This window comes from Choloepus didactylus, chromosome 10, assembly GCF_015220235.1.
Source record: "Choloepus didactylus isolate mChoDid1 chromosome 10, mChoDid1.pri, whole genome shotgun sequence".
NCBI classification, from domain to species: domain Eukaryota; kingdom Metazoa; phylum Chordata; class Mammalia; order Pilosa; family Megalonychidae; genus Choloepus; species Choloepus didactylus.
The window spans coordinates 111,617,445-111,905,802 of record NC_051316.1 but is presented as its reverse complement, the minus strand read 5'-3'; the positions used below and the strand labels follow the sequence as shown (position 1 = coordinate 111,905,802).

The 288,358-nt window shown below is 38.0% G+C and overlaps 4 protein-coding genes across 9 annotated transcripts; 1 reads left to right on the top strand and 3 right to left on the bottom strand.

Moving 5' to 3' along the window:
- Nucleotides 1-41,114: 41,114 nt before the first annotated feature.
- Nucleotides 41,115-42,098, bottom strand: LOC119505708 (olfactory receptor 2K2). Its single transcript, XM_037798580.1, has one exon. It carries the CDS (start codon nucleotides 42,063-42,065, stop codon nucleotides 41,115-41,117), a length of 951 nt encoding a protein of 316 aa, XP_037654508.1. The 5' UTR covers nucleotides 42,066-42,098.
- Nucleotides 42,099-74,919: 32,821 nt separating this feature from the next.
- Nucleotides 74,920-196,032, bottom strand: ECPAS (Ecm29 proteasome adaptor and scaffold). 5 transcript variants are annotated; one of them, XM_037796828.1, is made up of 49 exons: nucleotides 195,155-195,528; nucleotides 154,583-154,713; nucleotides 147,428-147,544; nucleotides 145,830-145,948; nucleotides 144,526-144,675; nucleotides 138,184-138,352; nucleotides 134,677-134,816; nucleotides 131,603-131,684; nucleotides 129,138-129,257; nucleotides 126,048-126,133; nucleotides 125,764-125,842; nucleotides 123,942-123,991; nucleotides 122,109-122,175; nucleotides 121,893-122,015; nucleotides 118,195-118,298; nucleotides 114,875-114,998; nucleotides 113,829-113,909; nucleotides 112,613-112,838; nucleotides 112,057-112,148; nucleotides 110,259-110,393; nucleotides 109,691-109,853; nucleotides 109,192-109,364; nucleotides 107,003-107,104; nucleotides 104,204-104,327; nucleotides 102,231-102,376; nucleotides 101,713-101,767; nucleotides 100,822-100,936; nucleotides 100,130-100,198; nucleotides 98,656-98,773; nucleotides 98,197-98,364; nucleotides 95,764-95,843; nucleotides 95,054-95,159; nucleotides 94,237-94,284; nucleotides 93,280-93,401; nucleotides 92,230-92,380; nucleotides 90,289-90,354; nucleotides 89,006-89,095; nucleotides 87,901-87,967; nucleotides 87,241-87,332; nucleotides 87,096-87,162; nucleotides 86,697-86,888; nucleotides 85,903-86,111; nucleotides 85,015-85,058; nucleotides 84,731-84,923; nucleotides 82,264-82,402; nucleotides 80,608-80,713; nucleotides 80,314-80,402; nucleotides 78,414-78,485; nucleotides 74,920-75,205 (listed from the first exon to the last, which is right to left on the bottom strand). In XM_037796828.1, exons 1-49 carry the CDS (start codon nucleotides 195,192-195,194, stop codon nucleotides 75,066-75,068), a joined length of 5,541 nt encoding a protein of 1,846 aa, XP_037652756.1. In that variant the 5' UTR covers nucleotides 195,195-195,528; the 3' UTR covers nucleotides 74,920-75,065. The 5 variants fall into 5 exon arrangements, 4 of the variants coding, with proteins under 4 accessions (XP_037652756.1, XP_037652758.1, XP_037652759.1 ...); XM_037796830.1 differs by lacking the exon at nucleotides 195,155-195,528 and adding an exon at nucleotides 195,770-196,032 and having other exon boundaries at nucleotides 75,066-75,205; XM_037796831.1 differs by lacking the exon at nucleotides 195,155-195,528 and adding an exon at nucleotides 186,953-186,989 and having other exon boundaries at nucleotides 75,066-75,205.
- A 31,529-nt stretch (nucleotides 196,033-227,561) lies between these two features.
- ZNF483 (zinc finger protein 483) lies at nucleotides 227,562-245,192 on the top strand. Its single transcript, XM_037798040.1, has 6 exons — nucleotides 227,562-227,671; nucleotides 229,391-229,947; nucleotides 231,711-231,799; nucleotides 233,574-233,700; nucleotides 234,099-234,194; nucleotides 236,141-245,192. The coding sequence occupies exons 2-6, from the start codon at nucleotides 229,623-229,625 to the stop codon at nucleotides 237,733-237,735; spliced, it is 2,232 nt and encodes a 743-aa protein (XP_037653968.1). The 5' UTR covers nucleotides 227,562-227,671; nucleotides 229,391-229,622; the 3' UTR covers nucleotides 237,736-245,192.
- Nucleotides 245,193-250,116: 4,924 nt separating this feature from the next.
- PTGR1 (prostaglandin reductase 1) lies at nucleotides 250,117-288,121 on the bottom strand. 2 transcript variants are annotated; one of them, XM_037798029.1, is made up of 10 exons: nucleotides 288,004-288,121; nucleotides 286,572-286,687; nucleotides 285,073-285,118; nucleotides 284,081-284,137; nucleotides 279,167-279,334; nucleotides 275,908-276,025; nucleotides 259,441-259,596; nucleotides 256,881-256,989; nucleotides 253,415-253,533; nucleotides 250,117-250,373 (listed from the first exon to the last, which is right to left on the bottom strand). In XM_037798029.1, exons 2-10 carry the CDS (start codon nucleotides 286,675-286,677, stop codon nucleotides 250,263-250,265), a joined length of 990 nt encoding a protein of 329 aa, XP_037653957.1. In that variant the 5' UTR covers nucleotides 286,678-286,687; nucleotides 288,004-288,121; the 3' UTR covers nucleotides 250,117-250,262. The 2 variants fall into 2 exon arrangements, with proteins under 2 accessions (XP_037653957.1, XP_037653958.1); XM_037798030.1 differs by having other exon boundaries at nucleotides 253,415-253,504.
- Nucleotides 288,122-288,358: the final 237 nt, after the last annotated feature.

Here is a 288,358-nt window from a genome sequence, read left to right as displayed (position 1 = left end):
TGTAAGGAACTTTTGATAAGGCTACAATTAAGGCGTGGCCCACCTCAATCTGGCCAGGTCTTAATCCTATTATTGGAGTCCTTTATAAATGGAATGAAGAGAGAAAGAGAGAGCGAGAGAGACAGAGAACCATAGAAGCAAGAAGCTGAAAGTGACAAAACCTGGGAGAGAAGGGAGAGACCAGCAGATGCAGTCATGTGTCTTGCCATGTGCCAGAGGACACAAGGATTGCTGGCAGCCAGTCTTCAGGAAGAAAGCATCAACTTGATGATGCCTTGATTTGGACATTTTCCTGATCACAAAACTGTAATCTAATAAATTCCCATTATTTAAGCCAACTCATTTCATGGTATTTGCTGGAGCAGCCTAGAAAACTAAACCACCAGGGAACCAGGTTCTGGTACTCTCCACAGGACACTTGGGTTTTCCACCTTAAGGTAACAGGGCTGGGTGCTGAACCTTAAGGGAAAAATGCAGTCTTTGTGGGATTGCCAGAGTTGGGAACTGGGAGAGGTAACTGCATATGTATGGAGAGCTGGAAACCACAACTGGAACTAAAGACCTCAGGGTTGGTGATCTCCACCAGTTTGAAAGAAGATGGTACTTTGATTCTGGGCACAGAATCTGATGGCAAGAAGGAAGAGAAGAATAGATACTCAGTAGGCAATCTGCCATCTCTATCATGGTACAGCAAAGAGGACAGCAAAGAGGCACGACATGGTCCAAAACCCTTTGTTGCCATGGAGATGTTGGTACACACATGTCTCCGAGATTTCTTTTGAATGTTCTGCAACTTTTTCAGAAATTAGCCAAATGCTGGTATGATGAAGATATTATCAGGTTGTAATAGCTAGGAATTTGTTTAGCTATTATTGATAGAAAACCTAAAACAGTGGAATAATCAAATTAAGAATTTATTTCTCTGCTATATAATAAAAGTCCAGAGGTAAGCAGACTAAAGCTATTTGGGGAGCCTCATAAAGCCACCAGAGACCCAAGTTCCTTCCAGCTCTATGCTCCACTACACCTAGGATAAGATTCTCATATTCATGCCTTCAAAATGGCTGCTGACATTCCAGCCATCATATTTATGTTTCAGGCAGAAATAAAGGGACAGGAAGGGAACAAAAAGAAGAATGTGAAATGAGTCTGCTGTGATTAAGTATTATGGAAGCCCCACCTAACAATTTCTGCTTACAGCTCATTGGATAAAATTGTATCCAAGGCATCTTCAAGGAAGGCATCATCATCAAAGAAGGCAGAGAATTGTAGTTTTTCAGGTGGGCACATTGTCTAGAAACAAAATCAGTTTCCACACCAATAAAATCAAGGTCTGATGGCAAGAAGGAATAGAAGAATAGATAATCAGTAGGCAATCTGCTGTCTCTATCATGGTACAGCAAAGAGGTACAGCAAAGAGGCATGACATGGTCCAAAACCCATTGTTGCCATGCAGAGGATTACAGTGAGTTGTTCTACTCATATTCTCCTGTGGTTAGTCAGTGGATTGGTCATGTTGTTTAAAGGATCTACAGCAAGGGGTACAGGCCCTCTTCTCTATCCTCATCTATATACTCCAGTTACCTGTCAGACTGTGGTTAAAAGGCACTGACAGGTATATGCAAATACAGTACTATGAACACTGATCTCCAAAACCAAGATACTGACTGAGCACAGTAGTCAGACATCAGGTGACCAAAAACTCTAAAGAGGAAGATTTTTCTTGATAAACAGAATGGAATAGCTGGTCTAGATGGAAAGTTGATGCAGAACAAGAAAGGTGCCATTTTGATGTAGGCATCCACCACCACTAGCATGACATTGGGGCCCTAATAAACAGATGTGCTTAACAGAAAATCCATTATGGAGGGGGTCCATGGAAGTTCATGTTTCGGAAATGAGCCAGACTACCCCATAAACTTCCAGGTCTGTCTTTTCTGCAAATGCAATATCACATTTGTCCATGTACTAAATCAGTGGTTCCCAAACTACATCTTTTGAACCAATGCTGATCCCTCTACATGAAAATCAGCCAGATAACTTATTAGAAGTACAAACTCCTACACCTTGCCTCTCGATATTCTGATTTCATAGGCCTGGGTGAGGCCCATGAGCCTGTGTTTTCTAACAGCCTCCCCAGATGATTCTTATGGACAGCTGCATTTTAGGCTGCCTGGTTCTGGGAGTGGTACCAGATCCAAAAAGGCCACTAAAAAACCCTCACGGACTGTTGATGTGGCTTGTTGAAAAGTGAAAATCACTCCAGCTGAGCAGACCCCTGGACATCCTCGGCCACCTTTGGAGAAGTCAATCAAGTATTGTCAGTTCTGCTAGAGTGTTTTGCCCAGCACAGGGTTCTCACCTGAGATAGAAAGGTTCTCAAATGGAGCAGCGTCAGTTTCCTCCTGATGATACAGCCTGAGAAATAAGGACCTGGCTGGCTTCAGACCCCGCCCAGCATCATTTATTAGAGAAGTAAAATCTCTCAAAGAGAGAAGCGCATATCTCCAGGCATTTTGTTAATTTATCCCCCTGTGCCTCAACTGCTTCCATCTAAGAGCGATGGAATTCATCAACACAGAGGCCAGAGGCCTCTTGGAATATCCTTGAGTCACTTAACTCCCTCTCCTTAGAGGTAGCTCAGTCATTTCCTGTCATTAGCTATAGCATATCTTAAAGCTCATAAATATCTACAGACCAATCATCTCCCAACATTTATATAAAGTGTACAAGTCTTATGTTCAATTATTCATTCTTCTTTTAATCAGTCTTTTGCATAGAAAGAGAAGGTTTTCAACAAAAGCATGTGATTTCACCTATAAGATAAAATATACAGTAATGAAGAAGAAAACACATGGAGAGGAACAGAATGAGCTTTTACTCCAACATACAAACTGATCCCAGCAGAAGCCAATTATAAGAACTAAACAGAAAATTATCAAGCTCCTAACACCACACCCCCATATACATCTTCTACCACATTTCCAAACCCTGCACTAATGTTCATTCTAGCACTTTCCTCAAATTTTAGTCTTGTATTTTCACTCTACACAATTCCCATCACATAAAAAAAACACTCTGGTGTGGAAACCTCTTTTCTTAGTGGAACTGGATGTCCCTTAGCTTTATTTAGTCTTCCATTTTGAGAGTTCAGTCTCACTGATGTCCACTGATGTCCCTACAGTGGACATTCTCAAGTTGTCTTCCTGCCAGCCAATCAGTACCTGTGTGTCCCCTTAACAGAAAATATCAACATCCTTGTGCATTCAGTGGAGGAACAGCTCTATTCTAGACTCTATCACAGAAAGTGAGTAGGAAGAAAAGGAGCTAAAACTTTATCAATCCCCAAGCTGACATATTCATTATCTGAGTTCAGATATAAATCATATTTCATTTTAGTAAACACTTCCTCATGGTAGCTGCCTAATTTTTGTTAAAGTAATTTACATCCATTTCCCCCTTTCAGGTCATTTGCCCCTTCCTTTCATCCTTTTAGGCAGCTATTAAACAACTGTTTTCTCTTGGGACCTATTTCCTTCAGCCTTCATACTTTTTGGTATCCTAATATCCTGAAACAGTTACCGAAGCTTCCAAAAGTGACTAACTTAACCTAAGATATTACTCATACATCAAAATGGTTATTTCCAGAAATGTCTTAAACAGATAGCCCCTTCCTTAAGATGACTTCTAATGCAGAAACTTGATTTATAAAACAGGTAAGAGAGGAGCCACTCTGTTTTCAGCAGTAGCAGAACACAGATGGGGGGCTTGTGCTCATTCTTGACCTCTGAGGTTGCTCAGAAATACCCTTTCAGAAGTCTAGGAATCCACAGAGCATATTTGAAAACACTTGTCCTAATGGAATCTGAATTCTTTAAATACTTTACATATGCTGATAACACCTCCTCTGATTTTTAGACTATGCCATGCCTGGATAGATCTACATATTCAAATACAAAGGAACAACAAATAAATCAATGTCAAATCTAGGAAGAAATACTGCAACAAAAAAAGAGTCAATCATAAGGCACTCAGAAGGAAAAGAGACTTCTAAAAAGTAATAAAATGATTTCTAGAAGAATTAGAAAAAAAATTCTGGTAACTAATATGTGGTATTCCCAAGGATTCAAAACGATATGGCCCTTATAAAACAGAAACAGCAAGTTTTAAAGATGAATAGGATTAAATGGAGAGACACAGAAGAAACTACCTAAAGTAAGAAAAAATTGCAAGACAAGGCAATATGTCAAACAAAATTAAATTCACCATTGGAGGACGTATAGAGCAGAAAGGACGTAGAATAAAACCTGAGCAATGATACTGAAAACAAACTCAGAAGTTATCACTCCATAGAAAGGACAAGAGGACAAAAATTAAAATTGTGAGAGAATAAAAGCAATTTTTAAAAACAGAGAATAAACATCCAACTTAAGAATTACAGTATTTCAAAGAAATAAGTCAGAATATTAGGAAGGAAGTATTAGGAAATATTAGCAAGGAGGAAGGAAGGAAGGAATGAGGGAGAAAGGGATGGAGGAAGAGAGTGAGGGAGGGAACGAAGGAAAGACATAAGGAAATAAGGAAGGAAGGAAAGAAGAAGAAAAATTTTCTGAACTGAAAAAAATAGAAGTCCTGAGTCTATAAAAACTCAGGTTCACCAGTTCCAGGGAAAATTACTGAAACAGAAAACCTGCTTAGACATGAAAGGGCAGACTTTTAATTATGTGGATAAAGAAAAATACTATAAGATATAGGCAGATCGTGGGATGGAGAACATCTTCTTGACCAAAAGGGGGATGTGAAAGGAAATGAAATAAACTTCAGTGGCAGAGAGATTCCAAAAGGAGCCGAGAGGTCACTCTGGTGGGCACTCTTATGCACACTTTAGACAACCCTTTTTAGGTTCTAATGAATTGGAGCAGCTAGCAGTAAATACCTGAAACTATCAAACTACAACCCAGAACCACTGAATCTTGAAGACGATTGTATAAAAATGTAGCTTATGAGGGATGAGAATGTGATTGGGAAAGCCATATGGACTACACTTCCCTTTGTCCAGTGTATGGATGAATGAATAGAAAAATGGGGGGGGGGGCACACAGTGTTCTTTTTTACTTTAATTGTTCTTTTTTACTTTAATTTTTATTCTTATTATTTTTGTGTGTGTGGTAATGAAAATGTTCAAAAATTAATTTGGTGATGAAAGCACAACTATATAAGGGTACTGTGAACCACTGAATGTACGCTTTGTATGACTGCATGGTATGTGAATATATCTCAATAAAATTGAATTTAAAAAAAAAGACGTAGGCAGAATAGAAGTTTACCTAGAAAGCAATAAATTCAGGTCTGCCTCAGTCATCATCACATGTATAAATTCCAGAAGAAAATGAAGACATGTCTGCAGGATTTTGAGGGATAAAAACATAGTACCCCAAAATCCTAAACTTTGTCAACTTTTCTTTTACAAACAAAATAGGATGTTCACCAAATGGTTTCAGCATTGTATTTTTTTCTTTCTTGCTGTTTCCTTTCCCCACCATCACCTACTATACACCAGCATATACACATGGGGATACACATATACAGCCTATTTTTGTTGTCTTCTATCTGTGAGTTTATGAAGATAGGCAAATCTCCATTGAGAATGGGTGTTTTTTAGACCTTTATCCTTGATATGGGTCCAGATGAATGTAGATCTTGAGTCACAACACTTGACCCAATACTCCATATAACAGATCTCACATGAAAGGGCCACTTCCAAATAGATCTTCTGAGCTCAGTTGTAAACGCTGTGCACTGTACAACTCTCTGAGACACCATTTATCAGACTATAATGCGCAGAGCTGAGTGGCATAACCAGACTCAGCAGTACAGCTTTAAAAACCAAATATTGGAGCTGATAGCCTGACAAACCTATATGATAATAATCTGGAGAGTAATTAAAAGGCAATAATAAACCACCATTAAATTCCAAGAAAAGTCAAGTAGAGGCAGAATAAGCAGGGATCTATATTCCTACCTCAGATTTTTCTTTAAATTTTATTGAATTTTTTGCTATATATCACAATTTGTTCTAAATTTTTTCATTCATTCATACGTGTATTCATTATACAAATGATTATTGACAGACTGCTATGTAATAAGCACTATTTTAGATCCTAAGGATGCATCAGTGAACAAAGGAGACCAAATTTCTGACCTCATGAAGTTTACATTCTTTGGAGATATCTATGTATCCTCAAGGAGACAGAAAATGAACAAGACATATAAGCAAAATACATTTTATGTTAGGGAGTATTAAGTATTAAGGAAGAATAAAGTTGGGAAGATAAAGAGACAGGGTGGCTGTATAATTTACCATCCAAACCAAGACATGTTTGAGAATGAAAGGGGGGTACTATTAATAATTATTCCAGTACAGCAGGATATTTGTTCAGTCTAGAAGTGGGGATATCGCAACACCATTCATTGAGAAGTTGCCATTTAAAGAAGATCTGAAAGATGGGAGAAAGCAAGCCAGGCCATTATCTGGGAAAAGAGATTCCAAGGCAGAAGAAATACATACAAAATGCCAAAGACTAAAATGTGTCTGGTGTGTTCAAGAAATAGGAAGGAGTAATATTTCCTAGAGGGTAGCCCTTGACTGAGCAAATATCTGATCAGAATCATGTACCTGTTAACAATTAATTTAAAAAGAAAATTTATCTGAATTGCTAAATGATTTTTTTTTAATTATTGAGAAGCATATAATCAAAATGAATACATAATCCCTGTAGCAAAGAACTTCTGGAACAGAACCCAGACACCCTTGGATCCCCTCTATCATTTCTTTGTACCCACCACTCCCCTCCAGCTTCACTGTGATTTTGTGACCAGGGCCCACGTCTGTGACACTCATCAGACGCCTGCCCGGAGCCCAAAGACCCACCCTGCCTGCCAGCACGGGGAGCTGCAAGTGTCTGAGAATTTGGGTCCCCGTGGGTGGCCCTTAGCCATGACTGACAAGAGCCCAGTCATCTTGCTCAAGATGGGACACATTCTAAACTGTAATTTACTCTCCAAAACTCCCTGTGCAATCAAGCTAAGGCTGGAGATTTGCCTGAAATCGAACCCTTGCTTGGCTTCCTCCCTTCCTCTGATCTGCTCTCCCACCTGCTTCTCCTGGGAACACATCCCTAATAAATCATTTGCACACATCCTCAACTCAGGCTCTGCTTCTGAAGAATCTGACCCAAGGCAATCCCTAATTTTGAATGCCACACTATATCTAGAATGTGTGTAACAGAATCCAGTGCTATATATTCATATGCAAAACTAAGCATGCACAGGAATCCTTTCTACTTTTATTGGACTCTATTAGTATCAGTATCTACTATGTTCTGTTAGTATAAACAATAAATAATTCCTTGTGAGCAATCCCAATCCGATCCATGAGTACCATATACCAGTCAGGGCATGATGCTATACACAACACAGTCTCAAGTCACACTCATATATGCAGTATTGGCATTACTGAAAACACAGCTGAGCATCACTTTTCTAGATGTGTAATACTTCTGTGGTTCTTGAATACAAGCAAATTGGTCACTGTTTCTAAAGACTGAATGTGGCACTCACTATTGTCTCAAAGACAACGGGTCCAGTGTTTGGCGTTCAGACTACATGTTTCAAAAGGAATCTTTGTCTGCTTAACTAGAAAAAAATAGACTCTATATTTATTGGAAAAAGACCAGTCAAGCAGCCTTCACTCAAAGCAACCAGCCCTGACAGTCTTAAGATACAACTGTTCAATAAAACTGTAGGTAGCCAGTTAGTAATACAAGTACAAATGAAGCCAGAGACTTCTGAGAGGGGCTAAGAGGAAATCAGGAAAGAAAACCAGCACTTGCCTGTCTTCAATGATTTTTAATCACTGAGAAACATTTTTACAATTATGTAAATGGTTTACAAGCATATTTCTACAATTCTACAATTTTAAAAACCAAACTTTTTCCCAGTTACACTGTTTAAACATTTAGAAATATAGTAAATGATGGTTTGAAGTGCTGCAAGAAGGAGATATTTCTTCAGTTTGGATTTTACTGGTTTATGAGAAATATTTTGGAAATGGTCTGCTGAAGTTCATCACTGTCCTTTTGAGGAAAAAGTATGTGTGTATATGGGTGTTGTGTAACTTTCTTCCTGTATATGCAAACACACACATATATCAATATAAACAAGGTTATTAATAAAACATTTCACTAGCTTTATATAAAGAGAGTAATTTTGTGCTACTGGACATGGCAAGATATGCCCATCATAGATAACATATATGCCCAGGAATGCTAAAAAGTAATTGGAAGTGCAAAAGGGATATTCCTGAAGCCAGTATTGGAGCCCTCACAGAGGGTACCCCTAAACTAAAGTTATCTTAAAAAATCCAGGTGAGAGAAGGACTAGTTTTTTAGCTCATTAGAAGCATTTATTCAGAGGAATACAATTAATATGCTAATTAAAAAGCATTAGTCTTCTATTTATTAATCAAGGTCTCTAAGGATATCAAATGAGCTATGTTGCCTTTCTCTAGTCTTAGATAACATGTGTTGTTTAATACAATCCATTTCTATAATCCATTCTGGTCTCCAGACCCTTTTGGAAATATTCTCTGTTGTATTTCATTAGCGTTAAGAATAATAATTCCAGAAGAAAAGAAGGAAAAATTCCTTTAAAGCACAATGTTCTAAACACTAAATACATCAAAACACACATAGGAATTTGGAATTCAGCAAAGTCTATGTTTTTAGAATACTGGACAGATTTGGTTAAAAAAATTTAAAATGTCTGCATATTAAAAATCAACATAACCAAAGTCAAAAGATAAACAGCAAACTGGAGAAAAAAACTGAGATTATAAACAAAGGCCTTAGTTTCCTAATACATTTTTAAATATCAGTAAGAAAACGACTAACAACCCAATTAAAAATGAGTAAAGGATATGAAAAAAACAGTTCACAGAAAAAAAATGAAAATGGCTCTTAAAAGACTAATATCACTCATAATAAAAGTACTCCTTGAAACTACACTGAAATACAATTTTTACCTATCAAATCATGAATGCCACTGCTGCGGAATACAGGCATTGCTCATAGGAATATATGTGTATATGTATATACATACACACATACACATATTCTACAGAGAGCAAATTGACAATACATATAAAAATTATAAATGCACAAAGCCTCTGACACAGCAACTCCTTTTCTAGTAATTTACTTTAAAGAAAAATTCCCACATTTGTAAAAAGATAGTCTACATCAATTTCTATCTATCTATCTACTCACTGGAAAATACCCAAGAATGTAGCAGAGGCTGTCTCCCACAAGGGCAATGGATAGTGGAGTATATGAGAGAAGGAAAAATTTCCCTTTATATCCTTCTGTACTTCTTGGACTTTGAGCCCCATTACCTTTACAAAATTTGTTTTTAATATAAATTTTTAAACTCACTATATTCTAAGCATGCATCTGAGGCACTGCAGAAATACCAGCTTCTCTTCTGTTGATTTGTTGATTCATTTCTTTGATCCAAAGTCATTCACATCAAGCTTTTTAACTGAAAAACTGAGATGAAAGTATTTCTGGAGTGCAGGAGAACCACAGCATATATTATAAATAGCTCAAGTTTATTCTAGGTTTTTGTAGAAATGCTTTCCTTTGATGCCATAATGCAAGGAAAGTTCATCCCCATTTTTAGTATTTTCTTTGCCTTTGTTGAGACTTTCTAGGGTGGGGAGGAGCACTCAACAGTGTGGCAATTTGGGCTCTTACTATTTCTGTCCATTGCATCACTGCTGGTCTTAAGTGGATGCGAAAGAGAGTACACAAGATTCCACTGAATACGTTGCCAGCTTGGCCACTTTATATTAGTGCATCGTTTAATCCTTACAAAGCCATTATGATGAAGGCATTATTATCCTCAGCAACCAGAAACTCAGAGAATCAAATAAGTTGCCCAAGAGGACCTCAGATTACTAAGCCACTGGGATGCAACCCCAGCTATATCTTACGCCTCAGTAAAGAGTGGATTTTAGGTGAACAAGAATCACAAATTAGTTGTGCAGAGCAACTACATAAACAAATAAATGTGTTTTTAATAAATACTTTAATGGAAATTCATGACAACACAGCGTTATTAAAACATTTTAAACTGATATCATTTTATTAAGTGTAGATGGAAAAAAAACAAACAGATTTGACTGTATTAACACAAAAGATCAAAAATATATTTAAGCAACTCTGAGGCTCAGTTTGAATATGATTGAAAATAGTTTAAAAGCTCACATAACTGCCCCACCCTTACCAACAAGAAAACTCAAATCATCCTAATCAATTTTTTTAAATTATACAATGGTATATCATGATACAGGTCAAATATTTGTGGCTTACTTTTTACCCAAATCTGCAAACTGTATTCTCTTTTGAATGGATTTGGGCTTTTAGGTTTACTTTGCAGTACCTATTTTAAAAGGAAAAAGAAATCTCCATCACAGCAGGCACCAAACTTGAGAGAAATAGCAGAAAGAAATTAGAACATGAATTCTTTCTCAGTCCCAAAAGAGATGCTGTTCTAGCAAGACTCAGGTCAGAGGGCTGGGCATTGCAGGGGTGAGTGGGGGCGGAGGGGAGGGGTACATAACTGATCTGGGGCAAACTTGTTTTGTGAAGAAACAGATGATTTCTGACTATGAGGTTGATGTGTTCCTGTACTTTTTAGCAATACTTAAATCCATTCCAAAATGACAAGCGAAAGAAAAGAACTTTCTGAATAATCTGTAGATGAATGAAGTTTTCCCCTGCCTCCTTGGGAATATTATGAGCATCTTACAAAGGGGGTCATATCCTGTTTCTTTCCCTGGTTGCTACAACTGTGCTTTGTATATTGGCTGGATCACTAAAGTGAATGTATAACCAAAACTGCCAAAAAAAAAAAACAAAAAAAACTGTACTGCTTCACAAATACCCATTTTTCTACTCCTGACTTTCAACAAGAACTGTTTAAGTTCTCTTTTTTTTCTGCACTGGAAGCAAATCCACACATCTTTTTCATATCCTACTATGGTGCAGAAGGTGAAATACTGACATAAATGAAAGGAGTTGCAAGTTCAGCATTAATATAACCCAGGCAAACACTACGGATGGCATTTATAACTCACCAGTGCCCCCTAGTGCAGCTGTAAAAATTAGCATGAGCACTAGATCCAAAATAAATAAGGCTGGAGAAAAGTACATTTAAAAGGCATTGCTGGATTTACCCTTTCTAACTGTCAAGGAATTTGTCTTTTAGTGCACACTTATATTTATATATATACATATAAACATAAGATACATAATAGGACATTAAGAAAGATCAGATTCAGGTGAAAGGTGACATCAAGGCTCGTAGAAACAGATAATGCAAAGTACAAATATTCATTTTGAAAAAAAAAAGAAATACAGAAAGGAGGGGAGAGGGAGGGTAGACGGGAAGGAAGAAGAAAAGGAGAGAGGGATGGAGGAGGGAAGGAAGGAGGGCAGGCAGGCAAGTGGGCAGACGTAAATAGACCCATTGCCCACAGCATACCAGTTGGAAGGAATATATGAACTTGGGATATAATATGGCATTTTACTCTGGATTTTACTAGGTCAATATCCAGTTCTATTAGTTTCCTTGCAAGAGAGCTCATATCATTGTTGTTGTTCTTTCTTGCCTTCTAGCAAAATGAGCTCTGGCCATCAGTGCACATCGGAACTCTATGAAACCAGACAAGAAGGTACTCAGTTGAGCCACAGGCACTTGCTTAAATCCTACAGTGTGTCATCCTCAAAAGAATTCCCCTTTGCTGGACTCAACTGATGTCCCAAGATGGAGCATCCATCACCCATTTCTACTCTCATATCTTCATTCTCTTCTTGTTTCACCAAGAATTTCTGTAGAGTTCTTATCCCCTCTGTTTGAATCCTATTGTCCTTGACGTCTCCTTCACTATCTTAAAGAAAACTTCTTTCACCTATTTTCTATCCCAACACTCTCAAAAATTTTATGCAAATTAAGCTTCATCATGCCCCCTACATGGAAGAAGATAAGCAGAACCTAAGTTATGTAAGCAGAGGAATCTAGGCCTGGTAGAATAAGGAAAACTCTAATAATTGGATACTACTTGTAAATTCATATCAGAACCCTCTTTAAATGATTTATAGTTCATTATATATAATCCTGCTTAAGTTACTTTTTCTATTTTGTCATCTTCAAAAAGTTTAGAGGAAAGACTCCCTCCCAGTACTGCTTTTGGAGTATATTTCTATGAGGCCAATTGTGCTTGACTATTATTTTCAATACTCTATTTCTCAATATGGAAGAAAACAAGCTACCAGACCCATTCTGTTGTAATAGAGTTAAGTCTTACCTGTGTGTATGCTCTATATCATACAACCACAAGGTACAATACTGAAAGACCTTCAGCAAACCAACACAAAATTCTTATAAAAAGACTGTGTGTCTTGAGTAAATAAGACATATTAAAGGCTGCTGTGTTTTCAGGACTGTCTTTGGTAAAACCGACTACTGAGAATTAACACTTTTTTTTGTTCCAGTAAACTTATGTGTCGCAATTCTAAACAGAAAGAACAAAGCTGATAAAAACAGCAAATGACATCCAAACTGCACCTAAACAATATGGAAAGACTGAAAAACAGAATAGTAGAACTACATTTTTTCCTCAACCAACAAAATTAAATTACTGAAGAAAGAAAAACAATGTGCAATCAGAAACATGTCAAGCAGTATTAAAATTATGACATTCCCATAATGGAATACCACACAGCAACTAAAAATGATGAAGGTTTATATCTATTTATTCCATTTATGGAATCAAGAGGAATCTTGACTATGAATAAAGGGTAAATACATCAAGGAGGCACAACAGTCATAATTTTTATGCTTTGAAATGTATGAATCAAAATGTAACAGAACTGAAAGGGGAAATTTCAAATCTGCAATCTTAGAGGGAGACTTTTACACTTCTCTTTTAGAAGTAAAAAGATAAGTAGATAAAATATAAGTAAGGATGGAAATTATTTGCATAAGACAACTCTATATATCTAATCTATATATCTTTATAACAAGTTAATCTCCCTCTCTATCTATCTAGACAAAGAGAGAGAGGGAGAGAGAGATAACAAGCTATATTTATCCAGTCAGAAAAAACTAGAGAGATCAATTTATAACAAAGAAAAAATAATATACATTCTTTTGAACATGTGAACATTTAAAAAATAACCTTTTATTAAGACAAAAATATCAATAATTTTCTAGAAACTGAAATAATGCAAAACATGAACATGAACCATAATGCAGTAAAACTTAAAAATAGTAAGCAAAGGAGAGCCTAAAAGAATTCTTCTAAAAAGAAATATTAAATTTTTTTCCATATGACTTGTGCTGGTTTGAATGTATTATGTCCCCCAAAACACCATTATCTTTGATGTAATCTTGTATCAGTGTTGATTAGATTGTAATTCTTTGAGTGTTTCTGTGGAGATGCACCCCACCCAACTGTGGGTGATGACTCTGATTGGATAATTTCCATGGAAGTATTACCCCACCCATTCAGGGTGGGTCTAAATTAAATCACTGGAGCCATATAAATGAGCTGACAAACAGAAGGAACTCAGTGCAGCTCAGAGTGACATTCTGAAGGGGAGCTACAGCCAAGAGGGACACTTTGAAGAAGGCACAGAAGCTGAGAGAGTAGCTGCAGATGAGAGAAAGTTTGAAGATGGCCGTTGAAAGCAGACTCTTGCTCCAGAGAAGCTAAGAGAGGACAAACACCCCAAGAGCAACTAAGAGTGACATTTTTGAGGAGCTGCAGCCTAGAGAGGAATGTCCTGGGAGAAAGCCATTTTGAAACCAGAACTTTGGAACAGACACCAGCCATGTGCCTTCCCAGCTAACAGGTTTTCTGGACACCACTGGCCATCCTCTAGTGAAGGTACCCAATTGCTCATGTGTTACCTTGGATGCTTTATGGCCTTAAGACTGTAACTGTGTAACCAAATAAACCCCCTTTTATAAAAGCCAATCCATTTCTGGTGTTTTGCATTCTGGTAGCATTAGCAAACTAAAACATGACTATATAACTAAGGAGTCAAAAATGAATTCTAATCAGAAACAACAAACTATTGCAAAGTGAATGGCAATGATATTACTATATATAATATCCTATGGTGTAGGCAAAGCAATACCCTCAGAGAATAATAAGTATTCCTAATTGTTTTATCAGGGAAAAAAAACATTGAAAATAAGTAAATTAAGCTTTCAGTTTAAGAAGCTAAAATAGAAAAATAAAATTAGCATAAAAAGCATAAAAGAAGAATTATTAAAAATCATAAATTAATAAACCAAACACCTGACCCCCCAAAATAGATAATCCATAAATCCAAAACCTGATTGTTTTTTAAAAAGACCAATAAAATAGATACTCTTGGGCAAGTCTAATAAGAGAAAGAGATTGAGAAAAAAAGAGAGAGAAGACACAAACAGCTGTAGTTAAGAGTACGGATACCACACTGTTAGGCAGATTAAAAGACAGTTTATATATTGAGTAAACACCCACCCATATTTTTCCACATAGTTCACTGAAGACTGGCAACATAAAATATAAAGTTTTATCTGGGGAATCTAGAACATCCTAAGAGAAAAGACCCAAAGATACCGGGATGCTGATATACAGGGGCTCATGAAGGAAATAACCCAGCTAGATCACTCTTCACTGGCAACTATCAACAATCCCTATCTTCAAAAAAGAAAATCTAAACTGGTTTCTTTTTTTTTTTAATTTTATTTTGAAATAAATTCAAACTTACAGAAACAGTTGCAAAAACAATACAAAACCCATACACAGAACTCCAGCATACCCCAACCCCCATCCCCTGATACCCCAATCCACCAACTTCAACATCCTGTCACACCACCATTCCTTTCTTTCCCTCCCTCCCTATCATCCATCATCTATTGCTCTGTCTTCTGAACATATGAGAGCAAGCTGCACACATCCTTGAACAAACAATATAATTCACATATACATTTCCTATGAACAAGAACATTCTTTTATGCATTCCCATTAAGCACAGCTAAGAAGTTCAAGAAATTCAACATTGATACAAAGCTAACATTCTACATTTCCTTTTTTTTTTCTCATGTCCCAACTGTGTCCCTTTGAGCCTCCTCTCCTCCATCCTCAGATCCCATCCAGGATCATCCTTGGCATTTAATTGTCATTGCCTATTTAGATTGTCTTTTTCTTTTTCTTTTTTTTTCCTCAATTGTGGAAACATATATACAGCCTAAGTCTTCCCATTCCAACCCCTTCCTAGCATTCCATTAGTGGAATAATCACATTCAGAATGTTGTAATGCTATCACCTTCCCACCATACATTACTAGAAATTTCCCTTCACCTCAAACAGCAACCCTATACTCATTTCTTAATTCCCCATTGCCCCTTCCCCCACTTCTCATAACCCATACTCTACTTTTCATCTCTATGGTCATATTCTCTGATACTGTCTTTGTGTTTACTGTGGGGCTTAAATTTAACCTCTTAAATCTATAACAATCTTGTTTTTCTTTGATACCAACTTAACTTCAATAGGACACGTAAACTATGTTTCTATACTCCTCCATCCTCCACCTTTATGTAGTTCTTGTCAGAAATTATATAGTATACATTGAGTCCAAAGCCACTGATTTGTCATTAGAGTTTATGTATTTTATATCCTGTAGGAAGTAAATAATGGAGTTACAAATAAAAAATTATTGACTTCTATTTGTATTCTGTTGTGGTCAGAGAATATACTTTGAATATATTCAATTTTTTTTTTTTAATTTATTGAAGCTTGTTTTATGTCCCAGCATATGGTCTATTCTAGAGAAAGATCCGTGATCACTAGAGAAAAACGTGTGTCCTGGTGATTTGGGATGTAATGTTTTATATATGTCTGTTAAATTTTTCTGTATCTCTCTCTCCTTTCTTTGTTTCTCTGTTGATAGGGTTCCCTTTAATATCTGAAGTAGGGCAGGTCTTTCATTAGCAAAATCTCTCAGCATTTGTTTGTCTGTGAAAAATTTAAGCTCTCCCTCAAATGTGAAGGAGAGTTTTGCTGGATAAAGTATTCTTGGTTGGAAATTTTTCTCTCTCAGAATTTTAAGTATGTCATGCCACTGCCTTCTCGCCTCCATGGTGGCTGCTGTGTGGTCACTACTTAGTCTTATGTTGTTTCCTTTGTACGTGGTGATTTGCTTTTCTTTTGCTGCTTTCAGAACTTGTTCCTTCTCTTCAGTATTTGACAGTCTGATCAGAATATGTCTTGGAGTGGGTTTATTTGGATTTATTCTATTTGGAGTTCACTGAGCATTTATGCTTTGTGTATTATATTCTGCAGAAGGTTTGGGAAGTTTTCCCCAACAACTCCTTTGAATACTTTTTCAAGACCTTGACCCTTCTCTTTCCCTTCTGGGACACCAATGAGTCTTAAATTTGGACATTTTATTTTATCTATCGTGTCCCTGAGATCCATTTCAATTTTTTCAAATTTTTTCCCCATTCTTTCCTTTGTTCTTTCATTTGCCATTCTGTGGTCATCAAGGATGCTGAGTCTTTGTTCAACTTCCTCTAATCTTGTATTATGAGTATCCAGAATCTTCTTAATCTGGCCAACAGTTTCTTTTATTTCCTAAGATCTTCTATTTTTTTATTTACTCTTGCCATTTCTTCTTTATGCTCTTCTAGGGTCTTCTTTATGTCCTTTATGTCCTGTGCCATGCTCTCGTTTGATTTTAGGCCTTTGATTAATTGTGCCAAGTACCATGTCTCTTCTGATCTTTTGATTTGGGTGTTTGGGTTTGGGTTCTCCATATTGTCTGGTTTTATCATATGCTTTAAGATTTTCTGTTGTTTTTGGCCTCTAGGCATTTGCTTTACTTGATAGGGATCTTTCTGGATATAATACTGATATCAAATTTTTCAGATCTACAGCTTGGTGGTGTATACTTTCTCTAACTAGCCAGCAGATGGTGTCCGCGAGTCACCTATAACCCTCAAGTCAGTTCTCCCCAACTCTGTCTTTGTGGTGTGTGGGGATCTGATTCTTGTGGGGTTCAATTGGTGCACTAAGTTTGGGTGTGTTGTTAATGCTGTCTGCCCTGAATGTGGGGCATGTGTCTGGGTGGTTAGGGAGACAGGGCAGCTTTAATAATCAAACCACCCAGGTGTTCCCGGAGAATTAAGGCTGTTACAAGAGTCTAAGCCTTCATTTCAGTCTTGCCACAGATTGTCTCTGCCACTGAGCCACAAGTCCTTGGTATTGGTGTAGGGTCCCTGGGATTTCTGAGCGGGTCCCCCTTCCCTTCTGTGCTCTTCCAGGACCTCTGCTGAGGGAAGGTTGTGCTACATCACAAGTGTGCGCTGGCCTCCAGGGAAGCCCTGGGCCTCTGGGCCATGCAGGGGCGTTCCCAGCCTGCTATAAAGACGGTTGAATGGGGCATGTTAATTTCCCCCTTTTTGCACAGCTCCGCCTTCCCAGCTCTGGGACAATTAGCTGTGGGTGCACTAAAGGCCACTGTCCACAGCCAATATTGTGGCATGTGCGTGGCACTGTGGGAAACACTCTTGGCGTGGCTCTGGACTATGGCTCCGTCCCCGGGCAGGAGTATCTCCAGCCTGACGGGGAGATATCTGCAAGGGGCACGGTTTCTTTCTCCTTTTGGCTCCCCTCTATCCCCCTGGTCCCAAGACAATCAGGAGTGGGTGTGGGGAAGGCTATCCTCCACGCCAGATGCCGAGGCATTGGCTACAGCCTGCTCCTGCAGTGCTTCACTGCACGGTTCTCATTGCCATATCTGCAGCCACTCCCGGATTTTTTTAAAAAAGAACTAGTCTGTCTCCAAATACCAACCTGCAGTTTCCCCACACAGCAGCACAGCCACTGGACTTTCCGCCGGCTTACCCACTAGTTTCAGAATGCACACTCCCGGTTTCACCAAATGCAAGGTCCCTATGGATTTAGCAGACCTTGTCCGGCTGGTGCATCACTAGAACTGGTGTTCTGGGTCACTTTCTGACTTTTATCTAGTATTTTTCACAGAGGTGTTTTTCTCCCTGTCTCACCTAACCGCCATCTTAGGTTCTCCCTAAACTGGTTTCTAATGATCCTATCTTAAATATGAGCAGACAGCCAAGGATCAGCAGACATTTTACAAAAAGCATTTAGCATGAATAATAGACCAAAGCAAACAAACCAGAAAAAAAAAAAAAAAGAAGCAAATTAGAGGAAACAAATTATGCAGGGAAATAAGGCATTTTCAAAAAGGTAAGCATGAAAAGTGAACAGCATGCTACAACAAAGGAACAGTCACAGAATAAAAAAATACTCTTGGAAATTAAAAATATGACCCAAAAAAGAAAATCCAAACAGAAAAGTTAGAAGATAAAATTATGGAAATCTCTGAGAGGATAAAGCAAAAACAGAAAGAGAGAAAAAAGAAAAAAAAATTAAAGTACTAGCCCATTAGGTCTGACATAAGAAAAAGAGAGAAAACAAAGGGAAGGAAATCATCAAAGCAAATATTTTTTAAATGTCCCAGCACATGGGTTTTCAGATTGAAAGGATTCAAATAGTGCCCAGCATAAGAGGTGAAAATAAATCCATACCAAGGCACATGATTGTGAAATATCAAAACCTTTGGAGAAAAGAGGAGATCCCACAAATTTCCAGAGGGGAAACAAAACAGGTTTCAAACACAGAATCAAGAATCAGAGTGGCTTCAGGATTCTCAACACCAGTACGGGAGGCTAGAAGACGATGCAGCAAACAATGACTAAACTTTTAGATAGAAATGTTTTCCCACCTAAAATTTCACAGCCACTTAAACTATCAATAGAACAAAGATATTTTCAGATATTTAAAGTCTCAAAAAATTAGCACACAGGCACTCTTTTTTCAAGAAGCTACTGGATGATGTTCAACAAGACAAGGGAATAAACAAGAAAGATGAAGACATAAAATCTAGGAACCAGGGGCATAACTGAAGTTAGAGGCAAAAAGAGACCCTAAGATTTCCGTACAAGTCTTGAGATACAACAGTAAAGATTGAAGCAATCAGAAGTCTCTGGGGAAATGGTTCTTAAAAGATGAAAAAAATAATAGAATTATTAATGTATTTGAATATAGTTAGAGGAGATTTAGACCACCTGGCCAGCCTTTTGGATTTGACTTAATAAGAAGAACATTAAAAAAAAACTAAACATAAAGACAAGCATTAATGCTAAGGAACACAAATTGTGCAAGAAAGGAGAAGTAATCCTAATAAACCACAGTAAGTAAGCAACAAATTAGAAGAAAATATGCCATATTCTGCAGGAGCTTAAAAAATAAGGTAGATCTATGTATTCACATACTGATAGCTCCAAGACACATTATTAATTTTTAAAAGCAGATTACAGAACAATGCAAACAGTATAGAATTTGGATAAAATCATACACACAACATTAATACTAAATATTTCTGTACCATTTCTATATTATATATGCCGATAGCAGTGCTGTTCAAAATGTGGTTTGGGCACCAGCAGCATCAGTAGCATCTGAGAGCTTGTTAGAAACACACATTCTCACCTCCCACCCCAGAACTACTGAATCCCAGTCTCTAGGATGGGGCTAAGGAATCATATTTTCACAAGCTCTCCAGGTGATTCTCATGCACAGTAAAGTTTCAGAACCACTCTTAAATGGCATAAGATCTAGAGAGATATACACCAAACTGATTAGAGGTAATAACTCTGGGGTGCGACTGGGATGGGGTAGAAATGTGGTCAAAGGAAAATTATGCTAAATCATATTGCTTTAATGTGTTTTACAAAATATATTTATTCATTGATTGTGCAATACAACAAAAGATGAAATTTTAAATTTGTTTCAAGGACAATGCACTTGGGAAATATTTGCATAAAATATGACATAGCCCGTTTATTAATGCCTACTTTAAATCAGAATGTTGTTCTCCAGATGTCAGCTCCATTCAGTGCTAACTCTTGCCTGTGGCTCAAAGAACAATTACTAGAAGGAAAACTGAAAAGAATTTTGATGGGATACTTCAGTCCTTCTCCTTGAAGCATTTCTGGCAGGAAATCTGATACGAAAAGTAGCCTCCTGTGGACCAGGACTGCTGGGAATAATTACTAAAGTAGGTGGTGCATTCCATCTAAAATTAAACAGACACTGGGGACATAATTCTGACCCAAGAGGCATAGAATGGCTTAGCCCTCATTTGTTCTGGGCATTCTGCCACCGTGAACCTGGTGTTGAGGAATCCTTCCTCCTTTATGGTGAGGTAAGAAAAATAGAATAAAGATACAGAAAAATGGTGCACTGGGTATTCTGTCAGCCCATTTGAGGTAGGAAAATGGAAAATGAGGAAAGAGAGGGAATCACACTGGGAAGGCGCTTCATTGCTCAGGGAGCAAAGTATACGCGACCCACCCTGCCTAGCCCTTCTACCGTTCTAGGCGCTCCACCACCCTTCCGAGAAGGTCTGCCCTGGGCCAGAGAAGCAGCCACTTGGCTTCACTCGCCAAGAAGCGCAAGGAAGTGTCTTTGTTGACGAAATATACCAAACCAAGACACTCATAATGCTTTTCTTTTTCTACAGTTCCCCAGTGCTTCATTATGACACTACTCCCACAGAACAAGTACACGTGGCAGACTAATTCTCATGGCTCTGGAGACAGCTGGGTTTCACGGGACTTTGTCTCAGGTTAGAACCCAAGTGGCCCTTGCTGCCCTGGAAGTGCACTCAGGTGAAACAAGTCACCATGGGACTCAGCCCCTGGAGGAGACAACAGAGCAGGCACACGCTTGTGAAAACACAATGGAGGCTTAGTAGTAAGAGAACTTTTCTTTTCAGAAAATCTCCTAAGGGGAAGTTAAGTGCCTTCAAGGTGAAATTGAGCTCTACGTATGAGTAACAGTGAAATACTGGGAAGTGGGGGTGGTTCAAACTACTCATAAAAGGGTCCAAGGGATAGTATTTCACTCAAATTTAAGAAATTTCCTCTATTTTATATATTGCAAATACCATGAAGTTTCATAGGGAGATAGAGAGTGACTAAAAATAATGTAACCATTGGAAACAGTGGACTTTGCTCTAGAATCATGTTCCTCAAAATGTGGCCCTCCAACTACTTGGAGGAGAATCACCTGGAGTGTTTGTACAAATGCAGATTTCTAAGATCCACCCCAGATCTACTGAATCAGAACCACTGAGAGTGAGGCCTAGGAATCACCGTGTATTACAAGTTCTCCAGGTGATTCTTACCTACTCTAAAGGAGAGAAATGCAGAAAACAGATGGTCTTCCACAGTTCACAGGAAACAAAAACACCCTACACAATTCCTTCTATTTAGTGATTATTTCCACCAATCTTGGAGCAGAACTGCCATGCCTTTGAAAGGAACCTACACCCTTCGATGGGCCGAGCTCTAAATTTTCTTCCATTATGGACCCAATCTCTGGATCAACCCACTAAATTCTGCTCTGCAGCTTCCGAACCCTCTTCTTGGCGAGGAGCAATTAGTATAGAATAATATAATTCAGACTATTGTGGGTATATCCATCAGGGTAACCCCTGGCTGTTCTTCTTTAGAGGAAGTGACCATTTTATTGTCTCAATGCCCAGAATTGGGGTCTCTAGGAAAAACCAACTCTGCCACTATTTTGTAACACAGTATAAAAAGGAGTAATAAAATTAGGGTAAACTGATGCACTCACAAAGCACTATGCAGTCATGTTCCATTTAGCACAGGTCAAAACAGAGAGAGGACTTGTTACTGGATCAAGCCACTTGAAAGACTATTCCATATACATATTCCTATGGATAGCCCAGTTCAGAGCTAAAAACATCAGTTTATGGATGGGATACCTGCTCACTGTTCAATATGCTTCAACTCGCTTCTGTCCAGAATCATCCTTGTATTCTTCCTAAGCCTCCCCAGGTAATGTCCGGTATTGAGAGATTTTTGGGGTCTATAGAAGTTAATATACGGATGCTGATTAGTGGGCTCTCAAGCATCATGAATGCTGGCACACAGGCTTGCCTTGTTTTCACCCAAACTGATCCATGCCCTGCATTCTAGGTTTTATAGCTACCATTTGGCAGGATATCATCAAGTCTGGCGTGATATACTTGTGTGATTTAGAAATGCAAGCTAATTTTTAATAAAATGCTAATCACTCCTGAAGAAACATAAAATGTCTTGATTTCCTTAGGACTTGCAAGGTTAAGCTGGTGCTTCAAGCAAATGTGTACTTATCCATATTTGCAACAAAGGTGTCAAACATATTTCAATAGAATTGTTATTTGTTCAGTGACAACTTCAACACATTCTGCTTAAGGACATGTATCCCTTTCAGGAGTAGTTTCCCATGGGTTTCCCAAACTCTTCTAGGCACCACTATACTGCCCAAATTCATCAGCAGTCCCAGGTAATTCGATATCCCAGCACCATCTCCATCAACCACCAGAAGAATAGAATGGCTCCAGGGATGTCCAAACCAAAATGGTAAAAATATATTGGGCAGATGAAATCTAGCTTCTCATAGTCTTTCTCTTCCACAAGTATCTTACAATACTCATAGCACTTCTTAAATCAAGCACTACCACCAGCTCCCAATGAGCCAACCCAAAACATCCTAAATGTGTTCTGTTGATAAATCTTAGACTATTTGTTGTGCCTGAACATTAACAAGGACCCCCAACCTTCAGTCTCTGACAAAGCAATATTTCTAGGATTCCTAAGAGGTCATTGGCTTTTTAACTCTGACTGCTCCTCTTTCACACAGCCCTCATGACACTCAAAGATTTAAAAAAAAAAAAAAAAAAAAAAAAAAGCCTGTATTTAACACTCTACCTTCTTCCTTCTGGGAATCTGTTGGAAGTCCATGGTCTCATGGTATCACCCATTAGCATAGTGGGTACACATGAGAAATTTGGTGAGATACCGTCCTCCTCTCTATCCTAATAATATGAACTAATGAAACAAATAGAGAAATGTAAACAAGACCACAATGAGACAACAATTTTTATCCATTTATACTGGCAAAATTAAGGAATCTGACAAATCAAGTGTGGAGAGGATGTGTATTAAAAGGATGCCTTATAGATTACTATTAGGGGTGTAAACTGTTAAAACCACTTTGGAAATCAGTTTGGGATTATCTTTTTTTTTATTTATGATTATTTTATAACTTCCTATGACAAAGTAACATTAACACACTATCAATGGTGAGTATAGTAACGAAACAAAAAGACCAACTAAACATGCTTATTTTAATATAATTTTGAACTAAGTATTTAAATGCATGTGGCACTATACAGAAGTATGAGATGTAAAAACAAGAGAGATGAAATAAATCTTTAATTATGTAAAATTTTTAAATTTTGCTTTTGTCTTCAGAGACCACTTTTTTTAAAATTCAGTTCTATTGAGATATATTCACACACCATACAATCATCCATGGTGTACAATCAACTGTTCACAGTACTATCGTAGTTGTGCATTCATCACCTCAATCTATTTTTGAACATTTTCCTTACACCAAAAATAAAAATAAGAATAAAAAATAACAGTAAAAAAGAATACCTAAATCATCCCCCATCCCATCCTATGTTTCATTTAGTTTTTGTCCCCATTTTTCTACTCACAGAGGATTTACTCTTTTTTTTTAATTCAGTTTTATTGAGATATATTCACATACCATACAATCATCCATGGTGTACATTCAGCTGTTCACAGTACCATCTTATAGTTGTGCATTCATCAACCCAACCTATTTTTGAACATTTTCCTTACACCAGAAAGAATCAGAATAAGAATAAAAAAGAAAAATAAAAAAACACCCAAATCACCCCCCCCATCCCACCATATTTTTCATTTAGGTTTTGTTCCCATTTTTCTACTCATCCATCCATACGCTGGATAAAGGGAGTGCAATCCAAAAGGTTTTCACAATCACACAGTCACCCCTTGTAAGCTACATTGTTGTACAATCATCTTCAAGAGTCAAAGCTACTGGATTGGAGTTTGGTAGTTTCAGGTATGTACTTCTAGCTATTCCAATATATTAAAACCTAAAAAGTATTACCTATATAGTATGTAAGAATGTCCAACAGAGTGACCTCTTGACTCCATTTGAAATCTCTCAGCCACTGAAGCTTTATTTCGTTTCATTTCACATCCCCCTTTTGGTCAAGAAGATGTTCTCAATCACAGAATGCCGGGTCCATATTCATCCCCAGGAGTCATATTCTGCATTGCCAGGGAAATTTACACCTCTGGGAGTCAGATCCCACATAGGGGGGAGGGCAGCGAGATCACCCGCCAAGGTGGCTTAGTTAGAGAGAGAGGGCCACATCTGAGCAACAAAGAGGCACTCAGGGAGAGACTCTTAGGCACAATTATAAGCAGCTTTAGCCTCTCCTTGCAGCAACAAGCTTCATAGGGGCCAGCGCCAAGACAGAGGGCTCAGCACATCAAGCCGTCAGTTCCCAATGTTTGTGAGAACATCAGCAACAATCCAGGTGAGGAAGTCCAACACCTCTGTATTCTCCCCCAGCTCTTCAGGGGGTCCCCGAAAATATGTTTTTATTCTCCACCCAAAATACTTTAGGATGTGTTGCTACTGCATTCTAATCTATAGGTCTGTATAGTGTTTGCCTTTGTTTGTAGCATACTTCACTCTACATGCTATCCATTCACCTCCTTGCCTGTCTCACAGCTACACTCCTTCTCATAGTTGCTCAATATTCCATTGTATGCATACACCACAGTTCACCATTCCGTTCTTCAGTCAGTGTACCCTTAGGCCACCTCCACTCACTGCAAATCATGAATACTGCCTCCATAAAACCAGTGTGTAAGTGTCCGTTCATGTCCCTGCTCTCGGATATTCCAAATACATACACCATAATGAGGTTGTAGGACCTTATGGCCCCATATACTTAGCTTCTTGTGGAGCACCACAGTGACCTCCAGAAAGGCTATACCATTCTGCCTCCCGATCAACAGTAAATAGGTACATCCCTCTCTCCATGTTTTCTCCAGGATTTTTACCTCTATTTATGTTTTTCTTACAATCTTACAGAGATACATTCACATAACATACAACCATCCACAGGGTACAATCAATTGTTCACGGCACCATCACATAGTTGTACATTTATCACCACAGTCAGCACTTGAACATATTAATATGAAAAAGGGTTTTTTTTGGTGAATAATAAAAAAGATAATAAAAAAAAATAAAAATGTCACACAATAAAATAGTAAGGACAAAAAACAGCACCACTACTAAGAATCCCATATTCCTCCCTTATGAGCCCCTCTCATACACATTTAACTTTGGTATATTGCCTTTGTTACATTTAATGGAAGCATATTGGAATGTTACTGTTGATCATAGACTCCAGTTTGCTTTGATTATGTTTTTTCTGAAATATCATCCCTTTTTCAACACTCTGGATGGTTCACGTTCATTTGTTCTCCCACATGTGAAAACATTTTTATATCTGTACATTTAGCAACAGTCATTGGGCACTCCAGTTTTTGCCAAGTAATACAGTCCCGGTCTTCATCATCTACTTTACCTCTGGTATCATACAATCCCCTATCCCACCTCTTTCAGCTTCACTCACAGACATCTTTGTTCCATGTACTTACAATATTGTGATACTATTACACAGTACTATACAATCAATCCTGCTGAACATTTCTGTAGTCCTTCAGCATCAAATGCCTGATCTCTACCTTCTTTTTATCTCCTGGTAGCCTGTGTTATCAGCTTTTAACTCTCAAAGTTTGCTCATTAGTGTTATTTCATATTAGTGAGACCATACATTATTTGTCCCTTCGTTTCTCACTAACTTCACTCAACATAATGTCCTCAATGTTATTATATGTTCCATGTCTTTGTTCTGTCTTACATGTGTATATACCACAGTTTGTTTATCCACTTGTCTGTTGATGGACATTTGGGCTGTTTCCATCCCTTGTCAATCGTGAATAATGCTGCAATAAACATCAGTTTACAAATGTCTGTGTCTTGACTTTCAGTTCCTTTGAGTATATACCTAGCAATGGAATTCTACATTCCCACCAGCAATGAATAAGTGTGCCTCTTTCTCCACATCCTCTCCAACACTTGTAATTTTCTGTTTTTTGGATAATGGCTTTCTGGTAGGTGTGCGATGATATCTCATTGTGGTTTTGATTTGCATTTCCCTAATAGCCAATGAAGTTGAGCATTTTTTCATATGTTTTTGAGCCATTTGTATTTCCTCTTCAGAAAAGTGTCTGTCCATGTCTTTCTCCATTTTTTAATTGGGTTGTTTGTCTTTCTGTTGTTGAGTTGTAGGATTGCTTTATAAATTCGGGATATTAAACCCTTATCTGATATGTGGTTTCCAAATATTATCTCCCTTTGTGTAGGCTGCCTTTTTACTTTTCTAACAAAGTCCTTTGATGTACAAAAGTGTTTGATTTTGAGGCGATCCCATTTGTCTATTTGTTCTTTGGTTGCTTGAACTTTGGGTGCAAGGTCTAGGAAACCACTTCCTATCACAAGATCTTTAAGATAGTGCCCTACATTTTCTTCTAAGAGTCTTATGTCTTAGCACTGATGTTTAGGTCTTCGATCCAATTAGAGTTAATTTTTGTATAAGGTGTGAGGTAGGAATCCTCTTTCATTCTTTTGGAAATGGATATCGAGTTTTCCAAACACTGTTTATTGAAGAGGCTGCTCTGTCCCAGTTGATTTGGCTTGATTGCCTTACCAAAGATCAATTGTCCGTAGATGGGAGAGCCTATTTCTGAACATTCGCTCTGATCCATTGGTCGGTATCTCTGTCCTTATGCCAGAAGCCTGCGGTTTTGAACACCGTAGCTTTGTAATATGCTTCAAAGTCAGGTAGTGAGACCTCCCACTTCTTTCCTCTCTCTCAGGATGTTTTTGGCTATTCAGGGCACCTTGCCCTTCCAAATAAATTTGGTTATTGGTTTTTCTATTTCTGCAAAGTAAGCTGTTGGGATTTTAATTGGTATTGCACTGAATCTATAAATCAGTTTAGGTTGAGTTGACACCTCAATTATATTTAGTCTTCTAATCCATGAACATGGTATGTTCTTCCATTTTTTTAGGTCCTGTTTGATTTCTTTTAGCACTTTCTTGTAATTTTCTTTGTATAGCTCTTTTGTGGCCTTCATTAAGTTTACTCCTAAATACTTGATTCTTTTGGTTGCTATTGTAAATGGAATTTTTTTTTTATTTCTTCCTCTTGCTGCACATTAGTTGTGTATAAGAACATTACAGATTTTTGCGTGATCTTGTAGCCTGCAACTTTGCTGTATTCATTGATTAGCTCTAATAGCTTTGTTGTAAACTTTTCTGGATTATATACATATAGAATCATGTCATCTGCAAAGAGTGAAAGTTTTACTTCTTCCTCTCCAATTTGGATGCCTTTTATTTCTTTTTCTTGCCTGATTGCTCTAGCTAGAACTTCCAGCACAATGTTGAATAACAATGGTGACAGTGGGCATCCCTGTCTTGCTCCTGATCTTAGAGGGAAAGCTTTCCATCTCTCCTCATTGAGCATGATGTTAGCTGTGGGTTTTTCATATATTGCCTTTATCATATTGAGAAAATTCCCTTCTATTCCTATCCTTTGAAGTGTTTTCCTCAAGAAAGGATGTTGAATTTTGTCAGATGCCTTTTCGGCATCAATTGAGGTGATCATGTGGTTCTTTTCCTTTGATTTATTGATGTGGTGTATTACATATTGATTTTCTTATGTTGAACCATCCTTGTATACTTGGAATAAACCCCACTTGGTCGTGGTGTATAATTCTTTTAATGTGCTGCTGGATTCGATTTGTGAGTATTTTGTTGAGGATTTTGCATCTATATTCATTAAAGAGATTGGTCTATAATTTTCTTTTTTTGTAGAATCTTTGTCTGATTTTGGTATTAGGGTGATGTTGGCTTCATAGAATGAGTTGGATAGCTTTCCCTTCTCTTTAATTTTTTTTAAGAGTTTGAGCAGGATTGGTATTAATTCTTTCTTGAATGCTTGGTAGAATTCACATGTGAAGCCATCTGGTCCTAGGCCTTTCTTTTTTGGGAGTGTGCCAGTTTGAATATATCGTGTCCCCCAAACGCCATTATCTTTGATGTAATCTTGTGTGGGCAGATGTTATCAGTGTTGATTAGACTGTAATTCTTTGAGTGTTTCTTTGGAATATGCCCCACCCAGCTGTGGCTGATGACTCTGATCGGATAATTTCCATGGAGGTGTTGCTCCGCCCATTCAGCGTGGGTCTAAGTTGATCAGTGGAACCATATAAATGAGCTGACATAACAGAAGGAACTCAGTGCAGCTGAGAGTGGCATTTTGAAGAGGAGCTACAGCCAAGAGGGATACTTTGAAGAAAGCAAAGGAGATGCAGATGAGAGACAGTTTGAAGACAGCTGTTGAAAGCAGACTCTTGCTCCGGAGAAGCTGAGAGAGGACAAATACCCCAAGTGCAACTAAGAGTGACATTTTTGAGGAACTGCAGCTCAGAGAGGAATGTCCTGGGAGAAAGCCATTTTGAAACCAGAACTTTGGAGCAGATGCCAGCCATGTGCCTTCCCAGCTAACAGAGGTTTTCCAGACACCATTGGCCATCCTCCAGTGAAGGTAACTGACTGCTGATGTGTTACCTTGGACACTTTATGGCCTTAAGACTGTAACTTTGTAACCAAATAAACCCCCTTTTATAAAAGCCAATCTATTTCTGGTGTCTTGCATTCTGGCAGCATTAGCAAACTAGAACAGGGAGCTTTTTGATGACTGACTCAATCTCTTTGCTTGTGACTGGTTTGTTGAGGTCCTCTACTTCTTCTCAGGTTGGTTGTTTATGCTTTTCTAAGAAGTTGTCCATTTCGTGTAAGTTATCCAGTTTATTAGCATATAGTTGCTCCTATTATTTTCTCATTATCTCCATTTATTTGCATCTGCCCTCTTTTTTTCTTTTGTTAGCCTAGCTAGGGGTCCATCAATTTTTTTTATTTCCTCAAAGAACCAGCTTCTGGTTTTGTTGATTCTCTCTATTGTTTTCCTGTTCTCAGTCTCATTTATTTCTGCTCTGATCTTTGTTATTTCTTTCCTTCTGTTTGCTTTGGGGTTTATTTGCTGTTCTTAAGTTCCTCAAAGTGGACAGTTAATTCCTCAATTTTTGCTCTCTTCTTTTAATATAGGCATTTAAGGCAATAAATTTCTCTCTCAGCACTGCCGTTGCTGCATCCCATAAGTTTTGATATGTTGTGTTTTCACTGTCATTTGTCTCAAGGTCTTTACTAATTTCTTCCTTTACCCACTGGTTTTCTAAGAGTGTGTTGTTTAGTCTCCATATATTTGTGAATTTTACAATATTCTGCCTGTTATTTATTTCCAACTTCATTACATTATGATCCAAGATAATGTTTTTTATAATATCAATATTTTTAAGTTTGTTGAGGTGGGATTATCTTTTAAAAATGAACATTCAAAATCCTTACACGTCAGTAATTCCATTCCTAGGTTAAAAAAAAAAAAATAGGCACCCTTCCACATTAATACAGAAAAAATGTCTAAGGACATTTATAATAGCACTGTTCATGATAGCAAAATACGGGAAATAACCCAGATGCCTATCAGTATAAGATAGGACAAATCATAGTATATTTACATAATGGAATATTACACAGCAGTTAGAACGAATGAACTACATATACTCAATATAATAATACAAGTTAGAAATATTAAGTGAAAAACATGTCCCAAAAGATTATTCATCATGATAACCTTTATAACAGAAAGTTTTAAACAATAATAATGACAATAAACTAAACACTACATAACATATATGACTGTATGTGATAAAACTATATAAAAATAAAGCAAAGGAATGACTGCACAAAATCACCTTCAAAATTTGATATATTTTATAATGTACGATTATATTGTATATTTATATAAAGGAAATTCCCAAATATTTTAAGTTTGCTAACAGTTTTTTAAAATCATGAGTGAATGTTAATTTTATCACATGGGTTTTTTGCATCTATTGAGGTAAGAATGATTTTTTTCCCTTTAATTGAGTAGTATAGTAATTGATTATTTTATGTTAAAACAATTTTGCATAATTTGAATAATCCCAATTTTTACATGATATATTATCTTTTTTTATACATAACTGAATTTGGTTAATACTTTTTTCAGATTTTTGCATTTATTTTCATGAGTCAACTGGCCAGTAATTTTAATTTTTCATACTGTATTTCTTGGATTTTGTTAGCAAGATCTTGAGAGCTTCATAAAATTAGTGTGGAAGTATTCCCTCCTCTTTTATACCCTGGAATCATTTTTCTAAGATTAGAATTATGTACTCCATGAATATTTGATAAAATTCACATGTAAATATATCTGGACCAAAGGTGTTTTAGTGAGAAAATGTTTAATTACTGAGTCAACAGACTCTCAAGTATTCTATTTCCTATTGAATCAATTACAATTAATTATATTTTTCTAGCAAGTCCAACTCCAAACAATTCCAAAATGTTTGTAAACAATTTTAAAGAATTGCAAAACTGTTTTTCACAGTGGCAACACCATTTTACATTCCCACCAACAATGTATGAGTGGTCCAATTTCTCCACATCCTCACCAACACTTATCTTTTTTTTTTTTGTCTTGCCATCTTAGATGGTGTGATGTGACATCTTGTAGTTTTGATTTGCACTACATTAATGACTAATGATAGTAAGCAGTTTTTCAAGTACTTGTTGGTCATCTGTATATCTTCTTCGGAGAAATGATACTCAAGTCCTTTACTTACTTTTTAATTGGACTGTTTGTCTTTTTGTTGATGATGTATAAGAGTTCTTTACATATTCTGTAGACTAAACCTTTATCAGATTTGAAAATATTTTTTCCCATTCTGTGTGTGGTCTTTTCACTTTCTTGATAGTGTTCTTTGATGCATAAAGTTTTAATTTTGATGAAATCCAATTTATCTATTTTTATCTTTTGTTGCTTGTGCTTTTGTTGTCATATCCAAGAACCCAATGATAAATTCAAGGTCATGAAGATTTACTCCTAGGTTTTCTTCTAAGATTTTTATAGCTTTAACTCTTATGTATAGGTCTTTGATCCACTTTTAGTTGATTCTTTTAATATAGTGTGAGGCAAAGGCCCAGCTTCATTCTTTTGCTTGTACATATCCATTTGTCCTACCACCATTTGTTGAAAAGAGTATTCTTTCACCACTGAATGGGCTTGACACCTGTTCCAACCTAGCTCAGCCCCAAGACTGAAGAACACACTAGGCATGGAGTTAGACATGAGTTTAATCAGGACTTACGAACAGGAGATGGTCCCAAGGAGGCAGCCAGCAGGGGAAAATGGACGTTAGCAGTCTACAAAGAACAGGGGCTATCAGGGGGAGGGGAAGGGTTTATAAGGGTTAGGACAAAGACATTCCAGGGTGTCAGAACAGAGTTTTGACAGGATCTTGTGACACCAGGGTGTGGAGATTTGTTATCAACAGTGATCAGGGGAGGGGAGTTTTCATGCTCTGTTCACCATACCATCTGTACATTCTTTCCCCCCTGGGGAGGTCTGATGAACTTTAACGTCTTTTCCAGTCAAGTAGACAGCTATGTGCAATAACTCACTCTCCCTATGGGGTTTGGGGAACAGGCCCTGGGTCCCCACAACACCCTGGTCAAAAACCAATTCATTATAAAAGTTTGGGCTTACTTCTGAACTCTCAAATCTATTCCACTTACCAATATGTCTATTCTTATGCCAATATTACACTGTTTTGATTACTGTAATTTTTCAGGAATTTGTGAATCTGGAAGTGTGAGTCCTTCAACTGTGTTATTCTTTTTCAAGATACTTGGCTATTCAGGTTCTCTTGCAATTCCATATGAACTCTATCTTCAGTTTTTTCATTTCAGAAAAAAAAAAGCCACTGGTATTTTTATTTGAAATATATTGAAGCTATAGATCACTTTGGAGAGTACTGCCATCTTGACAAAATCAAGTCTCCCAATACATGAACATGGGATATCTTTCCATTTATATGTTACCTTTAATTTCTTTCAGCAATATTTTGTAGTTTTTAGTGTACAAGTTTTAGTGCCTCCATGGTTAAATTTATTCCTAAGTATTCTATTGTTTTTGATGCTATTATTAGTGGAATTGTTTTCTTAATTTCAATTACCGGTTGTTGATTACTAATGAATAGAAATACAACTGATTTTTGCAAGTTGACCTTCTACCCTGCAACTTTGCTGAATTCATTTATTAGTTCTAATTGTATTCTTGGTTGATTCTTTAAGATTTCCTACATTTAAGGTCATGTCCCTGGTGAATAGAAATAGCTTTACTTCTGTTTCTAATTGGATTCCTTTTATTTCTTTTTCTTCCTAATTGCTTTGGTTAGATCTTCCAGTACAGTATTGAATAGAAATTGCAAAAGCATTCATACTTGTCTTGTTGCTGATCTTAGGGGGAAAAGTTTCAGTCTTTTGGCATTGAGTACAAGGCTAGCTGTTGATTTTGGTAAATGACCTTAATCATGCTGAAGAAGTTCCTTTCTGTGGTGGTTTGAATTTGTAGAACCAAGGAAAAACACGTGTTCTTAAATTTAATCCATTCCTGTGGGTGTGAACCCATTGTAAGTAGGACCTATTGATGAGGTTACTTCAGTTAGGTGGAGCTCACTTCAGTCAGGATGGGTCTTAATCCTATTACTGGAGCCCTTTATAAGAGAATGAAATTCAGACAAAGAGAAAGAAAGCCACAAGAAACAAGGAGCGGAAATGAACTCAGAAGAGAAGAAAGAACCAGGAGATGTCACCACGTGCCTTGCCATGTGACAGAGGAACCAACGATTGCCAGCAGCCAGCCCCAGAATGCCAGAGTCTTCGGAGAGAAAGCATCACCTGATGATGCCTTGATTTGGAGATTATTCCCAGCCTCAAAACTATACATGAATAAATTCCCATTGTTTATACTGGACCATTTCATGGTACTTGCTTGAGCAGCCCAGGAAACTAAAATACCTTCTATTCCTAGTTTGCTGAGTGTTTTTATCATGATAGGATATTGGGTTGTGTCTACAACAACTCAGATGATTGTGTGGAGTTTTTCCCCTCATTCTATTAATGTCATGTATAACAATTGATGATTTTAGTATGTTGAACCACCCTTACATTCCTGGAATATTCCCACTTGGTCATGATGTATAATCTTTTTAAGATGCTGGATTTGTATCTGTATTTAGTTGAAGATTTTTGCATCTATATTCATAAGGGATATTGGACTGTAGTTTCCTTTTCTCATGATGTCTTTGTCTGGATATGGTGTCAGGGTATTGCTGGCCTCATAGAATGATTTAGGAAGTGCTCTCTTCTATTTTATGAAAGAGTTTGAGAAGAGCAAGGGTTAATTCTTTTTTAAATCTTTGGTAAAAATTTACCAGTGAAGCCACCTGATTCTGGATTTTCTTTGTTGGGAGGTTTTGCTTACTGATTCAATCTCTTTACTTATTACAGATCTGCTCAGATTTTCTATTTCTTCTTCAGTCAAATTCGCTAGTTTGGATGTTTCTAGGAATTTGCCCATTTCACCTAGGTTATCTAATTAGTTGGTGCACAATGGTTCATAGTATTCTCTTATAATCCTTTTTCTTTCTGTAAGGTCAGTAATGAAGTCCCTACTTTCATTTCTGATTTCAGGCATTTGAGTCTTCTTTGCTTTTTCTTGGTCAGTCTAGCTAAAGATTTGTCACTTTTGTTGATCTCAAAGAACAAATGTTTTGTTTCATTGAACTGCTCTATTGGTTTTCTATTCTCTATTTCATTGGTAACCACTCTAATCTTTATATTTCCTTTCTTATGGTAGCTTTGAGTTTATTTTGCTCTTCTTTTCTACTTCCTCAGTGTATAAAGTTAGGCTATTAATTTGAGATCTTTTTTAATGTAAGAGTTTTAAAATTTCTCTTTGACCACTGCTTTCGATGCATCCCATAAATTTTATTACGTTGTGTTTTCATTTTCATTGATCACAAAGTATTTTCAAATTTCTCTTGCAATTTCCTTTTGGTCCAATTGTTATTTATGATTGTGTTATGTAAGTTTCTCACACTAGTGAATTTTCCTGTTTTCCTATTGTTAATGATTTCAACTTTCATTGCATTGTGGTCAGAAAAGATACTTTGTATGATTTCAATCTTTTTAAATTTGCAAAGACTTGTTTTGTGGCCTAGCATATGGTCTATCCTGGAGAGTATTCCATGTGCATAAAAGAAGATCTATTCTATTGTTATTTGGTGATGTGTTCTGTATATGCCCATTAGGCATAGTCAGTTTATAAGTTGTTCAAGTCTTCTTTTTCCTTGCTGATCTTCTGTCTAGATGTTGTTTTCATTATTGACATGCATTATTGAGATCCTAAATATTATTACCTATTTCTCCCTACATTCTTTTTCTTTACATATTTTGGGGCTTTCTTGCTTGGTGCATAGATATTTATAATTGTTATGTCTTCTCGATAGATTGATCCTCCAATCAATATAAAATGCCCTGCTTTCTCTCTTGTGACAATATTTTGTCTGTCTTGAGTAGAGATACTTTTGGTATAGTAACCAAAAGTAACCAAAAGTAGAGATACTTTTGTTATAGTAACCAAAAAGTATCTCTATACTTTTGGTATAGAGATACTTTTGGTATAGTAACCAAATATACTTTTGGTATAGTAACCAAAAGTAACCAAAAGATACTCTCTTTTGGTTACTATTTACAGGGAATACCTTTTCCATTCTTTCACTTTCAACATATTTGTGTCTTTGTAAAGTGAGACTGTTACAGATAGTATATATTTGGGTCACGTGAGGTTTTTTTAAATCAATTCTGCCAATCTCAGCCTTTTAATTGGAGAGTTTAGTCCACGGTAGAACCTACTTCTACCATCTTGCTAGACATAGTTTGTTTACTATGTCTTCTAACTTTTGGTTCCTCAGTCCCTGCACTGGTGCCTTCTTGTGTTTAACTGATTTTTATACTTTACTATTTTAATTCCCTTCTCATTTGTATTTCTGAATTTTAAGAAATTATTATTTATTTAGGAATTACCCTAATTTTATAAAAATCTCGTTTAAATGAACACCAACTGAGCTTCAATAATATAGAAAAACTTTATTTCAATACTTCTCTGTCCCTTACCCTTCACATCGTTATTGTCACAAATTTGTTTTTCATATAACTTCAAGTTACTGTCTAATACCCTTTCATTTCACCCTGAAGGACTCCATTCAGCATTTCTTATATCTACAAGCAACTAACTCCTTCAGCTTTTGCTTATCTGGGAATGTCTTAATTTCACTTTCATTTTTTAAGGATAGTTTTGCTAGAAATATAATTCTTGGTTGATGGTTCTTTTTTTGTTCAACACTTTAAATATGTCATCCCACTGCCTTGTGTTTTCCATATCTGATGGGAATTCAACTGTTAATCTTACTGAGATACTGATGGGTCACTTCTCTCTTGCTGCTTTCAAAATGCTCACTTTGTCTTTGTCATTCAAGTTTGATTATAATGTATCTTGTTGTGGACCTCTTTTGAGTTTATGTTACTTGGAGTTCATTGGGTTTCTCGGATGTGTAGATTCATGTCTTTCATCAAATTTATTCAAACATTATTTCCGCCCCTTTCTCTCCTCTCTATCTGGGATCCCTATTATATGTGTGTTAGTATGTTTGATGGCATCCCACAAATTTCTTAGGCTTTGTTCATTTTACTTCATTCTTTTTTTTTTTCTGCTCCTCACACTGGAGAAATCCAATTTACCTATCTTTATGTTTGCTGATTCTTTCTTCTGTCTGCAAAACTCTGATGTTGTACTCCTCTAGTGAATTTTCAATATTGTACTTTTCAGCCTGAGAACTTCTATTTAGTTCATTCTTATAATTTCTATTTCTTTATTAATGCCTTTCACATTTTGCTCAGACACATTTTCCTAATTTCCCTTAGCTCGTTTTCCATGATTTCCTTTAATTCTCTGAGCATATTTAAGATAGTTAATTAGGAGACTTTTCAAGTAAGTCCAATGTCTAGGTTTCCCTAGGGACAGTTTCTGTTATCTTTTTCCCCTGTGAATGGGCCATACTTTGTTTGTTCCATGCCTTGTAATTTTTTTTGAAAACTGGACATTTTTATTATTATGAAGTGATTAATAGTGATAAATCTGGAAATCAGACCCTCCCCCTCACCATTTTTTTTTTTTACTTGATGTAGGTTGTAACTGTTTGTTTAGTGACTTTTCTAAACTATTTTTATAAAGAACCTAATCTTTGTCATGTATGGTCACTAAAATCTCTGTTCTGTTGGCTTAGTGGTCAACTAGTGATTTAATAAAGTTTCCCTTTTATGTTTTGAGGGCAAAAACAAAACAAAGCAAAGAACTCCTGGTCTTTCTGACTGAGCTCAGTGTATGGTTGGGGCACACCATCAACACTCAGAGAGTTTATAAATTGCCTTGCCTTCACTTACTGCTTTCCCATTGCTTAAAAGCTAGCCACAGGTGAAAGCATGACCTTCTCTGGTCTTTGCTTTGTGTGCTCCCCTCCTTAGGCATGTGTGTGGCCTAAGAATCTGTGTACTCTTTTTGAGGCTCTTATTCTCTGAAGTGTCTCACTCCTAGCCTTTCCTTCTAGGCTTTTCAGCATGTCTATTGTTTGCCTCAACTGATATCCTTGCCCCAGGCAGCAACAGGTCATTCATTTGCCTTTAAATGTTTTGGCAAAAACCCTTGACATAGTCACTTCTTTGACAGAGAGAATTCCAATTTAGGTGAAATAAAGGCAAGCCTTTTGCATTAGTCTTCAGAGAGCCCAAGACAGGTCAAAACAGACAGCCACATTCTTTGACAGTGAGCTCTGGTCTGTATCAGCAAATGACACCATCATCCTTCTGTTTTACAAACCAAAATCCTTACAGTCATCTGACATCTTCAATCTCTCTCACCAACTATATATATATAGTTATATATATACAAAGTTATGTATATATAGTTATATATATACATAGTTATGTATATATAGTTATATATATATATATATATTTCTATTAACTTTACCTCTTGAACTATTGGTGTTACTCTTTAATAGCTTCAATCTGCCTATTATCCTTTTTCTCCACTGCCATCACTCTAGTCCAAGCTTCCAACAACACTCCCCTGAGCTGCTACAATTTGTTAGGGGTACTCTCTACTTCTCCCCACATCACTTACCTTTCCTTCGCGTACTGCTCAATAATGACTTCCTATTTCAGTGGTGCTTTCAATCCTCTGGAGGTGAAAATATTGCATAACCCCAAGAAATACCACAAGCTTCCCTTCACATCCAGGTCACTTGTACACAAACGATATGTATCTTCTTTGTTGAGATAGGTTCTAAAGTTAGTTTAGGTAGGCTTAAAGGTTATGGTTATTTATATCTCTGAAAATGAAGAGGTGCTTAAAGACTATTATTTTATAGTTATTATTTTTAAATGAGGAATCAAGGCTACAGGAGATAAGTGGCTGAACCTTTTACATGATCCTTAAATCCCCTCTATGAACAGGTCAAGTATTCATTCTACTCTAAACAAACTTCCAGTGTTCATCAAATCCAACCAGTTATGTCACTTTAATTATGTTTCATCCCATGTACATTTCTCCATCTTGATCATTAGAAGTTGTATCAAATTTAGTGCAAAGGCCTGGAACAATAATTTTTAGTACATGTCCCTTATCTAACAATATACCACCTATTGGAAAAACAAAAGTGTCAACCTAATGCTTTTGTCTTAAAGATTCCACACTAAGAACTAATGATGACAATTTTATTCTTTTAGTCTGGACAGATACTTTCACCACTACCACCACCACCAGCAACAGAAGCGGGGTATTCAACACAGAAATGGTCAAGTACCTAACTGAATAGCCATCAAAACTCCATTACACAACTATTTTTATTCAACAGGTATTTATTGAGCACTTAGTCATTCACAACAAGTATGCACTGAATGTCTTCTCTGTGACAGATATTGTATCAAGCCCTGGGCATAAAATAGTAAATGATATTGAAATGGTCCTTGTCTCAATTAACCTACAGACCAGTGAAGGAGACAGCTTAAAAGCAGGTAAACCCATAAATTATCAAGTTACAAATTGTAATAAATGCTCTTAATAAAAGAAGCAGCAAAATAGAGCACTGCACATTCACGGAACTAAGTAGAATTTGTTGTGCCTACAGCAAAAGATGTGAATAGTGAGTTATCAGATTATGAAAGTCATTGTACATCATCTTAAGGACTTCAGGCTTCAGGGCAACGATACACTGCTAAGGGATTTAGACAGGGAAGTGATCTGCAGATTTTTCTAAAGGATAAATTTGATCACGTAATCATTTCATGCAGGAATTGGTGGTTTTAAAACCAGAGGTGGTTTTACCTTCTCTGACCAAAATATTCCTCTATTTAACAATGCCCAAATAGGATTATTACCTGAGACTGTACAAAAATAAAGACTATAATTAGTGTTGGTTGAGATGGAAGCCAGTCCAAATAAAGGAATGTACCACTTGCCAACAGCTAACTTTAGTATTGCACATAATACATAAAATGCATTTATATTTATATACTCAATATTTGCTATTCACAGCAACTTTATGTAACATATGATTGTAACTTCTGCAACTACTAATCTCTCAGCCAAGAGATGCTAGAGCAGTATCTGCCCAGGTTCTGTCTTGGGTCCTCTTCTGACATGTGGACCATTTCTAATCTTTTAGTGTCCCATTATAGTCCGTATCCCATTCTGAAACACTTAGTTCCATGTCACTCTGCTCAGTTTCTTGTACCAAGCTTGACATACTAATCACAATGGATGCTCAGTCTCTGTGTCTTCAACTTCTGATAGCTCACTCTTTGAGGTAAAAATTTCAGCTATTTCCATAGCCTTCTGTTTGTGTGTATGTATGTATGTGTGTGTGTGTGTGTGTATATATATATATGTGTGTGTGTGTATATATATATTCTAGCAAATTCCAACATGTAGACAATTCAATTCTACTCTAACATAAAATTCAGTTCTATGCTAATAAAAGCCTACCCAAAAATGTCACTTCAAAATGACTTTGAAATTAGCAGAGAATGATTGTGGCAGGTGAGTTGGAAAGGTTGAGGTATCTAAGCAAAAAAGTAATTACTCTTAGGAATGCTTCCTGTTTAGCTCTTCTCTATTACTCCAAAACATTTTCTCAGGACTCACTTCCACCTCACACTATCAAACATCTCTTGGCAACAACATCTGGCATCAAATTTGTCTCCTTACTCCATCACCAGAATTTTACTTTACAATTATTTCAGACCTCCTTACATTTGCATTACAAATCCAGCAGCATATAACATTGAAGGGAGCAGTCTAGAAGTTGAGTAACCCAAAACTCAACTCCAATACTAACATTTTTTAAGTCTTTCCTATTTTGAAATTTATCAAGTAGGTTTACCTTTCTCCTTTTCTCCTCTTTTCTACTCTAGGAATGAAGGCAACTTCACAAGCAGGTGCACATGAAGTCAAAAAGAATGGAGAGAAAAATAAAATAAGAAAGGAAATAGGGAGAAAAAAGAACTAATCCTACCTTTCTTTTGGAAAGGTAGCATTTTACTAGAAATAATGTATCCCAAAGTATGGTCCTCAGAATTTCTTACAGTCTCCACCTTAGCATGCTTACAAATAAACACACACACACACACACACACACACACACACACACACACACACACACACACACACACACACACATATATGACATAAGACCAACTTGAGATCATACAATTCCTTCAATACTAAATAAACTCTAAACTGCCCCTTGGAATGCACAGGCACCCAACCGTTTTGATATTTAGCTCACAAACCAACCATTCTAGGCCTGCTTCCTCTTCAGCACAGAGGAGATTTGACTGGTGATTTCTAAAGTCTTTCCAGCTTTCATGTTCCATAATTTGATTCTACATTGGTAACAATCTCTGCAAGTCAAAAATCAGTTCTCTAAAATAAAATTTGATTTCCAAATTTATTCTTCCACATATACTCTAGTTCACTGTCTGTTTTTCTTGAAATGTTCAAGAACTCCTGTTCTTTCCACCTAACTCCTATTGTGGTTAGGTGTTTTTTCCAATAAAAACCAGGGTTACTGCTTTCTATTGGAAAAGCAGGAGATGAACTTTTTTTAAATGGGTCACTTTGATAATCTGATAGAGACAGGCACCTTTTTATCAGTTGAAAACTGTACAATTTCAACTCATCTTTCAAATACTAGATTCCACTGCAGATTGTAGGAACTAGTCTTCTATATCTGCTATACAGATTTTCTCCTTGTCTTCCATACATTTAAAAAAATAACTTAAATGCAAAACTTACAGGAAAAAAAAAAAGAAATCAGAAAAGTGAGGTTATCATCCCAGTTCTGCAGTTGTGTGATGCTGAGCAAGTCTTTTAATTTCTCTTTGATTCTGTTTTCTCTTTTGGATAATCAAGAGCAATCTCACTATTTGTTTCTCTATGCTCTTGCCTCATTGGAGAAAGGATTTAAAGCAGAGAAGATATCCAATTTTCTTATAGCACTAAAATTCACTGAGTAAATTTATTCACATTTCCTTCTGGAACAAACATCTGATGACTCTATAGCCCAATAGTCTCATAGCCGTGAAACAAAACAAAAAAGAAATAAAATTTTAATAAATGCACATTGGAACTACTCCATAGGCAAAGATCATTGTGTGCAAATATCTCATAATTGTAAATTGTACAGTTAAAGTTCAAATCAGAGTTCTAAGCATGAGTATTTGCCTAGAAAATTTCTCTGGTGAGTTCTGTCAGGGTCACTTCCCTGGTAAAACCACTGGCACCCTGTCAGAGATTTTCATGAGTTTGATACAAAGATATTTTGCTCAGCAGCTTTTTTGTAGCATCTTTGACTTCCTTGTTTCTTAAACTGTAAATTATGGGGTTCAACATAGGGGTAAGCACTCCATAAAGCAATGAGATGATTTTGTCTACTGCTTGTGAGTTTGATGAAGAAGGCTTTAAGTACATGGAGAGGGCAGCCCCGTAATACAAAATCACCACAGTCAGGTGTGCACCACAGTTAGAAAAAGCTTTGTTTCTTCCCTCTGCTGAACTGATTCTCAGAATAGTAGAAAGAATGAAGACATAAGAGATGCAAATTAAGAGCATTGGGATGGGTAGGAGGAGCACACTGACCATCAGCATGATCAAGTCCATCAACAGTGAACTTGTGCAAGCTAACTTTAGCACTGCCAGAATTTCACAAGTGAAGTGATCAATGAGATTCCCACAGAGGGGTACCTGCAGAGCAAAACTAGTTTCTAGCAGGGCAGTCATGCAGCCTGTCACCCAGGACACAGTGGCCATCTGCACACAGACCTGCCTGTTCATGATGATGGAGTATCTCAGCGGGTTGCAAATGGCCACGTACCTGTCATAGGCCATCACAGCAAGGAGCACACACTCAGTGGAACCCATAGCAAGGGACAGATACATCTGCACAGCACACCCAGAAAAGACAATGATTTTCTGGGATGACAGCAAGTTCACCAGCAAAGTAGGAATAGAAGCAGAAGTGTAACAGATATCCATGAAAGAGAGATTTCCAAGGAACAAGTACATGGGGGTATGGAGGTGTGAATCTAGGATAGTGATTAAAATTAGAATGCCATTGCCCAAGAGGGTTATCAGATACATTACAAGGCTGAAGGCAAAGAGAACAGTCTCTAACTTTGGGTATCTGCAAAACCCCTCCAAGAAAAAAAAGGTCCAAACAGTGAGATTTGCTCCTTGCATTTCCTTTCTTCCAATTGAAGTTATTCTGATAGTATTCTCTTCATTTCATCTAAGGGCCTTAAGAGACAGATAAAATGGTAATGCTTATTTAGTTAGGAAAACACTATTGCCATCAATCTCAAACTTATTTTCACTGTTATAAACACAATTTTAATACAAGAAATTTAAACAGAAGAAATCACAGGATGGTGAATTTATTGATTTAAGAGGGGAAAGCAGGTTTGCTCTCCAGTAAAAAGTTGAGTTTTGCACAATAAAATTTAGAAAACAGTGAATTTAAAAACAAGAATAAACACATTTAGTCTCTGAATTTCAGCCCATAATCCTGAACTTAGACACTAGTTTTTTAATGAAGATTTGAAAGTGACTGAATGAAGAAAAAAAAAATGAATGAACAGTGAATAAATTATTAGCACAAATGAGAAAAGTAAGCCAGATAAATGAAGAAAAGAAAGCCCATATGTACAATTAAAAACCAGTAATAATCTTTACTGGAAGAGGAGGATGTTAAAAGAAACAAATAAATGAATTTTTAACAACACTTGTGAATTTCTGGGTCTCAATAAACTGTCCTTTCCAGCTAACAACTTGGAATTGGGTACACTTATTTCAAAAATGATGATATTGCTTGAAGGATTGTAGATGCTCATTCTGACTATAATTAAAAGCCAGTTTACGAGTCACATAAAATAACCTACCTCATTTAAATACTGTTATATTCATTGAACAGTTACATTCACTATTCAGGTCCATACTTCTGTGAATATATGTACAGTTCTAAAAATTATACCCATTATTATACATTAAAACCCATGAACACCCAAGAATGCAGAAAGTAACATCCCTTAGAAAATTACCTTAAGATCTCCTTGAAAATAAGGTTGTAGATTTTGTTGCTATAAGTAAGGAACTTAAGGTTTTATTCCTTTTTTACATTTCACATTAACAAAAATTTATTACAGCAAACTTACCTTGTTCTTTATAACATTCTCTCTTTTTCCTTTCTACTTTCAAATTCACATGTTCATAAAAATTCTCTTCATTTTTATGCCACATATGCAAACTGCCACCCTATTGTTGCCCTCACTTTCAAAGCCATATTCCTCAATTATGTGGTTTATGTTACAATATTTCAGTATATTCACTTTCTCATCACTAGCATCCTTTCCCAGTTTCTCAATTTCACTCAATGGTATCATGCATCTCCCAGTTCTCAATATTTAAAGCTGGCGTAGACGGTGATGGTGAAAATAATAATATTGTGGACAATATCTTACATTATGCCTCCAAAAAGAGGACATAATATTTTTCAAGTTGTTTTCATTGTATAACTTCATTAGCTTGGACTTCTCCCTCCGCTGTATCTTGTATCTAGTCTATTAACATGTTTGTTTGTTTGTTTTTTAACAGCTTATATTGTAGGTCCAAACATTATCAGTAATGCTGAATATGCTTTCAGTATTCTAGAAAATACTTTTCAATATTACTTCCCTCTGTAGTAATTGAGCACCCAGAGTTTTTGCTTTTCTTCCCAAAATGCCCTCATTTTTAATCCATCTGGATAGTTGGTTCTTCCTGATTTGAAAGTTAACAGATTATTTCTTTGGATTTCTCTGCCAGATTTTATATTTCAAAACTCTACAAAACTTATTAAATTATTGTAAAACATTATTTTAAAGAAACTTAATTTTTGTGCTACTGTTAACACTAGCAAAGAAACACATTTTTTTTTTTTTTAGAAAGAAAAATCAGTCCAATTGCCTAGGCTTTGATATTTTCTAACATTTAAAAAGAGCATCCAAGAAAAATTAGTCTGGGCTGAATTCTTTTTCACTAACTCCAAGTAAAATGTTGTTTTATGGTGTTCTTCATAAAGTTAGCTATGTGAAGAAAGAGAAATCATGCATCCATGCTAAAAATCTTAAGTGGCTTTATGTAAAAGTCAACAGTGCAATTCATTTCTTTCAAAATTATTGGCTGTTACCTTACAGCTAAAAATGCCAAAGAATAAAGACAGAAGTTCCATGTAAAGTTAAATCATTTGTTGTTTTGGGGGAATATCTGTTGTCCCTGAACAATTTAAAGTTCAGCAACTATAACATACAGAGGTTTGAAACTTCAGATGCTTCAGGGATAATGCCCCAAAGATCCAATTACAACAAACATGTAATTGAGAGACAGAGAGAGAGAGAAAGAGAGTGAAACACAGTTTGCCAAACTCTTTTATTAAATAACTCACCAAAACAAAGCATTCTATTCCCTCTATACTTCCCTAGCTATGTCAACATTTTTTTAAGAATGATTACATTGTAGAATATTTAACAGTATGTAGAGAAACGATGTCCCTAGAATTGTAAGATATATTTTTTCCATTTATGAAATCACTCCCTAGCTTTCAAAGTTAAAAGGAGTTTACTTACTCTTTTAACCACAAATAAATCACTGAGTTCCCCCAAAAGTGATCAATGTGATTCAGTATATACATATTGAGAGGGTCTAGAAATAATTAGACCTCCATAGCAATGGGCACACCTAGCACCCAGATCTTGGATTCTAAACACCATTCTCCACTAAAAGGAAATATGGGTTTTAGGAAAATGGCTGATTCCAGGACTGGAGCAGGGGAAGGACAAGATGAGCCTGGAGTATCTTTTTTTTTTTTTATCATCATTTTATTGAGATATATTCACATACCACGCAGTCATACAAAACAAATTGTACTTTCGATTGTTTACAGTACCATTACATAGTTGTACATTCATCACCTAAATCAATCCCTGACACCTTCATTAGCACACACACAAAAATAACAAGAATAATAATTAGAGTGAAAAAGAGCAATTGAAGTAAAAAAGAACACTGGGTACCTTTGTCTGTTTGTTTCCTTCCCCTACTTTTCTACACATCCATCCATAAACTAGACAAAGTGGCGTTTGGTCCTTATGGCATTCCCAATCCCATTGTCACCCCTCATAAGCTACATTTTTATACAACTGTCTTCGAGATTCATGGGTTCTGGGTTGTAGTTTGATAGTTTCAGGTATCCACCACCAGCTACCCCAATTCTTTAGAACCTAAAATGGGTTGTCTAAAGTGTGCATAAGAGTGCCCACCGGAGTGATCTCTCGGCTCGTTTTGGAATCTCTCTGCCACTGAAGCTTATTTCATTTCCTTTCACATCCCCCTTTTGGTCAAGAAGATGTTCTCCGTCCCACGATGCCGGGTCTACATTCCTCCCCGGGCGTCATATTCCACGTTGCCAGGGAGATTCACTCCCCTGGGTGTCTGATCCCACGTAGGGGGGAGGGCAGTGATTTCACCTTTCAAGTTGAGCCTGGAGTATCTTATCACACTAAAATTTAAGGAAGTACACAAAGAATGTTAGTCACATATCAAAAGGACATAGAAACCCACTTAATGAGCCTCTGACTAGCCAAATCAGAAACACATTATTTTGTGCATTAAAATAAATAATGATAATGCTGGATTATAATTGATAAAATAAAAAGAAGAATTCATGAGTTCATTATGAGAAAGAGAGAGGAGAGGAGAGGAAAGGAAAGGTGGGAGAAAGGGTGGGAGAAAGGAAAGGAGAAAAATGGAAAGCTCTTTCCTACAGTAGAAAAAATACAGAAGGAAAAGCTCTTTCTTAAAGTAGAATAACAGAAAATAAATATAAAAGAAATGATGTAGTAGCAAATCATCAATGTTAAAATTTGTACATAAAAGTTGGACGTGAGAACATAATATTTACATGGTGTCAAAGTATCTTACTACAAATAACATTAATTTCAAAGAGAAAATTCTAAGTTTACAATAGAGAGACCTGAAGGATAATCACCTTAACATCACCAACAGTGAGACAACATTGAAATGAATTCAAATGAAGACACAAAATACTAAAATCAATGGGATGTCACTAAAGCTATGCTTTAGTGGAAATTTTTGGCTATAAATGGCTATATGAAAACAGAAGAGAGATCTCTAATCATTAATCTGACTTCCACCTTAAGACACAGAAAAAGAGTAAAAAATAAAATAAAATAAATAAAACACAAATAAGAAAAATATAAAAATAAAGCAGAAGATAATGAACAAGAGAATTGTAAAACAATAGAGAAGATTAATGCATCCAACAGTTTATTCTTTGAAAAGATCTAAAATATTGACAAACCTTTATGTAGAATGATCAAGAAAAAGAGAAAAGACTCAAATTACTAAAATTAAATAAGGGACATTACCACCAAACATTTTGAGATAAAAAGGATTATAGGGGAGTAATATGTACAACTGTATGCCAACAAATTAAATAACTTAGATGAAATGAACAAATTCCTAAAAAACACAAACAACCAAAACTGACTCAAGAAGAAATGGAAATTCTGAATTGACTTACAGCAAGAAAAGTAATTGAATTAGTAATTTTAAAAAATAAAAAACAAAAAACTTCCCACAACAAAAAGTTCAGGACAGATAGCTTCACTGGAAAATTCTACCAAACATTTAAAGAATAATTAATACCAGTTTTCACAAACTCTGCCATAAAATAGAAGACAAAGGAACACTTCCTGACTCATTTTATGAGGCCAATAATACATTAATACCAAAACCAGACAAAGACATCACAAGAAAAGAAATCCACAAACCAGCAACTCTTATAAATGTGTACACAAATATCCTCTGTAGAATATTAGCAAATTAAATCTGGAACATATAGAAAGTATTATAAACCATGACCACATGGGATTTCTTCTAGGAATGCAAGGTTGATTTGAAAATCAATTAATGTAATACATTATATCAATAGAATAACAGGGAAAAACACATGATCATCTCAATAGATGCAGAAAAGGCATTTGACAAAATCCAACACCCCTTAATGATAAAAATGCCAAATAATCTAGGACTAGAAAGGAACACCTCAAGCTGACTAAAGGCACCCATAAAAACTCCATAGCTAAGATCATACTTAATGGTGAAAGACTGAAAGTGTTTCCTTAAAATCAGAAACAAAACAAGGATACTCACTCTCACCAATTCTGATCAACATGGAACTGGATCTTCTAGCCAGAATAATTAGACAAGAGAAATAAATAAAAGCTATCCAGATTGGAAAGAAAGAAGAAAAATTTCAGTGGAATAAAATTGAGAACCCAATTTAAAGTCAATGGATATTTAACATGAGTGCAAAGACAACTCAATGTGGACAGATTAGTCATTTCAACAAATGGTTCTGGGATAACTAGATATCCACACGCAAGAGAAAGAAGCTGCACCCCTTCTTCACACCATATTCAAAAATTAATTTAAGGTGGATCATAGTCCAAAATGTAAGAGCTAAAGAATATAAACTCTTAGAAGAAAATACAGGAGTAAAACCTCATGAATTTGAATTAGGCAAAGCCTTCCTAGATATGACACCAATAATGGATGTGACAAAACAAAAATAGATAAATTGGACACAAACACAAAAGTGAAAAATACCCACAAAATCCAAGAAAGTATTTGAAAAGTGTATACCCGTAAAGGGACTTGTACATAGAACATACAAAGAATCTTCAAACTCAATAATAAAAAGGCAAATAACCCAAAATACAAAATATTTAAAGAATCTAAATGGATATCTATCCAAAGACAATATGCAAATGTCCGATAAGTACATGATTAGATGATCAACATCATTAGTCATCAAGGAAATGCAAATACAAACTGCAATGATATACTACTTCATCCCCCTGGGATGGCTGTAATCAAAAAGGCAAATAATAAAACATGTTGGCAGGAATAGACAAAAATTGAAACTCTCATACCCTGCTGGTGAGAATGTAAAATGGTGCAGACACTTATGAAAAATGAAAATGTGGCAGGTCTTCAAAATGTTAAATTAGAGTGACCATATGGCCCAGCAATTCCATCCTAGGTATATACCCAACAGAAATGAAAATGTTTATCATAATAGACAAAATTTGTAGTGAACCCAAATGTCCACCAACTGATGAAAGGATAAACAAAATGTGCTATACTCATAATATGGAATAGTACTCAGCAATATAAATGAATACTACATCATGGATGAACCTTGAAAACATTATAAGTGAAAGAAGCCAGTCACAAAACACCACATACTGCACAATTCGGTTTACATGAAATGTCTAGAATAGGCAAATCCATAGGGACAAATATTAACTTAGAGGTAAACTAGGGCTTCGGGGCTTCAGAAAATGGTGTGCTGGTTTGAAAGTCTTATGGACCCAGAAGAACCATGGTCCTTAAATCCAGTCTTCTGGTGTGGGACCTTTTGATTGAATGTTTCCATGGAGATATGACTCCACCCATTTGGGGGGGGGTCATGGGTCTTAATTAAATCACTGGAGTCTTGTAAGAGAAGGACATTTTGGAGAGCTGCTAAGACAGACATTTTGGAGAAGGCTGCTGAAAGCTGATGCTTAGAGATGCAGACAGAAGGATGTTTGGAGATGCTAAGCTAAGGGATGCTAGCCCAGACTTTGCTCCGGAGAAACTAAGAGAGGACCCCCAGATGGCTAGATGCACAGAAGCTGAAGAGGCTAAGAGAGACAAGCCCAGAGACATTTTGGAGAATGCCATTTTGAAACACAACCCAGGAACAGTGGACACCAGCCATATGCCTTCCCAGCTGACAGAGGTGTTCTGGATGCCACTGGCCATACTTCAGTGAAGGTATCTTCTTGTTGATGCCTTAGTATGGACACTTTAATGGCCTTAGGACTGTAAATTTGTAACCAAATAAACCCCCTTTAAAAAAGCGAATCCATTTCTGGTATTTTGCATAATGGCAGCATTAGCAAACCAGAACAACACTATTAAACTATGGGCCAAAGGAAAAATCACAAGGAAAATTAGGAAGTATCTTGAGGCAAATGAAAATGAAAACACAACATACCAAAACTTATGGGATGTAGCAAAAACAGTGTTCAGAGGGAAATTTACATCTTTAGAAACTACAGACTATAGTTAATAATTATGATATTCTTTCTTCAATTTAACAAATATACCACGCTAATGCATAGAGTTAATAACTGGGGAGAGCAATTTAATAAGACAAGCCCTTGGGACTTTCAGAAGATGGCAGTTAGGAGACACAGGGCAAAAAACACCTCCATGAAAAATACTAGATAAAGGCCAGAAAGTGACACAAAACACCAGTTCCAGTGATGCACCAGCTGGACAAAGTCTGGTAAATCCACAGGGACCATACACTTGGTGAAACTGGGAGTCTGCATTCTGAAATGAGGGAGTAAGCCTGCTGAATATCTGGCAACCACACTGCAGTGTGGGGAAACCATGGGTTGGTGTTTGGTGTTGGACTAGTTCTTTTTTAAAAAATCCAAAAGTGGCTGTGGATATGGCAGCAAGAACCGCACAGTGAAGCGTGGCAGGAATAGGCTGTGGGTACGCCTCACTATCTGGCGTGGATAATAGCCTTTCATGCGCCCGCTGCTAATTGTCTCAGAGCAAGGAAGGCAGAGGTGGGCCAAAAGGGGAAAACAACCACACCCCTTGCAGCCATCTTCCCAGTGGGCTGGGAATGCTCCTGCCTAGGACCAGCACCACAGCCCAGAGCCATGCCAAAAAAACCCAGTGTGATGGGAAGTCTTTCCAGCAACACGCTCACATGCCACAATATCAGATGTGGACAATAGACTTTTGTGCACCCAAAGCTAATTGTCCTGGGGCTAGGAAGGCTGAGCTGTGCAAAAGGTGGAAACTAACACGCCCCATACAGCCATCCTCTCAGCAGGCTGGGAACACCCCTACATGGCCTGGAGGCCCAGAACTTCCCTTGAGGGACGGCACGCACTTGTGACGTAGCACAGACTTCCCTTAGCAGATGCCCTAGGGGGGCATGGCTTGGAAGAGAGACCCACTGGGAAGTCTTAGGGACCATAAGCCAATACCAAGGACTTGTGGGTCAGCAGCAGAGACACACTGTGGAGAGACTGAACAGAAGGTTTAGACTCTGGCAACAGTCTTAAATCTCCAGGAACACCTGGGAGATTTGATTATTAAAGCCACCCTCCCTCCCTAACCACCCAGACACGTGCCCCACATTCAGGGCAGACAGCACCAACAACACACCCAAACTTGGTGCACCAATTGGACCCCCACAAGAATCAGACCCCCACACACCACAAAGACAAAGTTGGGGAGAACTGACTTGAGGGGAATAGGTGGATTGCAGATGCCACCTGCTGGTTAGTTAGAGAAAATGTATGCCACCAAGCTGTAGATCTGACTAATTAGAGAATAGTCTTTGAATTAGCCTACATATCCTAAAAGAACCCTATCAAGTTAAGCAAATGCCAAGATGCCAAAAACAACAGAAAATTTTGAAGCATATGAAAAAACCAAATGATATGGATAACCCAAACCCAAACACCCAAATCAAAAGATCAAAGGAGATGCAATACTTGGAGCAATTGATCAAAGAACTAAAGACAAACAATAAGAGCATGCCACAGGATATAAAGGACATGAAGAAGACCCTAGAAGAGCATAAAGAAGAAATTACAAGAGTAAATGAAAAAATAGTTGATCTTATGGAAATAAAAGAAACTGTCAACCAAATTAAAAAGATTCTGGATACTCATAGTGCAAGACTAGAGGAAGCTGAACAATAAGTCAGCAACCTTGAGGATGACAAAATGGAAAATGAAAGAACAAAAGAAAGAATGGGGGAAAAATTGAAAAAATCAACAGAGATCTCAGGGATATGATAGATAAAATAAAACATCCAAATATAAGACTCATTGGTGTCCCAGAAGGGGAAGAGAAGGGTAAAGGTCCTGAAAGAGTATTCAAAGAAATTGTTGGGGAAATCTTCGCAAACCTTCTACACAACATAAACACACAAAGCATAAATGCCCAGTGAACTCCATAAATCCAAAAAAACCCACTCCAAGACATATTCTGATCAAACTGTCAAACACTGAAGAGAAGGAGCAAGTTCTGAAAGCAGCAAGAGAAAAGCAATTCACCACATACAAAGGAAACCACATAACACTAAGTAGTGACTACTCAGCAGCCACCATGGAGGTGAGAAGACAGTGGCATGACATATTTAAAATTCTGAGAAAAATTGCCAACCAAGAATTCTTTATCCATCAAAGTTCCCCTTCAAATTTGAGGGAGAGCTTAAATTTTTCACAGACAAACAAATGCTGAGAGATTTTCCTAATAAAAGACCTGCCCTACTTCAGATACTAAAGCAAACCCTGCTGGCAGAGAAACAAAGAAAGGAGAGAGAGAGATGGAGAAAGGTTCAGTACTAAAGAGATTCAATATTGGTTCATTAAAGGACAATAAAAGAGAGAGGGAAAAAAATATATCTAACAAATGTAAACCAAAGGATAGGATGGCTGATTCAAGAAATGCCTTCACAGTAATAACATTGAATGCAAATGGATTAAACTCCTCAATTAAAGGATACAGATTGGCAGAATGGATTAAAAACTATGAACCATCAACATGTTGCATACAAGAGACTCATCTTAGACACAGGGACACAAAGAAATTGAAAGTGAAAGGATGGAAAAAAATATTTCATGCAAGCTACATCCAAAAGAAAGCAGGAGTAGCAATATTAATCTCAGATAAAATAGACTTTAAATGCAAGGATGTTATGAGAGACAAAAAGGCCACTACATACTAATAAAAGGGGCAATTCAACAAGAAAAAATAGTGAACATTAATGTTTATGCACCCAATCATGGTGCCACAAAATACATGAGATAAACACCAGCAAAACTAAGGAAGCAATGGATATTTCCACAATAATTGTGGGAGAATCAACACATCACTCTCTCCTATAGACAGATCAACCAGACAGAAGACCAATAAGGAAATTGAAAATGTAAACAATCTGATGAATTTGATTTAACAGACATATACAGAACATAACATCCCAAATCACCAGGATACACAATCTTCTCTAGTGACCACGGAACTTTCTCCAGAATAGACCATATGCTGGGACATAAAACAAGCCTCAATAAACTTAAAGAAATTGAAATTATTCAAAGCACATTCTCTGACCACAATGGAATACAATTGGAAGTCAATAACCATCAGAGACTTAGAAAATTCACAACACACTCCTAAACAATCAGTGGGTTAAAGAAGAAATAGCAAGAGAAATTGCTAAATATATAGAAATGAATGAAAATGAGAATACAATGTATCAAAACCTATGAGATGCAGCAAAAGCAGTACTGAGGGGGAATTTTATAGCACTAAATGCATACATCAAAAAGGAAGAAAGAGCTAAAATCACAGAACTAATGGAGCAACTGAAGAAGCTAGAAAATGAACAGCAAACTAGTCCTAAACCAAGCAGAAAAGAAATAACAGGGATTAAAGCATGAATAAATGACATAGAGAACAAAAAACCAATAGAGAGAATAAATAAAACCAAGAATTGGTTCTTTGAGAAGATCAACAAGATTGGCAAGCCCCTAGTTATACTGACAAAATCAAAAAGAGAGAAGACCCATATAAACAAAATATTGAATGAGAAAGGTGACATTACTGCAGATCCTGAAGAAATTTAAAAAATTATAGGAGGATACTATGAACAACCGTATGCCAACAAACTGGATAATGTAGAGGAAATGGACAATTTCCTGGAAACACATGAACAACCTAGACTGACCAGAGAAGAAATAGAAGACCTCAAACAACCAATAATAAGCAAAGAGATCCAATCAGTCATCAAAAATCTTCCCACAAATAAATGCCCAGGGCCAGATGGCTTCACAGGGGAATTCTACCAAACTTTCCAAAAGAACTGATACCAATCTTACTTAAACTCTTTCAAAACACTGAAGAAAATGGAACACTACCTAACACATTTTATGAAGCTAACATCAATCTAATACCAAACCAGGCAAAAATGCCACAAAAAAGGAAAACTACAGGCCAATCTCCCTAATGAGTATAGATGCAAAAAGTCTCAACCAAATACTTGCAAATTGAAACCAAAGACACATTAAAAAAATCATACACCATGACCAAATGGGGTTCATTCCAGGCATGCAAGGATGGTTCAACATAAGAAAATCAATCAATGTATTACAACACATTAACAAATCAAAAGGGAAAAATCAAATGATCATCTCAATAGATGCTGAAAAAGCATTTGACAAAATCCAACATCCCTTTTTGATAAAAACACTTCAAAAGGTAGGAATTGAAGGAAACTTCCTCAATATGATAAAGAGCATATATGAAAAGCCCACAGCCAGCATAGTACTCAATGGCAAAAGACTGAAAGCCTTCCCTCTAAGATCAGGAACAAGGCAAGGATGCCCACTGTCATTACTGTTACTCAACATTGTGGTAGAAGTGCTAGCCAGGGCAATCCAGCAAGACAAAGAAATAAAAGGCATCCAAATTGGAAAGGAGGAAGTAAAACTGTCATTATTTGCAGATGATATGATCTTATATTTGAAAAACCCCGAGAAATTGATGACACAGCTATTAGAGCTAATAAACAAATATAGCAAAGTAGCAGGATACAAGATTAATGCACAAGTCAGTAATGCTTCTATACACTAGAAATGAAAGAAGTGAAGAGACACTCAAGAAAAAGATACATTTTCAATAGCAACTAAAAAAATCTAGTACCTAGGAATAAACTTAACAAAGGTGTAAAAGACCTATACAAAGAAACTCTACTAAAAGAAGTACAAAGGGACCTTAAAAGATGGAAAAATATTCCATGTTCATGGATAGGAAGGCTAAATGTCATTAAGATGTCAATCCTACACAAGCTTATCTACAGATTCAATGCAATCCCAGTCAAAATTCCAACAACCTACTTTGCAGACTTGGAAAAGCTAGTTATCAAATTTATTTGGAAAGGGAAGATGCCTCAAATTGCTAAAAACACTCTAAAAAAGAAAAACAAAGTGGGAGGACTTACACTCCCTGATTTTGAAGCTTACTATAAAGCCACAGTAGTCAAACAGCATGGTACTGGCACAAAGATAGATATATCGATCAATGGAATCAAACAGAATTCGGAGATAGACCCCCAGATCTATGGCTGACTGGTCTTTGATAAGGCCCCCAAAGCCACTGAACTGGGACATAACAGTCTTTTCAACAAATGGGGATGGGGGAGTTGGACATCCATAACCAAAAGAATGAAAGAGGACCCCTACTTCACACCCTACACAAAAATTAACTCAAAGTGGATCAAAGACCTCAGTATAAAAGACAGTACCATAAAACTCCTGGAAAATAATGTAGGGAGACATCTTCGAGATCTTGTATTAGGAGGTCACTTCCTATACCTTACACCCAAAGCACAAGCAACAAAGGAAAAAATAGATAAGTGGGAACTCCTCAAGCTTAGAAGTTTCTGTACTTCAAAGGAATTTGTCAAAAAGGTGAAGAGGCAGTCAACTCAATGGGAAAAAATTTTTGGAAACAATGTATCTGACAAAAGACTGATATCTTGCATATATAAAGAAATCCTACAACTCAATGACAATAGTACAGACAGCCCAATTATAAAATTGGCAAAAGATATGAAGAGACAGTTCTCTGAAGGAGAAATACAAATGGCCAAGAAACACATGAAAAAATGTTCAGCTTCACTAGATGGTAGTGAATATTCTAATTGGTGTGAGATGGTAACGAGATACCATCTCACACCAATTAGAATGGCTGCCATTAAACAAACAGGAAACTACAAATGCTGGAGGGGATGTGGAGAAGTTGGAACTCTTATTCATTGTTGGTGGGACTGTATAATGGTTCAGCCACTGTGGAAGACAGTCTGGCAGTTCCATAGAAAACTATATATAGAGTTACCCTTCGATCCAGCAATTGTACTTCTCGGTATATACCCAGAAGATCTGAAAGCAGTGATGCGAACAGATGCCTGCATGCCAATGTTCACAGCAGCATTATTCACAATTGCCAAGAGATGGAAACAACCCAAATGTCCTTCGACAGATGAGTGAATAAATAAAATGTAGTACATACACACAATGGAATACTATGCAGCAGTAAGAAGGAATGATGTTGTGAAACATATGACAACTTGGATGAACCTTGAATACATAATGCTGAGTGAAATAAGCCAGGCACAAAAAGAGAAATACTATATGCTACCACTAATGTGAACACTGCTGGGGGAGAATGCAGGGGTGTTGGGCTTCCCCAACTCGATGGTTACTGATGTGCTCACAGACATTGGGGACAGGTGGTTTGATGGGCTGAGCCCTCAATCATGGGACTTGCCCTTGGGAAGACTGTTACTGCAAAGGAGAGTCTAGGCCTGCTTATAATTGTGCCTAAGTGTCTCTGTCTCCTCCTGAATGCCTCTTTGTTGCTCATATGTGGCCCTCTGTCTCTAGATAAGCCAAGTTGGCAGATGAAATCACTGCCCTCCCCGCTACTTGGAATCTGACACCCAGGGGTGTAAATACCCCTGGCAATGTGGAATACGACTCCCAGGGAGGAATCTGGACCCAGCATTGTGGGTCCAGATTCTTGACCAAAAGGGGTCTGTGAAAGGAAATGAAATAAGTTTCAGTGGCTGAGAGATTCCAAATGGAGCTGAGAGGTCACTCTGTGGGCACTCATGCACAATATAGACAACCCTTTTTAGGTTCTAATGAATTGGAATAGCTAGCAGTAAATACCTGAAACTATCAAACTACAACCCAGAACCCCTGAATCTTGAAGATGATTGTATAAAAATGTGGCTTATGAGGGGTGACAATGTGATTGGAAAGCCATGTGGATCACACTCCCCTTTGTCTAGTGTATGGATGGATGAATAGAAAAATGGGGGGGAAAAAAGAACCCAGTGTTCTTTTTTACTTTAATTGTTCTTTTTCACTTTAATTTTTATTCTTATTACTTGTGTGTGTATGGTAATGAAAATGCTCAAAAATTAATTTTGGTGATGGATGCACAACTATATGGTGGTACTGTGAACAACTGATTGTACACTTTGTATGACTGAATGTTATGTGAATATATCTCAATAAAATTGAATTGCTAAAAAAATAAGATAAGCCCTTGATCTTGGGGCTTTCACTTATGAAACTTATTCCTGCAAAGGAGAAGCTAAACCTACTTATAAATATGCCTAAGAGTCACACCCAGAAAACCTCTTTTTTTGCTCAGATGTGGCCTCTCTTTCTCAGCCAACTCTGCAAATAAACTTACTACCCTCCTCCCCCCACCCCCACATGGGACATGACTCCCAGGAGTGAAAATCTCCCTGGCAATGTGGGACATGACTCCCAGGCACTAGCCTGGCCCTAGAATCATGAGATTGAGAATGCCTTCTTGACCAAAAGGGAGAAAAGAAATGAAACAAAATAAAGTTTCAGTGGCTAAGAGATTTCAAATAGAATTGAGAGGTCATTCTGGAGGTTATTCTTAAGGATTATACAAATATTCCTTCTTAGTTTCTAGAAGAGTATTAGAACAGCTGGAAGGTAATACTTGAATCTGTTGAACTGTAATCCAGTAGCCTTGATTCTTGATGATGACTGTATAACAGCATTCATATTGTGACTATGGGACTGCGAAAACCTTGTGACTGACATTCCCTTTATCCAGTGTATGGGCAGATGAGTCATAAAATAAAGACAAAAATATATAAATAACGGGGAGATAAAGGGTAAGGGGTGTTTGGGTGCTCTTTTTTTATTTTTTTCTTTATTTTGGAGTAATAAAAATGTTCTAAAATTGATTGTAGCAATGAACATAATTATATGATGATACTGTGAGCCACTGATTGTATACTTTTTATGGATTATATGGTATGTGAATATATCTCAATAAAATTGCATTAAAATAATAATAACTGGGAAGGGATGTGCTGGTTTGAATCTGTTATGTACCACATAAAAGACTATGTTCTGTTAATACACTCCTGTGGGGGCAGACCTATTGTGGGTGGGATCTTCTGATTAGGTTGTTTCCATGGAGATGTGACCCACCCAATTGTGGGTGGGGCCTTTTGATTAGATTTTTTCCATGGAGATGTGCCCCCCCATTCAAGGTGGGTCTTCATCAGTTTACTGGAGTCCTTAAGAGAGCTCAGGGAGGGAGAGAGAACTCAGTGATGCTTGGACAGAAATGCCCTGGGAGAAACAATCAAAGAAGCTAAGAGAGAAGCTGAGAGAGACATTTTGCAGAAAAGCTAAGAGATGTAATTCAGATTTTGCCCCCAGGAGAAACAAGGAGGACCAACAGGAGCTGAGAGAAGCTAAGACAGAAGCCCAAAGACATTTTGGAGAAAGCCATGGAAACCAGAAGCCATGTGCCTTCCCATGTGACAAAGAAAACCCAAATGCCATTAGCCTTTCCTCAGAGAATGTATCTTACTCTTGGTATCTTAATTTGGACATTTTCATGACCTTAGAACTGTAAATTTGTGAACTAATAAACCCCCATTGTAAAAGCCAATCCATTTCTGGTATATTGCACTTTAGCAACTTTAGCAAACCGGAAAAAGGGGGTATATGGGAACTCTACATTTTCTGTATGATTTTTCTGTAATCCCACAGCTTCTCTAATAAGAAATAGTAAAACGAAATAAAATTTTTAAAAAACAGAAATGAAAGGGACCAACCCCACAGAAATAATAAGGATCATAAGAGGACACTACAAACACCCATATGCCAAAAAATTAGACAACCTTGATGAAATGGACTAATTCATAGAAACACACAAACCACTTACACTGACTATAGAAGATACAGAAGATCTCAACAGAATGAATTACAAATAGAGATTGAATCAGTTACCAAAAACCTCCCATCAAAGAAAAGCCCAGCACCCCGCACCCACCCCCTTTCTTTTGCCAGTACCCCTTCTTGATAAAAACACTTAGAACACTAAGAATAGAAGGAATCTTCCTCAACGTGATAAAGGGAATACACGAAAAACGCACAGCTAACATCATAGTAAACCATGAAAGACTGAAAGCTTTCCCTCTGAGATATGGGTCAAGACAAGGATGCCCACAGTCGCTACTGTTATTCAACATAGTAATGGAAGTTCTACCCAGAGCAATTAGGCAAGAAAAAGAAATAAAAGGCATCTAAATTGGAAACGAAGAAGTAAAATCTTCCCTATTTGCAGATGACATGATCCTATACATAGAAAATCCTGAAAAATCCACAACAAAACCTCTAGAGCTAAGAAATGAATTCAGCAAAGTGACAGGGTAAAAGATCAACACCCCAAAATCAACAGTGCTTTCTATACACTAGTAATAAACAGTCAGAAAAAGAAATCAAGAAAAAATTCATTTACAATAGCAACTAAAAGAATCAAATATCTAGGAATAAACCTAACCAGGGTTGTAAAGGACTTACACACAGAAAACTACAAAACACTGCTAAAAGAAATCAAAGAACTAATTAAATGGAAGGATACTTCATGTTCACAGCAAAAGACATGGCAAAGATAGATTCACTAAGATTTGTAAATGATTTTATAGCAGAATTACCCATAATAGTTCAACATTGAAAACTATCCAAATATCTATCAAGCAGTAAATAAACAAGTTGTTATAGATCCAGATAGTATATTACTTAGCAATAAAAAGAAATGACTTACTGATATAAGCAAAAACATTTCACTAAGTGAAAAAAATGCAATATCCATAATACATAAAACAAGTGACAGAAATCGTATCACTGGTTGTCTGGGTGCTGGGATCAGGGAGATAATTGACTGCAAAAGGAGTACAAGGGAACTTTTGGGGAGTGCTGGGAATATTCTATACCTTGATTGTGGTCATAATTACATGACTATACGTAATTGCCTAAATTCATTAAACTGTACACTTAAAATGGATGAATTTTATTGTGTGTATACTATAACTCAATAAACCTAGGTAGTGATAAACTGTGCTCCCCAAAGCTTACTTTCTCTGCCCACCTAATAATCTAATTTATTAATTTGAACAGCAATCAGCTGCATGCATTACAAGTCCAACTACACTGACTTATCCCAATCATGATTTATTTTTCTCACAAATTAAGAAATATAGATTATGTTGTCTAAGACTGGTTGCAAGGGTCATGATGCTTTTAGCAACATGGGCTCCTTCTAACTTTCCAATCCTCAATCATTAAGCTGTTTCTTTCATTGTCATGATCCCATCAAGGAACTGAATCTAAATTCTGGGAAGGAAGAATAAGGAAGACCAAATAGCAATGGGTAAATGTCTTTCAAAGATCATAAAATCAATTGCTTTTCCAGAAGCCATACCAATTTGACTTTTTCTTATATGTCTTTGGCCAGTACCAGTCCCTACAGTGACCCTTGATTGTCAAGCCAACCTATGAGGCAGGTATGTTTTGCTGGGAAGGGTGCTACAGTAAACAAATTCATAATCATCCTAGAAAGGAAGAAGGGAAGGATGGATATTATGAAGGTCACTGGCAAAGTCTGCTAAATCTGAGAATCTCATTAAATTCCCTTTTTTATCTCATGGAGGAAGAAATGATACTTATATCTGGAACTAAATGATTTTCTTTCACAGAGGTAATAATAACAAAGCTAGCATCTATACAGTACTTTGGAATTTAGAAAGATGGTATATGTCCTTCCCAGCAACCACACGAAGAATACAGAGCTTTATGGTTATTCCCATTATAGAGCTGAAGAAAAGTGATGCTCTGACAGGCTAATTAGCTTGTCCAAAGCTACATGGTTAGCAAGGAGCAGAGCTCAGTCTTCTGATACACACCCCATGCTACCCTCCTCCATACCACATTGTGAAGTCACATCTTCCTTTAAAATTTTTCTTAAGGGAAATAGACTGGCAAATCTGAAAATGAGACAAGTAATTTGAGGGGTGAGCAAGATGTATTTGTTGCAAACTCTCTGTTACTGCATTTTTGCTGTCTTCCCAGACCTCACACTAATCTCATTTTATGGGACTTAGTCACAACTTTTCATTGATGGTTTGATTTTGTTGCTGCTGTTTATGAAACTGATCTTTTCAAAAATGATTAAAAGGAAATCAGTTGTTTGAATGAATTATAAACAGGCACTCATTCTTCAATAGTTTGTTAGGATCACAATGTGCAAAACAGAACACTTCATTGAGAAAAACAGGTACATTCTTGGCTGTATTTGTGCAAGAATGACATCAATAATTTTGTTTCTGTTTTTTTTTTCCATACAGATTTTGAATTTAGGAGTTAAGTAAAAAAAAAGGGAAAGGAATTCATTCCTTCTATCTGAAGAGGCAATAGCAGGGTTCTACTCCTTGTTCTGCCACTAACGGGCTGGGTAACCTTGGGCAAGTTACATAATCACTCCTTTCCAGTTTCCCTGTCTGCAAAATTGGCACACATAAAAATACTAACCTCATAAGCATGCTGTAAGGATTAACCAGGTCAAACCACATAAAGTGCTTAAGTTTATATATATTTACTATATGTCTAGCTTATAGTAAGTGCTAACATTTTACCTATTGTTATTCACTTATCACATAGACACTGAGTACCTACAACATGTCTCCATACACTATGCCAAAAGGGATAATGGTCATAATCCATTAAGTAATTACCCAAGACTAGACAGCTTGCTTAGATATTTTATTATTATTAGAGAAGTTGTGAGTTTACAGAAAATCATGCATAAAATACAGGATTCCCATATACCACCCTATTATTAACACCCTGCATTAGTGTAGTACCTTTGCTACAATTGATGAAAACACATTTTAATAATTGTACTATTAACTATACTCCATGGTTGTAGCATAGGGTTCAGTGTTTGTGTTGTGCAGTCCCATGGATTTTTTTTTAACTTTTTATTCTACTACCATATATATAACCAAACATTTCCCCTTTAACCAAAACATTCAAATATATATTTCAGTGCTGTTAAATACATTCACAATGTCATGCTACCATCACCATCCACTACCAAAACATTTCCATTTTTCCAAAAAGAAACTGTACATTTTAAGCTTTAACTTCCTATTCCCTATCCCCACTCATCCTTTGGTAGCCTATATTCTAGATACTGACTCTCTATTTTGCTTATTCTAATTATCTCATATCATGAGATCATACAATTATCGTCCCTTTGTGTTGGGCTTATTTCACTCAACATGATGTTTTCAAGGTTCTTCCATGTCATCACATGTATCAGGACTTGACTCCTTTTTACAGCTGAATAATATTCCATTGTGTGTATACATCACATTATGTTATCCATTCATTGGTTGATAGACATATGGATTGCTTCCACCTTTCAGCAATTGTGAATAATGCCACTGTGAATACTGGTGTGCAAATATCTCTTTGAGTCCCTGCTTTCAATTCTTTCAGGTATATACCTAGAACTGGAAATGCTGGGTCATATGGTAATTCTATACTTAACTTTTTGAGGAACCGCAAAACTGTCTTCCCTAGTGGCTGCACCATTTTACATTCCCTCCAGCAATGAATAAGTGTTCCTATTTCTACACAACCTCTCTAACACCTGTAATTTTCTGGCTTAAAAGTAGCCATTCTAGAGGTTGTGAAGAATTAAATTGTGATTTTGATTTTCATTTCCCAGATGACTAATGATGTTGAGCTCTTTTCATGTGTTACTTGAGCAAAGATGTCTATTCAAGTCTTTTGCCCATTTTTAAATTGGGTTATTTGTCTTGTTGAGTTGAAGGATTTCTTTATATATTCCGGGAATTAAACCCTTATTAGCTATGTGGTTTCCAAATATTTTCTCCCATTGTTTAAGTTGCTGTTTTACTTTCCTGACAAAGTCCTTTGAGTAAACAAAAATTTTTATTTTCTTAAGGTCCATTTATCTATTTTTTATTTTGTTGCTTGTGCTTTGGGTGTAAAAATGTAAGAAACCATTGTCTAACACAAGGTCCTAAAGATGCTTTCCTACATTTACCTAGGAATTGGGCTCTGGCTCTTATATTTAGGTCTTTGAACCATTTTGAGTTGATTTTTGTATAAGGTGTGAAGTAGGGGACAACCTTCATTCTCTTGCAAATGGAAATCCAGTTTGCCTAGCAACATTTGCTGAGGAGACTACTCTTTTCCAATTGAGTGATCTTTGTACCCTTGCCAAAAATTCATTGGCCATAAATGTGAGAGCTGATTTCTGAGCTCTGAATTGGATTCGTTGGTCAACATATCTGTCCTTGTGCCAGTAACATGCTGCTTTTGTTTTTTAGTTTTTTTAGTTTTTACTGAGATTGTTCACATACCATACAACTATCTAAAGATCCAAAGTGTACAATCAATTGCCCATGGTACCATCATACAGTGGTGCATCCATAACCACAATTAATTTTTTTTCAATTTTTAGAACATTTTCATTACTCCAGAAAAGAAATAAAGACAAACAAAGGAAACTCCAATCCTCCCATACCACTAACCACCAACACCCTCCATTATAGATTCATAGTTTTGGTATAGTACATTTATTACTGTTGATGAAAGAATGTTAAAATACTACTAACTGTAGTATATAGTTTGAAATAGTTATATATATTTTTCCTATATGCCTCTCTATTATTAACTTCTAGTTACAGTGTCATACATTTGTTCTAGTTCATGAGAGGGATTTGTAATATTTGTACAGTTAATCACGGACATTGTCCACCACAAAATTCACTGTTTTATACGTTCCCATCTTTTAACATCCAACTTTCCTTCTGCTGACATGTAACTCTGAGCTTCCCCTTTCCACCACCTTGACACACCATTCAGCACTTTTAGTTATGCTTACAATGTGCTACCATCACCCCTGTCCATTTCCAAACGTTTACAAGTTTACCCTAGTTGACCATTCTGCTCATAATAAGCAACCTCTCCCCATTCTTTAGCCTCGTTCTATATCCTGGTAACCTATATTTCATGTCTATGAGTTTACATATTATAATTAGTTCATATCAATGAGACCCTGCAATATTAGTCCTTATGTGTCTGACTTATTTCACTCAGTATAGTGCCCTCAAGGTTTCTTCATCAACCTATTTTTTTAAGATGGTTTTGTTCACACACCATACATTCCATCCTAAGTAAACAATCATTGGTTCCCCATATAGTCACGTATTTTTCAGCACCATCACCAATATCTATATAAGACATCTCCATTTCTTCCACCAAGAAGGAGGAGAGTCAAAGAAGGTAGAGAGACAAAAGAAAAATAAAAGAGAGAAAAAACATAACAGCTAGAAAGCAACAAAAGGAAAGATAGCATTAAACTAAAGTAGAATAAAGAGTCAGACATCACCACCAATGCCAGGAGTCCCCACCCCCGAACATATGCATTTAGCTTTGGTTTATTGCCTTTGTTATATTAAAGGAAGCATAATACAATGTTTTTGTTATTATAGTCCCTAGTTTGCATTGATTGTATTCTCCCCCCAATCCCACCCTATTTTTAACACCTTGCAATGGTGACATTCATTTGTTCTACCTCATGTAAAAACATATTTGTACCTTTTATCACAATCATTGAGCACCTTAGGTTTCACTGAGTTATACAGTCCCAGTCTTTATCTTTCCTTTTTCCTTCTGGTGTCCCACATGCTCCTAACCTTCCTCTTTCAACCATACTATCATTCATCTTTGTTCAGTGTACTTACTTTGCTATGCTACTACCTCCCAAAATTGTTTTCCAAACCTCTCACTCCTGTCTTTTCCTTTTTGTCTGCAGTGCTTCCTTTAGTGTTTCCTGTAGAGCAGGTATCTTGTTCACAGACTGTGTCATTGTCTGTTTGTCAGAGAATACTTTAAACTCTCCCTCATATTTGAAGGACAGTTTTGCTGGATATAGGATTCTTGGTCAGTGGTTTCTTTCTTTCGGTATCTTAAATATGTTACCCCACTTCCTTCTTGCCTCCATAGTTTCTATTGAGAAATCCACACATAGTCTTATCAAGCTTCCTTTGTATGTGATGGATAGCTTTTCTCTTGCTGCTTTCAGGATTCTCTTTATCTTTGACGTCTGATAATTTTATTAAGTGTCTTGGCATAGGCCTATTCAGATCTATTCTGTTTGGGGTATGCTGTGCTTCTTGGATGCATAATTTTATGTCTTTCATAAAAGATGGGAAATTTTCATCGATTATTTCCTCTATTATTGCTTCTGCCCCTTTTCCCTCCTCTTCTCCTTCTGGGACACCAATGACATGTACATTCCTGCATTGTGTTCTGTCCTTAAGTTCCCAGAGACATTGCTCATATTTTTCCATTCTTTTCTCTATCTGTTCTTTTGTGTGTAGGCTTTCAGGTGCCTTGTTCTCCAGTTCCTGAGTGTTTTCTTCTGCCTCTTGAGAGCTGCTGTTGTATGTTTCCATTGTGTCTTTCATCTCTTGTGTTGTGCCTTTTATTTCCATAGATTCTGCCGTTTCTGTTTTTGAACTTTCAATTTCTTCCTTATGTAAACTCGGTGTTTTCATTATACGCTTCATTTCTTTTGCCATATTTTCCCTAAACTTTTTGAATTGATTTAGTATTAGTTGTTTAAATTCCTGTGTCTTAGTTGAAGTGTAAGTTTGTTCCTTTGGGCCATGACTTCGTTTTTCTTAGTGTAGGTTGTAGTTTTCTGCTGTCTAGGCATTTGGTTTCCTTGGTTACCCTAATCAGGTTTTCCCAGACCAGAATGGGCTCAGGTCTCAGCAGGAGGCAATAGTATCACATGTCTCTGAGGGTTTGTCTTAGAAGACTGGTACACCCTGTGAGGTCTCAAGTCACTGTGTTTTTCTGCCCAGCAGGTGGCACCTGTCAGCCTGTAGCTCCAGACTGCTGTAAGGAAGTGTGGCCTGTGGCTGATTTCCCCCAGGCTCTAGGGTCTGGTTCTGAATGGAAGGCAGGTAGTACAGCTTGGCACCACCTTTCTCCTCTTAGGGAAAATACACCCCTTAGGGCAAGGTCATTTACATTTGAATAGACTCTCTGTGCCATCTCCACCCTTGTCTGGTCAGAGTGCTGGGAACTGAAAATGGCTGAGGCTTTCTCCACTGAGCTGAAACAGGGACAGAAAGCCCCCTTCAGGGCCAGTCCACGGCCACTCTCCGGCTCTCCAAGGTCAGTCGTCACCAAAAGCCTCTGTCTGCTTGTTGGAGATTCATATCTTGTATTGAGCAGTCCATCTTTGTTAATTAAAACCCCAGTTGGATCTCAGCTGAGCTATATTCACTTACCAGGAGAGTGCTGCTCTCTAGCACTGGGGCTTTTCAGTTCAGGCTGTTGGGGGAGGAGGCTCCCAGCTTGGATCCACAGTTTTTACTTACAGATTTTATGCTGCAATCTTGGGCATTCCTCCCAGTTCAGGTTGGTGTATGATGAGTGGACAGTCATGTTTGTCCCCCGCAGTTATTCCAGATTATTTACTAGTTGTTCCTGGTTGTTTATTAGTTGTTCCAGGGAGGCAAACTAGCTTCCACTCCTCGCTATGCCTCCATCTTCTTCCCAACATACTGTTTTAATTAGTGTGGTTTAGTAATAAGTTTTAAGACTGGGAACAGTGAGTCCTCCAACTTCATTCTTCTTTTTCAAGATGACTTTGCTATTTGGGAACACTTATCATACTCTATCAATTTGACTATTTGCTTTTTGAGTGCTATAAAGAAAATTGTTGGAATTTTTTTTAGGGGGGGTTGGCATTGAATCTGTAAATAACTTTGGGTAGAATTCACATCTTAACAATATTTAGTGTTCCACTCCATGAACACAGAATGTCGTTCCTTTATTTAGTCTTCTTTGATGAGAAATTACACTTCATTTTATTGGGACTCCCTTGAACATAACACATTGCTTTTTATCTCACAGCTTTCAGAACTCTCTCCTTGTCCTTGGCATTTGACAGTTTGACTACTATAAGTCTGGACATGGTTCTCTTTGAGTTTATCCTGTCTGGGGTTCATCTGAGCTTCTTGAATGTGCATATTCATGTCTTTTGTTAAACTTGGGAACTTTTCTGTCATTATTTCTCTGAATATTCCTTCTGCTCTTTTCTCTATCTTCTCCTTCTGGAACTCCCATAATGAGTATATTGATAAACTTATGGTGTTCCACAGGTCACTTAGGCTTGGTTTTCTTTTAAAAAAAAAAAAAAACACTTTTTTAATTGTAGAATATAACATATATACATAAAAGTAATAACTTTCCAAGGGCAATTTAACAAGTAGATAGCAAATTTCAAAGAATATTATAGGTTACAATCCCACATTCCAGTTATTTCCTTATTATGAAACATAACATATACAAAAAAGGTACTTCCAAAACATGATTTAACTAGTTGATCTATAGGAAAATTTCCAAAGTTATTATGAGTTATAGTACCATAGTTTCAGTCATTTCCTCATTGTGAAATCTAACATATATACAAAAAGGTATAGCTTTCAAATTACAATTTAACCAGTAGCTATGGAACAAATTTCAAAGGATTGTATGGGTTACAGTTCCACCATTTCAATTTTTTCCTTCTATTTTAATACCCTTGCAAGTAAGGAAAAGAAAATTATATAAAGATTCAGTATTCATAATCCTTTGTTAAATTCCATCTTGTCTGTTGCTACCCCTTCCTCTAGTTTAATCACTTTCCCGATCATCAGGGATGTCTAGGCAGTGACCACCCTAATCTGTTCATGTTGAAAAGGGGTGTTGACTTTATGAGCAAAGGGGACATATCTAGTTGATGTTCTTGAAGACACTATTGCCTCTAGGTTTTGGAACGTAGCTGGCTTAGGGGCACTCTGAAGGATTTAAGTTTCTGATGAGTAAACTTAGTGAATGAAACTTTTATAGAGTATGGTATTCCTATTAATTATAGTCCGTAGTAAGCAATGTGTAGATTTTTCCCATGTAACTTTCTGTTGTCAACTCTCTGTGCCAGTAAGTAATACCTTAGAAGTATATCATGCAAGCATCTATCTATATTTGTGGTGCTGATCTGTGGAAAACATGCCTTTAAACAACCCTTTTCATTCCTATTTGCCTTCAGTACAGCTCTGATACTTATAACCCCATTAACAAACAATTGTCACCCCATCCAATACCATACCTTTGAATTCACCATCATTAACACATCTGAACATAAACTACCATTCCCCTTCACTAGCTACTGTCCATCACTAGATACCCAATATTCTTACATTGTAAGACATTGATTTTACATTGTTCAGATAGTTCATAGAAGTGGTAACACACAGTATCTCTCCTTTTGCATCTGAATTATTTCACTCAGAATTATATCTTCAAGGTTCATCCATGTTTTTCCATATGTTTCAAGACCTTCTTTCTTCTTCAGTTTTCTTTTTTCAATTCTTTTTTCTTTCTCCTCCTCAGCCTAAATCATTTCAACTCTCCTGTCCTCAAGATCACTGATTCTTTCTTCTGCCAGCTTCAATCTGCTATTGAATCCCTATAGGGAACTTTTCATTTCAGCATCGTGGTCTTCAACTCTAGTATTTCTGTTTGGTTCCTTGGTTCCTTTTTTAAATTTCTATTTCTTAATTGAAATTCTCATATTGTTCTTTGTCCAGCATGTCCAGTGTCTGGGTTTTTGTTGTTGGTAGTGATGGTTTCTGTATTTTTATCTTGTTCCTTTGGGTGGGTCATTTCCCATTTCTCTTTCTTTAAATCTCTTTTTGCACCCTGTATATTTTAATACTTTACTGTTAACTCAGATTTGGCACCAAGCTGTTTGCTCCTCAAGTTTGTATCCAGATGGTGAAATGACAGAGATTTCTTTGCGTGCCAGGAGCTAACAAAAACAAACCAACCAATGCTAAAAACACCTTTCACAGTCTTTGTAAATTGGCTCTGCATTAGTGGGTGCTTTCCTTTAGAGTTTAACCCTCCTATCAAGAACAGCCCATGGCAAAGGAAGTGCAGGTCCTCGCCATCTTTTCTGAGCCTCTGTCTTGTCCTGGGCTTGGAATAACTGGTGGCCTTAGGAATTCTCCTGGTTACAGGAATTCAAATGCTCCCTCTACTCGCCATGAAATAGGCTTTCTCACCCTCCAGGATGGCTCTATTGTATGACTTAAAGCAGGAAATCCATTGCCTCAGGCCACTTTGACTTGCTTCTTACTTTGCTTTAGCTGTCCACAAGTGGCTTCTGCCTGCAGGGCAAGTTCTAGGAAGGTAAGTCAGAGACAAATTTCCTGGCTCAGGCTTTCACGCTGGCACCTGCTAGTTTGGTGCTAACATACAAGCACTCCAGTATGCACACAGAGGTTATCCTGCTCCCTCTGGAATTGGACCAGAGACCCACAATGGGAGCACAGGTGGCCCACACCATCTCCTAGGAAAGAGTGAAGGTGAAGTCACCATGGGCCCCATGAGCTTCTCCTACCATTTTTAAACCTGTATTTCCTTAGTGCAGCACTCAGCTGGTTACTACAATCCTTTTAACTGTTTTCCAGAGTTTTGAGGAACATGGCTCCACCAGTTTTTGCTAGTTGCTCAAAGATTCTGTTGGGGAATGACACCCTGGAGTGTCTTATGCCACCATCTTGGTCGACCAGGAGAATCATTATGGTTTTGATACCATTCCCCTAATAACTAATGATGTTGCACATCTTTTCATGTGCTTATTGGTCACTTGCATTTCTTTGGGAAACCGTCTATTCAGATCCGTTTCCCGATTTTTTAATTGGGTTATTTACCTTTTATTATTGAATTATCCCTTAGCAGGTATGATTTGCCAATATTTTCTCCCAATGTGGGTTGCCATTTTGCGTTCTTTATTCTTTGAAGCACCGAAAGTTGTTCACTTTGAGAAGTGCAATTTTTTTTCTTTCATGACTTGAGTATTTGGTGTCATATCTAAGGTTTGCCTAGTCCAAAGTCAAGAAGACTTACTCCTATATTTTCTTCTAAGAATCTTATAGTTTGAGCTCTTATATTTAGGTCTTTTGTCCATCTTAATTATGTGTGATGTGAGGTGATTCAACTTCATTCTTTTGTGTGTGCATATCCAGTTGCGCCAGCAACATTTATTGTAAAAAATATTCTTTCCCCCATTGAATTGTCCTAGCATTCTTGTTGAAAATCAACTGAATTTATATGCATATGTTTCTGGGCTCTCAATTTTATTCTATTGATCCACATTTATATTCTTATGTCAGTAGCACACCAATTTAATTGCTGAAGCTTTGTAGTAAGTTCTGAAATCAGGAGGTAGGAATCATCAAATTTTGTTTTTTTCAAGATTGTTTTGGCTATTCTGGGTCCCTTTAATTGCTCATTATATTTCCAATTTGCATTTCCTTGATGACTGAGAGAATGAGGTTTTTCGTTGCTTATCAGTCATTTGTTTCTATTTTCAGTATCTCTCTAAATCCTTTGGCCATTCTTAAATTTGGGTTGTTTATTGAGTTTGTCAGGAAAAATTGAGAGAATTTGAAATGGGCCAAAAAGATTACTGAGCATTTCTTCAAAAGAAAACTCAACATTATCTGATGCACCATTCCAGGTTATCTGACTCTATGAAGTCTGCACCTCTCATTGACTCATTGACTATAATTCTGTTATAAAAAACTTTTAAATAATAATGCAAAGAATTCTTGCCCATAAAAATTCAAATGTGTTTTATTCAATGAAGATGTTATTGATTCCCACCCAACACTCATTCCACAACCCATGGAGGAAGCCGGTTTTGCATTAAGCAAATTAATTTTGACATTCCTAATTGCCGCTGTAAAGTGTCTGCTCTTTTGATTCTCCTTTGAGCCAGCCTTTTCATATTACTGGTTCCAACATTAATTGATTTAAATACCTTTGACACATGCAAATTTTATATTTTTACAAGAGTGGTGGTCATACCTTTTTAAAAAATTAATAATTTAATAACTGAGAGCTCTTCCTAAATTCTGGATACAATTTGTCAGATGTTTTGCAAATGTTTTCTCATAGTTTGTACTATAACATTTTATTTGCATGTTTTATAAACAGCAAGTTCTTCGCTTATGTCTATTTTACCAATTGTTTTTTTTGTGGTTTGTGCTTTCTTTGTACTGTTTCCACAGCCAGTATCGCAAAGATCCCTCCCACCTATTCCCCACCCCCATGTTACAGTTTTAGCATTCAGGTTAGGTCTATGATTCACTTTGAAGTAATTTTGTGTATATTTTGTGAGATAAGTGTCAAGGTGCATTGGTTTTTCAGTTATAGCACAATTAACTGAAAAATTTCCCCCATTTATTCAATTTGGCACATTTGTGGAAGCTAAATTGTCCACGTAAGTATGGGTCTACTTTTGAGCACTCTCTTCTATTGAATTCATCTATATATTCTTACACCAATACCACAATATCTAAATGTGTCGCAGCTTTATAATAAGACTTGAAATATGACTGTTCATTTCAAAAATGATTTTGGCTATGTAGGATGATTTGTCTTTTCATATAAATTTCAAACTCAGCAGGTTAGCTTATTCAAAAGCTTCAAAAGCTCTACTAGGATTTTTATTGGGCTAGAATTAAATCTATAGGTCAATTTGAGGAAATCTGCTATCTTTACAGTATTCTTATATTGTTTGAATAGTTTCCAAAATCTCACTTTAGTTTTCTTATTGGATTTTTAGCTATACTTCTTTGCATGTTTCTAGTAGCTGCTCCAGACATTGCAGGATGTCACCCTTAACATTTCATATCTATTTTTCACTAATGTAGTACCATTTCACATAAAATGTACACCCTTTACAACCTTATGGGGTTATCCCCAACATATGTGCAATAGTTGTCCACATACACCTATAAACATTATCAACACTACAACCCAGTGTTATAATTCTTAAGTCAAATATATTTTTCAGAAATTAAGAGGAAAACTGAAGAAGCAATAAGGGTTGTACTTCATAGTCACCTAGATATTTCCCTTTTCTGGTGTTCTTTTATTTTTTCTGAGGAGCTATTTTATCTGATATTTTCCTTCAGCCTGAAGAACTTTCTTCCCATTTCTTACAAGATTTTCTGTCTCTGATTTTCCACAGTTCAATTATGATATGCCTAGGTAACACCATGTACCATCATGTATCACACCAGATCTACAGAAACAATTTGAATGGCCAGACATTTCAATGGAAACTTTGGAGGCCAGAAACTGGAACATCCTTACAGTGCTGAATTAAAATATGAAAGAATTATTTGCTTCAACTGATGTTAAAAAAGGTATTTGTATTTTAAAAATTCTGAGTTCAAAAGTAGCATAATAGAATTATGTATCTAACTGTTAGATAATCTTTTCAGGAATAACCAAACAAAAGTTAGATTTTCCTCCAATTATTGTTTTCTCACTGTCCTTTATATTTTTTAGTGCAGGTTTTATGAATGCTGCTTAAATACTTGTTAAAAAATATTTTAAAGGTAAAAACTTAAAACTTTCAATAGGCATCATCATTGTTCAAAAAGTTGATTTTTTTCCAAATTTCGTAACATGATTTTCCACTTTTCATTTCTTAACCAATCTGTTATTCTAATCAGTTAACCTGGAACCAGCTTAAAAGGAAAAAAGAAGGAAAACCATACCAGGAAGTAATAGTTTACACTGTTGGCTGCTCACCTTCAAGCCTATCTTTCATAGCCTAAAATTTGTTTGGTGGGTTACAATATAGGACAAGCCTGCACCTCTGACATTCTATGTCCATAGCCATGTATATTAATCTTGGTCACAAGGAGGGCTGCCTGCTGTTCTATATGGTCATAACGGGATTGCTTTTATCAGAAAGTCAAATCTTTCAACAATTTTTCTTCAAGCTTCTCACATCAGTCATTCAGGTGTCCTGCCTTTATTTCTGCTTTGCCTTTGAACTCCCAGAGACTTAACCCAACAATTTCTACTTGCTAGAGATAGCTCAGAAAACAGCAGCAAGGTCCCTTTTTGTTTCTTGTGCTTGTAACTAGTTAATGTCTTGGACAGTGAACCACCATTTTCCTGGTGGTAAAAATTATTCCACTACTTCAAAAGGACAGATCATGCAGCTTTTATTTACCATTTAATATCTTCTTGGTCAGGGGTAGGGTTTCCCTTTCAAATAAGACCATCACATGCTTAGCCAGCTGAGTACACATTGTAGGGGATTCTATGAAAACTATGCATATAAAATACAAAAATCTATTACATATACATCCATTTAACAAGTCTGTACAGTACAATAAATGCCAATGTCAAAATAAGCCCCCAGTAGTTCTTAACAAGCAGCATGAATTAACCTTGGCAGCAGCAGGTAGAAATGCCCCACAAAGGGCAAAGACAGTGTTCACACAGTGCAATTATTACCAGAACACAGCCCAACAAAGTCACATTTTTCTTCTTTTCTTTGTTAGTAAGCACATAAAATGAAAAGAGAAAACAATGGGGATTAAGTGGCAGCTTTGTTTTGGCAGGCAGACAAACTGGGAATTGTAAATTGGTCCACAACAATTAAAGAACTTGCTGCTCTTTATCACTGATAAGACAATTTTATACTACTTTCACTTTTTTGATGTCCAACTGCCAAACTTCAAATCCTCCTTTCCACATATCTATAAATCCTTAAAGATGTATCTAGTGTGCTAATTCCCAGGAAAAACAAATTTCAGCAATTAGACACTCAAGAACAGGAGATTGTATGACGAGTAGCTCTGAATATTCCCAAGAAGAAAATAATCAAAATCTATACCAGATAGCTTTGGAAAATAAAGGCCAAAGACATAAACATGCAAGGTCCTTTTGTCATCTGTTCACCCGTATCAATGCCCACGATTACAAGCATTCAGTTTTTAACCCTTCTAAAATACATGCACACACGCACACCAAACACAGCTGCACTGGGAAGCAATGACTTAGCATTACTAGTTGTGCAAATGATTTGGCCAGTCAAGATGAAGGCATTAAGTGTGTGAGTTAGCAATGTGCTTAGGAAGCTAAAATAAATGTAATTAAATGGCACTAAGCACCAAGTTTCAGGTGTCTTAGCACCACTCTCAGCACCAAGGGAAATTTCTATTATTAAATAAAATGGTTAAAAAGCAGAACAATTGATGAGGTTTAACCACTTGATGTGGACTAAGAGCACAACTCTTGCCTATATACTCTTACTTTCTGAAAATACCCGACCTGTGTTGCATTCTTGCCCAGGAAGAGGACCCCAGGCACCATAAATGAAAGTTAGAGGGCACTTAGTGAAGGGGGAAATACCGACCTGGAAAACACCAAGTCCTGTGAGGCTATAAGCTTTCTGAAATATATCAGAAGTTGGCCTTTCCCTAAGCAAAAGGCATTTTCAAGTGGAAGTTTGTTAGTTTCCTTAAAACACATTAGGAAAACATATATTTTACTATCAGTTAAGAGGATGATTTTGATAATAAATACCAACTGCACTTAAATTTTCATTAAACCCTTTTCCCGTAAGAAGGAACCTCAAAACAGCAACATGCAGCCAAGTTTAGGTACTACCTATGGCAATGCTTTTCAATCTGTGTGTAGCAACCTAGTTGCAAGTCAGGAAATGAATTCAGTGGGTATGAATAGCATTTAAAACAAACAGAGTGAAGAGAGGGGAGAGGGTGAAGAAAATGGAGATAGAAATATCAAAGTGCATCACACATGAGAGTATGTATTATTTCATGAAACATTTATTTTAGTTAAAGATTCTGTATTCACACACACACACACAAACACACACACACATTATGTTCTAGGTCATAATATAAGATGTTATTGTTTACTATGGGTCACAGTCAAAAAAGTTTTAAATACACTGGTCAATAGAGACCACCCAAATTAAATAATAAGCTTGGCATTTCCAGGCTGGTATTGTCAATGTTGAGTCTAATCCAATCTTGTGCTCTAGAATCCAAGGAGAGCTAGAGTCCTCAGTTTACCATAAACTTTTATATGTTTTTCACCTTACCCTACAACCTTAGACAGAGGCGTGAGCAGGAGGAGAAGGAAGGGAAGCAACCCTAACTGCAGTTATTTACCTGGAGTGGTATCATGTTATTTTAAGAACTGGCATTAAAAATAAAAGTAATTCCCAGATGGCTAATTAAAATACTTTCCTTTCAACCCTACAGAGTGATGCTGTTAGCATAAAAGTAGAACAAAAGTTTTAAGTTGGCTTTACAGTTTTGAGATTGTAAGTGTTCTAAACTAAGACAGCTGTCAAATTCTGTGGGTGGTTTTTGGTTTTACAAAGTAAGCAACCACAGATACAGGCAGAATGAGAAATCTTGTCCTCATCTACTTTATCTGTCTGTATGAAAGAGACTGAATTCTCCCTCTTAATCTGTCAAGATGCTAAACAATCATTTTCTAAAAACCAATCATCTAAACAAATGACAACGTCCAGCTTTTGCTTTCAAGAACCAGTGATGCTTAGATAGTGGTTTGTTTAGTTTGGGTGCAAGGACTGCTGGATCGCACCATACATGCACCTCATCGGAATTTCTTGGGTAGGCCAGGCTTAGCACTGAGATGACAGCAGGCTGTAAAAAGAAGTGTACTGAACAGGACACCAAACATCTCGATTCCAGCCTTGCCACAGGCCTCAGGAAGGAAGTGATGCCATCTTATAGAGTATTTCTTTGGGTGTAAAACAAGGGGATTAAAACTAAGTGATTTATAGGGGGCTTGTCCTAAACAAAATCTTTAATTCAGATACAGCTGTAAGATTTTTATCCAGCTTGCTCTGTAACTTTGTTCAATAATTCCTTTTAATGACAGCCTTAATTCCTTTAATAACAACTATTTCTGCCAGTTTCATCTACAACCACCTCTCAAACATCCAAGTTCCATTAAGCTCATTCAGCCCAGGTACTTTAAAAGCATCAAGAAAATAAAGCTAATAAGGAACAAAATTTAAGGCATTTTTCTTTTTTATTTCAGCCAAGGAATGATGCATGCTACAGATAAAATCTTACTTTTCCCCACTTGGTTTTTCAGAGAATACCAATGTTTCAAACCCCAATAAACATGGCACTTGTTTGTTTCTTCCCCTTCTAATTTATTCCAGATTTTCAAGTGTTTTCTTCAGTGATGATGCTTTCTCTTGCAGCTCAGGTCTGCTGTCTGTCTCCATAGTGGCTAAAGACTCAATCAGGAGCACTCTACATTCGGATGTCAAGCTTTCCCACTGTTTTGATTCTGAATGGAAAGAGCAAAAAAGAAAAAAGAAAAAGAATCCTTACAGAATGAGCAAGAAAAAAATTCAAACAATCCTGTTTTTCCTCCATATCTCTAAAACAAATATAAAGCAATCTACTGGTAACAGATCAGTATATAATGATGACAGGTATAAGTGTCTCAAAACCTAATTATTGACAATAACCTAAAAGCATATCAATGCATTTCATTCCCCTTCTTCAGTACAGGCTAGGCAAAGAGAAATAAGCCACTATGAAGCAAAGTGGAGGTAGCAAGGCAAGACACACAGTAGCAAAAGAGCCTTTCAATGACAACAAAAGGACTCTATAAAATACGCTCAGTAAAAAATTTTGATAAATTTCATAACTGCAGTCAATTTAAAGAGGTGACATTTTACTACTCCTTTCTTTAAAGAACGCATCAGAGAACTACATACAGGCTTGCGGGTTCACTTCACCACAATAAAGCAAGTAATAACAATAAAGTCACACAAATTTTTCGGTATCCCAGTGTATATAAAGTTATGTTTGCACTATACTGTAGTCTATTAAAGTAAATAATAGCATTATGTCTAAAAAATAATGTATATATCTTAAATAAAAAACACTTTATTGCTAAAAAAAAATGCTAATCAACATCTGAGCCTTTAGCAAGTTGCAATCTTTTTGCTGGCAAGGGGTCTTGCCTCAGTGTTGATGGCTACCAACTGATCAGGATGATGGAGGCTGATAAAGGTTAGAGTGGCTGTGGCAATTTCGTAAAATAAGCCAACAATGAAGTTGGTCGCATCAACTCACTCTTCCTTTCAAGAAAAGATTTCTCTGTAGCATGTGATGCTGTTTAATAGAATTTCACCCACTGTTTGACAGAGTGTCTTTCAAAACTGGAGTCAATCCTCTCAAACCCTGCCAACGCTCTATCACTTAAGTTCATGTAATTTCTAAATCCTCTGTTGTCATTTCAACAATGTTCACAGCAACAGCAACTTCATCACTGTCTGTGCTCATTCTCAAGAAGCAACTTCTCATCTGTTAAAGTTTTATCATGAGATTGCAGCAACTCAGTCACATCTTCAGGTTCCACTTCTAATTCCACCACATCTGCAGTTACTTCCTCCACCAAAGTCCTGAATCCCTCAAAGTCATCCATGAGGATCAGAATCAACTTCTTCCAAACTCCTATTAATGTTGATATTTTGATCTCCTCTCATGAATAACAAATGTTCTTAATGGTATCTAGACTGGTGAATCCTTTCCAGAAGATTTTCAATTTACTTTGCCCAGATCCACCAGAAGAATCACAGTCTATGGCAGCTGTAGCTTTACAAAATGTACTTCTTATAATAAGACTTCCAAGTTACAATGACTCCTTGAGCCACATGCTGTAGAACAGATGTTGTGTTACCAGGCATGAAAACGATGTTAATCTCATTGGATATCTCCATCAGAGCTCTTGGGCGACCAGGTGCACTGTCAGTAAGCTGTAGTATTTTGAAAGCAATTTATTTTTCTGAGAAGTAGTTCTCAAGAGTGAGCTTAAAATATTCAGTAAAACATATTGTAAACAGATACGTTGTCATCCAGGCTTTGTTGCTCCATTTAGAAAGCAAAGGCAGAATAGATGGAGCATAGTTCTTAAGGGCCCTAGGATTTTTCAGAATGGTAAATGAGCAACAGCTTCAACTTCAAGTCACCAGCTGCATTAGACCCTAGCAAGAGAGTCAGTCTATACTTTGAAGCTTTGAAACCAGGCCTTGACTTATGTCTAGCTATGAAGGTCCTTGATGGCATCTTCTTCCAATGTAAGGCTATTTGTCTACATTGAAAATCTGTTGTTTAGCGTAGCCACCTTCATCAATTATCTACCTGGATCTGGATAACTTGCTGCAGCTTCTACATCAGCACTTCTTGCTTCACCTTATTCTTTTATGTTATGGAGATGGCTTCTTTCCTTAAACCTCTTGAACCAACCTTTGTTGCTAACGTAAACTTTTCTTTTGCAGCTTCCTCGTCTCTCTCAGCCTTCAGGGAATTGAAGAGAGTTAGGGGCTTTGCTCTAGATTACACTTTGGCTTAAGAGAGTATTGCAGTTGGTTTGATCTTCTGTCCAGACCACTAAAACTTTCTCCGTATTAGCAATAAGGCTGTTTCACTTTCTTCTCATTTGTGTGTTCACTGGAGTAGCACTTTCAATTTCCTTCAAGAACTTTTCCTTTGCATTCACAATTTGACTAACTATTGTAAAGCCAAGTGCAAGAGGCCTAGCTTTTGGCCTATCTCAGCTTTCACCATGCCTTCCTCAGTAAACTTAATCATTTCTAGTTTTGCTTTAAAGTGAGAAACATGTAACAGTTCCCTTCACTTGAACCCATTGTAGGGTTATTAACTGGCCTAATTTTAATTACTGTTGTGTCTCAGGTAATAGAGAGACCCAAGAAGAGGGAAAGAGACAACAGATCAGGCAATCCATGGAGCAATCAGAACACACACAACATTTAACAATTAAGTTCACCATATTATCGGACACAACTCATGGTGCTCCAAAACAATTACAATAGTAACATCAAAGATCACTGATCACAGATCACAACAGATAGAATAATGTGAAATACCGTGAGAATTAACAAAATGTGACAAAGATACACAGAGTGAGCACAGGCTGTTAGAAAAATGGTGCTGACAGACCTGCTCAACACAGGGTTGTCACAAACATTCAATTTGTTAAAAAAAAAAAAAAAAAAAAAAAAAGTGCTATCTGCGAAGGGCAATAGAGCAAAGCACAATGAAATCAGGTATGTCTGTACCTACTAAAAATTTCAGAAAACCAGAAAGTAGATCAGATCCTAAATCTCGTTTATGAGGCTCTGCCACTTTCTAGCAACGTGGCTTCAGGCAAGTCATTCAACCTTTTAGCCTCAATTTTCTCATCTGGAATATATGAGAAGGTACCTGGTAAACTGTGAGAATTTAATGATACAACTAAATGCCTCACTCATTCAATAAAGATTAAGGGGATTATGAGATATCTTGTGTTCCTGAGTCTAAAAAGCCTGTTTGTGGAGCCCTAAGAGAGGTGTTTTAATTGTTAAGCAAACAAAGAGTAGAAACAGCAAATACACAAGCTCCCAGAGAAAACTGTCCCACCTTCCCCATTTTCAATCCAGGGATTTAAATAGGGCATAAAAAAGAGGAAAAAGAAAAGAACTCACCTTCAAGTTTTTTAAGCAGTAGTTCTAATACAGATAAAGCTTCAGTTCTCACAGATGAATAGGTCTTATTTTCTAAGAAGGAAATCATTCAGTTCTCATTATTTGTTTTACAATCCTTAAAAACAGAACCTTCCAGATTAAATTAGTGTTACTAAATGAAAGAGGCTCAGAATTTCCAATTTCAGGGAAATTTTTAAGTAATCTTCCCTTTGCTAATTCTCAAATACAATCTCCAAATGTGCTACATGTCCACACTCCCTACTTTGGGGGAAAAAATTGTCAACCAAAATATAACCAATCCCCACAACAAATGACAATGTTTTAGAGGGCCCCTTTTAGAAGCGGGAGATCAAAAGACACTATTTCAAACATGCAGTCATCTTCATATCATATACCTAAGAAAGGTCTTTAGGTTCGCATGACCCTCCCCAGTTTACCAAAGAACATTACACAACAGTGCTTAGGGGCCACCTTGGGGACACGCAGGACCCTGCAAAGATAGGTTTCTTAGCTGCCTGTACTACATCCATTAAAGCACACTGCCTCTAGGAATTACTCCTGAAATATGCTCCCATGGTGTCTATTCTACGTGTATCTGGTTCACCGTGAAATCATTTACCTAAAAAATTAACACACAACCAGATCCAGGACAGGAAAGGCATAAGGTAAGTCTGTGACATCTTGTTATGCTACAAAGTACAGAAAAGCTTAAAAAAAAAACTGTGGCTTGTCAAAAGGACATAGGAGCTAGCCTCAAGGGGCTTCCACTGGCCACATCTGGGACAATTTGAGCAACAAATTAATTAAGGAAAAATAATGACTTATAAACCACTGGGGGAAGAAAGGAATCCATGAGTCCAACCAATAACAGATAAACAGAGATGGGGGAGAAGGCAGGGATCTTGCTTACAATAGAATGCCAAATGGTAAATATGGAGGAAATGCTAGAGTTGAAAAACCATCATTTTGTAAACATTTCAGTTCAAGGAAAAAAACTCACTGATGCATGCTCAATCTAGAGACAAAATTTTGAAGAGGAGCAGAGTATTTGCATGCTTTTAAAATATGTTCCTACAGACTGCTTATTAGACACAGGGCAAAAAATATTAACTACGAAATAGAGAAAACTGGTGAACACCATCCCCAGTGAGGGCAGATGGACATCGTGTGACTCTTAACATGAGAAGGACACAACATCGTTTATATAGTATCCCATCCAGGAATTCATAACCTGGATATAAACATGAGACACATCAGACACCAAATGAAAAACATTCAACTTGGAAAATAAGGGGGGGGGGGGGGGCGGTGCACTTTATTCTTCAAAATTGTCAGCATCATATAAGACAAAAGAAGGTGGAGAAAATATTGCCAAACTAGAATGTGTATGATAAAAATTTGATTAAAAATATTGTATCAATGTTATACTACCTAAGATTGATAACTACTATGGTTGAAGTAAGAGAATATACACTGAGGAACTTAGGAGAATACTATAGGCAAAACAGTTTCAAACAATTCAGAAAAAATATGTATACAGAGAAGGTGCAAATAATAAAGCAAATGGGACAAAATGTTAACAGGAGACTCTGGGTAAAGGTTACACAGGTATCAGATGTATTATCTTGCAACTTTTTGGTAAGTGTGAAAGTATTTCCAAATAAAAGTTTAAAAAGAAATACTTGTCACAAAGTTTTTCCTAAACTAGGTGCAAAAATCCAACATCACAGTTCCAACTTAAAACATTTCAGTTTGAGGGTACATACAGAGGATATTAACTTGGACAGTGAAGTAGTTGTTCCACAAATATAATTCCTAGAATAAGGTAGGGAATATTTGAAGCTTAGCTCCTGAGCTTTAAAATGAGGACTCCTTATCAATTTCAGTTTACCACACTCACCTAAAGAATATGTGATTGATTTACAAGTCTCAAGGAGAATTTCAGCCAAAGCCTCAGGATCTGCATATTCTTCTTCCAAAAGCATTAATCTATACAAATCGGAAAGCAAGAATCAAATGACAAATGTTAAGAAATTTTCCAAAACCTTTCTGGTACAATTTCTCTCTGCATGCATCACTTTATGATGTCACTTTAGCCATTAGTTTAAACATTTAAAAAAATTCCATTGATTATATATAAACTGTTGAGGAAGGAAAAAGACAAAATAAATAACTGAACCATGAAGCAAATTACCCCTGAAAAAAGGCATTCATTGCCTGCAGGACTCCTAGCTGCACTTTCCAAGTGCTGAGTTTTAGCCGCTCACACATCAGTTTGCACAGCTCTTGACGATAGCAACCTGGGAACAAAGACAGAGTGGGACAGAGCAAGACAGAGAGAACAAAGGATCAAGAGAAAGAGCAAGCAAGAGACAGACAGGCAGAGGGACAGAGAGCATAAGGGCAAGACGGAGTAAAAGAGAGAGCAAGAGAGATGCAGAGGGACAGAGAAAGATGGTGAGAGGGAGCAGTGGGGTGGGGGGAATAAAACAACAAAGTGCATTTAATTGAAACTTCAGTGTGACTTTGTGCCCATTTCCCAAACAGATTTCCTTGATCAGAAACCTCCACCCCTCCCTAAAGTCCTATGCAACTGTTCATAAATGTTCGCTTTCAGGGCAAAATCATCCTCCTCAGAACTGACACAGCCTCTTAGCCTCATTCCCTTTCCCCTAAAAAATACCCTGAATGACGGCCAAAGCAAGCAGAACCCTGGAGGCTGGGAGCTCCTTTCTGGACACTCAGAAGCTTCTGCAATTTGTAAGCTTACCAAGAGTTTGCAGTCCTTTATCCCAAACCCTTTAAGCCAACTGCACTTACTATTACAGTTACATAATTTAATATTATGTGCTAACCAATAAAACAAGAACATAAGACACAACAAAGGAGTTATTTCTTAGATACTGCCAAATTTAGTAGGACTCAGACAACTGTAAAGATAGGGGAGGGGTAAAAATCTGCAAGAATTCTGCACTTGGATCCCTTTGTTAAGACTCTGTAATTTCTCCATTTTAAAGAAACCAAAACCAAAACCATAAATTACACATTACTGAGTTCGAATTACATGAGAAGCCAATGTGGAACTCCAGTCAGCACTTAAATTCTCGAAAGGCCTTGGCTTTACCCTTCAATAACTGGCAGCTGAATGTACATATATGCCTTCTGTTAAACTGTTTTGTGTAAATATCATTTTCTTTTTACATAATTCCATATCAAGCAAAAGTTAGTTTTAATGATATCAAATAAGCAGGCTTCCACTGTAGCCCATAACACAGTACCAAAAAATAAGACCACATACAAATTCATAACTTTGGAAAATCCTTCCAATACATAGCAAACATTTTTAAAGGTTCACACAATGGATGACAGGCTCAATGAGGATCTGATTTGAGACCTATCCATCTAATCATGAATAATCAACAATACTTTTCACAACATTCAAAAATACTGAGCTGGTTAGCAGGATGCACTGCAGGACCTTACATAAGACGTACTAAAACAGTAGCATCATCCCAAACTTAAGCACTCCAAACTAAGTTTTCTCATTAAATGGAGACTTGGCAAAATGCTCTTTAATTAATAATGAAGAGAACCTACTAATAAATTTTACAGATTCCTCAGAATAAAGCATGAGAAGAATAACAAAAATTTTTTTTACACTCAAACTATCTACCACAATCAAGAGATTATTTGCTGATGTAGAAATAAAACTTAAACTGAATAATTTTCACTACTAATGAATTGGGGTCTATAAGAAACAATAACTATACTTTGTTATACAGAAAATCTTTGCTGCCATTATGTGACCTCTGGTTACTGCACTTCTTTGGAGGCAGGTTCTGGTGCTTACGTTGGGTCTCTAAGTTCCGGGGCCAGGCTTTGCCCAGGCTCTCAAAGGCACCCAGCAGGGATTCCATCTGGAGCTCCTTTTCCTTCTCATTTTCATCTTCACTTTTTGTTGAATGGACTCCAATGCTTTCAGGTGAGTTCTAGGATATATCAAAGAAGGGGAAAGCAGTATTTAATATATTCTTCTTCCAAAGTTACAAGTATACTTTTGAAGCAATCAGGGTACCAGAACATGAAATGTTTATCAAGAATAAATGCTAAATTCTCCAGCATCTCATTTCCAGTAAGTCATTTCATCTTTTTGTGCCTATATTCCGTTTTCCTATTTGTAACAAGAATTTGTAACAGGAATACCTCTAACAAAGTTGGAAAATCCTTGAAAGGAATCTGTAAACAAAGGTGGAAAATACTGTATATGCACTATTTTCAGGGCAACATAAGAAAACTTGCATTAGAATCATGGAATTAGAGATGGAAGGAATTCTAGTAATGACCTATTCCAAACTCATTCTTGAGAGATAAGGAACAGGGGCTGAGACAAGTGACTCATCCAGTTAGTGGTATAACCCAATTTAAAACAAGTCTCCCCAAAACCATAGTTCATCATGTATGTAACAAATTATTTAAGCAGAAATTACTGAACCATGTTCCCCACAAACAGCATGTTCAGGTCCCAACCCCTGGTCCTGTGGGTGTGAACCCATTTATAAATAGGGCCTTTGAAGATGATATTAGTTAAGGTTCCCAAACAGAATGAGGGTGGGCCTTGATCCAATATGGCTGAAGTCCTTATAAGCAAAGGAAATAGGTCACAAAGAGGTCACAGGAAGAGCAAGAAACCAGAAGTCAACAGAACCCAGAGGAGACACTGACAGAAAAGCCAAAGACAAAAGATCACCGGCAGCCAGTTCCAGAACCCGTCTTCAGGGAAAAAGCATGACCATGCTGATGCTTCAATTTTGAATTTCCCCTAGCCTCGAAACTGTAAGCCAATATATTCCTGCTGTAAAGCCAACCCATTGCATGGTATTTGTTCTACCAGCTAGGAAACTAAAACAGCATTTATTGCTCAAGAAAGAAAAACAACTGCAAATTAGCAGCAACACAAGAAAAAAATGCTATTATAACATTTGTGTTTCATGCACACACACACAAAAATACATATACCATAACTCTCTTTCTTTAAGCCAGTGCCCAACCTTAAAAATGAATATTGCAAAGTCCTTTTTGATCAAGGTCCCCCAGTGTATGGCAGGGGCAATCAGCAGAGACACATCCAGCTCCTCTTCACTCTAACATGACGGGGGCTGCTTCCCTAAGCACACGCTGCTACCTGCACAGGCTTATGAGACACAGCTTATTATAACTGCAACAGAGACCATTCACTGGCTCCAAAAGCCATTCTCCTCTTCTCCCATAGAGGGCAAATGGACACAGAATGAAGACCACCTTTCCTAGCCTCATCTACGTCCAGCTGTGCTATGTGAGTAAGTACTGGCTGAGGAGATATAAGTGAAAGTATCAGGAAGCAGTTTACAAGAACTCTCCTTAAGAGAGACTGACCTGCCTTCTTTGACCCATTTCATCCTTTCTTCATCTCCTCTGCCTGGAAGGTGTGGGAGTATGAAGATGATGGCGACATTCTAGGATGGCAGAGGTGGGAGTCGGAAAGAGTCAGAATCCCTTAAGACTTCATGAAGCTCCCAACTTTTAGGTGAAAGACACTGTGCCAGTTTAAATATATTATGCCCCCCAAGGAAAAGCCATGATCTTGTAATCCAATCTCGTGGGATATTGGAATTAGGTTGTTTCCATGGAGATGTGACTAGTAACACCTTTGATTAGGGTGTGACCTGTTGATAGGATTGTTTCCATGGAGATGTGGACCCGTCCATTCAGCTTGGTCTTAATTACTAGAGCCCTATAGAAGCTCAGAAACAGGACTTGAGAGGAGCTGCGGCTCAGGGACACATTTTGAAGATGGCCGTTGAAAGCTGACACTGACATTTTGGAGAACAACATTTTGAAACACAACCTGGGAGCAAGCAGACGCCAACCATTTGCCTTCCCAGCTAACAGCTTTTCCAGATGCCAATGACCTTTCTCCAGTGATGGTACCCTGTTGTTAATGCCTTACCTTGGAAACTTAATGGCCTTAAGACTGTATGTAACTTTGTAACCAAATAAACCCCCTTTATAAAAGCCAAATCCATTTCTGGTATTTTGCAAAACCGCAGCATTAGCAAACCAGACAGATATACTTCTATCTTATTTAAGGCCATTATATTTTAGGAGTTTCTACTACTTGCAGCTAAATTTATCCTAATAAAACATGCAATCAAGACATGGGAAAATATCTATTTACCTAAACTTTAAGTACAAATCAGACCTGAGGCTGATTGTAGAAGTTGTAGGTTTATAGAAAAGACAGAGTTCCCATATACCGCCCTTATATTAACGGTCATTACCTTCTTGATGAGTGGTAGAACAATGTCAGAAAACTCCTGGAATCTGTCTTCTTTGGTGGCCTTCAGGACATCAGCTGCACAGCTAATTGCTACAATCTTGTATTTGATATTCTCTTTGCCACACTCCTTCAGAACAGCTTGGAGAATTTCATTTGTACTGGGCTGACTGGGCACAGACTTTGCCAGCTCTGCACTATAGGAGCGACAAAAAAGCAGCAGTTAATAAAGGCTGCAGCTTTCAGGCTCTGTTTAAGAAACGGCATCTTCGGTGACAGAATATTTACCTGCAAGCTGTCACCACACAGGCGATGGCTTTCAATAGTTCTTCCTAAGGGGTTCAAAGATGAGGGAATGCTATTAAGCCCACATGTGCCATTTACATCCTCTATTTTAAGACTACAAATACCTCAGGAACACTCAATAACCATGACAACATAGTAACAAGAGTCAGCATATCTTTAAAGCACTTAACTGTTTAATGAGCACTTCCACAGAATTTTACTCCAAACCACAGAAGCAGGATATGTATCTTCATCTCCATTTCATAAAGGACTAGGGAACTGCCTTGCCCAAGGTCACACAGGCAGAAGTGTCAGCTGTGGAATTATAACTAGGTCTAGTCCAGTACTTCTTTTATAAAGGTAATAGGACCTTTACAACATAAGTACATCATGATATTACCCCAATCTTGTCTTTCCCACTGATACTCACTGTAAATATCCTACTATCACCCTTGTATAAAAAAATCACTTGTACTAACTCACAGGCTCCAGAGTTGGGCATCCTCAGTTCAGATTTAGAAGTAGAAGATACTCAGTTTCCCAGCTGATACCCAATCCTGATCTGTCCATGAGGTCACTGGTCACCAGGTACAAAATGGTGGCCACTTGCCTTAAGACTTAACTTGAAAGCTGAACATGATAAATAAAAATCAATCTCTAATATCACCATATATTATTCAAGGACCTGTGGGTTCTACTTCAAGGAAATATCATACTTAGCCAGTCAAAATCTACCCAAAGTTTCCCACTGGCTAAGAAATACGGCTCACAAAAACAACCCATCTGAAGCCCCAGAAAATCAGACTCCTATTTTTTAAAGAAAATGAAAGATGAAGTCCTAATCCTTTAAGGATACCTTTAAATTTAACTGAGCAAGAATGAGTCCTCTACCTTTCCTGTCCACGTTCTTCCAGCCAGGCCCTGCAATAATGCAGTCAGTATCATTCCCAGATATGGAGGTACCAGGGAGCTGGTTTGTTTTGCAATTGACGCCATGGCAGACGCACCCTGGGCTTTCATTTTCCAGGACTGAGACTGTAAAGCCTTCTGGGTGACAGTAATCAACTCCTGCAGGTATAATCGAATGCCACCAAGGGAACCTGGGTTAGGAAAAGCAACATTAAAACTTCTGAAAGACAGAAAAATTCACTGAAACTCCTTTTCTACATCTGAAAAAAAAAGTAACTGCCAGTCTAAAGTGGTGATTCTTAACTGTTATATCCCAGCACTCTCTCAAAGGGAGAGAATGTGGGGGGTGTTGTGGATTATCTTTTCAACAGCAGAACTTTATGAAATTGGGTACGTCCACAGGAGGGTGCTATGCAAATGGCCATCATCCATCAATGTCAGTCAAAGTGAAACACGCAGTTGAGAACCAATACTCTAAAATAATATTGTAAGGCATCATAAAATAAAAATCACTATTACACTCTCAAAATAAGTACAGTTCTACTTTGCTTGAACAAAGTTTTTATTCTCTCACATGGGCAGCAATGAGAAAGTAAAGAACAGGGCTCTGAGTACCAGCCTTGAGCACTTAGCAATCTGGGAAGGCTTAAAACTAAATGGGATGTATGTCGTTAAGGTCCTGGGAAAGTAAATATAGGAGTTCATGAATAAAGAACTTAAGATTCCACTTGTGGTTCTCAAGATACAGGTTTAATTCACAGGCACTGCGTACTGACCAGGGACATTTTCCTGCCACACTTCAGTCCATAAGTTACATTCTTCATTTTCTGATTTCTCCTCATCAGCAATTTCATGCATGCCTAGAAATGCCAATGGCAGAACTTCTTTGGCATGGCTCTTCAGTACATCGGGGCTATATCGTCCAATAGCATGAATAGTCAAAGCACATGAGGTCTTATAGATGGGTTCTGAAGAGAAACAGAAGAAACCAAAATCTTTATAAAATTTATTATTTTTAAGGGTAAATAATCTAGTTAGACTACTGCTCAACTTTCACACAACAAAACAAATAAATAGGCAAAAAACAACCAGAAGTGTTTCTAGCAGAGTACATTGCTTTATTACGTTGTTAACATTTAAATTAAAAACAACATAACACAGGAAAAGAAAGGTACCTTCTTTCTCCATATACCAGCCATTGAGTTTCTGCAGGAGTTTTTCTGTGCTGCTATCCCGTGAGGTCTAGAAGAGAAACAATTCTAGCCACTTCTTTATCATTATCAAAGAGTTTTACTTAACTAAGTAAGAAATTCAACTCACCCGAACTAAATGGCCTGTGGCAAATGCACAGGATTTCTGAATGACACTGTTACGATCCGTCAGGCCACTAAGCAAAGCGCTCAGAAGTTTACCTATGAGAATAAAAAAAAAAAAAAATCTGATACTTAGCTGACCAAATACTCTGTTCCCAGGCCCAAAACAAATGTAATATCTGATTACTACACCGTAAAAATCTGATTTACTCCATAGTTTAAGTCCCTTGAGTATTATACTTGTACTGTCCCTCTGCTTTCTTTCACCTGATACAAAATTAAAAATTAATCTGTGTCTAGAATATTGTGGGGAAAGGAACAAAATCAGAGCTAGGTACATAAAGTTCATTAGCACCATCCCAGAGCTGATCTAAGAAGAGAAAAACACTCTTATAAAATTAGCTATATACAGTCAATGGATCCTACAGGATAGAAGACACTTTAACCTCCTTAAACCACTGAGAAATAATGAAACACAACAGTGAAAACTAGCTAAACCTGATGACCCCTGCACCTCTTAGGAACAGAGAGATAAAAGCGGGGGAGAGAGGGAAAACATACAGCATCACCAGCGTTGTCTGAATGAAAATTGTTTTTCCTTTTAAAATCTTGTCATACTAGACATGACCATGCAAAAACATCACCACACTTCTTTAGACAAACTCACCTGAGTAAGGTGTTAGGTCCTGGGGACACTGAGTAGTTAATGACACAATGACACTGGCACAGCCTCCCTATAGGGTTACAAAGGCAAAGGTCTAAATTTGATGGTCACAATGCTCTATCAAATCCCTTGTTTTAGGTGTTAAAGATTTAGAGATAAGAAATACATGATGCCTAATAAGCCCCTATGGGATTCAACCTAGAAACAGGAAAAGTCTTATTTTAAATGAGTAACACAAAGATGTTTTCCCCCAAGACCTCCAGCAGGAAGATGGGTATTTCATATCCTGCAAATAAGAAAAAAATTGGTGCAAGCTTTCGGGAAGGCAACACACGTCATCTTGTCCATCTTTATTCTACCATTTCCATTTCTAAGCCTTTAACCAAAGGAAAAACCTTCTGATAGCTCCAGAGATACTTTGTTTAGCATCAAAAAACCCAGAAACAAACTAGGTGTTCACTGATGTCAAATTTGCTACATCCATACAATAGAGTATCATAAGGCCATTAAAGAGCACACTGGAGAAGGCACAAGCACAGAAAACAAAGTGGAAGGACACACATCTCTCTGTGGTAAAATTAGGTGCAATTACCATACTGAAATTTTCTTCTGATCTATAAAGGCTAATTTTTAAAATGCAAGCAAATGTTAATTTTAAGTAAAAAAGAATATGAATTATCTGTTTATCTTTAAAAAGACATGGGCAAAATCTCTGATCACTGAAAGAGCTTTGAGAGGAAGACATTTTTCTACCCAAACACTTGCTGACTTCTCTGTAAAAAACACTAATTGCCACCTAGAAGAGCCCTGCCCTTGTAATAGATGGGCATCTCCATGAACTGAAAGGCACCAGGACCCAGAGGGCACATACAGAGCAACCAGGAAACAGAAACAATTCCACTGAAGAAGAAAAATAATAAGTTACATGTTTTATTTCCTGAATGAGTTACATGTTTAAAATTATTAGTGCAACCACAGAAACAAAATGGTTAATGTAAAATACAATTTGTTTATAAAGAAAAGTAGGAATTTCAAACATGATGGCTGTTATATGTTTTCATGGCCCAAACTAAAGATGCACACATTGTCTAGTGTAAAATACACTTACCTTAGTTCCAAGACCAACACCACTTCTGATCAGTTCACATAATCTAGGAACTAGCTCCCCCAGCACCGACACATCAAGATACTGCAGGCACTGTTGGGAAAAAATAAATACAAAGCTAAATCTTCCCAAATAATTCAGCCAGGACCACAGCTTGAATTAAACACTGCCCACTGGATTGACATGAGGCTGAAAAATCGCTGGTTTGATCTTGCTCTGATTTCAATGTCAAAAGCACCACTGTACTACACACGAAAAGAAAACTCACCTGGCTCAACATACTAAAAACAAAAGCAAAACAAAACAAAATTAATGAAAAACATCAGCTTACTAAAAGGGAAAATAAACAATGATTACTCAAGAACAAAGAACCTCTCTGGGCCCACTTCCTCTTTAGCATTCCATGTCTACCAGATGCTTTAAGGCAGAGGTTAAAACTGACCTACTTCACCAGGTCTTCCCTCCAAACTGTCCTTAATAAGTCTACCTAATTCACTAATAATTTTCTGTAATATATTTTTGAAAATGTAATGACATATTCTATTACTAATGAACATATCTATATGGTGTTCTCTAACTGTTCATATTTCTCTAAGCTCTTTTTCCCCCAATAATCCAACTAAGATATAACATTCTTAGACCAAATTTGGTAATATTCATCCTGTAGGAACTCAAAGGTACCAACTTCTCTTGTCCCTGTGTGATGTGCTCATCAAAAGAATTTCCAGGAGCTCACATACTCTCAGCAACCACTGGCAGGGTGTGCACAGCAGTCGACCGGAACAACTGCTACAGCAAGTCTCCAGGGACTTCAGAAATCAGAACCTCAGTGCCAACTAAACTCTTTACTGCCAATTTCTTTCTGTGACTGAAACGCCATATTAACACTGCTCGAGTCTTTTCACCTACCTGCTTTGCTGCCTACTTCACTGAGTATCTCCAGACCCAATTTACACCTTCCTAGTTCTAGCCACAGGCAACTGTCAAGCAAAGGCAAAACATGAAGTTTTTTCTACTGGTGAATTAAAACATATACAGACAGGTTTATAGGGAGATCGGTTAATATGTTGTTCTCCCTTATAACACAAACCTGGACTAGTGTATTTTAGTATTTGGAAAATTATTTATTCCATTTCGTAATATGGAGTAAGAAAAAATTGGAAACTAAATAGCTGCCTTGACTCATCCTTTAAATCTGTATTTCATTTAACACAGCCCGTAGACTTTGGAGAATTACATTTTAAGGTACGTAAACTCAAACTTCCCCGCTACATTAAGACACTCACCATGTTGATTGTTTCCATCATGGGAGAGGATTTGGCAGCGCTGAGTCGCGCACTATCCATTGCAGCCTGAAGAAGACAAATTCCAGTCACTCAGGATAGTCACTGACTTAGGAATAACCCCACTGCCCACCGACCACCCACACACAACTCCGCGGAAGCACTTTATTTCCAAACAAAAGAACTAATTTTTAACAGTATGTAGCTATAACAAAGTCAAGCGTAAGTATAAACTTAATTTTTTTGACCTATATTCAACAATTTACCTGGAGAAGCAGCATCTTACTGCAGGTAAGAAATTTAGATAAGAGTTAGCAATTAACTGCGGTTACAATATAATGCAGTATAGCTCTGAACAAATCATACAGGCTCCCTGGCCCTCAGGGTCTCTTTCTACTAAAAAAAAAGAAACAGACTACATAAATTTCCATCAAAGGTGTGTTCTTTTTTCAACTGTATCTAAGAAAAACAATTTTATACATTTAATGCTTTAACCTATTTAAGGGCTTTCATAGCCACAACAGAATTTTACTCGTACAATTACCTATGAGAGAGGTTAATAATCTCCCCGATACAATAAATGAAAAATGAAAGGCACACAGGAGTGACTTGCCTGGGACTGCAGAGCTTACATTAGAATTTATGTTTCCTAATGCTCAACCTAGTCAATGTTATGGAACTTAGGAAAGGGCAATTTGACTGCTGGAAGAGGAAAGAATGAGAAGCAGGAAGAAATAGCCAATAGTAGAAGGCAAAGGAAAAGACAGTAAACTATTAGAACAGTTTAAGCGAGTTTGAAATCAAATGGTAAAGCACAAGAAAACACAATATCTATGACAGTGGTTTAGTAGTCCTGATAAACAAACAAATATAAAAAGATGAACCAGCCAACTAGAAAAATAGGCATGGAATAGGAAGGAATACAAATGGTTAAAACAACATGAAAAGACAGTGGACACTAAGTGACAGGAAAGCGCAAATCGGAACAATGAGATTCCTGATTATCAGATGGCTACTCAATGTTGGCACAAGTGTGGAGAACTAACCTTTGATGTTGCAAAACCTCTCCAACAAAAACTCAAATAAACGCAGATATAAATATATAAAAGATGTACATAGACTGTTTATAATAATAAAATGGTAAAATAAATTGTGCATCACCTCACTGCAGAATACTATGCATGCATTAAACGAACAAAATTCACCTATATACTGACATGAAACAATTTTTAAAAAGCAAGTTGCAGAAAAACACTCATAGTCTGAATCTAATTTAAAATAAGGGTGTATGTTTGTTTTTGTAGCTTCTAACTACAAAAGGATTTGAAAAGGGACACAGAAAATTGTTGACAGTTGTTAAATTACCTAGGGAAATAATAATGTGGCGGTAAAGGAGAGGGGACCCCTGCAGGGAATTACTTTCCACTCTTCTGTATTGTTTTAACTCTGTACAGTAAATATATTTCAGCTGCGATTAAAAATTTTAAAAAAAGATGATCAGAGACTACAGGAAACTAGAGTATATCATCTGAGAAGTGGAACAATTCTGGACGATGCCAAAGTCCAGGTGCAAATCCTCTTTACTTAATGGGGAAAGAGATGCTCCCTAGGAAGGACTTTTAAAATGTAGACCCATCTACCAAAAATATATACATATATGTAAATATATACAAAAACCTATGTTGAACATTAAGGCACTTTTTGCAGGAGGTGTCAGTTTTTAATCTGTTTTTAAAAATAGTGTTGAACCCCCACCCCCACAAAAGACCACTGCTGTTCTAAGCATGTAGTCACTGGAGTGCGGTTGTTGGAAGACAACTCATTTGAGTCACAGGGTTTGTCTGAGGACACTGGGACACTGGAAGGACTGTTCAGATGGACCTCAGAACCATACAGGGCTCTTCCTTCAGGATACTTACAAACAGGCTTGTGCCGTCAACTCACCTTTTCTTGGTCTGTGGCCCGCAGGCTCAAATAATTGAGAACCTGGGGTTCCAAAACACTTAAGGATTCCAGCAGAGCGGGGATAAGTTTTGGTGCATGTGGTTTCAACATGGCTCCTGCACTTTTGCTGATCTTCACAAGGGTGTTAATGCTATGGACACACAGAACACAACTCCTGAGTCCATCTAACACAAGAGTTTGTCAGAAGCTCTATGAGTACAGGCATGAGGACAGTCTGCAGTTTACTGCATTCAGGCATATACTCACATGGTTACAGAACCTAATCTTAGCACTATTTTTTTTAATTACAGAAAATTTCAAACATACTTGAAAGTAGATAAAAGTCCCCCATTAGTTCCCCATGACCCAGTGGATGAAGAAGCCACTGGTGATCATTACCTAGATTATTGTACTGAGGGTAACAAATCAGTGATATCCTAATTTTATTATTCCTTTGTATTAATTAGGTGAATGATTTAGTTACCATTAAATACTGTTGGTACTATTAATTTGATCTAGTTTTGAGAGTGAAACAAAATGAAACAAAGTTTCTAGTTATTTTCTAGTTAACTATTCTGGTTAAAAAAGCAATAACAATACACAAACCAGAATCCTTCACTATTGATTTAAATTCAAAAAGGCCATATATCTGCATGTGATTGGACATACACCTACACGTGTGAGTGGAATTTTTGAGTATTTCACTGCTGCAGCTGGTAAACAGCTTATTTTAAATAATCTGTGAAATATTGCTGAGTGTTATAACCAACAGGAAAGTTACCAAGGACCTCTGGCATAACAGGAAAATGTGCTTACTGAAGGCAGACAGGGACAACACTGGCTGAATACAAGGTTCCATGAGAATGTTTCCATGAAAATGTGATTCACATCACAACTCCGCATAAATGCTCTTGGGTCACCTCAATGGGTTTTCTTCAACCCTTTTTCCTCCATACTTTCAACAATCTAACACTGAAAGAAACCCAGTTTCTCCTGAATGGCTAGGACCTAAGTAAATCCAATGCATTCCTTTCTCCAAGTGACACCCACCTGAGGGCTCGGACTTCTGTCACAGGGCTCATCATCCCTTTATCCAGAAGGCAGGGCAGCAGGATGGCAATGGTTCTCTGGCCAGCCGCGCCTTTGGTAGGGTCACACATTTTCACACAAACCTCACGCACAAAGAGCACAGAAATTAGTGACACTGAGCTCTCAGCCAATAAAGCATTCACCTGACAAAATACTTTCTCCCCATTACATCTACAGAAAAGGAATCAGTGAATCTGCTTTCCATGATACTATTCGGGGGAGACAGAGAAGAATGAGATCTGGGAATGAATTGCAGGTCTGCCAATAACTAAATGGAAAACTTGGTAATGTATTTTACTCTCTAAGTTTTGGTCTTCTAATTTGTGGTCGGGAACAAAACAGATGAAGATGAAATGACAAAATGTATAAGAGAGAACTCTGAAGAAGGCTTAAGATATCACCATCATCATCATCATCAATAATTATAGGAGGCAGCAAAATAGAGTGGTCAAGTACTCAAATCCGGAATCAGAAACACCTAGATTTAAAACCAGGACTATTTACTAATGATGCATTCTATGACAAGTTTTACACAACTAGAATGTAGACGTCTCTGATACATCACAATAAAATCATGTTCAAGTGGGAGAACTTGGTTTCGAAAAGTTTACTAACTTCATAAAACAGGAAAGATAGTTTAACACATAAACAAAGCAATATTAAGAGAAAACACAGATGTTTGCTTGATTTAATGTTCTTCAGGGTAAAGGTCCAGAGAAGCTCACTATTTGAGATGAAGTATACATTGTTAAAAATACTAGTATTCTAGTGTAAGAGCACCTACTTTCTCATTCATTGTAAAAACAGTGAAATATAACATGAAAATGTCATTTTACATGATAAAAAAATAAGCCATTATTGTCATGGTCACGAGAACCCCGCCCCGCGCCACCCCCTATATAAGATAGGAGTTTTCACCTTGCTCAAAGTTTTCAGAGCTAGTTCTGCTGCTTTTCGAACCGATTCCTAAAAATGATAAAAATTTGGCATCATACAAGTTAGAGAATTTAATTTTCATCTACCTCACAATGCATTTAACTACCTCAGACTGCAAAGTTAGTAAAAAACCTACTTTCAATACCAGGTTAAAAAAAAAATGTTTCATCAGGCTTTTTGCCCATCGAGACACATATTACAATGCCATACTATTTTTTTTTTAATTAGATAGGGACTATTTCGACCTTATAAAAATCTGGTAATTAAACGTAATACAGAAACTAAATGTGTTACAAAAGCTAATATGTTAAGATAAGCAAAAGTATGAGGATTCTCAAAGACTAAAAATCTCTAAGGAATAAAGCAAAAAGAAAGACAAAACTGAAGTGCCTAATTTTAACGGTAAAATATCAACATATCTAAGTTTAGCCTGCCTAGGAAACACTTAGAGGGAATGGTCACATTATTTGGGAATGACTGATCCAATTTTTTAATTTAATCAAAGTACAGTTATTCCAGATTATTTCAAGATAATCTCATAATTCAATAGCATTATGAGATCTCTGCTTAATGTAAATCAGCCTGTAGTCATTTTGTTTTCTTGTTTTAAAGTCAACTCAATTTAGACCTAAAGATATCCAACCTTGCAATGTCACAGGTATAATGAGACAAACTTTTGAAGGAAATTATAGTCCCTTAAAATTGTCTAGATAATGAATTTTGAAATATATAACAAACATATTTTATCAACTGAACTTTAAGCTATTCTATAAATAAATGCAGATCATTTCAGTAATACCTTGATATCATCTTGTACTCTAAAAAGCGTTTCCCAAATTTCTGGAAGTTTATCAATGATGTCATCTAGGGGTCTTCCTCTCAATAAATCATTCAAAGCTAAACAGCTGAACATAAACAATTTAGTTTCAAATACAAGATCAAGAAACCTCAGTATTTGACTATGAAACATTCATACCAAAAGAGAACACAGATTCTGCCTATATTTCTAGTTCAACCCCTCCTCCCCAACAAAGCAATGACTATTCTCTACTGGTGCCCCAAATTTACCACATACAGATGCCACTTATACTCATCAAATGACTGTTTCCCACAACTATAAAACAATCCCACTGAGACGATACATTTTTTTTTACTTACCATTGTGCCCCTAGGGCCTAGCATACTGCCAACCATATAGCAAGCACTGAATAAATATAAATTGAACATATAAATAAATGCTAGCCTACAAAGTCATGGGAGTATATAAATATATCTTGATGTCTACCAATTTAACACGTGATCCTTTGTTTTTTTAATTTCATACTTAGATAAACTAAGACAACTTGGGTTTTAAAACCATTGACCAGAGTTTAAATAATTAAAGAAAGATTTAAAATATGCTTTTTAGTAGTTTTTAGTTTATTCCTTTTGCACAAAGTTTAAAACTTGAAAATCTGAAGGGAAAAAAAATCAAATATTTGAATAATCTTGTGTTTCCAAAAATGATACCTGGATTCTCGAACCCGCCACGTATTGCTGGTAAGGTTCTTAATCAAATCTTGAAGAATTTCCTTCAAATACTTATCCACCTAATGAAAGCAAAGAGATAGTACCAAGAATTCAAAATCCAATAACAATCAAATTATTCACCTCTCAATCACACTGACACAGTTTCCATTATTTAACAACTTAAATGTTTCTTTAGGCCACTCAGCCCATGATCTCACCCCAGTTCAATCAGTAAAAGCTGCCAGAGTGATCATTCCAAAACGCAAACCCAATCCTCTTATCGTCCTCAGCACATCAGAATAATGTCCAGTCACCCGCACAGGGATACAGAGCCCTCTGTGACTCAGTCAGCGCCAAAGGAGTCATGTTCTGTCTCACCTCCATTCCTTGACACTGACAACACGACTCCCTCTACCCACAATCCCCTTTCAACCCCCTAAGGCAAACTCCTCCTTGTGCTTCCAGATTCAAATCAGGCATCACCCAGACCTTCGTCCTAGGTGGGGGTGAAGTTTGGTAACGCATGGTGATGATGGTAGCACAATATTGTGAATGTAACTAATGTCACTGTATCATATACATGAAAGTGGTTAAAATGGGAAATTATGTGTTGTATACATATTACTAAACAATTAAAAAAAAAAAAAATCAGTTATCGTCTCAAAAAACACTGGCTTAGGTACTCTCCTCCGTGTTCCCACAGCACCTTCTTAAGGTGCATCATACTATACTGGAAAACAAATGCACTGCTCCTGTGAGTGTCTGCCCCATTAAATGGAGAACTCAAAGGCTGGGACAGCATCTCATTCATCTTTGTATCCCCAGTATTTTGCATGGTGTATAGCACATAGATAAGTATACGATTGTTCAGAATGAAAGATGAGAAGTATATGATTGTTTAGAATGAAAGATAAGATCAATCTTTCTAAGCCTCTCTGTTTTGTTTTGACAGCACTTTTCAACTTGGTAATATTGACAAACTGATAATGGACTCAGTTTATATGCTGATGCAAAGACCCTCAGAATTAATGGCCCTTCCACTTGTAGGCAGGAGAGGTTCTGAAACCAAGAAGAGAGGTAAATAACTAACCTAAGATTTAACAAACTGATTTCTTCCTATGTCCACTTCCACTGATTCTTCATAGGAGAGCTCATGACGGTCGAGCTTCACCTTCCACTCACACAGAGATGACTCTGCCATCTCTAGCCCAGGCCTCTGCCCTGAACTCAGACCTCTAAAGTCAACTGGCCTCTTAGATCTTGGCTGATCCAGGGGTACTGCATACACTCCTGGAGCAAAAGGAACTCCCTGGGCCTTCAAAGCTGAACCTGAAGGGCCCGCCACCATGAACAGGAACACACTCAACCTGGTCTCAGTCTGGAGAGAGAGGAAAGGGCCAGATCAGTGCAGGGCCTGGTGAGGCATGGTAAGGGTTGTGGAATTTTCTTAGCGAACCGCGAAGACACTGAAGGATTTTAACCCAAAATGGCACAATCCAATCTGCATGCTTAAAAATCACATTTGCTGCTATACGGGTAAATTAATTGAAGGAAGGGAAAGAGAGGAGACAGATGATAATGACCTGTTCATTAGGAAAGAATAAGGGAAAGAAGAAAGCTATTCTTTATCTATTATTTGCTACTAGAATTGACTATGTGCAGTACAGACAAAAATCAAGGATGATATCAATTTCCTTGCTTGGGTAAATGGTGAGGGACCGAGGAGAAGTGGGGAACCAGGGGTGAGAGATGGCAGTGGGATAGTGTTAAGTGAAGTTTTGGACATATTAACTTTAAGATATCTTGAAACAACATCCACGTAAAGATGTCAAGCAGACAGATAATCAAGTCCAAAGCTTAAGACATGTCTAGGCCAGAAATGTAAGACTGAGAATCATCACAATAAAGATGACATTTATACACTCCAAAATGTTAAGCTCCTCTAGAAAGAGACCGTTGAGAGAACAAAAAGTACTCAGAGGCACACCCTGAGAAATCCTAATATCTAAAAGTGGGATAGGGTACGAGAAGCAGCCAGATGGTAGAAAACCAAGAGAGAAACAATAAATGGCAATTGCCTGTTTCCTCATCAGCCCCCAACTAAGAGAACTCCTTGATGGTAAGAACTCTGACCCATTCTCTGTGGCAATGATAGTACCTATCAGCAGATAGTATTCCTTTTGTGTGAATATACTGCCATTTCCTTAACCATCCACCCAACAGACATTTAGATTGCTTCCATGTTTGAGATTTCAATAAATGTTGCCAAACTTAAATGATACCCTGAAGGAAAGAAGAGAGGGAGGAATGAAAGTCTGTTTAAACAAATAAGTGTACAAAGTGGAAAGGAAGATGGGTGTTGGGTTTAAATCCTTTGTGGCCTTGGACAAGCTACAGCACTTTCTTAACATACAAGGGTTCACAAATACTTGCCATTGATTTGTCAGTGACCAATGCATTCCAAATACTTGTCATGGCCTGTCGAATGCCAAGGTTGGGCTCAAACTGATAACGATAAAGACGAGGAACTAGCTGAGGCAGAAAAGGAGCCAGTTGTTCTCCAGCTCTGGTAGCAATTACATTAAAACCAAAAGCAGCACCCTAAAAAAATAAGATGAAGCAACAGAGACACATCTGACACAGAAAAACATTAACACACTAAATATACAAGGATCACAAAATTCTCTCTCCCAAACCCGTCCCTGAATAGAGCTTGAGTTTTGGGGCTTCCCAGCTTTACCAATCAATAACAGTAGCTGTGTGGTGGGGTCTAACTACTTCCAATTGGGCACTGCGTATGTCACACTATCAACTGCCACCATCTGCCAATGTAGCAGGTTAGGTTTTGGAGGAAATTAAAAAAATTAAAACCATCTGGAAATAGCAACTTACCTTCCTAGAATTCCACATTGCATGGTGGTTGGCTAAATTCATAAATTTATACACCAGATCAGGCTGACTAAGATCACTTGCCAGAGAACAAAGCTCCTTGTAAGTAGAAAGGCCCTGGCTTGGAAATAAAAACACAAGAGTGCAATAATGTATTTCTCTATCTGCAACCTAATAAAAATTTTATCACCAATATTACTAGGACATGATTATCAAAATTACATTTTCATTAAATTTCTAATATTAAGTTATCTTGCCATCACAGGGCACAGAACCAGGATAGAATACAAAAAGTCAGCCAACTCAATTATCAACATTGCTTGAAAGCCCCAATCTACTGCTGCTGGTGAGTGACCAAATGTACCTGTTCGCTCCCGGAGGTGGAGCCCTCACCATTCTCAGGAGACTCAACTGGGGAAGTCTTCCTTACACTGTGCATGAACCTCTCTTGTAAGAAACTCATCTGAAGATGATTTCTTTCTTTCTCTAAGTCTTTCCTAAGCTAGACCACCCCATCCCAATAAAAACTACTTTTGAGTCCTGTTAACTTTCCCCTGAGTAAATACTATTTTCTCAAATACCTGATGATCTTGTAACGTTTATTTTGTGAAAAAACAGGCACTAAAAAACTCATCTATGGAAAAAACTTAATACTTCAAATGATACAAGTGGTAAAAATTCACTATCTTCTAAATGACAATAAAAATGTTGCAGTTAGAAAACCAATTTTAAGGATAAGTAACTTAATTACTTTCAGAAAAAAAGCTACAAAAAACATCTTCAAGGGGGAAGGGGAAGATTAATGAATGGCTTAGAAGGAGTCTATGAGGAGAGTAAACTGATTAGAAACAAGGTTTGAGGTGAAAACAGTGAGCTGTAGGAGAAGGGCTACGACAGGACTCACAGACTGGCTGCAGCTCACCCAGGGACGTTCTGTCGGTGAAAACCGGAAGAAGAGCAGCAAGGCTGACTGAGCTGCACAGGTTTACCTGAGGATTCTTGGATGGATTGTCATGGTGTACCCACAACAGGATCATGATAAAATACAGGGGGTAAAGCTTGAGGAATTAATTTGAAATGCTAAATTGGTGGATCCCAAAATACCAAGTAGCATCACCTCCTCCAAACAACTCACTGCACTGGATGACATCCCACCCAGCTCCAGAGATCCTCAAGGGGTCAGTATCCGCACAAGCGTTGGCCACGTCACAGTTCAGCTCCTTCTTCGGTCATTAGCCCTACCTTGTTTCCTTCACTCCTTATAAACTCCCAACATACAGATCTCCATCTCAGAGTCTGTTTCCCATGAAACCCAACATAAGACACTAAGCTTTTTCCACAAAAACTATTTTCTTCCTCAAACACGCAACTTTTCCTATGAGGATGGACATCAACTTCATGAGTGCTCATTTACCAGACTAAAGAAAAATATTTTAAGATGTTTACAGTAATTCATCAATGGATTTGGCACACTTACCCATCCGGTGTTTTGCCAAGACTTCCCCCTTGAAATACCACTGTCTCTCCAGAAACTTCATGCTTAGTTCTAAACCAAAACAAACAAACAAACAAAATTTAAATTAGCCTCAATTTTTTCATACCAGTTCACAATCAGCATTCAACTACTTAACACATTTCATTTGTATACAGATAAAATCAAATTTTCTAATGAGTGTCTACTGTGTGCAAGATGTAAAAGTCAACTTATCTCCATCAGGCTGTGAATTCATAAATTGAAGTCTAGAATAAACAAATTAATAGATTTAAAAGACACCCCACATAAAACTGCACTCAATTAAATACGCAACCAATTACAAGAATCACCCCCACCACCACATATTCTTCACAAATATGACCATGAATGATAACGTGAGCTACCTCTCCAAGTCTTAGTTTTCATTTAGCCAACAGTAATTATGGTATTTTTCTAAACCAATGCTTTATCCTGGCGGTCACCCAATTTTCAAACTTGACCTACTAGCATGTTTCCCAAGTAAATAATACATAATGGATAGTTAAACTGCTATCTACAGCATAACAATCATCAATGAACAATTTAGAAAAGCAGGGAAATACAAAGTTAAATTTTTCTCCTTATAGAACATATTTTCAGTATGTGTGTACATTTGCCCTGTGTGTTCAAATCTGAAATTTTCAAGTTCACCATACCTTTTGCCAGTCATAAGGGTTTCTACAAGTATAGAGACCAATTCCTGTTGATCCTGCTCACTGCCCAGTTCATAAACCAACCCAAGGCCTTTTGAGGCAACATCTTGGCTAAGTTCTACCAAAAAAGCCAGACAATATAGTATTACTTTAAGAAAAACTTGTCTACTAGTCATCAAGTCAGGTTTTTTTTAAGGTTTTATTAATATTAACCTAAAATGATATCAAAGCAAAGACACAAAAACAGAATCAATTATCTATTTTCTTAAAAATGCCTTGTTTCTTAAAAAACTAGCACCATATGAGTCGCTATAAATGAAAATTATATTCATAGAAGATCCAATTCACAAACCAAGATAACACATGGATTTTAGTTTATACAGTGCATAGTAACAGAATATCAATTGACTGTAAGTTACAAACATCAGAGAGATCAAACAGCCTCAGTGGATTTCAATAAACCCACATCCAATTTTCTAAAAATGACAAGACCATCTGTTTAAAATAATTTATAAAACAAAGCTACCATGTGAATATTTACCATACATACAACCATTCTCTCTTGGCTTCAATCACAAAGAAGACAAGTAGAGGAAAGTTATTACTAAGCAAAAGTACTAATAAAGAAGGTCTTGCTTTTTTTTTAAGTATAAAACTGAAGAACACATTTCAGTTTTAAAAGAAAAAAAATTAGAAAATTTCCTGTACCCAAACCAAAAGTTTTCTTTGTTTTTATAACCATAAACATGTTAACCCTTAATACTAATAAACAAGGTTTGATTTTGTTTTAATCATATAGCTCAAAAATAGTTTTTATGTTCATTACTCCAGATTTTTCAAAATTTAAAATATAAATTCAACGAAGTTTAGAAATCAAATATACCAACAACCTACCATCATTTTCAGACAGAATTGAAACAAATGCACTCTGAATCTCTTTAAGATGAGACTAAAAGAAGAAAAAAATGCATTATAACCCTGAAATTCTAAGTCTTTGGGAGCATAAGAATCTCGTTACACAAGACCTATAAGACTCAGGACCCAAAGCAGTCACAAACCCGGGTGGGCTCCCATGCAGGACAACATCTTGAAAGGTGGCCCAAATTACCTGAAAGATGTATCTCTTGCAAGTAGTCATCTGAAGCATGCAATCTGACCTCTCCCCTGATCTGCACCTCCCCATCCTTACTTCTTCTGATTTTATACCTTGAAGGTTTCAGTCATTTTACAGCCAAAAGATAACAAGCCACCATCCTTCATTCCTTTATGTACAACTTATTTCAAAATATCTGCCATTAGCTAGTAGCCCTCACTTTAGTACTTGCCCTCATCTTCCTATGCTTTCCTTCCTGTGTTTCAATTATAAATACTTTCTAAGTGGTTTCCAACAAAGATGATCCCACCTGGCTCACCTTCACTTCTTCATGAGTACTTAGCTTCCTCACAAGGGAAAGGAGCCAGATGCAAGCTGCTTGCCTCACATGTGGATTGGGGCTAACGATATGTTTATTTAAAATCACATCCAACAACCATGGGACCACATCATTCACTTTGGCTCCTGGGAAGGAAGCAAAGAGATAAATAAAACAAAATAAAAATAAAATAGTTCAATGTGGTTTCCTAAAAAAAATTAAATTTAAGTCAACATTTACACAATAAGATATCAAAACCTAAGTGCCCTAAAGTTTTAAAATAAGGTGCTGAAGAAATCAATAAGCATTCATCTTAGAACCTTGCATAAGGTAAATACCTTTTCAAAGGTACTCTGGTCAGTTTAGTTTCCTAGAATGAAAAATTATCCCTACTCTCACCAGTCTCAGCAATTTTTCCTTCTCTACTAGGACTTTCTCATCTTCCATCTAAAATCAAACAAACAAACCTCTTTTGACTTCATTTTCCTTCCTCCAGCTGCCATGCATTTCTCTCCTCTCCTTTACTACTTCGAGACTTTTCAACCTTAATATTATTGACATTTTTGGCTGGATGATTCTTTACCGTGGGAGCTATCCTATACATTATAGAGTGTTTTGCAGCATTGCTGGCCTTGACCCACTACATACCAGTAGTCCCAGCCTCCCCAGTGTCCAGATATCGCCAAATGTCCCCTTTGGAGCAAAATCTCCCCAAGTTGAGAACCAATGCTTTACAATAAACTTGCTCAAAACAGATGCATGTATTCCAACTCTACATTTTCTCTCCTCTTATTTATTCTTAAACTGGCCACTCAGGCTTTTACCCCCTCCACTCCACAAGGTAAGTGGCTAAAGTCGCCACTTTTCCTTTTGTCAAATCCAATGAGCACATCTCAGTTCTCACCTTAATTGATTATCTTCATCCCCAACCCCACTCCTCACCCCTTCAGAGACTTTCTTTACTTCACTTCCAGTAAACAACACGCTGCTGGATTCCCTCCTACTTCTAACTGCTCCTTTCTTGTGTCCTTCAACAGTTTCCCCTCATCTTCCAAATCTCTGAATTCTAGAGAACCCCAGAGCTCAGCTGTTGGCCCTCTTCTCTTTTCTATTCATACCTTCACATCTAGTTTCATGGCTTTAAATACAATCTTTACATTCAAATATCCATTTCCAACCTGGAACTCTTCAAAACTCAACCTTCATAAACCAGATGAGTTGGAAGAGTCTAACACTGATGGGGTGGAGGAAGAAGAGCCTGTGAAGACCAGCTAAAGGTCACAAATAAAACAACTAAATGTAACAACCAAATTCATGTCTTCATGATGGAATATAATCCATAACAAATGAATTGCTACCATGAGAATACTAATTTTTGATTTCCTCAACTAAGAAGATAAAATATAGAAGCTTGGTGATTTTATCTTTTCTTTTAAAGATTTTTTTTTATTTTGGTTCAAATACAAAAATATATTTTTCATTCCAAATTCAAAGCAAACCACAAAATATTTGAAATCGTAATATCCTATAAACCATGTAGTCAGAAACCACATGGTCCTTCAACTATGTAGTCACAGAAAGCCAGTGTGCCTTCAGTGCAGAAGCACCTGGAGCACTAGCAGAAGATACCAAAGCTTCCTTATTTAATGCAGGATTTAAGGAACACATAATTTGGAAACTGCTACACCTCAACTTCTGAAATTAGCTAACTACAACAATCCTCACTAAGAAGCACAAGATTGAAGCAAGGCTAACTTTCCGGCCTGCTTGTCAAAGGAATAAAAAAGGAAGCTTTTGGTAATTTCATGCTCACTCTCCTTTGGTTATCTATTGTTCTTGACTGAAGCAAGCTGATAAGACAGATATAAATATCTGAAAAGTTTAAAATGGAATTTTTTTTGCTTCAAATGTGATAAAGAAAACAGAAAACGGTTACTTGAAGATTATAAATCGATTAGCTGAATATGTGGTACCAGCAGGAGAAGTATATTCTTCCTCAGTCACTAGCCAGGCATCCCGGGCAGCCACAGAACTGGTTCCTATTGCAGCACTGGTAATGGCTTCACCTACAGTGAACTGGAGTTCTATCTGTTTGGCCTGCAGCAAAGAGAGAAAAGCCATGAATGGGAGAGAAGGTTTCCCCAAAACTTCCATTTCCATAGAAAGGCTGCTTAATGTCTCGCTTCTCCACATATTTTGCGTTCTCTCCCTTGCCCAGCTTGCTTCAGCTAATTTGGTGGTTCTCAAAAGTGGAATAAGGGTGAGGAAAGGAAGTAATTATGAACAACTTGAAGATAGTCTTCCAAGCTCATGCTGCACTCCTCACCCTCAGCAGAGAACCACTAAGGAGTGCTTTCTAATCTCTGGAAGCATGTGGAGTTCACTTAGAAGGAAAGGGGTGTGGACGTTGAAGCCACACTGATCTTGGTTCAAATTTGAGTTTTGTCTCTTACTAGCTACATAAAACTGTATTAAAACTTCTCCAAGCCTCAACTTCTTCATTTGTAAAATGAGTATAGCACCAGCACCCGCCTCATCAGGCTGCAGTGACAATTAAATGAGGCAAATGTACATAAAGCTGAGTCACAGTAACTGCACAATAAATAGTAGCCACTATAATTTATTAACACCTCTTCTTCACACTCTTTAATTATATGATATGTGCAAGTTACTCTCAAATGGTCCAGAAAAAAAATCAAGGATAAAGCAAATTGGTAAAATATTAACAACAGGCAAATCTGGGGAAAGGGTATACAGTTCTTTGTACTATTCTTACAACTCTGTAAATGTAAAATTGTTTTTAAAAATCAAGTTAAAAACTCCTATATGATTCATATTCAAATTTTTTAATTTTTGATTTAGGAATTTCTACAACCTTCACAAGTCTGAATCACTAACTCAGTGTGGAACTAGACCTGTTTTAGTTCCCTTTGGCATTTTTCAGTTTACTATGGATTGGAAGAAATCTAAAAATAAGGAGAATAAGAGGATAAGGAGGAGAGTGCTTGTAAGGGCCTTAGAAATACTGATCTTTTTGGAGAATTCTGCAAAGCTTACAGACAACAGCTCAGCCATTCCTATGCCAAATCAGTAACTAAGTGCTCAACTCTGAACAAAGTGCTCAAATGCTAACACCACCTGCCTCCAGGTCTGAGAAAAAAGAGTTTAAGGGTTTTGTACCATTCTAATCCCACAGCTCTGCCTGGTCAAAGCTTCTTAGGACAACCCCAGACTGAGAAAAATTACTTGAACACAGATGATCCTATATTAAAAACTCATTTAACATGCCTGTTTTCTGTCATTAATAATGATATAGCTGGCATTAAAAACAGAAACAAAGCTATGTAAATTTACATTTATGGATGATATGATATCTACACTTTGCTTTACAATACTCCAGAAAAAAAAAATGAAGTCAATAGGCAGGTATATAACAAGTCATTACATTATTATTAAATTATTATTCACTCTGCTTTTGTGTATGTTTGACATTTTCCATAATAAAAAGTAAAAGAAAACAGAAAACTCAAGAACACTGTCCTAGGGGGATGATTCATGTTATTTTGTTATTCTTTCCCTTTAATCATGCCACCTTATTTCCAAATTTCTAGCTTTTCACATTTTTATATATTTCTATGTTCTTATAGTAATGGTTTCAATAACAAGTTAAAAATACAGACAAGATTTCATTTATTTAAACAAAACTGGAAGAAAATTAGATGAAAAAACAGCTGTCATAAGCTTTTCTCCAAGTGGTTACAACTTCAGCGACATCAGGGGAAACCTGGTATGAGTACAACTCATTCTCAAAAAAAAAGTTATCTTAAAATACTGAATTAAGAATCCAGAAAGCTGAATGCTAGACCCAATTCCATGACTCAGTTGCCTCAGTCCTCAGGCCCAGCCCTCCCCTTGCCTCCCTCTCATCCTTCAAGGCTCAGCAAAAATCATTCCTCAAAGAGACCTTCATCAGCTCTCCCAGGCAGAATTAGTCACCCCTCCCTTGTGATTCTACTGCCTTACATTCACTGGTCTCTTCACAGTCACTTATCTACTAGTATTTACTGAAGTCTGACCATTAGCAAGCACTGCTAGACACTGGGATTATAATATTGAACGAAACAGACCCTGCCTTAGGTCTAGCGAACAATTAGAAACTGATAAAAGCTGTGAGGAAAAAATACAGGGAGCCACGAAAGCACAAAAAACTAAAGAATCGAATCTTGTCTGAAAGGTCAAGGAAGGCTTTTAAAGAAGCACAGCAACAGCCTGAGAAGAAAGGAAGTATGGGGCTTTCAAAAGCTCAGAGCAAAGAAGGCCACCTAGGCTGGCGAGTGACAAGAATCCAGCCTAGAGCAGACAGGGGTCAGCCGGGTCAGGCTGAGGCACCTAATACACCATGCTGGCAGCTGCCCACCTGCAGGGCTTCTCCACTCCACTGGGCATAAGCTAAGACAGAAGCTATGTCATGAGACCCGAGAGTAACTGGAGCACCCACCTCCACTCCCTACATCTGGCTGACTGGGTAGCTTTCCCCTTTTATCCATGTCACACTGACCTTGACTCAAAAATGAGAAAAGGACAGTCCCACCCAGACAGTTTGATGAATGCTATGCTTCACACAGTGACGAGCCCAAGGTTGGCACTCAATAGCTACTTATTGAATAAATGAGTAAAGTTTTCACTTAAAACCACACAGCGTTCAAAAATTCCAACAACCAAAAAAATACCTTTTGTTTCAATGACTAACAATCAGATAGCAATGTAAATACCTCCACAGAATCCATCAGACCTTGCAAGAGGAGTTTCTGGTGAGGAAAATCTCCATCCCCAACTGGAAAATATCCCAGTGTTTGGATTGCCCGTTCTTTCATCTGAAAGAACACAGAGAATTTTTTCTTTTAAACAAAGTATGTAACACTTGTACCCTAGACCAGTGTTTAGAAAAATGAGACAGTAGGGAGGGGCAGTCTAACTAATGCACCTATGCATAAATTCTTACAAAAGTATCCAATTATATATTATTGTATCTATAAGGCATTGGAGGTAGAAAGACTTAAAACTGAGTGCATTAAGGATCCACAGCCACACAAGAATAAAGAAGACAGACTATTACTAGGCTTATTATCCTTCAAAACAGTTAGGAATGTGGTTCTGGCTCAGAGGGCACGGGAGCAAATGACTGCTTGACCATTTCATTAGCCTCTACAGGTATGTGACCTCAGGCAAGTTACTTCACCTTGCTGAGACTGTTTCCTCATCTGGAAAGTGGAGATAACAACTGTACATACTTCACTAGACATTTTGGAGGATTCCGTTAATTAATGCATATAAGAGGCTTAGTAAATTGCCCAGCACATTATGAGTGCTCAACATGACTGGTGGCTAACAGAAACTACACTGTATGATCTTTCCTATTTTAAACAATAGCTTGGCCACAATTAAGATTATTATGTTTGTCAAACTTGTAGTAAACTGATTTTTCTGCAAATTATATCATCTTATCAATACTGAGGTGCTTTGATCACAAAGGATATGTTTTAAAGTCTATGAAAATATCTATCTAAAACTAAAAAAACTATGTAAAATTCCCTTCCCTCATAGATTACTCACATTGCTTCTGAAACCCAGACTTCTTTATGCCAATCTGGCATTAAGGAAGTAAGATTTGGATATGGTCTAAAATTACAAAATCAATCATAAACCCCTAACTGCGTCATTACTTCTGCCTACTACATGACAAAAGAACTACCTAGTGCTTTTCACATTATTGTGAGAATTAACAGTACTGAATGGAGTGTGAGCGTGGTGGAACAGGGAAGTGCAGAGTCACGTGTGTCACCAGCAGGAAAGCAGGAGGCTAAAACATGGGAATGAATAACACAGTGGATCTTGTGGTGGATGATGTCTGTAATTAATATAATGTAATGTAGAATAATGTAATGTACAAATATAAAAATGTTCTTCCATGAACTAGAACAAATATACATCACTATTACAAGGTGTTAACAGAGTGGTATATGGGGAACAATGTATCTAATGCAAACTATGAACTGCAGTTAACAGTAATATTCTAATATTCTTTCATCAACTGTGTACATTTCATCAAATGTACCACACCAATGCTAAATGTCAATAATAGGAGGGATAAGGGGTATGAGATTCTTCTTTTTGGAATAATGAAAATGTTCTAAATTGTGGTAATGAATGCACAACACTCTGATCATACCATAAGCCAATGATTGTATACTTTGGATGGATAGTATGGTGTATGAATAGCTCAATAGAACTGTTTAAAACAAACAAACAAACAAAAAAATAATAGAGGGGTATATGGGAAAAATGTACCCATTACAACCTATGGACTATAGTTAACAGTTATATTTTAATATCCTTTCATCAATAGTAAACAAACATACCACACCAATACTATGGGTAAATAATAGAGAGGAGAAGGGATATCGGATGATTTGGGTTTTTCTTTTTTCTTTTTATTTCTTTTCTGAAGTAATGAGAATGTTCTAAAATTGACCATGGGGTTGTATGTACACTATGTGATGATACTGTAAGCCAGTGACTGTATATTTCAGAAATATTTCAAATGATGTTTATGGTGTGTGAACACATCTTAATAAAACTGCACTGCATTTAAAAGAAAACAAACAAACCTGCCATTTCAAAAAAAAAAATATCTAGCACTCTTAATACCTTATTCAAGTCTTAAGAAAATAATTAAGGGCCTAATTGGAATTGCTGGGCCAAATAGTACACATGCTAAAGTAGGGCACAAATCATCCCCACTCCCAAAACTGTAGAGGCACTTAGGCTTTCTTCTTTATCATTCTTTTTCATGTTAAATCCTTGCTCCAGTGGCAATGCCACCTATCCTCATTACAATTTGTTTTTGTTCATTATGTCTATGAATAGAGAATTCTAGGAGGGAAAGGAAAAAGAGACTTGCCTTATTTGTTTCTTTGCTGGAGGGTATTCTATTTAGTAAGCTTTCTACAAGATGCAGTTTGGTAAAGCCAGATCCCTCATTGGGGATGGGGAGTGGACCATTTCTGCCAATTTCACCCAGGGCTGTACAGGCAGCAATTGCCAGGAGAGGCGAAGTGCTGTCCAAAAATGAGCCTGTAAAGACAATCAAATAAAACAGAAAATATACTCGACCCTAGTGACCCAGCAATGTACTTGAGACTTTTTTTAAAAGACAACAAAATGGAATCAAAGTCTACATTATCTTCTAGTCGGTAATCTGTTAACATGTATTTATTTGCTTAAAAAAAAAAAGCACTCTTACTGTTACTAAAAATATAAAATTTATTTAGCCTCAAGAAATTTTTTGAGAAAAAAGACTGTGTCTTTAAAACGCAATGCTATAAAAAGAAATAAAAATGATACGTCAAATTTTAATTCAAAAATTGCAACATCCAAGTCTGCATAAAGACATGAATTACCTATTGTTTCTGTGGCACTCTGAATGAGTTCCTCTTGTTCAGGCAAGAAATCAGCATTTGTCTCCAGGTTTTGGTGCTCTGCCATTCTCATTTTCTTTTTAGCCAAATATCTTCCCACTGTGAATCCCAATGCAAGCAAGGATCCATGTTGTATCTCTGGGCTCTGAAGGTAACAACACCATAGCACATGTGTCTCTCTCTCACACATGCAAGAATACATTAAAATAACTGTCATCTCTCCAACAGAACACAAGGCCAAAGAATAAAGTGATTACTTGAGTTTCCACTGGATGCTAAGGAATCAGGCTTAGGAAGTAAGACAAACTTTGCATTTCTATTACAGAGAATTCTAAGAAGTTAAACTGATTCTTGATTCACTCCAAGATTTAGATCCCCAATCCCAAGCCTACTCCTAACCTGGGTGAGGAGTCTCTCCTACATGGCAGATGTGCATTTGTAAGTGCATTTTACAAATGAGAATATAAAAGTCTAACCTATTTGGTTAGACACTTCTGTAAAACCTTAGTAGCTCCCAGAAAAAAGAAGGAAGACAAAGTTGATAACATACATGATTGTCTTTTGCAGTCTTTATAAGCTGCTCTATCATTGACTTCAACTCATTTCCTGACACTGTAGAAACCACCACGGAATAAAACAATGCTGCCAGTTCACGCATCTCTTCTTTACTGCTGTTCATGAGACTCTGAGAGGTGAAGAGAAAGAAATAGATACATGATACATAACCATCTTCCTGCTGGCAACATCTAGCGTTTAAAATTATAAAAGTAAAATCAATGATACATTTATAATGTTCAATTTATTGGTATCCATGAAGCAAGAACACAATTATTATTTCAAAGCAAAATAAAAGCTCTAGTATATACCAAAATCTTATATACAGTTACACCGAGGATACAAAAACACACAAAAAATATGAAGTTAATAGCAGGTGATCTAAAACAGTGGTCAGCAAACTTTTTCTTTAAAAGGCCAAATACCAAATATTTTAGATTTTGCAGGCCATAAGGCTGTGCCACAACCACCTAACTCTGCAGTTGCAGTGAGAAAGCAGCCATAGACGATAGGTAAACAACTGGGTGTGGCTGTGTTCCAATGAAACTTTATGTACAGACACTATAATTTTTACATGTCACAAAACATTATTTTTCTTTTGATTTTTTTCAACCATTTAAAAATGTAAAAACCATATTTAGCTCACAGGCTGTACAAAAACAGGAGGCAGGTCAGATTTGGCCCATAGGCCACAGTTTGCCAACCCCTGACCTAAAAACTCACAACTCAAAAACCACAAGACCATTTTAAAATCAGCAAATATTAGGAATAAAAAAAACTTTTTAAACCAAAAGCAGTTTTGACCAGATTTTCCAGAAAAATGGAAAACTCACACCTCTTTGAAAATTACATTCGTGCTTTCAAGAGACAATCTGCACATTTACTATTATACTAGCTGCATTTTCCAGAAAGAACTGCATTATATAGCACAAGCAGCACACAAAACTGTATGGGCCACACCTGCACTAACATAATTATTATTTATGAAATTCAAATTTAGCTGGCCCTCTTGTATTTTTATTTGCTAAATCTGGCAACCCTAACAGTAAGACAAGCAGACAAGAACACAGTCGCACATGATTGGTGAGGATGTAAACTGGCACTTTCAAAATTATAAAAACACATCCTCTGACCCAGCAATTCCACTTCCAAGGAATTCACCTAAAATGACTGATTATTCACTGCAACAGACTGAACTAAGCTAAATAGCCATCAACAGGATCTAGAATAAGTTATGGTACATTCATAGAATGGAAAATGACAAAGAATGAGGAGGCTCTCTCTGTAGTTATATAGGAAGAGCTCCAAGTTCTACCGTTAAGTGAAAGAAGTAGGATGCAAAATAAAATAGTGTGCTAACTTTTGTATAAAAGAACTGGGAGAAAATAAGAATACACATTTTTATTTGTGAGTATATGCAAAGTAAACTCTAGAAGTTATACCATATAAATAGGTGATAACCTACGTACATTAGTTGGAGGTGGGAATGGTAGGAGCAGGAAGCTGGGGTGATTTGGGTGGATGGGAGACACAGAAAGGAGACTTTTTACATATTTTTTAAACTATATGAATCTATTCCTTGTATTACTTTTTCCTTAAATGACTCTCAATTCATCTCCCACTGCCACCCAGGTGGGTCAGTGAGATATAACAACCCATATGCTTCACAGTGTTTGATGGTGAGGGAGTTTTCAAAATGACTTAAAGGCAGAAAAGATCACAGTAGCACTGGAAGGAAGAACAAATCATGAAATAACCAGAATCAAAGAGAAATATACATGCACAAGACATACCTTTATCCATTCTGTTTTATCTACAAATTTGGTTGCCAACTTTTCTGGATACACTGAAACAGCTTCCAGTAGACAGTACATGACTGGCAAACCTAAATAAGAATTCAGAACTCTTGTTAAATTTCAGGAAAAGTAATGAACATACATGGATCACTACATCCCTTTGAAGTATAATTGTTTATAATTGTTGCTGTTTTAGGAGGCACTCCCTCAGTTCTACAAAAAAAAAAAAAAAAATTACTCAACCCAATTACACTAGGTGGTTCAATGCAGTAAATTTACAGGCTAATATCTATTTTAAAAAAAAAAAAAAGGATGCCCCATTCTTCACACCCACTTCCAAAGTAAAAATTTCTTGTCTGCTAGAATTTCTTTTCAAAAAGAGAAATAATGTATCAAGGAAGAATCAGATAAGTTTAGAAAAGAAAAAAAAAAAACTAACATTCATTTATGGTAACAGAGAAATAATTTTGCTATAAATTCACAGCTGAGTTTAAAATTAATTTTTTTTTGCTTAAGTGCTTTAATATCTTTCCTCAACATCTGCACTTCCTACCTCCAACACCTGCTAAGAGCTGCTGAAGGAGGCCAATGTAGATCTGAACAGGATTGGTTTCTCCACTCTTGGAAGATGACGAAGAAGCTGTTGCTTGGCTCCCTGACATTAAAGTCCTTATATAGCGTCCGATGGCTGGAGCGTGATCTTGCATATCAGCCAAACTCTGAGAGGTGGGCACCACCCCTGAGCTGTGAGCCAGGCACATGCGCAAGTACAGAACTATCTAAAATCACAAGGAAGAGGAACACCTGATCAGCTTCTCAAAAGTCAAGGTGGGAAGGTATTCTCCAAAGTGATAGCTTCCAGTTTTGAGTCCCATACTTCTTCACAAAGCTATTCAGCAACTCACATGGATTGTGGAAAACACAATGTAAAATGTTAACTGATATTACCATAATAGAGCAAAATTTATATAACAAGCTTTTATAAATCGAGTGCTTTTTTAATGGAGTTTGATTTACAATGCAAACTCAACTACTGAAGACTGAAAATTACAATGAAAATTGTTCTTTTTAAAAAGCCATTTATTTATATAAGTGATTGAGTAGAAACCTGATGCAAATGATTAATTCCTGTGGAAGAAAATTCCAGATGTGCTTAATCTCCACTGATATAAAGAATTTGAGAAAATGCGTTCAAATCATCCACAAAGGAGTAGCTAGGATACCATAAAAACCTCTGCTGTAAACTGGCTACCAGGGAGTCCTCTGGAAGCTCTTCCCCTGAGACCTAAAATAGGACAGGCTGCAATTGGCTGTATTTTATTCACTTTGTATAAGATTTCCCTTATATTTAATTAGTACAAATCAGTGTCTAAAAAATAGAACTTCCTTTAGTAAGTGTGATAAATTAATCCTCTCCAACATTTAAAATGAGATAGCCCGAACAGCCAATAATTTGATGGCTTTACAATTCAAATCTAAATTGCTGCAGAATCCCAACAGTAACCAATGCACAGCCTCCAGTTCTTTCACAAGGAGATAAATATGGTTCCACTAGAATCTATTAGTCTTACTGATATAAAGTTATTTTTGTAGACTTCACTATGAGTTAAAATAACAACAATTACCAAATACTTTCGTTTTATAAACAGCCTGGTGAAGAATAATGATACCACAGTGTGGGTTTACCTAGAACACAAAAAAATTCACAAACATCTCTTAGAAAATGACATTATCTTTTAGAGCAAAATAGAAATAAATGAAAGTCCTACCTCTCCAAAGGCTGCTGGGTTAAATGGAAGGACTGTGGTCCCAGTCATGTACTTGGCTGGTGTTTTCATTCTATGGGAAGCCTAATAAAAATAAGCCCAAAACAAACAATTACTGAAAAATAAGGCACATGTGCCCTTCATCAACTGAAAAACAATTATATTTCTAGCTGCATCATGGTCAAAGGTTTGCTTTTCTTCTATTCAAAACATTTCCCCATTAATCACGTTGATTATGTGTTTCCCTCAAACCCTAAATGACAGGGGATGTTGCCTTTTTTCTCTTGTTTTAAAAGAATATGAACTCACTCCCAGCATCTACTGACACACTCACCCCGGGCCTTTGCATGTCAGTTATTTTCATTGATAATGAGAGGAGGAGGAAAATATGGGCACAGAAGCTTCTTCTAACCCCACAAATGCCTGTGCTATGGAGAAGAGAATCACGGCTGCTACACACTGACCTCTTAACTCCCTGAAGGTGCCTAACTAACAAAAAGCTAGGACAGCCAGCAGAGGCGGAAGGCAGTGAGGCATCTCCTGCAGTATACTCCAGGAAACACTGACGTAAAAAGTGGGACAGGCTCAGCCTCAGATCATTACCGCCAATACTCCAATCTATCAGCAGAGGACACTGTGCAAAATGAGGTGTGATATTCTCTTATCACAGGGGAAGAAATATGAACTGCTCCTGAAGCATACCTAAACTTATGCTTTCCCCTAAAGAGTGGCCTTCCAAATAAAAAGATGTATTTTTAAGCACATTGTACAAAAGGAAAAAATTGTAAACATAGCCAAATCATTGAAGAGCATGAAGGGAACTGAAAGTAATTTGGACTTGGGCAAAACTGATCTTTTGCATTTGAGAATTCTATTTTTCTCCTCATTTTATACCTCCTTCTTATTGTAAATATTAACATTGTTTAAAATATTACTACTAACCAGCATTTAGTCATTACATTTTTTATAGTTTAAGTCAGTTAAAACACTGTCTTTATTTTCATCGTCCATTATGTCTCAGGGTAATTATCTGAAGTTAAATGACATACCTTCTCTTGGATATAATACACCATTTCTGGGAAAGAAGGCATCTGCTTAGAAGCACTTTCTTTTCTGTTTCTACCAGGAAGGCACCTTAATACTCGTTGTGCTTCTCCATGAACTTCTTCTCGTCTTTAAGAAAGACAAAGAACAATAAAAAATAAATATCACCAATTGGAAAACAGCCATTTGAGAATAAGAACAGCAATTTAATTGGCAGCTGGAGTTCTGATATTATGTCTTAAATATATTCTAGGATATTTAAGCAAATAAGTCAATAAAATATGTTATAAGAAATTCTTTATGAAAATTTCACAAGATTTGGATCTTTGAATTTTATCCACAGGAAAGAAAAACAGAGGCTACTGCTTCATTACACAAATATCTACGTATGTTTTACCCTTGTTAAAGGCAAATCCAAAACATACATAATTTTACATAAATAATTCTTAAAGAAAAGTGACTGTCCAGTGGTCTGCAAAGGCCAACCAAACTCCCACACTTTTAGATATTTAACTACAATTCTGTACAATGGTAACTGATACTGTAACAACACGTAAAAATGTAAAACCCAACCAAGTTCAGACCATCTAAAGACTGACCTCAGTCACAACATTATTGAAATACAATATAAAGGTCCTTTTAAGTACATACTTGCCTCTGAATTGTGTTTATAATTTTCTACCAACAGATACAGAGCACAAAAGAAAGAACTAATAAGGAAAGCCTGATGTTGTCAAAGGACTTTCCATCTTAAACTGAAAAAGGAAAACTTCTGAATGAGTTTTGCTTTTGGGTTTTTTTTTTTTTTTTAAATAAAAATAATTTCAGAACTTAGAGAGAAGGCACAGTGGTTAAGAGCTTTGCTTGGAAGCCCAACTGCTGGGTTTAATCCTGGCCCTAGCATGAACTGCATCTGCAATACAGAGCCCTGTGGCTGGGAGACTGGCATAAAAGGGGGAAAAAGCAGAGCACCCGAATCAAGATTAGCAAGCCAAAGCCACTTTCACCAAAACTAAACGCAGCTGAATGAGAAGACGTGATATCCAATTTACAATAACCACCAAAAAAAAAAAAAGCAAAATATTTATAATTCGTAGGGAAAAAAATGGTATCAAGTATACACGGGCCAATTAGAATACCGATCATTATCAAGGATAACTCACGAAAAACAGTGACCATAAAAGTTCATGGGTGGGGCCCAATCAAGATGGCAGAGAAAGAAGCTTCAGGGCTCTGTCCCTGTACAGAAGCTTTGAACAACCAGCAAGAATTGGCAGAAACATCTTTCTCAAAGCTCCAGAAAACAGTTAAAAGACTGCACAACACAAACTGTCAACCCTAACATCAACTATGGACTATAGTTAAAATATAATTATAATGGCCAACTTAGGCCATGTTATGGGTGGGGCAGGGAAGGGATCAGGGCCTAGCCAGGACCTCCCCCGCTCTGGGTGTCCCGGGCCATCGGACACGTGTCCAGGCCATGGGCGCTGGCGCAGAGCAAACCCAGGAAACACGGCCCCAGCGGTGCCTGCAGCTGCTGCTGCCTCTGCTGGAGGCGGACCATCATGCTGCCGAGGCCCTTCCCCCTCCAGGGCTCCAGCAAATCCCATGCCCCTAAGGACTACCAGGTTCTGTTGGGAAACCAAACTGTACAAATAAACCCAGCACACCTAGAAAATATCCAGGAAATCAGATTATCACCCACCCAGACTTTGAGAAGTTTCACCCCTTTGGGAGTGACATCACCATGTTGCAACTGCACCTGCCTGTGAACTTCACTTCCTACATCACATCCGCCTGCCTTCCACCCTTCCATTTCCAGGAGGGTAAAGTGGGCCTCATAGCGAACAAGTTCTGCATTATGTTATACATTCAAACTACTGCTAAAGGCAAGATCACTGTGCATGAGGAGATGCCTGTGTGCTGGGGAATTCTCATCTGGAAAGTCCATCTGCCAAATCTGGGAAACCACCACTGCAATCAAGACAGACAGTGATTCCAGCACTGCAAAGAAATCCCTCATGCTGTCCCTTCATAGCTGTACCAAATTCACCCCTGCACTATCGTAACCCGACAACCACAAATCTGCTCCAAATCTTTACAATTTTTGTCATTTTGAGAATGTAACACAAATGGAATGCTAGAATATGTGATCTTTTGAGATTGGCTTTTGAAAGCCCTTGAGACTCACCCATGTGGTTACTGTGTTAAAAGATGATTCCTTTTTATTACTGAGTAGTATTTCTTGGTATGGATGTACCACAGTTTAAGCATTCACCTATTGAAAGAAGTTTCCATTCTTTCCAGTATTGGGTATTACAAATAAAACTGATATGAACAATCAAGTACAGATTTCTGTGTGCACATAGGTCTCCATTTGTCTGGAGTAAGTACCCAGCAGTGCAATTGCAGGGTAGTATGATAAATGCATTTCTAATTAAAGAAACTGCCACTGTTTTCCACGGTGGCTGTACCATTTTACATTTCCACCAGCAATGTAGTCATAATCCAGTTTTTCTACATCCTCACCAGCACTTCACAGTGTCAGATTTACATTATAGCTCTTCTAATTCATGCATAATGTCTAATTGTGTTCTTAATTTGCATTTCCTAAATGTCTAGCGATGTTGAACATCTTTTCACATGCTTAGTTGTAAGATATATGTCCTCTTCAGTGAAAAAAAAAATATATGATTATACTAATATTGTTTCAACAATGGTAACAAAGTCACCACACTAATTAAGGGGGTGTGCATATGGAAAATCTGTATTCTCTGCATAACTTTTCTATAAACCTACAACTTCTCTAACAAAAAATAAATAAATAAAATGTCATATTATCTAGAAAATGCAGTAATGTAATTCATTAACATAAAATTCAACATATACCTCATTATAAATATCTACTTAGTATATTAGGAATGATACCCCATCAGCATAAAATATTAAAACATATATGTGAAACAATGAAAACATCAATATCATTCTTTTTTTACCCTTAAATAGGGTTTACTTTTTATAGATAATCATAAGTTTTACTTAATTTGCACTTGACCATTTCATATGCATTTTTGTATAGTATCTGATATACAGTTTATAGATATTCATGTACTATATGTTAGATAAATATACACAATCGTATTTTTTTTAAATACAGACATAGGACTACAGATATCTATGATTACAAGGGCCATACTTTTAAAACTATTTAATAAATTGCTTCTAAATTCTGTAGACCAACATTGCAAACAACAGAAAACTTCGTAATATTCTTATAAATTTAAAATGAACCCAATTCAAATTAATACTTTTTGAAACTTACGGATCTCCCGCAGCTAGTAAGAGTAAGTATCTGGAAGGTATATGATCTGAGGGAAACACTGTGCTCGCAAATTTCACAGCCACCTGTCGAACTTGAACTTCAGGCTATTTGACACATATGTGCATGGACACATACACACACAGAGATCAAAAAAAAGAAAAGAAAAGAAATCAACTACCAGCAACTCATTCCAGTAGAGACAGTCATAACTGTAAACAATTCAAAACGTAAATTGACATATCAATAAATGTCTTAATCAATAAAATCAAGTCAAATCATATGTCCAAGATTTTTTAATCAGCGGCACCAATCAATCACATTGTGATTTTGGACAGTGTCATTACTTAAAAAGTACTTTAACAATCTAAAGAATCATCCCAGTAAAAGAGAAAGAATCAAAAAAGGCTACAGCTAAAGAAACTCCCTGTTAAAAGTATGTGAACATGTCCAGCCCAAACCATGGGATCAGTGTCATTCGGACCATTTCAGGGTTTTTCCACTCTCACTCTCTCCACCACCTGCTTCCCAAACTCACCATCACACTACCGAAATGGATTTCACCTGAAGGTATTTTGCAAGGAACACAAACAGGATAGCTGAAATCCCTTCAAATTTGAAGCAATATACCGCCAACTTTTTTCAGATTAGTTCTACCGTTAAAACTGACTCCAAAGTGAAGTTCAACTACATAAACATATTCAATTAACTTAAATCAATTAATAATCTATGGACACAAAGTGTAACCAGAAAAGCAGTTTTAGTATCTATTGATTCTGAAGCTTTAGTCTCATGTATCTTCCCCCACATTCCAGCCACAAACATAAGTGAAATTTGAAAGAGAGATTAAGAAATAGACTGTTCCATTCATTCTGGTGTTCCTGATATTTAGCATCCCTTGAGCTCCATTAAAAAGCAATGGTATTAGGAAGTGAGATACAGTAGGTTAGTATAGGCTGGAGTAAAATAGTGACACATCCCAGAGTAATTTGGGCAGATAATAAAAAATACATTTACAGCCTCCCCCTCCCCAGCCCCGAGGATCTGGGGGAAGGTGCGGATGTGTTGGACATCCTCACCTGGACTGGTGTTGATGTTGTCACAAACATTGGGACTGGCGGTTTGATGTGCTGAGCCCTCGAGCATGGGACTTGCCCTTATGAAGCTCATTACCACAAAGGAGAGTCTAAAGTTGTATGTAATGGTGCCTAAAAGTCTCCCCCTGAGTACCTCTTTGTTGCTCAGATGTGGCCCTCTCTCTCTCTAACTGAGCCATCTCGACAGGTGAACTCACTGTCCTCCCCCTACGTGGGACCCGACTCCCAGGGGTGTAAATCTCCCTGGCAACACAGAGTATGACTCCCGGGGATGAATGTGGACCCGGCATCATGGGACTGAGAGTATCTTCTTGACCAAAAGGGGGATGCAAAATGAGACAAAATAGTTTCAGTGGCTGAGAGATTACAAATGGAGTCGAGAGGTCACTCTGGTGGACATTCTTATGCACTATATAGATAACACCTCTTAGCCTTTAATGTATTGGAATAGCTAGAAGTAAATACCTGAAACTACCAAACTCCAACCCAGCAGTCTGGACTCCTGAAGACAATTATATAATAATGTAGATTACAAGGGGTGGCAGTGTGATTGTGAAGACCTTGTGGATCACACCCCCTTTATCTAGTGTATGGATGAGTGGAGGAATGGGGATAAAAACTAAAGGACAAATGGGGTGGGATGGGGGGATGATTTGGGTGTTCTTTTTCCACCTTCATTTTTTATTCTTGTTCTGGTTCTTTCTGATGCAAGGAAAATGTTCAGAGATAGATTGTGGTGATGAATGCATAACTATGTTGTCATGCTGTGGACGGTGGATTGTATATCATGGATGATTGTATGGTGTGTGAATGTATTTCAGTAAAACTGAATTTAATAAAAAATAAATAAATAAATAAATAATGAAAAAAAAAAAAAGCAATGGTATTAAGGAACAGCCTAAATTACATGATTTAATGTGGAATCAGGTTACATTCTGGTGTAAAGAAAGGAAATTAGCTTTGGCTTGGTAATATTATTACATGATTTGATCTGCATAATATAAACCAGCACCCTCAAAGCATTATAGCCATATCCTAGGGGCTGACACGGTAGTTTTGTGTGTTTTCATATCAGCAGGGCATCAAACTTCCTTACGAGGTACAGTGAGTTCAAGGATTTCAGGGTTGATCAATGAAAAGACATGACCAGGAGACGGCAGTAGCACACAAAAGTTTTATTTAGACAGCACCTGGGCAGGTTTGCATAAGAAGGGAAGTCCCTCCTAGCAAGAGATCTTCCAGAGGCAGCCACAAAGCCTCTACCACCCAGAAGTGGGGCAGGGCACGGAACGCCAGAGGGACAAAAGAAACAAAGAAGGGGCTTATGTGTCTAGGTGAAGGTAATGTCGCCCAACAGCACCGTGGAGAGTCTGGGGGTCAGACCACTACAAAAGGCAGCAGAAGTGTGGGGTCTTTTATCACCCTAGGGTTTTAACATAACTATAACTAGCAGATGGTAGGTAACATTTCATGGTTTGCAAAGCAGGCTTTAAATGGCTAAATATACGCTTATTTGGGCCATTTTTAAAGGAACTATATGTAAGAATTTGAGTTTGATGTCAGTGAGCTTTGAGCTAATGGTCCTAGCCTGCTGTGAAAAAGTAAATAGCACAGGGGACAATTCAAAGGGGCCATCTTTTGGTTTACAACATGAGGTTACTAGGGGAGATTTTAAGTGCTCTATTCTAATGAGCTTCCAAATAAGCCTAAGCTTCTTTGGCCGTAATCAGATTTATATGACCACAAACCATGTGTGCTAGACACCAATAGTATTTGACAATGAGTTTCTCCATACAGTAGCCATTCTGAATGTGTGTAATTGCTTAATTTAACTCCTGCCATATTTCAATAGAAACCAGATATCCTGGTGAACCATAAATAATTCTTTCAATGTAAATATATTAAACCATACCAACCAAATTTCAGTCAGACACAATTTATATTAATCTCATCAATACTTTTTGGCATTGATTCCCCTTCAAATCTCTCTCTTTTCCTACTACCAAAAATGAAGCAAAAAGAACTGACTAAAACAAATACATAATATACTACTTTATATTTTACATGTTAAGTATACATATGTGTGTACATGTGCGTTTCTCTGTAGATATTCAAAATCCTCCTACAAACTCCCATGAAAACCAATTAAAGAGGACTGAAGGAAGAACAGTATGTATGATAGAACTGGTGTACTTCCTCCTATAGACTCATTATGACATCGTAGAGTTTGTGTATCTTTCCTTCTGCTTTTCTCCCCCAGTGTAACATACAGAATTCTACGTCAGTGGACTCTAGTGCTCAACAACCTTTTAAGAAGACAAAGCACTGCCAACTGGGAGGCCATGAGATTAGAAGAGTTACCCACTTGGAAGGTTTTTAAAAACATAAGCACCCATCACTGTGAATACTACCACTCCTCCTCCCCTAAGATCATATTTTCATCACAAAGAATTAAAATGAGATCATAAATCACAGTCCAAGTGAAAATAAAAATTCCTTTTAATTATCATAATAGGGAAGGAGAAAAGCAATTCAAATTTTGTTCTTAAAAATGTAAAATGTGGATATAACACTAGCCAAAGTAGTTCACACAGTTGGTCCTACCTTTATTAAGTATGAAGCCACAAGTGCCTCCATGAGAGTTCGCTGTGCTCCTTCTAAAGTACTGTAAGCTCCAACCATCATAGACAATGCCTCTTGAATTGCAAGTCGAGTCTCCGGCTCTTCCTGTAAGGAAGATAAAAACAATGTTTCCCTCCCCATTGGGTTTCCAGGTAAGCATCCAAACACAAAGCATAAACTTGCCAGCTGTTTCCCTACCTTACAAAGGGCTTCAAAAAGCTGCTGCACAAGAGCTATATCCTTAGTGAACAAATGAGGCATTCGACTGTAAAAGAATATAAGACCACCATTATTACTATTAGAAATTTCCATGAGATGAAAACGGGAGAAAATGAAGCTAAACACATTCTTGAACTTACAATTTAATCTCTGAACACAACAAAGTCAGCATGAGAACACCTCCCAATAGCCAAAAATGTTAAAAAATAAATATTTAAGGTCTAGTAATACTTAATGTTAAAAAATAAATATTTAAGGTCTGATCCAAGTAATCCTTAATTAATATACATATTAGCTAGATATATCATGCATTCAGTTAACATTTTTGATCTTAACATGCAGAAAATAGATAATTAAGATTAAATTACTATTTAAAACTAAAGTCTACCATGATAAGGGGCTTTGCTACCATGTGCCAAAAGACAACAAGACAATATTTGCTGGCAACTGTGCTGGTTTGGGTGTATTGTGCCCCCAGAGAATGCCATGTTCTTGGATGCAGTCTTGTGGGGCAGACATCTTGGTGGGGATCGGGTTGGAGCATTTGGATTGGGTTGTTTGCATGGAGATGCGCCCTACCCAACTGTGGGTAGTGACTCTGGTTGGATAATTTCCATGGAGGTGTTACCCCACCCATTCAGGGTGGGTCTAAATTAAATCACTGAAGCCATATAAATGAGCTGACAAACAGAAGGAACTCAGTGCAGCTGAGAGTGACATTTTGAAGAGGAGCTACAGCCAAGAGGGACAATTTGGAGAATGCACAGAAGCTGAGAGAGTAGCTGCAGATGAGAGACAGTTTGAAGATGGCTGTTGAAAGCAGACTTGTGCTCCAGAGAAGTTAAGAGAGGATAAATGCCCCAAGAGCAACTAAGAGTGACATTTTTGAGAAACTGCAGCCTAGAGAGGAACGTCTTGGGAGAAAGCCATTTTGAAACCAGAACTTTGGAGCAGACCCAGCCACGTGCCTTCCCAGCTAACAGAGGTTTTCTGGACACCACTGGCCATCCTCCAGTGAAGGTACCCAATTGCTGATGTGTTACCTTGGACACTTTATGGCCTTAAGACTGTAACTGTGTAACCAAATAAACCCCCTTTTATAAAAGCCAATCCATCTCTGGTGTTTTGCAGTCCGGCAGTATTAGCAAACTAGAACAGCAACCCTGCACTTTTATCAGTTGGTCTGGGGTGACTCTTTCCTCAAACCCCAAAGCTTTGCTCCACAAACAATACAGAAGGGTAAGACAGGGTCTGCACAAGCCAATGCAGAACCTGCACCAGGGGTAGAAGCTGCACCACTGAGGATGCTTCACTTCTATTCCCCTGCTTTGAAATACAGTGAAAGAAGATGACATCCAGGAGGAAATGGGATGAGGAAAACATAGTGAGCAGAAGGGGAAAACATCTATCTTGGGTAGCAGGGCAACTTGGAGTCATAATATAAACACCATCAGAAAGGAGAATCACTGGAAAACCCTTGATTATCTGGATTATAAAAACTAGTAGTAAGTGGCAACATAAACATTTAAGATCGAATATCCCCAGGGTATTAAAAAATATAATTGATTACAACACAACCCAGTTCAATATTACCATGTTACCACTACAATGGTAACATCTTTTCAAATGTAAATTAAAATGTCTCACAACTTTTTCCTTCAACAAATAAGACATTTCTCAATAATCCACAGCCATTAAACAATTTCCTTTCACAGAGCCACAAGAAATTTATTTTCCATCCATTATTAAATGCCACATAATTTTCTTATTTACCAATAAGAGATCTGTCTCACTGAAAAAGTGTTTACTCACCTGGAAAGTTTTCCAACAGCTGAATACGCCATTGACAGTAGTTTAGGATCCTTGAAATTAAAAAAAAAAAAAAAGTACAAAAAAAAGACAAAACAAAACTAAACACAGTAAACAGCAAAACCTTTCTGCTGTAATGACATGCATAATTTCACTCCTTTTTAAGCCTAGATCTCATTCTATCTAAGTACACGATGTTAGCTTCAGAGCAAGAAAATACAAAGTGTTCAAGCCTGAAATCCTAAAAGGAAAAATAAAACAAAGCCTCATGCCCCCACCCACACCAAAAAGGAAAATACAGTGGTCATAAATGAAAAATTTCTCTTAGCTCGTGTTAACTGAAGGATATTTTAACACTATGTAATCTGCAATGCCAAAAGAGTTTAACTTAAACCACTGCTCCAACAGACCAAGATCCTCCGTCTCTTACCCCTAGTTGCAGAACTGTGATGCAATTATCTGAAAATCTACATTATGATAAACAGCTTTCCCTTGTGTCTTCAACCATAAAAAAATTAAAAGGGTCACAGTCATCAAATGAATTAGTGAGATTCCTTCCTCAAGATACAGATAAAATGACATAGTTTAATGAAAACCAATAGTCTGACTTATTACTCAGGAACACAGCGACAAACTTCTGTCAGTTGAAGTTTTTACATTTATCATAGGACTCACCTTTCTATACTTAAATGGACACTCTTATGGATTCATCCATTGGGAAGACACAAGTGTCATCTGGCGATGAGAGAATTAGGCCTTGTGGTTTTCTGGCCTCTCTAACCTATTTTCAAGATATTTTCTCCCAGAAAACTAAAAAGCATTTTTATTTCTGCCAACCACTCCAAAACATCCAACTATCAGTGCCATAAACATAATCTGAAAGGTTCTCTAGGCCTTAAAAACCATGAAAGCACTACTCAGTAAGAGAAAGAACAGAGAAGAGCCAAGCCTAACATACCCCAAAGGACAAATGCACATTAAATGAACAGCTTTTCACTGATCGTATCTATCAACATAACTTCACTGTGCTGAACAATTTATGTGCATTATTTCATTTAATCCTCATAGTAATCCAATGAGATGGGTACTATTATTTTCACTTTTCAAGTAAGGAACAAAGTTCCAAAGAATTTAAGTAACTCACCAAAGAAGAAAACTAGGATTCACACCCAACTCTAATTCAAAGGGTAAAATCCTAATCATTACACTATTGCAAACATGCATTCATGTTTAGCTAAGACTTAGGAAAATAATGCTAACTAGAGCCCCTGAAACCTTACAAATTCCCCTGAAATACCTGAGATGGTAAAACAGATACAGCAAGGAAAAACAAGGAATCAAAAATCTACAAACTAAGGACTCCTCAACCCACTTAGCTTAAGGAATCAAAAATTTACTGAATGCATGTTTTGACAGCATTTAGAAATCAGTAAAACCTCAGCCCCTAAAAATTAACAGTTTCCCAAAGCACGACAAATCCAAATGGTCCCCTATGGAAATCAATCATAAAATAAATTTTAACTAATTCCTTTAAATCCATCTTTGCACAGTGTTTAAAAACAGCATAAAATAAACTTATTTTTTTAAATGTAGTTTAAAGAAGTGATAAAACACTTATCAACTTCAGAAAAGTTTTTAACACATTTCTAAAATAAGCAAAAGATGGCAGTAATTTCTGAATTTGCACTACTTCAAGTAAAAATGTTAAGAAATGATGAACAATGGCAAACTTTTTAATGACATCAACATGTAGACCAGAACGATTTACTATAAAAATTCTTTAGCATATAAAATGCTAAGAAAATTTCAAAGACAAGTCACTTACTTCTTTATATTCATTAATAAGCTTGGTAAGGCCATTCAAAAGCATTGGACCTAATGGTTTAATCTTGATTTCTGGACAGCTTAAAAAAAAAAAACAAAAAAGAACACAAAAAAAAACACATACATAAACAAATTACTCCTAATGTAAGATAAGAAAATCTCTTAAGTACACATCATTTCAGATGATTACTTAAAATAATTAAAAGACAACTGAAATAAATTAAAATAATCTGTCACTTGATCATTCTAACAGCTTGAAAACGTCATGAAGTCCAGAAAACTTACGTTATGCAAATGTGATGCACAAACTGCAGAGATAATGTTCTCAATTTTGAATTTGTATTTGCTCCAAAAAGTCCATCATACACCACCTATGAAAAGGAATAATGTGAAGAACCCCAATTAACAAGAATAGCAATTTACTATTTTCAAATATTAGTCAGGATTCAACAGCAGACCATTTGCACTACACCTTGTTCTTCAGAATAAATGCATTTCTTTTTAATACAGAGAAAGATTATTAGCTAACAAACATAGAAAACCAACCACAGCTCAGTTGATAGTTTGTGGGAATGACAAACACAATGGTTAATCTCAGCAATCTGCAAAACTCATGAGTCTACCACAAGACTTGAACTTGCCTTTGTGGGGGACATTATTTTACAGGCAAGACTGCTACACTGTAACACGTGGGGACAATAGCAGTTAAGATCACTTTAGGGAAACTAGGTGCCTTCATTACATGCAGTCATTCAGAACAAACTATAATAAAAGCTCAGTCTTGTTGAAAAGCTAAGATGTACAGACAATTAAAAATAACACAGGGCAAGATACAATCAAGTGCTAAATTATTTGGAACAGAAATCAGAAAATTAATCTGATAATATTATATAGCATAATATGATAAGATGACAGAAGAAAAGGATTTAATCAGAAGGCTAATATTCTGTGATGGGTAACATGTGCCTAGTGTTGGTACCATGAAAGAGGCTCATCTGACAGACACCTTAGAGGACTCCGTGATTAACAGACATGTGGAGAAGAAAGGGGCACGGCAAACTATGTAGGAGAACGGTAATGCCATCTGTGGTAAACCAAATAATGTCCCCCACAAAGGCAAGTTCAAGTACTGACCCCTGGTCCTGCCGGTGTGAACCCATCTGTTAACAAGCTCTTTGAAGATCTTATTAAGATGAAGCCAAACTAAATCAAGGTGGAGTCCTTGTAAGCAAAGGGAATTTGTACACAGAAGTACAGGCCTTAGGAAGGAGACAGACAGAGACGGCTGAGACGCCTCACCATGTGACAGAGGTAGAAGGTGATTGCCAGCAAGCTACCACCAAACGCTACAGACTTCGGAGAAAGCATGGCCTGACAACACCTTGATTTTGGACTGCTAGCTTCCAAACTGTGAGGCAATAAATTCCTGCTGTTTAAACCAGCCAGTCTGTGGTATTCAGTTATAGCAGGCTTGGAAACTAAGACACCATCATTAGAAATGGGAATACAAGAAAAGGAAGAATGTTTATGGATGATGGACAATGAGTTTGTCTTTTTTATTTTTTATATTTTTAGAGCAGTAGGAGATTTACAAAAAAACTCACACAGAAAGTAAAGAGTTCCCAGTATACCCTCTTTTCAGTTTTCCCTATTATTAACATTTTGCCTCACTGTGGTGCATCTGTTGTAAGTGATGAACCAATATTATTACAATTATTAACTAAAGTCCACTGTTCAGATTAGAGTTCATTCTTGGTATTGTATAGTTCTATGGTGTTTTTTATTTTTATTATGGTAACATATATACAACATAGAATTTCCCATTTTAACGACTTTGAGTTTGGCTTTGAAAATGCTCAATTTGGGCTGGAATTATTTTCAGAACACATAAATAGCTACAAATAAAGTACACAGCTTCAGGAAGTCTATGAATATTTTATCATCAAATTCTCACAGCTTATTAACTAATGCAGTAGTACAACTATATTTTCTGAACCAAAATTATCAAGACACCATCTGAGAAACAGTACTTGGATGCTAAAATCTAAGAAGCTATGGGACAATTACATGTTGCTGGAGACAAAACTTGAGTATCTGAAATTTCAAATATTGGAGTGCCTACTATGTGCCAGACACCAGAGTAAAGGTTTAATAATCTAGAAGGGAGAAGCAGACATAAATAAATCAGCTTCAAGAGAGAGATGCTAAGTCAAAAGTCTGGGTCCACCACAGAGTGAAAGCAAACTGCAGAGAGTGCAAGGAGAGGCAGGAAAAAGGAACGTTTCAGAATGTGGTGCATAGTGGATGTTTACCAGGCTCTGAGGGGGAGGGAAGCCATTCCAGGCAGGGAGGGCATCATGAGTGGAGACAGACAAGAAAACAGCAAATATAAGGAGCTAACAATCTTTCGTTGGAGCATAAGGTGCAGGGCAGGGGGTTGGCAAGAGATGAGCTCAGAAAGAAAATAACTAATGCTTCCTATATTTAGAGAACTTAATAACTAAAAGAGTACTAGCCACTGTGCTCTGAACCTTCTATCCATTAACCCATCGATTTCTATCCCATTCATTTCTAAGATATATCTTTCATTATCCCATTCATTTTTATCCATTATCCCATTATTCCCTCACACCTCACCGTGAGGTAGGTGCTATTATTACACCCATCTTAAAGATTTTTTTCTTTTTAAAGAAAAGGAAAAAGAAAGAAAAGAGCCTTAGGCTTATTTGAAATCAACAGAGTGTAAATAATGAAGGCAAAATTAAACCCTGAGCTGTTCACCCATGATAAAAAGCCAAGGGCTTTTGTAGAGGGGCTTGTATCCTTCACCAATTAGAGTACAAGGATTTCCAACCACAAAGGTAATTCTGGGTGGTCCAATGGGGAACAGCCTGATGGCAGGCAAGACTAGAAGCAGAGAACAAGGTAGAAGACTACTGCAATAACCCAAACAAGAAGTGACAATCTGAATTAAAAGCAGCACTACAGAAGCGAAGACATGAAGACAGAATCAAGAGGATTTATTGCCTTGATGTGGGGGGTTCAAGGATGGCTCCCAGTTTCTTCATTTAAGTGATAAGTTTTTGGTTGCACTATTTTTGAAGTAAAGACACATAGGAAAAAAAACTGGTTTGAGAAGTATTATCACCACACATTTAGGGTGAATGATAACCACATGCAGTGTATATTTTATAAATTAAAAAAAAAAAATCATTTCTGTAGCTTAAGTGGAAGTAGGAAAAAAGATGGAGGATCATTAGTCCTGTCACATATATCAGCCCACCCTCCTGACTATGCATTAACACGGTCCTTTCCCTAACTAGACAGACATAAAAGTTATAGATAGGCCATTCTTCCCTGGAAAGAACGAATTACCTGAATGTTAGCTGGGAACGTTTCAGCAGCTTGTCTAGAACGAAGGAGATGGGGAACAATCTTTAACTTGACTCTCGTACTGATTGGGTCCCTTTTCAGCTCTGGCTTCAGAACTGCTCCCTGTCAAAAATATGTTTTATTGCAACTCAGCATTTCAAAATTATTTTGAATTGAAAAAGTCACAAAAGATCATCTAAATCAGCGGTTCTTAAACCTTTGTTTCAAGACCCCTTCATACTCTAAACAATTACTGAAGACTCTCAAAGATCTTTTATTCATAAAAGTATACCCAGCAATATTTTCTTTATTAGAAATTAAATCTGAAAAATTTTTCAATATTACTTATTCATTTATTTAAAAAGCCCATTATAAATATTCATAAATATTTTTGTGAAAATTAACCATATTTTCCCCAAAAAATGTAAAGTGAGAAGAGTGGCATTGTTTTACATTATTTGCATACCTCTTTAATGTCCAGTTAATAGAAGACTTATTAGAATACCACTACAATGTGTTTTGATTGAAGTATGTGAAAAAATCCTGGCCTGACACAGATACATGGTTAGAAAATGGGGATGATTTTAGCCTTTTCAAATAATTGTGGATATTCTTCTTTGATATTTCATTAAAACTTGAAAAATAGTAGTTTCTTAAAGGATATTTACAATGTGGATTTGAAACCATGTCAATGAACTTTTCATACACTATTATACCAAACTCCACTAGTCTGTCTCCAACTTTGAATGAATCACTTACCTTTGCAGGCTTTTCTAATACCATTGATCATTTGGAAAATACTGGCTCACTGAATTATGCAAATCTTTCATTATGCAGCATCAAAAAGAATCACGTTAATATCACCGTCAATCGCATCAGAAAAGTTCACAAGCACTGAAAGCTGTCAAGCTAACTATGCTGGATACAAGTTTCCAAAATTCTAATTTTTGTTTGAAAGCTCAGCTTTTATCTTTGCCAATAAATACCATTAACTGTTTTTTCTTGACACAAGTCTCATTTTTTTTCACTTTAGAGAAAATATCTGCCAGTTATCCAAGTCTCAGTAACAATAGTTTGCCTGTCTACTCTGCAGCAGAAATGGTGTTCAATGAAGAAAGCAGCTAGTTCACCTTGCATCCAATCAATCACACAAGTGCTTTTCCACAAGGCCATCATACTTCACTATGCAGAACTGTTTTATGTGTGCTTCCTATTTTAACACAGACTATTAAAAAGATTTGTACTCAGAGTAAAGATATAATAAAATTATTAACTTCTCTTGATTCGTCAAGGATATTCTTAGGTTAAGCTGAGTTTTTCTTCTTTTCCTTTTTTATTTAAACCATGATTGAGTGAAGAACACAATGGCTGCTGGTATTCCTTGGTGACACAGCCCTGATCCATGCTGACTCTAGCAGTTACACCCACCACTGCTTTTGAAACATCAATACAAATATCAATGCAGTAAAAAAGGCAAATCATATCCCAGTATTAAGCCTTGCCTTCACGGATCCTCTAAAATGGTCTCTTTGACCATACAGGAGTCCATGGACCACATGTTGAAAACCACTTATCTAATACACCTTCTTCATGTTCTACTAAAGAACATGAGGCCCAGAAAAGTTCTGAGATTAGGCAAACCTCTCTTCTCCGATACACTCATGCACAGCCAGTCCATGGTGAGGTCAGAGCTACATCCAGGGGCCCCATTCCCAATCCACTGTTCTTTCTGCTGTATCACCATCAGTTCAATCTGACTAGAGCTGATAAGACTTTAAAACAACTGTTCATGGTTTAAAAAGCAAGCAAGTACACAAACAAGGGTTGTATGTCTGGTTTTGGACTTGGAATACTTTTAAACACAGTGCACTAAATAGAACTTATGTTGTTCAGCCAACACTTTACTTCAAGGTTCCAGAATAACCCATCTACTGTTTAGATTCTAGACCAAGGGGTCAGCAAACTGCGACTTGTGGACCCAACTGGCCCATACCTGTTTTTCCCCAAGAACCCTGACTTATGTGAGTTAGAGTCATTTCCATACTTTTAAATAATTTAAAAAAAAGAAAAAGAAAATTTCATGACACATGAAAATTATATGAAACTCAAATTTCAGTGTCCATCAAATTTTACTGGAACACAGTCAAACTCATTCAGCTAGGTGCTATCTATGGCTGCTTTCATGTTACAACAGAATTGAGACCGTAAGGCCTACAAAGCCTAAAATATTTACAGAAAAAGGTTGTTGACCCCAAATACAATGTATCATCATTACTTAAGCACCTGAGTAGAAAACACTGGATTAGGTAAAGTAAGTTACCAGGAGATTTTACTCTATCTGTCTAGGCTTACATAGTTTAAAATCAATTTTTCCTAAAGCATAGATTCAACTTATATCAAAATAACTAAGGAGAAAATGTACAGTTTATAGTTTTAATGATGTGAAAAAATAAACCAAAACAACCTACCTCTTTCGTCTTCAGTGGTATATCTCCAAGGTATACCTTGTACATCTTATTAATGATGGCAGGATTATTCCAGTCAATTAAGCTACAGAAAGTTTCAACACAGCCTGTTAAAATTCTATTTTTCCTCCCACTTCAATGATTTTAAAAACTCATATACCCCCAAAATTTGCTACCAAAGAAAAATGTCAGAATCCCACAGATGAAACAGACAGCTGACAGTGTAGACCAGAAAGAAAGGGATCAACTATCAAAGTTCATTTTTAAACAGAAAAAAATACAGATCACTTATCCCACCTTGATTCAACAGATCAATGTAGCAAAAGCCCAATTTGGACCCATACAAAACAACGAGGTTGCATAGAGGCCAAAGCCATGGGCCAGTTCCAACAGGCAGAGCAGGCAGATACTACACCTTTTCAAAGAGCCCTGAGGCCGGATGTAACTATGAGGCATCACCCTATTCTACTTTACCCACTTGGAAATTCAAAAGTGCTAAAGGAGAGTGATAAAAACAAATCTTCCCTAATAAGGCTACAACCCTAGGAAGCTTACAATCCATCCCCACTTCTCTAACACTGTGTCATTATAATTCCAGCACCCCTTCCCACCCTGCCTTACCTACCAGCACTTGCTTGCACTTCTGGCACCTACTTCTACAAAGCAGTCATGTTGCCATTAGTCACAAAGGCTGGCTCCTACTGTGGCTCCACAATAAGGTGAATTCGGATATTACATGACTGGTGATTGGCGCCCATCCTCTGCAGCAAGCCCAGCTCAGTCATTTTACTACCACAGCAATAATGCAAGCCTGCATTTCAGTCCAGGGGTGAGGTTTTAAATACTATCTTCTCTGCTTTTTGTCATCAATTGTGCATATGCAATTTATCATGATACTTAGACTTTTTCACTGATTCATGTCTTGTTTCACAGTTTATCAATCTGCCACTTCTTTGGATATCCATGATTCTGCTATCCCCAAACACAATCTATAATTCTATTTTAGTTGTTAATCACCTACATCTTTGCCTCAGCTGACTGCTACTAATTCTCAAATTCCACCATTGTTTTCCCTCTATAAATAATTCAAGTTTAGAGATTTTTATTTTACAAAATACATGCATACATACACATATACACACACTTCAGTAAAAGAAATTAAGAAAACCCAATAGCAGTTAACTAATAAGAATAATTTTTACTCTTTCTTCTATCTGTCATCTTCCCATCTCTCTACTTTTAGTTTTTTTGACTACTGATTTTTACTCCTGTAAAAATTCAAAAATCAATAATATACAGAGCAAAATTCCTTTTAAACAGCATCACAACCTCTCTCTTCCTCTTCAACAGAACAACCATAAGTTTATAGTCTATCTTTTTTATACGTGCTTCCTATGTGTGCAAAATAGGGGGATAAGTATGGCAGGTAGGTAGATGAAGAAATAAATCAGTAGACAGATGATCACCTGAAGAGATACTTTGGGATTTTTTTGCCAAAATGGGATAATATCTACATATTGCTCTCAACTCACTTTTTATCCCTTAATAATGTTATATTATACTTATGGAAAAAATGCATACACTATTTTTCGTGGCTGAAACCAAAACTAATTAAAACACAAGTGATACATTTACATTTCCAACAATCAAATCCACCATATGGTACAGAGAATGGGGCCAATTCAACACAATGAGAGGTTTTAAAGGAAGAATTTTTTGACACTTCAAAACCAAATTCCTTCAAAAGGATATCAGAAAGATTCTCTTATAAGCAGCTTGAAGGGAAGTTTCGAGTTGGGAGTGACGTTAAGTATAATCTACCCCAACTCTGTTATCGCACAGTCTAAGGCCTAGTGAGGTCGGCTGAGCCTCCGACGCTGGTACAATCAGCAAGAGACAGGACCAGAATCAACTACGTGACCAACACCCTCCCTCTCCATGCACCTCCCACACCCTCTAGGAGGGAAGCCCTTACCCACCACCCACACAGTCTGTTTCTATTTCAACAAGCAAACTAAGACACAATGAAGTTCATTTCCTTATTCTGTTTTCCTGGAGAGGGAAAATTAAAATACATGCAACCTTTACAAAGCTTTATTACCTTATCTACATTCCTCTGTTTTCTAGCACATTATCACATGACTAGAAACATTAAAATAAATTCAAGTAAAAAACTTAAAATAAATTCAAGTAAAGAACTACCCCATAATTCTATTTTTCAACCAAATAACTCCCTTTTTCCATGTTCTTCAGTCTTTGTACATGTTGTTTTTAAAATTTACAATCAGTACACATGCCATTTTGTATTGTCTTATTCATTTACCATTACTTGGAAGCAACTTACATGTTGCTATATTACTTTTATAATTATTTTTATATTATACTTATATTTATTATACTTATATTTACATAAAAGTACACACAGTAATTTGCTATTGTAGAAACTTGAATTTGTTTCCATTTTTTTATGATTATAATCATATAATGAACACACCTATTAACATTTTTCTAAATATAACCTTTCCTCTTTTGAATTATATTCCTTATGATAAATCCTCAAAATTAGATAAAAAGGTATAAATATTATGATTCATTACTAATTATAAATTCTTTCCAAAAATTATTTCAACTTATGCCAATCACAAGGATATAAGAACAGCCGTTTCAACAGAAATGTAAATGGATTCAACCTTGCTTACCAAAGAATACAAACTGGTATATCTTTGTTTTGCACTGATTTAATTTCTTATGCAGAATATTTTCTCATTCTATTTGTATTTCCTCCTGCATAAATTAAGATCTATTCAAATACCTTTTTACAGGGGCCTGATTTTTTTTTCAGTGTATTAACCATAATACATTCATATTCTTTACTAAAAACAATCTCAAATTACCTGTCCCATTTCTTGCAATAATATTCCTAATCCAGTATTAAATTGCTCTTTGTCAAACTGTATTTGAGTTTCCTGAAATCAAATGTCTAACTATACTAAGTCCTAAAAGAACAAAAATGCAGCAAGTAACCTTAGAGAAATTAAGCCTCTTCCAATTTTTAAAGTTGAGGAGAAGGAAGTTACCTTTGCTTGCTTTTCAATTCCAGGTCTGCTGCCGTTGCTACACTGTGGCGTGTATCACTAGAAGCAATCACCAGGTGGAGAACAGCTTCGAGTTCAGGCACCTGTTCAGCTTCTATGAATTTCACTATACCCAACTTGCACTGTGGATAAATGAAGGTAAGGAGAAACAGTAGTCAGGGAAACAAAGAAAACCAACCAAATGTATTAACAAATCAGTGTAGTCACAAAACAAGAATTAATAGTCGTAACAGAAACAGCTCAGATTAATGCTTATGTTATGCCAGAGGCTGTCCTAAACCATAAAATTCATGGTTTCGCTTAACCCTCACAATTTGAGATAGATAGCAAATGAGAAAACTGAGGTAAGGCTTAAGAGGTTAAGACACATATTTATTAAGTGATATAGCCAGGATTCAAACCCAAGACTCTCTAACTCCAAGAACATTAAGTTACACAGTCTCTATATGCAGGTTGCACAGCCTCCCTAAAGTGATTGAAGCCTGGAAGTGAAGTACAAGTTTGGGGCCTCCAGACAAGGGAGGGATACCATAGTAATAAAGTACTCCATGGACTTTTATAACCATTCAAAAAGAACTAATCAATTCACATTACATGGAGGATCACCCCAATGCTAAAGAAAATCCTCTATATTCTTACATAGAGCAAACAAAAAATATGATTTAAAATATACTCTGGTAGATGCAAGTGAAATTCTAATCACACTGTATTCAATCAGCTGACTGCTCAAAATGAAATACAGACTAAAGATAAATTCTACTTAGAACTTCAAGCAACATGAAAGAGCTATGAATTTCACTACAGATAACTTTATTTAAGATATAAACACACCCTAAAAATTAAAACTTTATTTTTGGCTTAAAAAAAAATCAGTTAAAAAGAAATAAATCCCCTACATGGGACCTGACTCCCAGGGGCGTAAATCTCCCTGGGAACGCAGGATATGACTCCCGGAGATGAATCTGGATCCAGCACCGTGGGATTGAGAACACCTTCTTGACCAAAAGGGAGATGCAAAATGAAACGAAAAAAAGCTTCAGCAGCTGAGAGATTTCAAATGGAGTCAAGATGTCACTCTGGTGGACATTCTTATGCACTATATAGATAACCCTTTTTAGATTTTAATGTATTGGAATAGCTGGAAGCAAATACCTGAAACTACCAAACTCCAGCCCAGTAGCCTTGGCTCTTGAAGATGATTGTATAACAATGTAGCTTACAAGGGGTGACAGTGTGATTGTGAAAAGCCTGTGGATCGCACTCCCTTTATCCAGTGTATGGATGGATGAGTAGAAAAATGGGGACAAAAACTAAATGAAAAATATGGTGGGATGGGGGGGATGATTTGGGTGTTCTTTTTTACTTTTATTTTTTATTCTTATTCTGATTCTTTCTGATGTAAGGAAAATGTTTCAAATAGATTGGGGTGATGAATGCACAACTATACAACTATATGATGGTACTGTGAACAGCTGATTGTACACCATGGATGATTATATGGTATGTGAATATATCTCAATAAAACTGAATCAAAAAAAAAAGAAAGAAACCTATTATATAACAATTCTTATACATATGAATTAAGATTGACAAGAGTTTACAATTGTTAAATGAGAAAGGATGTGATTACAAAAGATATACCAACAGATCATAAAAATGCTTGCCTCCCCTCCTCTAGCTCAATACAACTTATTTGTAATGAAAGCTACAATAGAGAACTAATATTTATTAAGCCATAAAAAGGACAGTTATGAAAATCATATACACAAAGATATATATTAAATGTGTGTAGAGAAAACTGAAAATTATACAAATGCCTATCAATAGGACATTGGTTTAAAAAAAGTGATCTATATATAATTAACTTTTATAGAGACATTAAAAAGGATGACATTGTTTTAAAATCTGATGTACTGTTATGTGAAAAAATTAAACTAAAAGTAATGCATTATATGACTAATGTAAAAATGGATTATAATAAAACAGTATTTGTGTACCTACACGCATGCACAGAGAAAAGTAGTTGTAGATGCATGACAAACTACCTAAGGTGGCAGGACTCCAGGTAATTTTAAATTTCTCTTTATACTATTCTGCACTACTTGAATTTTTTACATTATCATCACTTTTATAATTAGAAGGGAAAAAAGCCATTTTATTTGGAGGAAAAAATGTAAAAACAGCTATTTAAAAATTAGGGAAAAAAAACTTCCATCTGTGAAACTGAATCTTTCATTTCAATACTAGATTACAAAACTGACAAAAGTCAGATAGAAGCCCTCTGAAATTAGCAAATTATGACCAACAGGATAATATAATATAACATTAATGACTATTCTCCAGCATTACTCATAGCTTCAGCCATCAGAAAAACCCAGGTTCAGAGCCTAGTACTAGGGATGAGACCTTGGTGAATACAGTTTACCTCTCTAAACTCCAGTTCTTGTTACAGAACATAAGACTAATCATGTTTATATCTCACTGGGTTGTTGTGAGGACTGCCGTGAGTATAAAGAATGTAGTCCAAGTACTCGGCAGAGCATCTGCTGCCTCAATAACACACTCAACAAAGAAGAGCTTCTGTTAGTTCTATTCACCTTTCTTACATCATGGTTTATGGAGGGGAAAAAAAATCCATAAAACATGAAGAAGTAAATCTAAACAATTATAATCCTCACTGAACAAATCATTGTATAAGCTGGTGAAGGGCAAGAATTCTCCACTTGCCTCTTTTCCCTGGGAAATGTTCTTTCCCTGGGAACATTGTTTTTATCAGTGGTCACCTACATTCCCAAAAAGAAAAGGATCAAATCATTTAGACCGCCACTGAGAAACGAAGGAAGGATTGAAGACTAACCCATGTGGCTCAAATTCCAAAATAATTACATACTGATCTCATCTGCTCTCCCCTGCAGTGTGTGCTGACACACAGCAAGACGCCTTCTTTGTAGAATGCCAGTCATTTTTAAAAACTACTCAGAAAACATCTGTGTCCTGTTTAAAATCCAAAATAAAATTCTTAATGCCTATTTTTAAATTCCCAGGAAAAAATATAACAGGAGTCATGCTTTCTCCCATACTGTCACTTCTGAAGTATAGGGGTTCCACACTTTACACAAAACATACAGCTCTAAAGAGCTGGATAACGCAAGACAAATAGTATTTTAACTGTTCCAAAGGAGTTAGATGATTACTAAACCTATAATTAAAAATTAAAGAAGTTAAATATATTCAATTTATAAGTGGATTGTATTTTATATTTGAAATCTGTAAGCAATATTAGAAAAACTAAAGAGTATTCCCTATTCCTCCCTTTCCCTAGGGCTTTAACAAATAATGGATATGATAAAGAGAACACATGGCATCAACTGCTCCCTTCAAACATACTTCATTAAAGAGCCTGAATATACTGGATTATGTTATACATGCTTTCATGGGCTACACAGGGGCAGGCGTTATATTCCATTATAAGCACGCAGTGTATGATACCTGTTCCAACTCCTCAGGTGTCCACGGGTTGTCACCAATAACTCGTTTAGCTGCATAAAAGCTCATTCCTGGAGGAGGTTGTGGGATTCCAGAACCTCCCCCACTATTTGAAGATGAACCCTGTGCTGAAGATGAGTTCTGGCGACTCTGGGATTCATTTAACACATATCTGCAAAGGAAATAAAATTTTAACTCCTCTACAAAAGTACATGCATACACATGCATTAAGTATAACATTCAATTATATAATACTTTCCTCATGCGCTATTTTTCAAGAAATTAAACACCTGAAATTAAAATTTTATTATACAGAAAAATTTTAAAGATACCTAAAGAAGGCATCTTTCTTAACCAAAAGGGGGAAACGAAAGGTAACATAATAAGGTTACACTGGCTAAGAGATTTCAAATAGAGTCAAGAGGCTATCCTGGAGGTTACTCTTATGCAAGCTCCAGTCAGATATCCCAAATGGCTACAGTATGCCAAGCTCTAACCAAAGTAGTCCCAAAATACCTAGGTTCCTAGATATCTCATCTCTTGCCACCTCCCCGCCCTGCACCTTATGCTCCAACAAAAGATTGTAGTTCCTTAAATTTGCTGTTTTCTTGTCTCTTTGTCTCCACTCATGATGCCCTCCCTGCCTGGAAAGGCTTCCCTCCCCCTCAGAGCCTGGTAAACATTCACTCAGTGTGCCATCATCTGAAATGTTCCTTTTTCCTGCCTTTCCTTGCACACGCTATAAAAGTTTCACTCACCAAGTTTACTTTTCAGAAACTTAAATCCATCAGAGTGTTCCCATGCCAGACAAGTCCTAAAACCCAGAGGCAACAGCCTCTTTAAGAACATCAACCAGATGCAGCCCCCTTCTGCATAATGTCGACACCCCTTTTTAAAATGAACAAGTTAGGGTGGTCACTGCCTAGACACCCCTGCAGATGGAGAAAGTGATTAAACAAGAAGGGGCAGCAACAGACAAGATAGGATTTAACAAAGGATTATGAATACTGAGTCTTTATATAAATATATATATGTATTTAGATGCTAGGGTATTAAAATAACTAGAAGGAAATACCTGAATTGGTGGCACTGTAACCCATAACAAATTCTTTGCAATTACCTATATAACCACTTGTTAAATCGTACTTTGAAGTTATCACCTTTCTGTATATATGTTATATATCACAATAAGAAAATAACTGAAATTGTGGAACTGTAACCCACAACATTCTTTGAAATCTTTTCTCTAGCAACTTGTTAAATCATACTTTAAAAGTTATCACTATTCTGTATATATGTTAAATTTCACAATAAAAAAATTAAAAAAAAAAAAAGAAGGCATCTACATCATCAATTAGCCATGAGTACATTGCCTAACTTGGTTACAAATCAACTACAACAGCTACCAACAATGGAGGTAAACAAAGCATTCATTATTCAGTCTACAAAATATTATTCTACAAACCACCATGGATCCACCACATTTTAAGTTTTCAGTGAACAAATACCAAGAAAGGTGTGTTGATGCAGGGTAAAGAAAAACAAAACTATCATTCTATACCTAAAGCAATTATTTTCATCTCTGTTAAGTTGCAATTAACCTTCAATTCTCCTTGTACTCCTTATATCCCTGCAAGTATCATGGAAAATCCACTGAAACCTCCAAACCACCTACCACACAAGCACACAATGCCCCTGAAATGAAAAAAATCAAGAAAGCCCAAAAGGGAAAGTCATACAAACTAAGCATTAGATTTTTTCATTTTATATTCAAAGCCCTTTGTACCTAAGATTTATTAATTTATCATTCTGTTTCATTTTTAGCTTCTACAGACTGAAGTAATATTTCCAGTTAATTCATTTCAATCCAATTAAACTGGTATTCCTCTATTAAATTTTGATATAAATTTTCATACAAGTCTCTTCAAACTCTAAAATTCTAGACTGACGAATTCCACTATCATATTGGATATTAAAATAAAAAACCTATTATAATAAAAGTTAAAAAAAAAAAAAAGGCATTTAGAGCCTGATTGCATAATAAATTAGACCACATTACTTATATGCCAGATTAATTCAATACCTAAATTCATCTATTAAAAATACAAAATAACCATTAAGGAATCACGTTAATACTTTTATGTAAATGAGGCAAGTTCTCATTGTTAAGAGAAATGTGAGGAGTCACTGGCTTGGGTACACTGTAGTCTTTAAGGTAAATTTGGATTCAAGGTTTATTTCCCAAAGCTACCATCATTTGTCAATTCTGGCTGCCCCCTGATTTAACAACTATAAAAGAAGCTTTCATTTATTTCTAAGTTACAGCAAGACTAGAGACATTAAGTCAATCAAAAATTGACAAGAGGCAAGATGGCGGCATAGAGAGGAGTGGAAGCTAAGCAGTCCCCCTGGAACAACTACAAAAAACCAGAAACAACTAGTAAATAATCCAGAATAACTGCGGGGGGACAAACGAGACCATCCACTCATCATACACCAACCTGAATTGGGAGGAATGCCTGAGAACACAGCATAAAATCTGTAAGTAAAACCTGCGGAACCAGGTCGGAAGACCCCCTCCCCCATAGCCCGAGCTGCAGAGCCTCGTGGTGCCAGAGAGAAGCTCTCTCCCAGCAAGCGAATACAGCTCAGCTGGGCTCCAACTGGGGTTTTAAGTAGCGAGTGTGAACTGCTCACTACAGGTACTAATCCCCAAAAAACAGACAGAGGCTTTGGGTGACGACTGACCTGGGAGAGCCGGAGGGTCGCCTTGACTGGGTCTGAAGGGGACTATCTGTTTCTTTTTCGGCTCAGTGGAGAAAGCCCCAGTCATTTTAAGTTTCCAGGGCTGTGACTCGGGGAAGGGCGGAGACACCACAAGCAGAGAGCGAGACCATTGAAATGCTAATGACCTCCACCTGGGGGCTGTGTCTTCTCTAGGAGGAAAGGGGTGGGGCCCTTTCCATTCAGAACCAGACCCCAGAGCCTGGGGGAACATAGCCATACCTCCTCACACCAGTCAAGAATTATAGGCTAACAGGCATCACCTGCTGGGCAGAAAAGCACAGTGACCCGAGGCATCAAAGGGTGGAGCAATTTTCTAAGACACACCCTCAGGGAAACCAGATACTGAATATTTCTTCCCTCTGTTCTGGTCTGGGAAAACCTGATTTGGATAAACAAGGAAACCATGACTAGACAACAGAAAATTACAACCTACACTAAGAAAAACAAAGTTATGGCCCAGTCAAAGGAACAAACATACACTTCAACTGAGATACAGGAATTTAAACAACTAATGCTAAATCAATTCAAAAAGTTTAGAGAAGATATTGCAAAAGAGATAGAGGCTGTAAAGGAAGCACTGGACCTGTATACGGCAGAAATCAAAAGTTCAAAAAACCTACTGGTAGAATCTATGGAAATGAAAGGCACAACACAAGAGATGAAAGACACAATGGAAACATACAACAACAGATCTCAAGAGGCAGAAGAAAACACTCAGGAACTGGAGAACAAAACACCTGAAAGCCTATATACAAAGGAGCAGATGGAGAAAAGAATGAAAAAATATGAGCAACGTCTCCGGGAACTCAAAGATGAAACAAAGTACAATAATGTACGTATCATTGGTGTCCCAGAAGGAGAAGAGAGGGGAAAGGGGGCAGAAGCAATAATAGAGGAAATAATTCATGAAAATTTCCCATCTCTTAAGAAAGACATAAAATTACAGATCCAAGAAGCGCAGCGTACTCCAAACAGAAGAGATATGAATAGGCCTACGCCAAGACACTTAATAATCAGATTATCAAATGTCAAAGACAAAGAGAGAATCCTGAAAGCAGCAAGAGAAAAGCAATCCATTACATACAAAGGAAGCTTAATAAGACTATGTGCGGATCTCTCAGTAGAAACCATGGAGGCAAGAAGGAAGTGGTGTGATATGTTTAAGATACTGAAAGAGAAAAACCACCAACCAAGAATCCTGTATCCAGCAAAGCTGTCCTTCAAATATGAGGGAGAGCTCAAAATATTTTCTGACAAACAGACAATGAGAGACTTTGTGAACAAGATACCTGCCCTACAGGAAATACTAAAGGGAGCACTACAGGGTGATAGAAGACAGGAGTGTGTGGTTTGGAACACAATTTTGGGAGATGGTAGCACAACAATGTAAGTACACTGAACAAAGGTAACTATGAATACAGTTGAGAGAGGAAGATGGGGAGCATGTGAGACACCACAAGAAAGGAGGAAAGATAATGACTGGGACTGTGTAACTTGGTGAAATCTAAAGTATTCAACAATTGTGATAAAATGTACAAATATGTTGTTTTACGAGGGAGAACAAGCAAATGTCAACCTTGCAAGGTGTTAAAAATGGGGAGGCATTGGGGGAGGGATGCAATCAGCATAAACTAGAGACTGTAACTAATAGAATCATTGTATTATGCTTCCTTTAATGTAACAAAGGTGATATACTAAGGTAAATGCAGATAAGAGGGTGGGATAGGAGAGGCATGTTAGACACTTGACATTGGTGGTATTGTCTGATTCTTTATGGTGGGTAATGTCCATGATCAACTGTACAAATACTAGAAATCACTTCATGAACCAGAACAAATGTATGACAATACAATTAGAAGTTAATAATAGAGGGGCATATAGGGAAGAACTATATACCTATTACAAACTATATACTACAGTTAGTAGTATTTCAACATTTTTTCATAAACAGTAACAAACGTACTATATCAATACTAGGAGTCAACAATTGAGGGGGGTTGGTTAGGGGTAGGGGAGGTTTAGAGTTTCCTTTTCTTTTTTTCTTTTTTCATCTTTATTTCTTGTCTGGAGTAATGAAAAGTTTCTAAAAATTGAACAAAAATTAAGTGTGATGGATGCACAGCTGTATGAGGGTACCCAGGGGCAAGTGATTGTACACTTTGGATCTTTGGATAATTGTATGGTATCTGAACAATCTCAATAAAAATGAAAAAAAAAAAAAAAAAAAAAAAAAAAAAAATTAATGAACACCTAACATTGTGCAATCATCATCCTAAGCACAAGACAAAAATACAAGGATGCATGAGACTGAATCTCTGCCATTAAAAATAAATTGAGACATTAACAAAAGTATTTGACATCATGTTATCAAAATACAAAAAAATCACAGAGAAATAAGAAATGATATGACAGAAGTGATGGGAGTGATCAAGGAATGTTTGTGCCAGTCAATAAAGCAACCCTACTGGGGGGGGGGGGAGAAAGAGCAAATTAGAGAGGAAAGAAATCATACAGCATGAACTCATGTGTGTCTGCATTGAGGGACAGATGGTTCAGAGACCCACATGCCAAGCTTACAGTGCATATTATATTTTTTGAACATGGGAAAAGCATGATCAAAGTAGCATTTTAGGAAAATTAGTTTGGCAACAAGACAGCCCAGAAAATAACTAGGCTGGAAACAGATCACAACCTGGACACTATGCCAGTAACCGAAGATAGATAAAACAGCTCTTGACTACATAGAGCTTACAATCTAACAGGAGAGAAAGCCATGTCAAGCAAAGTGCTGAAAACAAAGTGTGTTTGGTTTCAGAGAACACGGAAATCAGTGCAATTAAAACTGCCTAGGGTAAGTAATTCATGACAGAGACACGGATGACATCTAAGCTAGTTTGAAAGGCCCTTTTGGGGGGGGAGGTGGAGATGGGAAACATTCTAAACAGACAGAACCACATTCTCTTTAAAAATAAAAATTCAGGGATACCTAAGAGTTCATAAAATGCATGAGTATATGTAATGAAAGGAAAGTGACAGACCAAGGATTTTAAGGTATGGCTCTACTTTACCTTAAAAGAAAAAAGAAAACTCTATGGCAGTATAGAGAGGTTTGAAGAGCAGTTAGTGAGAAAGAATCCATGAAATGAGTTGAAAAAAGCCAAAACCTAGATGACAGCAATGGAAATTGTTCAGGACCCATCAACAAGGGTATGGTAATTTAATCCGATATTGTAGAGGCAGGAAGAGAAAAACTGGACACAATTTATAACTGTACATCTAGATGGCTAAGAAAATCATCACAGCACTGATAGTAATTAAAGAGGAACAATTTTTGTGGAGAAAGACTGATTTCAGCTTGGACAGGTTGGATTTGAAATCACAATAGCAACTCTGTACAATTGGGCCAGAAGAGGTGAGGACTGCAGCAGCAAAGGATCTGAGATTCCAAAGATCTGCCCACTTCCCAGAGAGAGCTGAATCATTTGAATCAGTACTTATCACTACAATATAAAAGCAATCAAAACAGGTTGCTTTGTTTTGTTTATATTTTTCACTTACCCGTAAGGCATCAGAAGGACATCTAGCATGAAGTCCAAAAGCAGCTGCACAGTCTTTGGTTTCTCAGCTAGATTAAATGGAGAAGCTGATTTTGATGATTCAACAGGGTATTTCATGTGAAAAAGGGTTGGTATTAAAAGATGCATTAAGCTGAAAAAACAATTACATTCATTGCAACTACTTAAAAATAAGTTTTTATACATGCAAATAACAGACAAAGCACGAATCACACAACAAAAACCGGCAGTTATAGCAAGGGCCATCTATTTTTAATACCTCTAATTAACAAAGTCCTAATCTAGGAACTAGCCCAGATTTCCTACTTATTGAAAGCTCAGTATACTGACTGGCATTTAGCCAATCTGACTCACTTCTAAAAACACCAGAAAAAAATATATATACATAACATGGGCTCAATGATGATATCTAAATTATCATAAGAAATTTTAGATTAAATCTTAGGTAGAGTTCATTTATAGCATGCTCTTTCAGTTATTTTTTTTCTTTTCCATATGTTTAATTAAAATAAAGTTATTCAAAATCCAAAGAAATTAAAAATCAGTCATGTCAATATTTTGAACACAATATTAAAACTTTTGTATAAATTTAACACAGTCTAATTCCTTCTTTTAAAGAAACTTTTGATAGTCTTAAGACACATGAAAATTATTTCAAACAGTATTTGTAATGTTTATTAATTTTACTTGTGAATATCTGCATTACAGTCTTTCTTTTAAAAACTAATAGGCTCTAAAAGTGAAAGGAAAACATTTCATTCCAGCTTGCCTTCAGTTTCTGCACTTTTTGTAATCATTCTCACTACTAAGGGGCTGCAATACAGAAGTTTTGACTAAGCCAAGACACAAAGGATGTGTTATCATCTAAACTTTTTCACATCTCCAATTCCCATATTAAGACAAACAAGTGCTCTGTTTCTTGAGAAAAGCTTCTCTAAAACTTTATATCCTCCAAGATAGAAATTTCTTGATGAAAAGTATTTTGTAACTCCAATTTCTGCAATTACATAAAATTAGCTGCTTCAAAATAACTGATGAAAAAAACTACTTTAGATTGAGAAAACTGTTGTTAGTTCTGCAAATTTTCCATTATGTTAACACTGAGAAATTTTACAGTAGTATTGCAAAACAGTAACCTTGAGGTACCACAGGAAATTCAATTATTTGTCTAGTAAAAGAGATCAGGCCTTCACATTTGCCCAAGTGAAACCAAACAGGCAGAACTATTCTTAAAGGTAATGATTGGCTCTTGCAGGTAGAAAAACAAGATAACTGAGGAAACCATACCTATCCTGCTGTGGCTGAGGCTTCCCTTCCATGGCAGTAAGAAGCGTAGGGGCCAGTTCACATTGTTTTTCCACTGGTAGGCGAGGATAGCCCATCTTAACATAAATTATAGTAAAATTCTAATGCAGCAAGAGAAAAGCAAGTGAATGTGAAGGAAATACTCCGATTTCAATGAAAACATACGGTATATAATTTTAAAAAATTAAAAAATTAGTTTAATTTTAAACAAATTCAAACATAGGATTATAATTTGTTTATGGCTATACAAAGACACTACAAACAATGATCTGTCCACATGTTTATTACAGCCTGACCAACTACCACATCTCAAGGAAGAATTCTGATCCCATGTATTCAAAATGCTTGCTGGAACATGGGCCTCACTTGAGAAAGCATGACCTAATCTGAAGAAATCATATGCAATTACTTATCACTGAGAAGAAAAAAATAATTATCGGACCTTTCAAAACCTACACACTACACATTAGAATCAAATCTCCCAATTTCCTGCATTAATCCTTATAAATTAGGAGGAGACTGGCTGGTATGCTGCCATTTCTCATCTGATCAATTATTAAAACAACCTTAGTATATTTGCAACATTCTGAGGTTCCTCACTTTGATAACCTATCAATGGATAATGAATCAAGGGAAGCTGAGCGCAGTGGGTGTGTTTGTATCACCATCAGCCACATGAATACTGCATTTTAAACAAACCATAAATGCACATCTGGATTTACACATAAAAATAAAGATAAAATTTGCTTTTCTAAAGGATTCTTCACTTTAGAATAGGCTTCGTAAGATTATTCCTTTAATTACATTTTATTTGCAAAGTTTTATTGGCCTACAATATTTCTATCTGTTTAAAGCAAGGAACATATGTATTGGAGCCTGCTTTGTTCCTATCTACAGCACAGACAGGATGTCTGGACCAGCGGGTGGCCCCAAGGTTGTGATTTCAGATGTTAGATAAGACCTAATAGATCTGCCTCAATGCTGGAAACCATAAGGACCAGGAAAAGAACATCATACAGCATCAACATTCTTTACATTTAATTTTGATGATGAAAACAATTTGATCTGAATTTCTCAATGGGAATATCTGTTACCAGCCTCTAGTTACTCCACTTTTAAAAATGATACCTTTCTGAATATATACATCCAAAACACAGAAGATTTTTTTGTAAATATTCAAACCTTCAATTCTCCTCTTGCCATTTTTTTCTATTATCTTTCATTCATGCCCACATTGCATAACCTGCCTTCCTACTCAAATTGCTCTCACATAATCCTTTACTAAGAATCATATCATTCTTCTATACATAATCATATCTGACAAGTCATTTCACCATTCCTTTCCCCAGTGCAAGCGGTCATTCATTACTTTGTTTCTACCATTTCCCTTAAAGTAGTATTTCCTCTGGGTCGGTATACAGTGAGAAAACCATGTTGTTTAAAGAAAAACTTCTGATGTTTTTCATTTATTAGTAGTCTACGGTAAAATTCTAAGCTTGCCAATAATATTGATGATATCTAATGAATGTTATGAAACACAACTTATTATAAGTCAGAAAATATCCCCGGATGACACTCACTGTGACAAAGGAAACTGCAGCAGGATCCTGGTACTGAACCAACAGTGTCTCTACTGGGAGTTGTATTTTGGGGCGGCTTTTTATACGCTTATTCAGATGGACCAATAGTTCCATTACCTATAATAAAGAGAGACAGGAACTCAAGTTACCAATCATATCTTTAAAAAAATCATTTCTCAGATATTACTTATTTTAGTGGATAGTAACTACTTTATTTTAAATGATGTAAATTTGAGCTTCTAGAAAGGGAGTACATAATATCAGAGTCTTCATCCAAAATGCTACCCCAAGAATCCATGCACCAGGATATTACTAGTGAATTTATTTTTGCAGTGTCCTTCAGGTAATCAATGTCCAAATGGGCCTGGGCCAAGGCACAGTCTGAGAGGAAGACCTGTGAACAACTGATTGCAACATACCATTAACACTACAAAAGGAGAAAGGTACAAGATACTGTGGGTTTCCAGAAGAGAAACTGCCAGATCAAGAAGGACTTCATGGAGGAGGTGATAGGAATGCTAAATCCTAGACACTAAATGAACTTCCAAGCAAAGTCAGCTATAAGGAGGTACAGAGGTCTAAGAGAACATGGCATGAAGCATCTGACTCAAGCACAGAGTGGTAAGAGATGAAAGATTTGAAAGGATTCACCTAAAATAGTAAGGAATTTGTATTGTATTCTGAAGATCATCTGATACTACTAAAGAATGTTAAGTAAGAAATAAGTTTCCTCTCTTTTAGGTGGGAAAAGAGGGCAGATGTAAGAGGTTGACAAGTCAACAATTCCTATGGGTGGACAGGAAAGTACAGATGCTTATGTCGAATGGCTTCAATCTTACTATAATAGGTGAGATTATCTGCTAAGAAAAGAGAAGTAAACAACTGAGCACTGGAAAATAAGACCTTTAGAAAGTCTCACCTGTGAAAGCTTAAAGCGTTTAAGATATCTATTCTGGGGGGAAGGCCTACGCTATCTACCAACATTTCTGAAATTTGTGCTCTAGCCTCAAAGCAAGCATTAAGGAGAGCCACATTCAGGAAAAGTGACAGCAAAAGTCCAGAGGAAACTAGAGCAATAATGAAACAGGTGAATTAAGTTCGAGAAAGAAAACAACTCCATAATCAATGTTTGTTAAATGAATAACAATAAAATAGCCGACATTTAACAAGCAGTTATTATGCTCTAGGCACATAAACCAAGGGAAAAACTGTAATTAACTATTTTTCCTTGTCCACACACAGCCTCTTGAAGACACTGATGTTAATAGTTTAATGTTCATATCAACTTAATATAGACCAAACTCTTCTTCGTAACAGCAGCATAACAACCCATGGGCTTCAAAAAGGTTGAAAGAGAAATCACCTATTTTATGACCCAAAGATAAACACATTTTAATGTATTACCTTCAAGAGTTATTCTTTTTTTTTTAAGGGTTATAACAATTCACCAATAGATCCAGTCTTAGCATTCTTGAGGATATGAGAAGAAGATCAAAGAAAAATTCTAAGGTACAACCTCCAAAAGTCCTTTTTAAAATCAGTAACCTTCCAAAAAAAGTTACATGCAGCATGCATATACAGTGGAATATTTAAGGAGCAGTGAAATATTTTCTCCAGACTTCTATGGCTTGAGAAATAGAAAAGGAGCTGGGGTCTGGAAAAATGCTTTAATACACATGCTTCTGTGCCAGGCTGAATATATTGTGTCCCCCAAACACCGTTATCTTTGATGTAATCTTGTGTGGGCAGACGTTATCAGTGTTGATTAGTTTGTAATTCTTTGAGTGTTTCTTTGGAGATGCACCCCACCCAGCTGTGGGTGATGACTCTGATTGGATAATTTCCATGGAGGTGTTGCTCCGCCCATTCGGGGTGGGTCTAAGGTGAGTCACTGGAGCCATAATAAGCCGACAGATAGGGGGAACTCAGTGCAGCTGAGAGTGACATTCTGAAGAGCAGCTACAGCCAAGAGGGACACCTTGAAGAACGCATTGGAACTGAGAGAAGAGCTTCAGCTTACAGAGACATTTTGGAGACAGCCTTTGAAAGCAGACTTTTGCTCAGGAGAAGCTAAGAGAAGACAAATGCCCCAAGAGCAACTAAGTGTGACATTTTTGAGGAGCTGAAGCCTAGAGAGGAACATTCTGGGAGAAAGCCATTTTGAAACCAGAACTTTGGAACAGACACCAGCCACGTGCCTTCCCAGCTAACAGAGGTTTTCCGGACACCATTGGCCATCCTCCAGTGAAGGTACCCGATTGCTGATGTGTTACCTTGGACACTTTATGGCCTTAAGACTGTAACTGTGTAGCCAAATAAACCCCTTTTTATAAAAGCCAATCCATTTCTGGTGTTTTGCATTCTGGCAGCATTAGCAAACTAGAACAGCTTCTAATGAGAAATACTTGAAATGACATAGTAAGGAATGGGAGAAAGTGACAGAACAAGAGGAAGTAAGAAAACTAAAAAAGAAGGTGGGACACAGCTTAAAATTCTAACATTAATAGCCAATTCAAAAACCTCACAGAAGATCCAACCAAAACTGCTGCCACAACCTCAGTGCTTCCTAAAGCAGCAAGAAACAGAAGAGTAGAGGGGGAGGAAAGAAATGTAAACAAGACAAAATAATTTATCTGCTAGTAACTGACTAAAATGTTCACTTGGATACAAATTAATGATTGAAATGTTAAGAATATTAATAAACCTCCTGGAATAATCGTCACACTAAAATAGAATACAGGTTACAATGTCCTAACAGAAAATGTTTAAAAAAACAGAGAGAACAGACTAAATGATGAAACTGATTAATAATCAAAACAATTGCTATAAATACCCCAAATTCAAACCTCAACATATGTGTCATCTCAATTGTATGGACTAAAACCCAAAGTATTGTTGCTTTAAGAGATGGATCCAAAGTAAATACTGTTAAAATTCTAGGCTGGGGCAAAGTTAAACAGAAGGAAAACATTGGTTGCAATACTACTTTCAGATAAAGCAGTCTTCAGGGAAAAATATTAAATGGGATTTAAAATATAACAAATAATATAACATACTAAAATTACAAGACGTTAAACTTTTGTATCAAAATGCATAAAATCAAAGCTATTAAAACTGCAAGGAAAAGAATCCATGTTCATTTCTTAAAAAGAAAAAAACAAACTACAAGGACAAACAGAAGAAATACATAAAAGTAGTAGGAAATTTGATTCACTACTATCAATTTACAAAACCATTAGAAAACAGATTCTCCAGAAATAAATATATAATACTCCTAATGAGTGGCCTTAGTATGTATTAAACGCTACATTCCACAAACAGGAATTATCCTTTTTATTTTATTAAGAGTTTTTATAATGAATATCAAAATAATACATTTTACAAGGCTGGAATATTACGGTCACAGACAAGTATGCAATAAAACCAGACCAATTTTACATTAAATATTTTGAAATTAAAAACAATATTCTTGTAAACCACTAATTAAGTCAAAAATAAAATAACCAAACACTGCTCATCAATATACCTTAAGGTATAACCAAAACAGTAATCAAAGAGAAAATTATAAGTTGAGGTCATTTTTGGATATGTGCTTTTATAATAAATATATATATATTATAATTAAAGAACTAAGTGCTTAAATTTGGTGGCCAGGTATATATTTTCAAGTCTTAGAGCACTGGGTTCAAATCCTAACTCAGCCATCTGTTCTCTGACCTTAAACGAGTTACTTAATCATTCAAAACCCTAGCTTCATGTGTAAAATGGGGATAATATCTTCCTCATATAATCTTGTGAAGATTTACCTGCTAAGCACTTCTCCTGACACAGTTACCATTACTAGGTTATTATATAAACTAAATTCTTAAGCTAGAAAATCAGATCAAAGGAAAACAACAACAGAAAGAATTCCAATAAAAATAGGACAAAAAAAAAAATACCTCAAGGAAAAGGGAAATTAACCTAAAAGCTGGTTTTCCTTTAAAATGACCCATAAACAATATTAAGCCTTTGGTGGTGATAATCAATGAAGTCAGAAACAAAAATGGAGCTTCTCCATTTAGGAGAATTATAATGGATTATTAATAATAATAGTACATGTGTGATTGTGAAAACCTTGTGGCTCACACTCCCTTTATCCAGTATATGGACAGATGTGTAGAAAAATGGGGACAAAAATTAAATGAAATAATAGGGGGTATGGGGGGTATGGGATGTTTTAGGTGTTGTTTACTTGTATTTTTATTCTTGTTTTTATTTATTTATTTATTTTTGAATAATGAAAATGTCCAAAAATTGATTCTGGTGATGAATGCACAACTATACAATGGTACTGTGAACAACTGACTATACACTGCGGATGACAGTAGGGTATATGAATGTATCTCAATGAAACTGAAATAGGAAAAAAACTGAAAATTTTTAAAAAAAGAATAATAGTACAATAGAAATAAATGGTTATAGATAGATGATTTTCTACAGAAAGATAAAATATAAATGTTCTAAGATATCTGGTAATGAATGCTGGTGATAGTAGCACAACATTGTAGTGAATGGAATTAATACCACTGAATTGTACACTTAAAATAGTTAAAATGGTTATACCTATGTCACCACACACACAAAAAAATTTTAATCTTAAGTAAATGAATAAAGAAAACTACTGGAAATGCTGAGACTGTTCAAATAAAAGCTTGTTTCTGGTCCCTCTGCTGGCCTCCGCTCTTGGCCTCCACTCCACTCACTACCCATCACTGCCTTTCAACACTGCCTGCTGGCCTCGGTCTCCTCTCCCGGCCACCTGCGCCACGCCATCCATGCGAGCTTCTCCAGTTCCCCAAAGGATCGCCTGCCTAGTGTTCAGCTCAGAACCTCTGCACACGGCCTTCTGTGCCGCTAATGGTCCCCCCCACCCCACACCCATCTCTCCGCTTGGCTACTTCTATCACACCAGAGACCTCTGCCTTCTGCCCCCCACCAATCTAAAGCAAGTCCCCAAATATGTTCTTTCACAGTACCCTTTCCTTTTCCCTCTTAGCAGTCATCACAGTTTGTATCTGTATCCTGTTTGCCCAAAAGGTTAATAGCAGTCTAAGTGTTCCTTCCATTCACCAGTGTATCCCCAACACCTGGCAAACAGACGGCACTCCATAAATATTTGCTAAATGAATGAGACTGGTCAAGCTGAATAAGTAAAGAGAAATAAACTCGTGAAAGGCCTTTGATTCCATACTATCCTGAGGGTGACAGAAGGCCAAAGAAGGGTTTTAAATATAGGAGATTTACATAATCAAATACACATCTACCTCAGCAAATATATGGCATAAATGCCTCATTCTTAAGGTACTCATAACAGACATTCTTAAAGGAACTCTTTCCCCATTGAGCCCAGATAAGGACTCATAATCCCTCTCAGGACAGACTTCCAGGAAGATGAAAAGACGAAGAAGAGACAAAACATGAGGGTAATAGTTCAGACACCCAAAGGTCTACTATAAACATCGTGAAGAATATGATTGAACTATTTTACAAATGAAATGGGAAAATGTAAATGTGGTATATTTAGCTTTAAAAAAGAAAATGTGTCTGCTATCCAACAATACTGTACAGAACCCTAAAACAGGAACCATACATCTTACTTTTGAATAAAATTATTTTTTTATTCAGTCAAGATATGGCCCAAGCATATCTTTATAAGCAGAATGAAATTCAGACAGACAGAAAGCCACAGAGGGAGCAGCCAGAAGCTGAAAATCAAGGGAAACTGGAAAAGAATGAAGAGGCAGCCACGTGCACTGCCATGTGACAAAGGAACCAAGAACCAATGATCATCGGCAGCTGGCCCCAGAATGCCAGTCTTCAGGAAGAAAACATCACCTTGATTTAGACTTCTTCTAGCCCCAAAACCCGTGAGCCATTAGATTCCTATTGTTTAAGCCAACCCACTGCATGGTATTTGCATTAGCAGCCAGCAAACTAGAACAGGAACTAATGCAAAGCATACAGTTAGTGCTCAATGCAGCTGTGGAAAGCACACAAAAACTACTTTAGTATAACAAAGAATTTCGCCGGTCTTTGTCCCTAGATAAGTGAGGTGATAAGGTTGAATTTTACCTGAACCCTGTGATCCTACACAGAACCTCATAGGTTAACCCCTCACCCATTTTGTTATTGTCCAAGAGAGCCTAACCTTCTCCTTAGCTTGACTTAACTTTAGACAGGCTTCTCCTTGACCCTAGTCCCTGACCTCCCTTAAAGAATCCAGACAGAGCATGTTCTACCTGGCTTGCACAGTAAACTCAGGAGATAACATCATGTAACGGGCACACCCCACTGTTCACCCTCCCCCTCCAGTCTTCTTCATTTAGCTCATAGAAGTCCTGGAAAACTGTCCCACCCTGTGCTTCAGGGAGTTGAGCCCTCTCTCCTCTACTGTGATAGCTTTCTGGTCTCCCCCTCTCTATAACAAGAGCCCTCTGGTCTCTCTCTTCTCTATCGCACACAGCTTTGCATAAAGTTATCCTTGCCCAGTGAAATTTTTCTTTGTCATAGGTAACCTCTACATCCCTGGAATTTCCTGTAATAGGAGTGTTTTTTGTTATTCATGGTGGGTGGGAGACCACACCTGCAGGCTTATGCTGGGGGCTGGACACACCAGAAAGACCAACCACATGATTAGGGGCTTTGGGCCTTTGAACGACATCATGTCAGCCAGACCTCCTGGACCTCCAGGAAGGGAGGAAGGCAGGAGATTGAGTTCAACCACGTGGGAACAGATTCCACTAATTATGCCAATGTAATGAAAGGCCACAGAAACTTGAGACACTCAAAGCTCTGGAGTGCTTCCACGACTGAGAAACTACTGATGTGCTGGGAGGGTGATCTTTGGAGAGGACTACCCTTAACCTGTGGAGCCTGACTTAACTAGGAGTAGAATCAGAATTGAATTAAACTGCTGTTAAGAGTTTTCTGAAGTTTTTACAGGTTGTATACTCCTTATTAAATCATGAAAGCTGGTCCTAAGACTTACTCTCCATTTTGAAAGGTCATAATTTGGATCATAAACCTGGATTTCAATAATGGGCACAAAAAAATCACTTTGCCATATTTTCCATTTATTCACCACAATTCTCCCAAGTGGCCCAACATGCTTACCTTTTTGCGTACTCCTTCTTGAGTGCTAGACAATTTCAGCAGAACAGGAGGAAGGAATTTAGATATAATATTCTGTAACTGTTCATCCGTTTCAGCATGGCCAAGTCGTAAAAAGACCCGTTCAAGCTGATCTATAATAAAAAGAAAAAAGGGAACTTAGCAAATCAAACATAAGCAAGGTTAATAATTTTCAGAGTTTAATCCCTTTTTTACTGTTCCACAGATCCTTCAATCAGAACTTCAACCATTAACACTCCTGTATGCAGATGATTTTGACACAGAGACAACACGGAAAACGTCTACCTGCAGCCTTAAGCAATACATCAATTGCAACTGCCTGGGAATTTGATATTAAAAAAATCATTAATTTTTAGGTGCTATAATAGGGGTAATATAGTAGGTAGAGGGCTTATAAATGAAACCAAGATTAGCCATTAACTGATATTTGTTCAAGAAGTGTGACAGACACTGAGAATTTACATTTGTGTATATGCTTAAAATTTTCTGTAACAATATTTTTAAAGGAAGTAATATATATACATACATATATGCATATGTGTGTATACATTACCTAGCTCTGTTCATTGAAAACCTAGAAGCAATGATATCCCAGTGACAATGGGCAAACTCAGTACCCAGATCTTCATTTTTAAATCCCATTCTCGAAGAGGATCCAAGATGGCGGATTAGGAGAGACAAAGGAAAATTCAAGTCTGTGAAAAACACTAGATAAAAGACAGAAAGTGCTCCAGAAAAGTTGTTCCAGGATACTACTGGCTGGACAAGATCTGCTGCATCCACAGCGACTGTGCACTTGGTGAAACCAAGAAACTGCGTTCAGAATCAAATAAATGTTCAAGCTGCTGGGGAAACGGCACTCGGAGCTACAGCGGGGAGAACCCTGAGGTCAGCATTTGGAGGTAGGTTAGTTTAAAAACCCGGAAAGTGGCTGCAGATCCGGCAGCGAGAGCTGCACAGTCAAGAGCAGTGAGGAGTGCCTTCCAAGCCCCAGGCACCTGCCTCAGTATCTGGTGTGGGTGACAGCCTTTCCCACAGCCACAACTAATTGCCCTGGAGCCAGGAACAGGACGCTGCAGCAGGCAGAAGACCATGTAAGTGGGAAGTTACCACACTCCATACAGCCATCTTTTCAATCCCTTGGGGATTCCGCTTGCATGTGACATTGCATAGTCTTCCTCCGAGAAGGCCCACGGGGTGCACAGCTGAGGGGTGGAGTCCCACAGGGAAGTGTGAAGACACCAACACCAATCCCAGGGACTTGGTGGGCCCATGGCAGAGAGTGACCGTGAGGAATCTGAGCTGAAGAGCTGGACTCGTACAACAGCCCTAGGGTATTATAGACGGAGCCCCGGAAATAGCTGGGAGTTCTGGGTCTCAAAACCATCTTCCCTACCTAACTGCACAGGGCACATCCCCCACCCTTAGGGCTAGTGGTCCCAACTGCACACAGAAAATTGGTGCACTGACTGGACCTCCACAAGGTCTGGACCCCTACAGGCTGCACAGACGAAGTTGGGGAGAACTGGCTTGAGGGTAATAGGTGGCCGGGGCGGGGGGGAGGCATCCACTGGTAGGTCAGGGAAAGTGAATCCACCAAGCTGTAGCTCTGTCAAATTACAGATAATTATTCAAATAAGGCTGCATATCCTAAAATAACCTTGTCAAGATAACTAAATGCCAAGAGGCCAAAAACAACAGAAAATTTTAAAGCATATGAGGAAACTAGAAGATACGGACAACCCAAACACCCAAATCAAAAAACCAGAGGAGACACAGAACTTGGAGCAATTAATCAAAGAAGTATTCACAAACAACAAGATCATGGCTCAGGATATAAAGGACATGAAGAAGACCCTGGAAGAGCATAAAGAACAATGTGCAAGAGTCAATAAAAAAAAAGATGAGCTTATAGAAATAAAAGAAACTGCTGATCCAATTTAAAAGATCCTGGAAACACAAAGCAGCAGATTAGATGAACTCAAAGAATGAGAAAGCAAAATGGAAGAAAATGTTTTGGAGAGTGAAAGTACAGAAGAACAAATGGAGAAAAAAATAGGAAAATTTGAAATGGATCTCAGGGATATGATGGACCACATGAAGCGCACAAATATAAGAATCGTTGGTGTTCAGAAGGGGAAGAGAAGTGTAAAGGTCTTGAAAGAGTATTCAAAGACACTGATGGGGAAAACTTCCCAATCCTTCTAAATGACATAAACATGCAAATCATAGATGCCCAGTGAACTCCAAACAGTATAAATCCAAATAAACCCACTCCAAGACATATTCTGATCAGACTGTCAAATGCTGAAGAGAAAGAGCAAGTTCTGAAAGCAGCAAGAGAGAAGCAATTCACCACATACAAGGGAAACAACATAAGACTAAGTAGTGACTACTCAGCAGCCACCATGGAGGCGAGAAGGCAGTGGTATGACATATTTAAAATGCTAAGAGAGACTTTGTTGCTCAGATGTGGCCCTCTGTCTCTAGCTAAGCCAACTTGAAAGGTGAAATCACTGCCCTCCCCCCTACGTGGGATCAGACACCCAAGGGAGTGAATCTCCCTGGCAACGTGGAATATGACTCCCGGGGAGGAATGTAGACCTGGCATCGTGGGACAGAGAACATCTTCTTTACCAAAAGGGGGATGTGAAAGGAAATGAAATAAGCTTCAGTGGCAGAGAGATTCCAAAAGGAGCCGAGAGGTCACTCTGGTAGGCACTCTTACGCACAATTTAGACAACCCTTTTTAGGTTCTAAAGAATTGGGGTAGCTGGTGGTGGATACCTGAAACTATCAAAATACAACCCAGAACCTATGAATCTCGAAGAGAATTGTATAAAAATGTAGCTTATGAGGGGTGACAATGGGATTGGGAAAGCCATAAGGACCACACTCCACTTTGTCTAGTTTATGGATGGATGAGTAGAAAAATAGGGGAAGGAAACAAACAGACAAAGGTACCCAGTGTTCTTTTTTACTTCAATTGCTCTTTTTCACTCTAATTACTATTCTTGTTATTTTTGTGTGTGTGCTAATGAAGGTGTCAGGGATTGATTTAGGTGATGAATGTACAACTATGTAATGGTACTGTGAACAATCGAAAGTACGATTTGTTTTGTATGACTGCATGGTATGTGAATATATCTCAATAAAATGAAGATAAAAAAAACTAAAGGACAAATGGGGTGGGATGGGGAGATGATTTGGGTGTTTTTTTTTCACTGTTATTTTTTATTCTTGTTCTGGTTCTTTCTGATGTAAGGAAAATGTTCAGAGATAGATTGTGGTGATGAACGCATAACTATGTTATCATATTGTGGACAGTGGATTGTATACCATGGATGATTGTATGGTGTGTGAATGTATTTCAATAAAACTGAATTTAATAAAAAAAAAAAAAATGCTAAGAGAAAATTTGCCAACCAAGAATTCATTATCCAGCAAACCTCTCCTTCAAATTTGAGGGAGAGCTTAAAAGCTTCACAGACAAACAAATGCTGAGAGAATTTGCTAACAGGAGATATGCCCTACTTGAGATACTCAAGGGAGCCCTACTGGCAGAGAAAGGAGAGAGAGGTATGTAGAAGGGCTCAGATCTAACGAGTTCTAGTAAGGGAACGTTAAAAGAACTAAAGAGAGAGAGGGAAAAAATATATCTGACAAACAAAAACCAAATAATAGGATGGCTGATTCAAGGAATGCCTTCAAAGTAATAGCATTGAATGTGAATGGATTAAACTCCAATTAAAAGATATAGGTCGGCAAAATGGATTAAAAAATATGAACCATCAATATGTTGCTTACAAGAGACTCATCTTAGACACAAAGACACAAAGAAATTCAAAGTGAAAGGATGGAAAAAAAATATTCCACGCAAGATATAGCCAAAAGAAAGCAGGAGTAGCAATATTAACCTCAGACAAAATAGACTTTAAATGCAAGAATGTTATAAGAAACAAAGAAAGTCATTAAATACTAATAAAAGGGACAAGTCAACAAGAAATAACAATTGTAAATGTCTATGCACCCAATCAAAGTGCACCAAAGTACATAAGACAAACATTGATAAAACTGAAGGAAGCAATAAAGTTTCCACAATAATTGTGGGAGATTCCAACACATCACTCTCTCCTATAGATAGATCAACCAGACAAAGGACCAATAAGGAAACTGAAAACCTAAACAATGTGATAAATGAATTTGACCTAACAAACATATATGGAGCATTACATCCCAAATCACCAGGATACACCTTCTTCTCTAGTGCTCATGGAACTTTCTCCAGGAAAGATCATACTCTGGGCCATAAAACAAGCCTTAATAAATTTAAAAAGACTGAAATTATTCAAAGCATATTCTCTGATCACAATGGAATACAATTAGAAGTCAATAACTATCAAAGATTTAGAACACTCACAAGTATCTGGAGGTTAAACAACACACTCCTAAACAATCAGTAATCTAAAGAAGAAATAGCAAGAGAAATTGCTAAATATCTAGAGACAAATGAAAACAAGAGCACAACATATCAAAACTTATGGGATGCAGCAAAGGTGGTACTGAGGGGGAAATTTATAGCTCTAAATACATACATTAAAAAGGAAGAAAGAGCTAAAATCAAAGAACTACTGGAACTGAAGAAGCTAGAAAATGAACAGCAAAAGAATCCTAAACCAAGTAGAAGAAAAGAAATAACAAGGATTAAAGCAGAAATAAATGACAAAGAGAACAAAAAAAAAAAAAAGAGAGAATAAACAAAACCAAAAGTTGGTTCTTTGAGAAGATCAACAAGATTAACAAGCCCCTAGCTATACTGACAAAATCAAAAAGAGAGAAGACCCCCCCAAAAAAAAACAAAATAATAAATGAGAGAAGTGACATTACTGCAGATTCCAAAAAAATTTTAAAAATTATAAGAGGATACTACAAATAACTGCAAGCCAACAAACTAGATAATGTAGATGAAATGAACAACTTCATGGAAACACATGAACAACCTAGACTGACCACAGAAGAAACAGAAGACCTCAACAAACCAATCACAAGTAAAGAGATCCAATCAGTCATCAAAAAGCTTCCCACAAATAAATGCCCAGGGCCAGATGGCCTCACAGGGGAATTCTACCAAACTTACCAAAAAGAACTGACACCAATCTTACTTAAATTCTTTCAAAACATTGAAGAAAATGGAACACAACCTAACTCATTTTATGAAGCTAACATCACTCTAACACCAAAACCAAGTAAAGATGCTACAAGAAAGGAAAACTACAGGCCAATCTCCCTCATAAACATAGATGCAAAAATTCTCAATAAAATAAGATTGCGAATTCTCAAATCAAATCCAAAGACACATTTAAAAAATCATACACCATGACCAAATGGGGTTCATTCCAGGCAAGCAAAGATGATTCAACATAAGAAAATCAATGTAACACAACACATTAACAAATCAAAAGGGAAAAATCAAATGATCATCTCAATAGATGCTGAAAAAGCATTTGACAAAATCCAGCAAACTTTTTTGATAAAAATACTTCAAAAGGTAGGAAATGAAGAAAACTTCCTCAATATGATAAAGAGCATATATGAAAAAATCACAGCCAGCATAGTACTCAATGGCAAAAGACTGAAAGCCTTCCCTCTAAGATCAGGAATGAAACAAGGATGCCCGTTGTCACCACTGTTATTCAACATTGTGCTATAAGTGTTTGCCAGAGCAATCTGGCAAGACAAAGAAATAAAAAGCATCCAAATTGGAAAGGAAGAAGTAAAACTGTCATTATTTACAGAAAATATGATCTTATATCTGGAATACCCTGAGAAATCAATGACACAACTACCTGAGCAAATTTAGCAAAGTAGCAGGATACAAGATTAATGCACGTAAGTCAGTAATGTTACAATACACTGGAAATGACCTAACTGAAGAGACACTCAAGAAAAAGATTCCATTCTCAATAGCAACTAAAAAAATCAAGTACCCAGGAATAAACTTAACCAAGGATATAAAAGACCTATACATAGAAAATTATATAACTTTACTAAAAGAAATAGAAGGGGACCTAAAACGTTGGAAAAATATTCCATGTTTATGGATAGGATGGCTAAATGTTGTTAAGATGACAATTCTACCCAAACTCATCTACAGAGTCAATGCAATTCCAATCAAAATTCCAACAACCTACTTTGCAGACCTGGAAAAGCTAGTTATCAAGTATATTTGGAAGTGAAAGTTGCCTCGAATTGCTAAAAACATTCTAAAAAAGAAAAACGAAGCAGGAGGCCTTACACTCCCTGACTCTGAAGCTTATTATAAAGCCACAATAGTCAAAACAGCATGGAACTGGCACAAAGATAGACATACTGATCAATGGAATCAAATTGAGAATTCGGAGATAGACCCCCAGATCTACAGCCGACTGATCTTTGATAAGGCCCCCAAAGCCACTGAACTGGGACATAATTAGTCTACTCAATGAAAGGGGCTGGGGGAGTTGGATAGCCATATCCCAAAGAATGAATGAGGACCCCTATCTCACACCCTACACAAAAATTAACTCAAAATGGATTACAGACCTCAATATAAGAGACAGAACCAAAAAACTCCCAGAAGATAATGTAGAGAAACATCTTCAAGACCTTATATTTGGAGTTCACTTCTTAGACCTTACACCCAAAGCAACAGAAGAAAAAAACAGATAAATGGGAACTCCTCAAACTTAAAAAGCTTCTGTACACCAAAGGAATTTGTCAAAAAGGTGAAGAGGCAGCCAACTCAATGGGGAAAAATATTTGGAAACCATGTATCTGACAAAAGACTGATATCTTGCATTTATAAGGAAATCCTACAACTCAACAGCCCAATTATAAAATGGGCAAATGATATGAAAAGACAGTTCTCTGAAGAGGAAATACAAATGGCCAAAAGACACATGAAAAACTGTTCATCTCCACTAGCTATTAAGGAGATGCAAATTAAGACCACAATGAGATATCATCTCACACCATTAAACAAACAGGAAACTACAAATGCTGGAGAGGATGTGGAGAAACCGGTAGACTAGATTAGTCACTTGCTTCCAAAGAGTAGAGTAAGGAAAGGAATTAATTTTACATGGAGAAACTGACAAATACTATCTTAAAGCCATAAAGGTTAACATCATCAATGATGTCATGTGGTCACTGTGGACCCTGATATGATAAAACAAGAAGGGTACTTTATCTCCATGGTATTCACTCCAAAAACCCACATCCCCAGGCTAGCCATGGGTAAAAACAGGAAACCCCAGGTTGGGGCACATTCTACAGGATATGTAGCCTATACTCCTCAAGATTTTCAAGGTCATGAAAACAAGGAAATCCTGACAAACTGTCCCAGACCAGATTTTCCAAATCTTCAGTTACACATGTGAATGAAGAAAATATCCTTTATTATCAACCAATGAAGAGAAGTTTCTACCAAAAACAGCATCTAGATTTTGTGTGTGCATATATACAGGTATACATGAACAATATACACTAAAAAAAAATATAAAACACCTCCTTAGCATATACACCAGAAACAATTTCAGATGGGCAACTATTCATAAACTATATAATTATTATTAATCCAACCTTGGAAAAGCTCAACTAATGATTCTCTCAGAGGGTCTATGAGATACAACAGAGTTGATGGACCTGGATTTGCCTATGACTTTATTTTAGCTAATAAACTAAAAACAACCTCTACAAGACTATTTTTCTCATCTGTAAAGAAAAGCACAAAACTGCTTCACAAAGATGTTGTGAGGATGAAATCTCCATGTGAAACATGTTACATCTAACTAACAGATTACAGGTTTATAGCTCTTATAGGTTTATAAACTATAGGAAATAGTTTACATATATTATATGTCATACATTATTTTTTCCCTGAACACATTATTCCTTTAATCTTACCTTCTTTCTGAATAAAGTACACTACTACTACAAAAAAATAGTAAATTAGGAGTCTACCAAACATCTGAAAGCACACATTCCATCACCTGGGCACAGAAAATCAATTACTAGTAGCAACTCAGAGTAGGTACTCAATGCTAGGTTTGTGTCTACCCCCCATATACTACCATCAAAGGAAAACCAGATTTAGATGAACCAGGCCAGAAAGCTAAAACTCCTGTGACATTCCTTCATAGAAACAAGACTTCATGAGATGGAGATACAACTTAGTAAAAAAAATAATAATTACATTATTTTAAAGGTTTTGTTTATTACTTCCAAAAATAGATAGCAATGTTATAACTTCCAATTATAAATTCTGCTTTAAAGAACAGATATAAGTAATTTTAAATTACCAGATACTGAACGTGTTATTTAAAAACCTCTCCACAAAGAAAAACACCAGGCCCAGATGGAATTATGAAAATTCTTCTTCATAACCTCTTCCAGAGCAGAAAAAAGACATTATTTCTCATGAATACAGAAGCAAATAAGATGAAATTAAAATAATAAAATAAAATAATAGCATATCAAATCCAAAAATACATAAAAAGGATACATTATGCCAAAATAGGATTTGTTGCAGGCATGCAAAATTGATTTAACATTTTAAAAGTCAGTGTAATTAACTAACCACATTAACAGTATAAAAATAATCACGTGATCAACTCAACAGATTCAGAAAGGCAATAATAAAACACAAAGATGTCATTATTATCAATTCAAAATTATACTAACAGATCTCAACACTCTACACAATTTAATTGAGAGGAATTAATAATAAACATCTTTAAAGAAAATATATATTTGGAAATCTAAAATATTTTCTAATAATTGGTTAACAGGGAAATCACAACAGGAATGGAAAGAAAAATGTAACTAAATGATGACACTACTTATCAAAACTTATGGGATACATTCCTCAAAATGATATGAAGAACCCATACCTAAGATCATACTCAATGGTGAAAGACTGAAAGCTTTCCCCTTCAGACCAGGAACAAGACAAGGATGCCCACTGCCACCATTGCTATTCAACACTGTACTGGAAGTGCTAGCCAGATTAGGCAAGAAAAAGAAGTAACAGCATCCATATCAGAAAGTAAGTAGTAAAATTGTCCCTATTGGCAGATGACATAATTCTACACAGAAAAAAAAAAAAAGGAATCTACAAAAAAGCTACCAGAGCTAAAACAAATTCAAACCTTATGGGCTATAGCTAAAACAGGAGTAGAAGGAATGACAGAAAAATTGCCATTTTGAAATCATCATAATTGATTCAGGCAAGAATCATCAGTGGATGATAAAGCTAGGTGAAGAACAAGATATTTACATAGTTTCAAAAACATCTCCCTACAAATTACTTATTAATTACAATTACAAAGAGTAATATAACAACAGGGGAGAAACCTGGCAGACTTCACTTTACCAAGTGATCAAAGTTAATAACGGACAGATATCATTTGTTTTTCCTGGTGGCATGATACACACAAAAAAGGACTCAATTCATTAATGTAGAATTCCTGCCAAAAATGCCTAACTTGACTCTTAATTATGAGGAAACATCAAACAAACCCAAACTAAGGGTCATTTTACAAATCAGTGGCCTGCACTCCTTAAAAATGACAACTTCACAAAAGAACAGGAACTGTTCCCAATTTTTTAAAAAAAAGTTAAAGAAGCAAGGCAACTAAATGTATAATCTGGAAATGGATATCAGACAGACATACCCCTCCAAAAAAAAAAAAAAAGTCAAAGAAAATTATTGGGAGAACTGGTGAAATTTGAATATGGACTATTAATTAGTAGGGTGTGAATGCTAAATTTCCTGATCTTGATCATTGTACTACAGCTATATAAAAAAATGTCCTTGTTCTCAAGAAATATACACTGAAGTACTTTCCGGCAGAGAAGAATAATGTCTTCAACTTTTTTTTCATGAGGTTCAGGATAAAACCCTTATGCATATCCAGCGAGAATGATAGAGCAAATGTGGCAAAGTATTAGCAACTGGAGAAATGGGGTGAAGGGTATATGGGAATTCTTTGTATTATGTTTGCAATCTTTCTATAAGTTGGAAATTGTATCAAAATAATAGGAAAGAGAGAGCCTTCAGCAATAAAGAAAAAAATCAGTAAATAAATATACACAAACACCACTCAGTTCATATAGTTTTAGGAGATTGTACCAAACATTTGAGAAAGAGATAATTCCAAATTCCTACTGAACGACAGAATAGAAGAAAAGGGGATATTATCCTTTCATGAGGCTAGTAAAGTTTTATAACAAAGCTGGGCAAGAACAGTACAAGAAAGCAAATGTAGAGGCCAACCTTGTAAAAGTAAATGCAAAAATCCTAAATAATATATTAACAGTCCTAATCCAATGTTCTTCAAGACTGTTGGGTTTATTCCAGTGATGCACAAATTATTTAACACTAGAAAAACCTGTTAATTTCATAAATTTCAACACACACACACACATAATAGGTAATAAGATTATCTCAACAAATGTAGAAAAAGTATTTGTTAAAATTCAATACCACATTCATGATTTAAAAAAATAAAAAAGAACAAAAGGAGTTACTGCTCAATGGGTAAAGAGTTTCTGTTTTGGGTGATGAAAACTTTTGGTAATGGATGGTGTTAATGGTAGTACAACACTGTAAATGTGATTAATGCCACTGAATTGTACACTTAAAAATTGTTAGAATGGCAAATTTTATGGCTGACATATATATGTGTGTGTTACTACAATAAAAATTATTTTAAATGTTTCTAATTTTAAAAAAATCTTAGTAAATCAGGAAAAGAAGGTTTATAAAGCAATAGAAAGAGTTTAATACAGGAAATTTGTCACATAGATGTGAAGAGGGCTAAAAGAACAACAGGAGAAACCAATAACATGTCCCAGACATAAGAACTGCAGGAGGCAGCTAAAGCCCCTAAGGTGAGGGGACAAAGTAAAGAGGGTGAGGCTATCTATCAACCCAGCAGTCGGCTCAGACCTTGGGAATGGGCACAATCTGGCAGCTGCTGCCAGTTCTGCTGAAAGGGCCAGATGAGGCTGCTGAGGACTTCCAAAAGAAGCTGGAGAATGAAACCAACCGCTGCTCCAGGGATGATACCAACAGGAACGGCAAGCAAATACGAAGAAAGGTGTCCCTTCTCTGCTCCTCAGGACCTAATAGGAAGCCAGCTGATAAAGGAGTCTGGGAACTGTGGTTTGTAGAATCTCAGTCTCACTGAACAGAGTTTATAAAAGTGGGAGTGGAAATAACCAGCACGGAAGGAAACTTCCATAATCTGACAAAGGGTAACTACAGCAAACATCACATATCATACAAAATCAGGAAAAAGAAAAGATGTCCACTACCACCACATCAAATCAAATTGTACTGAAAGTTCTAGACAGTTCAGTAAGAAAAATAAATAAAATTATCATTAATCAAAGATTATGATATTTATATAACAGTATACAAAACCTCAAGAAAATAAGCAAGTTAATCACGGTGTATATAAGATCACAGTACAGAAGTTAACTGAGATACACAATAACAAACTAGAAAACGTAGTTCTAAAAAATGTATTTTACAAATTTCATGCTATATATATTTTACCACAATAAATTCTTTTGTAAAGTTATAATTTACAATAGCATAAAAACTATAAGGTATCTAGACATCTAACTAAATGTGAAAATCCTTCACAGAGAAAATTATCATCTTAATTGTAATTTGTAACAGAAGACCTAAATAAATGGTCTTTTAAATAAATGGAGAAGTATAGCTTTCATGGATTTCTGTATCAGTTAAGATAGGTCAGATTATGCTGTGATAAACAACCCCAAAATTCCCAAGGCTTAAAAATAACCAATGCATTTTCCCGCTTACACTACATATCGAATCACAGGTCAGCAGAAGGACTCTCTACAGTCAGGCTGACAGAGCAGACACCATTTTGAACACTGACTGGTTTGTGCCGTATCCCCAACCCTTCCGCTCTCAACTTTGGTAAAACTAATCATATGATCCCTCAACTTACCCCTAACCAAAAGGAATCCAGGCACTACAATTCTATTTTGTGCCCAGAAGAGGGAAAACCAGCAATATCTGGTAAACAGAAATAATGCCTAAAATAAACACAACATTGCAAAGAACACAATCCCCCACTCCACTAAATAATCTCTGCAGACAACAGGAAAGTTGAAGCGCTAACTGTAAAATTCAAATGGAATATGAAATGGAACAGAATATGGAATAGCAAAAAGCAAAGAATAACACTTGGACAATTTTCAACAAAAGTGAGGTAGGACATGCCCTACCAGATTTCAAGACCTTGTATAATGCTAGGTAATTAAGACTGGGTAGTAAAAGCACATGAACAGACAAGTCAACAGACTACAACCCTGGGCAGACATGGAAACTTGAGATTGACAAAAATGGCATTACACATCAGTTAAATAAAAAAAAAAAAAAAAATTGGAGTAATCCATAAGCACTGGAAAAACTTGTTTATCCATTTGGGAAAAAATAATAAAATTTGATCCTTACTTAGATCACCCCTCCCCCAAAAAAAAATCACATTAACAACATCAGTGTAAAAAGCAAAATTTGTAAGCTTTTAAAATAAAACTGAGAAAAGAAAGATTTAAGACTCAAGCACAAACAATGAAATACTAATAATTTGCCTACATTAACATTAAAAACAGGAGTACTATGGGATGACGGTTGCGAGAATGAGATTAAGTTTAGCTTTCACACAGGACAGGTGTGCCTAGCAGGGTGGGGCAGTTAACGAATTGGTAGAAGGTAAAAAGACACACTGTAATCCACAGTCAGTATCCCTGTTTATCCACCCACTATCTACTATCCTTGCAGGGTGGAGCCTTGGAATAGAGGTTCTCAAAATAGCCTCATAACTTGTTACCAAACTAGCCCAGATTGGCTCTAAAGAGGCCTGGGCATAACCATTATAGTCAGGGGTGGGGATCTGTTCCAACAGTTCCTAGTGTTGCAAATTTGCACAGGAAAGGTATTTCAAATGTTTCCAATTTGGGCGGGCTGCATGTTTCAAATCTGTGCAGGCTAGTTAGGCTTGTCAAATAGAATGTAACCTCTGGAGTATCCAGCCAATGGAGAAACGGGAGGGACTCGCCAGTTAGTTATAGGGAATAAATAGTGCTGTGTCTATTGTTCTGGGCGCCAATCCCCCACATTTTGGTTGTGCGCCTGTTCTTGCAATTTCATGAATAAATTCTTCTCTTCTCCACAATCCGGTGAGCATTTATTCTTTTAGGAATAGCGCCTGTTTCTCACACCAGGGCAGTTGAAGCCAGCTAGAGCTTGCTCTGTGGGTCCATGGCCTTGTTCTGGCTGGGAAAGACTGACTTAGGAAACTACTCTCCAGAGAATAACAATCCTCAGAATTTGCCCTCCAGGCAAAAGCAACTTGAGACAAGGAAAGCTATGTAAGAAACAACGGAGACAGAGGGCCTGCAGCAGAGGCTTATCTACTTTAACTACCACAGTGGGACAAGTGGGACACCCAAGAGAGGGAGAAGGTCCATTTCCTGAGAAGGAGAAGGGGCATTGAAGCTCCTGTAAACAAGGGGACTCCTAAAGCCACTAGCAAGCACAAGCCCAGGAAAGACAAGGGGGACCCTACACATTACATTCATCTTCAGCTGACCTTCCTGATAGGAAGACTGGATCCTGACTGAGCACCAGCCAATGCAAGGCCAATTTGAAGAGACAGTGAAAGGTGTTTTTTGCTTAGGTTTGCTTGGTTTTGTTAGCTCTTGACACCAGAAAATATCCATCATACCACCAGTTGGTTACAAACTCAAGAAATAGCTCAAGGACTAAATCCCACAGTTAATATTTGTAATTATTAAAATGTACAATTTGCAACAAAAGACCACAAGACAAAGAAACAGGAAGTGATGGCCCAACCAAATGAAGAGGGGAAAAAAATCAATAAAACATCAGTGAAGAAGAACAGATGGTGGACATACACACAAGACTTTTTAAAACTGATTTAAATATGCTCAAGGAAATGGAGGAAAATATGGAGAAAAAACTAAAAGGTATCGGAAAACAGTCAATATGCTCAAGAAGATGAAGAAAAACAAAGAGAAAGAACAAAAGGACATCAGGAAAACAATAAATAAACAAGAAGAGAATGTCAATAAAGAGACAGAAATGTTAAAAAAGAACCAAACAGAACTACTGAAATTGAAGACTACAAGAACTGAAACAAAAAATGCCCAGGAGGATTTCAACAACAGATTGCAGCTGGCAGAAGACTCAGTGAACCTGAACACAAGACAGTTGAAATTACTCAGCCTGGAATAAAAAATATATACTTGGGGGCCCCCTGAAGAGCGGGGGTGGGGGGGTATGCAGAGGTGTTGAATTTACTTACCTGGATTGCTGCTGATGTTCTCAAAAACACTGGGGACCAAAGGCTTGATGTGCTGAGCCCTCTGTTGTCTTGGGGCTGGCCCCTATGAAGCTTGTTGCTGCAAGGAGAGGCTAAACCTGCTTATGACTGTGCCTGGGAGTCTCCCCCTGAGTACCTCTTTGTTGCTCAGATGTGGCCCTCTCTCCCTAAGCCACCTTGGCAGGTGATCTCACTGCCCTCCCCTCTACGTGGGACCTGACTCCCAGAGATGTAAGTCTCCCTGGCAATGCAGGATATTACTCCCAGGGACGAATCTGGACCCAGCACCGTGAGATTGAGAACATCTTCTTGACCAAAAGGGGGATGCAAAATGAAACGAAATAAAGCCTCAGTGGCTGAGAGATTTTAAATGGAGTCGACAGGTCACTCTGGTGGACATTCTTACGCACTATATAGCTAACACTTTTTAGGTTTTAATATATTGGAATAGCTAGAAGTAAATACCTGAAACTACCAAACTCCAATCCAGTAGCCTTGACTCTTGAAGACAACTGTATAACAATACAGCTTACAAGGGGTGACAGCGTGATTGTGAAAGCCCTGTGGATCGCACAATCTCTCTCCAGTGTATGGACAGATGAGTAGAAAAATGGGGACAAAAACCTAACTGAAAAATAGGGCGGGATGGTTGGGGGGGGTGATTTGGGTGTTCTTTTTTATTTTTATTTTTATTCTGATTCTTTCTGGTGTAAGGAAAATGTTCAAAAATAGATTGAGGAGAGAAACTAAGATGGCGGCTAGCTGAGACACGGCAAAAAAACACCTCCATGAAAAACACTAGATAAAAACCAGAGGGTGACCCAGAATACTGATTACAGCAATGAGCCAGCTGCACGAGGTCTGCTAGATCCAAAGGGGCCGTATACTAGGTGAAACCAGGAGTCTGCATTCTGAAACGAGTGAGTGAGCTGGCTGCAAGATCCACAGCCATGCAGAAGTCTGGGGAAGCCGGGTTTGGCGTTTGGAGACCGACAGGCTCTTTTTTTAAAAAAAAAAGGAGAGGGGGAGAAACCCAGGAGCAGCTGCAGCAGCGATAGTGGGAACCACGCAGTAAAACACAGCAAGAGAGGGCTGGGCCGGCTTCTCGGTGTCTGGCCTGTAAGACAGCCCACTGCAGATACACTTGGGGGCGGGGGAACGGAGTGGAGAGCCGGAAGAAAAAAGAAACCCCGCAGCTCACAGCTGGCTCCCCGGAGGGCTGGATAAACTCCTGCCTGGGGCTGTGCCCACAGCCCAGAGCCCCGCCAGTTGTCTCAGAGCAGGGAAGGAGGAACTGTGCGAAGAGGGGGGTGTGGAGACGCCCCGTTCGGCTATCTTTGCATCCGGCTGAAAGCGAGCCTGCAAAGTCCGGCGGCCCGGGGCTTCCCTTGAGGGACAGTGCACACTGGTGACATAGCAAGGCATTTCCTCGGCAGAGGTCCTGGAGGATTGCGGCTGGGCAGGGGGAGCCGCTTGGAGAACCCAGGGACACTACGCCAACTCCGGTGGTTTGTGGGACAGTGAGAGAGAGGGTCTGGGGCTGAAATGAAATGAAGGCTTAGACTCTTGCTATGGCCTTGAATCTCCGGGAACCTGGGGGATTTGAATATTAAAGCTGTCCTCCCTCCCCAGCCACCCGTACACACGCCCTGCATTCAGCAGGGACGGCTCCAGCAACACACCCAAACTGAGTTCTCCAACTGAACCCCACAAGAATCATTTCCCCACATACCGCGGGGACAAGGTGGAAAACTGACTTGAGGGGTATAGGTGACTCGCAGACCCCATCTGCTGGTTAGTTAGAGAAAGTGTACACCACCAAACTGTGTTTCTGAAAAATTAGATAGGTTTTTTTTTCTTTTTTTTTTTACAACTTGAAAGAACCCTATCAAGCAAAGCAAATGCCAAGAGGCCAAAAACAACAGAAAATCTTAATGCATATGATAAAACCAGACAATATGGAGAATCTAACTCCAAACACACAAATCAAGATACCAGAAGAAACACTGTACCTCGCGCAATTAATCAAAGAACTACAATTGAGGAACAAAAACATGGCAGAAGATTTAAAGGACATCAAGAAAACCATGGCCCAGGATATAAGCGACATAAAGAAGACCCTAGAAGAGCATAAAGAAGATATTTCAAGAGTAGATAAAAAAAATAGAAGATCTTATGGAAATAAAAGAAACTGTTGGTGAAATTAAAAAGACTCTGGATATTCACAATACAAGATTAGAGGAAGCTGAACAACGTCTGTGTCCTAGAAGTCCACAGAACAGAAAATGAAAGAACAAAAGAAAGAATGGCGAAAAAAATCGAAAAAATCGAAATGGATTTCAGGGATACGATAGATAAAATAAAACGTTCACACTTAAGACTCACTGGTGTCCCAGAAAGGGAAGAGAAGGGTAAAGGTCTAGAAAGAGTATTCAAAGAAATTGTTGGGGAAAACTTCCCCAACCTTCTACACAATATAAATACACAAAGCATAAATGCCCAGAGAACTCCAAATAGAATAAATCCAAAAAAACCCACTCCGAGACATCTTCTGATCAGACTCTCAAATACTGAAGAGAAGGAGCAAGTTCTGAAAGCAGCAAGGGAAAAGCAATTCACCACATACAAAGGAAACAACATAAGACTAAGTTGTGACTACTCAGCGGCCACCATGGAGGCGAGAAGGCAGTGGCATGACATATTTAAAATTCTGAAAGAGAAAATTTTCCAACCAAGAATACTTTATCCAGCAAAACTCTCCTTCAAATTTGAGGGAGAGTTAAATTTTTCACAGACAAACAAATGCTGAGAGACTTTGCCAGTAAAAGACCTGCCCTACTTCAGATTCTAAAGGGAGCCCTACCAACAGATAAACAAAGAAAGGAGAAAGAGATATAGAGAATTTTAACAGACGTATACAGTATCTTACATCCCAAATCACCAGGACACTCATTTTTCTCCAGTGATTATGGATCTTTCTCCAGAAGGGACCATAAGCTGGGACAAAAAACAAGCCTCAGGAAATTTAAAAAAAAAAAAAAAAAATTTGAATATACTCAAAGCACATTCTCCAACCACAATGAAATTCAGATAGAAGTCAATAATTTTTGAACTGTAACTGCACTATTTACTTCCTACATGATATAAAACACACAAACTCTAATGACAAATCAGTGGTTTTGAACTCAAGGTAAAATATGTAATTTTTAGACAACTATATAAGCATGGGGGAATGGAGGAGTACACGTACATAGTTTATGTGTCCTATTGAAATTAAGTTGGTATCAAAGAAAAACAATATTGTTATGGATTTAAGAGTTTAATTTTAAGCCCCACAGTAAACACAAAGAAATTATCAGAGAATATGACCATAGAGATGAAAAGTAGAGTATGGGTTAAGAGAAATGGGGGAAGGGGCAATGGCAGTTAAGAAATGAGTGTAGGGTTGCTATTTGAGGTGAAGGGAAATTTCTAGTAATGGATGGTGGGAAGGTGACAGCACTACAACATTCTAAATGTGATTAATCCCACTAATGGAATGCTAGGGAGGGGGTGAAATGGGAAGATTAGGCTGTATATATGTTTCCACAACTGAGGAAAAAAAAAAAAAAAAGACAGTCTAAATAGTTGAAAACTGAATGCCAAGGATGAACCTGGATGGGATCTGAGGACGGAGGACAGGAGGCTCAAATGGACACAGCTGAGACATAAGGAAAAGGAAATATAGAATGTAAGCTTTGTATCATTGTTGAATCTCTCGTACTTCTTAGCTGCGCTTAATGGGATTGCATAAAATAATGTTCTTGTTCATGGGAACTGTATATGTAAATTATAGTGTATGTTTAAGGATGTGTGCAGCTAGCTCTTGTATGTTCAGAAGACAGAGCAATAGATGATGGATGATAGATAGGGAGAGAGGGAGGGAGGGAGGGAAGGAGGGAAAGAAATAGCGGTCTGACAACATGTTAAAGTTAGTGGATCAGGGTATCGGGGGGGTCAGGGAATGCTGGAGTTCTGTGTATGGGGTTTGTATTGTTTTTGCAACTGTTCCTGTAACTTTTAATTTATTTCAAAATAAAATGTAAAAAAAAAAAAAAAAAGAAAAGAAATAGAAGATCTCAAAAACCAATAAATGGTAAAGAGAGCGAATCAGCTATCAAAAACCTCTCAACAAAGACCACCACAGGAACAGACAGTCTCACAGGACAATTTTACCAAACATTCCAAGAAGAATTAACACCAATCCTACTCCACCTCTTCCAAAAAACTGAAGAGAAGGGGAAATTCATTCTATGAGGCCAACATCACCCTCATACCAAAGTCAGATAAAGATATTCATACCAAAGTCAGATAAAGATACCACAAGAAAAGAAAATTACAAATAACTCTTATGAATATAGATGTAAAACCCTCAGCAAAATATTAGCAAACCAAATCCAAAAGCACATGAAGAGAAGTATATACCAGGATCAAGTGGGACTTATACCAGGTATGCAAGGGTGGTTCAACATAAGAAAATCAATTAATGTGATGCATCATATTATCAGAATAAAGAAACACACACACACACACACACACACACACACACACACACACACAAACATGACCATCTCAATTGATGCAGAAAAGGCATCTGACAGAATCCAGCACCCTTCTTGATTCAAAAAAAAAAAAAAACTTGGAAAACTAGTAATAGAAGGAAATGTCCACAACATGATAAACAGCCTATCTGAAAAACCCACAGCTAACATCATACTTAATGGTCAAACATTGAGAGCTTTCCCTCTAAAATCTGGAACAAGACAAAGGATGCCACTGTCATCACTGTTACTCAACATTATACTGGGAGTTCATGCCAAAGCAATTAGGCAAGGAAAATAAATAAAAGGCATCTAAACTGGAAAGAAGAAGTAAAACTTTCCCTATTTGCAGATGATATGATCCTATATAGAGAAAATGCTAAAAAATCCTCAGCAAATCTGCTAGTGCTAATACACAAATTCAGCAAAGTGGCAGGGTACGAGACCAACACTAAATCCTCAGTGTTTCTGTATATCAGTAATGAACAATCAGAAGGAGAATTCAAGAAAAAAATCCCATTTACAATAGCAACTAAAAGAATCAAATATATAGGAATAAATCTAGCCAGGGATGTAAAGAAGTTGTACACAGAAAAATTTAACGCTGCTAAAAGAAATCAAAGAAGACCTAAATAAATGGAAGAACATTTTGTGTTCATGGATTGGTACACTAAATATTGTAAAGATGTCAGTTCTACCCAAAGTGATTTACAATTCCATGCAATCCCAATGAAAATTCCAACAATCTTCTTTGCAGAAATGGAAAAGACAATCATCAAAATTAAATGAAAAGGGAAGGGTCCCAAATAGCCAAAGCATTCTTTAAACAGACGAACAAGGTTAGAGGATTCACACCTCCTTAATCTTAAAAAAAAAAAAATGTATTACAAAGCCATAGTAATCAAAACAGCATGGGACTAGCAGAAAGATAGAAAAACAGACCAATGAAAGAGAATTGAGCACTCAGAAAACAACCCTCACATTTACAGCCAACTGATTTTGACAAGGAGGCAAAAACCAATCAATTGGGAAAGAATAGTCTCTTCAACCAATGGTGCTGGGAAAACTGGATCTCCACTTGCAAAAGAAAGGGGACCCCTACCTCACATAATATACCAAAATCAACACAAAATGGAGCAAAGACCTAAACATAAGAGCCAGAAATATAAAAGTCCTAGAAGAAAGTAAGGAAGCATCTCCAGGATCTTGTGTTAGGCAATAGTTTCTTAGACTTTACACTCAAAGTGCACATAACAAATGAAAAAATAAATGGAACCTCATCAAAATTAAAATTTGAGGGCCTCAAAGGATTTTTTCATGAATGTAAAATGAGAGTCTACGCAATGGGAGGAAATATTTGGAAACCACATGTGCAATAAGAGTTTAATATCTAGACTATAAAAAGAAATCTTCAAAACTCAACAAAAAGACAACCCAATTTAAAAATGGGCAAAAGACTTGCACTGATGTTTCTCCAAAGAAGATATACAAATGACCAAAAAGCACATGAAAATATGCTTACTATCATTAGCCATTAGGGAAACACAAATCAGAACCACAATGAAATACCACATCACACCCACTAGAATGGTTACTATTAAGAAAAAAAAAAAAAAAAAAGAAAATAACAAGTGTTGCAGAGGATTTGGAGAAATAGGAGCAATCATTCTTTGCTGGTGGGAACGTAAAATAGTACAGCTGCTACAGAAGACAGTTTGACAGTTGCTCAGAAAGTTAGAAGTACAGAATTACTATAGAACTTGGCAATCCCACTTCTACCTGTATACCCAAAATAATTGAAAGCAGGGACTCAAATAGATATCTGCACACTAATGTTCACAGTGCCTTTATTCACAACTGCCAAAAGATGGAAACAACCCAAGTGTCCATCAACCAACGAATGGAGAAACAAAATGGGATATACAGACGCAATAGGTTATTCAACCTTAAAAGAGAATGAAGATTTAACACATGACAACATAGATGAACTTTGAAGACATCATATTGAGTGAAATAAGCCAGACACAAAAGGACAAATATTGTAGTATCTCCCTCATATGAAATAACTAGAAGAAGCAATCTCCGAGTCAGAATCTAGTACATAGGTTACCAGGGCTGGAGTGATGTAGGAAATAGGGAGTCAAGGCTTAAAATGTACAACTGCAAAGTTTGGAACAATGGAAAAGTTTTGGTAATGGATGGTGGTGAATGTGGCGCAAAATTGTGAAAATAATTAACAGTACTGAATTATACATGTGATTGTGGTCAAAGGAGGAAATTTTAGTTTATACATATGTCAGAAAAAAAAATTTTTTAAATCCATAGAACTGCACAAATAGTGAACCCTAAGTTAAACCACAGACTACGGTTAATAGTACAATTATAAATACGTGCTTTCACCAATTGTAACATGTACCACACCAAGGCAAAGTATTGATAATAGGACAGTATATAGGAAACCTCCATTTTATGCATGATTGTTCTATAAACCCACAATTTCTCCAATAATTTTTAAAAAAATTAAAAGCATACAATAAAGCACCTAGAGAGTAAACATATGAGACTCAAAAGCTAGGGTGTTTTTAACTGAAAAGAAATCAAATATGGACTACTTAAAGAACCACTGCAAATCAAGAAAAAGCAAACAAATCCAATTTTTTAAAGAGACAAAGAATATAAACTGGCAAACAAGAGGCAATCCAAATTACACGTAAAAAGATGCTTAATCACACTAATCAGAAATATGCAAAATTGGTACAACAATGAGATACTATTTTGCATCCTTCATATTAAAAAAAAAGTTTTCAAATCTAAAAGTACCAAATATTGGTAAAGACTGGAAACAAACCAAGAGGAACTCAGGTTCACTGCTGATGGGAGTACACACTGATGCAATCTCTGGTGAGCAATTCTGTTATCTCTCCTCAAGTTGAAGAGGCACATACCCTTCAAGCTAACAATTTTACTCCAGGGCAACATATACTTAGAGAGCAGAGCTATTCAAAGCAGCCCATCTATAAACAGTTTGCCACCAGTCAAAAGGAAGTAAGAAACACTTCTTCCTTCATTGAGAAAGTCTTGCTAGGATAAAAAATGTTAAATAAACTAAGTGATAGGTGATTTACATTCTGAGGCAAGTTTCTTATCTGCAAGATATAATCCCCTAGTCCTCAGACCACAATGTGTAGCACTATCCTGGAGAATAACTCTCCCAGAGAAAGACAAGGACATATGTATGAAGATGTTCATAGTCACAGGGTGAGTAAAAGGGGGAAAAAAAAAAAGGAAGCAATCTAAATGTTAGCCAACAGGAGAATGGATAAAGAAATCATGGCAGGTTCATCAAACAGTGAAAATAAACAAACGACGGTTACAAATCACTTGGAACCAGGTGACTACCTATGAAAAAATAAGATCAAAGGAGGCAAGTTGCAGAAGAATACATACAAATGGTTCTACTTACGTAAAGTTTTTAATGCAATATATATTTGTATATAATATACATCATAGTAATGACAACCCCTGGCAAGGAGAAAGAGAAGGACTACAGGGGAGAGGAAGGGAGGGGAAGGATGAAGGAGGAGACGGTAAAGGGTAACACAGAAGGCGTGAATTGTATTTTTTTACTTCAAAGACATGAAGCTAATTCAGAAAAACAAAAGATTTGACAAGGATGGGTGGGGCATTCAAAAATGTTCTTAAGATTACTCTCCATACTCTCCTTTAGACTTGAAGTATTTAATCATTATTTTTAAAAAGATAGAAATAAAATAATTGTTTTATGATGTACTTATATAAAAAAGAAAATACACATCACTGCTTTTTCTTTATACGTTCATGTACTTTTCAACTTTCTTCAAAGAAAATAATTTGTATTAGAAAAAAATGATACACAGATCAGCGTTTTAAATGAATTCACATTTCAAGGCTAAGGCAAGGACATTTAAATCACAGAATTTTGAAAAGGAACCTTAAAGAATATGGAAGAAAAATAAGGATACTTGCTCTCAAAGGAAAAGTATAAAGAACAGTGAAAATTTTAAATCCCAATGCAGAAAACAATTTCCAATTTAGCTTATGTCAATCATTGCACTCGTGTGAGGGGGGGAGCTATCAAAAGTATAAATATATTAATTTACTTTCTATTAAATATTTTTGAATATTATTCACTTATCTTTAGTTACTTTATCTAAAGAGAAAGAATGGCCTACCACCCTCCACCCATCACCCCAGCCCCCAAAATAAAAATAGACCAGCAAAAGTTTAAGGACTTCACATCAGTGAAATCTCTGAAAATACATAATTATCCCTAAAAAGGAAAACAGTCTACATATCACTCATTCTTCAGACCTCTCCAAAAAATACAGCTTTGACTCTTGGGATAAGAAGGAAAGGCTATTTTCTCCAAAACTGGAAAAGGCGATGTACCTGCAATTACTGGTTTTTCACTCATATTACCAGTTGTGGAAGAAAACAAGAGGAGAAAGAAAACAAAGGAGAGACAGAGAGACAATGCAATAAATCTGTCCTTAGATGTATCACTTTTTCATGACAACTGGAGTATCAAAATATTCCTTAGAAAGCATGCAAGAAAGCACACAGTGTCAAAAGGAATAAGGAAAGAATATTGAAGGTAGTGATTATTCCAATGCGGTGGAATGTCAAGACTCTGGGTTTGTTTGATTCTATGTCATTACACATTTACTTCATGAGCATGAATTACCTGTGTGAATTTTTGAAAACGAATGTTTTTTCTGAATACGAAAGTACATTTTAAAATATAAATCAGGTTAGAAGCTTTCAGTGGAAGCTAAGGTTGAAAGGGAAAGCTGAAAAAGCCTAGACTACTACATAAACTAATTAATAATCTAAAGCTATAGGATATTTTCAGAAAGATACGTCAAGTTGTAATGGTGAATATAATTTTTCATTAGGAAATATTCTCCCTAATGGTATTTACTTTCTTCTGAGTCACATGTACATAAATACATTATAATCATACAGCAGTTTAGTTTCATGTAGTATTTTGAGCCTCACAAAAGTGCTGTGAGGTAAGCAGGTACTATCTGCATTTATAAATGAAAAACTGAGGCTCAGGACCTGATTGACTTCCCAAAGGTCACCAAGCTAAGGAGACAAAATATCTGAAATTGAACCTAGAGAGGTATTTACCCTCCACTAGACCACAGTACCTCCCTCCAAAGTACCATTTATCGAAATAGGTATTTGTTCTAGTTTGCTAATGCTGCCGCAATGCAAAATTCCAGAAATGGATTGGCTTTTATAAAGGGGGTTTATTTGGTTACAAAGTTAACAGTCTTAAGGCCATAAAGCGTCCAAAGTAACGCATCAATAGAGTACCTTCACAAAGGATGGCCAACGACATCTGGAAAACCTCTGTTAGCTGGGAAGGCATGTCGCTGGTATCTGCTCCAAAGTTCTGGCTTCAAAATGGCTTTCTCCCAGGACGTTCCTCTCTAGGACAAAGCGCCTCTTCAAAATGTCACTCTCAGTTGCTCCTGGCACATTTGTCCTCTCTTAGATTCTCCGGAGCAAGAGTCTGCTTTCAATGGCCGTCTTCAACTGTCTCTCATCTGCAACTCCTCTCTCAACTCATTTGTGTTCTTCAAAGTGTCCCTCCTGGCTGTAGCAAGCTGGCTCCTTCTGTCTGAGTTTATATAGTCCTCCAGTAAACTAATCAAGGCCCATTCTGAATGGGCAGGGCCACACCTCCATGGAAATTATCCAATGAAAGAGCTCACCCACAGTTGAGTGATCACATCTCCACGGAAACATCCAATCAAAAGTCTCCAACCTAGAATAAAAATACATATGGGGGGAGGGGAGGTGAAGAGCTGAGGGAGAATGCAGAGGTGCTCGACTTCCTCACCTGGATTGTTGCTGATGTTCTCACAAACATTGGGGACTGATGGCTTGATGTGCTGAGCCCTCTGTTATCTTGGGGCTGGCCCCTATGAAGCTTGTTGCTGCAAGGAGAGGCTAAACCTACTTATAATTGTGCCTAGAAGTCTCCCCCTGAGTGCCTCATTGTTGCTCAGATGTGGCCCTCTCTCTCTAAGCCACCTTGGCGGGTGATCTCACTGCCTTCCCCCCATGTGGGACCTGACTCCCAGAGGTGTAAATCTCCCTGGCAACGCAGGATATGACTCCCGGGGATGAATCTGGACCCGGCATCATGGGACTGAGAACATCTTCACCAAAAGGGGGATGCAAAATGAAACGAAATAAAGCTTCAGTGGCTGAGAGATTTCAAATGGAGTCGAGAGGTCACTCTGCTGGACATTCTTATGCACTATATAAGTAACACTTTTTAGGTTTTAATATATTGGAATAGCTGGAAGTAAATACCTGAAACTACCAAACTCCAACCCAGTAGCCTTAACTCTTGAATACAATTATATAACAATGTAGCTTACAAGGGGTGACAGTGTGATTGTGAAAATCCTGTGGATCACAATCCCTTTATCCAGCGTATGGATGGATGAGTAGAAAAATGAGGATAAAACCTAAATTAAAAATAGGGTGGGATGGGGGAGATGGTTTGGGTGTTCTTTTTTTATTTTTATGTTTTATTCTGATTCTTTCTGGTGTAAGGAAAATGTTCAAAAATAGACTGGGGTGACAAATGCACAACTATAAGATGGTACTGTGAACAGTTGATTGTACACCCCCTGGATGATTATATGGTATGTGAATGTATCTCAATAAAACTGAATTTAAAAAAAAAAAAAGTCTCCGACCCAATCAACACCAGTATGTTTCCTGCCCACACAAGACTGCATCAAAGATAATGGCACTTTGGGGAACATAATACATTCACACCGACACAGTATTATTGGCTCCAATTAACAGATGAGAGAACACAGCCTGGAAAACATTAAGTATGTTGCCCAAGATTACAAAGCTAGGAAATGGTAGGGATAGGAATTGAACCCTGGGCAGTTCAACTGGAAACCAATGTTCCTTCTAATAAGGAAGCTAAATTACAGTATGGTTTAAGCAGAGGAAGTGCATAGGAAAATGCTAAATCTTACTAGACAACTATGTACAACATGACTTTGTACCCTAGCCACAGCTGACTGTGTCAGGGATTCAGAATTGGGATCAAAGAGTCAAGCCTCCCTTGGGTGACTGAACATACAAGGGTAAGCAAGGAGCTATGGTGTGAGCATCTTCAGCTTACACACGGACCTTGAAAACAGAGGAAGTCTGTCTGAAGAGCAGAGAACAGAAAGGAGAAGCTGGAAGAAAATCTGGATGACCTCTAATCCCCAATTTGAGCCCCTCTTGAGGGCCCGAATCACTCTCCTGTCCGTTGATTCTGTGACACTCCCTGATTCCCTATAGTAAACACCCTATTTTTGCTTAAACCAGATCACAATCAGGATTCAAAAACAAATGGAAAGGCTATGCCAAGAAAAAAGACAAATATGTACTTCCATAGAAGTCCAAAAAGAATCAGCAGCTCTCACATGCCTACAGTGAGATCAGGCAGTGATCTCAGTGATATGAGATCACTCTTAGGGACTCTGGCCTAAGAGTGGGCCCACCTAGCCCAGAGGGACCTTCTCAATCGTGCATCCCATTACTTTCCTACAGCCATCCAAATCACAACAGATTCTTAGATGTACCATAAGTTTTCCTGGCCTAAATCTCGTGAACAAGCAAGTCCCTCAACCCAGAATACTCTACCAACCTATCCCAATCATCCATCCATCTCCACACATCTAAATCCTCCCCATCCAAGGTCCACCTCAAGGACCATATTCTCCACACAGAACCCCCTGATCCTGGCCCTACAGACTCCAATCACCTCTCCTGGCATTCATTACCTTTTGTTGTATATTATGTAGCTGTCCAATCTTCCCTTCCCTAGACTATAAAACCTCGCTGAAATGTGATTTGAATCTGGCTCTACCTGGCTGCCCACTCAACTGTCTCCAACAACCTCCAGAGCAGCTCAAGTTCAGAAACTGAATTATTCTCTTCGTACCCCAGCATTTAACTCAGTGCCTTGCAGAGAGTAGTTACTCAATACCTACTGAATGCATGAAATATTACTTCCTTGTGCATTAGACAAGCTATTTAGAAATTTATACATCCGTGCCGGTTTGAATGTATTATGTCCCCCAGAAAAAGCCATATTCTTTGATGCAATCTTGTGGGGCAGACAGAATAGTGGGGATTAAGTTGGAATGTTTGGATTAGGTTGTTTGCATGGAGATGTGCCCCACCCAGCTGTGGGAGGTGACTCTGGTGGGATACTCCCATGGAGGTGTGGCCCCACCCATTCGGGGTGGGCCTTGATCAGTGGAGCCATATAAATGAGCTGGCTCAAGGAGAGGAGACGGAGTGCAGCTGTGAGTGACGTTTTGAAGAGGAGCAAGCTTGCTAGAGAGGAATGTCCTGGGAGAAAGCCATTTTGAAACCAGAACTTTGGAGCAGACGCCAGCCATGTGCCTTCCCAGCTAACAGAGGTTTTCCGGACACCATTTGCCATCCTCCAGTGAAGGTACCCGATTACTGATGTGTTACCTTGGACACTTTATGGCCTTAAGACTGTAACTGTGTAGCCAAAATAAACCCCCTTTTTATAAAAGCCAATCCATCTCTGGTGTTTTGCATTCCGCAGCATTAGCAAACTAAAACACATCTGATATATGTAGCAAGGTAAAGGAGGAGATAGGTGGTATTGAAACAGCTGGCACCAAAATCTCTTGGAAAAGGGACTATATATATATTTTTAATACCATAACAAGCACTTGGTGGGGAGTTAAAAAAGGAAAAAAAAAGCGGTTCCCAAAGGTCTGATTATGTGGCAAAACTGTTCTGCTACAACTCAAGGGAGGGATGTGGCAGTTACTGCAAAGAAGTGATGGGTAAGAAAAAAAGTTTGAGGGAGGGTGGACCAGTGAAACAGCAGAAAACACAGTTAACTAAACTCCTGAAATACTTGGGGAGAGGGATTTTTTACTCCTTCAAATCTGAGGGAGAGCTTAAATTTTTCACAAACAAATGCAGAGAGACTTTGCCAATAAAAGACCTGCCCTACTTCAGATTCTAAAGGGAGCCCTACCAACAGAGAAACAAAGTAAGGAGAAAGAGATATAGAGAATTTTAACAGACATATATAGTACCTCACATCCCAAATCACCAGGACACTCATTTTTCTCCAGTGATCACGGATCTTTCTCCAGAAGGGACCATAAGCTGGGACATAAAACAAGCCTCAAGAAATTAAAAAAAAAAATGAATATACTCAAAGCACATTCTCCAACCACAGTGAAATACAAATAGAAGTCAATAATTTTTTAACTGCAACTCCACTATTTACTTCCTACATGATATAAAATACACAAACTCTAATGATAAATCAGTGGTTTTGAACTCAATGTAAAATATGTAATTTTAGACAACTACATAAAGGTGGAGGAATGGAGGAGTATAGAAACATAGTTTACGTGTCCTATTGAAGTGAAAGTGGTATCAAAGAAAAACAAGATTGATACGGATTTAAGAGGTTAACTTTAAGCCCCACAGTAAACACAAAGAAATTATCTGAGAATATAACCATACAGATGAAAAGTAGAGTTTGGGTTAAGAGAAATGGGGGAAGGGGCAATGGAGAGTTAAGAAATGAGTGTAGGGTTTCTGTTTGGGGTGAAGGGAAACTTCTAGAAATGGATGGTGGGACGGTGATAGCATTGCAACATTCTAAATGTGATTAATCCCACTAATGGAATGCTAGGGAGGGGGTGGAATGGGAAGATTTAGGCTGTATATATGTCTCCACAACTGAAAAAAAAAAAAAAAAGACAGTCTAAATAGATGACAATTGAATGCCAAGGATGAACTTGGACAGGACTGGAGGACAGAGGACAGGTGGCTCAAAGGGACACAGTTGAGACATAAGGAAAAGGAAATGTAAGCTTCGTATCGTTGAATCTCATGTACTTCTCAGCTGCACTTAATGGGATTGCATAAAAGAATGTTCTTGTTCATGGAAGTGTATACATGAATTATAGTGTATGTTCAAGGATGTGTGCAGCCAACTCTCATATGTTCAGAAGACAGAGCAATAGATGCTGGATGACAGATAGGGAGGGAAAGAAATAGCGATCTGACAGCACATTAAATTTGGTGGATTGAGCTATCAGGGGAGGGGGGTCAGAGTATGATGGAATTCTGTGTATGGTGTTAGTATTGTTTTTGCAACGGTTCCTATAACTTTGAATTTATTTCAAAAGAAAAAAAAGAAAAAGAAAACCAGTGAAACAGGTAGGTTTTAAGTCCAGGCTGACAGAGGTGGATCAAAAGCAACACTTCCAGAAATGGGAGCCCAAAAGCTACGAGAAAACGTAAAAAACATATGGGAAATCACAAAAATTAAAAGTGACGGGCTGGGGGGAAGGAGAATAAACACCTCTGGACTTTGACAATCCCTGCAATTAGGAGTGTGAGGCTAAAATTATAAAGAATAAGGAAGATCTAGCTAGCATCTGGATTTTAAATGAAATACTCAAAAATATTTTCTGGTAGATGAAATCTGTGACAACCTGTGTGCCAGTTTGGATGCATTGTGTCCCCCAAGATACCATGTTCCTTGATGCAGTCTTGTGGGGACAGACATATTAGTGTTGATTAGGTTGGAATCCTTTGAGTGTTTCAATGGAGATGTGACTCAATCAACTGCGGGTGAGAACTTTGATTAGATAATTTCCATGGAGGTGTTACCCTACCCATTCAGTATGGGTCTTAAATCACTGCAGTCCTTTAAAAGAATTCACAGACAGAAGGTCCTCAGAGCAGCTGAAAGTGACATTTTGGAGAGCAGCTAAGAGAGACAATCTGCAGACGGCTGTTGAAAGCAGAGTTTTACTGACACTTTGGAGATGCTAATCCAGAGTTTGCTCCGGAGAAGCTAAGAGAGAACAAAATGCCCCAAGAGCAACATTCTGAAGAAAGCACAGGAGCTGAGAGAGGAGCTGGAACACAACCCAGGATCAGCAGATGCCAGCCACATGCCTTCTCAGCTAACAGAAGTTTTCCAGATGCTACTGGCCTTCCTTCGGTGAAGGTATATTCATGTTGATGCCTTAATTTGGACATTTTCATGGCCTTCAGACTGTAAATTTATAACCAGATAAACCCCATTTACATAAGCCAATCCATTTCTGGTATTTTGCATAATGGCAGCCTTAGCAAACCGGAACAACCTGCATACTTATAAATCTAAGCAGGTATTAATTGGTAGTTATCGACCATTTCAGATATCAATTCTTAAATACCTTTTCAATTCACTAAATGCTACTTTAACACCTGGCAAAATCCAAATGAAGCCAGTAAGATGCTTTTTTAGGAAGTAAAGTCTAGAAATTTGGCCTCTGGTCTTAGATGATTTTTAAATAAAAATGTGTTTAAAAGAAGAATGTGAGGAAGTCAAACAGTAAACACAGATATAAATCAGGAGTGGGGAGAGGAGGATCCATTCCCAGAGACAACTATCGAGGGACAGCCCAAAGGGTCAGCAGGCAAGAACCTTCACAGGCACTGAGGTCCCGGCCAAGACACCCTACCCCCTAGAACGAATGCAATCTGACAGGCCATCACTCTGATCTCCAGTCCACCAGCCTTCCTCCCAGGGCCCAGGCAGATGCCCCAATCTAGAGGCGCCAGTGATGCAACAGTTAGTTACCAGAGACCCTTTGGCCAGGGAAGGGGAAATAAGTCCTTCTGCCTTCACCACTTCAGAAGCACTGGGCTTCTGCACATGCACACCAGACTACTCTGAACTCCCCACCAACCCAGCAGAGCCCACAGCAAGGCCCAAGGTGTGGCCACCCCAACCTGCTCCCCTCTCTGATTGTCACACACACACACACACACACACACACACACACACAGAGGAAGGGAGGGAAGTCATAGTGGTAGCGTGGCAGGGTTGGGCCAGGTGAGGAGAGAGCAGCCTCGGTCTGTACCCTATTTTTAAAAATAAACGCCAAACTCCTGACACACTGAGACCCACAAATACTCCCATGTCCCAAGGAGGCCCTTTCCCCCAGAGACAGCAGCTGGCAGACACCCAGTTAGAAATGAGTGTTTGTAAACTGAGCAGCAGAAGGATTAGTTCTGCTTATGAAAGACAGTGTAGGAGAGAGAATTTATACTATGCAAGAGTTCAGACTGCATAAAAGTCAAAGGTGTGATAGTTGAGGTCCACCCAAAGCTGCTATTTACTTACAAAGACAATGCTCACTGGGATGTGTAAGGTCTAGAAATTCTTTAAGTCGCTATTTAAATCCCAGCATGTGTGGCTTGAACTGCTTGTCTTTAAAAATAGTAGCCTCATAATGACATTAATGCATCTATCACAGGCCCCAAAGCTCTGAGACTGAAAGAAGCTAGGGGAGAATAAATAATGTCCTCATCTCTCTGCTGAGCAATTCCTCCCACCTCCCAATTTTCCATACCTTAGGTATAAATATAGGTAAAATAGCAAAAATAAACCAAAATCTAATTTATTCTAAAGGTGAACTGTGGTTTATAAAAAATCCCATTCACTCCATCTCTCAAAATTCCAGTTAAATGAATTAAGGAATCATATACCATCATCAGCAATATACATATCTATAAATAGCAGAATGCAATGGAGAGGGGCAAAAAATCCAACAGCTATATTAAAAGATAACAATATATACTATGGATTGATGCTACCAAACCCCAAATACTCACTGATATTGAGCCCATGATACTAGAGAATTACAATCTGAAATTAACAGAGTTTCAAAGGACCACCCAATATTGTCCAAGAGTGAAAATGAGACCATCCATACTCCCAAAGTGCCTCAGAATGAAATATAAGTGGCTTTTCCATTACAGTGCATGTCCAAATTGCAGGAATTTGGAATATTCAATTTTCGTGACTATGCCTCTCTCTATACGTCTTTTCACACACAGACAACAAGAATTAGCTCCCTGATGACCTTCCTATAACATGTAAAATTATTTTTTGTGGCGTGGCAGACAATGCTACTAGTAAACAAATACCCACTGTCTCTTCCTTGCTTACACTAAGTAACATCATCAAGTTTTACCTATTCTCTCTCTTGCTGATTCTGTGTGTGTGAATGTGCTTATCATCACAGAGAATAGAGGCTTCAGGCATATGCAAATTAACACGAACTTCAGTGATTCTCTCAGAATAGCAAGAAAGGAAAAAAAAAAAAAACTCATCAAGATCTTGGGGGTAAACCAGTACCCCCAGTCCATTTTTAAAAGCTACTACCAAAAATATTCATACATCCTAAGAAACTAAAGCTACTAACCTCTACAATCAATGTGATACATGGTTTATCCAATCGTGACAAAAATCCTCTGGACCAGCAATGATAGACGTTCATCCACTCTTACATATGCAACAGTATAAAGAATCTATTATTTAGAACACCAAGAGAAATAAATACAATTAAAAGACTTATACATATAGCAACCATTTTTTTAAAAAAGCACTTTTCATTTCCATGCTACAATCTCCTAATTGGATGCTCTGCTGTGCAAATTCAGAATGAGGGGGGAATATTAGAGTGATTACCAAAGCGGGGAAAGAAAAAGGACTATTTCCATATATAGTACCTTTTTGGATAAAAGTAAAGAGCCAAAGCTTCCTAAAGAGTACACTTGTAATTATCACTGAAGACTAAATAACTCCAATACCAATATAACACATATTCTATTACATATATTTGTGTGTGTGTGTGTATATACATATATATATCACACATACAAACCCTTATGTTGAAATTAGAAGAAAGTGTCTGAATTATACAGTAGTTTACAAGAGTTAGTGAGTAGGTACACTCAATAACTGAGAATGTAAATGGATTATCAGCCATAACCCTGGAAAGCTTTTCCCTCTTTGAGCACTCCTCATCCCCTCCTTAAGCTCTCCTTATCCCAGATATGTGTAGCTGCCAGGCATCTGACCTCTTGACAATCTGTCCATTCCCAGGACTCCCACTATCACCCTCACACTGTGCCAGGCTTCAGAACCAAATTTCCCACACATTTGCACTCCATTTGCCACATACTACATGCCACCTCCTTAACATGCAACATCTCTTCCCATTCTCCTAACAATCCTATCAGGCAGGTTTTGTTTTCCCATTTCATAGATGAGTAAAGCAAAGCCAAGAAGATATATCCCTTGTTCAAGACGACACTGACTAAAAAGCGGGAGAGCCAAGATTCAAAACCAGTTCAGATTCAAATGCCAGAGGCTTTAGTCACTATGCAAAAAGTCTCCCTACACAACTCAACATGTTGCCTCGGTAATTCAACTCATTCATTCAACAAATAACTTATTTGCTGAACACAAATATGCTGTCTCTCTTCCCCATTTTCACCTCCTTAAAACTCTAGAGGCTACAACTCTCCCCTACTCTTCCACCTGCTCTCCCCTACTCTTCCACCGGGAGTTAGATTCTTGGAATCATCCCTACTCCTTCTATTTAATAACCCTCATCTACATGGTCAATAATTTCTGCCCACCTTAGGGATTCTAGATCATACTACCTTCTTGCCAAATTCACTTCCACTGCCCCAATTTAGGCTCTACAGGTCTTTTACTTGACCTCTGTGATACCCTCCTTAGTTGGTCTTGCTTTTCTCACTCTGGATCATTGCAATTATTTTAACACTAATGCCACCTGTTATCCTTATAAAACAGATCTGCTCATGTTCTGCCCCTGCTTAAAAGCCTTTGATAGTCCTCTACTGTCTACAGAACAAAGCCCAAACTAGCTTAGCTGTGTTGGCACTCCTGCACAAGCTGATCCCAACCCACCTTCCCAGCTTCATCTCCAATTGCCACCCCCCTCAAAAACTAAACTAATAATAATTTATATAGAGCTTAATTGTTTACACAGTGCACGTTCACATATATTATCCCTAACACCGCTACGAGTGTTTCTTATTATCCCAATTTATGAAAAAGAAACTGAGACTCAGGAAGGTAAGATAATTTGATCAAGATCTCAAATTATAAAAGGCAGAAAAGGGGCAAGTCTCCTTTCCCAGTATTCTACATGCCTCCCCCATTCCCATATGAGACTTACTCAACTTTTTCTGAAAATACATATTTTCCTACCTCCATGTCTTAGCTCAACCTATTATTCCCTTAGCCTGAAATGCTATTCTCATTCCTTGAATTTCCAAAGAATTTGTTTATATCAAGCCTTTTTTAAATCATGCTTATTATTTATATTTATACACAAACCTGGCAAGGTCACAAAGTAGTCACTCAATTTTAAAAGTCTGCTTATTGAATTGGAAAATGTGTGCTGTGCCAGTTTGAATGTATTGTGTCCCCCAAATGCCATTATCTTTGTGGTCTTGTGGGACAGACGTTTTGGTGCTGGTTAGATTTGCTTGGGATGTGCCCCACCCAGCTGTGGGTGGTGACTTCGGTGGGATACTCCTATGGAGGTGTGACCCCACCCATTCAGGGTGGGCCTTGATCAGTGGCGCCATATAAAACATGCTGACTCAAAGAGACTGAACAGAGTGCAGCTGGGAGTGATGTTTTGAAGAGAAGCAAGCTTGCTAGAGAGGAACGTCCTGGGAGAAAGCCGTTTTGAGGCTGGAGCTTTGGAGCAGATGCCAGCTGCCTTCCTAGCTAACAGAGGTTTTCCGGAGGCCATTGGCCATCCTCCGGTGAGGGTACCCAATTGCTGATGTGTTGCCTTGGACGCTTTGTGGCCTTAAGACTGTAACTGTGTAGCGAAATAAATCCCCGTTTTATAAAAGCCAATCCATCTCTGGTGTTTTGCATTCTGCAGCATTAGCAAACTAAGACATGTGCATAAAGCAACCCATATAAGACAGCAAGCATCAAGGCAGACTGGCAAGCCTGAAGCTGGAGACCAGCAACTGGGCTCAAACCATCTAAGCACACCAGCAGCCCCTACAATTTTAACATCTATCTTCTGAACAAGGCCTATGTCCCCGTGCCAACTATTCTCATCAACATTGGCTTTTATTTACTGAAAGCATAAGCCAAAACAGAAAAGGCGGGGATGAAAAATTAACATGGAAGTCAATAAAGTACTGAACTACCATTGTCATTTTCCATTTTAACCTTCCTGTTAGGTTAAGTGAGCAAATTTTAAATGAAACAAGTTTAACTTAATAAGAAGCTTTTCTATAAAGACTAGCTCAGCAGCATGTATGCCTGTCATTGAAGCTACCATCTCTTCAGGGCTACTTTATTATGCCCACGGAATCACGATTAGCCTTGCATCCCCCACCCCACCTCCCAACCCCCACAGCTCATCGGTTAAAAGAGCCACTAGGATTCCTGGCACTGGCAGAGGTTCTCTTGAAAGATATTTGACATGTTAATTATCTGGCCAACTTTTGCAACTGAAGTTTCCCATAGTTATGTCAAATGGTGAAACTGAATAGTATTTGCTTGACGATTACAGACTGTTATTCCTTCCATGAGCTGTCTTTATCCCAACAAAGATCACATTCTAAAGAGGTTTTATAATTACAAAGCCCAGAATATGAAACTACTAAACAACGGACCAGGTGAAAAGTCTCAAATACTGCCTTCCCTCTTTTAGAAATCCCTCCATCTTCTGCTGAAATATAACTACATTGTCAACCTTTCCATGAACTGGCAAAGAATAATAGAAGAAAATGCAATTTTAGGTAATTTCAGATTAGCTAATTTTTGTAGATTTCAAAACAACCTTTAACAGTTAGAACTAATTGTTCTCTATTTTATCATTGACCCAAAAACCTAATGTGTTCTGTTCAACCCACATCAGAATGATGCCACATTTTACACACTACAGCAGATTCATTCTAGACACTAGCAAGGCATGAAAAGGAGGGGGAAAAGCCAGCTTGACCTTGTAAACTGAGTATTTTTTGTTTCAGCAAAAGAGCAGAATGAACATAAACTTTGGAATTAGGGAACCTGAATTCAAGCCCTGATTCTCTACAAGGAGTGCAGCTCCACCACTGGGGCAGTAAGAGTACCAAACTCACCGGGTTGCCATGAGGATTCAGTGAATATTCTCAAAGTCATTAGACCACATGATAAGCCCTCAATAAACATCAACACTACTATTAACATATTACAATCTCTTGCCTCTGAGTGAAGATTCCATGTGGTCTGGGAAAGGATAACAAATTCTAACGAACTTCACTACAAGATTATCCCACTGAGCTTTTGGCAACGTTCATACTCAATAACAATACTCAAAAATAAATAAATAAAAATAAATAAAATTAAAGGAGGCAGAGGGGTTTTAAATAAAAGAGAAACCTAACAGTCAATTTTGCTTCTCAGGAGCTTCTGCAGAGTGTGGTGGCAGATAAACTGAAAGCAGCTGTGGATTTATTTAAACTGATGTCATGCGCATTACTTCAACTGCAAAGGTAAAAACTGTTGATTTGAAATCTACAGAAATGCTGTGATACCAGCTACACATCTCTAAATAACAAGCATGGGAATCATAGATGATATTACTTTCACATTATCCAAATCATATAATTATACATGATTGGTCCTTACATATCTATTAACATGTATCCTTCCTGTTCCTCAATATTTTAATTCCTCACAGATACAGGCTTTGCTGTTTCTTTTGTACACAATAGCACTGATAAATAGCAGGTGGATTAAAGTAACATCTAGCAGAGAAACTAGCAACGCATCTAATTTTAACTTTCATCAGCATGAACACCCTGACTATGGTTCACAGAGCTATTACAGCCTAAAAGTTGGTTATGAGTGCACACTGGAGTCTGAGACACTTGGGGTCAAATTCCAACTCCACCACTAGTTCCTACAGGACACCCTGGGAACCTCAGAAGCCAGTTTCCACTCCCTAAAATAGGGATAATAATTTTCCTTATCTCTTAGGATTATTATGTGGAATAAGAGAATATATAAAAAGCATTTAAAATAATGCTGGTGCTGAACTATGGCGGGGGGGGGTACTGATATCTACAACTAACTTAGAAATGCATTAAAAAAAGATGATCTGGGGGCTACCAATTTAGAAGGCCGAGCCCTCGATCTTGGGGCTTGCCCTTATGAAGCTTGCTACTGCAAAGGAGAGGCCATGCCTACTTAAAATTGTGCCTAATAGTCACCTCCAGAGAACTTCTTTTGTTGCTAAGACGTGGCCTCTCTCTCTAAGCCAACTCTGCAGGTATACTCGCTGCCCTCCCCCCTACATGGGACATGACTCCCAGCGATATAAATCTTCCTGGCAACGTGGGACATGACTTGCAGCGATGAGCTTGACCCTGGCATTGTGGGATTGAGGAACCTTCTTGGACCAAAAGGGGGAAGAGAAATGAAACAAAATAAAGTTTCAGTGGCTGAGAGATTTCAAACGGAGTTGAGAGGTCATTCTGGAGGTAACTTTAATTTTATAGACACCCCTTTTTAGTTTTTAGTGTATTGGAATAGCTAGAAGGAAATACCTGAAACTGCTGAACTGCAGCCCAGCAGCCTTTATTCTTGAAGACAATTATATAACTATAGAGCTTACAATGTGTGACCTTGTGATTGTGAAAATTTTGTGGCTCCCACTCCCTTTATCCAGTGTACGGACAGAAGAATAGAAAAATGAGGACAAAAAGCAAATGAATAATAGGGAGGGATGAGGAGTATGTGATGTTTTGGGTGTTCTTTTCACTTTAACTTTAATTCTTATTCTTTTTTGTGTGTGGTAATGGAAATGTTCAAAAACTGGTTGTGGTGATGAATGTACAACTATATAATGGTACTGTGAACAACTCATGCATAACTGTATGGTATGTGAATATATCTCAATAAAATTGAATTTAAAAAAAATATGGACTGAGGAACTTTTGGCAGTTCCTCAACAAGTTAAACTGAGAATTACGATATGACTCAGAAACTCCACTCCTAAGTATACAACTAAAAGAACAGAAAACAAGGACTCAAACAGATACTCATTCATCAATGTTCATAACAGCATCATTCACAATAGCCAAAAAGTCCACAGTCAGATGAACAGATAAACGAAATGTGGTATATACACAGTGGAATATCATTCAGCCATGAAAAGGAATCAAGTGCTGATACATGCTACAACATGGATGAACCTTGAAAACACTACGCTAAGTGAAAGAAGCCAGGCACAAAAGGACAAATATTGTATGATTCCATTTATATGAAATATCTAGAATCAGCATATTCACAGAGACAAAAATTAGATTAAAGGTTGTCAGGGGCTGGGGAAGGGAGAAACAGGGAGTTACTGCCTAATGGGTACAGAGTTGCTGTTTAAGGTATGAAAGTTTTGAAAATGGATGGTAGTAATGGTTGTACAACACTGTGTAATTAATGCCACTGAATTGTATGCTTAAAATGGTCAAAATGGCAAATTTTATGTTATATATTTTACCACAGTAAGATTTTTTTTTTTAAGACAGATTGAAGGATGGATAGTCAGATACGTGAAAAAGCAAGTATAGGAAAATATCAATGGTAGAATCTAGGGGGTAGATATAAGTGTTCACTCAGATCTGTCTGAAAATTTTCACAATAAAATGTTGAGGGAAAAAAAACAATGCTGGCACCTATTAGTTCGCTTTTATTATCATCTACCAGTCAGAAAGAATAGCCAGGAGATATTCAGAGAATTAGTTTTTGTTTTTTTTTTTAAGTGGAATTTTAAAAAGCACCAGCCATCTCTCCCCTTTTAAAACAGCCATTCTGAAACTAAAAGTGATTTATTTCAAACTTCTGAGCCAATACATATGCATGTGATTTCAAGTTAAGTTATTCTAAGGTACAGGTTGCCAAGGATTTAACCTCTCCTAATTTTTCCAGTAGCTCCTTAAGCCAGTAAATCTCTTACCCAAAAGTATCACCAGCCCCTTAACTAGTACCTTGATGTACAGAGGCACACTTACATATACACAAACACTCCAGCCACTTTAGAATGAGATCCAATTCTTCCACTAGTTTTGTTCCCCATTCCTATGGGTAATTCACAGAGTTTCATGTGTTTAATGCTACAGCAGGAACTTAGACATCATGCAGTTCGCCAACTGGAAATCAGGGAATGAACTCCCCAAAAGGTGCCCTGGCCACTATGTGGCTACCTGGAACTGAAAGGAGCAGTCAACTCTGTGGCTATTAGCCCATGTCTATCTCTTACCACATCAGGACACCTTGTCTATTCAAAACTGTCCAGGGCTCCATTCTGCCCAGGATCACAACCAAATACTTATGTCAGTTCAAAAAGAGCAAACACTACTCCTGCTCCACCCGTTCTATGTCAAAGCAGGAAGGCACTTAGTCTCTCAAACCTGCCTCATCTTTAAAACAAGATAATTCCTACCTGCCTCACAAGGTTATGAGGGCAAACATGAGATCATATACACTTTAGTAGCTTTAAACAGCCAAGCAGTGAAGAAACATAAATTATGTTTATAACTATTTTCATATGGAAATTCAGAAGGGGCTGTAATAACATAAACGTCACAAAGCTAGTGACCTCTCATCCAGGCTTCATTCCATTTACAACTCACCTCATCCCCAAAGAACACTTTTACATAAACTGAAGGCAGCAATGCGGGGTGGGGTGTTGAGGGAAGGGGGTCTCCAATAACTTAAAGAATTTCAACTAATCACCCCCAACACAATCAGAAATTACCTTACATGTCCTATGAAAAGGCAATTTTTGTGACCTCCAGCGTGGGCCTGAGACGCCTTGGGACTACACTTCCCACAAAGCATCGAGGCGAACCCCGGCGGGAGGGGCGGCCTGGGATTCAGGAGAACCACCGTTCTCCCCCAACGCGGATCGCCGTTCCCTGGACAACTGCAACGTTTATGGCTGGGTCTACCCTGACTCTACTTTCTGAAAGCGTTATCACCCCGAGGTTTCTCCTCCGATTAGCGCCACGACCCTCTCCGCTCTCCCGCCTGCCCTTCCTGCTCCACCTGGGGGTCACCGCCTACTCTTGACCTTTCATCTGATTTCTAGGGTGTCACAGGAAGGCACCTTCTCCCCCCTTCCCGAAAGCTCTAGAACTCGACTAAGAGCCGGGACCAGGAGCCATGGGGGAGTCAAACAGGACCGGCGGGCACTGCCAGCCACCCCGGGAATCCAGCCCCACCGCCAGCCCAGGAGCCGCGGGCAGGGGGGCTGGACTCCAGCGGCCCCCTCCCGCGCAGGCCGGGGCAGATCGCGGGCAGAGGTGACTCCGCCCGGGGCTCTGGTTTCAATTTCGCAACGTGACGGTGCAAACCTGAGGCCTACAGACGCCGGCGGCGGCGTCCCGCGACCCGCCCGCCCGCCAGGCCCGAGCGCCCCAGTCCCCAAGCCCCCCCGCACGCAGTGGCCGCCGCCCGTCCGGCGCCCTGGGGCTGCAGCGCGCCCCAGCCCTCCGGCCCGGCCCCGGCCACTGCCCGCCGGCCCAGCGCGGCCCTGGCCCCAGCTCTCGGCCGCAGGCACGGCCGTGGCACTTACTCAGCTCGTCCTGGGAAGCGGAGGCGGCGGCCGCAGCCATGTTGCGCCGGGGAGGAAAGGAGGGGCTGGGAGGGGGAGGGTGCGGACGGGCGGAGCGGGGGGCTAGCCGCTTGCGGTGCCGCAGGAGCCGAGAGCCGTCTCTTGTCACTTGGCGCCGGCCGCGCTGCGCCCACGAGGCCCGCCCGCTGCCGCCGCCGTCGTCTGCGTCCTCCTCGCTGCACGCGTCGCTCTCGCCGCCCCTCTCGAGCTCGCGACTCGAGCGCTCCCGCAGCCTCGCGCCTCTGCGGAGCCGCTGCCGTTTGTGCGGCCGAGTCCCGGTGCGCCCAGGCGCCCGGCCCGCACGCTCTGCGGCTCCTCGCCGCACTCTCCTAGCTCACGCTGGTTTTATATTTAGAAAGAGCTGAGCCATCCTCCCAGCGGCCCCCCCGCCGAGGCCCTCGCGCGCCCGCCCGCCCTCGCTCGCTCGCGGCTTGTCCTGCCCACCTGCCGCCTCCCGACCCGCGAGCGCTCCCCACGCGGACCCGGCACACGGCGGCCTGCGCGGGTGGCCCGGCCTACCCGCCCAGGCACAGCCTTTCGCGGTCCCCGCACAGCGCGGACGCGCGGGCCTCTGACCTGAGTCCGAGCCGGTCTCCATGCCTGGGATGCTGCGCTCGGCGCCGCGAAGTGGGGACCGAGAAGCGAGGCGTTCGGTGGGCCCGGCCCGGAGGAACCGCGCGCCGCAGTCCGTGCGGGACTTGACCGAGCTGGCCTGAGCTGCCCGGGTCGGGGGAGAGCCTCGTTGCAGAGGACTGAAGCTCCCCTTTGAAAGGTTTGTGGCTGTCACGTTGGCTGGTGCCGACCTAAAGAAACACGCCTGTCCAAAGGAAGAGACGTGGACTCGGAAAAGTAGAGCCGGGTTCGGAGTCGGCGGGAGGAAGCCCCGCCCTGCGCCTCCCGCCGAACTTCTCGTCCCCGCCACTGACTCAGTCCCCAGCGAGCTCCAGCGACGCGGACGGCCCCGAACCGGGCTCGTGTGGCCCCGAAGTGGACTCCTTTTCCTTCTTAGAGAACAGTGGTGTAGGCTTCGATGCTCTTGGAAACTGGGAGGACTACCAAATGAAGGGAAATCACTCAGGGGCCCGAGCAAAAGTAAAATGAACTTAGATTTTTAAACTGCAGATTGAAGTATATGTGCTTATATGAGCTACGAGAATATTTTTTATTCATATGCCTGAGTTCTTTTTGGTAACCTGAGTGATTTATTTTCAATATACCGGTTTTTACTTTATGCCTTCAGTTTGTTGGAGAATTCAAGTACGTGAAAACAACGTTAAATAGAATTCAAATTAAAGGGTCGTGTAATTGCTGCAATCTTAAGTGATGGTATAATCATGACAATTTAGGTAACAAGATCACACGTTTTTGTTTTTGTTTTTTAAGAAATCAAGATTTTAAATGGATTGAAATTGCATTTGTTCCTTAAAGCGGAAATCTGTAAAGCCCTAGATAATGTCTTGAAATATGATGTATGTCATTCAAGGTGTAACAGGCAAGTACAAGATACTTAACGCAACATTAAAGACATTCTTATTTCCTTTATTGTTTTTATTATAGAAATTAGGCATGGTCTTTCTGGAAAAAATTCAAATGATACAGAAAATGATAAAATTATAAGTGAACGTCCTTTCCCCACCCTCACCATCCCACTTCCCACAGAAAACGACTGTTGCTTAGTGCCCATCCTCCAAAACTTTGTCTCTCTATACACGTATTTACAGCCAATATACCTCTTTGATGAAGAGGGGATTCACGTTCACGATAAAGTTCTGTAACAGTTTTTCCCCCATGAACATTCTTTCATGTAAATTCAGAAAGCCCTATGCTACCACCACCGTTTCTTGTTAATGGCTGCACAGTACATAACCAATTCCCTTTTTTAATGGAACTTTTGGCTCATTTGTTTGATTTTAACCACTAAAGAAATGTACGGTGAACTATTTTTAACACTACGTAAGTGTTAAAAGTCCTCTCCCCCTGCGTTCCACAGTCCTCTCATCTCACTATCCTAAAATAATTCATTTATAGTTTAGTGCATATAAACTTTCCTCACCATATATATGTACATATAAAGTGGTTGCACTTATTGGAGGAGATTTTGACTTCCCATAGTCTGGAATGGATCCTTCCAAAGCCACCTCAAATAAATAGACAATCTATGTTAAAAAAAAAAAAAAAGAAGAAGAAGAGTGTATTAGGCAATTTTAATCTCCAGACAACAGACAAGACCAGTTAGCAACTTGTTAATTCCTCCTATATAGAAATTCCAAGATTTCCACATGTGCAAGTCACGTGTGTACACACGATTTTTGTTGTTGTTTTGACAAAAATTGAGTCCTACACTTATTATTATGGGACTTTGTCCTTTCACAAATAGTGTAACATAGGTTTCCTTCCATATCAGTAATAATAGCTAATACTAATTGTGCATTTATTATGTACCAGGCTCTATTCTGATTGTTTTTTTACATGGATGAACACCTTTAAATTCTCACAACAATCTTTTGAAGTAGGGATGTTTAGGACAATTTTATAGATGAGAGTCCAAGACAGGATGATTAAAAAAAATATCCAAACAGCCACAAACTATCCAGAGTCTGCATTCCTAACCGCAATGTTCAACATATACAGAACTATCTCATAGTTTTAGATGGCTGAATGGTAAGTACATAACAAAATTTATATAACCGTTCCCCTATTGGTGAGCATTTAGATTGTTTGTTATTTTGTACTGTTGCAAACAATGCTACTTTAAAACATGCTTATAAATAGATCTCTCTTTATGCAGTGACATATTTCTATACAAAGACATGTAATTGTTAAGCAGAAAAAATGCTTTTAGCATCCCTTTTTTTAACATCCCATTTTACCCAGTTTATGGAAGCTTGCAATGCTTCTAATCAGTGCTTAAAGCTCTTAAATTTTTTCATGGTTCTTCCTCCTCTCTAACTACTATTGCTTGTTTTCCCCCACTAAATGGCTTCATATTGATATAAATATTTTTATTCTGAATAACAGCCTTGAGATTCTTCCTATCTAGAATAGTAGATCAATTTTCAAAAATATAGACAAGAAAAATATAATATGGGGGGTGGGGGAGTGCACTAAAGAGACCAAAATAATATATCACAAGATCCATGAACTAAAAATGTGAGTCTTTTACTCCTTAGAAATCCCCCTTTCTCCTCATGCAAGCCTAGTTACTCTAAATGCATACATAGTTCTATCAAGGTGTGTAATCTTGTTTCCAGAGTTAAAACAGATTAGAGGCAGAATATTAGAAAGCACTCTTCTCGGCAGGTAGACAGATGACAGAAGTGCTCACAGACACCCCAAAAACAAGTGAAGCGGCAGAAAATCTATGAAAAGAAGCTACAAGAACTCAAGAAGCAAAGCATTCTGCAGGCATTTATAAAGTACAAAAAGCACCATGTACCCAATAGGCCTTGAAATCATTTCCCTTGAATAATGGATGTTCATTATACTAATCCTGACACCAAGAAATAATTATGTCTAGTGTATCAACATCAAAAAACAAGGAAGCATGGAGTGTATTTTAGCAAGTTTTCCATCTAAAATAGTTAGAATATGCAATTTTAGATGCCTAAAGGGATTAATGCCAAACTATCTGGAAAATTAAGTTATCCTAAATGAGTCAATGATCCAAACGATTCCAGACAAGCCAAACTTCTATATAAATAATTCTCATATGGTATGTGTTTTGGTTGCTGAAAAAGTCTGGGATTCAGTCCAATCTGCTGGTATAGTGCACAGAGCTAATCCTCTTCATCTCTCCTTTTTTCAGTCAGTTATTTATTAAAGACATTGCATGGCACATAAGACTGTATTGACTCAAAACATTCTACTTTCTGAAAGTCAAACTCAGAAAGTTTGGTCTCTAACCACCTGTGGTAGGTTGAATTATGTCCCTCAGAAAAAGACATGTTCTTAGTTTTAATCCATTCCTGTGAATGTGAACCCATTATAAATATGACTTTTAAAGACATTATTTTTGTTAATGTGTGGCCCAACTGAATGAGATGAGGTCTTAATCCTAATACTGGAGATTTGATGAAGAGAACGCCACATAGAGGAGAAGAAACTGGAAGTCAGGGGAACCCGGAAGAGAGATGAGGAAAGCCATGTGCATGCACATTGCCAAGTGACAGAAAAGCCAAGGACCCAAGGATGGCTGGTAGCCAATCCCAGAATGCCAGAGTCTAATTGGAGAAAGCATAGCCTTGCTGACACCTCACTTTTGGACATCTCCTGGCCTCAAAAACATGAGCCAATAAACTTCTGTTGGTAAACCAAGTCACTGTATAGTATTCTTCTTAGCAGAAAGGAAACTAAGATACCACTATATAAAGTCCTTCCTCTTCTTTACACTCCAATTCCTATGAATTTAGAGTGCATTTTAGATCCCTATCATCACCTCCAATGTTTCATGAACTCGGGTCCATCTGTCTCTCCCCTCTCCTTGTCTCACTTGCTTCCAGTATTAGACTGAACCCCAGAGATGGCAATGAGTTCTCACTAGCACCCTCAAGTCTTTTTCCCCCCTGAGATTCTATCTTACAGACATTGCCAATCCCCAATCTGAGTGAACCCCACCATCCACTCCCCATTCCCCCAAATATTCTTGGAAAAAGGCAAAAAACCGACCTGGTCCAATATAAAACTACACTGTCCATTTGTATAGCCTCAGAGGTTAAGGCCACTTTTCTAGTTTGCTAATGCTGCCAGAATGCAAAACACCAGAGATGGACTGAATTTTGTAGAAGAGGGTTTATTTGATTACACAGTTACAGTCTTAAGGCCATAAAGTGTCCAAGATAACACATCAGCAATCGGGTACCCCTCACTGGAGGATGGCCAGTGGTGTCCGGAAAACCTGTTAGCTGGGAAGGCATGTGGCTGGCGTCCGCTCCAAAGTTCTGGTTTCAAAATGGCTTTCTCCCAGGACATTCCTCTCTAGGCTGCAGCTCCTCAAAAATGTCACTCTTAGTTGCTCTTGGGGTGTTTGTCCTCTCTTAGCTTCTCTGAAGCAAGAGTCTACTTTCAACAGCCGTCTTCAAACTTTCTCTCATCTGCAGCTACTCTCTCAGCTTCTGCTCATTCTTCAAAATGTCCCTCCTTCTGTCTGAGCTTATATAGTGCTCCAGTAAACTAATCAAGGCCCATGCTGAGTGGGCGGGGCTACGCCTCCATGGAAATTATCCAATGAAAGATCTCGCCCTCAATTGAGTGATCACATCTCCAGGGAAACATCCAATCAAAAGTCTCCAACCTGATCAATACCAATACTTTCCTGCCCACACGAGACTGCATCAAAGATAATGGTGTTTTGGGGGACATAATACATCCAAACCGGCACAGCCACCTTCCCTTTTTGGAGCCTCAACCATATACTAGTGATCTGTATCCTATCTCTGGTATCCTTTAGAACCGTGACTTCAAAGTTTTTTACTCATGCTCCCCTAAAAGAATTCTGAAAAACTGTGGAATGCCCTCATGCATTTTTGGGTCACTATCTAAAAATTTTCCTTGTGAATTTAAATAATTGAAAGGGAGAAATTTTGACAACAAATTCTATTGTAAACATTAACATTTAAAAATAAAGATCCTTCTGTTACTCTTTTAAAATATCTATAGGAATTTAAATAAGCTTTCTAAAAAGAGATACTGATTTTTTACCTGCCAACTTCCATTAAAAAGATATACGAACAAGTTCTTAACAGTTTAAAATTTTACATAGTTCCACTTTCTCCTTGACTTTTATTTCAATTTGACATCCTGCACTATAATTTAGGCTGATTCAATATAGTTTTAAACTTAAAAGTCTTATTCACTTTATCATCCTTTCCTTCAATAAAAATATGTACATAAATTAAAATCTTCAAAAAATGTCTATGGCATTTAAAAAATTACTGTGGATTGAGTTATCATAATTAATATTAGTACACAATTTACCAAAATAACATAATATATGACAATTTGTTAGTCTCAACTGTTAGAATTGGCATTTTTTTTGTTACAACTTCTTAGTTATTAAACATAAAAAAGGAAAATTTTATTGGAAATGCATCTTTAAAAAAAAAAAAAAAGATGATATCTAGTCATAATCATTTACTTCCTCATTACCTAATTTGAAATATCAAAATGTCCCTTTGATGGCAGTTGTGGTGTTTTTTACTCTGGAGGAAATGTCCAGAGTTAGACAGGGTAGCTGTACCTCTCTGGCTTGCTTTTGTAAAGTGAGGAGGGCCATTTTAAAAGAGGACACCATGACCTTGGGGGTGTTGTTAGGCGAATCAATTGGAAGAAAGAATACATGTGATCTAGAAATTGATTCTCTTAATACTGCCATGCCCAGGTACCTCTAAGAAATTTTTATTATACTCCCAGGGGATCCTTATCCTTGCTCCAGAGCACTGTGCCTTCGGTGTTCTCTCTTCTTGTTTGTTCCTCTATCCTCAGTCTCTCCTTAAAAAATAACCTACCAAGATGGCAGACTGGTGAGCTGTATGTTTTAGTTACTCCTCCAGGAAAGTAGGTAAAAAGCCAGGAACTGCGTGGACTGGACACCACAGAGCAATCTGTCTTTGGGCATACTTCATACAACACTCATGAAAACGTGGAACTGCTGAGATCAGCGAAATCTGTAAGTTTTTGCGGCCAGGGGACCCGCGCCCCTCCCTGCCAGGCTCAGTCCCGGGGGAGGAGGGGCTGTCAGCTCCAGGAAGGAGAAGGGAGAATTGCAGTGGCTGCTCTTACCGGAAACTCATTCTACTGATTCAAACTCCAACCATAGATAGACTGAGGCCAGACACCAGAGACTCTGAGAGCAGCCAGCCCAGCAGAGAGGAGACAGGCATAGAAAAAAAACAACACGAAAAACTCCAAAATAAAAGCAGAGGATTTTTGGAGTTCTGGTGAACACAGAAAGGGGAAGGGCGGAGATCAGGCCTTGAGGCGCATATGCAAATCCCGAAGCAAGGCTGATCTCTCTGCCCTGGGCACCTTTCCTTAATGGCCCTGGTTGCTTTGTCTATTAGCATTTCAATAACCCATTAGATCTCTGAGGAGGGCCGTTTTTTGTTTTTTTTTTTTTTTTTTTTTTTTTTTTTTTTTTAAATCCTTTTTGCTTTTTCTAAAACAATTACTCTAAGAAGCTCAATACAGAAAGCTTCAAAGAATTGAAATTTGGGCATGTCAAGTCAAGAGCAGAACTAAGAGAGCTCTGAGACAAAAGGCAATAATCCAGTGGCTGAGAAAATTCACTAAACAACACAACTTCCCAAGAAAAGGGGGGTGTCCGCTCACAGCCACCATCCTGGTGGACAGGAAACACTCCTGCCCATCGCCAGCCCCATAGCCCAGAGCTGCCCCAGACAACCCAGTGTGACGGAAGTGCTTCAAATAACAGGCACACACCACAAAACTGGGCGTGGACATTAGCCTTCCCTGCAACCTCAGCTGAATGTCCCAGAGCTGGGAAGGGGGAGCAGTGTGAATTAACAGAGCCCCATTCAGCCATCATTTGAGCAGACTGGGAGCCTCCCAACACAGCCCAGCAGCCCAGAACTGCCCTGGGGGGACGGCACTCACCTGCGACATAGCACAGTCATCCCTCAACAGAGGACCCGGGGTGCACAGCCTGGAAGAGGGGCCCACTTGCAAGTCTCAGGAGCCATACGCCAATACCAAAGACTTGTGGGTCAGTGGCAGAGACAAACTGTGGCAGGACTGAACTGAAGGATTAGACTATTGCAGTAGCTTTAAAACTCTAGGATCATCAGGGAGATTTGATTGTTAGGGCCACCCCCCCTCCCCGACTGCCCAGAAACACGCCCCACATACAGGGCAGGCAACACCAACTACACACGCAAGCTTGGGACACCAATTGGGCCCCACAAGACTCACTCCCCCACTCACCAAAAAGGCTAAGCAGGGGAGATCTGGCTTGTGGAGAACAGGTGGCTCGTGGACGCCACCTGCTGGTTAGTTAGAGAAAGTGTACTCCACGAAGCTGTAGATCTGATAAATTAGAGATAAGGACTTCAACTGGTCTACAAACCCTAAAAGAACCCTATCAAGGTCAGCAAATGCCACAAGGCCAAAAACAACAGAAAATTATAAAGCATATGAAAAAACCAGACGATATGGATAACCCAAGCCCAAGCACCCAAATCAAAAGACCAGAAGAGACACACCTAGAGCAGCTACTCAAAGAACTAAAGATGAACAATGAGACCCTAGTACGGGATATGAAGGAAATCAAGAAGACCCTAGAAGAGCATAAAGAAGACATTGCAAGACTAAATAAAAAAATGGATGATCTTATGGAAATTAAAGAAACTGTTGACCAAATTAAAAAGATTCTGGACACTCATAGTACAAGACTAGAGGAAGTTGAACAACGAATCAGTGACCTGGAAGATGACAGAATGGAAAATGAAAACATAAAAGAAAGAATGGGGAAAAAAATTGAAAAACTCGAAATGGACCTCAGGGATATGATAGATAATATGAAACGTCCGAATATAAGACTCATTGGTGTCCCAGAAGGGGAAGAAAAGGGTAAAGGTCTAGGAAGAGTATTCAAAGAAATTGTTGGGGAAAACTTCCCAAATCTTCTAAACAACATAAATACACAAATCATAAATGCTCAGCGAACTCCAAATAGAATAAATCCAAAAAAACCCACTCCGAGACATATACTGATCACACTGTCAAACATAGAAGAGAAGGAGCAAGTTCTGAAAGCAGCAAGAGAAAAGCAATTCACCACATACAAAGGAAACAGCATAAGACTAAGTAGTGACTACTCAGCAGCCACCATGGAGGCGAGAAGGCAGTGGCACGATATATTTAAAATTCTGAGTGAGAGGAATTTCCAGCCAAGAATACTTTATCCAGCAAAGCTCTCCTTCAAATTTGAGGGAGAGCTTAAATTTTTCACAGACAAAGAAATGCTGAGAGAATTTGCTAACAAGAGACCTGCCCTACTGGAGATACTAAAGGGAGCCCTACAGACAGAGAAACAAAGACAGGACAGAGAGACTTGGAGAAAGGTTCAGTACTAAAGAGATTCGGTATGGGTACAATAAAGGATATTAATAGAGAGAGGGAAAAATATGGCAAACATAATCCAAAGGATAAGATGGCCGATTCAAGAAATGCCTTCACGGTTTTAACGTTGAATGTAAATGGATTAAACTCCCCAATTAAAAGATATAGATTCGCAGAATGGATCAAAAAAAATGAACCATCAATATGTTGCATACAAGAGACTCATCTTAGACACAGGGACACAAAGAAACTGAAAGTGAAAGGATGGAAGAAAATATTTCATGCAAGCTACAGCCAAAAGAAAGCAGGTGTAGCAATATTAATCTCAGATAAAATAGACTTCAAATGCAGGGATGTTTTGAGAGACAAAGAAGGCCACTACATACTAATAAAAGGGGCAATTCAGCAAGAAGAAATAACAATCGTAAATGTCTATGCACCCAATCAAGGTGCCACAAAATACATGAGAGAAACATTGGCAAAACTAAAGGAAGCAATTGATGTTTCCACAATAATTGTGGGAGACTTCAACACATCACTCTCTCCTATAGATAGATCAACCAGACAGAAGACCAATAAGGAAATTGAAAACCTAAACAATCTGATAAATGAATTAGATTTAACAGACATCTACAGGACATTACATCCCAAATCACCAGGATACACATACTTTTCTAGTGCTCACGGAACTTTCTCCAGAATAGATCATATGCTGGGACATAAAACAAGCCTCAATAAATTTAAAAAGATTGAAATTATTCAAAGCACATTCTCTGACCACAATGGAATACAATTAGAAGTCAATAACCATCAGAGACTTAGAAAATTCACAAATACCTGGAGGTTAAACAACACACTCCTAAACAATCAGTGGGTTAAAGAAGAAATAGCAAGAGAAATTGCTAAATATATAGAGACGAATGAAAATGAGAACACAACATACCAAAACCTATGGGATGCAGCAAAAGCAGTGCTAAGGGGGAAATTTATAGCACTAAACGCATATATTAAAAAGGAAGAAAGAGCCAAAATCAAAGAACTAATGGATCAACTGAAGAAGCTAGAAAATGAACAGCAAACCAATCCTAAACCAAGTACAAGAAAAGAAATAACAAGGATTAAAGCAGAAATAAATGACATAGAGAACAAAAAAACAATAGAGAGGATAAATATCACCAAAAGTTGGTTCTTTGAGAAGATCAACAAGATTGACAAGCCCCTAGCTAGACTGACAAAATCAAAAAGAGAGAAGACCCATATAAACAAAATAATGAATGAAAAAGGTGACATAACTGCAGATCCTGAAGAAATTAAAAAAATTATAAGAGGATATTATGAACAACTGTATGGCAACAAACTGGATAATGTAGAAGAAATGGACAATTTCCTGGAAACATATGAACAACCTAGACTGACCAGAGAAGAAATAGAAGACCTCAACCAACCCATCACAAGCAAAGAGATCCAATCAGTCATCAAAAATCTTCCCACAAATGAATGCCCAGGGCCAGATGGCTTCACAGGGGAATTCTACCAAACTTTCCAGAAAGAACTGACACCAATCTTACTCAAACTCTTTCAAAACATTGAAAAAAATGGAACACTACCTAACTCATTTTATGAAGCTAACATCAATCTAATACCAAAACCAGGCAAAGATGCTACAAAAAAGGAAAACTACCGGCCAATCTCCCTAATGAATATAGATGCAAAAATCCTCAACAAAATACTTGCAAATCGAATCCAAAGACACATTAAAAAAATCATACACCATGACCAAGTGGGGTTCATTCCAGGCATGCAAGGATGGTTCAACATCAGAAAAACAATCAATGTATTACAACACATTAAAAACTCGAAAGGGAAAAATCAATTGATCATCTCAATAGATGCTGAAAAAGCATTTGACAAAATCCAACATCCGTTTTTGATAAAAACACTTCAAAAGGTAGGAATTGAAGGAAACTTCCTCAACATGATAAAGAGCATATATGAAAAACCCACAGCCAGCATAGTACTCAATGGTGAGAGACTGAAAGCCTTCCCTCTAAGATCAGGAACAAGACAAGGATGCCCGCTGTCACCACTGTTATTCAACATTGTGCTGGAAGTGCTAGCCAGGGCAATCCGGCAAGACAAAGAAATAAAAGGCATCCAAATTGGAAAAGAAGAAGTAAAACTGTCATTGTTTGCAGATGATATGATCTTATATCTAGAAAACCCTGAGAAATCAACGATACACCTACTAGAGCTAATAAACAAATTTAGCAAAGTAGCGGGATACAAGATTAATGCACATAAGTCAGTAATGTTTCTATATGCTAGAAATGAACAAACTGAAGAGACACTCAAGAAAAAGATACCATTTTCAATAGCAACTAAAAAAATCAAGTACCTAGGAATCAACTTAACCAAAGATGTAAAAGACCTATACAAAGAAAACTACATAACTCTACTAAAAGAAATAGAAGGGGACCTTAAAAGATGGAAAAATATTCCATGTTCATGGATAGGAAGGCTAAATGTCATTAAGATGTCAATTCTATCCAAACTCATCTACAGATTCAATGCAATCCCAATCAAAATTCCAACAACCTACTTTGCAGACTTGGAAAAGCTAGTTATCAAATTTATTTGGAAAGGGAAGATGCCTCGAATTGCTAAAGACACTTTAAAAAAGAAAAACGAAGTGGGAGGACTTACACTCCCTGACTTTGAAGCTTATTATAAAGCCACAGTTGCCAAAACAGCATGGTACTGGCACAAAGATAGACATATAGATCAATGGAATCGAATTGAGAATTCAGAGATAGACCCTCAGATCTATGGCCGACTGATCTTTGATAAGGCCCCCAAAGTCACCGAACTGAGCCATAATGGTCTTTTCAACAAATGGGGCTGGGGAGAGTTGGATATCCATATCCAAAAGAATGAAAGAGGACCCCTACCTCACCCCCTACACAAAAATTAACTCAAAATGGACCAAAGATCTCAATATAAAAGAAAGTACCATTAAACTCCTAGAAGATAATGTAGGAAAACATCTTCAAGACCTTGTATTAGGAGGCCACTTCCTAGACTTTACACCCAAAGCACAAGCAACAAAAGAGAAAATAGATAAATGGGAACTCCTCAAGCTTAGAAGTTTCTGCACCTCAAAGGAATTTCTCAAAAAGGTAAAGAGGCAGCCAACTCAATGGGAAAAAATTTTTGGAAACCATGTATCTGACAAAAGACTGATATCTTGCATATACAAAGAAATCCTACAACTCAATGACAATAGTACAGACAGCCCAATTATAAAATGGGCAAAAGATATGAAGACAGTTCTCTGAAGAGGAAATACAAATGGCCAAGAAACACATGAAAAAATGTTCAGCTTCACTAGCTATTAGAGAGATGCAAATTAAGACCACAATGAGATACCATCTAACACCGGTTAGAATGGCTGCCATTAAACAAACAGGAAACTACAAATGCTGGAGGGGATGTGGAGAAATTGGAACTCTTATTCATTGTTGGTGGGACTGTATAATGGTTCAGCCACTCTGGAAGTCAGTCTGGCAGTTCCTTAGAAAACTAGAGATAGAGCTACCATTCGATCCAGCGATTGCACTTCTCGGTATATACCCGGAAGATCGGAAAGCAGTGACACGAACAGATATCTGCACGCCAATGTTCATAGCAGCATTATTCACAATTGCCAAGAGATGGAAACAACCCAAATGTCCATCAACAGATGAGTGGATAAATAAAATGTGGTATATACACACGATGGAATACTACGCGGCAGTAAGAAGGAACGATCTGGTGAAACATATGACAACATGGATGAACCTTGAAGACATAATGCTGAGTGAAATAAGCCAGGCACAAAAAGAGAAATATTATATGCTACCACTAATGTGAACTTTGAAAAATGTAAAACAAATGGTTTATAATGTAGAATGTAGGGGAACTAGCAGTAGAGAGCAATTAAGGAAGGGGGAACAATAATCCAAAAAGAACAGATAAGCTATTTAACGTTCTGGGGATGCCCAGAAATGACTATGGTCTGTTAATTTCTGATGGATGTAGTAGGAACAAGTTCACTGAAATGTTGCTATAGTATGTAACTTTCTTGGGGTAAAGTAGGAACATGTTGGAAGTTAAGCAGTTATCTTAGGTTAGTTGTCTTTTTCTTACTCCCTTGCTATGGTCTCTTTGAAATGTTCTTTTATTGTATGTTTGTTTTCTTTTTAACTTTTTTTTTCATACAGTTGATTTGAAAAAAGAAGGGAAAGTTAAAAAAAAAAAAGAAAAAAAGAAAAAAGACAAACAAGGAAAAAAAAAAAAAACAAAAAAAAAACGATGTAGTGCCCCCTTGAGGAGCCTGTGGAGAATGCAGGGGTATTCGCCTACCCCACCTCCATGGTTGCTAACATGACCACAGACATAGGGGACTGGTGGTTTGATGGGTTGAGCCCTCTACCATAAGTTTTACCCTTGGGAAGACGGTTGCTGCAAAGGAGAGGCTAGGCCTCCCTGTATTTGTGCCTAAGAGTCTCCTCCTGAATGCCTCTTTGTTGCTCAGATGTGGCCCTCTCTCTCTGGCTAAGCCAACTTGAAAGGTGAAATCACTGCCCTCCTCCCTACGTGGGATCAGACACCCAGGGAAGTGAATCTCCCTGGCAACGTGGAATATGACTCCCGGGGAGGAATGTAGACCCGGCATCGTGGGATGGAGAACATCTTCTTGACCAAAAGGGGGATGTGAAAGGAAATGAAATAAGCTTCAGTGGCAGAGAGATTCCAGAACGAGCCGAGAGATCACTCTGGTGGGCACTCTTACGCACACTTTAGACAACCTTTTTTAGGTTCTAAAGAATTGGGGTAGCTGGTGGTGGATACCTGAAACTATTAAACTACAACCCAGAACCCATGAATCTCGAAGACAGTTGTATAAAAATGTAGCTTATGAGGGGTGACAGTGGGATTGGGAATGCCATAAGGACCAAACTCCACTTTGTCTAGTTTATGGATGGATGTGTAGAAAAGTAGGGGAAGCAAACAAACAGACAAAGGTACCCAGTGTTCTTTTTTACTTCAAGTGCTCTTTTTCACTCTAATTATTATTCTTGTTATTTTTGTGTGTGTGCTAATGAAGGTGTCAGGGATTGATTTAGGTGATGAATGTACAACTATGTAATGGTACTGTAAACAATCGAAAGTACAATTTGTTTTGTATGACTGCGTGGTATGTGAATATATCTCAATAAAATGATGATTAAAAAAAAAAAAAAATAACCTACCTTATCCCTCTCCTTCCAATCTTAATAGTCAAGCTGCACCTTTATTCTTTCCTCATCCCATTGGACTTCTCTGAAACTAATTGCATGAACATCAACCAACTGCAAAATCCAGTAGACACTTTTTAGTCCTAACCTTACTTGCACTATTGACTCCATCCTGTCTTTCAAAATTGCCCTCTATCGTTTTTCCTTACATCACTTTCTCCTGATTCTTTTCTACTAATCAGTAGCCTTCACTGCCTTTTCTTTCTCTGCCCACCCCTTTAAAGTTAGTATTTCCTTGGGTTATAGCTGCAAGCAACTTCTCAATATACCTGCTCTTTCTTTGCAACCTCCATTTCCTCATCTTTAACTACTAAATGACCCTTTAATCTCTCTCTCCAGTTAAGTCTCCTGGACATCTCCACATAGATGTCCCACCTGTGCTTCAAACTCAATGTATCCCCACCTGAACTCATCTTCCTGCCCAAACTTACTTCCTATACTTCTCCAAGTATGTGGAAAGAATATGCATCACATACTCTGAGTATGTGGAAGGAAATACAATCAACCAAACCAGGACTTAGGAGAACCTATAACTGCATCCTCTTCCTCAGCTTTACTCACTACCTCCAGATGGTCTCTGAGTGGTGTCACTTAGGGTTTTGCGGTTTCCTAGCACAGAAACCAACTAATGTAAACACAAAGATTTGTAGAAGGGTCATGGAGTAGTTCAAAGAAACACAGGAAAATTCAACAACCAGGCTTCATGAAAGGTGGGAACCAGGCAGCTCCCAGGATCTCTGCAAGAGAAACTTGAAGATCATTCCCCAGGGAATGAGAGGTAAATAATCTTGTCGACATAAATTCTTTGGGAATCCAAAGTCCTCTGCTGGTCTCAACAACAAAAGAAAGAGATGATTAGAAAACATTTACATTCTGATGAGTAGAGGAGCATAGTGAATAACAGATTAGCCATAAGGGCAAAAATCAAGTTTAAGTTTCAAAAATATAATGCTCTCTTTCTGGTTATCATAATTATAGCTTCTTTAATACTTAATAAAAAGGAGCAAGAGGGTCATGTTTTAAGTATTGACTTTTCTCATTTATGCTGTAAATTAGCAGCTTTATGTTTGCTATATACTGCATGGGTTTTTTTGTTAGACCAGGAATATTTTGACTGACATTCTCCTATAATTGTAGAAATAAAAATCATTTCTGACATGATGAATCCAAATACAATAGAAGATTTGATTTCATCTGCAGGGTCAGGATTCAAATCCTGGGAAAGGAGAGTTGATTTACCTAACTTGTATCACATACTTGCCTTGTGGTAGGGAGTTGGGGCTATTAATGGAAGAAGGGAGATTGGAAAGTTGAATGAAAAGACAAAAAATAACTACCACACCCCACTAGTCTAAATAGCAAACATTAAGTCTCCTTAAAATGGCTCTAATATATCTCTTGTCTCTATGCCTTGCCTTAGTTAAGACCCTCATCATCATTCACCTGCACAAGGACAGTAGCCTTCTAACTGGTCTTCCTGCTTCCAGATTTATTCTGATTGATTCAATCATCCCAACACCAATTCTTTCTTCAGTGTGACAACTGCGATCTTTCTAACATACATATCCCATTTTATCAGTCCCCTTTTAAAATCCCTCAGTATTTTCCTAAGTCTACTTGGGGTGGAGCAGAAAATTGTGAGCCATGTGCAAAATCTTTACTGAATGAAAGGGCAAGCTCAGGAAGTTGGAACAACAACAAGAAAGAATACAAAATGGCATATCCAAATGGTATGAATCTCAAAGGAGCATAAGCACAGGGGAGTGAGTGACAGACCAGAAGTAGCAGTACTTCCAGACATGAAGGTACATGAGTGGTGGGAGTTGTAAGAGTCAGGGAAGCATTTTCCTAGCAAGACAACCAGATTTTTTTTTTTTAAGTATTCAATTCTGTGACATTAAGTACATTGCCAATGATGTGTAACTTTCACCCCTATCTATTTCCAGAACATATCCATCATCCCAAACAAAAACTCGTACCCATTAAGCAGTAATTCCTCACTACCCTGTTCCCCCAGTCCTTGTTAACCACTACTCAACTTTCTGTCTCTATGAATTTGCTTATTCTAAATATTTTATATATGAGAAATTATACAATATCTGTCCTTCTGTGTCTGATTTATTTCACCCAATGTGATGTCATTGAGGTTCATCCATGTTGTAACACTGCATTCCTTTTTATGGCTGAATAATATTCCATTGTGTGTATCTATTTACCACATGTTGTTTATCTATTCATCTGTTGATGAAACTTGGGTTGTTTCCACCTTTTGGCTATTGTGAGTAAGGCTGCTATAAACACTGGTGTACAAATATCTGTTCAGGTCCCTGTTTTCAGTTCTTTGGATATATATCTAGAAGTAGAGAGCCACATTTTTCAAGGCAAGGGAATGTGGATAAAAGCCATTGATCTTGAAGATGTGGGGAAGTTTGTTAACCACGTAAGGGCATTTCAGAGCATCAGATGGAAATGTATGGAAGGGGAAAGAGCCCTGGATCAGGAGTGGTTCGCGGAAAGGAGACAGGAGCTCAGCAATATATGGCTTCCTGGATGGGTTTACATGTTCAAGAGTAGAAAGAGATCATGGGAATGTGAGTCTGACTGCAAGGTCTCCTCAAATAATATTTTCCTTGGTGAATGGGGGAAGGACTCCCAAGTTCTCCAGCAGAAACCTAGCCCAGTTAAGCAGCATTCAGGGGAGCAGGCAACTGCTTCTAGAACTCTGACCGCATGTTAAAAACAGTATTATCATAGATGGGATTCGGGTGTGTATGTATGTATGTTAAGGGAGGGTTGTGAATTTACTATAGTGCTCATTTTTGTACCGCCACTTATTACAATACCTGGCACGGGGTAAAAGCTTTGAAAATTTTCCTCAAAATTCAGCCAGTTTAACCTTTGCTCGGCCCTACTGTTGTTTCAATATTCCATTGTCTATCTCTTGTTGCCTTCCTATCCCAAACCCACAGTGACTATTATAAACGTTTCCAGTGATCCCAGTTCTCCAGCCCATAGCATTGTTCTCAGCAAATGATCAGAGATAGTGATTACACAACATGAACTTCCCCCCTAAAATTCCTCTAAATACTTTCCTCCCATCATACTCGCTACATCTAATTACATTGTGACTGAAAGCGCCTTCCTCTTTTCTGAGAAAAATTTTCTCCATGGCTTTGATCTCTCCTCAGAGGTCACTCTCCCTAATATAGTCCCTTGTTACCAATTTCTGCTTCTGCCCTAACTCCTTCCATTTTGCCTGTATACCCATCCAGGTTCCTCATCCTTTAAAAATATTCCTTCTTTCCATTCCAATACTCCTCACTGTCTCAACCTGATCATGCTTCCCTCACTTTTTTAAAAACCAAAAATTGAATAGTTACAAAAGAATATTTATACACTAAATAAAAATTAAAATAAACTTGTGAACACCTAAGTATTCACTACCCAATATTATCAACAAATAGAATATTACCACTATTTTGAAATCTCTGTACTTTTTCACGTCAACGCCCTTCCTGGCCAACCCAGAGGTAACCACTTTCCAGAGTTTTGTGATTATCTTGCTTATCTTCATACTGTTTTGCGGTCGCAGTTGACTCGTCTGGGGGGGGGGGGTGGTGGCCGGTTGCCAAATCCTAGGCTCTCAGGATTGCTTGGAGGGTACCGGCGGCGGGGGCTCTTTCCCGGAGGCGAGGGCGAGGCGGGGGACTTGGCCAGGTCCCCGGCGGAGGCGTGCAAAGTATGGAGGGCGGCGAGAAAGGAACAGGCGGGACATGGTTCTTTTAGGGTGAAGAAACCAAGAGAGTTTATTAGGGGAGAGTACAAGCTTATATCGGGCGTTTAGAGGGCGGGGTAGCTGTAGAGGTTAAAGGCTTGGATTGGTTCTGAGAGGGCGCGGAGGTTGATTGAAAAGGGGCGAGAGTTGCTCCGGTAACGGTGTCTGGCAACAATGTATGCGCACTGGTGGTGATGGGAGTTGCACTGGCAACGGGGAGTGTCCGGGCAAGATAAGGGGGTGGGGAAAAGGCGGTTCCCTCCGGCAAGCCTCCCCTAACAGTGGTATTTTGGGTGAGGAAATGGGGCCTGCCTCCGGCCTCACTTTCCCAGGCCCGGGGGGCTGCGGAGGGCGCTGTCGCCCGTGCCCACCACCCTCCCCAGGGGCTGATCAGGTCCCCCAGCCCAGGCCCGCCAAGTTGAAGCACGTAATCAGTGTCCCGCACTGTTTCATTTTGTGTTTTTAATTTTAATACAGTTGGAATTGCACTGTGTATATTTTTCTAGGACTTGCTTTTTGTACTCCTTGTGATATTCCTGAGATTTCTTCAGGTAGCTGCAGTGGCTATAGTTCATGCATTTTCACTGCTATATAGAATTCCATTGTATGAATACACCACAGTTTATCCATTCTACCATTTCTGGACATTTAGGTTGCTTCCTATTTTTTGCTGTTGCAAACATCACTGATAGAAATATTCCTGTATCTGTCTCCTAGACCTAAAGTTTCTTTAGGTTATAGTCTCAGAAGTGGAATCGCTGTGTCAGAAGGTAACAGTGTCTTTAGATTTTCATGAATAATTGCAAATTGTTTTCCAAAATGGTTGTAGGAGTTTATACTTCCACCAGGAGTGTGTGAAAGGTTGGCTGTTTCACATCCTCTCCTAAACTTGATATTTTCAGGTTTTAAAACTCTGACTTATTTGGTGAATGTGAAAAGGTGTCTCCTTGTGGTGTGTTTGTCTTTTTATTCTTGCTTTGTAAGAGATTTTCCTGTATTCTGGACACCAATCTTTAGTCAGAAATGTTGCATCTTCTCCCATTTTGTGTCTTATATTTTGACTTTCTTTATTTTCCTGTATTCCGGACACCAATCTTTAGTCAGAAATGTTGCATCTTCTCCCATTTTGTGTCTTATATTTTGACTTTCTTTATTTTCCTGTATTCTGGACACCAATCTTTAGTCAGAAATGTTGCGTCTTCTCCCATTTTGTGTCTTATATTTTGACTTTCTTTAAGTCTTCTTTTGGTAAAAAGGACTCATCCGGGGTTTTTTTTTTTTTTCTTTACACTTTTTATTGTGAAATATAACATACATACAGAAAAGTGATAACATTCAAAGTATGATTTTAACAAATAGTTTTAGAGCAAATTTCAAAGAATGTTATGGGTTACAGTGCCACCATTTCAGTTATTTCCCTATTGCGAAAAATTACCAAAAGTTGATAACTTTCAAAGTACAGTTTAACAAGTAGTTATGTTGTGGAACTGTATCCCCTAACATTCTTTGAAATTTGCTCTATAACTACTTGTTGAGTCCTCGGTTTTTAATCCTTTATATTCTGGCTTCTGATTACCCTGATGAAAATCACACTGCTTCTCTCAAAGTTTATCAGTGACTTGTATATTCTAGTAATTTTCAAGACAGCTTAGCCTCCCTGACCTCTCTCAAACAGTAAACATTTGTAATTCCATCCTTTCTTGTCATCCTTGATTCATTTTGCTTCTACTTTCTAAAGTCTGTTTCCATCATCGTTTTCCCATCTTGCTCCCTAATGGCCCTCATTTAAATTTTTTCTTAACCTTAAAACAATGAGAAGCTGGAATGATCTGAAGTGCATTTCCAAAAGATTACAATGGCTCCAGGGTTCAACCAGATTACTAAAGCAGGGCAAAAGTGGATGAATTTAAGTAGACCAGCAGAGAGTCTACTTCGGTAATCTAAGAAATAGAGATGGGAATTTGAGTTGTGGTGTGGAGGTAGAAAGACATGGATAAATACAAGGCAGATTGAGAAATCAAGGTTTTCAGAGTTAGTGATGGACTAGTTAAGGGAGATGACCACAATAAGGATGACTGCCAGGTTTCTGGCTTACAAGACTGGAAGGAGCAAAGGAGAACCAGGTTTGGAGGGAAGGTTGGTGTGTTCAGTTTGGGGCCTGTTGAGTTGGAGGTGACTTTGAGACACTCAAGAAGAGATGTCAAATAAATAAATGGATATAGGAATCTGTAGCTCGGAGTAGACCATGCTGGAGATGAATATAAATCTATGAATTATTTGGGTTTATGTGTTAATTGAAGCAAAGAGCATGAACGAGGTCACCTAAGGAGGTGGCATGGAATGAAGAGAAGGTAGCCTAGGACCAAGATTTGGCTTAGCAGAAAATGTATCAGCAAAGAAGACAGAGTTGAAGCAGCAAGAGACTTGAAAGGTGAGCCATGGAAGAAGTACTTCAAGAATGGAATCATCAAGAAAATCAAAATGTGCTGAGAGGACAAAAGAGATAGAACTTTAAATGTCTTTTAATTTTAGCCACATATACATCTGGTAACTTTCAGGTCTCAAATTCTGATTTGATATTCTCTTTTGCCCTCTGCTTTATGCTTAAATCCTCTGTCTATATTCTGGAGATGGAGGGAAACTATAAAATACTGGCTGACTTAACCAATGCTTGGTAGGTTTTTTTTGTTATTTTGTTTTGTTTTGTTTTGTTTTGTTTTTCTGTCCTTTCAGCTCCCAAACTGAGGTTAGTAGAGGAAGGTTCTCAGAGTGGCTCCTAGAAAAAAGTACATTTTGAAAAAATAATAATTTGGTTGGTTCTTAACCACCATTACTACTTCAGTTTATTTATTCATTTGAAATAAGGTTAGGTTTATTTGCTTCTGTTTGTATTCTCCTGCCTCTCCAAGCTTGCTGATTTTATTGACAGACACATTATGTGAAACATATGGTTCTAAAGATCTGAGTGATACAAAAAGGTATTTTCTGAGAAGTTTCATTTACCTCCTGTCTCTTCTACCTCTTTTCCATCATTCCATTCTTTCCATCTCATTCCCACCCACCCATGTCGAGAACCAATCTCATTAGCTTGTAGTTTCTTCTCCTTGTATTACTTTCTGCACAAATGAGCAGTTATATATGAGCATATATATTATATATATATATAAAATTTTTCCCCTTATTTCTTGCACAAAGTACACTTTTGCATATTTTTAACCTAACTCATCTTGGAAGTCATTCCATATCAGTTCATAAGATAGTCTACATTAATTTTTACAGCTGCATAATGTTTCATTGTTTGGCTGTACCATCATTTGTACATTCATTCTCTTGGGCATTTAAGTTGTTTGAAATATTTTGCAATTATGGGCAATGCTGCGATAAATAACCTTGTGCATTTTCATTTTGTTAGAGTTGTATATTCAGGTAAATTCCTTGAAATGGTATTGCTGGGTCAAAAGGTAAAAGCACATGTAATTTTGTTATATATTGCCAAATTTATCTCTAAAAGGGAAATCCACAGTAATACATGGCTTCCCCAGGACTTTGCCAATAGAATGTGTTACATTTTATAATAATGTGTGTGATTGAGAAAAATTAACAAAATTACACATGTGCAAGTCTGTGTGTGTGTGTGTGTGTGTGTGTCTGTGTGTTTTTGTACAGGGGGTAGAGAATGATAAAGCAAATGTGATAAAATGTTAATGTGGGAAAGAAATCTGGGTGAAATGAATATGGGAATTCCTTGGACTTTTTTGACAGTTTTCTGAAGATCTGAAATTAATTTGAAATAAAAAGTTTAAAAATTGTAAAACTTCTGAAAAGAATTAGGGGTTGAATGAGAATAAATTTATTCTTCAGGTTTCTAAACATTTTTTAAAGCTATAGTAATTAAGAGTGCAGTATAACTGTAAGAATTGAAAAATAAGTCAATGGAAGAGGAAAAGATATATAGGATTTAGTGTAAGATACATGTGGCTATCCAAATGAATAATAGCACTAGGATTATTTTATACCATTGGAAGAAAATTCAAGGAGGCTTCCTCCATTACACTGCTTGCAAAAATAAATTCCAGAGCTAAATTTTAAAAGCAAAATATTAAAAATATCAGATATAATTTAGATGACTATCTTTATAAACAAGGGTAGGAAAGGCCTTCCTAAATTGGGCATAGACCCAGAAGCTGAAAAGGAAACTGAAGAAATTGTTGGTTAGAAATTTAAATCTTCAGTACAACAAAGAAAAAAAGAAAAATGTGACAAATGGGAGAAAATAATTGCTGCATACTTTAAAATATAATTATGATTATTAACAAAGTATGTCACATATATCTAAATAAAGAGAGACTCCAAATACTAGACAATTCTCCACTTTTGCAATGGAAAAATGCCTGCCAAATATATAAATTATTTGGGATATAGATAAAATATCAAATATCTAGGGTTTTTTTTGTAGTTAATAAGTAAAGTCACATACAAAAATAATAAATTAATTTGGAAATGCAGATTACCACCATCCACATATCAGAGGATAATTTCATTTAAATTCTTTGTTGCCATTAAAACCAATGAGTTGTACACTTTAAAAAGGTGACTCTTATGATTTGTGAATTGTATCTCAATTAAAAGAAAAACTTAATGAATGGTACACTTAAAATCTGAGCATTTCACCCCATACAAATTATTCTTTTATATACAATTTATATTATAAATTGATAGGTAGTACCTGAAATTTTAAAAATAAATAGCTTGTTTCAAAAAAATTCTTTGCCTCACCTTCAGGATCACAGCTTTTGTCAACACTAGGAGAATCATCTTACAAATTTTTTAGCACATCATTTTCCTTCTAAATTGTTTGAGGTAGAGACTTTTTATCCTTGTATGATGTTCTCACTGGAAATTTCATTCCAACCCACAAGTACCTATTAGCAAAACATAAGAAGACTTTTAAAAAAATTTATCCTATAGTTACGTGGTTTTGATCTTTACAAGGTAACTACTTAACTGAATTAGTTATTTATATGATATTTAAATGACTTGCTTCTGAACATCATTTTCCATTAATAAGAATCAGGTCTGGGGGAAAATAGATGATTCCAGAGCAGAGCAGAGAAAGTGCAAGGAGAGCAGAGAAAGCAAGTGCCTGAAGACCAAAGATGCGTCAAAAAGACACAGAGGGGACAAAAATTAAATGAATAATAGAGAAGCATGGGAAAATGGGATGTTTTGGGTGTTCACTTTTACTTTTATTTTTATTCTTACTTTTATTTTTTTTTTTGGAGTAATGAAAATGTTCAGAAATTAATTGTGGTGATGAATGCACAACTATATGATGGTACTGTGAATATTTGATTGTACACTGTGGATGATTGTATGGTATGTGAATTTATCTCAATAAAATTGAATTTAAAAAGAAGACACAGAAGCCAGTTTTAAAGGGTTGTCACTGACCAACCTTAGGACAATTTCAGTTTTAAAAAGAATAATTATGTTAAATTAATTAGAACACATTGAATTTTTTAAAAGAATTCAAGCATCCATAGTGATACTAAAAAATGAAAGAGTTTAAGGGAAAGCTATTTTTTAAAAAAAAGAATGCCAGATAATATAGAAGGAATGATAGGAAAAGAAATAAAAATTATTTTGCAATCTCCAGTGTGTAATTGATTCAGACAAAATACATGAATGGCTACTAAAAAAACCACTGGGTGAGAGATAGGATATTCAAACGACCTCAAAATATAATCTTCAGACTATATATTCTCTACAAAGGGGAAAGACACTACGTTACCCACTTGACCTAATTTCCTATCTCCTGTAATGGGATAAACTGTTATATGCCTCCTAATTCATAAACGGATAATACATAATACCATCTTAATATATTCTTGCCAAAATGTTTCACCTGAATCTAATCACAAAGAAATAATCAGACAAACCAGTTTGAGGTACAATCCACAAGACAATTAGCTTGGCCTCTTTAAAATGCCAACATCATGAAAGAAAACAAAACAAAACAACAAAACCTGTGTGTGTGTGTGCCAAGGGCTGTTCTTGATTAAAGGTGACTACAGAGAGATGGCAACAAATTCTTAATTGGATTTGGAGCATAGGGGAAAAACTGCTATAAATGCCCTTTTTTTTTTTCCGGGGGGGGGGGGGCTTGAGAAATTTGAATGGGACTATGTATTTAGATAATACAATTTCAATTTTAAATGCCTTGGGTGTGATAGTATTTTGTTTATATATAAGAGAATATCCTTGTTCTCAGACAAAACATGTTGAAATATTTAGGGGGTTAATGTCATGATGTCGACAAATTACTTTCAAATATTTCAATAAAAACAAGCAAACAAAAATTGTGTGTCTGTGCACGCGCATGTGAAAGAGACAGGGACACAGAGACAGGGAGACAGAAAACAAATGTTAAAAAATGCTATCAATTGGCAACCCCAGGTGAAGGGTTTTTGAGTGTTCATTGTACTATTCTTTCTACTTTTCTGCAGGATTGGAATTTTCAGAATGTTTTATTTTAAATATAAAAGGGTTGATTACAACCACATCCAATACTTGCAATTGTGAGACTACACTCCCAAGGAATTGTTACAAAACAAAAATGTAATTACTAGGTTAAATTTGTTTCTCCCTTATTTATCGATTCAGTCAGTCATCAGGTGACCTCTATAAAATGTTTAGGTAACAGATGAAAATAGGCCAAGAGGCACTGTCCTGGACAAAATTAGTCATGGTAAGGCAAACTTGTAAGGAAGTTTACAACTAGGGAAGGCTTTTACTATTACTCCTCTTCTTTCTTCTCAACTAAGTAGAGTACAGATCTTTGGCCAGTCGAAGTAACAGATAAATAGACTTTACTAGCATAACAATTCATGTAAGTGACTGAGACAAAAGTCAGCTTGTTTCCTAGATGTCCCATTCTGAAGAATCCAAAAAAAAAGAAGCCTTTTCCTGATACAGACAGAGGGATCTGGGCTCTCCTTTCAAGAGAGCTAGAAACAAAGTTCATTGCCCTAGAGAAGCTTTGCGGTTTCCCTCCAGAGGGAGGAACCCTATGGGAGTGTCCATTCCCTTTTACCCCTTTTTCTCCTTCCTCTCCTCTGCTGGGCGGAAAGAGATAATTTATTAGCAATTAAATCACCAAGTTTGCTATTAGCAAGACAAGTGGTAGCTTTTTAGACCGCCCCACACTGAACGACCCCAAGCCTTCTTGATGAGTAGTAACATCTAGACTGCCCTTCAGGAACAAAGGCCGTCTTGATCCCAAGAACCTTGTGACTACTCGTAGGGTGGAGACCATACCCCGTGGAGTGCAATAGGGTTCCCAAATGCCATTGAAGAAAGACTTTAAAAAAAAAAAAAAAAACATCATTTGACTGTATAGTGTATAGTGGAAGTGGAACAGAGGCTCAGGAGCTATGCTGCCTGGTTTGGAAATTCTAATTCTGTCACTTATTAGCTCTCCATGCTTACTAGTTAAGTGACTAGGGTAAGCTGTTTAATCTCTCTGTGCCTCAGTTTCTTCATCATTATAGTGGGGATAATTATAGCACCTACCTCATAGGTTTGTAGTGAGGATTAAATGGTTAATGTATATGAAACATGTGGTAAGCTCTATACCCAGCTACTCCTCCTATAGACAACATGTATGCTCATTGACTAATTCACAGCAATGTTATTTTCTTTCTGACAATAGTATCTGCACATCTTTCTGGCATAACCAAGGGGTTATATATGAATAAGTGGAGGCTGAACCAGGGAAACAAAGGAGAAGGAAAGAATACGTCATTTGATCACTATGGGAGGATCAAGCATACTTGGGGATAGTAGTTGAGTTGTGTTAATGGCTCAGCTGGGTGTGAGGCTGGATCCTATGGACCTTTCTATGGGAATAGGCAGATCCATTCATAACAGAAAGTCAGCTTGACCACTTGATTGTTTGGCACCCTAAAAATACAGATTTCGTCAATCAAAAACACAGAATAGCCTCTGTTTAGGCATTTGTCTAAGAACTCAGTCTTGAAGAAATTGCTATATAGCCTCTTTGAAAAGCTTATTTGAGACAACTGGTATTAACATAGGCAGAATGGAAGTTCCACTAAGTTCAACTGTTGACACATTGTTTTCTGGAAATTTTACTAGATCACAATGCCTTTCTCCTTATAACTCAGCTAGCTCTACTGCCTCTGGAGGTATTGTTTTGCCTTAGACTTTCACTCAGACCCATGGAGCTGTTTTGTCTGATCAGTAAGATTATATTCTTAAATTTCAGAGAAAGAAAATCTATTTGCAGAAATTGACCATTATGTTTTTCAATTCCCTTTACCCAAGGAATGTCTTTTCCTAGAATGCAGTGCCAGGAAAAAGCTTGAATCTCAGTGAAACTTCTATGCTTCTTTTTATGTGAGACGACAGTAATTAAGTAAACTGTGTGACTTGCTTTTTGTCTTCTCTGTTAGTTATCCAGTTGCATTAAACTCTTATGCCATATTCAATTCATTTGTATACACAAATGTTTAACAAATGTGAATAGAAGGAAAGGAGAAGGGGAAGGCAAACATTTTGTCAGCTATTGCAGTATTCCAGATGAAAAGTAATAGAGATACAGTTGGGTTACAAATTCAAGAAACAATTCAAAGACAGATAGGATGTAGGGATTCAGGAACAGGGAGACCATTCCTAGGATTTCTAGTTTAGAGAACTGACAAGGTAGGGACACCATTACTATCCAAGGCAGAAAAATAGATTTGGGGGCTAGGGAAAAACTAAGATAGATTTGGGATAGGTTGAGCTATCTTACGGACCATCAATTATTTCGGAGGCAAGAAGTCCTAAATCATGGTATCTCCAGACCATGCTTTCTGTGAACGCTGTAGCATTCTAGTGATGGCTCAACTCTGCCTCTGTCACATGGCAAGATGTCTCCTGTCTCCTCCTCTGGCTTCTATTTGTATGTCCAAATTTCCTTTGCGTATAAGGACTCCAGCCATATTGGATTAGGCCCACCCTGTTTCAGTTTGGCCTCATCTTGATAGGATTTTTGAACACCCCATTTAAAATGAGTTCACATCCACAGGACCAGTGCTAGGACTTGACCATATCTTTGCAGGAGATATGATTCAATCTACAATATTTTGTACTCAATGATTCCAATACATTCATTCTTTTTTTTCAAAGTTGGGTTCATTGGAGTACAATTTTTTTAAGCTTATCAAGGCAGGATTGGTGAACAATGAGCTGCATATATTTAAATAATACAATTTAATGAGTTTTGACATATGTATACACCCATGAAACCATCATCACAATCAATATAATAAGCATACCTATCACCCCCAAAAGTTTTCTCATGCCCCTTTGTAAAACCCTTCTCCCTCCCCCTGCAAAACTCCCTTGCAGGCAACCACTGATCTGCTGTCACTATAAATTAGTTAATATTTTCTAAAATTTTATGTAAATGGAATCACATACTATGTATTCTTTGTTTGACTTTTTACTTTGAGATTCATCCATGTTGTTGCATGTTAACAATAGTGCATTACTTTTTATACAGTTTGCTTATTACTGTGTAATATTCCATTACATAGATGTACCACTATTCATTTATCCATTCACCAGTTACTGGACATTCAGATATTTCCAGCTTGGGACCATTATCAGTAAAGCTGTTCTGAATATTTGTACATAACCATTTGTGTGGAAATATACTTTCATTTCTATTGAGGTATAATTTATCTATAGTAAAATTCACACTTTTATGGTATACAATTCTATTTGATACATGTATACAGTAGACAATTTGACAGATGTATGCAATCATGCAACCACTACCACAACCAAGATATAGAGTACTTATATCCTCCCCAAAGTTCTCTTGAGCCCTGTTGTTGTCAATCCCTCTCTCCACTCCCAGCCCCTGGCAACCACTCTTCTGATTTCTGAGCTATAGCTCTGTCTTTTTAGAATGTCATATAAATGGAAAAATACAGTATGTACCGTTTTTTGTTTGGTCTCTCTAACTGAGCCTAATGCTTTTGCGATTCAGCCATGTCGTCACATTTATCAATTGGTTCGTTCCTTTCTATTGCTGAACAGTATTCCATTGTGTTGATGTAAGACCGTTTGTTTATCTAGTCATCAGTTGCTGCACATTTGGGTTGTTTCCAGTTTGGGGCAATTATGAATAAAGCCACTGTAAACATTTCCATACGGGTCTTTTTGTGGACATGTTTTCATTTCTTGTGAGAAAATACCAAGGAATGGGATTGCTGGGTCATATGGTAAGTGTGTGTTTAATCTTAAAAGTATATTCAGTTTCAAATTTTAGCTTCTCTTACCCTTTGACCTCTTAACTTTCTGTTATACTAGCTAACTCCTATCTTCACCTTCATTTTCTAAATTGGATTCCATCACTCATCATTTCCAACATATTTTGCTCATAAACTCTCAACAGCCTTCCAATTAAACTCACCCTACAAAACTCCAACCCTTGGATCAATCCAACTATCCCTCTTCTCTGTACCTATTCTGGGGCTATTCTGTGTATCTTGAGAAAAATCATTTGTTTCAGTTTCCTGACTGCCAAAGCAAATACCATGCAATGGGTTGGCTTAAGCAACAGGAATTTATTGGCTCATGGTTTTGAGGCTAGAAGAAATTCAAAATCAAGGCATTATCAACGCAACACTTTCTCCCAGAAGACTGTGGAGTTCTGGGGCTAGATGCTGCCATCCTTGGTCTTTGGCTTTTCTGTCACATGGCAATGAACATGGCAGCCTCTCCTGGTCTCTCTCTTCTCTTTGGGTTCTATTGACTTTCAGCTTCTGGCTACTCCCTCTGGTTCTTCTCTCTTTCTGTGACCTTCTCTATATGGCAGGCATTCAATACAGGATTAAGACCCATCCTGAGTCAGATGAGCCACACCTTAACTGAGTAACCTCATCAAAATGTCCTACTTACAAGAGTTCACACTCACAGGAATGGATCAAGTTTAAGAACATGTTTTCTGGAGTACATAGCTCCAAACCACCACATCATTCAATGTACATATTGGTACAACATACACTGGAGGTCTTCAACCTCAAATAGGCCCTTAACTCTGCAGGGAAATCTTTCAATGCTTTCCTGGTCAGCTTAAATTCTCCCCAGGAGCTATCTCAAAACTAATCTACTCTACCAGGCTTTAGTCCTCACCGCTACCTCCCTTCTGCTGGGATGTCTATACACGATCTCAGCAGAATGCATTAGACACCATCAGTGGCATACCTACCTGATCTACACCCTTCTTTGCACCCTTCCCTCGCCTCTGACAACTTGCAATGAACACCAGACCCTGGCTCTGACTGTTACTTTGGATTCTACTCCCTCCTAGTTTCTCAGAGTCCTCACTCTATCAAATGTTTCTTTTGTTCTGCATCATCATCCCCTTTCTCTCTAGTGAATCCCTGCTACCTTGCTTGCTTGCTATTTCTTTCCTTCTACTTTCTGGAAGATATCATCCATGTGCTCCATAGAGCCAGGCAGGAGGGGGTTTTGTGATCTGCCACATAGTGTATAACTGTTGACCTTTTCTTTGCCCCTGCCCATCAATATCTGCAATAAACCACCAAATCCTACTACTACTCTCTCTGATGCCACTATGGCCTGAACCTATTTTAGTCCATTTAGACCACCTTTGCCTCCTTTATCTTATGCCACCATATTCGCACCTGGGTTATTGCAACAGCTTCCTAATAAAACTAGTCTTTTTGCCTCCAGCCTTACCTCTTTCCAATCTACTCTCCACAATGAAGCCTGAGCAATTAAAAAACAAACATACAAAACAAGCAAGCAAACAAAACTTCACCTATTTACCTAAATATTCCTAAGTAGCTTTATTCTGTTTAGAGATCCCACCAGATTGTTCAGAAGTGAAACTACACTTTTTGTTGTATATACACTATTGTTGTAGTTTTCTGAATGCACAATCCACCAAGCTTTATTTACCATATTGGTTGCTTCTGATAAAAAGTTGCAGTTTAGACACCAGGTCCAAGAAGGTATCATTCTTTCCTGGTAACTTATTTCTATGCAGTATGTCATTTAGGCAAAGAATATTTAAATTCATTCAGTTTTTCTCAAAGTACAGTTCAAGGACCACCTGCAATGGAATTACATAATAAGAAACTGTCCCCAAATTTGCATTCAAAAAAGAATGCCATATGATGCTAAGGTATACTTAAGTTTGAGAACCATTAATTAATGTATATGATTTGCTGTTACGGATTGAATCGTGCCCTCCTCCCCACCCCCACCTCCAAAACGTATATTGAAGCCCTAACCCCCAGTACCTCAGAATGTGACCTTATTTGGAAATAGGATCACTGCAGATGAAATTAATTAAATTAAGATGAGGTCATTCTGGAGTAGGACAGGCCCTTAATCCACTGTGACTGATGTATTTATAAGAAGGGGAGAGAAGAGATAGACACATAGGGGAGAATGCCATGTGACAACAGAAGCAGATATTGAAATGCTGCAGGTGCAAGCCAAGGAGTGCCAAGGATTGCCCATGAACAACAAAAGATAGGAACAGGCAGGGAAAGATTCTCCCCTACAGGTTTCAGAGGGAGCGTGGCCCTTCTGACACTTCGATTTCAGACTGTCTAATTTGCGGGAAGCCCCCTTCTTTCTTCTTTTGTTACTTGTGCTTTGGGTGTAAAGTGGAAGAAACTATTGCCTAACACAAGGTCCAGCCTCCAGAATTGTGAGAAAATGCATTTCTGTTGTTTTAAGCCACCTAATGTGTGGTACTGTTACAGCAGCCCAAGTAGACACTTACCCAGTTAAGATAATGAGCCAATAGGCACTTCATGTTCCTCTGCCTTCTCCAGCTTCTCTGTCATATCCCTTCCATCTTGGGCCAGCCAAGAGGAGGTGGGAAGAGAAGCAGCATTGTACTCACACCTGGGCAGCCCTGCTTCCTCAGTTGTCTGCCTGCCTGTGAGATGAACCCTGTGCTTCAATCAGTTGAGCTTACTCTGTCCTATAAAGGCTCAGGCCCTGCTCTTTCAGTCTAGAATGACTTTGTCTTCCTACCCCATCCCTCCAAGCTTCATACAGTTATGAGGACCCACCGTACAATCCCTCCTGAGTCCCTCTGCACTTTTTCCCATGCCCACAGTCATTTCACACAATGCTCATTCAGACATTCAATTAATATCTATTGAGCCACATACTGTTCTAGGGCTGGACATACAAAGTTGAAAAAAAAAAAACATAAAAATTCTTATTGTTGTGGAATTGATATTCTAGTCGAGAAGACAGACAATAAGTAATAAGGAAGTAAGAAAAGTGTATGGTATCTGCAAGAAACAGGAGTGGGGTGGGATAAGGTGGGATTTCAATTCAAATGAAATGGTGGGGTAGTGTCTTTGAGAAAATCTGAAGATCTGTAGGAGTGAGCCATATGGCTACCTGGGAGAGAAGTGTCTGGACCAGAAGGGCCAGGCAGGTGGGAGGGAGAGGGAAGAGGCCAGTGTGGCTGGAATAGGGAGTGGGGAAGAGGTCAGCGAGTTAATGGGTGGCCAGATCATACTGGGCCTTGAAGAGCACTGTAAAGACTCGGGATTTTACTGAGTGAAAGGGGATGCCTTTGCTGGGTTTTAAATAGGGAGGGACATCCTCTGTTTAATGTTTTTTAAACACCTCTCTAGCTGTGGTGTCGAGAACAGACAGAAGGAGGAGGAAAGGTGAAAGCAGGAACCTATTACAATAATCCCGGCGAGAGAGGGTGGTGGTTTGGGTCAAGGTGGCAGGCATGGAAGTCATAAGATTAACATTTGTTTAACTCAAGTAGCTGCATTAATTGCAGCTTGCTTTGACTGCACTGCTAATAGCTTCCTGAGATGGACTTTTCCTTTTTGGGTTTCTGGGAGGGGTATGCAGCAGGTGAGAGAAGGGGGAAGGCGTCTGAAGTAACCAAGGAGACAAAACCTCCTGGATCCAAAAACCTGAGAAGTTTCTAGGCCTCTAGGCCTCTGGCGCAGCAATAATTCTGCAGTCAAGCCCACCGGGGGCTTCCCAGGGACCATGCGCAACAGGCCGGGGTCGGAGCCTATAGAAAGCACAGGACCTTGCAGAGCGGGGCAAACGCATCCCGGGAATCGTAGTCCTGCAGCCTTGCGCAGGCGCACTGGCCCCAGCTGGCTTGCGCGCGCAGCAGCTGCGGGACCTGCTTCTGGAAGCTCACTGCGGTGGTGGTGATCGTGGTGGTCCTGGCTGCGGGTTCTGGCGCAGGTATTGGTTGTCCCAGGTTCCTAGTTTTGGGGCCGCAGCCCGGCCACGGGCTCCGAGGGTTCACCTGGGACGGGGTGGGAGTCAAGAGCAGCCGACCCGCATCGCTCTGCGTAGCGGATGCGGCTGCTTCTGTGGGAGGTGGACCCTCTGCTGAATAAAGGAGCCATCGGCTTTCCTGTATCCCTTCCCTGCCCCCAGGGTTTCTCAGCTAAGGCACTGTTAGCATTTTGGGATGGATAGTTTCTTGTAGTGTGTATGTGTCTGTCTTTCCGTGTCCCGTGCAGTGTAGCATGATTAGCAGCATCCCTGGGCTCTACCCGTTAGATGTCAGCAGCATCCCCTTTCCCCAGTCGTAACAGTCCACTATGTCTTCAGACATTGCCAAATGCCCCCCATGTTGGACAGAATCTTTCCCCCATTGAGAATCTCTGCCTGCGTCACATTTTCACCCGTCTCTGTTGTAATAAGCTACCTGGGGACTGCGACGAGTGTCTTAGTCACTGTGGAGTCCCAGGTGCCCAGCAAAACACCAGATACACGGTAGGCGCCCAGTTTTTGACAGAGGAATACGTGACGTCATGCATGCTGTATTCCGGGGTCTGTGCTCGGAGTTGGGTAATTATTGGTGTGATTATTGGAATAAGAGGAGAGAGTGAGTCTCACTTGCTGCATCCTGACACATCTCAGGTTGTACTGTCATTCCCTGGGAGCTCTGTGCACGTAGGGACCATGTCTGATCTGTCCTTGCCAGTGCCGACAGTAGTTGGTTCCCACCTCATTGCAGATGCTCAGTTTGTAGAATGGATAAGTTTGTGATACATAGGGCAGGCTCTGTGCAAAGGAGTCACAAGGAGGGGGGATCAGAGGATGCTTCATGGAAGAGTTGACAGTTGAAAGGAGTCAAGTTTTAAAGAATGAGTAAAAGTCTGGTAGGAGGGGAAATGACCCAGGTGCAAAGGATGGAAGGAGATAGAGAGTGCCTGGGAATGGGGAGATATTTCTTTATGACTGAAATGTTAGTTGGGTGTAGCTAGAGCTCAGAGTAGTGAAGTCCTCAAGGCAGGGTTTCTAGATCTTCATGCAGGCTTGTGCCTTTGAATGTAATGAAGCAGGTGGGGAAACAGTGAGGAGTTCTAAGTAGGAGGGTGATAGGATCATATTTTGCATATTATAAGGAATCCTCAGGTTATACGTGGAGATTGGATTGAAGGAGGTGAGTATCCTGTACTTAGGTAGTTTCAGTAGGGATGAAATGGAGAGGTGCTTAGGAAATTAAACCTCCAGCTAATAACTAAAGACTTAGTTATTGATTATGTGAGATGTAAGGAGGAAGGGAGATTTGAGAGCCAAATACATCAGTCTTCTGAATTAAGCATATGGTGGGAAATGTATTCACTCAAAAGAAGACAGGAGTTGTTAAACAGATTTATGACTGGATCCCCTTGTAACAATGAGCCTTTTCTGCCATGTTTTGCTTATGAGGCATAGCATTTAGTCTGAAGCAGCCATTTCCTGGAAGGGGACTTAATTACCTTTAAGTAACCTGTTGACTTTTCATGTACAAAGAAAATTATCCTTTCACTATAGTAGATTGGCAGGGCTGTTCTAGGCCTCTGAGGGTATGTGCATGTGTATAAATATCTGAACCAAACCAAGAACAATGTTTTTAGGGTTAACAACATTTGTCTCTCTTATTTAATACCTTATATTTCTTGACAGTTTCTGCAAGACCATAAACTGAATCCCTGGAGCCTATGAATTGAACTTGATGTCTTGCTGTCTGTAATGACTGTTGGTGGACAGTAATAACTGATATTCAACTAGAGTCTAAAGAGGACTAGATTCCTTCTGGTGATACCCGTGGCAAGCTGTAGTTTACTTGAACAAGGTGACAGCCGTCTTCCCAGATCCTCAGACTCTGGCTTCAAGTGAACAAGATAAGGTCCTAAGAATGGATATTCCTGGGGAGCAAGAAACTATCGTAAGAGGAGATGCTACTGACTCAGAGTCTTTAAGACAGAGGTTCAGGTGGTTTCGTTATTCAGAAGTGGATGGACCCAGAAAAGCCCTGACTCAACTCTGGGAGCTCTGCACTCAGTGGCTGAGACCAGAAATTCACACGAAAGAACAGATTTTAGAGCTTTTGGTGTTTGAGCAACTTTTGGCCATTTTGCCTGGGGAGATCAGGATTTGGGTAAAGTCCCAACATCCTGAGAGTAGTGAGGAGGTGGTGACCCTAATAGAGGATTTGACCCAAGTGCTTGAAGAAAAGGAAGGTGAGATTTACAGTTGGAGGGAGGAAATGGGAAAGATCTCCTCAAGGTGTAAAAGTAAACCCACTTAAAGAAAGTAATTGACTGCTAAACAGAAGTCTACATTTTGAAGACAAGACTGCATTTGAATTGGCTCTGCCGTTTACTGTGTGATCTTGGGCAAGCTCTGTAATCTCTTAGAACATTAATTTTTTTAATCAGTTAAAAAGGGATACCATCTTCTCCATAGTTTTAAGAGAATTAAACAAGATAAGCTGTAATACATAGTGGATGCTCAAGAAGTATTAATTTCTTTTCCTTCCCCCTTGAGCAAAAGGGGCTCTTAGGATATAAAGAAGTTATCTGTGGAAGTGTTTGGAGTCTTGAGCATAACACCTAGCTTAGGCCTCAACTTCTATCTCCAGTTTGTACAGTAACACATTTCTAGAGCAGGGTTGTCCAAAAGAACTTTCTGTGATGACAGAAATGTATTCTATACTGTTTTGAACTTCAGTTTAAGAACTTGAAATGCGGCTAGTGCAAAAAAAAGAACTGATTTTTACTTAAATTTAAGCGAAATTAATTAGTGACTACCCTATTGCATAGCCAATTCTAGAGCCTTCAAGAGGGAGAACAACTGAATTATATTTATCTTTTTATAATTACGTTATTATAAATTGTACATGTATAAAAATAAGCTGAATTAGAACATATGTATAAAATAATTATAAAATACTGATGTAAAGACTTCTAGGGTGACTACCCCTTTGAGGGAATGTCATTTAACTTTTCTAAAAACTCTTTAATGTGCTAAAAATATTTATTGCAACTTTTTTTTAGCCTATTTACCACAGGATTCACAGGACTGGTGTGACAGTCTATATTCTACCAAGAGTTCTGAGAGAGATAGGGAGGTGGTATTTACTTCCACAGATGTACTTTGTGGTCAAGCAGCAAATGGATATATCCAAACTTTAGGTCTCCTGACCCCTCCTCCCTGACTTGCCTGTCACTGGAACATCCTGCTTTTCCAAAAGTAGGGCCTCTGTTTAGAGGCCCCTGCAATCAAGAAGTTTGTAAATTGAGTCTCTAGTATTCTGTAAATTGAGAAGCTTTCCTTAAAAATAATCCCTGTTTTCTCTTTAATTACATCATTCTAATTCTTAAATTTTTTTTATTGTTTAATCAGTAAAGCTGCCTAAAATTCTTTTCAGAAGAAGATTGAGTATGATTTTTAAAAACAATTTTCCTTATTACAAGAAGAGCTATTGACATCTCAGGGCATTTAGTACATGTAATTCATATGTTCAGATTCCTAGTTTCTGTCTTTTGGAATCTGCTGGTGACCTCAGAGATGGAGCGGATTCCTGAGACTGGCTTAGTGCTTTCATTCAATAAATAATTTTGTATGTCTCTTTTGCAAGGCACTGTGCCTTGAAGAAAATACATTTTGTATGAAGAAAATACATGAATATTTGAAAGAAATAGGCTATTCGACTTTAATAAATCTTGTAAATGTATAAACACTTTGGAAAATTCTTAACTATGCAAATTAAATACATTAAAACAAGGTATATGTAGTGAAGGAGAGATGAGTTTTTGTGAACTTGAGCATTGAAAAGATTGTGGGGAAGAGGAGAAAGCCTGGGTTTTTATAGGAAACAGTATCTGTGGCTGTTCTCTCTGTTTTAGAGAGTTAGAAACATTTTTCCTGTTTATTCTGAAATTTTTCTCTAGTTTGAAGATTGCATTTGAAAGACTAGATTTTTTTTTTTTTCCTTTTCTAGATCAGTTCTCTCAAGACTCTGCCACTTCCCAAGAGGGGAACCTAGAAGAAGATAAAATGGTTGCTGTTCTTCCAAATGCTGAGTCCCGGGTAAGTTTCCTTCACTTGTTTTCGCCCTTTAGTGAACACTTTGAGCTCCTACAGAGTGGTATAAAGATAAAAAAAAAAAATAAACTAGTCTCCCTTTCAAGGAACTACACTTTGTTGTTCACATGCTGTTTTTTATTTTGGTTCCCAGAATATGTCACAAGTCTGACTATAGTAACAAAAAAAATTACTTACTAAAATTCAACATTTATTCCTGATAACATAAATGAAAACAGAATTATACTTCCTTAACAAGACAAAGAATATTTGTAGCTGGTTAATGTCAGAAAATAAAAAGCAGTCCTTACACTTCCTTAACAAGACAAAGAATATTTGTAGCTGGTTAATGTCAGAAAATAAAAAGCAGTCCTTACAGTGTCAGTTTCAGTAAACAGAAAAGGATGTCTAATCTGACTGCTATTAATCAGAATTATATGAATGTTCTACCCAATTATTTTTCTTATAAGAAAGAAATGAGATATAAGTATTGGTATGAAAGAAGCATGTTATTTGTAGATAATTACTGTCTATTTGGAAAACATCAGAATCAGCTGAGCAAGTACTAAAACTCATATAATAGTTTAGAAAAGCAGCTGGTTACAAATCAATACGTTCCCTATATACCAATATTATATAAATATTGGTATTATATACCAGTAATTGCCGGTTAGGAAAATGTTTCTATTCATAATAAGGAATAATAATGCTGTGGTAGACATACAAAATATGTCTACATCCTAAAAACTGCAACCTGTGAATTTTATCTTATTTGGAAAAAGGGTCTTTGTGTATGTGATTAAGGATTTTGAGCAGAGGAGGTGATCCTGGATTATCTCAGTGGGTCATAAATGCTATCCCAAGTATCCTTATAAAAGAGAGGGGAAGGAGATTGGACACATACACTTGGATGAGAAGGCCTTGTGAAGACAGAAGCAGAGGTTGAAGTGACCTAGCCACAAACCAAACAACCCCAAGAAATGCTAGCAGCCATCAGAAGCTAGAAGAGGCAAAGAACGGAATGTTCCCAGAGCCCCCAAAGGGAGTGCGGCTGACCTACACCTCGATTTTGAACTTCCAGCCTCTAGAAATTTGAGAGAATAAATTTCTATTGTTCTAAACCACCAAGGTTGTAATTTGTTATAGCACCTGGGAAACTAATACAAGTGCCAGTAGCCAGTGTGCTATACTGCATCTTGAAATGCCATGCAGATGATGCTATAGGAGGTGTATTTTAATTAGTATGCTGTTTGTAATTATGTAGAAATTGCCAGTGTGAGTATATGTTACTGAATACAGATTCTGTTTGGTTGTAATAGATACTAATTGTTATGTTTAGCCAACTGGAAATTAATATTTGAAATGTTGCTGATATTACTCTTATGTATTTAATTATTACCTGTGGTTAACTTACATTAATTTTATGAATTTGGTCTTCAGGAAAGTAAATTGTGCCCTTCATTTAATATTTTTCTCTTAATCCTTCATTTAATATTTTTTTCTTAATTGTCTAGATGAACTTGTTCAATGTTAGACCTTCCAGATGATCCTTGGACAGCATTTCACAGCAGGGACTGAATGAGAGAAGCAAGGATTGCATCATACCCTTGTTCAGTATCACTTGTAATAGTCATATAAGAGTTATCCTGTACTTGCTTTGGAATTCTTAAAAAACTTGAATACTGTCAAACCATTACTTTATATCCTGACTGTTTCTCTGAATCCTTAGGGTCTATTTGGGGGATAATCTAATGCAAAGGGTCTATGTTTGGTGTTCTAGGAATCTTTGTCATTCAAGGATGTGGCTGTGAACTTTACCAGAGGAGAGTGGAAGAGGCTGGAGCCTTTTCAAAAAGAGTTATATAAGGAAGTGCAAGTGGAGAACTTTAGGAACCTAGAATTTCTGGGTAAAGACATCTCTTCATGATCTAACACCTAAGCTGGGTATTTTTTCTCCCCACTATTGAAAGATAAGTGCTATATGAAGTACTTTACTTTTGTTTTGGCATGCAGAGACTGAGATAACAATCCCTAAAATTGGATCCTTAAAATATACTTTTCTGTCATGTTTCCTTCAAAGAGGAGTCTTTGCTTCATTGACCTGGAAATGTGAAGCACCATTTTGCTGTCAATGAGGTCATACTTTCCCCCATTTTCTCTTCAAATTCCAGTATTGATGCATCTGAACTTAACAGTTATCTTCTATCTTCCCTAAAGAACCAGAGACCATGTATGAATAAATGTTGGGAAGTCTTTGATCTATGCATTAACAACCATTTTCCTCTTTTTTTTCCTTCATGAGAAGGCTTTCCAGTTTCCCGACTAGATTTGATTTCCCAGCTAATGTGGGTTGAAATACCATGGCTGCTAGAAAAAGAAATCTCAAAAGGCTCCAGATCAGGTGAGTTGGTGAAAAGTAGACAAGAAATTAAAACAGGTCAGATGGCAAAAGCCTTTGAAATGTTGGATGGATATAAAGATACAAGATGTAAAGGTGATTAGATTATAGTCCTTTTCTTCCCAGAATATTCATTTTAATGGGGAGACTGTTAATTTAGGTCCTCTGAGAAGTAGATGCCAAGACAAGATTGGACATGAAGGAGATTTATTGGAGAAAATTCTGGTGAGGGAAAATGGGTAGAGAGCCAGAAGGTGCTGGGAGAGCTATCTGAGCCTCATGCAGGTCTGAGCCCTGGAAATGAGAGAGGGAAAGAAAGTAATTTGGGAAAAAAGAGGGCAGTGCAGTTCTAAGAAAGTTCGGAGAAGGCCAAAAGGGAGTCCTCAAGCCAGTCCTCCATCAGAGGAGTCCTTTTCTTCTAAGGAGTGGGCCTGCCTCAGTATCCCTGCTGTACTCAGTCAGTGGCTTGGAGCAGCTTGTGGGAAAGTGGCCTCAGTGTGAAGGCTGCTATTCCTAACAGCAGTAGGGGCTGTCCTAATCTCCTTGCAGGAGGAGGTCTGAGAGGCACATTTTCATGGATGCCATAGAGACAGATATCAAAACAGTGTAGTAATGTGACGGGTTCTCTAATAATGGCATGTGCAAGGAACTATGAGAATATATAGGAGCAGAGACTTGATTAGCATTTTAAAAAATTTTTTGTTCCGGTAACACTTGTACAACTTAACATTTCCCATTTTAACTACTTTCAAGTATATCATTCAGTGGTGTTAATTACATTCACAATATTGTGTTACCATCATCACCATCCATTACCAAATCTTTTCCATCATGCCAAACAGAAACTCTGGACCCATGAAGCATTAATTCCCCATTTCCCACCCACCCCTGCTCCTGATGCCTTGCAGTCTGCTTTTTGTCTCTATGAGTTTACATATTCTGGTTATTTCATATAAGTGAGATCATGCAGTATTTGTCCTTTTGTGTCTGGCTTATTTCACTCATCATAATACGTTTTATCCATAATAAGTTTTATCCATGTTGTGGCATGTATCAGAACATCATTCCTTTTTACAGCTAATCATATTCCATTGTATGTATATACCACATTTTGTTTATCCAGTCATCCCATTGATGGACAACTTGGGTTGCCTCTACCTTTGGCTATTATAAATAATACTGCTATTATTTGTCCGAGTCCCTGCTTTCAGTTCTTTTGGGTATACACCTAGAAGTGGGATTACTGGGTCATATGGTAATTCTGTTGTTTGAATGACATTTGAGTCCAGTCTTGAAGGATAAATAGGAATTCACCCAGTGGACCAACTTCCTTTATTGAATACAGGAAATACTCAATTTGTCATTTCTTTTAGAGCATAAGCCCAGACGTGAATTCAAGGTATCCATTATTATGGTATAGCAATCAAGGACATGCACAGGTTAAATATCTGGTTCTATCACTTAATGCACATGATTTGGTCAAGGTACTTACTCTCTATGTGCCTGGTTGTCACATCCATAAATCAGGGATAAAAGTAGGACCTACTTCCTAGGGTTCTCATGAAGATTAAATTAAATAAAGCAAGTAAAGTGCTTGGCATGGGGCCTGACATTTGGTAAGCAATCAGTAAATGTTTCTGCTATTATTATTATTATTGTTTAGAAAGATAAATGTTTGGATATAGAACCTGTTGGAACTTATTACAGTAACTCAAAACTTGTCTTAGAATTTTCATCTCTCTATAAAGCTCAAACTTTTCATCTTCCTCAATATTTTCCCTAACACCTTTTGTTTCCCTATATCTCCTGTGTTACGAAGCTTGATTTGAGACCTGTCCAAGCCATATTCTTTATTGGTTGTTATTTAACATCTGTATTCCCATTTCAGCCCCAACACAGCAACTTCCTTTACTGCATACAAGAAGTATTCAATTTGTCATTTCTTTTAGAGCATGAGCCCAGACGTGAATTGAAGGAATCCATTCCAAATCATGATATTTTAATGGAAGAATCGTCTCTAGATAAGATAATAGAAAGATACCTCAGAGATGATCCTTACAACTTGATGGAAGAATCCTGCAGATTAGAGAAGGGTCGTAGCAATCAGGAAGATTCACAAGTAGCAGTCACACAAAAGAAAACTCGTGGGAGAGGTAGTAAGGGTGAGGAATTTGGTGGGAGCCGCAGTGTGAGGTCAGTCCTTGACCCGGAAAAGAATGCCTTTGGAAAGAATTTCAGACAGACTTCAGACATAATTAAACATCTGAGAGTCTACTTAAGGAAAAAGGCTCGGAGGTATAATGAATGCAAGAAATCCTTCAGTTTCCACTCAGACCTTGTTCCGAACCGCAAAGAACACACTGGAGAAAAACCACGGAAACGTAAAGAAGGTAGGAAAGTCTTAAGTCACTCTTCATCTCATATTCAACATCAGAAACACCAGAAAATCCGTTTGGGGAATAAATCCAAGACGTGCAGTAACTGTGGAATAGACTTTACTCAAATCTCCTCTAAGAGAATGGCTGATGGAAAAAATTTCACCATTTGTGATAAATGCTGGAAAGCGTTACATAAAGATTCAACCTTGAATAAAGATGAGAGAACTGAGACTGAAGAAAAAACCCATAAATGTAGTAAATGTGGAAAAGCCTTTGGCTATAGTGCTTCACTCACTAAACATCAGAGGATTCATACTGGGGAAAAACCCTATATGTGTAATGAATGTGGAAAAGCTTTCAGTGACAGTTCATCCCTCACACCACACCACAGAACTCATAGTGGAGAGAAACCCTTCAAATGTGATGATTGTGGAAAAGGTTTCACCCTAAGTGCCCACCTCATTAAACACCAGAGAGTTCATACTGGAGAAAAACCCTATAAATGTAAGGAATGTGGGAGACCCTTCAGTGACAGTTCGTCTCTTATTCAACATCAGCGAATTCATACTGGAGAGAAACCCTACACGTGTAACAATTGTGGAAAATCCTTCAGTCATAGCTCTTCTCTTTCCAAGCATCAGAGAATTCATACTGGAGAGAAACCCTATAAATGTGGCGAATGTGGAAAAGCCTTTAGACAGAATTCTTGCCTTACTCGACATCAGAGAATTCATACTGGAGAAAAACCATACTTGTGTAATGATTGTGGGATGACTTTTAGCCATTTTACATCAGTTATTTATCATCAAAGACTTCATTCAGGAGAAAAACCCTACAAATGTAACCAATGTGAGAAAGCTTTCCCCACGCATTCACTCCTTAGTCGTCATCAGAGAATTCATACTGGTGTAAAACCTTATAAATGTAAAGAATGTGGGAAATCCTTCAGTCAGAGTTCATCGCTTAACGAGCATCACCGAATTCACACTGGAGAGAAACCGTATGAATGTGACTATTGTGGTGCAACCTTTAGTCGAAGCTCAATCCTTGTAGAACACCTAAAGATTCATACCGGAAGGAGAGAGTATGAATGTAATGAATGTGAGAAGACGTTTAAGAGTAATTCAGGCCTCATCAGACATCGAGGATTTCACTCTGGAGAGTAATTCTGGGAATATAATAAAGTGTGTGGGGGAGGAGGGAAGCGGGGGATTTAGTCAAAATTGCCCCGTACTGAAAATCCAGGATATAAACTCATTGATCACTAGCTACAACTTTGATGGGTTGGCAGCTAGGAAAAATATTATTTTTCTCATTCATCTTTCTTCTTTGTAAGGATGTCAACTACTAGTAGATAGTAATCAAGGTTGGTAAAGTCATTGGAAAGTAAGGAAAGTAGTATGAAATGTGAAATGATTCTAAAGGATCAAGCTTAAACTTAAAAAGGGGGGAGGGGCACAAAGGACCCAATCTCTTTACTTCAGAGGATTTCCCTCTCTTGTAGCTCCCCTTCCACTACCATGTAGTAGAATGGAAAGAGCACTTGGCTGGATCAAATAACTTAGGGTCTGCCCCAGCTTACTGTCCAATTCTGTTTTATATGATATTGGACAGATCATTTGATTCTTCTGAATTTCAGTTTCTTTACCAGTAAAATGAATGTGTTGGATTAATGATTTCTAAGTTTCTTTCTCTTTTTTGATACTTTTTGAAGCTGTGAAAATCAGTTACCTACTTTTGATTCATTGGAACTTTCAAGTTTGTCTGGTAGGAAATCATTCCTATTTAGGATGCTGGACTTCTGGCCTGGTGAGATTGAAGTATACTTTTTTAATAGTTGAAGCAGGGATCCTTAGAATGCTATATATAGGAACAGGTCAGTTCAGCTCAAACAAGTTTGCCTTCAGGGAATGTTTCAGTTGGACAAAGCACCTCTTTTCCTCTGGGCGTTGGCTCGATTGGGAATCCAGGGAGCTTCCACTTGAACCATCTCAGCCATGAGAGTAATAGTCTTAGGAAAATAGATTTGGGGGATGGGGGGTGAGGTGTTGAAAGCAGAGAGCTGTTCTGGATGGCTTCTCTTTTGCAGAAATAGAATTCTATATTTTTAAAATCATACTTTTGTCTGTATCAGGTACAGTTTTCCTGAAACTGGAGAGTGAACATTCCATATGGCAGTGGTCACAAGCTGTCAGCCTGTTGCCATACTGGGGTCTTAGATATGTTTTAGTTGGCCTGCAAGGTGGGGTTTGTGTGCAGGTGTGAGTGGGTGGATTTAGTTGCCACCATTTGAAAATTAGGAAATTTCTTTTTCTTTTTTTTTTAAATAGGGCTTGTCTTGGAAGATTATAAGAACTGACAACACTGGACTCATTTCTGTGGGGCAGTCAGCTGGTCTTTGGTAGTAGCTCCCACCTTTAGATGGGGAATGTACTCTCCTGCTTGCCGAATTCTCTCATTTATATAACCTAACTTGCCCATTGTAGGTACTTGATATTATGATTGCCTTACCATATAGAGAATATATGTCCTAAAATCTATCAAGACACCCCACTGACAGTAAAAAAAATTCAGGAAAAGAATGTAAAAATGATGCAGAATAGATTTTCAGTTGTGAAATTAGATTTCAAAGGACTGGAGTATGCTGGTATTGATGGATTGATTGTTCTTCATGTATTTCAAATATGGAGTCTGAATAATAATTTCTAAATGAAAAAGAAACTAGACCCTGAGTGATAGGTTTGGGTCTCAGGTCATAGAGTTCTGGAGGAACCCCACTGACTTGATACTGGTACAGAAATAAGTTCCTAAAGTTGAAATTTGAGATGGCTCCTATAAAAGAGGACTAAACCAGAAAACTCCAGACTTATGGAAGTGAAGAGATCCTTAGTGTTGGTCTCAGACTCAGCAATATTTGCTGTGATTTAACGGGTTTGAGTTTGCAATGCTACCTCTGGAGGTTTTGGTTTCTCCTGTGTGCCTCCCTCCCTCCCTCCACACCTCCCCCCTTACTAGAACAAAGCCTGCAATTCAGATAGATGCTGTGTGATAAATTAATCTGTATAGTTACTGCTAAATGGACGAATCGGACACATTCTAGCCAGGAAAAAAATACAGCTTGTGACAGTCTTTCACCTGGTTTAAGTTTTGTTATACAAGGATTTAATTTATGGCACAAATTTAAAAAAATGTCAAGTTACTTGTTCCAGAATGTTTAACTAGTTAGGCTCCTCAGCTTTCATAGGAGGATGTTTTAACCAATATCAGTTGATAATCTGGAGCATAAACCTTTTTTTTTTTCCTACAACTTTATTGAGGTATAAAGTATACATAAAATTCATCTCAAAGTGTACAATTCAGTAGATTTTAGTAAATTTACGGAGGTGTGCATCCATCACCATAAACCAGTTTTAGAATATTTCATCACCCCAATAAGATTCTGTCCATTTACAATTAATGCCCGTTCCCATCCCCAACCTCAGGTGACCATAAATCAATGTACTTTCTGTCTCTGTAGAGAGTTGTTCTTTCAGGACATCTTGTATAGGTGGTATTGTACAATATGTGGTCTTTTGTTTCTGGCTGTTTTCACTTAACATGTCTTTGAGGTTCATCCATGTTGTAGCATGTGGCATTGTTCCTTTTTTATCACTGAATAGTATTCCATTATATGGATATCCCATATTTTGCCTCCCTTTATCAGTTGGGAGATATTTGAGTTGTTTCCAGTTTTCTGGCTGTTATAAATGATACTGTTTTGAGTATTAGTCTGCAAGTCTTTGTGTGGACAAATGTTTTCATTTTTCTTAGGTAGATACATATGAGTGCAGTTGCTGGATGATGAGGTAAATTTTTGTTTAACTTTTTAAAAAAATTGTCTAATTGTTTTCCAAAGTGACTGTATCATTTTACATTCCCATCGCAATGTTTGAGGGTCTTTGTTGCTCCACACAGACGATATTAAGATTGAAAAATGGGATATAACCATCTGTATGTATACTTATACATGCAACTTTAAATCACTCAATTGAAAAAAATTTAAAACTGATAGTTTTCTAGGAAAACATAAATGATCAAAATCGACTTTAAAATAGGTAGACATGTGAATAGAATACTATCAGAAGAAATTGAAAGGGTCGTCAAAGATGGGATACTATGGCATCCTTTCTCCACCCCAACCCTCCCAAAAGGCACCAGACCCAGATGGTTTTCTGGGCGAGCTTTACCAAACCATTATACAACAGATAATTTGTATATTATGAAAACTATTTGAGAGCATTATAAAAGAATAAAATGAGTCCCCTTTCATTTTAAGAAGCTAGCAAAACCTGATAAAGATGATATGACAATATAGATTGGCCTTATTTACAAATATATATGCCATAAGAGTCTTCTCTGAAACAAAAAAGTTAAATCTAATTCTACAATGTAATAAAAGAATAATTGTTTTCAGTAGGGTTTATTTCAGGAATTCATGGGTAGTTCAACATCAGGAAATATTTCAGTATAACCCACAACCACCCCAACTAAAGTAATGTATAACACTGTTATGTCACACTTTTATTTCTTTATGGGATTGTCAAAGATACTAGGCTTTGTTTTGCTTATGATTTACACGTGCTAGAGTTTACTTTATTTGATCAGTATTCAAACAGTTGTTTAAGTAGAGAGTGCATTAAAACAGTTGTTAAGTAGAGCGTATGTAATGGAAAATGCTCTCATAGCAAACAAGGTAGACAGGTTTTACAGTAAAGTAAAACCTAGTCTAGTAAAAGTAAGCTTTGGTGAGTTTTTTGTTTAGAATTCCAAATAAGTTTGATGTCCCATGCAAGCAACACATGTACTGTGGATAAGCAGCGACATTTCTTTGAAAACTCATGAGGTTCTTTTCACCACTCTTACCTTTTAACAAGCCTAACAGAAGTTTAGCCAGAACAATTTTTTTTTAAATTGTGCTTTACCTGAGTCAGGCTTGGGAACACAGAATTGCATCATGCTTAGCATTTTCTGAAATTTTCTTTGTTTGTTTGTAGTTTTTTCTTAACATTCTAGGATATAAGCTTCGTAGGAGTAGTGATCTTGTCGATCTTTTTTTTTTCACACTGTGATCCCATCTCCTACCATGGTACCTAGCACTAAGCAGGCATTCAATAAATATTTGTTGAATGACTGAATAATATATTAAAAGAGAGAAAAAAAGATAGCAATGAAAATATATTTGATGGAAATGAAATCATTTTTGTTATTAAAAACAAGTCTTAATAAATTAAGGATAGAAGAAAACTTTTTTAACTTGTTAAGATGAAAAATGTTAGAAAAAATATTAATAGATGAGTAAAAAATTCTAGCTTGTAAATAATTTTTCCTCAGATTTTTGAATATTTTTACTTTCAAATAATTGCTTTTGAGAAATCTAGTGCCATTCTAATTTCTGAACAGTTGTATGTAACCTGTTCCCCCACCCCCACTTAGGGTGCCTTTGTGATTGTCTATCTATGATATTCTGAAATATTTCTCTGCTGTTTCTTTTTCTTTTTTTTCCTCTCCTGTTTCTTGATGTAGGTATTTTTTGTATTCATTGTATTGGGAATTCATTGGGCCCTTTTTATGGGGAGTCTCATATCCCTCAATTCTGGGAAATTCTTTGGTACAATTTGCCTAATAGTTTCATCTTCATTTTCTCTATTCTTTTCATCATCATTCTTTGTCAGATGTTGGACCTCCTTAGGTTGATCCTCTAAGTTTTTAATCTTTTCCTTCTTATTTTTCATGTCTTTGACTTTTATCCTACTTTCTGGGAGACTTCTTTGACTTTATCTTCCAACTCTACTGTTAGATGTTTTGAATGTTTTATTTTCTGTTCTCATATTTTTATTCGTAAGTGAATTTTCTGGTTCTCAGGTTATTCCTTTTTTTTTCTTCTTTATAATATCCTGGATTGCTTCATGGATGAAATACTTTCTTTCTCGGAGGTTGTTAATTATAGAATCTGAAGTTTTATTTCCTTCCTGTGTCACTAGTGTTTCCTCTGAGTTGTTTCTACCTGTTTTCTGTCTTTCACTTTGGAAGACTTCCTCAAACCTCTGGTGATTCTTGACTTATCTTCATCTTTAAAAGGCTCATCAGAGGTGTTTTCCTTAGTGCAGCACTGTCCTATAGAAACATGTGAGTCACATATGTCATTTTAAATTTTCTGGTAGCCACATTAATGTGTAAAAGAAAACAGGTGAAATCAATATATTTTATTTAACACAGTATATCCAAAATATCATTTCAACAAGTAATCCATATAAAAATTATTTAATTTTATTGTGCTAAATCTTCCAGTTCTAGTGTATGTTTTACACTTATGGCCCATCTTAAACACAAAAATTTCACCTGAAATACTTGATCCATAATTAGAGTCATAAAATTTAAAGTTGGAAAAGTAGATTCACATAGTTGTTGCAAACATGCTTTGTTGTTTTTCCTAACTTATTTAAAAGTTTTCCAATAAGTGAATCAAGTATCAAAAAACTTTCTTTTGATGTTTGTATTCACTTTGACAAAACTGTTCCATCTTTTTGTTAGAAGAATTGATTTGATGTTGAAGCAAAAGTATGTCAGTCTCAAAACTTCATTTAAGTTAAGTAAATTCACTAGCTCTTGTGTCAACTCAGTAGTATCAACTCATTAAATTCAAAGAGGTATTGCATAAATGGAAAAAAAACTGAATTTACCAACATTAATAAGACATTCTTCAAAATTTTTTGTAGTTTTTACAGCCAGTTTACTCAGTGCTGTTGATTACAAGTGAAATCTTATGCATATTGATTCATGTTAGAAAAATATGTAAAACCATTATTATTTGTATTTTGAAAGGTTTCAGTTTCAATATAAATTCTTATAGCTGTCTAGCTAAGTCACAAATAAGTTTTTTCCTTTTCTTGAAGCTTCAAATTTAGCTTATTCATACGCAGTGTGATATAAGGGAGAAAAATCACACTGCCGTGTTTTGTCTTTGATTAGTGAATATTTGACAAACATTACTTTTGTTTCAAGAAAGTCTTGATTTGGAATTACTAGTACCAGAAATCTTTGTAGCACACTGCATGAATCAACCAAGACGACTTGATAAAGAACACAAGATCATTAGATTCATTGTCTTCTATTTCAGCAGTTTGTTTTACTGACAATGATTATTTCCTAGCATTTGCATGTATATACTGAACAATTTTAATATCTGTATCCAAGATACCTTTCTTGGAGTCTGCTTCAGAAAAATGAGCATAGATATTTTCAATATGCATCATACATTGAAACAAAGCAAGGAGGAAAAGAAACATCATTCTCTTGCTTTAAAATTCTAATACTCCTGGGCTTTTGACCTAATATAGCTGGAGTCCTGTCCTCATGACAGAGACTAATATTTCTATCTCTATCTCTATCAGAAGTTCTTTGACAGATGTAAAAGTGTCAAAAATATCTATACCACAAGTTTGAGTTTTTAAGGTTACAAATTGACAACACTTCTTTGTAATACAAATTTGAGTACTCTTGGAGACAGCATACCCATGTTTTCACTGGGCATTGTCTCCTGTAATACACATGACCAGTCTACAGCTAAAAAAAATACTTGCAATTTTTCAAATTTTATTAGAAAAATCTTGTATTCTGTGAGAAAAATTATTTGGTGACTTGATTGAAATTTTCACTTTTTGTAAAATATCTTGTTTTTTTCTCATAATTTTCTAATTAAATTACCATAACTAAAATGATAATTCTTTTTTTTAACCATCTCTTTATCTGAGGTTCTCTCTTGTGCAAGAATTCAAGCTGTTTTATAGCTGGTCAAATTTACAGGCTCAGATCCTGTTAAAAATTGTCTGTTTTTTGTTGGAAATTTCTCATTTCAGATGATTAATTTTTCATTGATTCTTTTTTGACTGTTAGGAGAAACTTATCAAAGTCACTAGGTCATTGCTGAAAAACGACATAAATACTAAATATTGTCTTAAATACTGCCTACTTTATTATCTTTAATACTTTTTTACACCATAACCAGCTATTTCACTTTGCTGTGCTGTAGTAAATTGCAGTTGCCATTCCTTGTGAAGTTTGTGCTGTGCCCTCTTCCATTTGCTTTTTTGTTTACTATTCGGTTGTAATACTAGCATCTGTATTTACACACATTTCAGTATGCTTCCATCAAAAATTTAAATATTTGTATTTTCTAACCTAGAAAAAGTTATTTTGTAATTAAAATAGTAATTCCATTTATGTCTATGATTTACCTAGGTATCACTGTAACATACGCTGTCTGCATATGGACACTCTAACTTGTGCTATGTGCATAAAATACCCAAGTAAACACATTGCAATGTTCCTTCAATGCGTAGAAAAAAATCTTCTAATCTGCATCATATCTGCTGATACTGACTAGATTGGTGATGTGCTTATGTGTAATACTAGAAACAATGCACGCGCCTGTACAAGCATTACAACACAACAATATTCTGTGTGATACAGTGGTTAAAGTGAATAGTACTTATATCAAAACAATAAAGTTGCATTTAATGGGAAAAATTTTTTACTCTGCCTCAGTTTTTAAAATTTTTAAATGTGGCACTATTCACTTTTCAGGTTCTCAGTGGCCTCGAGTGGCCACTGGCCCCCATGTTGGATGGTGCAGACTTAGAGTAAGCGATGCTAGCTACAGACAACACAACAAATCGAAGTGGTTTAATACAATAAAAGTTTGGTTTCCAGGCAGCTATCCAATATTTTGTAGTTATGCCTTCTGGAACATGTGCCCTCCAAGGTCCCAGAGGCAGGGCGAGTGACGACTGGAAGATTGTACAGTGCTTTTAAGCACTGGCCTGGAAACAACTTGAACTGCGGATCCTAAACTAGGTGTCGAGGTACTTCAGAGAACTCACAGAGGCTTCTCAGAATTTTAGACTTTTAAGACAAACCTAACTGTAACTATGAGACACAACACAAACAACTAGTATGTTGTTTGGACCTAACTACTTACACGCATGTTAGATTTTTCTTTTGGCCTAGTGGCACTGTGAAAAAATTATAGAGGTACTAAGGATGCTGTGACCAATAAAGTTCGGGAAACTCTGGCTTAGAAATCTGTCACATGGCCCCATCCGGACTGCAAGGGAGGCTGGGAAATGTAGTCCACCTCATGATGCTGAGCATCATGATGCCACAGTCTGTCCATCTGAACCCTACACCCTTTCCTTCTTTCCACACATAGAATGTTCTTTATCTCCCCATGGGAGACTATCAAGAGTCTGCTGTGGTCACTGTTTCCAAGTGAAAGTCCAGGATCTCTGGGTTAGTAGCTTTGAGAACCTGGGAACATCAGGTCAGTTTGTGGGCTTCACAGGAGGGTAACTGGATGGTCTGGCTTTTGCCTTTGGGACCACAAACGTCAGTGTCTGTAAGTATTTCTTGGAGCAGTGCAATTTTTTCAGAAGGATCTGTAGTTTCTCCAGAGAAGGATCTCCTAACCTGCCTGGTGGATATATGCCTGGCTACCATTATTCCAGAGTAGGAGAGAGAAAGCTGCATGGTGGGATGGGAGGTGGACTTCACCCCAATTACACAGACTTAAATCTCCTGTTCTCAGTTGGACGTCTCACCTCCACTTCCCCCAGGCCCAGTATTTCCAACAGAGAAGCCACTCAGGTTCTATTTTGTGAAAGATTATACCTCTCATTTCTTTTGGGGGTTGTGGAGGGATGGATAGTCACCTGGCCAAACAAGGTAGGAGTGACATCTTGGACTCAGTTGCTCTTTGTGCGTATTCCCAAGCACTGTCTCTCTTCAGCACCTAATTTCTTCTCCACTTCAGAGTACCTGATGCCTCCACCTCCTAAGTCTTCCCAGATTTCTGTGGGGATCTCTATTTGCCCCTCATTAGCGCCCTTTAGGAGCCAGCTGTGCCTTTATCTGCTGCGCCAAGTCAATAAAACACCTCAATATGTGCCTTCATATATTATTTTGGGGGTTACAAGTACCTTTTAATTTTTTATAACATCTTTATGGATGTATAAGTCATATATCATAAAGTTCACTCTTGTAATATACACAATTCAGTGGTTTTTAGTATATTAACAAAATTGTGTAACCATTACCGCTAACTGAGGAACATTTTCATCACCCCCAAAAGAAACCCTGTACCCCTTGGGAGTCACTCCCTATACCTTCCTCCTCCCAGACCCTGACAGCCACTTATCTGCCAATCTAATTTTGTCTTATGGATTTGCCTATTCTGGACATTTCATATAAATTAAGTCATACAATATGTGCTTTTTGTGTCTGGCTTCTTTCACTCAGCACTGTTTTCAAGGTCTGTGCTGTAGTATGTATCAGTACTTCATTCCTTTTTATGACTGAATAACACTCCATTGTATGGATTTACCACATTTTGTTTATCCATTAATACTAGATGGGCATGTGGGTTATTTCCAACTTTTGGCTTATGAATAATGCTGCTATGAACTATTCAATACAAGTTCTTGTGTGGACATACATTTTCAATTCTCGGGTTTATACCTGGGAGCAGAATTGCTGGGCCATATGTAACTCCATTTTTAGGAACTTCCAAACTGTTTCCCAAAGTTGCTGCACAGTTTTACATCCCTACCTGCACTGTGTGAGGGTTCCTATTTCTCCACATCCTTGCCAACATTTGTTAATTCTTTTTTATCATAGCTATCCTAGTGGTATCTCTAAATTTTTTCTTAAAATAGAGTTTGTATTTCAATTTCTTATTCTAAAGGAAGCAGATTATAAGTTCTATACATCTTGTTTAACTTTTATCAATTTGGCAGATAATACACTGTCAGAACTGGTAACTTTCCTGGCTCTTCATCTGGGAACATCTATGGGCTGTTGAGTGTCATCTTACTATCAAGATTTAACTGAAAAAATTATATATGTTGTATATAAACAAGTTCACAGAACATAAACCCAGAATGCCTGAATTGTAGATTATCACATGCTGACAGAAACTTTTTTTTTTAATGTAGTGATTTTTATCATTAAGTTCAATTAGTTGCCTGGTATCACTCCTGGACTCTGCTGTAAACATCAGGCTAAAGATGTTGTGACAAATAGTTTAAGCAGAGTTAATCTTAATTACTATAGTAATAAGACCACTGTTTTCTTTAATGCTTTGTTCCAAAAATGCATTAATCACTTGGGTGTAGATTCAGAGACAAGTGTAATCAAAAGTTTTCCAGTATTCCAGCAGTCACCAGTCAAAAATGTAGCACGCAAAAACCCTATGCACAGTAGTAACAAAATAATGAATCACAAAGATCAGTTGAATAGGGAAATTCTAGATATGAGCTAAGTATTTATGAATAGAATACAAACTAAAGATGCATTTCATATCACTGGAGGGACGATGGATTATGCCATAAATGGTATAGGAACAACTAGCTGGTCACTTGGAAAAAGAATAAAGATAGAGCCTCTCTTACTACTTGGACCAAAATAAATTGCAGAAAAGCTGCAGAGGGGAGTGGAGGACCGTGAGGATCCGTGTGCCTCCTGTCTGCTCTTAAGTTGGGAAAACCTAGCAGTGCCCACTTGGGAGACCATCCCACAAAGCAGAGTCCTTGTAGATCTCACAGACTTCGGGCTTCCTTTCAGGGTTTAACTGAACTTCTTTCTCCCTGGGAGTAAGCCAGGAGTCCATAGCAGTTTGGCTGCAAGCGAGCTCCCATCCTATGGCTTAGCTTTTGCACTGGACATAGGTTTTCCTTTTTAAAATCAACTTTATTGAGGTATAATCTACGTACAATAAAGTGCACATATTTTAAATGCACAGTTTGAGTTTTGGTAAATGTATACTTCTGGGTAGTCCCCACTCCAAAGAGCATCGGCATCATCCCAGAAAATTCTCTCCAGCCCCTTTGCAGTCAGTTCTCTCCCTCCTTGCTCCATTACAGATCTGATGTCAAAGCTAAAACTATAAGGTTTATAGAAGAAAATATGGGAGAAAAATTTTATGACCTTGGGGTAGGCAAAGATTTCTTAGACGGGAAACAAAAAGCACTAACCATCAAAGAAAAAAAGAAAAAAAGGTAAATATTACCAAAATTAAAAAAACATATTAAGAAAATGAGAAGAAAAAGAATATTTTATATTAGAGTGAAAAATAATATTTTCAATACATATATCTGAAAAAGGAACTATATCCAGAAAAAACAACTCTTACAACTCAATAGTAATACAAACAAAACAATTTAAAAAACAGACAAAAGATCTGAATCGGCACTTCCCAAAAAGATGATCAATAAGCACACGAAAAAAATGCTTGATGTTTGTCACGAGGGAAATGCAAACTAAAATTACAATGAGAGCGTATTTTGCACCCACTGGAAATTGTGTTGGCAGGGCTATGGAGCAACTGGAACGCAACTACGCTGATGATGGGCGGGTGAAGTGATGCAACCACTGCGGGAAACGGTTTGGCAGTTTCCTATAAAGGTAAATGTACACCAACCCAGCAATCCCATTCCTAGGTATTTACTCCCAAGGGAAATGAAACATATACCCCCAAAACAGACTTGGAAATGAATATTCACAGACGCTTTAGTCATCATCACAAAAAAAGTGGAAACAATCCAAATTTCCACAGATGAATGAATAAATACATAGTGGTATATTCATGCCACTTGTTAATAAAAAGGAATGAACTACTGATAACCTGCAACAAAAACCAGACACAACAAACTACATACTGTATGATGTCTTTTAAAGTTATTTTTCTTTTCATATTTTTTTTCATTTTGAAATACTATCAAACTTATAGAAATGGTAGAAAACACACGTAACCTATTTTTCCATTATAATACCATGCATTAATCCTTCCCGTTGATGGTGAATTGATCAATAGAATTGACATCTTTCTGTACTGAATCTTCCTGAGAACATGGTACCTTTTCATATGTTCAAGTTTTCTTTTGTGTTCTTCAGTAATGTTTTGAAACTTTAAACATATAAATTTTGCACATGTGGGTATGTTTGTTAATATTCTTAGATGACACCTTTTATGCAGCTGTTCTGAATGGTAGATTTCTTCTTTGGTCTGCCATGTTATTAGAATTCACAGACACTTTAGTTATCATCACAAAAAAAGTGGAAACAATCCAAATTTCCACAGATGAATGAATAAATACTATTTCTTAGATGATTAAGGCAGTATACATTTTTACCAATTTTACTCCAGTGGGGGGTGGCCCCAGTGCCCACTAACAATCCTATGACTTACAATTTACCAATTTCTGTGGAGAGTTAGCGAACATGTATGGAGTCCCCTAATATATGCCAGGCATTAAGCTGGTGTTTTACATAAGTGTATAATATGTATATGAAGTAGATGTTATTATCTTCACTTTATGGAAGAAAAACTGAAGTCCACAGAAGCAGTATATCTTTCAAACTCCAAAGCCATTACTTCTGCCGTAACCTAGAAGGAGCTGTGGTAGGCAGTGGGGTGACTGAAATTTTCATTCTTTGTGTTGCAAATAATACACCACTTATACTTAAATGTCTTTTATTAGGTAGGTAAAACTCATTACAGTTACTATTTCTTAGATGATTAAGGCAGTATACATTTTTACCAAATGATGGAAAACACAAATCGAGTAACAAAACGATATCCAGCTTCCATGTGTCATTTTTCTCATACTTTCACTATTGCTTTTCCCAAATTATCTCCTCTCATCAATCCAATAAATGCAGCTGGCATGTTTTCAAATCCTTCTGTGATGTATTCATTGTACTGGATTTTACCCTGTATTAAAATAACAAATAGAAGAGGTTGATTTCATGTTCCAAATGATACATTCTTCCCATTCTAGCAACAAGCATTTATCAGGTACATCCTGGAGGCTGGAAAATATGAGATGAGGCCCTATCCTCCATGAACTTACAGTCGATTTGGGGGCAAGATACTCATATGCAGTGTATGGAACAGTCTCCAAAATACACATAAGACAAATTTAATAATAGGCATCAGATCACAGCACAAGGACAGGAGAAATGTCACAAGGCAGAGATCAAGTAATGTCTAAGTAAGTTGTATAGAGAAGTGTAGTGATGTAATGATTTCAGAAGAGATGGAAGTAAGAGAAAGGAGCGCCCTTCCTGGGTTTCAGTCCTTTCAGTAGCCCAGTGACACAGCATCACTGCCTCTGTGTGACACTGGAAAGGCAGGGCTCGCCCACGAAATGCAGAACCCATGGGCAGTCCAATAAGTTGTCTCCCCTTCAGACCAAGGTGCTTTCAATATGTGTTCAACATTCATTTAGCAGGGTGGGAGGGAAGGGTTGGTGTTAATGGGGGAAGTTTTTATCTTTCTGCTATAAGGCACAGTCTACCAAATAGGACCAATTTATGTTTTCAAGTTTTTAAAGGGGTCCTATATAGGAACTTGAGTTATCTGATACCACGTTTTCTTCATTTACTCCAGTGACGTTTTATCTTTATAATGTCTTTATTGACTTATGGAGAGTATTTGAGGTCACTTAATTTGTACATAGAGAACCCTTGACTAGAAAGCTCCAGCTCATTTCTGCTCTTGAAAAAGCAAAGAATCTACAAAGGGTAGGAACCTAAAATCCAGTTTAAAGGTTAAAATAAAGGATGAATACTAATGTAGGATGTTAATAATAGAGGAAATTAAGCCAAAGAGTATAGGGCATATGAGAACCTGCTGTACAATATTCACAATGTTTCTGCAAATCTAAAACTGTTGTAAAATAAAAAGTGTATTAAAAAAAACAAGGGATAAGACAAAAAATAAGGGGGTGAGAGTAATTCGGCCAACTCAATAATTACTTAACCAAAAACTATATACCATTTCACTTTGTTGGAGGGAAGACCTGGGGACACCGTACAGAGGTTTCTTGTCAACTGTGATCATGGCTGGGTAGATTTGATGTCACCGACAGGGACAAAATAAGAGGTTACACTCTGGGACTGAAAACACTTCAACTCTTTCCAGTTCAGTGGCTGCTGGAGGAGCCATCTTTTTCATTGAATTGGGAAATGATCCCAAAACCAGGAATTAGGCTTTTCTCTTCCCTTCTGCACCTTGTTTTTTTCAGATTTCTGGTGACTAAACTCCACATGGTGTATGGCGGCGAAATGATCACAGCACAGGGCAAAGGGATTTGCTTTGTCCTCTGGATCTAAAGGCATGGCTGCTATCTGGGATCTGGAAGAGACGCGCACTTAAATGTACACCTCGGACATTCATTTACACAACAATGATTATCTAGTGCCTGCATTGAATCAGACACTAGCCTGGTACTGGGGGTGAATCAGTAAGCAAAATGGACCAAAAATGCTGCCCTCCTGGAGGTGACATTCTCATGAGAGGAAGATGGGCGATGCATTTAGTAAGTGATTTGTATAGTATATTACAAGGTGATAAGTGCAGTGGATAAAAGATAAGGAGGATCAGGAATAAGGGGAGGGGTTGCAATTTAAAATAAGGTCATTTAAAAAGTTGCCTCATTCAGAAGACAACATTTTAGCAAAAAATCTGAAGGAGGTGGGAGAGTTAAGCAAGCAGTTATTGGGGGGAAGGTCGAAGGGCTGGCCAGAGTGAGCAAGGGGTGAATACTAAGAAATGAAACGAGAGACAACGGGGCCAGACCTTGTCCAGCCTTGTATGCTATTATAAGCACTTTGGCTTTACTCTGCAGGGTTTGAGCACGAGGATGACAGGGTCTGATTTACGTTTCAATTCCCACTCTGGCTGCTGCATTGGGTCTTGTCTACAGGGGTGCAAAGGTGGAACAGGGAGACCAGACAGAGGCTAGACAGGATGGTGGCCTGGGCCAGGGTGGTGGCAGTGGAGGTGAGAAAAGTGGTCCAGATTCTGCACATATTTTGAAGGCGGAGCCACCAGAATCTCCTGACAGATTAGATGTGGGGTATGAGAGAAAGCAACCAAAGACGATTCCAATTGGAAGGGTAGAATTGCCATTAACTGAAATGGTGATGCAAGAACATGAAACAGTTTGGGCAGAAAAGAGCAAAACATATTTAGTTTTTGACATGTTAAGTCTGAAATGTGTATTACACATCTAAGTGCAGCTATTGAATAAGCAGCTGGATATATGAATCTAGAGTTCAAGCAAAAGGTCCAGGTCCAGGGGGCCATCAGCTTATGGTTGGGATTTAAAGTCATGAGACAGATGAGTTAAGAAAAGGTCTAGCATGTGGATAGAGAAGAAAAGAGGCCCAGTGCCTACACTCTGGGGCACTCCAATATTAACTTGAAGAGCAGAAAAGAAGGCAGCAAAGGAATCTGAGAAGGACCAATCAGCGAGGTAGGAGCGTTGTGTCCTGGAAGGAAAGGGAAGAAAGTGTAACAAGGAGGGAGTCAGTCAAATGCTGCCTATAGCCAAGTGATGCTGAGAACTGACCATTGGATTTTGCATCATGAGGGACACAAAGACTTTGACAAAAGCAACTGTGGTGGAATGGCAGCAGAACAAAGAAGCCTGATAAGTGGGCTCAAGAAAGAATGGAAAGAGAGGAACTGCAGAGAGCGAGTACAGACAGCTCTTCCAGGAATTCTGCTTTAAAGGGGGGAGCAGAGAAATGGACCCGTATGTGGAGGTTTTTTTTTTCCCCCTTTCTTTAGAGGAGAGAAGTAAGAATGTTTGTATTCTAAAGGCAGTGATCCAAAGGCAGGGGGAAACTGATAATGGTGGTAGACAGGCCAGAGAGAGAGGAGACTTGGTGGATTAGAAACCCTCAGTGGGAAAAGGGAATGGGATCTCGTACGCAATTGGAGGGGTTGGCCCTGGAGCCTCTTACCTCCAAGACCCATTTCAGTAAGTCTTTCAGCGCCTTCTCACGGACCTCTCCCTGCCAGCGGGTGAAAACGAACCCTTCCATGCGGAGTTCCTGGAAGATGACAGTCAGTGGGTGTGGGCCTGTGAAGAGGAGGGTGCATTTGAACGACAGGGTCCAGGGAGGTGGATATGGTGAAAATACAGGCAGCACAAGTCACTGTCCCTGTTCTCCCAGTGTTTCCCCCTCCCATCTCCTCCATTCCTTTCTGATCCATGGGGCAGCTGAAGAGTCAACATGCACTCTGTGGTAAGAAGAACAGCCCCACTAAGATGTCCATTCCTAATCCCCAGAACCTGTGAATATGTCACCTTACAGGGCAAAAGGGGCTTTGCAGATACGGTTAAGGGTCTTGAGATGGAGAGGTGATCCTGAATTTTCCAAATGGACCCGATGTAATCACAAGGGTCCTTAGAAGGGAAGGAGGGAGGCAGGAGGGTCAGAGTCGGAAAAGGAGATGTGATGATGGAAGCAGAGGTCTGAGAGATAGAGAGGGAGGGAAAGAGGAAAAGAGAAGGGATATTTGAAGATGCTATTGTTGACTTGGAAGATGGAAAAAGAGGCCACATGCCAAGGAATGCAGGCAGCTTCTAAGAACTAGACAAGGCAAGGAGAGAGTTTCTCTTCTAGAACCTCCAGAAGGAATGCAGCCCTGATGACCCATTAAACTTTGATCTCCAGGACTATAAGATAATAAATTTGTGTTATTTTAAGCCACTAAGGTGGTAGTAATTTTTTACAGCAGCCATAGGAAATTAATACATGCTTCTGCACATTCCAGGCAGCCAGGGAGTGTTCATCCCTCCCCTGTCAGAAGCAAAATTTCCCGAACAGTTATATGGAACAGAAAGAGGCCCAGAAAATGACATGAGAAACTTTCTGTGCTGCTTAAGAATGAGTACTCTGATATTCCCAGTACTGAACAAGTTCTTCCTTCTGACCTAATGCAGTCATTCTAGAGCAGGAATCAGTTTCCTTCTGTTCAGTTCTCAGAGGAGATACAAAATAGCTGGTGTCTCCCCCATGCCTGAGAGCAGTAAGAAGGACTAGATCGGGAAGCTCAGCAACTCCCACACCTGCCATTGCCCTCCACCATTTCAGGATACCAAGAGTTAGCCCAAATGATGGGTCGCAAACATTAGCATGTATCAAAATCACTGGGAGGGTTTGTGAAAACAGATTGCTGGGCCCCTCTCCCAGTTTCTGATTCAGTGGATCTGGGGTAGGCCCCCAAATTTCTATTTCTAACAATTCCCAGGAGTCACTGTTGCTGCTGGTCCTGAGACCACACTTGGAGAACCACCAGCCTAGAAAAAGCACAAGGATACCATCAAGTCACTCTGCAGCCTATAAAGAAGATGCTACCCCTTCTGGGTGAGAGAAATAAGGTTGTATTTGTTGCCCAGTTTATTTTCCCAGGGAGTCTAAGAGGCTGGAAACTCAGGGAATGATGCCTCAGCATAATCTTACAAGTTCCAGGAAGTCAGGTGAAGATGCCCGGGGAATACTGGAGCCAGAAATGCCAAGATAAGTGGGAGAATCTATCCTCAGGGTCATTTGTAACTGGCACCATTCAAGCCTAAGGTTCCCGCTTACTTTGAAGAAAGTAACATTAGCAGTCAGAAAAATGGAGCTTTGCCCTGAACCAAAAGAAACTGATGCATGCCCAGAAAAGAGATGAATAAGGCTTGAGAGTGTCACGAGAGAGTGACATCCAAATGCTAGGCTGGTCTTGCAGAAAGGGTGCTTTTTCAGAAGATCCACACCAAACTATCTTTCTTTACGGGTAAGGATTGGAATCCTCATTTCCTCATCTTGGGAGAGGATAAATAATATTTCTGGGCTTGGTCATCCTGATGGGAATGCCGATTTCTTTATCGAGGGCAAAAAAGCAAATGTGGCATTAAAGTTGAGGGAAATGTTCACCTGCCTCTGAGCTATCCTAACACAGAAATATGTTAGAATTTCTGCAGCTCAGAGGCAGGGCAGAGTCCCATCCAATTAAAATGGAATGGGCAAGGCCAGCTGACCTCTCACAGACTTAGCAGCAGAACCTCCAAAGACTAATTGCTAAAAAGACTAGATTAAGTTCCTGTATCCAAAATAATTGGCTATACCTAATTGGACTGTGGTTAAGAAAATGCATCCTGGAGCTTTGCTCAGTTGGCAGGCAGATGATATACCCCAAGAGTCTAGCTTAGCCTCAGTTAGAAAAATAAAGGAAAAATAAATCCTAACAATAGGATTGACAAGTGAGACTGGGGTTTCCCTCCTAGAGAAGTAGTGTCTTCAGTTTCTTATAACCCAAAAGCAACCTACCAGTCATTCTTCTTCGGCCCTTTCCACCCTAGCTCTCTTTGCCCCTGTCTAATACATTCGTGATCTTGCTAATTAGCAGGGCCGGAAGATTTCATTCCCATGAGTCAAAGCCCATTGTAGAATGAACAACTGATTTATTTATGGTTGCCTAGATCCTGCCTATAATCTGGAAGATTCCTTTTTGTTCTTTTTTTTTTTGGACCACAGGCAAATCTGTTATCTCACCAACAGCACAGAATTGTTGAAGCAAAACAGGACTCTGAGGAGTTCAGAAAGACCTGTGTTTGAATTGTGTCCATCCCTAATAGGCGTTAAAGAGTCTCTGGTCTTATCTGGCCATTAATCTCCCCATTCAAAAAAATGAGAGGCCTGTACAACATTTCTCAGAGGATTGGGATCAATGAATGTGGCTCTCTGATCAGTACTGCCTTTGAGCCTCTGTGCATGTGGGATAGGGGAGACGGCAGCCTCAGCATAAGAGCATAGAGAAGTGGGATACAGAGGGCGTGGCGGGGGTGGGCACAGAAGAGCCAAGTGTCCACTGAAACAAAAAGAGGACAATCCAGGAACAGAGGGGAAATGCATGTTCCTTTCTCTCTTGGAAATTGTTGATTTGGTGAGGCCAGGCTGTCCTGCTTCTCTAGAAAGTACTGACCAAGGTTATTTGAAGGACATGGCAGCATGCCCTTCACTCCCCCCACATCAGGTCACCCTCTACCCAACCCACACCAACAGTAATACCAAAATATCATGAAGAATGCTAATATTCTACCAACCAAACCAAGGTGTTCTGTTTTTAAATCACATCATGGCTGTCTTTTTGCAACTTTCCGGAAACAAGAGGTCAAAAATGGAAATGTTTTATAACTATAAATTTTTTCTTCCAAATTTTTGGATCCTGTTATTTTCTTATACTGGAATCTAACATAAGCTGACCTAGCACAAAATTTTATATCTAGTTATTTTGATTTTAATACTATTCCATCATATTCCATCAAAAATATCTGGTAATCTTTCCAATATTTTGATAGTCACTGGTTTATCTTATATCTGTGAATCTTCTCCCTGTCCAGTCTTCCTACAGCTGTGATCCTGTGTATGAGCTCATTACCTGGGGGAGGTGGCAGAGTACTGTTATACTGAGAGATGGCCCCACATATAGCAATTCTTCCAAATTTCTTCATCTGGGAGATAACAGCGTTTGAAAACTCTCCACCTACCTAAATGGGCAGGAATTAAAACAAACAACAACAACATTTTTTTAAAACCCACAATCTAAGCATTAGAAGAGTCAGGAGAATCATTATTTCAAAATACCTGTATTTAGCAGCAACAAAACTGATTTAATTAGCATGTTAGAGAAAACTGCAGTTAAAAAAAGGCATTAGAAACTGGGGATTTCCATTTCACTCTAAGAACATATCCTATTTAACTTATAAAATTGACTTTATTTTATTCTGATCAGTCCAATAATTTCATTGCTGTATAATTTAATAGTATGGAAAAATACTCAAAAGGCAGACAAAGAACAAAGTTATAAAACTACCACTTTCTGATTTCAAAACTTACAACAAAGCTAAATTAATCAAGACAGTGTGAGTATAGAAATAAAGATCTATGGAACAGAATTGAGAGTCTACAAATAAACCCTTACATTTATGGTCAATTAAGTTTTTATTTTTTCATGAGGAAAGTAGCCATAATTTATTGAGTACATACTAGTTGCCAAGCACTGTGTAGGGTGTATTATGTATATTATGTGTGGGGTTCTGATTATGTGGGGGGATGACTTTTTAAAAATTTGTCTTTGGTAAGATATGCATAACATAAAATTTGCCATTTTAACAATTTTTAACTGTATAGTTCAGTGGTATTATACTCACAATGGTTGTACAACCATTACCACTGTCTATTTCCACAATTTTTCATTACCCCAAACAGAAACTCTATACCCGTTAAACATTACCCCCCTGTTCTGCCCTCCCTCTAGCCTCTGGTAACCTCTAATCTACTTTCTGACTCGATGAATTTGCCTATTTTAGATATTTCATATAAGTGGAATCATGTAGTATTTGTTCCTTTGTGTCTGGCTTATTTCACTCCACACAGTATTTTCAAGGTTCATCCATGTTGTAGCATGTATCACAATTTGATTCCTTAATAAGGCTGAATAACATTTTGTTATATTTATATACCACATTTTGTTTATTCATTCATCTGTTGATGGACACTTGGGTGGTTTCTGCCTTTTGACTTTTGTGAATAATACTGCTGTAAACATCGGTGTCCAAGTATCTAAGTCTCTGTTTTCAGTTTTTTTGGTGTCTATACTTCAAAGTTGAATTGCCGAGTCATATGGTAATTCTATATTTAACTTTCTGAGGAACTGCCAAATGGTTTTCCACAGTTTGGTGGCTGCACCATTTTACATTCCCACCAACAAGGTACAAGGGTTTCAGTTGCACCATATCCTCATCAAAACTTGTTATTTTCTGTTTATTTGTTGTTTGTTTCATAATAGCTGTTCTGGTGGGTGGGTATCAGATGATTTTTGACAAGGATGCCAAGACAATCCAATGGAGAAAAAATCGTCTTTTAACAAATGGTGCTTCACAATTGGATATCCACGTGCAGAAATGTAGTTGAACCCTGTCCTTATAGCATACACAAAAATTAATTCAAAATGGATCAAAGACCTCAATGTAAGAGTTAAAACTATGAAACTCTTAGAATAAAAAATAGGAGTAAATCTTTATGACCTTGGGTAAGGCAAAGCCTTCTTAAACATGACACCAAACGTACAAGTGACAAAAGAAAAAATAGAGAAATTATACTTCATCAAAATTAATAACTTTTTTGCCTCAAAGACAAAAACAGATGTTGATGAGGACGTGCAGAAACTGAAATCTTCATACAATGCTGTTGGGAATATAAAATGGTGCAGACACTTTGGAAAACAGTCTGGCAGTTCCTTAAATGGCTAAACATAGAGTTCCCATACGGCTGACCCAGCAAATCCACTCCTAGGTATATTCCCAAAAGAAATGCAAACATATGGTCACCCAAAAACTTTTACACAAATATTCATAGCAGCATTATTCATAATAGCCAAAAAGTGGGAAAAACCCAAATGTCCATCCACTGATGAATGGATAAATAAAATCCATTCAATGGAATACTATTTGGTCATACAAAGAAATGAAGTGCTGATGCATGCTAAAACATGGATGAACCTTGAAAACATGCTAAGTGAAAGAAGCTGGTCACACAAGACCCCCACATATTGTATGATTCCTTTATATGAAATAGTCCAGAATAGGCAAAGCTAGAGAGACAGAAAGTTGATTTAGTGGTTGCCAATGGCTTGGAAGGAAGGAAATGGGGAGTGACTACTAAAGGATACAGCTTTTCTTTTATGGTACCCAAAAACATGAAAATGTTCTAAAATTGATTGTGGTGATGGTTGTACAACTCTGTGAATATGTTAAAATAGCACTAACTGCATACCTTAGATTAATGAATTTTGTGGTACATGAATTATATATCAATGGAATTGTTTAAAAAAAGGCTTATGTACATTGTTCATTTTTTTTAAGATGGAAACTCCAGAAGTGCATTCTTTTGTATAGCACTTTGTTAATAAATCAATATTAAGGCCAATTTGTACTTACATTATCAAAATAACAGTCATAACCATCAGGAGAGGCTTTTTTCAGAGCTTCTTCCAAAGACTTCACTGTCTTGTAATTAAAGACAACATCAAATCCAAGCTTTTTAAGGTAGGCAACCTTTTCATCAGACCCTACAGCTCCAACCACTTTGCAGCCCTAAAAGGAAGGAAAATGGAAACCATTTATAAGTCACAGGCATGGAACAACTCCACCTTCCTAGTCTAGTATGGTCAACTCCCCAATACTATTCTCCTACATGTTAATACACATATATGAAGAATACCATAATAGGCCAGCATAGGTAAAATTAGTCTCTGACCCAGTGTATAACCCACCCATAACTTCAGCTTGCCTCTGGCCACCACCGATTCCTTTTATGTTTATTTGGTTTACAGTCTGATTCAACCAGCTAGTTTGATGACCTATTCATTTGACTTCCTTGGTTCTTTATTTCTGGGCTTCTCTCCCCTTGCAATGACTTGTGTCCTATCTCTTGGTGCTGAGGTTCCTCAGAGTAGTATTTTGGTTCAGCTCCAGGACTCCTGTATCTGAGAAATGCTGTCACTGACAGCCCTCCTGGTAACTACCCCTCATTCTCTGATATGGCCCAAAGCATTGGCCTAGTTGCTGGATAATCGCAGAGGAACTGGAGGGCACTCTGAAAAGCACTTTTAGGATGAGACTAGAGGGCAGATGGGTACGTAGGAAGTAGCTGCCTTGTGTTCTGAATATATTCCTGAAGACCAGAATTTGAACTACGGTGCATTTTGAATTGAAGAAAGACCTCTGTGTTCATACAGGTTATCTCTCTGCAAACAGGGACCTCCATATACTTTTTCCATTCCTTCATAATCCAAGAAAAAACTATTTTGCAATAGTTGGTTCTCTTCCCTTCTAACCCTATACACTCTTGTAGGATGATCTCTTCTACACTTATGACCTCACTGCTTCCTTCATGCAGATGGCTCCCTCTGCTATGAACTCCAGGCCATGCCTCTCTCCTGAGTTCCAGATCAGTAATGCCAGATAGTCTACAAGACATCTTCATTTGGATGGTTGCAGGTACCTCAAAATCAGTGTCCAAAATTGAATGTATTTTTCCTTTGTTCCTTACTTGTTGTTCCTCTTCTAATCTCTATTACAGTGAATGAGTCCACCAGTCATCTATTTATCCAGGCCTGAAATATGTAGGTCCTAGGAGATGCTTTCCTTTCCATCACTGTCCATTTTCAATCAATCACCAGGTTTTATTTATTCTTTCTTAACCGATCTTTAAAAGCTAGCCCTGACTTCCTAACTCCATTGTCACTGCATCAAAATTTTCATCTGAATTACTGTACCAGCCTCCTGACTGGTCTTCCTCCTTGGTATTTCATGCCTATGAATTACTCTCCTCGAAGGCCAAAATGGTTTTCCTAAAGCGTAGAATGAATCATGTCACTCCTTTAAGGACGGAGTACAAACTCTTAGCATGGCAGTCTCCAATGGAGTTTCTACCAGGAAGAGTAGATATTTTAAAGGATGTGTTCATACAGTTTCAGGTTTCTCAATGAGAGTAAAAAAAAATACTGCATTAGTTAAACAGGTACAGGTTATGGGAATGGAGCAATCCCAGAATAAGATAATCCTTAGTTATGAAAAACCTGATTACTGAACTAAAACTGAAAAGAGACAGCAAATAGTAAAACAAAACTGATACTGCAGAAAACCAATTAAGTCAGCTGGAGGACCAAATCAAGGAAGTTCAGAACTCAGAGAGAAAAAAGTAAAAAAAGATGTAACTATGAGAGCAAAGATAAAATACAAAGAGACTAGTTCCAGGAGAAAGAGAATGCACATACTGTTGCAGGATAATATCTCTACTGAGGAATCTGATAATGAGGAGGCTGACTCCTTCTCTCTATGCTGCTCTTATACCACCTGATGTTTTCTGTTCTGACAGTGAAGAACCAGTTATTCCTTCCAATATAGAAGCATATTTAACAGAACTTTTACCTAAAAACATTCAAGTATAATTCCCAAATGATAAAAAGTGGAAAGGCCTTACTATAATAACTGGGACAGATGATTCATATCCTTCAAGTCCTGTATTAGAAAATTATACTGAAGAAGAAGCTAAATTGTTTAAAAAGCTGTGAATATTTTCAGGAAAGCAGAAAGGCCCTCCTAGCCTTCTTAGATATAGATAACATGTAATCTTCTGGTCCTCTGTGAACACAGGATGGGGCTGCAGCTGTTATTTTAATCATAGATGTCATAAATAATGTAGCAAAGTTGGATACAGTCCTAATCAAATGTATGTTTATCAACATGATGTAATGGCTAAACTAATCATTGAATAAAATGAGAAAACTATATTAAAAAGTTAGAGACAAGTAATAGTAACTCTTTTCTAATTTTCAGACTTTATAAGTAAAAGTGTGTTATATTGCTCTTAAGCAGTCATAGCTTAATTAGTAAAAATATTATCGAGGCGGGGCAAGATGGCAGACTGGTGAGCTGTATGTTTTAGTTACTCCTCCAGGAAAGTAGGTAGAAAGCCAGGAACTGCGTGGACTGGACACCACAGAGCAATCTGACTTTGGGCATACTTCATACAACACTCATGAAAACGTGGAACTGCTGAGATCAGCGAAATCTGTAAGTTTTTGCGGCCAGGGGACCCGCGCCCCTCCCTGCCAGGCTCAGTCCCGGGGGAGGAGGGGCTGTCAGCTCCAGGAAGGAGAAGGGAGAACTGCAGTGGAAGCCCTTATCGGAAACTCATTCTACTGATTCAAACTCCAACCATAGATAGACTGAGACCAGACACCAGAGAATCTGAGAGCAGCCAGCCCAGCAGAGAGGAGACAGGCATAGAAAAAAAACAACACGAAAAACTCCAAAATAAAAGCGGAGGATTTTTGGAGTTCTGGTGAACATAGAAAGGGGAAGGGCCCTGAGGCGCATATGCAAATCCCGAAGAAAAGCTGATCTCTCTGCCCTGTGGACCTTTCCTTAATGGCCCTGGTTGCTTTGTCTCTTAGCATTTCAATAACCCATTAGATCTCTGAGGAGGGCCCGTTTTGTTTTTTGTTTTTTGTTTTTTTAAATCCTTTTTTCTTTTTCTAAAACAATTACTCTAAGAAGCCCAATACAGAAAGCTTCAAAGACTTGCTATTTGGGCAGGTCAAGTCAAGAGCAGAACTAGGAGAGCTCTGAGACAAAACGCAATAATCCAGTGGCTGAGAAAATTCACTAAACACCACAACTTCCCAAGAAAAGGGGGGTGTCCGCTCACAGCCATCATCCTGGTGGACAGGAAACACTCCTGCCCATCGCCAGCCCCATAGCCCAGAACTGCCCCAGACAACCCAGTGTGACGGAAGTGCTTCAAATAACAGGCACACACCACAAAACTGGGCGTGGACATTAGCCTTCCCTGCAACCTCAGCTGATTGTCCCAGAGTTGGGAAGGTGGAGCAGTGTGAATTAACAAAGCCCCATTCAGCCATCATTTCAGCAGACTGGGAGCCTCCCTACACAGCCCAGCAGCCCAGAACTGCCCTGGGGGACGGCACTCACCTGTGACATAGCACAGTCATCCCTCAACAGAGGACCAGGGTGGGGCACAGCCCGGAAGAGGGGACCACTTGCAAGTCTCAGGTGCCATACGCCAATACCAAGGACTTGTGGGTCAGTGGCAGAGACAAACTGTGGCAGGACTGAACTGAAGGATCAGACTATTGCAGCTGCCTTAAAACTCTAGGATCACCAGGGAGATTTGATTGTTAGAGCCACCCCCCCCCTCCCTGACTGCCCAGAAACACGCCCCATATACAGGGCAGGCAACACCAACTACACACACAAGCTTGGTACACCAATTGGACCCCACAAGACTCACTCCCCCACTCACCAAAAAGGCTAAGCAGGGGAGAACTGGCTTGTGGAGAACAGGTGGCTCGTGGACGCCACCTGCTGGTTAGTTAGAGAAAGTGTACTCCACGAAGCTGTAGATCTGATAAATCAGAGATAAGGACTTCAATTGGTGTACAAATCCTAAAAGAACCCTATCAAGTTCAGCAAAGGCCACGAGGCCAAAAACAACAGAAAATTATAAAGCATATGAGAAAACCAGACGATATGGATAACCCAAGCCCAAGCACCCAAATCAAAAGACCAGAAGAGACACAGCACCTAGAGCAGCTACTCAAAGAACTAAAGATGAACAATGAGACCATAGTACGGGAGATAAAGGAAATCAAGAAGTCCCTAGAAGAGCATAAAGAAGACATTGCAAGACTAAATAAAAAAATGGATGATCTTATGGAAATTAAAGAAACTGTTGACCAAATTAAAAAGATTCTGGACACTCATACTACAAGACTAGAGGAAGTTGAACAACGAATCAGTGACCTCGAAGATGACAGAATGGAAAATGAAAGCATAAAAGAAAGAATGGGGAAAAAAATTGAAAAAATCGAAATGGACCTCAGGGATATGATAGATGATATGAAACGTCCAAATATAAGACTCATTGGTGTCCCAGAAGGGGAAGAAAAGGGTAAAGGTCTAGGAAGAGTATTCAAAGAAATTGTTGGGGAAAACTTCCCAAATCTTCTAAACAACATAAATACACAAATCATAAATGCTCAGCGAACTCCAAATAGAATAAATCCAAATAAACCCACTCCGAGACATATACTGATCACACTATCAAACACAGAAGAGAAGGAGCAAGTTCTGAAAGCAGCAAGAGAAAAGCAATTCACCACATACAAAGGAAACAGCATAAGACTAAGTAGTGACTACTCAGCAGCCACCATGGAGGCAAGAAGGCAGTGGCACGATATATTTAAAATTCTGAGTGAGAAAAATTTCCAGCCAAGAATACTTTATCCAGCAAAGCTCTCCTTCAAATTTGAGGGAGAGCTTAAATTTTTCACAAACAAACAAATGCTGAGAGAATTTGCTAACAAGAGACCTGCCCTACTGGAGATACTCAAAGGAGCCCTACAGACAGAGAAACAAAGACAGGACAGAGAGACTTGGAGAAAGGTTCAGTACTAAAGAGATTCGGTATGGGTACAATAAAGGATATTAATAGACAGAGGGGAAAAATATGACAAACATAAACCAAAGGATAAGATGGCTGATTCAAGAAATGCCTTCACGGTTATAACGTTGAATGTAAATGGATTAAACTCCCCAGTTAAAAGATATAGATTCGCAGAATGGATCAAAAAAAATGAACCATCAATATGCTGCATACAAGAGACTCATCTTAGACACAGGGACACAAAGAAACTGAAAGTGAAAGGATGGAAAAAAATATTTCATGCAAGCTACAGCCAAAAGAAAGCAGGTGTAGCAATATTAATCTCAGATAAAATAGACTTCAAATGCAGGGATGTTTTGAGAGACAAAGAAGGCCACTACGTACTAATAAAAGGGGCAATTCAGCAAGAAGAAATAACAATCGTAAATGTCTATGCACCCAACCAAGGTGCCACAAAATACATGAGAGAAACACTGGCAAAACTAAAGGAAGCAATTGATGTTTCCACAATAATTGTGGGAGACTTCAACACATCACTCTCTCCTATAGATAGATCAACCAGACAGAAGACCAATAAGGAAATTGAAAACCTAAACAATCTGATAAATGAATTAGATTTAACAGACATATACAGGACATTACATCCCAAATCACCAGGATACACATACTTTTCTAGTGCTCATGGAACTTTCTCCAGAATAGATCATATGCTGGGACATAAAACAAGCCTCAATAAATTTAAAAAGATTGAAATTATTCAAAGCACATTCTCTGACCACAATGGAATACAATTAGAAGTCAATAACCATCAGAGACTTAGAAAATTCACAAATACCTGGAGGTTAAACAACACACTCCTAAACAATCAGTGGGTTAAAGAAGAAATAGCAAGAGAAATTGCTAAATAGATAGAGATGAATGAAAATGAGAACACAACATACCAAAACCTATGGGATGCAGCAAAAGCAGTGCTAAGGGGGAAATTTATAGCACTAAATGCATATATTAAAAAGGAAGAAAGAGCCAAAATCAAAGAACTAATGGATCAACTGAAGAAGCTAGAAAATGAACAGCAAACCAATCCTAAACCAAGTACAAGAAAAGAAATAACAAGGATTAAAGCAGAAATAAATGACATAGAGAACAAAAAAACAATAGAGAGGATAAATATCACCAAAAGTTGGTTCTTTGAGAAGATCAACAAGATTGACAAGCCCCTAGCTAGACTGACAAAATCAAAAAGAGAGAAGACCCATATAAACAAAATAATGAATGAAAAAGGTGACATAACTGCAGATCCTGAAGAAATTAAAAAAATTATAAGAGGATACTATGAACAACTGTATGGCAACAAACTGGATAATGTAGAGGAAATGGACAATTTCCTGGAAACATATGAACAACCTAGACTGACCAGAGAAGAAATAGAAGACCTCAACCAACCCATCACAAGCAAAGAGATCCAATCAGTCATCAAAAATCTTCCCACAAATGAATGCCCAGGGCCAGATGGCTTCACAGGGGAATTCTACCAAACTTTCCAGAAAGAACTGACACCAATCTTACTCAAACTCTTTCAAAACATTGAAGAAAATGGAACACTACCTAACTCATTTTATGAAGCTAACATCAATCTAATACCAAAACCAGGCAAAGATGCTACAAAAAAGGAAAACTACCGGCCAATCTCCCTAATGAATATAGATGCAAAAATCCTCAACAAAATACTTGCAAATCGAATCCAAAGACACATTAAAAAAATCATACACCATGACCAAGTGGGGTTTATTCCAGGCATGCAAGGATGGTTCAACATAAGAAAATCAATCAATGTATTACAACACATTAACAAGTCAAAAGGGAAAAATCAATTGATCATCTCAATAGATGCTGAAAAAGCATTTGACAAAATCCAACATCCGTTTTTGATAAAAACACTTCAAAAGGTAGGAATTGAAGGAAACTTCCTCAACATGATAAAGAGCATATATGAAAAACCCACAGCCAGCATAGTACTCAATGGAGAGAGACTGAAAGCCTTCCCTCTAAGATCAGGAACAAGACAAGGATGCCCGCTATCACCACTGTTATTCAACATTGTGCTGGAAGTGCTAGCCAGGGCAATCCGGCAAGACAAAGAAATAAAAGGCATCCAAATTGGAAAAGAAGAAGTAAAACTGTCATTGTTTGCAGATGATATGATCTTATATCTAGAAAACCCTGAGAAATTGACGATACAGCTACTAGAGCTAATAAACAAATTTAGCAAAGTAGCGGGATACAAGGTTAATGCACATAAGTCAGTAATGTTTCTATATGCTGGAAATGAACAAACTGAAGAGACACTCAAGAAAAAGATACCATTTTCAATAGCAACTAAAAAAATCAAGTACCTAGGAATAAACTTAACCAAAGATGTAAAAGACCTATACAAAGAAAACTACATAACTCTACTAAAAGAAATAGAAGGGGACCTTAAAAGATGGAAAAATATTCCATGTTCATGGATAGGAAGACTAAATGTCATTAAGATGTCAATTCTACCCAAACTCATCTACAGATTCAATGCAATCCCAATCAAAATTCCAACAACCTACTTTGCAGACTTGGAAAAGCTAGTCATCAAATTTATTTGGAAAGGGAAGATGCCTCGAATTGCTAAAGACACTCTAAAAAAGAAAAACGAAGTGAGAGGACTTACACTCCCTGACTCTGAAGCTTATTATAAAGCCACAGTTGCCAAAACAGCATGGTACTGGCACAAAGACAGACATATAGATCAATGGAATCGAATTGAGAATTCGGAGATAGACCCTCAGATCTATGGCCAACTGATCTTTGATAAGGCCCCCAAAGTCACTGAATTGAGTCATAATGGTCTTTTCAACAAATGGGGCTGGGAGAGTTGGATATCCATATCCAAAAGAATGAAAGAGGACCCCTACCTCACCCCCTACACAAAAATTAACTCAAAATGGACCAAAGATCTCAATATAAAAGAAAGTACCATAAAACTCCTAGAAGATAATGTAGGAAAACATCTTCAAGACCTTGTATTAGGCGGCCACTTCCTAGACTTTACACCCAAAGCACAAGCAACAAAAGAGAAAATAGATAAATGGGAACTCCTCAAGCTTAGAAGTTTCTGCACCTCAAAGGAATTTCTCAAAAAGGTAAAGAGGCAGCCAACTCAATGGGAAAAAATTTTTGGAAACCATGTATCTGACAAAAGACTGATATCTTGCATATATAAAGAAATCCTACAACTCAATGACAATAGTACAGTCGGCCCAATTATAAAATGGGCAAAAGATATGAAAAGACAGTTCTCTGAAGAGGAAATACAAATGGCCAAGAAACACATGAAAAAATGTTCAGCTTCACTAGCTATTAGAGAGATGCAAATTAAGACCACAATGAGATACCATCTAACACCGGTTAGAATGGCTGCCATTAAACAAACAGGAAACTACAAATGCTGGAGGGGATGTGGAGAAATTGGAACTCTTATTCACTGTTGGTGGGACTGTATAATGGTTCAGCCACTCTGGAAGTCAGTCTGGCAGTTCCTTAGAAAACTAGATATAGAGTTACCATTCGACCCAGCGATTGCACTTCTCGGTATATACCCGGAAGATCGGAAAGCAGTGACACGAACAGATATCTGCACGCCAATGTTCATAGCAGCATTATTCACAATTGCCAAGAGATGGAAACAACCCAAATGTCCTTCAACAGATGAGTGGATAAATAAAATGTGGTATATACACACGATGGAATACTACGCGGCAGTAAGAAGGAACGATCTCGTGAAACATATGACAACATGGATGAACCTTGAAGACATAATGCTAAGCGAAATAAGCCAGGCACAAAAAGAGAAATATTATATGCTACCACTAATGTGAACTTTGAAAAATATAAAACAAATGGCTTATAATGTAGAATGTAGGGGAACTAGCAATAGAGAGCAATTAAGGAAGGGGGAACAATAATCCAAGAAGAACAGATAAGCTATTTAACGTTCTGGGGATGCCCAGGAATGACTATGGTCTGTTAATTTCTGATGGATATAATAGGAGCAAGTTCACAGAAATGTTGCTCTATTAGGTAACTTTCTTGGGGTAAAGTAGGAACATGTTGGAAGTTAAGTAGTTATCTTAGGTTAGTTGTCTTTTTCTTACTCCCTTGTTATGGTCTCTTTAAAATGTTCTTTTATTGTATGTTTGTTTTCTTTTTAACTTTTTTTTCATACAGTTGATTTAAAAAAGAAGGGAAAGTTAAAAAAAAAAAAAAAAACAAGGGAAAAAAAAAGATGTAGTGCCCCCTTGAGGAGCCTGTGGAGAATGCAGGGGTATTCACCTCCATGGTTGCTAACATGACCACAGACATAGGGGACTGGTGGTTTGATGGGTTGAGCTCTCTACCACAGGTTTTACCCTTGGGAAGACGGTTGCTGCAAAGGAGAGGCTAGGCCTCCCTATGGTTGTGCCTAAGAGCCTCCTCCCGAATGCCTCTTTGTTGCTCAGATGTGGCCCTCTCTCTCTGGCTAAGCCAACTTGAAAGGTGAAATCACTGCCCTCCCCCCTACGTGGGATCAGACACCCAGGGGAGTGAATCACCCTGGCAACGTGGAATATGACTCCCGGGGAGGAATGTAGACCCGGCATCGTGGGACGGAGAACATCTTCTTGACCAAAAGGGGGATGTGAAAGGAAATGAAATAAGCTTCAGTGGCAGAGAGAATCCAAAAGGAGCCGAGAGGTCACTCTGGTGGGCACTCTTACGCACACTTTAGACAACCCTTTTTAGGTTCTAAAGAATTGGGGTAGCTGGTGGTGGATACCTGAAACTATCAAACTACAACCCAGAACCCATGAATCTCGAAGACAGTTGTATAAAAATGTAGCCTATGAGGGGTGACAAGGGGATTGGGAAAGCCATAAGGACCACACTCCACTTTGTCTAGTTTATGGATGGATGAGTAGAAAAATAGGGGAAGGAAACAAACAGACAAAGGTACCCAGTGTTCTTTTTTACTTCAATTGCTCTTTTTCACTCTAATTATTATTCTTGTTATTCTTGTGTGTGTGCTAATGAAGGTGTCAGGGATTGATTTGGGTGATGAATGTACAACTATGTAATGGTACTATGAACAATCGAAAGTACGATTTGTTTTGTATGACTGCGTGGTATATGAATATATCTCAATAAAATGAAGATAAAAAAAAAAAAAAAAAAAAGACATAATGCTGAGCAAAATAAGCCAGGCACAAAAAGAGAGATATTGTATGTTACCACTAATGTGAATTCCGTGAAAAATGTACAATGTTTTATACTGTAGAATGTAGGGGACCTAGAGATACCAATTAGTGGAGGAGGAATGATAATCTAATAAGAACAGATAAACTATGGAGGGTAATCTCAATGTTATGGGAATGCTCAGGAATGATTATGGTTTGTAAACTTTCTTGGATATAGTAAGATCATGTTGGAAGCAATAGAGTTATTTTAAGTTTTTTTTTTCTCTTATTCCTTTGTTTTCTTAGGGGTTGTTAATTTTCTTGGGGTATGGTAGGAACATGTTGGAAGCAATGTAGTTATTTTAGATTATTTGTTTTTCTTACTCCTCTGTTTGGACATGGTTTATTAATTTTCTTGGGGTATGGTAGGAACATATTGGAAGCAAAGTAGTTATTTTAGGTTATTTGTTTTCCTTAATCCATTGCTTTGTTTGAAATGTTGTGGGGTTTTTTTGGTTGTTGTTTGCCTGTTTGTTTTTAATTTTTTGATAAAGTTAAAAAATTGAAAAAAAATCAGTAGAAAAATGGGAGTAAAAACTAAATGACAAATAGGGTGGGATGGGGGGAGGGTTTGGGTATTCTCTTTTCACTTTTATTTTTTATTCTTATTCTGATTCTTTCTGATGTAAGGAAAATGTTCAGAAATAGATTGTGGTGATGAACGCATAACTATATGATCATACTGTGAACAGTTGATTGTATACCATGGATGACTGTATGGTTTGTGAATATATTTCAATAAAACTGAATTAAAAAAAAATATTATCGTAGAGTTTTACAGGCATTCGAGGCTAAGTCTCTAATTACATTGTGGATACCCTTCTTTGATCTTGAATTACTCGTGTATCAAGACGCTTCACTTCGTGAGTCACTCATGTTCATGACGCATCATTTAATGTAAAAATAGAATATGACTTAATTAAAGGTTCTCTAAATCAAGATGGTATAAATTTTCTGTAACTCAAACAATGGGGAGCTCTCTGATTTCGTGTCCAGCTGCATCTATAGGAGCAGAGGCTCCCAGGCTTGGAAAGGTATCAATTGATTTCTACATGGTAAACTTGTTCCTTTAACCTTAAGTGCTCCTTTAGTAAAAATGTGTTCAAGTTGAATTCTTGTCTTGAGTGCTCTTAACTTTTAAACTATTTTCTGTCCCTGTACTATTAATTGAGTGGGACATTACTTGATGACACTCAAACCCATTGAATCACGACCTGATAAGGCCCAGGCCTTTTCTAATGGAGGTCATAGGTTTGAGGTGTAAACAGATAAACCTGTGACAATTCACAGTTCCCAATTGGGAAAACAGAGTAGATAGAAAAGCAATTATTAAATAATTAGTAGACAAAAATATTTCTTCATTTGAAAGAAAACTAGTCTTCAGATTATAATGGCTGAGTTCCATGCAGGATTAAACAACAACAACAAAAAAGACACATATAGTATTCAAAGATTAACAAGAAATTCTTACAAGCATCTAAGAAAAAAACTAATTACCTGCAAAGTAAAGAGAATCAGATTGGCTTTGAACATCTCACTTGCAACATTAAATGGAAATTGAAAAATGAAACTGTTTTATGAGTTCTGAGGTAAAGGGATGATTAGGATTTGGAATGCTATACCCAGCAAAATTAAAAGGAATTTTCAGGTGCCATAATCTAAATATGTTAATAATAATATGGAATTTTAAATACAGATTTTTTTTCACAAGGCAAATTTTATTTTTTTTCAAGTTACAAAAATATGAGCATGTCAAAAATATAGTCTGATCCACATAAGAGTAGTTCCAGCCATTTAAAGTTATACAGAACTCGGAGAAAGCAAGTCATACATGTCTTAAATCATAGGACAATCTGTGAATAGTACACAACCATTTGATCAGTTATTGCTAGGTATATTCAGTTACTACTTGAGACTGTTCTCCATAATGGAAAAGACAATTTTAGGGTATTTTGATTGCTGCTACTTAAGCTGTGTTTTTAAAAAGCCAATCCAAATGAAAAATAAGCTCGCTTTGAGTAAAGTATCACATGTAAGTTTTGATCTGTAACATAAGGAGTGGAAGTGGATAATTTCTAAATTTCAGTTTCAGCCCTTTTTATATTTAGTTCTGTTTTGTTAGTATTATCAGAAATATAACGGATCAAGAGGAAATGACTTACCAGTTGTATAATTGATAAGAAACATTAATTTCGTGTTGTAATGTAGAAACGAAGTTGGCACATCTAATTTAAAAACATTTTTAAAAGCACATTTAACCCAGTAGCCTTGACTCTTGAAGACGATTGTACGGCAGTGTGGCTTACAGGAGGTGACAGTGTGATTGTGGGGGCCTAGTGGATCATGCTCCCTTTGTCCAGTGGATGAGTGGAAAAATGGGGATGGAAGACTGAATGCAGGATAGAGTGGGATGGGGCGATGATTTGGGTGTTCTTTTTTGCTTTTGTTTTTTTATTCTTGTTTTTACTTTTTCTGGTATACGGAAAATGTTCAAGGAGTAGATTGGGATGATGAATGCACAACTGGGTGATGGTGCTGTGGATAGTTGTGCACTTTGGATGATTGTGTGGTTTGTGAATATATCTTAATGAAATTGAATTTTTAAAAAAGCACATTTAAAAAATGGAAAACCATTTAAAGTTTAACCAAAGTGACTTTCTTTTCCCCACTTTAAAAGTTCAGAACATCCTCACCTGGATTGTTGCTGATGTTCTCACAAACATTGAGGACTAGTGGTTTGGTATACTGAGCCCTCTGTCTTGGGACTTGCCCTCACGGAGTTCGTTACTGCAAAGGAGTGGCTAAACCTGCTTATGATTGTGTCTGAGAGTCTCCCCCTGAATACCTCTTTGTTGCTCAGATGCGGCCCTCTCTCTCTCTCTAGCTAAGCCAACTCGGTAGGTGAACTCACTGCCCTCCCCCCTAATGTGGAATTTGACTCCCAGGGGTGTAAATCTCCCTGGCAACATGGGATATGACTCCCAGGGATGAATCTGGACCTGACATCATGGGACTGAGAACATCTTCTTGACCAAAAGGAGGAAGCAAAATGAAACGAAATAAAGCTTCAGTGGCTGAAAGATTTCAAATGAAGTCAAGTAGTCACACTCTGGTGGACATCCTTACACACTATATAGATAACCCTTTTTAGGTTTTAATGTACTAGAATAGCTAGAAGTAAATACCTGAAACTATCAAACTGCAAAAAAAAAAAAAAAAAAAAAAATTCAGACATCAAATTCATCAATTTGTTCTTCTTAATTTTATGGGTTTATGAAGATCTGCCATTCTTCATTTCCTCTTAGTAAAAATACTTTCTAAAAGATTAAGATATGTTCAATATCATATGGAAGAACGATTCATAGTTTAAAATTTTTTAACTTTAAATAATTAAAAAAAGATAATGCAATTGACAGTGTAAAAACACATGGAAAAAGTCACTTATTTTGTGGGCAATTAATATATAGGAAATTTTTGGCCTAAAGTTCACATGGAAGACTTAGAAGTTCAGGGTACCTTAAAGAGACGTGTCCTGATGCTACTGACAATGGCTTGTTTCCAACTTTCATGTTAGACCCCAGCTGCCAAGGTTAGACTTACTGCTGACAATTTTACCCCTACGAGTTCTTGAACAAATTGAGACATATATTGGTTTGGTATGAAGTGAAGTAGAAAAACCTTAAAAAAAATCATTCTTAGAACAAAAGTGACACTTATAACCATTTGGCAAGGACAATTTATTACCTTAGTGAATTAAATCCTAAAAATAGGCTACAGTTTTAGGAGGTAGAAAACAAGTACCAAAAATTTAGCATTTGGTCAGTCCTCCTTCTTAGTTTTAGCTCCAACTGCAGATTTCTATATTACTTATTCCCCATCCTCTCAGCAAAGCTATCAATCTTACTATCATTTATTATCTAAAGTTATAGACTTGGAAATGCCAACAGAAATCTTTTTAAGAAGCTTTGCTTTTAAGTCACTCAAGTTATCAATTTAGATTATTTTGTACTTCTCTGGTCAATTAACTCACTTCACAATAAAACATGCCAAAAAAAAAACATGAAAAATATGACTACTGAACAGGTCTATGTGCAAATCCAACATACCAGAGTAGTTAAGCAAACCCAAAATTAGTAGTTAAACATAGATTACTGAACTATAATTTAGGATGGGGGTAAATTAAGAGTGTAAGAAGTTCAAATACATACTTTCAATCAAAAGGTAAACACTAGCAGAATATAAACAACACTTAGATTCTAAATAATTAGAGGGAAAAGAACAAAGAATATGATACAAAGGGTGGTAAATTGAATTATGTACCCCAATTTGACATGTTCTTAATCCTTATTCCTGTGAGTGTGAACCCATTGTAAATAGGACCTCTTGAAGTTGTTATTTTTAGTTAAGGGGTGGCCCAACTGAATGAGGGTGGGTCTTAATCCAGATTTGGGAGGCCTTATAAAGTGAACCAGGAAGTCACAGAAGCTAGAAAGAAAGAAGACGTCGCCCAGGTGACGGGAAACAAGGATTCAACCTAAAGATCCCCAAAGATTGCTGGTAGCCAGCACCAGAACACTACAGATTTGGGGACAAAGCAAGCCTTGCTGATACCTTGATTTTGGTCTTCCAGCTTCTGAAACCATGTGCCAAAATATTACTGCTGTTAAACCAACCCATTGCATGGTATTTGTGATAGCAGCTCTAGCAAAGTAAGGCACAGAGTAGCAATAATCAATAAACAGAAAACAAAATAAGATGGTATGAATAGGACCAAACATGACAATTATGACAATTAATATGAATGGATTAAATTTACTTATTAAAACACTGAGACTTTCAGAAGGGGGTAGAAGGTAAAAAGCAGCTAATCTGTTACAAGAAATATACATAAAATGAACAGAAAGTTTGACTATAACAGAATAGATTTAAGGGCAATTTTTTTCAAACTTTTATAATAAAATCCCCCTTATAGATTCAAACTATAAACATTTGAAATTGGAATATTGGAAATATTCCTAATTAATTTTTTAAGTCTAGCATAACCAAAGCTAAACACTCTGATAAGTTCAGAACAAAAAAGAAAACTTTAAATGAAACTCATCTACAAATATATATGAAAAGATTCTATTCAAAATGTTATCAAATCAAATCCAAAGGTATAAAAAATACACCACAGCTAAAAGCTTAGAAAGCTTATTCCAGGAATGCTAGAATGGTTCAACACTGGATAACTAATGTAATTCATTAAGTGTAAAGTTAACTTGACAAATGTTGAAGTGACATTTGATAAAACTCAATATCTATTCCTTCTTATTTTCTTATTTAAATAAACTCTTGCTACAGCCTCTATGATAGTTCTTGTCTCTTATTTGTATTCCAAGTCCCCATTAGCACTGGTAACCAGCAAGAATCCTTGGCTATTGCTTGTAGCCATGTACTCATGTGCATCCTCTCTAACTTCTCCCACAGGAACGAGCTCCTGAATCCTGCATCCCAGCAAAGGATCAGCTAGGCCAGATCAACTTAGAATATCCCTACTATGTGACAGCAAATCCTGATAGTGCCTGAGCCGCCTCTGCCCTGTAACCCTACCATCTTATCAGATCCCTTGAGCACAGACACCTGCCCAAATCAGAACCAACATTTCTGTGCCCTGGGTACTTCTTAGGAGTTAGTTCCCAAGTCACGGCCCCACAGCTCTGGACCGACTGCCCATTTATTTCTAGTGCAGTAACCCTTGCCATGAGGTCATGTGGGCTGTGGCTCTTGAGATTGGCTGATCTCAAGTCCGTCCTGGTATTGCTGGGGGCATTCATGAAGAAAGATTGAAGTTTCAAGAAAAACTATGAAAGTAGTTACTGCCTACAAACTCATTTCTCTAGACAGAGGCCATTCCTGACTTTATACCTGCAATGCTACCAAATCACAATAGGCAGATCGTCTTTGTTATATCATTTCCCCCCTCCTCCCATTTCTCAATCATTTCCAATCTCCAACTTCTAAACATGATCAAGACTAGACTGTAAACACTCTGAGGCCAAGGAAGTTCTGTTCTGTTCTCTGTTGCATTCTTAGGGCACAGGGTGGGTCTTGCATAAAAAATATGTGTTACTGGAGGAAGACACTTACCTTGAGCTTAGCTATCTGCCCCACAACAGAGCCCACTGCTCCTGCTGCTGCATTAAGCATCACCGTTTCTCCACCCTTCACACCACAGATGTCAAGTAGGCCAAAGTATGCTGTTAGGCTGACAGAAGAAAGTTAAGGATAAGTAGATAGATATTTCTCAGAAAGATAGTTTCTTTCCCCTATAATTCATTCATTTCACCCCAAAGGTCTTCTCAGCAGCCCAGTGCCATGGGTCCAGGTAAAAGAACACATAGGAAATGAATATGACCAGCTACCCACCTCCCCCCTCCCTGCTCCTAGATAGGAATAAAGATGATGTGAACCAGGGAGGGAATGGACAGTGGGCTGGAAGGGGGCTGCATCCTGTCCATCCCCAGGCTAGACCCCAGGGGAACAAGAAGATCGATCTCCCTTAAACTTTAGGGATCCAAGAATAAAGGGCTTAACCCTTCCCAGGTAAGTCTTAGGGAGATGGTAATGGTGCCATATCCACCAGGTAGATACAATGATACAATGTACCTAGGCATGAGAGGCTCAGAGAGAGCCCCTTGTATGATATGGAAGAACTTCTGAAAGTTCCTCATATCACCCCAAGTGGCATATTGGAGTCAGCTTGCAGAGAAAGAAGTACTGGGCAAGAATGCACTATGGACAGTACTGATGGGGAATGGGTGGGGACAGCTCTACACCTTAGTGGATTGCCAGCCTGGAACAGAATGTCACTGAGAACCCAAGGGGAAAAGTTACACTTTGACAGGAGACCAGCGTAAGACCAAGATAGGTCAAGACCAAGAAGTTGTTTCCCCCCTCTACAATTGTGTTAGATCTTGGAGCTTTCCATCAACTCTAAAAAGAAAAGAAAGTGGGAATCTCGTGTTTTAAATCTAAATGAATTTGCAGTTTTCTGTTATTGTACCAGCCAAAACAAAGACTTTAGATAGAAATGAAGTTCAGTAGTAGAAAAGTTTTAGGTTGTATTTATGTACCTCCCAAGTCTGAGACAATGGAATCCATATCCATTATTGTGATTGTTAAGCTACTTTTAAAATTGTGGACAAATTCATGTAGAGTTATTTCTGTATAAAATGGAAACTACAAATTGGCATAGTTTTAGTTGACTCATCCTCTGGCTGTATTAGGCGTCCATGAGAGTTGGGCATTGAAGGGAAGGCAGTGGGAGATACAGGAAGCACTTTTTCTTAAGACTGAAATATCTAATATTCCCTTAACATGTGATTCTCAAAAGATGGATGGAGGACCACCTGTCTCAGAATCATCTGGAGTGTTTATTTAAAATTTAAATTCCCAGGCCCTACTCCAGATCCACTGATTCAGAAATCTGGGGACCTGGAAAGTCAAATTTTAATAAGACTCCAGGTGATTCTCATGAATGCTGGTAACTGAAAAGCTGTGCATTAATAAATGCTGATACCAGAGGTTGCTGGGCAAGTTAGCCTAACTCCAAAAGAGAAACAGAAGGTACATTTTCTGTTTGTGTCATTCCACCCACCATCAACAACAATGCCATTCCCCCAGGCCACGTTCTAGGTTTTTCCAGAGTCTCCTTTCAATTAGACATATCAGCAAGATACACAGGCCTTTCCCAAACACCAATCCCATTTAAAGGTAAAATGGAGCTAAGATGGAGAAACCATGTAAAGTAATCCTAGAGGAAAAATTAAAGGTACATTTTGAACTAAGGGAAACGTGATGGAATCAACAGGTTGGAGAGCAAGACACCTGAACTCTTCCAACTTAATTGAGAAGAGAGAGAGGCCCTATTGAAGGAAATGATGTAATACTTTGGGTGAATGTTAAATCTGTGGAGCTTGGAGAGCTGAAAGATACCCTAGGTTGCAAAATGCACTTCTTTTATTGTCTATAGCAGAGATCCCAGAATTCTTGAAAGGTTGATCTACCCCATTGGCAAGTGGCTCAAAATGGCATGAATTCTCAGAATGGGTGGTGTGTGGCTGGAGGAAGCCAGAAGTATGTGTGGCATAGCTCCTCCCCTTTCAATCATTGATAACCACTGGCATAAAGTTGATGGGAGTAAAACTGTACTCCTTAGGAGCTTGGAACAGGTGAATATAAATGTATACATGAATGAATATATTATCTTCTATTTCAAGGGTCAAGGTCTCCTAATATTTTACAAATTACTTTCTCCCCAGCTAAGTCAGGGAAGACTTGCTCTGAGGTTTCCTCATGTCTACCTTCACTTCTGCTGTCCTACACCTGGCACACAATCTAGAGAGAAGGATGGGTAGGAAAACAAAGAGGGAGGAAAAGTTCTCACTAATGGAGGGTATAGGGCAGGCAGGGAAGATGGGGAAGTGCTGCGGTTTGTTTAGTGTCCACTAATTGAATGTAAGAAGGTAGACAGCATCCTCTAATTTCATATCTCTTGGCAGTATCAACTCTGAGGAGACTAAGTTAAATAAGAACTTGGGGTTAATGGGAGTGTTTTTTTGTTAGAGGCCGATGTTTTGGGGGTACATATTTCCACTTCATTTTTTAGAAGTCCTTCGAAATGTAAAAATGGAAGAGGGAGGGCAGATGGGAAGAAGCAAGGAAGGAAGAGAAAGATCACACAACAGAAAAAGAAAGGAACTAAATGAATTCTGGGCTAGGAAAGTTTTGGAGACACCAAAAGGCAATGACCTTGCTTCTCCAAGGCACTAAAGGAAACTTGATATCCAAAGTTCAGGTGGGGACTGGAGAATGGGCACAGGATAAACAAGGAGTCTTCCTGAGGGACAAGGTCAAGGTAAGCTTGAGTATTTTAGATCTGTCCCAAGCTGAGTGATTGTACAACTCAGATGTGTATAGAGAAAGGGTGAGGAAGGACAGATAGTTAAGAAAGCCCAAGCTAGATTGAACCTACTTTCCCTTCTTTAACTCTGAACTGGAGGCAAATATGAGTGAAACCAAGATCACCCCAGGGACAGGAGGAGCTGGTTCCTTTGTGCTACCATTTGCCAGCTGCCCAGAAGGGATCATGACCCATGTTGCATCTCACTGTCATTGCTATCTCCATGTGCCTGGAGCTCTCTGATCAGATTTTCCCTCTTTCCTTCAGTCCCAAGGCTAACTGTAGCCCATCCTGCTTCCTTTCTTAGTCCTACCATCTACTCCAATCAGCCCCTAAGCCTATAATGGCTCAAATCTCTTTATGTTGACCAAGTTCTGGACAAACCATTTTAGAAAATCAGAATGTCAAGTATTCAAACAAAAGAAATGTATTCATGAAACTTACCCTGGCATGCCAATTGTCCCCAGAGCTAAAGATACTGGTAACGTGTCTGGCCACTCTGCGAGCAGCTTTTCCAGCCCTTTCCCATCAGAAATGGAATGCGTTGTCCAGCCTGAATGAGCCAGTACTATAGTTCCTGTTGGATAGGCTGAGTTTTTACTTTCCACAACTCTGAAAAATAAAGCACATTAAGATGTGAAACTTCTTCCCATTCAAGGGATGCTGTGTGTTGTGTTCACAAAAGGGCACTGAGGTTGACAGTCCATGATTGTTAAATACTCTACTACATCTCTCCATCTTTATTCTTAGCCATTGGCCTCTCCTCCTCCTTGGAAGAAATAGGGGCCATCAGAGAGGAGCTCTCTCAACTGGTCCAGCAGCCCTGTCCTCATCTCTTCTGTCTAAGATGCATCTGTCCTCTGACTGAAAGTGCACTGGGTACCAGCCTTTTCTGTTCTTTAGGGGCCGCCCTCCATCCTAGTCTTCTTTCTCCTGAATCTTTAACATTTTCCTCTCTATTATCCCTTTCCCTAAGCATTTAAATATGCTGAATTCTACCATGTTCTAGCCCCATCCTCTCCCTACCTCCTCCCTTTTCTTTCTTTTACAGCCAAGAAAGACGGGAGAAACCAGCAGACACCACCATGTGCTGTACTGCAGAGGAGGCAAGGGTCACTGGCAGCCAGTCTTCGGGAAGAAAGTATCACTCGATGATGCCTTGATTTGGACATTTTCACAGCCTCAAAACTGTAACACAACCCATTTCACAGTATATGCTTGAGCAGCATAGGAAACTAAAACACTACTCTATTCAACACTTGATCACACAAAACTCTTTCCCCATTAGTTTCCAGGATACCAATCTCTCCCAGCTTCTCACTGCCCTCTCTAAGCTGCTCCATTTCTCTTTCATTTACTGATTCCTTTTCTTTTATCTTCTCCCACTCTTACCATTTTTTACTGTCTTCCCCTAGATCATAAAGTTATATAACACATGTTCTTTGTAGGAAATTTAAAACATAGAAAGTAAAAATATTAGTCCTAATCCCACAATACAAAGATAACTTCCGTTAACATTTTGGTGTATTTTATAGCAATCCTAGTGATATATTTAAAAATACATATTATATGTATTTATATAATTGAAATAATTTTGTATATAGTTTTCTCTCTCAATATTATACCAGTCTGTATAGCTTAGACTTTTTTCCATGTTAGTAGAAATTCTTCAAAAACTGTAATAAATTTATTACTCCCCTATTATTACATGTAAGTTATTTCTGGTATTTTTCCTAATTTGAATTACAAATCAATTAATATTCATAAATATGAACTTATTATTTCTTTAGGCAGTAGTTTGATAAATGGAATTACTAGGTAAAAGAGTACTAAAACATTTGTAACTCTTGCTGCATATTGCCAAATTACTTTCTAGAAGGTTATATCAGTTTCTGCTTCCACCATCAGTGTATGAATGTACCATCTCATCATCTCCAAAACTGGGTATTATCTTTTACAAAATTGTTGCCAACTCAGCAAATACAAATACATGTTCATTTCTTTGATTACTAGCAAGAAATGTATTTACCTATACGAAGAAACTGTTTATGGGACATAAGATAAAATGAATAAATGGAGAGGCATATCTTGTGCTTGGGGAATTTCGTAGGTTGAATTATGTACCCCCAAAAAAACGTTCTTAATCTTAATCCATTCATGTGGGTGTGAAGCCATTGTAAATAGGACCTTTTGAAGATGTTATTTTTAGTTAAGGTGTGGCCCAACCGAATGAGTTGGACCTTGGTCCTCTTACTGAAGGTTTTATGAAGGGAAAGCCATGTGCAGAAGAAAAACCTGGTAGTCAGCAGAACCTGAAGGAGAAAGGAAAGGACTTCACCATGGATCTCAAAGATTGCCAGCCAGCCAAAACACTACCAACCCCGGGAGGAAGCCAGCCTTCTAGCCTGTGAACTGTGAGCCAATAAATTCCTGTTGTTAAGCCCAAGCATTCTGTGGTATTTGTCATAGGAGCCAGGAAACTAAGACTTTTCAATTCCAGAGAGTGGGGTGCTGCTATGACAAATACCTAAAAAATGTGGAAATGGCTTCGAAATTGGTTAATGGGTAAAAGCTTGGAAGAATTGTGAGGCACTTGATAGAAAAAGCCTAGACTGCTTTGAAGAGACTGTCAGTAGAAATATGGATGCTAAAGTTACCTCTGATAAGGCTTTAGAAGGAAATAATGAATTTTTAAACAATGATTGGACAAAGGAGAAAGATCCAAATATTTGTAACATTAATACCCCTGTGTTGGTTTGAATCTCTTATGTACCCCATAAAAGATTACGTTCTTTTAATGCACTCTTTTGAGGGCAGACCTATTGTGGGAGGGATCTTTTGATTAGGTTGTTTCCATGGAGATATGACCCACCTAATTGTGAGGGGGGCCTTTTTTTTTTTTAATTCAGTTTTATTGAAATACATTCACACACCATACAATCATCCATGGTATACAATCCACTGTCCACAGTATGATAACATAGTTATGCATTCATCACCACAATCTATTTCTGAACATTTTCCTTACATCAGAAAGAATTGGAATCAGAATAAAAAATAAAAGTGGAAAAAGAACACCCAAATCATCCCCCCATCCCACCCCATTTGTCCTTTAGTTTTTATCCCCATTCCTCCACTCATCCATACACTAGATAAAGGGAGTGTGATCCACAGGGTCTTCACAATCACACTGTCACCCCTTGTAATCTACATTATTATATAATTGTCTTCAGGAGTCCAGACTGCTGGGTTGGAGTTTGATAGTTTCAGGTATTTACTTCTAGCTCTTTCAACACATTAAAACCTAAGAGGTGTTATCTATATAGTGCGTAAGAATGTCCACCAGAGTGACCTCTTGACTCTATTTGAAATCTCTCAGCCACTGAAACTACTTCGTCTCATTTTGCATCCCCCTTTTGGTCAAGAAGATATTCTCAATTTGTGGGTGGGACCTTTTGATTCAAGGTGGGTCTTAATTAGTTTAATTAGTTTACTGGCATCCTCTATGAGAGGATAAAAGGCAGAGACATTTTTGAAGAGAGCTCAGAGACGCTTAAAGAAAAAATGCCCAGAGACATTTTGGAGACAGCTGTTGAAACCAGAACCAGGAGAGAAGCTAAGCGATGACACCCAGAGCTTGCCCCCAGGAGAAGCAAGCAAGGACCCCCCAGGAGCTGAGACAGAAGCCAGAGACATTTTGGAGAAGGCATTTTGAAACTAGAAGCCGGGAGAGAAGCACCAGCAGAGGTCACCATGTGACAGAGGAACCCGGGATGCCACTGGCCTTTCCTCACAGAAGGTATCTGCCTCTTGATGCCTTAATTTGGACATTTTCATGACCTTAGAACTGTAAATTTGTGAACTAATAAATCCCCATTGTAAAAGCCAATCCACGTCTGGTATTTTGCATTCCAGCAGCTTTAGCAAACCGAAACAACCCCTAACATATAAGAAGCTTTTACAAAGCAATATAAAAGATGCTTCTTTTATATAAAAACCTAATGATAAAGGGCGAAAGACATAAATACATAATCCACAAAAGAAAGCAACATACAAATTCATGGTTAACTTACAAAAACAATCTCAACATCACTAATAATTAATGAAAAGGAAATTAAACTAAATGCAAATTAAACTGAAGTATCACCATTCATCTCAGATTACTATGATTGAAGGTAAGCAGTGGGCATAGGAATGAGTGAAACAGGCCCTTCCATCTGCTTTTGGTGGGAGTAGATACTGTACAATGATTTTGAAGTGCAATTTGTCATCATCTATCCAAATTTAAAATGTGTATCTCCTTTGACCTAGAATTTATACTTCTGGAAATTTAATGTGAAGCAATACTCACCCAAATGGGCAAAGAATACATAGGCATGGCATGCACATACAGATACACACATGTTCCTTGAGGAATTATTTGTAGTAGAAAAAAAAATTGGAAACAATTGTTATCAGTAGTAGATTAGTAAAATAATGGAATACAAAGGAACAATTTGCAGCCATTAAAAACTACGTCATATATTTATATACTGTCAACAAAAGAAACCCATGACATATTGTTAAATGAGAAAAGCAACATGTTGAAAGGTATGTAATCCCATTTCAAAAACTATAAATATTAGTATGTGCACTCAACTACATTTGAGTTAATAATATATTAATAATATTAATATTAATAATAGTCATCTATAAAGATTCAGATGATGGAGAAGCTTTCAGTTTCCAAGAAATAAATTTTTGTTTATTTTAATTTTTACAATAATCATGAACTGGACGGATACCATTTTTTAATACTTAAAAGTAAGGGTCCAGATATCCCTAAAGATTGAGAGAAGGATCAGATGACAGGGAGAAGTTGTAACTGAGAAGTTAGGATTTAACAAATGATTATGACTACTGAATCATTATATAGATATTTCTTTTTAGTTTCTAGTGTATTAGAATAGCCAGAAGGAAATACCTGAAATTGCTGAACTGTAAGCCAATAGCCTTGATCTTTGATAATGATTGTATAACAGTATAGCTTTTTTCTTGTGACCTTGTGATTGTAAAAACCTTGTGACTGACACCCCCTTTATCCAGTGTATGTTTAGATGAGTAATAAAATAAAGACATGCATGGGAAAAAAAACTAAGGGTAGCAAAGTGAACCTGAAATGATGACAATTTCATATCCTTCTCTTCCTCCTAATTATTCAGGAAGAGGGCAGGATTTCCCAGTTTGCTTCAAACATCAAACAGACAGTGAACCCAGCAGGCTGAAGAAATTGCAGGAATAATGGAAATAAACAGGGCCCAGTAGGAGGGTAAAGAGGAGACATGTTTTACAAGAGCTGGGACAAATGGAAATAACTACCTGGCCACTTGCTGCCCCATCATTGCATCACCCTCCTTCAGTTTTTTGGATAGCAGTCTGAAAAAAAAAAATCCATTCTTAATACATAAGAGCACATAGGAAAAACTAGAGAGTTTAAAGCCAAATAGAAAACTCCCCCTGCCAGGGGAGTGTGTATGTGGAAATGGAACACAGACAAGGGCATCACAACTGGGTGAAATGTAGGAGGAAACTGTTAGAGGCAATTCTGCTCTATGACCCCACAGAAGCACTCTTGGTAGTATTTTTTATGTAAAATGAACTTGATGATCATACCATCAGTCCAATTGTGGATGAGTTTCTACCAATAACTTTTAAAATATAACCCAGGTACCACTGGTACTTATTACCTAAGATGCTAGCCATACAAAAAGGGATGCTTGTTAACATTTTAAACTATTTTTCACTTTAGATTTGAATCTTTATTAATGAGCTATGAAAAAATTATTTAAAAGAATGACAGCTCTATTATTTACCTAGGCAAACAATTATTGAGGAGTTGGCTGACCATAAGGCTATTATTTTCTCCCCTTTCTGGGTTGTTTGCTATTTGAGGACACACATTTGAATTAACTGCAGATTACTGAAGTTAAAATACAGTTAGATGGAAAGCAAGAGAATCTGATTTTTAGTCTTAGCATCTCCCTCTACCCAAATATTTGCCATTAGTGAAATGGACAAATTGGAGCTTGGCTTCTTTTTCCTTTTAAATATTCTGGGAACACTTATGGTGAGCAATTAAAGGCCAATTGTGCACAGGAGATAGAGATAGACATAAAATAAAGGGGCCAGGATACTTCCTCTCTGAACTTCTTAGACATTTGCCTGCAAAAGATAAACATCCATTAATCCCACCACTAACATACTGGGAAAAGCAGAAGGAAAAGTTTTGAATCAGTTGGATGCTTTAAATTTTGAACTACTTCAAAATAGGGTCCGACACAAAAGAAGGATTTTTAGGAGAAAAATAATACCTCATGTAAGGATCCACGGTGAGGAACAAAGCTTCAAGCAGGACCTCTGCAAAATAAAGCATTCCACAGCCAGTTAGAAATTCAAGTCTTGATGCCTTTGTTGTTTGGGCATTCTAGATAAAATAGATAGTCTTTCGGCCACAGGGCTGGCTTCTCATCTGTACTTTCTATTGAAGAGACAAGAAGGGCTCTCATATTTGGTTCAGCCCAGTTCACCAGAATGATGATGGTGATGATGATGATTAGTTCAGCACTCATTCTATGCTTTATGTGGATTATTTCATATGATGGTCTCAACAACCCTATGAGATATTCAATTTTTATTTCCATTTTATCAATGACGAATTTAAGCTTAGGTTAAGTAACATACCCAAGACCACATCTGTAACTATTATGTTACCATGCTCACATAAGATTTCATTACCAGCCCCAGTTAGCATTAAAGAATATTCATTTTGCTGTTGTGGCTCTCATGCACACATTCTCTGGAATTTGGAATCTGAGTTCTGGCCATCACAATTCAGATAGGGTGATAACTTTGTCATGCCACTTGATTGCTTCCTGTTTTCTCAAAAGCTTACCCACATAATGTCTTAACCTACATATCACTAAGCTGCTCCACTAAACTAATCTCCAAACATGTCATGGGGTGTGTTGCCCTCCCTTAGAATTCTTTTAGGTTTCTCTTGTCTCCACTTTCCCCAAGTGGATGGGAGGCTCCTCAGTGAAGGACTGGGACTTTTCCCTCTTTGTCTGCTCACACACATAGTCTGAGCTCTTTGCACAGGGCTGGTGGGCAGGGCTAAGCTCACTGTCATCATCAGGCTCACCAAGACAGAGAGGACATCCTCTCTGTTGACTGGTCACAATCATGCAAAGTACTGCACTCAAGCACGAATTTCAATAATCAAGAAAGCAGATGTCTGGTGAGACATCCAGGCTTCATACAAACAACTTTGAAAAGTCTCTCTGGTGGATTGCAAAATGGCAAGACACCTCCTATCTTGTGTGCTGGCCTTTTTGCCACTCCTCCCTTTAAGATGTCTGTTTCTCCACCCCTTGAACCTGGGTTTGGCTGTGTGTCTTGCTTTGTCTAGTGGGATATTAGCAAACATGACACAAACAGAGGCTTGAGAAGTGCTTGTACAATTGGAGCTTGCTAACTCCTGCTACACTAGTTGCATGAGACCACTGTGAAAACAAGGTCAAACTAACCTACCAAAAGGTCACATAGGAGAGAACTGGGGCATGCACCTTGGCAGAAAGCCTGCTAACAACCAGGCATGCGAGTGAGGCCCAACCTAGAGCTGCCATCCAGCCAAAATGAGACCTACAGAGAAAACGCCCAGCTTAGCCCAGCCGAAACTGCCAACCCATAGAATTGTGAACTAATAAACAGTTGTTGTTTGGCCACCAAGTTTTGGGGTAGTTTGTTATGCAGCAAAGTCTAACCAATACAGTCAGTCTCTTCCAACTCTGAAATCGTGGGTATGACTTACCTCCATTTTTTAAGGGTGGGAGCTCAGTGGTCTTCAACTCAAAGTCACTATTAGTAGGGAGGCCTTCAAAGTGCTTTTTCAGGGTCCAGCTCTTAGCACGAACCATCCTGAAGCCCCTAGAATACAGTGAACACATAGTTAACTGCCATGAAGTGACTGGATTCTTATGGCTCCCTAGCCATTGCAGTGAAGTCCGACAGCAGGGTCCACCCATTATCATTTAACATCAACCACAGCTATTTAGTATTTACCATGTTTCTGGTGTTATGCTAAGCACTTCATATGCATCATCTAATTTTATTATCATAACTGTCCTATAAGGCATTATTATCATTGCCAGTGTACAGATGAGAAAACTGAGGCTGAAAGAAATTTCCAAGACAAGGAAAATTGTAAAAGGTTCCGCAAATTCTCCCCAGCCACCTCTAGGGTTTCTCTGGAGACACCAAACAGAGTGCTGCCGGGCAGGAAAATATTCCCAGTTTCTCGCCTCCGGTGAAGCGGATCGTTAAGAAAAAAAGTTTCAAATACAAAGAACTTTCAGATGGATAAAGCAACGAATCCTCAGGAACACCTGGAAACCACAGGGTGGCGCCCCTTTCCATGGCTCCAAGGAGAAAATCAAGGATTTGTTTGGGTTTAAACTTTCCTGCACGTTAACACCCAGAGCTGCCCTGAGCTCTCGGGCCGGGACATTCTGTTTTCACCCAGTTCCCTCGGAGCAGCGCCTCCCCCACTACTGACTCAGCTGCAAAACAAGGCCGCAGCGGCTGCCGATTTCACTCGGTTCCCGGGACGGGTGCCCGCAGGAGAGGGGCATATGTAGACCGGACAGGACACTTTCGTATTGCAAGAGGAGCGGTTGAATCTGCAGCCCGGCTGTTCCTTCTTATTCCTCTTCCCCAAAAGACAACTGCTGAGAATTCCGCACTCGCCCTGAGCCCAGAAGCTCCCCTGGCAGGGGCACGGCTGCAGAGGTGGATTCGGGAAGAGTCCCACCCACCTGAGCAAGGCGCGCCGGGTGCCCTGCACACTCGCCCCTGGCTCCCAAGCCCCTCGCCCCACTCCATCCGTACACGTATCCGTTAACCACCACCACCACCACCCCCGCCCAAAACTCTGCCCCTTATTCCTGCTGTGCTGTCTCTCAAATTCCTTGGCTAGCCCGTTCCCCAGGTGCAGGCAGGTACGGGGTGGGCTCGAATGCAGCCAGCCGTTGCCCTTTGCTCCAGCATTTGTCTCCGACCTCTCTAAGAGCCTCGAAGTGACGGAGGCATCCGTACATCTAGCTTCCAGGTTTCCTCCGAGTGCAAGATGAGCCCCACAGGTTATTCAAAACAACAAGCAGGGAAGCAACGCGCAAACGCTGCGGAACAAGGGAGTCTAGAAAATCAGTAGGAAAAAAGGAGGCGGGGGGTGGATGTCAACTTACAAGAGTCTGCTAGTTGCAAGACTTAGAGAAGATGGCTGCAACCGCGTAGTAGCGGGCTCGGGCTGGGATTTAAGGCGGATCCTAGGAGAGGGCGGGGCTTCCCCCAGGGGTGGGATTCCCTCCGGGAGGGGTCGCGGGCTGGAAAATCAGGTTCCTAGAAATGTCTGCGTGGGATTGGGGTGGGGCCGCTGAGAGAGGAGAGGCTTCCAACAGTAAAAGCCTGCATCGGAGCTCTGCCAGGTGCTGCTGTAGCTGCACCCAGAGTCTTAATGACGAACCGGGCTAACACCCACTCACCTTTCACTGGCCAATGCAAGGATCACTAACCCTGTGACTCCTTCATAGACTCCCTTAG

Bases quoted from the DNA above. Each gene is read 5' to 3' on its own strand.
- ECPAS (XM_037796828.1), bottom strand. From the start codon at position 195,194: ATGGCTGCGGCCGCCGCCTCCGCTTCCCAGGACGAGCTGA. The intron at 86,112-86,696 runs GTCAGTACGCAG...TTCCTAACCCAG, and splicing joins GTGGCAGGAAAATGTCCCTG to GTTCCCTTGGTGGCATTCGA. The intron at 80,403-80,607 runs GTAATTTGCTTC...CGATTTGTATAG, and splicing joins ATGAATGCCTTTTTTCAGGG to ATTAATGCTTTTGGAAGAAG.
- LOC119505708 (XM_037798580.1), bottom strand. From the start codon at position 42,065: ATGCAAGGAGCAAATCTCACTGTTTGGACCTTTTTTTTCTTGGAGGGG.
- PTGR1 (XM_037798029.1), bottom strand. From the start codon at position 286,677: ATGGTTCGTGCTAAGAGCTGGACCCTGAAAAAGCACTTTGAAGGCCTC. The intron at 259,597-275,907 runs GTAAGTGTCTTC...CCTTCCTTTTAG, and splicing joins GGCAGATAGCTAAGCTCAAG to GGCTGCAAAGTGGTTGGAGC. The intron at 253,534-256,880 runs GTAATGAGCTCA...TCCTCTTCACAG, and splicing joins TACTCTGCCACCTCCCCCAG to GCCCACACCCACTGACTGTC.
- ZNF483 (XM_037798040.1), top strand. From the start codon at position 229,623: ATGGATATTCCTGGGGAGCAAGAAACTATCGTAAGAGGAGATGCTACT. The intron at 229,948-231,710 runs GTGAGATTTACA...TTCCTTTTCTAG, and splicing joins AGTGCTTGAAGAAAAGGAAG to ATCAGTTCTCTCAAGACTCT. The intron at 233,701-234,098 runs GTAAAGACATCT...CTTCATGAGAAG, and splicing joins TAGGAACCTAGAATTTCTGG to GCTTTCCAGTTTCCCGACTA.